We start from the raw sequence: 288,358 nt of genomic DNA on the forward strand, positions 1-288,358 counted from the left end.
CAAGAAACAAAAACAAAATGAAGGCCGGGCCCGTGCAAAGTTCTCCCAAAAATGAAGATGATGATATTATCATATTAACAGAAAACAGAGGTTGGGTTGATGCATGTATTATATGTGGGGGTGTAATGTGTTGCAATCCTGTTACTTGGACTTGCCCAAATAGTGGTTTGGGGAAAGGATGAGGATGTAAGCCAGGGAGGGAAGGTAGAGGGGAGGGGGTATAAAGAAAGACTGGTACCAGGTTTGCAGGCAGAGTGCTGAGTCAGAACGCAGAAGAGAGAGAAGAAGCTGTACTTGAACAGGCTGTCAGGATCTGTAAACACAGATTCAACCATGCTGTGGTTTCTGATGCTGAACTGTGTGCTCTGCATGGGAGGACACGCTGCAGCGGGACAGAGAGGTAAGATATTTGTTTTCTTTTTTTTTTTAATAAATGTTGTAGTTATTGGGCTATGCAGGTGGGAAACAATATGGTGGAACTTAATTGTTCTTTTTGGGAAATCAGAGGTTTGCCAGAAAACCACTGAAAAATTAAAGTTGCCACTGGCATTCTTCACTATCATTACTCACTCCAATATAGTATAGAATTTGTGGAAACTGAGAAATAGTAAAAGCAAAATGTCTAACATGGATGAGAAAATAAATGTTACTAAGGTTTGAAACTTGAATTAGAATGTATGTTGTTTTTATTTTCCTTTTTTATACCTCATAACGTAAATTTCTATTTGACTAGTGGAGGATTCAGAAAAGTTTGAGTTTCCATGCAAAGCCTTTATGAGTACACATCTGTACTTGCACACAATAAGGAAAAACAATCACTGAGAGCTTTCTGTTGTAGAAAAAAAAGAAAAGAAAAGTCTTATTTACCTCTCTATTAGAAGTGAGAGTGATTTATCTCCAGTATATTTTATTTCTGCTGTGGATCCCATTCAGTAAACAGAGTTGCTGCTAATGGGAATACCATATTTCCTGCGCTTGACGCTCAGGAGGTTTCTACCTTCGTACAGGGGGATGGGGTGGCGTGGGTAGGTGGTGAGGTCTTTGGGTCAATTAGTACAAGCAGCATGTTGCGTCAGGATCTGACCACACCGGGGCATCCCTTCCTGTTTTGAGATAAGCTTCATGAACCGGTCTTACACAGAATCTATGTTTTGTATTCCAAATAATGTGTAAGTTAAGTGCCCAATCAATGCTTTATTTTAACAATCTATTAAATGACAACGTGAAGGGGATCACTCATAGCAATGAACTTAACTTGAAAGAGAGTTATCATCTTAATCTGCAGCTCCCCCCGGATTTACAGAGCTTTATAACGAGTTTCAACTCATTGTTAACTGTCCGGCCCACAACTTTACTGTTTTGATTCACTCTTACGCGCGTAAGAGTGTTTGTTTTGAGCCCCCAACGTCTCATTCCAGGCAGCGCTGCGACCGTTGACTTCAAGGCACCTAACCTGAACCTTAACCCTAACCCTAACAATAACCCTAACCATAACCATAACCATAACCATTGCCTAATCCTAGGAGACGTTGAGGGCTTAAAACACAGATAAACTGCGACAAATGCTGGTGTTATTTGCAGTTTCTCCAAGTTTTTGTCTCCCAGCTAATCCCACTGCAGAACTCTAGTTAGAGGACAGAGATATTTTTGGTCTACCTACATAAACACCTTCCCATAATCAATGGCGTCAGCTTGCACTACACGTAGTCCTGGATTCGGTGCATCCCTAGTTGAAAGACATTTGAGAGAAGACAATCTGCATCGAAAATCCAGATCAATACTTTCAACTCTGTTACACTGTAGAAACAAAAAAGAAACCCGCCGAGTTTAGTTCCTGTTAGCAGACAAGCTTGAAAAATGTTTCTTCCAGTAAACCTTGTATCAGTTCGTATCTGGAAAATCAATTTAGCAGCTACAATCAAAGCATCTCTCACTCCAGTGAATGCGTGGGTGGTGGATACAAACGAGGCCTGCGGTGGCTGAGTAACGTCAGGTATTAGACTTTGGTATTCGACAGACAGTGGATCATGTTGTACAGGAGGACATGTATGTTGTTACCCCCCACATGTCGATATTTGCTCCTCAGTGAGCTTCTGGTGCCAGATGTTTAGCCAACAGAAAGACTAATGAGGTCACCAGCTAAAAATACAACCTTACATCAGTTTATTTTTCCTTCTTTTTCTTTTATTTGGAGCAGGTCAGGGCCTTGTCCAAGTTGTTGTTGTCCTTTATTTGTTATACAGACCATATTGGACAACATGGATGTATCTCTTGAAAGGGTTGTAATGATGTTTTTTCTTTTCAGATGGAGAAATTATCAGTCAGATTAAAATGACGAACCTTGCACTGGCTGAGATTAAAGAGCTTCTAAAACAACAGGTAAACCAGTTTTACAGCAAGTATGAAGTTAATGTGCATCTATTCATATTGCTGACATTTTGTGTAACTGAACACAACTCACAAATACAGGGCAGCTAATAGGATCATTTGTGTTGATAAAGATCATACTGAAAAAGATAAACGTAAAACCGACCATTTTTCGTTAGAATCAGAAGCCTTTGAAATGTGAAAAAATAAAACTGGACGGTTGATTAGATTCAGATTGACAGGGTCAGGGCATCGTACAAACGTTTGATTTATTGTATTTTCCAGATAAAAGAAATAGTCTTCCTGAAGAACACGGTGATGGAGTGCGAAGCCTGTGGTGAGTCGACCAACCAAACAGAAACTCCTATCAGTTTTACTTTCATGATTGTGTACGCAAAACATTTTTCAACTGAATTTGAAGCTTTGGTTGTTTTTCAGATGATTCTATGCTGATGATGACAGCTAATTTGTGTACCGTTTAACATGTACAATGTGCAATCGTAGCTGAACTTTTCAAGAACTCTTCTCCTCTAGTTTTTTTTTAGGACCATCAGGCCTGCACACGAACATAATTTATACTAGAATAATATTGAGAAACAATTAAATAATATTCATATATGTTGATGGGAGTTTCATATCATCGTATAAAGCTAATATAATAAAGTCCGTCAGAACAAATTGGTTGAGATGACTATATAAACCTTCTCTCTCCTCAGGGATGGGAGGAATGCAGCCTCGTCCCTCCTGCGTGCCCAACCCCTGCCACCCAGGGGTGAAGTGTAAGGAGACACCAGAGGGTACAAAGTGTGGACCCTGTCCTGACGGTATGGAGGGCAACGGTACCCACTGCACTGATGTGGACGAGGTACGCAGAGATATCATACGATAGATCAATACATCACTATGATGGTAAAATGATTAGTTTGGTTTAGGGGATTTAATTACCTTTAAGCCTAAGGGTCATTATTCAACGAAAAGAGTTTTCTCCACTCTCACTTCTGAGACCAACTCATATTACATACTTTCTCTTGAAAGCTGGCAACCGATCAAAAATGACAAATGTGACTGACAATATTTGATGAATGACATTCAAATCCTACACACAGGGTGTTTAAGGTATACAAATATACGATTGAGATATGATAAGATACAATACGTTACAATATGTTACATTATGATATGGTTCAATGCGTAAATATGATACATATATTATAGGCCTACATTATGAAACGATATGCCATGATATGAAAAAATATGAGTTGTGTTAGTTGTGTAACTATACATGTTATATAATATAGGTGAGATAAGAAAGGAGCCAGGGATTATACTTCTCTCTCTTGCTCTCTTTATTAATTATTTACAAAACTTTTTTTTTCACTTTTCATGCGAACAACCGAGAGAAACACGATGGATGTCTTCTGGAGACTTAACATTAGATTCTTTTGACGTAGTTTAGAACAAGCATGACCTGACCCCAAGACTGCAACAAGCTTCAGAGCTATATGTCGATTCCCAATGAGTACTTCCTTTGCTCCACCCACACAGGTGCATTGACTTCCTCATGTAATTTAGTGAACACACGTATTTATCCGCATAGCTTCGCCCAATATATTATATACAGTACAGGCCAAAAGTTTGGACACACTTTCTCATTCAATGCAGGTTTTTTTTTATTTTCATGACTATTTACATTGTAGATTCTCACTGAAGGCATCAAAACTATGAATGAACACATATGGAATTATGTACTTAACAAAAAAGTGTGAAATAACTGAAAACATGTCTTATATTTTAGATTCTTCAAAGTAGCCACCCTTTGCTTTTTTTATTAAGAAGGGGAAAAAATCCACTAATTAACCCTGACAAAGCACACCTGTGAAGGTAAAACCATTTCAGGTGACTACCTCATGAAGCTCATTGAGAGAACACCAAGGGTTTGCAGAGTTATCAAAAAAAGCAAAGGGTGGCTACTTTGAGGAATCTAAAATATAAGACATGTTTTCAGTTATTTCACACTTTTTTAGTACATAAGTACATAATTCCATATGTGTTCATTCATAGTTTTGATGCCTTCAGTGAGAATCTACAATGTAAATAGTCATGAAAATAAAGGAAATGCATTGAATGAGAAGGTGTGTCCAAACTTTTGGCCTGTACTTTATATTAGTTATATCTGCCTGAATAACTAAAAACATGTGTGGGTCTTTATTAATTAATAAACTTCCATATGTTGACCTTAAGATGAACGTCTTGATGTGTGTTTCTGTGCCTTTGTTGTCAACAGTGTACCGTGATGCCGTGTCACATGGGCGTGCGCTGCATAAACACGTCCCCGGGTTTCCGGTGCGGTACCTGTCCTGCTGGATACACCGGCCCCCAGGTCCAGGGCGTCGGCCTTGCCTACGCCACCGCCAACAAACAGGTCAGCATCGTCGGTGAACACACACACAGTTCAGCCCCTCTTAACTACTCTCACTGTTACTGCTTCTACTATCTACTAATACAGCAAAATAAAAAAGCAAAGGGTAATGCATTTATTACAAACACATATCTGTGATAAAATATTCTAAACTCAAGGTTCACTTACTAGTAAGTTTTTGACCATCTCCCACCACCTTCTTAAGCTAAAGCCAGTAAATAAACCATGCATTAGTATAGGCCTATGTTGTTATTTTAGTGGTAGTAGGTATAATGGCAATGGTAGTAGTACAGGTATTATATAACACATTTAAATAACAATAACATTAATAACAAGTCATTGATTGATTGAAGAATCGTCACCTACAGTAATTACTAAGCAACATATATGTAAAGGAAGTTTAAAAAAACTGTGAAAAGTATCAAGATGCTGAATTAGTAAAATATTATCATTACCGGTATATTATATATTGTTGATAGTTTTTAGAAACTTTCCCCTCTGCACCTCAACATGTTTGTCTCTGCTTCCCACCAGCTCCTTTCTAAATTTGTCACCAACACCTCCTTTCTCTCTTCTATACATACAATATGTCACACGGGGTGCACTGGTCTGTTTCAGCACCACCTCAATCCTCGATGCAGGACTGCCATCACTCTGCCGCACTATTTTCTGCCTCTTATTACAGTCTTGACATGAAAGTCCATTAAATTATCGGATGTTTCTTTCTGTCTGTTTTTGTCCTATCAAGGTGTGCAAAGATATCAATGAGTGTGAAGGCCTCAACAATGGAGGCTGTGTGGAGAACTCTGTTTGTATGAACACCCCTGTGAGTAGAAACACTCGGAATTTACAATAAATCACTGACTGTCACTTTTGTGGAAAATATGCTGGCCGCTGCTAATATAATACCCTGTAGCACATACAACCCATTAAAAGGTTTAGATTTTTGCAGGATCACATCACATACAGTATCATGTTCCTAAAGTGCTATATAAGGGGCCCCACCATTTCAGACATTCAGTGCTCGTTAAGTTTGTTAACGGAAGAATGTTGAAACTACAAACTCACCAAAGGGAAACGTAACTATCATTCTCTCAAAAAGGCATATGTAAAGTACCAATACCATGACTTAAAGCAAGAGTGTAACTTTTAAAACACAATACTCCTCTTTCAAAGGAAAAATGTGCCATTACTCAATTCAGGACACCCAATGTTTTGTTACCAGAGCCTTACTTCTTCCTTACGTCTGGTGTGACCAGTGGCTTATGGTAGCCAATGCTAGCAAACTTTAGATATATATTTCTGTATAACTGACCATACTGAGTCAGCTCATTAGAGCTTTTATTTTTATTACTTCTGACCACAGTGCCCTTTAAGTCCCCTTTATACTGTGCAAATCCCAGCGATCTTGCATGTTAATTGCATATCACACTGGGCGATGGGTAAAATAAAGTCTTAGTCAAAATCTGTGTCACACTGGTACACCCAGTAAGAGCGTTCGCCCCATGTAGGCTGAGTCCTGCAGCGGTGCAGGGTCCAAATCCGACCTGCTGCCTTTTGCTGCGTGTCATCCCCCATCTCTCTCCCCCTTTCATGTCTATCCACTTTCAAAAATAATGGAACATGTGTATGTTCAAAAGTTGTTTTAGTTGTGCAACAGAAAACTCTGATTGGACAGATAGTCTAGCTAGCTGTCTGGATTTACCCTGCAGAGATCTGAGGAGCAGTTAACCATAGTCCTCATAAATTGACTAGAGTTTAAAATTCCAACACAAAGAAAGCAGAAGGTAACGGACATCCGGGCGAAAAGAACGTGATCCGGCGGAATGTCCGGCAGCACTGGAGCAATCCAAGAAGTGAAACGTTGTGGATATAGACTAGTATAACTGTAAAATCTAATATGGTGCATTATAGTTTCTCCCTCCTTCTGCTCAGTGCAGTTTTTGGAGGTTCTGTCACAACAATAATAATGTAGGAATGTAGACTGATGTTCGCCCTTATCAGTGACATGATGGGTCTGTTCCCTCTGTGTGTCATCAGGGCTCGTTCAGGTGTGGTCCCTGTAAGACGGGCTACGTTGGGGACCAGCGGCGTGGATGTAAGCCGGAGAGAGCCTGTGGAAACGGCCAACCCAACCCCTGTCACGCCAGCGCTGAGTGCATTGTCCATCGAGAGGGTAAAATCGAGTGTCAGGTGAATAAATTAAAACGCTCTGCCCCATGTTCTGAGTTCATACTTCTCGGAGCAAAAGTGGGCTGTTTCACACTGTAGCAGCCCCAAATAAGAGTGAGGGATTTCATTTTTTTAATGCTTTTAAAGTGTGACAATCTTCATTATCCACTTATTTAAGTTTTGATTCATTAGTTTCACTGTGCGCAGTAAATCTCTCCTCCTTCATTATCCATTTCTTGTGTAAAAAACTAGCAAATGGTACTTAATTTATTGCCAAATATTAAAATAAATAAAAATATATATTATAAAATATTTTTAAGCTCCTCTAAATGAGACAGTCAGGTAGAGCTTTAAATATAGAAATTACAGTTTGTACAAAGCTGCTACACATATCATGAAGAGTACTTTGAATTATATAACTTTTGTGCCAGATATTGTAAAAATCCAAGGTCTTTTTGAGCACTTATAGTCATCTGGTACTGAATGCAGTACACAACACGGCCAATGAAAACAGTCTGTACAGTACATAAAACATTACCCATGCTCACAGTGCGGAGTGGGATGGGCTGGCAATGGCTACCTCTGCGGGGCCGACATTGACATTGATGGTTTCCCTGATGAGAAGCTGGCCTGTCCTGAGATGAACTGCAACAAGGTAAGTTTCCTGAGAGTCTTCATGAGAAATCTTTACTGTAAAAATGAATGACACAAAAACTGCATAAAATATTCACAGGTGTTATGCAGATGTGGTAATATACTGTATGTTGTTGTAAGTTAATTTTTGTTGCCAGATACTGACTGAATTCTTTTTTAAGGCTGGTAGTGGTTTGGGGTTTGAAATGCATCTGAAAAACAATTTGACCATCATGGTCAGTTCTTAAATTTAAGCATGCTCTCCATGATGGGAGAAACTGGTCCATAACACTGTATATCAGACACTGTTATCCATTTTGTTGGATTTAATATTAGTCTACTTTAACTTTTCTTTTTAGGATAATTGTGTCACTGTTCCCAACTCTGGTCAAGAAGATGCTGACCTTGATGGAATTGGAGACGCCTGTGATGAGGATGCAGATGGGGATGGGATCCTCAACATGCAGGTTTCATGCATAAAAGACCGCGATGGGATATAAAAATCATTTAAAAGACATACAAAAAATTGATGAAAAGCCTGAGTACATCTATGTTTTTGTACTTCTTTACAGGATAACTGTGTGTTGGTGCCTAACGTGGACCAAAGGAACGTTGATGAGGACGACTTTGGCGACGCCTGCGACAACTGTCACGCCGTCAAAAACAACGACCAAAAAGACACAGATGTGGACAAATTTGGTGATGAGTGTGATGAAGACATAGATGGGGATGGTTAGTGTTCTACATATCTTTTACACACTTTCCCTTCAATACGGATTTGTTCATACATTAGGTATAAATGTTTTGAGTTATAAACGGTAGGTTTAAAGCTGCAAAGTCACCGTAGGATACCAATATGTTGTAAAGAGGCCTGCAATGTGGGTACAGCCAAATTAAGGCTATATACCAAAAACCAGAAAAGACAAAGCTTTAACAGAGTTGGCAGGGGAGTATTATAAGTCACTTAATCACTCACTGGTTCCTACTTTAATTTCAGGAATCCTCAATCACCTGGATAACTGCAAAAGGGTTCCAAACGCTGACCAGAAAGATCGCGATGGAGACAAAGTGGGAGACGCCTGCGACAGCTGTCCTTATGTTCCAAACCCTGAGCAGGTCAGAAATCTTTTTCATGTTTTAAGCTGGCTCTGCAAGCAAAAAACTGTCTGGTAAGCCAAAGTACATACAGTTTTTAACCCTTCAGACAGAGTACAAAAAAAATGTATACAGCACATATAGAAATGCCAAGTAAGGTAAAGTGGAGATTGCAACTTGTAAACAACTAGTAAAAACTTAAAAGCCCCTAAAAAGTAAAAAAATAAAACATCAAAAAATCAAATAGTCATGACTTATACACAACAATCAATGTTAAAGTTGAAAAAAAAAAAAATCTATTTTAACTATATAGAGTCAAACGCTCAGCTAATCTGCTTCATCTGGAATGTGTGGGCGTGATTTCAGCTGATTTAAATGACAGATGCCTTGTAACAACTCCAGATTTTGATTCAAATTTAAAAAAAATAAAATGACCACCTTTTCCAACTGACCAACATTAAAACACACACTGAAATCTCTGTTGTAACTTTGAAAAATAGATTGTGTTCATGAAGTACCCTATCCCCCTTTTTATCACTAAGAACACTGACCAATTAGATCTGCACAAAAAGTAAAAAAAACAACAACAACTTAACAGCAGCAGAACACCTTGTTTTGACTTTGTTCACTTTCACCTGTTTCTCAGACGGATGTGGACAACGACTTGATTGGAGACCCCTGTGACACCAACAAGGACAGGTACTGTGTGACATCATCAGTCACATCACATATATTATATTGTATGTAATATTGTGAATTATCTGTGTAGCGAGTGTACTGGAGATCAAAATCTGCACATGCCAGTAAAAGTCTCTCTTGTACAGTGACGGAGACGGTCACCAAGACTCCCGGGACAACTGTCCAGCCGTCATCAACAGCTCCCAGCTGGACACCGACAAGGACGGCATGGGAGACGAGTGTGATGATGACGATGATAACGACGGCATCCCAGACCTGCTGCCACCTGGTCCGGATAACTGCCGTCTGATCCCCAACCCTCTGCAGGAGGACTCTAACGGTGGGTTATGGCCCTGTCTACATCTAGTAAATAACTAGTCTATATCCATGACGTTCCTGCCGGATCACGCTCTTTTCGCCCAGATGTCCGTTAACTTCTGCTTTCTTTGTGTTGGAATTCTAAACTCCGGTGGATTTATGAGGACTAGGGTTAACTGCTCCTCAGATCTCTGCAGGGTAAATCCAGACAGCTAGCTAGACTATCTGTCCAATCTGAGTTTTCTGTTGCACGACTAAAACAACCTTTGAACGTACACATGTTCCACCGAAACAAGTTCCTTCCCGAGGCTATTTTGCAGAGATGTTGGGCGTGTCTCTGTTGGGCGCTTAGTGCTGCCAATGACGATTGTGATTGGTTTAAAGAAATGCCAATAAACCAGAGCACGTTTTTCTCCCATACTGAAAGGCTGTGTGGACTAGCCAGACCCTCCTCCGCAGTGCTGCAGAGGAAGGTCTGGCAAAGCGAGACTAGTAGATAACAAATGAAGAAAAGCTTTTGTTCTTAAGACAGTCTTTATATTTATCTTCTCAGGTGATGGTGTGGGCAACATATGCGAGAAGGATTTTGACAACGACACGATCGTCGACACCATCGATGTTTGTCCAGAAAACGCTGAGGTCACCCTCACCGACTTCAGGGAGTACCAGACCGTCGTTTTAGACCCGGAGGGAGACGCACAGATTGACCCCAACTGGGTGGTGCTGAACCAGGTTAACCGACTTGTTTGTTTCTGTATTTTCTTGTGTCCCAAAACACTAAACATCTTCTTGATCCGATAAAATTTCTCTTAAATCCACTCTTTTGCCTGTGCAGGGAAGAGAGATCGTCCAGACTATGAACAGTGATCCTGGGTTGGCTGTTGGTAAGAGCATTATATCTGCTTTTTAAAGGAAAAGTGCAACATTTTGGGAAATTGGCATTACCTCTCAAAGTTGTGGATGGTACTAACAGAACCGCTTCATTCCATCCCGTTTTTTTGATATCCCTCTGTTGAGGTAGCTAGCACATTGATCTGATACTAAAAGGTGGAGCTAGAAACACTGCAGTCTGCGATTGGTGTAGACGTTCCTCTTCGTCATCAGGGAAGAGGAAATACAGTAAGAGCTGGATGGAGCAGTTAGGAATAAAAAGGGTTGTTCAGCTTGTTTCTTGGCTCATGGCTGTCCAAGGCTATTACTATCCAGTAACAACCCTGCCTACATTTAAGAGTACTGTCTGGGATGGAAACGCAGAACATATCTATCTCTTTTGGTACATGTCCATACGAGTTACATACGGTTCTAAAAGGTACTATACCGAACTTGTTTGATGGAAATGTGGCTTAAGTTTGAGCAGGAGTCATGTGCACATCAACAAAACCTCAGTGGGATGGGTGCTGGATGCAAACAAATCAATAAAATTGCAATCCAAAGACTACTTGGATCACAGCTCCCGTTAATTATATTAGTGATGTTTCAACCAACTGCAGGTGAAGAAGTGTATTCCTCAAAATGTCTGACTATTTAAATGTCTCCACCAGGTTACACGGCTTTCAGCGGTGTGGATTTTGAAGGGACGTTTCATGTTAATACAGTAACGGACGATGACTACGCAGGATTTATCTTCGGGTACCAGGACAGCTCCAGTTTCTACGTGGTGATGTGGAAGCAGGTGGAACAGATCTACTGGCAGGCAAACCCGTTCAGAGCCGTTGCAGAACCAGGCATCCAACTGAAGGTAGTCTACCGTTCTACCACAGGGAAATGTTGCAGGAATTTAACTTTTTTAGCAGTTTAGTCATAAGAAATACTGGTACTACTTTCTGATAAGGCTCCATTTATAAATGATATATAAGCTGTAATAAATGGCTTTAATGATGGCTAATAAATCATGTATTATTGATCTGATTATAGATCATTTGTAAGCCATTAATAAGAAAAACGTTTTGGTAATCAGGTTGTGAAAAATCCTCATTGGGGAGAACCTTCTAATGGACTGTTCAACTGCTTAACTTCTGGAAAAGTGACCTGCAATTAGAAATGTTAATAAACCATTAACAAAGGGTTCTTGAAATAACCCATCAAGTATGCAGCTGTAAATGTTAATACAATGTTTATAATAATGTAATTTTATAAGTTGATTTTGGTCGAGATTTCCTTTATCCAGAAGTCCAGAGTCGAATGTTTAAATAGTTTTTAGTTTTTAAGCCACACACAAGAGTTGCCAAGACATGCTTACTGAGGACATGAAAGATTAGTCCGGAGACTCAGACTTCTTGTCACTTGTGGTTTTTCAAAAAGGCCGTCAAGTCAAACACAGGTCCTGGTGAAAACCTGAGGAATGCCCTGTGGCACACCGGTGACACCAGTGACCAGGTCAAACTCCTGTGGAAAGATGCTCGCAATGTTGGCTGGAAGGACAAGACTTCTTACCGCTGGTTCCTCCAACACCGACCCGCAGACGGCTACATCAGGTACTGACTGAGTTCAAGAAAAACTCCATCACACCAATGTCTGTGCATTCAGTTTGGTCCTTCACGTTTAGCCTAGCTTAGCAAACTCCCAAGACTGTATGGTGGTAGAAACTGCTCGCCTCTACTGAAAGAGAAAAAATACATTTTCCGGCTGCTTCTAGGTGGTCTTGTTTATGAACAACCGTACAAACCATGAATCAGTTTGTTGCTGTGTGATGTTGTTACGTTGTCTCTCGGTTGGCGTGCAGAGTTCGTTTCTTTGAGGGTCCTCAGATGGTGGCGGACACAGGCGTCATCATAGACACCACAATGAGGGGAGGTCGACTGGGAGTCTTCTGCTTCTCCCAGGAGAACATCATCTGGGCCAACCTGCGTTATCGCTGCAACGGTATAAGAGAAGTTTCTGATTCTGAAATAAGGAGATTTTAAAACGCATGCCTGTACATTTCACAAAAATTGAAAGAGCAGTGGCCGGGTTAGCTCAGTTGGTAGAGCAGTCGCACATATATAGAGCCGCGGGTTCGACTCCGACCTGTGGCACTTTCCTGCATGTCATTCCCCCTCTCTCTCCCCTTTCATGTCTTCATCTGTCCTGTGAAAATAAAGACCTAAAAATGCCCAATATATATTGAAAGAGCATTCTGATAAATGTTTATAAAGCTGGAAGCTTGTTTAAGCTGGATAAAGGTAAATATGAATGCAAAATAGAGATATGAATGCAGCCACAAATGCCAAAAAGTAATTTTCGTGCTCCATCTTGAGTATTTGTCCTTCGGCTGCTCAAACTGTAGCTAAACCAAACAGTGATTTCCCCTCATGTTCCATGTTCTTTCTCTCTGCAGACACTCTTCCTGAGGACTTTGACACCTACAGAGCCCAGCAGGTCCGGCTGGTGGCCTGATGACAACAAACAAGCCCAGGGAACTCTGGGAACCACTTTCTAAGTACAACTGGGATCAGAAAGAACATCATAAATTTGCCAAAAGGTCCAGCACGCGTGCTTGAAAGTTCTAACTTAAGACTGTGTTTTAAACTCGTGACAGAAAAAGAAATTCAACAGCCTTAAAAACTCTTCAGAGGGGAGCAGTAATATAACATGACTTGTTCGAATTGTTTAGCTGTTACCAAACAGAACTTTGTCATAAATAATTTAGCTACAACATGTATATTATATTTCAATTTATACTTTTGAAAAAACTATTACAAAGATTTAACTGTCACTAATGAATAAATGTAGATTTTGGTAAATGATGTGCAGTATATGTTTAATCAATAATAATGGAACATTAGCTTGTCAGACATAATTAAATGTTTAATTTGAGAGGGAGTTTTCTTTTTAATTGCAAACATGTCAGATGGATCAAGTGCGGAGAAATAATCTTAAAAACTTGTCAATTGTTAGAGAAATGCAGACTATGTTGAAAATAATATATTTTCATCATGTAAAGCATCTTTAAATATCTAGAAAAGCACTCTTGAAATGAAACGTATTAATGTTAAAGCCCTGTCATATAATAGCTATACTGCCAAAGAACGTCAAACATTAGATTTTAAGTAACAGACGTGACTTTTTTTCAAACTCAACAGCTTTTAGTGGAAATCAACATTCTGAACATTTCTCAAGCATGCACATATCCAAAATAATCTTTAAAATTTTGCATTTGGAAATACAGATTACAAAATAGGAACGATAGCAAAGACAATATACAACAGGATCGAAACAGCATGCATGTCCACAGCAAACACGCTGCAATGTTGTAAAATGACATCGGACAGTTTCTTTTTTTAAATCAGCATATTCTGCAAATCAAGACTGTGCAGAGAAAAATCTGTCTTCCACATTCAATTTAATTGACATTTTTTTCTTTCATCTTATAAACAAATGGTCACATAAGAAGAATCACATGGCAACAAATAAATAACTACAGATCTTTTACTACGACTTACAGGACAACAGTGATATTATGCTATTCTCACTATAAGCTTCAAGTGGAAACTAAACTGCGTTTTTCCAGAGACAGTTGTAGAGTCGTTTAGAAAACCCCGTGTTATTAAAGGGACATTTTAATCAGACCTAAAACACTCTGGGAACAAGCATTAAAGACCGCCTTTAGACACAGGACTCCTGTTTGAGCTTCGCTCGTCTGCTTCTTCAGTTTGGGACACGACTTTAGCTTCACTGCTTTTTAACACAACACAAACAAAAGCTGTGCAAACGAGTAATGCAAGTCAGTGGTGTCTCAGACTAAAACCAGCAGATGAGTCAAAACTAAATACTTTACAAGACTATTAGAAAATATACATGAAGGTGATTTCTTCATCTCGTCGGTTTGGAAAATGGACTTTCGTTAGCCTGAAAAGTTTTGCTTTCCGTATTTCAGTGTTTAGCCTCAGACTCAGACAGAAGGAAATGTTTCCCATGAAAGTTACATAACTCAACAATAACTCTGCTGAGCAAAGTTGACCTTTTTTTCCCCAAATACATGCCTTTTTTATTTCCTTACATGAATCAAAGGTGTATTAGCTGCCTAACATGAACTCAAATCTTCACCAGTGATAGTGTTGCTGTTAGCTAACCTTGTTAGACAAGTGAAAAAGGTATCTAATACCTTTGTCACACTTTCTGTTAACTTTGAGTGCGCACACTAGATATCCAGAGGAGTGTAAGCTTCAATGCAAGTCCGTCAAAATCAGAACGTGTCTAACAACTCTTCTCCAGTACAACACGCTTCGTTTGCCAAATGTTTTGCATGTAGGTGTTTTCTGTAGCCGGAAATGTTTGTTAGATTAAGCATGCTGTACTGGAGAAGAGTTGTTTGACATATTTTCATTTTGATGGAGTCAAATTTCTCATGTCCAAATCATGTAATATACATTTAAGAGTTGCAGTTCATTTCACAAAGTGAGACTGTGTTGCAGCACAGAACGTGTGGTCACGATGCACACAGCTTCATTTGAGTATTTGTGACTAACTAGTATCTATTGTCTTTTTAAGAACCGTGACTCGCTCAAACTGCAATTTTTCACGTGGGGGGGAAAAAATGACCAACAAAGAAATACATTCGGAGTGCCGTTCCTTTCCAACACGAGAGCGCAAGCTGCACTGGAGTAAGCCCTTTCTAGTTTTGCATCCCCTAAAATCTTCACAGATAAAAAAAAAAACAAGACAAGCCAAAATATAGTTTACAAAGGAAAATAGAGAATTCATCTTTTCTTTGACATGGAAAATATCTCCGGAGTAAACATCTGGAGTGAAACGGTCAGCATTCACATCGGGCAGAACAGTCCCTGCTCAAAAGCCAGGAAGTCACAAATAAAGTGCAAAGCAACTAGTGGACTAAACATAGCACAAAGCAAACATAGCAAAGCACAAAAAAAACAGAAAAAACAAACAAATCAATAGAAAAAACAGAATTACACTTTACACAGTCCAAAACCTGACATGATAGGCAACAACATAAAAAAGTCATATCTTTAAACAAACTCAGCATCGCTAGATCAAACTCCTTTACATACCATGGGATATGAATCAGCTCAATGTGTCTATCATGTCATGCAGTTGACTGCGTAATGCAGAAGCTTCAGAAGATTCAAGTCCACATACGCAAACGATCAGTGCGCGTGCCAATCTACGAGACAGAACCTGCTTCCATTTTCTTAAGAAAGCCAAAAGGGTTGTGTTGACGGAGAGGAGGGGGCCGGATCGACTGCGGGTTATTTTTGTACGAGAATCGGCTGTTTACACTCGTACGTGGTGAGATGCTACAGTAGGAAGAGAAAGAGAGAGACTGATTCCTCAGAGGAGGAGAGGGGGGGGCGACTGAAGAGCAGAGAGAAGAAGAACAAGTCCGGTCCGACCGTGATGGGACCAATAAACTCCAACATTTGGCAAACAGGCTAGAACTAGGACACTGCCACAGAAAATACATTCTCTTATCATTCGTGAAGTAGCATTATACACAGATGGAGGTAAAAGAGTCACTTAACAGGAGTTAACTGTTGCACAGGAGAAACCCATACATGCATCCCTTTAGACTTTGTGATAGCGTTACGTTACACAAATCAAACCTGCAGAGCTATAGAAGGCCTTCATTTAGAGGTTTTGACTGTCAGTTTAGTCATGCATTTTGTTTCAGCTATAGCGTATGTACAAGGTCAGTGTGAATGACTAGTATTCAGCAGGATGACACGGAGTAAAGGGATGGGGAAAAGCTCAAATCACTGGCAATGCAACAGTGAAGTTTGTGCTCACACATTTTGTTTTAGGAAAACCACATTTGGAAACATGTAAATCTGTAGAGAATGAGTTCTATACATTTGTTTCAGGGACTTAAAGGAAAAATCCAACAAATAAAAACTGCTTCTGGGAAAGTGTTGTGCATTTCCGTGCAAACCATTTTTTTAGTGGTTTATTTTTCTTCCTCCTATGGGTTAACAGGTGTGTGGATATTTCCAGCAACTACAGTGAAATGGGTCATTGATCTAAAACATCAACAGAAAATCAGGTTTGGCGTCTGTTTCTGTGGGATTAAAGAGAAAGGGTTTCCTTATACAGCAGCTGTTTTGTTCAACAGTCCCACAGGAAGAGATGTGTTCAAGTGACGTCTGGAAAAATGTAGGAAATTACCAACTGAAGAAGTAGAGATTCACAAAAAAAAAAAAAAAAAAAAAAAAAGTTCAAAGTACAGCTGGATTTATGTTTCTTGTTACTCTGGTGTAAAAATAAATGTATAGTTCAGTTTACGATTTCACTCGTTGATTGTCATAGCAACACTTGAAATGCTCATACAGTTTAAATTTTTTCTTCCATTTTCTAACACAGAGCGCCGATGTTGAGCTTCATCTCAAATTACAAATGTGTCCACTGACTAAAAAGTAGAGAACTGAGATGGGCATTCCTTGTTTTGTTGAAGCAATAATAAGTAAAAGAGTAAGGAGCCTGCAAAGCCCTGACAGAAAGACCATAAATAAGTTAAAATAAAAAATGTGACAATAAAAAAAAATCCAACAATTTGGGACTTTAGCTGCTCTGTAACACAGAGCAATGATGACGGAGAGGACTGAGATGTGCACTGTGAAGGGCCTTGCTAGGTTATGCTACCAATGTGTCCGGTGTTACTGAAAAGGAGAATCACGAGCTTTTCTTCAAATTACTCAAAGCTGTCTTCACTATCAACGATCTCTAACAGTAACGTGTAGGAGAAAACAGCCGGCGCTGGAAATGAACAGTTCTTTCTTTATCTCAGTAGTTCCTCTCTGCCTCCATTACCGCAACATTTCAGAAGAATAAATCCAGCTCAACTTCTGGAACGTGTTGAAACAATAAAACATCAGAGGTGGATTTTTCCTTTAAGGGTTGTCTTTTTTTTTTGTGTGTTTCTCATTTGCATAGGAATCACAGATCTGTTGAAGGCAAACAAAACCTTTGATGGAGGATTACAGCAGACAAACATTTCAACTGAAACAAATTGTACAACTGTGTGCATTAAACCACACGTGATTCCTTATCGGGAGGGAGGAGGGGGACAGCGCTTTAGATGAGTAAATGATTAGTACGTCTGTACATCAACATTACAATATACCAAACGTGATCCCACAGACCTAAACACACCTCTCTCAGGGAAACTCTGACAAAAGGCCAAGGCAGACAGAACTTTGACACACTTTGTTTGACACATTTTGGCAAAGGAGATTGGATGCAGTCAGAGATGATATTAATATGTACAGTACATGTTCAGATGAAACTTGTGTAAACATTTTTCAGTTGTAAATGTGGCGTAAACAGTTGTAGACTCTACTACATCCTACAGTTTATGGGACAGTTTTGTTTTGGGTTTTAAACAAAATATGGAATTACGAGGTTTCTGCCCAACAGCGATGACCTATACACGCTTTTCTTAAACAGACCCCCTTATCTGTTTACTAAATGGAGTAAACAGACATTCTTCAATAAAAAACATCCTCATGTTCATAATAACTATATTTGCATCATATAACATAACCATTCGGCCATTAAAATTCATACACTTTGCATGATACTTTTGTTTTTGATGACCTCTGTGGCAAAGTAGCGTTTTTGTTAGAGTTTCCCTGTCAAAGAGCAAAAAGCCTCCCCATAATTGCACTCCTTCTCAAACACTTTAAACCCATCCTTTGATTTTTTTTTTGTTTGTTTTCGTTTTTAGCCCTACTTTAAAAAACATCAACAATTTGGCTATAAACTGTACTGATACAAAATACAGTACATTGATTTGTCAAACCTTACACAACATAACCACAAATATCACGGACCAAAAGTTAAGTTCCTCTCAAATACAAGAAAATGTTACAATAAGTTACGAAAATACGTTGTCACATTAGACACTTAAGTAGAACAGTAGAATACTCATGTAAGGCAAAATCAGGTGATTTCACAGTGACGACTTAAAAAGATTTAAGATTTTAGTGTTTAAAAACAGACAGCTTCCTTCACTGAAAAGAAGTTCAGTCCGGATATATATACTGGCAGAAAATTAATTTGGACGCGTTTTTCTTGCTTTCTAGTTAAATAGAAATACCTGAAGATTTCTCTCAGAAAAAGTTAGTTCAAGGGACGTAAAACCAACCCATTTCTGGAGCCCGCAGCATTTCCTGGAGCTGTGCTAAAAACTATGATATTTAGATTTGAGCGTTGGGCTGCAGCATGGCAACGTCTACCACATCCTTCATCAGAGAATGGCACATCCAACACCTAAGAGCAACTATGGGGAGGTTTTGCACTCCTTCATTAACCAAGTAGCTTAACAAACACATAAATATGTTAGTAATTAATAAATAGACACAAATTACATCAGTGCAATTTTACACTATGCCTACAGAGAGCATTTTGGCATCAAATTTAAATTATGAAATGGAATATAAAATCTGTAACTAAATAAATAAAACATGTAAATACATAAAGCATCAAAACATACAGTACATGATGAAAATAACATTTGGTTGTCAAAAATAAAGCTTTGAGTGTGAAATAGAAAGCCGTTACGGCATGATGGGAAAACCGATTCATTTGATTGCAGGGCTGTGCTATGTTTTTCTTTTTCTTTTTTTAAACACAGCCAATATAAACGGGTACGGTTTAGCCCAATGTCCTAGCAGCTTCCTGCTACAAGCAAATATCAACAAAACAAATATTAAAGTGGATATGAAAATAAAGAAAAGAATTGTCAAATGTGCGTTTTTGGAATATATGTGGCATGTAATGGTACACCGTAAACACAGCAGGCTAGCGAAAGCGCCGAGCGACGAATCTCATTCAAAACGACAGCGAGGCCATTCCCCTGGCAAGCCACTGGATGTCTTTTTCCCTGTTGTCTATTGGTGGCGCATCGTTTCAAAGGGCTTCACGGAGTCGAGGGCGAGGTCGGACAGCTGGACGGCCATGCAACGAGGGAGAGGGTTCATCAGGCCCTTTGCTTCTCTCCATTCACAAGTTAGTGTGGGTTTTTTCTTCTTCTTGTTCTCGGCCACAGTCAGCCTCTCGCGTTACAGCCTGTCCATCCTGAACGTGTCCTCGGTGGCGGAGTCGGCAAGCACCATGTCGGGGTCGTTGAGCATGTGCAGTCCGTCCAGGGTGAGCGGGTCGATCTTCAGCTCGTCCAGAGGGAACTGAGAGTCTGCGTCGAAGCTGACATCACCAACACCCGCCAGAGAGTTGGTCAGCTCTTTGGAGAGGCTCGGCGGAGACTCCCCTGTGACTGAGACACGGGACATCAGAGAAAGAAGTAGCTACTGACATCTGGGAAACAAAATGCACGTTTGGCAAAAAGCACGTGAGCATTTTTACACAGGTTTAAACTAAAGTTAAGGAGGTATTTTGCATTTTCAACAGTAAGTAGCACGGTGTACTAGTTACGTATCAAATATTTTCATTTTTTTAATCAAGCTGTTATTTTACACTTATTTAATTTGTGCCAAGAAAACAAAACTAAATACAAAGAATTAGTACACCATTCGATCTAAAAAAAATTTAAATAAAAGACTGATTAATTGCTCGCAGCCAATCACCACAAGCGTTCTTCGATTGAATGCGACGTGTGATAGGCTTAGCAGCAGCAGTAGCCCATACAGTCTGTGGTGTGGTGAAGTCGAGCCCAAATAATACTTAATTGTCCGGGTATTTCATAACTTTAAAAATGTCAAACACATATAATGAAGGTAAAAGTGAACCTGATAGACTTGTGTTGGCGCTACCTGTTAAGATGATGTTGGGGATGTTGCCATGGCTACTGTAGCCGAGTTGCTGCGAGTCCTGTAGGCTGCTCCCGGTGAGGCCCATCATGGCTGCTTGTGTGTAGTTAAGGGTGGAGCACTGGTTGAAAAGGCTGGTGGAGCTGATGGGGTTCTCGATCATGTTGAACTGCTCCAGCTAAACAAAGTACAGAATTGTAAAAGACAGGGACTATCTCAGGAAAACATCTGTGTCATGGCTTGTGTGTGTGTGTGTGTGTGTGTGTGTGTGTGTGTGTGTGTGTGTGTGTGTGTGTGTGTGTGTGTGTGTGTGTGTTCCGTTTCACCTGATGAGAAAGGGCATTGGTCTGCCTTAATGCCAACTGCTGATCATAGAAGGAGTCGCCAAATATACTGCCCACCAAGGGAATGTGCTGGAGGAAGAGAAGTAAGCCACAAAAATTCAGAACAAATGTCAAGAAAGCAGCTACAATTAATACACAAAAGCAGAATTAGCCAAAAGGCAAGTTAGGCGGGCCCACGAGCAGACATTTCAGCGATGGAATAACAGAAAAACACAAGCAAAACACACAACTGTCAGACTGAGCAGCGACCAAAGCAAATGGTTGTCATGATCAGGGCTGTCGCGGTTCAGAGACAAAAAGAGGAGGCTGGTGAAACACTAGAAAAAACATGAAAAAGTAATGCTCAGTAACACCTAATAATTCTTAAAATGACAAAAACAAACTCCAAAAATACTAAGACATGAAATGGAGTTATGAACGTGTGGCTGTTTTTCCCGTCCCTGTAGAGGACACCGCGACAGCCCTGTTCACTAGAACACAAACACAATTCAACTTGCTAAAAAAGGGAAATTCTGGTTTTGTGAGTGTTATTCTGATATTGCTGTCCTCCGCTGTGGCGAGTTGACAAATGTAGGAACAACTTCAACAGCTTTCCAAACAGCAACAGTTCAACAAAAATCATTTCAAGCACGCTTTTGAACTGTTATACTGAACGGCGTAACTGTGTAGCGTATCCACAGTAAGTAAACCACCTGCTGTATTGGATCCACTCTTCTCACAAAGTGTTTGAGATGATTTCTCTTAGGACGTTTTTTTTTTTGGAAAGTCGTAGGAGCTCAAGACTGAGTCAGCGTTTCCTAATTCTCAACAACAGGGCGGAGAGTAAAATGTCATTTTCCAGCTCGTCACAATTGACAAAAGTAGGAGAACCTTGCGCAGGTTGACGAATACTGGAATTTACCTTGAAAACACCAATATTGGCTTTTATTTTTTTTTTTTCTAAAGTGGTGTAGTCCTTGGCTTTTTTTTTATTTTTTTTAATTTTTTTTTTAAAATAGTGGTGGAGTCCCAGGACAATTTGTAACATCAGCCTTTTAGTCACTGATGAACCAGAGGTGACTTAATCAGTGCACAGAAGCCACAACTTTAGAATGGTTTATACTCTACCTTTCAAAATAAACTTTCTACCTTTTTTGCTTCACCTTTTTTACTTGAGTTAGCTGGTTCTGACTTTATAAGGTTCCCTGTGGAGGTTTTGACCTCTAGTAGAGCTATAGAGCCGTTTTCTATGAATTGGATTCCCGTTTTGTTTATCTTGTGTGAGAGGACGCACACCTGACGCAATGCACATTCCTGCCAATGGCTTCACACTATTTCACTGATGTGCAAGTGGCTGTAACAAGCCAAGATACGCAGTAAGGCACCGACAAAAGACAGTGAAGAAGACTGCTAGCTCCGAAACATGGAGAAAACAATGCTGGATTTAAAATACCTACAAAATCTGTGGAAATTAATTCAACACGTTTGTTAGACTGCAAGAAAATACACAATTTCAATGTTACGTCTTTTGAGTAACATTGAATGTAAACCTAACTTTTGTTTGTTTACAAGAAAACTCCACAGGGCCCCTTTAACTAAATTCTGTTTAAATATATTTAATAATTTTAAATATATTTTGTTTCAACGTTGCCATTGATAACTTTTTCATTTTTTCAGCTTTTGACAAAGTAATTGCTTTTCTCGATGTGGCCTTGCACCTTGAAAAACACTTAACACATAAAGTGTATTATTAAAACACATGCAAGCTGTCTTTGCCTTTCTGCCAAATGTTTGAGTGAAGTCAGGATGAAGCTCTGATGACTTTCCCCCAACGGAGAGAGCGTTGTTTGGTTTGTGTGTATGTGAATAGCAGATGTAAACTGAGTTTATGTCTGTGCTTCAATTAGCGAGTTTTTGACTCACAAAATACAAACGGCTAATGTCATCATTAAGTCTGAATGATGGCAATGAAGTCTCACAGTAACAATGTTTATGGGCAGGAGCCTTTATGTGTGAATGTGTTGCAGCTCATCCATGTGAGAAAGTTATTTCAGTCTTATGTGGTGCATACTAAAAAGACTTGGATTTTGCTCGCTGAAAGATTAACATTTTAAGTGTAAAAACAGGTCGGGGCCTCCATCAACATACTGTCGCCATGTTGTCATGCACACAGTGAACAGTGACAGTGGTGATGAAGAAATGAGTTATGCAGCGGTTGACACCATGAGTGGTTAACTGCTGATACAGAGGATGAAAAGCAGCCTAAACTCATCTACAATTAGCTTTCCCCCAGGCGCAAAGCTCTTCCCAAAACAGCAGCTAGCTCGGTGGTGGGGCCCTTACTTGAGGCGAGCCGCCGGGGGAGAAGCCTTGATTGGAGCCTGGGGAGGTTGGTGACTGAGTGGCTGGTGAGCCAGTCTGATTGCGGTACTGTTGGAGGGAAGAGGGTTAGCTAGCACTAAGCTTTATGGCTGTCACACACAAATCTAAAAAGGACGGGATGTGAGAGGGCATCAGCCTCGGACCAGATGAATTGTGGAACAATGCTGTTTTGTCTATACTTCTGGAAAATGTGATTGTGGAATAGTAACATTTGCTGGTCTACTCTAATTAAATGGTAAAGTTAATGTGGTTTAATTCTGTATCTTATAAGTTTATATCAGCCAATGTCATTCTTCAGTACACACACATTCAACCAACTACATCTGAAAATTAACCCACACATAAGCTGACAAAACGATAGCAAATGCTAAATAGTGAGTAGAATTAGTCAGCTTTAAAAGGAACACGCCGACTTATTGTGACTTTATCTTATTAACCGTAACCCCCAGAGTAAGACAAGTCGATACATACCCTTCTCATCTCCGTGCGTGCTGTAACGCTGTCTGACGGCTCCAGCATTAGCTTAGCACCAGCACAGATCCTGCGGGTAACTGGTTCCAACTAGCCTACTGCTCCGAATTGTGACACAAGTGACAAAATAACACCAACATGTTCCTGTTTACATGTTGTGATTTGTAGAGTCACAGCGTGTACAAAAAACAACGTAACATGAGACACAGCCATCTTCTATCCGTAAACAAACCGGGAACTATATTCTCAGACAGGCTTGCTGCGAGCATATCACTCCGCCCAAGTACTATATTCTTCCGCCTGAGAATATATTTCCCGGTTTGTTTACGGTTAGAAGATGGCTGTGTTTCATGTTACGTTGTTTTTTGTACACGCTGTGACTCTACAAATAACAACATGTTAATAGGAACATGTTGGCATTATTTTGTCACTCATTCGGAGCAGTAGGATTACAGGAACCATTCACCTGCATGTTCTGTTATAGGCTGATGCCGCTGGAGCCGTCGGACAGCTTTACAGCACGCACGTAGATGAGAAGGGTATGTATCGACTTGTCTAACTCTGGGGGTTACGGTGAATAAGCTAAATTCCCAATAAGTCGGCGTGTTCCTTTAAAGGATTCGCAGGAATCTTCCGTAACGTGAACATACAACAAGTAATAAAAAGCTCTGCTTTGAAGATAACTGAAGTAAAAAGTCATAATTATCTGGTAGTCAAGAGTAAAGACATACCGTTTCTCCTAACAAGGTGAGTAATTCTACAAAATGACAAAGCAGTGTCAAAGCCCAGTATCATAAAAAGGATGTGAAGATATTTACTGGGATATGTTCTGTGTAGCTGAAGAACTTTCGAAACAACAGGGAGGCAAAATGAATAGAAGCTTAGGAATAAGCAAAATGGTTCCAGTCATTTCATCAAATTAATAGATTTCTCTGCTTCCACCTCCTGGTTTCTTACCGAGCCGATACTGATGCTGGCGGTGGTCTGGCTCTGGCTGTCTGGGGAGGGGCTGCTTGTAGTGGTACCAGGGGAGGCCAGAGTTGGCAATGTGATGAGCTGGATGCCCTGCGGCAGGACCTGCTGCTGCTTCTGGAGCTCACTGAGCAGCTGAGCCTGGGCCTGGGCCGTCAGCTGGTTGAACAGCGGGAACTGAGAGAGCTGCTGCTCCAGGGTCAACGACTCTGTTGGCACGACCTGAGGAAAGACCCACATGGACTCTGTTTAGACTCGTCCTGTAAAAAGTAGGGCTGCACAATTAATCACAATTTTATCGAAATCACAATATGGACTAGTGCAATATTCAAATCGCAGCGCAATATTTGTTAAAGCCAAAATATGTGTTAAACTATTCTGAATTAACTGCCAATCACTGCTCATGCACACGCATTCATTCTCCCTTGTGGGGGAGGGGCTTAAGAGACCGTTTTGGGCTTTAGCAGAAAGGGGGGAGGGACTGAGAAGTTGTCGATGTTCAAAAGTTTTGGCTATGTCCTGGATCTTCGCAATCCTACCTACAGCACCTTTTAATTTCTTTAATTTTAATATTTTTCAATGAAAATAACGATACAAAAATGATCATTCCCTCCAATATTGTGAAACATATCGCAAACGCACTATCAGTCAAAAAAATCGCAATTAGATCTTTTTCCTCATATCGTGCAGCCCTAATAAAAAGTGATATGTTGAATTTACTCGAGGATTATTTGAATGTAATTTCAGCTCTTCTCCCTACCAGCGACAGGTTGCTTGAGCATGTAGTTTGACTGTTCCACCATTATAAAAAACACCAACCCAAAGCACATCTTATTCACCATAGCTAATAGTGTGGAGACATACTTGTGTAAAACTAGGCATTTGTTGACTACTCTCTTTAGCCAGCTGTATGGGGATAACAGCCAAACAAAAGAAATTGCACACCACAACTTTAATCCTTGTGTTGACGTCGGGTCACATTCACCCGTTTTAAATTTTTGTTTTATATAAGAAAATATGGGACGTAGAATGAAAGCGCTGAAAATGTGTAGAAGAAAAATTTTACAATTTAAAAATGTTAAAACGTTCAAAGTTGACGGGAAGACAACACAAGGGTTAAGTTAGCCGAGCAGAGCTTTACCTGCGAGATGTTAATGGGTGAGGAGAGGGTGGGGGAAAGCTGCTGTGGGGACTGTTGGAGATGGAGGTCAGAGGTGAGGCTGAGCGGCACCACGGGTGGTTGCCGGCGCTGTGCCGTCACAGTCATGGTGGGCTGAGAGGAGGTGGGGATCCCTGGTGAGGAAAAAACAAAAACAGAGTACACATGAAGGGTTTCCTTTTGTCCCACCTAAATCAAACCAAGTATGTACCAAAGACTGACAACTCTTCAAACAAAGAACTTCAACAAATCAAAATATTAATTAATTGTAATTTTGAACAAATATATACAAAATACAAAAACACAAAGTTAAAGATTTTCGGCCATGTCAACAAAGATGTTGAGCTAAGCTAAGAGCTGCTATATTATGGCCAAAATAAACACAAATTGGATGAATGGAAATTATTTTTCCATCAACTAACTGAACTTAATTAAAACAAATTCACAATTAAGTCTGCAGTTAACATGTATATTTTGTATGTAACTATGTGTGGGATGCATAATACATGTAAAATCACATTTGACTAAAGGCTCTGACACACCAACCCGACGGCTGACCTTTGGCAGAAAAGGCTGTCGGACTGCCTGCCTCTCCGAGTTAGTCAAAAAAGTGCCTTAGAACACACCGAAGCAACGCCGACTTGAGCGTACGTTCTGCGCGTGTGCGAGACGTAATACGTCTCCATAACAGTAGGTGGTGCTAATCTGTATTGTCGCCCAAAAAATGAAAACCGGCAGCTGATTGGACGAACGCGTCACGCGGGTCTGGCTGCTCCCGTATTTTACAACGGAGCATAATGGCGGCTTGTTCGGAATACAATTTCATATTTTACGAAGATAGTTCACCAAAACGTGTTTCTGAAAACATTTAAAGCGAGAAATAGGCTATGCAGATGCCGTCTTCATTTCAGATCGACAAAGGTCAGTTTAAAAGATTTTCGTCAGATTTTGAGAGGTGTTAGTCAGGCTCATCGCGCTCGTCATTTCCCGGGTTAGCGCTCCACCAATCAGATTGGCCATTGAGTCTGACTGCCCGCCTTCCAATTAAACATGTCAAATCAGCCTAAATGAAAGCCGACGGCTCCTCAGACTGACGATGGCACAGAACACACCGAACAGACTCGAGTCACTGACCTCGCCAGACTGTCCGACAGCCGATATTCGGGTTGGTGTGTCAGGGACTTAAGACAGCAACCTCCACACGTTTCACAACTCTTGTGATGGTGGTTTGGGTTTTTCCGCATCAAGTATTCAGTGACTAATTTATGCTGCTGAGCCAAATTGATTTTCGGATCAAAAAGGACACAAACCTTTATCGATCAATGGCCCCTCCAGCCCTTTTATCTCTCTTATATCTTTTTTATAAGGAACATGTATTCTGTTGATCAAAGTTAAGTGGACACTACACAAGAGTTTTCTGTTGACGTTTAAAGTCAGCAACGTCCTCACTTGATGTACATTTAGGTGTAGAAAGTTTTACGGTTTTCGGGAGGTCAAGTATTATTACCATGGCTGGCAGCACTGATGCCCAGGTGGGTGAGGTTGGTGGTCAGGCTGCCCGTGCTGTTGGACGAGCTGAGGGAGGGGAAGGCCACGGCGTCCTCGGGGTCCAGCGGGGTGGACAGCGGAGGAGGGAACTGGATGTTTGTCAGGTCAGGCAGCGAACCACCGGTGTTGTGTGCAGCTGGGAGCATGGACGGGTTTAACTCCTGGTCTGGTGATGGGAATATACTAAAAGACACAAGTTCTGTCAGACGGAGAAAAGCTACTCCATGTGACCATGTCACTACACTTCTGACTAATATGCCTGAATAACGGTCTTACCTGGATCAGCACCCTTTGGGTTTTTACTTGGATGTTTATCAATTATTATTATTATTATTATTTTCATTAATAAGTGTATTTGATATAGCACCTTTCACAGATAGTCACAAAGGGCTTCACATGATAAAATTGTTAAAAGAAGACCCAAACAGTAAAATCAGCAAGTAAAAAAGAGAAATAAAATACTGTTAAATAATGTTAAAGTGCTTTTCCAGCATGTTTGCGGTCTACCTAGACCAGCTGTCTTGTATCAGTGCACTTAACAGTATGACTTATTTATGGCTGTGTGACTGACATGCTCCTGTGCCCCAGGGGTGTTAATAATACTCACTTGATTCCCGGGACATCACATGTGTTGGGCTTTGATGAATCATCCTGAGTAGAAAACATAATATTGAGCTGTATATCTGACGTGGTTCACAAGTATCATAAAAAGTGCACAGCTTGTTAGCCCTTCCCTTTTCTGGTCAGTACCTTCTCGCCATCCCACAACTGTTCCTGCGCATCCTTGTCTGCATTTGACTCTGAATTCTCCATCCCAGGCACTGTTAGCAGCAGTACTAATTAGTGAAACAGCAAGACACAGTTGCTTTGCTATGACAAAATGCATAACAATCAGTGCAAGAAATGAGTCATCAATATCCCAGCCAGTCAAGCAGGATATAGTGCTGTGCACTAGATTCCTGAGTGTCTAAAAATAGCAAGGTGACCACCAGACAGACTAAGTGGATGCCAGCCAATCTTGGCTTCATTATATGAGAGCCTCACACATAAAAAGACATAATCCATGGATAATCAGTGAATTATTGATCGTCCTCTCTAGACCATCCTGGGTCAGCTCCATTCAGAGATGTTACTTCTCTACAGAGTACTGTAGCAGCATGCTGAAGAAGTTCTTTGCCTGAGATCAGTATCCATTTACTCCATAATTATTTCATTAAGAGTCTAGATCTACTTCTTTGTGACATCAACGCTTTGATGTCATTCAAGGTTTGCCGCCTGCATCAGTACATTGCACATTAATAAATAAAAGTGGCTCTGTGTCTTTGTAACTGGATCTTCCATTACCTCGTTTAGGCTGCAGCTCCTGTGATCCCCCTGCAAACACCTCCTGGGGCTTCGGATTCATGGCGCTCTGGTGTAAGGCAGAGTCCGAATTTGTCCTGTATGGGTTAGAAAGAGGAGATGTCTGCAAAATCACTGCCAAATCCCGAATACTGGCAGAGAGCCAATTCTACAGCATCACATTCACGAAGAGCCACATTGTGTTACACATTCTATACAGACCGTTATTTGACATCATACAGCTCAATACGTGGCCTTCTTTGTGTATCTTTGTAACAGCACGAATGCACAGTCATGTAATTACATTTTTGTAATTGAGCTCTATCCGGTTGTGTGTCCCAGTTATCACTTTAGCAAATGGACATGGGGAGGTGGCTTACCTTCTCCAGCTAGTGTCTGGCGGTGGTGAGAGGTAAACTGAGCTGTAAGGACAGCTGTCAATGTGAATTTAGTTAAGGCAAATAAAGTAGAGGAGATTAAAAATGCATCTCAGCTAATCCATACTTTCATGTCTGTCCGCTGATTCGACCTAATGCATAATAAATGACCACGCACACAAGTGTTATTGGGATCCGATTACTTGCCAAAAGGCATCAGTGTCTTGTCATCTAATGCTATGTTCACACGTGGCCGGCTATTTTCATAAACGGACATTTCAACCTCTCCTTTTCAAAAATAACATTGTTCACAGCTGTCAGTTTTCAGAAAAGTGTTAGTTTACACGTACCCGTGTATATATGCCGTCAATGCTGTCAAGAGCATGCCAAACCTGTAGGTGGCAGTGTAACGAGAAGCTCAAGCCCACGTTAGCCAATCAGAATTCTGAAAATAGCAAAAACAGCAACGAATCACTTCCTCTCTCTTCTCTTCCTCGGCTGCCTAAACCTCCGTTTGTCTCAGTTTACATGCAAACGCGTAAACAAAGTTTTCTAAAATCTCCACTCTGGCCAGAGTTTTTAGAAAGAATCGTTTTCAGAGGTGAATTCTCCGTTTGCGTGTAAACAAAGGGCACAAACGAAGGGAAATGTCTCAGTTTTTCAAAATAACCATGTACGTGTAAACAGGGTATAATTAGGGTTGCAAAGGGGCGGAAATTTTCCAGTAAATTTCTGGAAACTTTCCATGGAAAGTTTAGCTGGGGAATTTTGGAAACGTTCCAATTTGGAAACTTTCACGGGAATTAACGGGAATAAACGTGAATTAACTGGAAAAAAATCATTGTATGATTCAATATCAGGCTACATGTAGTGAAACAAACAATTCGCTTCACCCTTTGTTCAAAATCTGCTGAACAATGCAGAGCTATGGCTGATAATCTCTCTATCACCACATGTGGTGGTTTTTGTTATGCGTTAGCCCTACTGTACACATATAACTGCACTGCTACGCTCTGAGGTCTCAAATATATATATTGTTTTTAATTAATTCTTTAAAACCCATTTGGGACATGACGTGTTTCACTTTAAGGTTGCATTTAGTGTGATACATTTATACACATACAGACTTTAATTACAGATGTTTTGACAGGTAAAAGTGCATTGAAAGATTGTTATTGACTGTAAAGCACGGTCGTCATGTTAGTCCTGCCTGTATATCATTGCATGGCTAACGTAAATGAACAGCCAGAGCTGGAGGAGCCTCCCATATAATTTAGATCCCCAGTTAAGAATTCAAGTTTGTCATTCCAACTACAAAAATAACATGTATATTAGGGCTGGGACGATATGCTTTTGTCCCAATTCGATTCTTTCACAATACATGGGTGCCAATACAATTTATATTGTGATTTTCATTTATTGCAATTCCAGAAGTATTGCAATTTTCTTTTCATCTTTAACAAAAACTAAAAGTTGAATAATACACTTCTAGAGACAATATATCATGAGACATTTCTAAAAAAAACTAATTGTTTTCTAAAAAGAGTGCACATCACGTCAGTCAGTCAGTCTGACATTTATTTCATTTTTAAAGAAGTACGTAACATGCATTTTCTGCTTTCGTACAGTTTTGCTGGAAACTGATATGATGTAGTTGCTGTTGGCGTTTTTGACGCCTTTTGTTCAAAGTTTGCTTTTTCCAACGTTTTAAATTGTTAAATTTTTCTTCTACACATTTTCCATGCTTATTTCTACGTCCCATTTTTTTCTGATATAAAAACAGAAATTGAAAACGGGTCAATTTGACCCAAAGTCAACACAAGGGTTAAATAAATAAAAATATTGATTCTAGGGAAAAAAACTCATTTTAAAAATCGTCGTTAAAAATAAAAAATATCACGATACATTCCCAGCCCTAATATATAGAACATTGTATTTCTGGCTGTGAGCATTTGGAGTTCCAAGTAAACGCTAGAGAAGAAATATTAAATCATATGAAAACTGTGTTGACACGGTTCAAACCTACTCAAGATGTTATGTCCCTTAACATGCTAACTTCATTACAACGACAGACTGAAGGTGCACAGTTCAAGCACACTCTGAAGCCTCAAAGTAATGCAGTCAAAACATCCTCAACATCACGTTTCCACAAAAAAACAAAAAAAAACAAAGGATATCTGGCGTCCATGTTTGTCGACTGACAGCGGCCGGCGGTGAGGAGACGTGATGCGGTTCCGGTCACGGTAAACACGCTCCACCAACCCGTGGTGCCTAGTAGTCCGGCTGGTATCCAGTACCGAGTTCTAGGGTGAACACATCAGGTGAATGAGGCCAGCAAAACAGCTTACCACAAAACTACGTCTTAGTATAATGTTTTAGGATTAATGGTGCAAATGTGTTCATTTTAAAAATGAGTCAAGCCATGGGCCCCCCATACTGATGCTTGAGTTGGCAAATGTATTTAAAGATGGAAAGCCATGACAAGCAATGATATACTTTAAAATTTAGGAACCAAATTACACTGCAGGGTAGAACTGGTATACCTTGTATTACACACTTCTGGCTTCCTCTCGCTCCTGAACCGTGATAAAACCTGGTCGGACTATGCAGCTCTGACCAGCAGCTCATTTCTGAACACTTTACGGCAATCCTACACTAAGCTAAGCCTGCAGACTTCTCTGTTTTGAGCCAATCTTTCACGAATACTACAGATAACTGCAACCTTTGTATGTTCAATATTATCGCCAACAGCTAAGAAAGGTACACTGATCGAGAACAAACCATTGATTTACCAGCCGAGAAAGGCTAAGGGCTCACCTGAAAAGGCAGGTCAATGTTGCCATTTCCAATCTGATTGACATTGGGCAGTGAGCCTCCATAGTACTGTCCACGATTCTGCCCTAGTTGCAAATACTGGGTCTTCTGTAACTGCAACTGTGCAAAGTAAAATTGCATGAAAGCATGAGTGAATGACTGATCGGATTCACAAATAAAGTAATGCTAAAAATGAATGATGCCTGCCAGTCCAGAGTGGTGACGAAAGATGAGTGAGTCCATTCATTGACAGATGAAACAAGATGAGACAGATTGGCTGTTTCATGAACAATCAAGAGGCGGACAACATCGGCAAATCACATCAGCTGATGTGAAGGACACCTGACTGACAGCTGGTGTAATTACAGTCTTTCCATGTAACACACCCAGTGATGACATTAGCTACGTGTCTTAACACAAAACCAGTCACAAAAGTCATGTATGGTATTACAAAAATAGTGATGGAAGTCATCTTCAACAATAATGAAGTTGATGATGATCTGAACAAATGCAATGGTTTGATGTTGGGATGGCAACACAAATAAATCTGGCAGAGAACACAGAACTGACTAGTTAATTTAGTTTTTTCCCCTGCAGTAAATGACAGTACAACTCAGATTTACACTGATGCATCGTGTGGTAAGTGCATCATTTTCCAGCAATCGGGCCAACAATTAGACCAAACATTTCCTGGAAACAAGACCTTTCTCGTTCTGTGGTTAATAGAGCTAAACCATTTGGAGATTCATTTTTCAGTTTAGTAGATCACCAGAACATAAATTGGTAACACTTTTGATAATTAATCAATCCTTTCAGTTTTAGGGTAAAAAATATCAAAACATTTAGTTGTTCCAGCTTCTAAAATGTTTGCTCAGTTTTATGTGATTGTAAACTTATGTCTGTAAACCTATATCTCATGTACAGTACTACAACAGTATGTTTATTGTAAATTACATTTTCCACTATTTTCTGAAACAAGTGAAATATGGCTGTGATTATATTATTTTCATCTGCGATTCTCTTTTCGATTAACCGGTCAATTGTGTTAATTCATAAAATGTACCAACAGCGAGGTCTTAAAATAGCTTGTTTTGTCCAACCAACAATCACAAATGCAAAAAATAATATTTTTTTCCAGCAAATCCTCACATTTGAGAAGCAGGAGGAACCAAAACATTTGGCATTATTATATATGACTTACATTATTAATGTATGTAATAATTTTTTATATTAAGGTATCAAGCATTAAGTGCAACCTTAGTGGTTAAGGCAGAATTTTCTTTTGATGGGAGAAAGTTGCCAAAGTTGACTTAAGGTGAACGTACAGTGAATAACTACATTAAAAATTGTAGAGATGAAACCAGTGAAACAGATGCATGTGGGTTGTTTAAAGCTGTAGATAATTTTCCACAAGTCTGATATTTGCTCATTGTAAAATAAATAAATGAGCAAGATAATATGGTACAGATCTGACGTTAATGTAACGGGTAACGTTAAACGTTAAGAGTGAATGGTTAACAGGGAGAAAAATCACAGCTGGAAAGGCTGGTTAACATCTGATTGGCTAGCAAATGCTAACTTAAGCCCTCTCAGAGGTATTGCTCCAATTTAGTTTCTAGCAACTGACTTTCCGAACATGTTGTTAGTTATTTGCATGGCAGACGATTTGTTTGCTAACGAAATGACAGCAGTGACTGGTCAAACCAGCACAGGTGCACATTAACGTTATTCCCAGCTCCAGCATGCTAGCTAAGATAGTTAACGCTCAACACGAGTAGCTTATTATAGCTGAATAACGCTGGCATGATGTATACAGGCAAAGTAGACACATCATTTGGTGGTGTTGAACCGATGCAGCTGAGGACGTTAATATTAACTTTAGCCACTTAGCATCCCAACGTCAAGATTTATCTCCGCAGCGGTCGACAGCTGCCAAACAGCGATGCAACAAAACGTAAACAGCCGGGGTGTGCAGGGCTTACCCGCGCAGCTCTGGTGATGTTTAGGTCTTTCATCACTTCTTCAAACGCAGCAGTTTCCTCCGCCTGTTTCTGATTATGCAAAGCGATTTTCTCGCTAAATTTGCGGGGATTGTTAGAGGACGCCATCTTTCCCTCTTCTTCTCAATGGAATGTTACGTTACACACCACGCTAGGGCCTTTTGGTCTCGTCATCACGCACGGCCAGCGGCACGACAGTGGTGTGTTGATGTTCTATGCGTTTTGCATCAGCTGTCGACAGTAACCCCGGCTTTGATAATGATGACACATACTGTACATGTGTAAGTATATACTTTATACATTGTGCATATAGCAATTTAAATAAAGTATACGTACATGCATAACAAATAAAGTACTAAGTGCAACAGGATGCATTGAGTAATGCAAATTGAATGAAATTACAAACAATGTTTAAACACAACAAAGGTGTATTTGTGTTGCTATGTTTCAAATGTTACAAGATACAAGAAAACAATGTATAAACTGAATGAAATGGTGATCACTAAAGGAGAAGTAGGAGAAGAAACTGGATTGAATTTGTGGTAATTTGATAATAATCCTTGTCAGTGTCCAGCAGGGAGGAAGGAATTGTACCGACTGATGGGCACTGGGAGGAAGATTCTTCTGGCGCGTTCAGTGGTGCAACTTGGTGGTGGTCTGTTGCTGAAGGTGCTCCTGTATTCATCCAGGAAGGCATGAATAGGGTTAGAGAGGTATTGTCTATGATGCTCAGAAGTTTGAGCATCATCTTGACTGAGGGACGACTGAGGGTTATAGGCTCTCTCTTTCTCCCCTTGTTTCCTTACTCTTCACGAAAATCCTAACATCCATATCAATATAGCTGATGTTGTTTTGTTGTAAAAAGACGACATGTAAAATCCTTGAACATGTTTTGGTTTTGGTTATACTGTATATATAGCCACATCTAGGGCTGCAAGATATGTCGACTCAATATCGTTATCACAATATCACGTTGCGCAATATTATATCTAGGGGTGCAAGATATATTGACTCAATATCGTTATCGCAATATATCGAAAGTGTCGCAATAAGTATGCAATATTTTGTGGAGCGCAGCGTCCTGTCCGTTGGCTGTGTGGCTTAGTTGTGTTTGATTTAGAGCCCGCTTGAAACACAATAATGATCATGTTTCATTGGCTAGTTACCGTGACACTTGGACATGTTCACTACATGACAAACCCTATTGAGCGTACCACGTGTGTGCATATTTCGTCAGTGACAGTGTAAGTGAAAAAATACTGTAGCTAGAGACAACAAAACGGAACGAATCAGAGAAGAGAAAGAAAAGTTGTGTCCTGTTCTCTTTATTTATTTTATACTGTACAACCAGTAAAACATGTCCTGTTCTGTAGTCATGGTCCTTATTTATTCATGTTGTACCAGTCCAATATGACTGTCAGTTGAAATAAACATTGTGTTGTAAGAAAACTTGTTTAATTTGTTATGAATCTATTTTGATGTTTTCCCATAACTTTTGTAATTTTACACGTTTAAAAATATCAATATCGATATCGCAATATTCATAATTGATATCGCAATATATCGTGCAACCCTAACACCTACCTAAACAAATAGGAGAGGTGTGGATAATAAATGAGACAGTTAACATACAGTAGGCGTAACATAAATGCTGTTTGCCTGAACTGAGAAGTTAACTGAAAGCCAGATTTCCTCAGAACATGGCCCAAACTATATCATGTATGTCCAAATGTTCCCTTTTGACTGACAAGCAGAACAAAAATGACACAGGTTTGAATAATCTAGAGTATTTTAGATGTATGCTTTGGGCTTAATGCTTTTCTTGGTTTTATATCTGTAAATTGAATATCTTTTCGTTTTGGGCTGTTGGTCAAACAAAATAAGACATTTTAAGACGTTAACTTGGCTTCTGAGAATTGTAGCAGGTATGTTTTTTTTCTACTTTCAGGCATTCTATAGACCTAAAGAAATTGAGTAAAACTGCACAGTAAGTTTCCTTTGCGTGTCTGTTGGAGTCTGGATGCAACAGTTCAAACTTTCATAATCAAAAGGTATGCGTCAGTTCACTTGTTGAAAATACACCATCATATCAAAATAAGAACAGAAAAAGCACCTGAAGGGTATTTTTAAAACATGATACACCTTTAATAAAATGATGCACATAAAGCTTCACAACTGTCTACATTCCCCTTTGACAACAGGGGATTCCTTGTATTGCACTTCAATAATATCATGTGCTTTTACTGGTACAGGTAACAGAAGACATATACACACTAAGGCAACAGGAGAACATGTTTTGCAGTGGACACTCCTCACCATCATGTAAATGACCACATTGAAAAAGGAAAAGCAAGAACTCTAAGCTTGCTTCTTCCTTATGCACATATTAAGTACATCGATAACTTCAGCAGCAGAATTAAATACTGCTTTGAAAAGTGCAGCAATGCAGTCAAAATAAAAACACGAGCCGTATCAAACAAGGCAAATGGAACGTTTAAGTAGTTTTTCTGGGGAAATTTGATCTTTTGAGAATAGTTTACATATTACATCTGCCTTTATTAAATATCACCTGTGACCCCCTTATTGGGTTTGTCAGAGGACAAAGCATGTGTAATACACAAGATGTAGCACATAAAGAGCAGCACAAACTTACTGACATTACAACTGACCCACACGTGAAAGATTATGTAGCTGCCTTAGAAGGTCCATACTGGTTTGTTATGTTGAATGAGAGAACAATTAGTGTGTCAGGGTAGTAGCAATAAAAAAAACAATAACACCCACGTGGAATGTGATTCCACATTACTCATGCTCATTTCTGCAATCATTACTGTGCATTGTGGTTTGCTGATTAGTGAATTTCAGGAGACATACAACAGTGAGATTTTGAGTTATCTTGGTTGTTTGAATAATAAACAAACACAAAAGAACAAAAAGAAGCACACAGATAAAGCTTTTACAACTGTACAATCATAATGTCTAACATAATAAAAAGTTAAGTCTGTTGATACCTTTGCAAACCAAATTTAACTTTCATTCAAACATGAGACAATTTGTGCTGTCGGTAACTTCAGCCCTTCATTGGTAAAACTATAATACTTTCACAGACTGAATTATGATTATTTTTTGTTACGAAGTGTTATACATTTAGGTAATGCTATACCGGAAGAGAAATATATCTTTACAGTTCATTTGGAGATAATATTACCAATCAGTTAATCATAAAATTCAATCTGTAGGTTAAACACATATTGGCCAAAACAGGATATAAAATACACCAATCTGAGTAATGCTGCTTAGGTGTAGGCCATTCCCTCAAATGAGACACACACACACACACACACACACACACACACACACACACACACACACACACACACACACACACACACACACACACACACACACACACACACACACACACACACACACACACACACACACACACACACACACACGTTAGATGGTTCGCGTTGTGGTGTTTTGTGCAATAATTATCGGTGTACAAGCGATGCCAGCAAAGGATTCTGGGAAGTGCAAATCCCTCTCCCACTCGTCTGTCTCTGTGTTGTACACCTGCACAATGCTTGTGACATTGTTCAGGTGCCAGTTGTAGCCGCCGACGATGTAGATCTTGCTGTCCAGTAAACAGCAGCCCGCCTCAGACTGCCCTGCTCTCATGGGACTGACGGTGGTCCACTGGTCGTTCTCTGGAATGTAATACTCGACTGCAAGCACATCAAAACAACGGTCCACGTGGTCCATGCGACCGCCCAAAGCATAAACCCGATCCTTGGAGCTGATCATGGCATGCAACACTCTGGGTTCATTCATAGGAGCTCTGAAGTCCCACTGGTCTGATGCTGGGTCGTAGCAGTGAAGAGTTTTCTTGTCGTCCAACGAGACGCCATAACCCCCTGAGATATACAGCTTTTCTCCACAGGGAGTCCCTGCGTGTCCCCAAATCCTGCGTTTTAATGGTTCCACATTAGTCCACTCGTTCTTCTTTGGGCAGTAACACTCTACAGATGACAGACTGCCAGATCGATTGCGCCCTCCGGTGGCATACAGCTGTCCATTCACCACGTTGAGCTGAAACTGGATACGAGCCTCCTGCAAAGGTTGGATGCGCAGCCATTGGCTCAGATGTGGGTCGTAGCGGAAGCAGCTGTCTACCGCCCCCTCGCCGCTGCGGTACTGCAAGTGCTGTCCACCAACGATGTACACAAAGTTATCAAGTACGGCAACGCAAGCGTGGCTGCACCCCACCTCCATCTCTGTCAGCTCTTTGAACTGGCGGGAAGCAATGTCAGGGAGATGGTACACCTTGGTGCTCACTGTGCGGTCGTTGTCAGTGTAGGGTGTCCCGCCAAAAGTGATGACCGACAGGACGTCCGAACGTATGAGTGTCCGTGAAGACTGCATCTCATGTTGTCGGAAGGGAAGAATCTGGTAATTGAAGGCCTCGAGGAGATACTGGCGGCACAGCACATCCTCCACCATGATGTCCACCGTCTGAACGCTGTCCACCAGCTCAGAGGAACGCATGAGGGGGAAGCGCACATGGCAGAGGACACTGCTGGCTTGAGCCCGGCGAGACTCGTCATACTGGAGCCACCGGACGGCGGCATGGAAGAGGTCGATCTCGCTACAGTTCTTCAGTTTGTTGCTCTGCAGGAAGAAGACGAGGCGCTCCATGGGAATATGCAGAAAGTCCTCCTCCTCTGCAATTTGGAGGAAGTGGCGGAAGGTGAAGGCATCCACCGACTCTTTGAGGGAAGACAGGCTGAAGGTAGTGGCCATCTGGCCGATGTGCAGGCAGGTCTCCACGCTCATCGCTGACTTGAGGAACTCCTCGCAGAGCTCCATGACTGGGACCATCTGGAGAAACACTGCTGCCCCAAGGACATCCTGAATACAGTCCAGGTCTAAAGTGACTTCTGCACTGTAGGCAAAGTCAATGATATGTTTCAGCCCACGGGCGGACAGACCCTTCAGCTCAATGGTATCTTGATTCGACTCTCTCATGCCTCCAGTAAACATTGCTCTGTAACACAAGAACAGGTCAGTGAACTACATGATTTTTTTTTATAATTCCATCTCTTCTAAATGCAAGGCATTAGTTTTGTATGACTTTCCATAACTAAGTCAAATTATATTATTATTAGCAATTGTATGTATGCAGATTAATTGAAAACTACCATCTAATGAAAAAAGCGTGCAAAACAAAGTGAAAAGTATATTTGTCACCCGTTTGTAGATTTATCTGGTTTATGTTTAATAATTTATCATTTTAAAATTTCCTTGCTTTCAATTTCTGGAATACATATTTCTAAAACTTCTATAATAAGTAGAAAATCAGTGAAGTTTAATGGCTATGATTAAAGACAAAATGACAAAACAAGCGCAAGTGAGTGCATCATTTTGCATTTTGTTATGAGTTTCACTTTCCTCCCCCAACTGAATTGCTTATAATACAGTTGATCTGTGAACTGCAGCGTACTCCAACAGTGCACTTGGTGTAAATTGCTCTGGATAAGAGCATTGGCTAAGTGCTTCCAATTTAAAATGTAAATGGGAGGCAAAAGGTCTTGTGATTTTAGACTAACCTGAAGTAATCACTACAAGCGGCCAGCACAGCTCTGTGGACCTGGAAGCGCTCCTCATTGATGGCCAGCACAACGTCAAGTAGCTGGCCCTGAGCACGCAAGACCGACAAGCCCTGGAGGAGGGTGGTACTGTGGCTTGAGGCCGAGAATGTACAGCGCAGGGTGCTATTCTTGTTAGCCATACTGGAAAGAAAAAAGGGCCGTGTCACAATCAGTAAATCAAGGGATCCTACATGATAAAACTCACTTATACTTTCCAGGGCTTAAATCCTTAACTGAATTTGGAGACTGTGTCAATTCTTCAATCTAATGTTTACAGCTGAAAGCTGTAATATTCTGGCCAAGCAGGATGTTTATCTTAAGAATATTAAAATGTGATCTGTATGTAGATATCTAATGTTTGGTGTTAACTCAAGGCGTTGATGCACACAGCAATACTGTGATGTAAATGTAATCTAATCTGCCACAGTCGACCCAGAGGAAATGCAATCTTTAGTGTACAGTGTCTTTGCATTAGTGAGAGTGAGAGTGCTGCACACAGGAGAGAAACAACATTGCTATCAATAGAAATGGCATCCCTCTGCTTCGACTATTTGTTGCTACACACAGAAAACAGAAATGAATCTGCCAGTAAGAAGCATGATCACTACCACAGGTACGTATAAACAAAATCTCAGTGTGCAGAAACATCATTTTAGTGGCAGAAAACCACATTGCATTGTGACATCACCAGGGACAGAAATGTCAAAAAACATTAAAAGTTAAAAACGTAAGACTTTTCAGGAAGAAACTTAACCTGAGAGAGTATTGAACTTCCTGACATCACTTCAAGTAGAAATATTTCCACAAGTAAAAATTACATCAGACACTTGTACTGTAGTAGCTGCTATTTTAGTTTTTGTTGGCACTTCCTCTGCCAACCTGCTTTGTTAAAAGGAGACCCAAAAATGGCATCCAATCACATAGAATGCAGACTACAGATGACAAAAATGCATATACACTACATGCAAGTTTGAGTCCAACAATTTTATATTAAAAAAATCACAATTTAATACTGGTCAGAAATTAGGTCATAAAATATTACATTAAAATGGATTAAAAGCACTGAAGCATTTAGGCATGCGAGTACATCACAGTACCAACACACTTATCATTTTTCTATTCAACTTCTCTGTACTTTCCAGACCTACTGTATGTAATGATCTTGAGTATTAAGTCACTATGGCCATCTACACCATAGATGTATTTCTTTCTTCTCATCTTTAATTGTGTTGCAACTTGAATACAAAGGTTTAACTTGCTAAATCCAAAAAGGGATTTTTTTTTTAGCTCAAGTAAAGGATATTAACTTTCACAAAGAAAATGGTGTGTTTAAAGAAGCGGACAAAGGCTGGAATGAACTTCATTATAACACCCACACTATATTTTAACAACCAATATCAGCTAATCAGAGATTTGTCGGTATCCGCATATATGTCATCCGATAAGTGTCAAAAATGTTTGCAATGATTGTACGCTGTTGCATTAAAGGACGGTTCCATTTTGGGCTGTTTTTAGCCTTAATGTTGCTAAGCTAGTGAGTTTCTTATATCCTTTAATAATGTGTCTGTTTAAATGAAAATGGTTTAGGAAGGCAAGAAGAACCTGTACGTTTTCTGATGGCTCATGTAATGGGTTGTGCTGAAAAAAAAAATTCTCACTGCCAGAGAATATCATTTAGAAAACAGCTATCATCTTATCTTATGTTCATGCCAATACAATAGTTTTCCATCGGAAAGCCATACAAGTTTATTTTTCAACTGTAAAGTGACCCGCTCATTAAAGCTCTTGGTCACAGGAGTCACTTATTTAACAGCAGACATTTTGACTTGCCATAGTAGGAAGAGCACAGGTGTTAGCTTAAGCATCATTAATTTGATTATAGCCTATTGATTGATTATTATAGCCTATACCTGTGATTTTCCTACTGAGACGTGTACTGTTGAAAAGCAACTACATTTAAGTGATCCAAAATGTTGTGCACTTATGTAAAACTATATCGGCCGATAGGCCTGTATTGTAATTACATTTTAAACTCTAATATCGATATCAGTATCGGCCTGTCTCTAGACAGGACTGATCAGTCAAGGTGTTGTATGTGATTACATTCAAAATGTGATTTTAAAAAAATACAAGTGAACTTGTAAACTAAAGACTTTCACTTTACCATTTCTGTTCACAATTTGCAACTTTGTTTAGCAAAGTCTTTCCAGTTAATGTCACATTGTTGTCTGCACCTAACTTTAACGGTCTGCTGCAGTGAGTTAGGTGTGTTTACTGCTCTAAATGAACAATTGTTACACCATTAGTTAATTGTATCTCTGCTGTGCATGGATATTAAGAGCAGGCAGTGTGGATGCCTGGAGGCCCGGACAGCTCCTCGGTGTTTCCCGGAGTCAAGCCGCGACTCCGGGACGATCCAGCGGGGCTCGAACAGTGCTGCAGTCCCGGAGCCGTAGAGGCTTCGCTGAAGGTAATACCGAGGGAAGAGTCCAACACCGTGTGGACACACCACATCCTCACTCCGCTTCACTTACCTGCTCTGTGGATTTTTCGAAGCAAAATCCCCGCCATCCGACTCCGCCATCTTCTAGCACAGAGTAACACGCATGGAGCATTTTCAGTAATTTTACCAGAAGGTCAACGGCACTATTGGCATGTTCATGGTGTTTTGAAAAGTATGTTAAAGTGTGTTTGTCAGGCACGGAAGGAGAACCGCTGTCTGTCTCATGCCCTGTGGTGAACACGGTAATGACCTCCTCTCCTACCCAATAGTTTACTGCACGTCCTTCCTGTACTGACAGTTTCTGGCCACTGGGAGGAGCCACTGGTATGTCTCACGGAGCGCTGTATATTAGAGAGAGTTTGGCCAACTAGGGAATCAAATGTTCTGAGCTATCCCGTTATGCGATTGGTTCCGAGGTGGTCACGTGTTTCGTGGACTCCATGTTGGATACCAACATTCATCTGATTCCCATTGACATAGCAAAGAATTTCTAATATACCAAGAAGTTCCACTCCCTCGTTACTTCTGAACTGGTTGCAGTTCCACCAGAGTTCCATATAGGGGGCGCTCACAGACCAGGGCAGAATGAATGGGGCTCTATGGAGCTATACCCCTCAAAACCCACTTTTCTCAGGATATAATTTTTTGTCTAGTAATTTGAATGTTGCATTCGAAAGGGGAGGCTAAAAAAATACACACTGTTGTGTGATTTTTTTAAAGTCACTTTTTTTGTTCTAAAAAGCCTTTTAAAATGTCAATGACGTCATACACCTATACGGCCCAAGGAGGTAAGCTTCGCTTCAGAACTCGAGCCATCTATGGCGCCATTTTGTTGCTACCTGGCCATCACCTCCTGTTAGCATTCTGCTGACCGCCATTTTTTTTTTACGTCACTTGACTGCGAATAACTTTACATCTGAAGCGTTTAAAGACGATCTATTTGTCCGTTGTTTATTTCTAAAGAAACACAACAATGTATAAAAACTGCTTTACGGCAAGCTCTGAGTCGCTTCCTTTGTTCTCTCGAGGCATCGACAACACAGCTAACAGGTTTGGCTCTCCCTGTCAATACACATGCTAGAAAGAGGTTTGCTAATGTTTTAAAGACCACACCGAAATACTCACTCTGATATTCAGGCTCTGCTTCGGATGCCGTCAAGCGGGATCTCCGATCGTAATCACTCCTTCACTGACCAATCAGCATTCATTAGCAGAATGCTAGCGTGTTATGGGCTACAACGACTCACCCTGTAAGAAATCAAAAGTACTCGTTCATTCAACTTTCGACCTATAACCCATGTTGAACTTGCAAAAACTACAATCAAATCTGAGGTTTCTCAACGACAATCAGGCGAAAGAGACAAATTTAGCCATCTAGCTCCATAGAGTACCATTCATTTTGCACTGGACCGCGATCACCCCCAGTGGAACTCTGGTGGAACTGCAACCAAAATCCGGTACAATGGGGATGAATAGGGAGTGGAACGGCTTTCCGTAGACCAGCTTTGACATAGTGCAGGGAATAGTGGAAAAATGTAATACATTATTTTAAAAATGGCATAAATCACGGAAAAAATGCCCAATTGTTGCACGTTTGACTGCACTGAAAGACAGGGAAGCGGCAAAAGATTTCACAAGTTCCCCCGTGAACCAAAAAGGCAAAAAGTATGGGCACTGAAGGTGAAAAGAGCAAACTGGAGGCTAGCTAAGTGACTACTAGTTGTGTGAGGTAAATGTCAATTTCTCTCTTCAATATGATAACAAATTACATAGGACAAATATAATGATACCGTCGTTAATATGTACCATGCTGTCAAAAAAGTTCTAACACTGCTTTAGAAATGAATGACGTTTGAAGTTAGCCTTATGCTAGCGTTAGCTTTTTCGCTAGCACTCCATGTACCTAAATGCTTGTGATCTTGCCATAGTCATATGGCTTTTGGTCTCAACCGAGTCCAGGTGTCTTTATTATGTTCATAATAATATTGGAGGGAAAGTGAAACACAGCTTGGATGCATAGCGGGAAGTGAGACCAGGGCTCATTTCCCGCGAGTCATGTTTGCTTTCCCCGTTCTTCTTTTCCTAAACCCAACCCCGTTCTTTTTTCTTTTTTTACAATTCAAATATCATTATTTATTATAATCTATATATCTATATATAATATATATTATATTATAAAGGTGTTGCATTGACGTTTGAGAATGTGCTGCCTGATGTCCGCCACCAGATGGCGCACCCACGGAGTCAAACGTTTAGCTCTGCCCACAACATTTAACTCCGCCCGCATTTGTCCAAACCCCGATCTGCATACTGCAGTTAGGTGCAATTGGAGGTGCTGGGGGTGCTGCAGCACCCCCGATCAAGCCTGGATTACCCAATGGGCATTAATCATTATGGTGATAATTATCCAATCAGAATAAAATAAAAGTTGTTTACAAAAAAATGAAGTCTCGTGATTGTGTGTTTTATAAGTCAGTATGATGACTGGATAGGTAATGATTGGGAGAAGGCCGCATGCACTGTGTAGATTGGCTAATGGTAAAGGTGGGTGTGCATAGAGCAGGTTTGTTTACATCATACTGATTCAAGATCAGCTTTCTAAGAACGAGTTAAGATTAGTGGTGGGCAGATCGAGGCTTCGTGAAACAATGAAACAGTTGAAGCAAAAGTGCCATATTGTGTCGAGGCTTCGAAACAATCCGACACCCGTCTCAACGATGACACCTAGTGGTCACTTACAGGTGTTGATCTGAAACAACCTTGACAACGAGCCATAAATGTATTATTGTATTTTTCTAATATGTGAAATATGTCTCACTTTTTTATAGATTTTTATTCAAAAATATTAATTTCTCTGCTGTGGAAGGACTTAGCCTACTTCTTTTTTTACAGATAATTTCTCCTTTGAAAAAATCCTCTCACAAGGGACACTTGTTGCTGGCATGCAAAGATATTTTTTAGCAAGGACATACAAATGAGGAAAGATTACTGCTCTCTCTTTCCAGTAAGTTAGGAATCATGAGTTCTGGGCAAAAACGCATAGTTGAGGTATTTTTTCACTTCCACTGTGGCATCAGCTGTAGCATTGTGTATCATCTTGGTTTCACATACGATCATCAAAACGTTCCCATAAACTGTCCTGTGTTTCTACTGGTGTTGATGTTGATTATGATGGGCCTGATTTGGGGCTCTGAATGAAAATGAAAACGGAGCTTCCATTTGTATCTATCTATCTATCTATCTATCTATGTATATATGTATCTATCTATTAATGTGTCACTGTATGTATACTCTGTATGTCTCTAGCCTATCAGTCAATGTGTAAATTTAAATGTAAGCCTAAATATAACTAAACAAATCACAGTATAAATGTAACTATATCACCAAAAATCCGCTATCTCAAAATCAAACTCCTCTCACAAAAACCCAAGAGGTCAAGATGTATTGACTTCACTTTTATACAGATGTGCGATTGTGTGGTCTGTTCCAGACCCTGTCAATCAAACTCTGATTTGGCGGACCATGCCACCTGTCGAAACCACTGACATATATATAATGGACCAATAGACCCCGCTGCTCTGGACGGAGACCAGTGAAGGCTATTAGAAGCACTTTTCCGGTGATCTCTTGCTTTACTGCGCAGCCTCCAACTGACAGAGACAACGTAAATGTGACGTGAGCAACGTGTCTGAAAGTTATAAGTCTTCTAGTAGCTGTGCTAAGAGAAATCTCAATGTAAGGAGATAACATAAGGCAAGGCAAGGCAAGGCAAGGCAGCTTTATTTGTATAGCACCTTTCAGCAACAGGGCAATTCAAAGTGCTTTACATAAAACATTAAAGAGCAGTTAGAAAACAATTTTAAACAATTTTAAAACATTAATAAACAAATTAAAACAAGAATAAAATTGATAGTGCAGTATAAGAATAAAAGTTACAGTGCAGTATAAGAAATTAAAGTTAATAAAATAGATTATTTAAAGAAAAGCAACATCAAAAAGATAGGTCTTTAGCTTAGATTTAAAAGAACTGAGAGTTGCAGCGGACCTGCAGGTTTCTGGGAGTTTGTTCCAGATATGTGGAGCATAAAAACTGAACGCTGCTTCCCCCTGTTTAGTTCTGACTCTGGGGACAACAAGTAGACCTGTCCCAGACGACCTGAGAGGTCTGGGTGGGTCATAGTGTAGTAGCAGATCAGAAATGTATTTTGGCCCTAAACCGTTTAGTGAATTATTTTAAAAGTATTTTGAAATCAATTCTTTGAGGCACTGGAAGCCAGTGTAAAGACTTCAGTACTGGAGTGATGTGATCCACTTTCCTGGTTTTAGTGAGGACTCGAGCAGCAGCGTTCTGAATCAGCTGCAGCTGTCTGATTTTTTAGGGAGACCTGTAAAGACACCGTTACAGTAGTCAAGTCTACTGAAGATAAAAGCATGGACAAGTTTTTCCAGATCTTGCTGAGACATAAGTCCTCTAACCCTTGATATATTTTTAAGGTGATAATATGCTGATTTTTTAATTATGTTAATGTGGCTGTTAAAATTTAGGTCTGAGTCCATGACTACACCAAGATTTCTGGCTTTGTCTGTTGTTTTTAACATTGTCGTTTGAAGCTGAGCGCTGACTTTCAATCGTTCCTCTTTTGCTCCAAAAACAACCCCCTCCGTTTTTTCTTCATTTAATTTAAGAAAGTTCTGGCACATCCAATCATTAATTTGTTCAATGCACATATTTAATTGTTGTATTGGGCCATAGTTCCCTGGCGATAAGGTTATGTAAATTTGTGTGTCATCTGCATAACTATGGTAAGTTATTTTGTTGTTTTCCATAATCTGAGCCAGTGGAAGCATGTAGATGTTGAACAGAAGAGGCCCCAGAACTGAGCCGCGGGAACTCCGCACGTCATGTTTGTATGCTCAGATGTATAATTACCTATAGACACAAAGTAGTCCCTATTCTTTAAATAGGATTCAAACCACTTTAGTACTAAGCCAGAAAGACCAACCCAGTTTTCCAATCGGTCAAGCAATATGTCATGGTCTACTGTATCAAATGCAGCACTAAGATCAAGTAATACTAAGACTGAAATTTTGCCACTATCTGTGTTTAAGTGGATGTCATTAAAGACTTTAACAAGAGCCGTCTCAGTGCTGTGGTGTGGTCGAAAACCTGACTGGAAGGCATCAAAACTGTTGTTTAGCAATAAGAAAAGGTTGAGTTGTTGAAAAACCACTTTTTCTATGATTTTACATAAAAATGGAAGGTTTGATATTGGCCTATAGTTGCTCATTAGTGTCGTGTCTAGATTGTTCTTTTTTAGGAGTGGCTTGATGACTGCAGTTTTCAGGGCCTGTGGAAAGATACCTGAGAGCAGAGATGTGTTTACAATCTGTAGAAGATCAGAAGCCAAACACTTCGAAACATTTTTGAAAACACCCTTGGTAGAATATCAAGGCAACAGGAGGAGGTTTTCAGATGTTGTATAATGTCCTTCAGGTTTTTAAGGTTGATCGTATGAAATTGTGTCATGTTGGAATTTGTTTTGCGTGCATACTGTGACAACACATATCCTGTACTTGATATGGAGGCACTGACTGTTTGTCTAATTTTCTGAATTTTGTCTGTGAAGAAGGAGGCAAAGTCGTTGCAAGCCTTGGTAGACAACAGTTCAGATGCTACCGGTACTGGAGGGTTTGTTAATCTATCAACAGTAGCAAACAAAGCACGTGAATTATTATTGTTTCTGGCGATAATGTCAGAGAAAAAGGACCGTCTTGCATTTCTTAGTTCCAGACTATAAATGCGAAGTCTCTCTTTATAAGTGTTATAATGGACCTGGAGATTAGATTTTCGCCAACTGCGTTCAGCTTTTCGACACTCTCTTTTTTCTGTTCTCACACCTATAAAATTTCTCCATGGAGATCTTTTCTTACCAGAGACAGCTTTGACCTTAGTGGGAGCAATAGCATCAATAACATTCGTAATTTTACAGTTGAAATTATCTACCAGCTCAGTGACTGAGGCCCCAGTGAGGGTGGGTGTAGAGGAGAAAAGCTGAATGAATGATTCACTGGTGTTTTCAGTGATATACCGTTTTCTGATTAACTTTGTTTGAACACTTTTGGGCACAGAGATAGTGCCGTTAAAGAAAACACAGGAATGATCAGAGAGAGCAACATCAGTCACCACAACCTTGGGAATGTTCAGACCCTTGGAGATAATCAAGTCCAGAGTGTGCCCCTTATTGTGCGTGGGCTGTGTCACATGCTGAGTCAGTCCATAGCTCTCAAAAACACAACACAGTTCTTTGGTCCCTCGATCCTGGGGGTTGTCAACATGAATGTTAAAATCACCAGCAATAATTACACGGTCAAAGTTAATACAGATTATAGACAGCAGTTCATTAAAATCGTCAAAGAAGGATGCACAGTATTTAGGTGGCCTGTAGATATTTAGAAGTAGAGCTTGAGGGGAGGATCTTAGCTGAAGAGCCACATATTCAAAAGAAGCAAAATTTTCGTAAGATATTTGCGTACATTGGAATGAGTCATTAAACAAAATGGCGACTCCACCTCCTTTCTTATTCACTCTATTCTCACTCATAAAACTAAAGTTAGGGGGGGCTGACTCAATGAGAACAGCATCACTGTTATTATGGTCCAACCAGGTTTCAGTTAAAAACATAAAATCAAGATTGTTCTTGATAATAAAATCATTGATAAAAATGATTTTCCTGCCAAAGATCTAACGTTTAGTAGGGCTAGTGTTAGTGCGTTTTCATTTTTTGGGACAGACTGTGGCTGACGAGGAATGGATGCTAAATTTGCAAAGTTTGCAGTTACGTGCTTATTCGCCATTCTTTTTCTATTACCTATCACAACATAAATTGTGGAAGAACCCTAATACGCAGGGCCCAGGCTTGTCTTGGAAAGAGTCATGAGTGCTACTATGCATGCAGCCTGGACCCGGCCCATATCAGTTAATGCTTACTGCATTTTGCACACAAGCATCCTTATCAGTTTGGGGAGAAGGAGTTAGCTGCCGTCCTTGAGGGGGCAGAGGTGCCTGGCGTTTTATGATGGGAGAAGGAAGGGGGGCATACTTGGTTCCAGCATTTACCAGCTGCTTCATCTGGTCAGTGAACTCCAACATGGGGATGGGGGAAAGAGGGGAGAGCGACATATCCTTAAAGAGGTCCTTATAGCTGTCGTGGTTGTCACAGGGGCTTGAGGAGTGTTGCACGGGTGAGAAGGGGTGTTGAGATTTCTCATCTCCGGTCTTTGGTCTCCCATGGTCAAATCTTTGCTCAGGTGGGGGCTGTGGTGGCTCACTGCCGCACTTTGTTGTTGTGTCTTCCTCTTGTTTTGGTTCATCTTGTCTCGTGCCCTTGGCCAAGGGAGCAGATGTGTAAAGTATGCTAGAGGTGAACAGCTTTACTCCTGGCTTGTTAAGGAATAGTCCATCTGCTTTAAAAAGATGTCTGCAGCCCCAGAAAATGTTAAAATTGTCAATGAACTGCAGAGAATGGTTGGTACATGCATTTGAAAGCCATCTGTTCAGTGCCAACAGTCTGCCGAATCTCTCAGCTCCTCCTCTGACTGGCGGTATAGGGCCACTGATAAACACCTTTGCGTTTAGGGAGTTGACTGCGTTCAGCAGATTCATAAAGTCACGATTCAGCACTTCAGACTCTTGCTTTACAACATCATTTGACCCTATATGCAGTATAATGTTCTTCACAGTTGGGTGTGCTGCTATGATATCCTGGATTCTTTGGGCCCAAAATAACACCATGTCTTTGGGAAAACAGAGTATTTTGGTGGTTTTTTACTGCTTTTTATATCTTTCACAGCAGAGTCACCCACAATCAGAGTTTGGGGCCCAGTCGTTAGCTTCCCTGTAGCTTTTTTACTTTAGAATTGCTCTCAGTCCTTACCCTGCTGTGTGACGATGAGACGTAATCCAGGTTATGTCCAGTGTCCTGCAGCAGAGGAGCAAATCTGTTCTTCACCTGCACACTCAGTTGTTGGGGAGGCATTTTGTTGCTGATTTTTCCTTTTGCAGTTGTCCACGGCTGTGTCCTACTAAGTATAGGGGTTGAAGAGGCACTCTGCCTGGGTGGTAATGCAGGCCAGCCGGTCATATCACAAATCTCAGGGGCTGTGCTCTGCCCGGTTGTCGTCCTCCCTTTTCCCCAGGAAAATTATTTACTCTTAGGCTTTGCACCAAAAGAGTTCCAGGGAGGACTGCCACTTGTTGATTTATTATCCGTTCCACAGCCCTCTTGTTTCTTTGTGGGCTTGCTGGTGCTAGTTAGCCGTGTGTTAGCATGCTTTTGTCCATTGTTTTGGGTCACTGGTAAAGTGGTGTCATTTCCACATGATCCGTTCACTTCCAGGTTTACTTCTAACCGGTAAATTTTGGTTTCCAGAACTGCAATCTTCTGCAGGAGCTTGTAGTAGTCCTCTATGGAGAAGGGTGGCATCTTGCTGCTAATTAGCTTTAGCTACAGTCACTTTAGGACAGGCTTGAGCTATTGGTAGGCCTCGGTCACGCAGAAAAATGTTCAAATATGACAATAGCCTACTATGTCTACAAAAAATGTATAGTCCAGTGATTTATAAGTATCCAAGAGCCGCTGCTCATAGTTTCTCTCAGAGGAAAAGCAAGATTATCAGCAGAAATATGCAAGCAGATGCAGGAGCAAGCAGTAGAGCGTCTGCACTGTAAGAAGCAGGAAGCAGCAAGGTTAAGCACAGGCTAATTATTGCTAACTAACATGCTAGTTAACATTAGTAATTAAACCTAAACAGCTAACGTAAGTCGAAACTGCCTGCGAGCTTCTCCTGTACTATACGGTAATTCCTCTACTATGCGACAGTAAGTCACTTGGTTATGACACAATCGTTAGCCTATTTTTACAAAAACGTCTGCTACGGAGTCATAACGTGAGGTACAAGGTAATGGAGCCTTTTATACATTGTCGTGTTTCTTTAGAGATAAACAATGGACAAATAGAGTCTTTAAACATTTCTGATGTAAAGTTATTCGCTGTCAAAGTGGCGCCAAAATGTATGCTAGTCAGTGGAATGCTAACGGGAGGTGATCTCTTTGTAGCGTCAAAATGGCGCCAGGAGGTCCGAGTTCTGAAGCGAAGCTTACCCCCTTGGTCGAAACACTTGTGAAACACTCCGAAGTTTCATTTAGCCGTAGTCACGTGACATGGGTGTTTTGAATCACGCTTCGGATCAGTGTTTCGAAACATCTGCGCTTCGGGATCTCGACAAAGCTTCGGAACGTCAGTTTCGCATCAGCCATCCCTAGTTAAGATTGAAAGAGTGGAATTAATTTGTAACTGATTCCCGGTCAGATTGGGTTGTATCAGCAAGTGAAAGTGTGGAAAAGGGAGAGAAAGAAGCGGCTGCTATAAAAAAATGTCCCGCGAATAAATAGCTTTTTAAAAAGAGCTGGGAATGACGAAGAGGAGGATGTCCAGGAGCTAGCCAACGTTAGCTTTGAAGAATCGCTGCCTTCTACCAGCTACACTCAGCCACAGCTAACGGTGGCTAACGTTCACTTTAGCGAAGTTGTTGTGGAAAAAGACAGAGATGAGGCCGGTCATCAGCATTACAGAACAAGGTAATGGCACCTCAGGTACCATCATCTCTGAAGATCCTGCACTATGGGGACCGATTACAGAGACCGTACAGAGGAAATTATACCCAGAGGGATATTAGCCTTTCAGAATCGGGCGGCTAAACATCCAGCATCTCGGAGGGGGGGCGAGGCTGGCGGCAGAAAGCATAGACAGTATATATAATGGACCAACAGACCCCGTTGCTCTGGACGGAGACCAGTGAAGGCTATTAGAAGCACTTTTCCGGTGATGGCCAGCTTTACTGCGCAGCCTCCAACTGAGAGAATGTGACGTGAGCAACGTGTCTGAAAGTTGTAAGTCTTCTTACAAATTTCAGAGTTGGTATACTGACGTTGGTATCCAATATGGTGCCCATGATTTGAGTTGGCCACACTCTCTCTATAAAGGACGCTAGTCTTACACAGAGGGCGCTAGTCTTACAGGTGTAGGCCAGTGACTGTAAAACATAGGTGTAGGCCTACTCGTTCCTATGGACCTGGAGAGGTTGACCACTAGGTCCGCAAGTGGTGGAAGAGGTATTCAGATTATTTACTTATGTAAAAGTAGCAAAAGTAAATACTTGGGTATTCTATGGTATTGTTTACAAAGAAACGTTATGTAACGTTAACTTCTTGTAATATATTGCCCACATTTTCTCCTTGTGTGAGGGAGCTATAACATCTGGTTGGTAGCAGCAAAATAGTAGCAGAAGGGAAATTAAGGCATGGGCCGGTTACCGGTTTCAAGGTAGGCTATACCGCGGTGCCACTACATGGCCCCTGAAAGGACCGTCATCTGGCTGTGCCTGTAGCTGGCTCGCAGTCGCCTATTAGTTGTTAAACTGCTGCTGGTGGCCGGCGTCGCGGAGCTCCGTAGCGGCTAAATAAAATCAGCAACTCCCATTTTAGATTGTATCACCCCAGCTGCTGCACAGAGGCGCAACCAAAGCGGCATAGGTAGTCTTCAAGGAGGCTCGTGTTTGACGTCTTCTCCGCATGCAGGTTACCACATCTGACTCAGGCAGCCGGCGGCCTCACTCACTAACAGAGATTCCTAGATTTAGAAGCGAGCTGCATAACTGTCTAAGCAGTATTTTGCTGTTGTAGCTGCTTGAGGTGGAGCTAGGTACCAAAGGGTGAAGATGAAAGTGCAAGTGATTTGGTATGAAACTGTAACTTTGTATAGATGGGAAATGGGGAGAAGAATGAGGATGTAAGACGAGGAGGAGTTGCAGGAGAATGATCGTCTCCAAGACCACAACACAAACTGGAAGGATAGTTTTTAATAGTTGAACAAGTTTCACTTCCAGATTCGTTAAAAGAATAAAAAACATTCACAGAGTTACACAAAATTTGAGATGGAAAGATGGGAAGCTACCAATCATACAGTATGTCTAAAATCTATTTCAGCATGGAAACCTGAACTATATGTGCTGTCCTAATCATCTCCTCATTTATCCTGTCTGTGTATAGAGGTCACTGGTACAACACCATCAAGATATATTTTTGATATCAACATTGCATTAAATGACACCAGTTGTATTCATTAAAAACGTCACTGTCCTGCTAGTCTCACATTGCCAGACCTATCTCCACAGCGCTGTGGAGTAAGGTCTGGCTACACCACACATACAATCTGGGATAGGAGAAAAAAACACACTGGGATGTTTGCATTTCTTTAAACCAATCACAATCGTCTTGGGCAGTTCTAAGCTCCGGACACAGTGACTGTGGCTCCACAAAATAGTCTCGGGAAGGAACTTGTTTTGGTGGAACATTTGCACCCCGCAAAAGAAAGCGCCACATACAATATTAAATTATGTTAACTGTTTACACAATACAGTAACTAATTATATAAATTAGCTGGATACATGTTTAACATTTGCTCTTACCAGTGTATCGCTGTGTGTACTTCGTCCATAGCAATCCCCACCAATCGGTCCCAAAACATCCCAGTTAGTTAGTAAATGCCGTAAACATATTCTATGTAAATCTTTACAATCATTCACCTAAAGAACCAAGCAGGCCTGTCTTGTTGCGCGATCCAAAATGTCTTCAAAACTTGCCATTTTCAGCATGTGGCTTGCTAGCTCAAAGTTTGTTGTTGTTTCCCGAAGTGAAAGGATTTTGAGAACAGTAACACACACAGAGAGAGAGTGGAAGGTGAGGGACAAAGCCTGACATCCGGCGCGAGAGCCGCGCACTGGATGTCCAAGCTTTATCCTGCAAATGTATTTCTGTTGATCCAGACTACTGTCCTGAAAAATCCACCAAGAATCAACATTCAACTCTGCAGTTATTTACGGCTTTCAGACACTACTGAATATACTGAAATATAAGTACTTTGGGTCCGCTGTAAATTGTACTTATTCACGTGCTGCTCCAAACTTCTTGGACTCCTCTCTCCCATCATGATGGTTTGATGATTTGATGCAGCTCACTTAGTGGCGGACATAGAAACACCAGACAGATATAGGTGTCTGAACTCTGTTGCTGTAGTTTCCAGAGTCTCCTTCAATTTGACTTTGAACAAAAACGTTGAACTTGAACTTAAAAAGAAAAGAACAAAAAAAAATCAACAAAATGACTTCAAAGAGTCATCACTTTCGGAATCGCTGTTGTGTCTGTCTGCCAGTTTGTCGAACGCAAACCTCCCCCCGCCCCTGACACTTGTGGTTTTTGCTGCAGCTCATATAACCTGAGGGACGTGAAACTTGTCTGACATTTCTGAGAAAGACAACTGAGTTACATGAAGCCAGGTTGAATACATGGACTCACACACTGAAGAATGAGCCTTCGAGACTTTCCACAATACCTCATGGAAACACTGAAATGCTTGAGTTCACTACATAAATACGTTGTTGTGTTTATGTTCCTTACAGCAGTCAGCAAAGGTAAATAAATACCCTTTATCTTTTCTTTTCTTGCTTAACCTTGATCTGATCACATTAAAAACACAAAACAGAATAATAATCATGAATAAACAAACATATGAAAGGGACAATTGCTTAAAAAGTTAAACATCAGCCACAAAATGTTGGTTAGCTTATCAGCATCATGTGGTTTTCACTTACAGATTGCATCCGCATTGAGGTGCCAGCCTTGATACCTTTTGCTCAGACTGATAGTTCACATACTGTTGGGCTATTGTTTTATTTTTTTTTATAAATAGGATGCCTTTTTTTCAGTTTTGAGCTTGACTTTGCTCAGTACAATGGGACTGAGGGGCTCAGTGTTTGGACTGATTGACCAAACGCCAAACCTCTAACCTTGTCTGTGTAATGTATCATGTATGTAAGTGCTTCACAGTAAAGCTGAAATAAAATAAGAAAGTGAAAAGAATATCATCGAGAGGTGAAGTGGATTGACAGTATAAAAGGTTAAATAAATTAAGAAAACTGCAGCTGCAGCCTTTCACATTTCTGCTTTGGGTTTGTTGCTGAAGAAAATGTCTTTGTTCATTTCTAGACTCAGTAATATTAATATATGAGATCATTTTGAAATGTCTTACACCTAAGGGTCAGCATGTCAGGCTCCTTCCAGTCCTGAGTGCTTCAGAAGAAAGGCTGATGAGACTGTTTACTTGTGTGAATGGAGCATGAATACGACTGAGAGCGATGTGACATTTGTCCTTTACATTGAGTGAGTATTGTGTTTGAGCCAAAATATTTGAAAAGTGGTGACATCTACTCAATCAGTCACATGTCTATGATGACTTTCTTTCTTTCATATTTTGTGAATGTGTATTGCTAAACACCGTGAAAACAAATCAGTCCTCTCAGAATCAGAATTATCTTTATTGTCATGATATTCAGGTACAGGTATAGTCATGAAGTTTCAATGACCTCTCACAGTGTTGTTAAAAATATAACAAATAAATAAAAGCAGTACCAAGGAAAGAGTAGCAGCAGCAAAACAGCAGTACCAGCGTATTATTTAAAAAATGAGGCTTGTGCAGGTCCAAAATTACTTTAAAAAGAAATAGATAAAATGCACTACAAATTTTGATTACCAACTCTGACTTGCTGTGGTTAGTCTGTAAGGAACTTATCTTTGGACAGAGCCAGGCTAGCCAACAATTATAATTTATTGATTTATTGATTGACACATGCCTTTGGTGTGGGAGATCTGGGTTCCATTTCCATTGCAATACATCAACCATACACACATACCATACCTACATGTGTGCAAGACCCTTTTTTGGGGGCTTTTCTGCCTTTATTTGATAGGACAGCTAGGTGAGAAGGTGAGGGAGAGAGGGGGAAGACATGCGGTTCTTACCGTCTAATATGACCCACTGGATTGCTTCCTAAATAAGCACCCCAGTTGGTGGCAAGAGAGCAATATGGCCTCATACCTAAATGTAACAATCTCAGTTTTAAACACGTGGTTAAACTTGTGAAACAGTTTGTTTAGTTTTAGGCAACAAAACTACTTGGTTAGGTTTAGGTAAAGATCATGGTTTGGGTTAAAATAAGTACGTTTGTTACAAAACTTCAGTTACATACGAAGTATGTGACGTAATTACGTATGTAACTTATACACAGACTTTTACGCTCTTTATACCACATCACCTGACTTCCTCCTTTGCTCCCGTCATAATTACTATGCCCACTAAAGGTCGCTGCCACAATAAACGTAATAAGCTGCATGTACAAACGACCTATGGGGTTGTTTTTGGGGGCAGGACAGTCCCAGGCTGGCTGTTTGTAACAATCTTAACTACCTTAATGGAAAGAAATGGGGAAAACTGAAAGGGGTTCATATTATACACCTTCAGAATAATGCTGAGGACATGGGTTTACGTGTAAACATATGTGTTTCTGCTGTTTTCAATGTACTCAAAGCTCTACATATTCACCCGCAGTAAAGAAAAAATTAGGAACATTAAGCAGACCTGGTCTCAGGTCAACGAGGAGAAGCTTATCAAAAATCGATCAGTTGACATTTGGGTGGAAGCTCGCGCAGGAAACTCCAGCTGCACGTCGCCCAGGAGGTCTGTTGTACTTGGGGACACAGGTACTGGATGCTCCTCTCATTTCACCCAATTACATGGAAGTTTAAAACACACTGTTCTCCTTTTTTGAAGTGACAATTTCATTGAGAATTTTACTATAAATAGTCATCATTCACAAAATATTTTTGCATTTCCTACAACAGTTAAGTATGCAGCACCACGAAATATTTCCATGTCCTGGTTAAAAAACAACCTCAGCTTAAGATGGAGGGCTGAAGAGGCGCATCCAGCTTTAGCCGAGATCCAGTTCCGACGAAATGACGACCCCGCAGAATCATGGGAAAAAGTGAGGCAAATTATGTTACCAAATTGAATGTATCTAAAGCTGTTTTTCTACATGAAGTAAGATATTTAACCTTTTATCTGTATTGCTGTTACAGAGAACAACACATACCACCAGTTACACATGTGAGTAGTCACACATTCAAGTCTTTTGAATGAAAAGTTCTTTCAGCATTGTTTTTTATTTATTTTTATTTTTTTACTGAGATACACTAAAGGTCATACCAGTGATTTTGTATGTTTTGGATTTAGCCCACTAATTTAAATTCTCATATTTACATTACTGCGGACCAAGTTTTAAAACTTGCTTTCTGACTACCTAAGTTCTGCTAATGCTGAGATAGAAGTGGCTGTAAGGATAGGGCTGGTGTTATTCTATCCCATGAAAAGCCCCAAACCAATAGTGTGTTAGTCTATCCCTCAATACTTCTGACCCAGTCAGTGTCCTACTGAGTATAAGTAAGTCGATCACAAACACATGGTTTCATTTTTTTTTTCTTTTTTTAAATGCTCAGTAAAACCGCCGGGCACTGTAGTCTTTTACAAACGTTGCTCAAACTAAACAAAATAGTGCATTTTCTGGATTATTTTCATCCATGGCCTAAAATGCACAAGTGAATATTTACTGCAGCGGGACAGTGAATGTGGGATTGACTCAAAATAAACTGCAGCGCCTTGGTTGATTGTAAAGAACGAAAATGTCACACTGCATTGCATTAAGGTTCACTGATGTGTTTTTCATTTTTTAATAACTTTTGGACAACAGAGGAATAACATATATCAGATTTTGGAAATAGGTTTACTTCATTGTGGGCTTTGATATTTTCATGGGATTGGTTGTCAGTAGGAAAAACAACAATAATATTAAAAAAAGGAAGAATCACCAGATTTTTTAAATGTAACATTTATGAAATGCTTGTTTTTCTATTTATCTGAACAGACAATGCCACTGTTGAGAATCTGTTGAAGGATTCAGCTTACAAGGTTAAAATCAGACATCGGTCCACTCATGCCCGAAACCCACTGTGGAGCGGCTGGTCATTTGTGACTGTTCCTGCAGGTGATGTCATAGATATCATGATGTATTGGTTAGCACTTTAAACCTCAAATCCAGTGTTTTTATTGAAATAATTTGTTTTCACAAATCACCAAATGTCACTGCAACAGATAAGATAGATATCTGTAACTGATTTTTCTATGCTGAGGTGTCAAGTCTGATTACTGGCCTGAAATGGTTTGTGCACACTGGATATCATAAATCCAAACTCAAATATGCTATATTTAGCATACTTAGAAATATGAGTCCTCACCACTCCTACCCCAACGCCTTACATTATTTTACATTTCTCAAAATGCATGCAAGTGCCTCTTTCCTGCTTTTGGAGATGGTACAGTACACACGTTAACGGCTTTAAGATGTATTATACTCTAAACACATTTTGTTTTTGTTGGCTCAAACTAGGATTAAAATCACTCAATATACAGTAAATAGCCTGCTCAATTTTATATATATATATATATATATATATATATATATATATATATATATATATATATGCTGAAAAGACTCATTCACACCTTCATCTCCTCCCGACTGGACTACTGCAACTCACTTCTCCTCGGCATCAGCTCTACCAACATTAACCGACTCCAACTGGTCCAAAACGCAGCCACCCGACTCATCACCCGCTCCAAATCCTGGCACCACATCACTCCAGTCCTAAAACAACTCCACTGGCTTCCCATCTCCCACCGGATCCCCTACAAAAAATCCTGGTCCTCACCTACAAAGCCCTCCACCATCTGGCCCCCTCATACCTCACTGACCTCCTCTCCCCGTACCAAACCTCACGGTCCCTCAGATCCACCTCAGCTGGTCTCCTCTCCATCCAAAAATCCAACCTGCGCAGTTTTGGGGACAGAGCATTCTCCAGGGCAGCTCCCAGGCTCTGGAACTCCCTCCCCCAAGAGATCCGCAGCTCTGGGTCCCTCACCATCTTCCAGTCCCACCTCAAGACCCATCTCTTCACCTCTGCTTATCCATAGCCCCACGCCCCCCTCCCTTTCCATCTGTGTCTGAATCTTGTTTTGTTTTGTTTTGTTCTGTTTTTGTACTCTACCTCCCCTGTAAAGCGACTTTGAGTCTATGAAAAGCGATATATAAATTCAATTTATTATTATTATTATTATTATATATATTATTGAGCAGGCTATTTACTGTATATACTGTATATATTTTTTACTTTTTTGCAGAGCTTGAACAAAAACCTGAAGTTACCATGGCAATACAACTTTTAAATGGCACTCGAAAGGTGACGTTAACGTGGAAGGTAAGCGTAACAGGAAAACAACACCAACATGTTCACACTTGTGGGTCCAGATTAGATTAATGCACATTTTGTTTTACTTTTCACAAACACATACTTACTTTCTCACATATTGTGCAACCATGTGCTGCATACAAATGGTCCCAAATAGGACAATAGTAATGCATTCAATTTCAACTAGAAATCCTGGAGAGTATTTTTATTACAGTCTCTATGTACAACTGTAAATTCCTCATGTTCACAGTATACTTGGGTAAACTTTTTTATATACAGTATTAGAGAAAAAGATGCCATTAAGCAGTTCAAATTTGACCGCAACTGAATTGCTTTTGAGATTATTGAGCGACACTATTGAGTAATTATTACAATGAATTGGGTGGGTATGAAACTGGATCTTAACATTTTGATGTCCATTTTGTACTTATTACACAAAAACGTCAGCTTCAGGTTTCCTTGATATTTAATTTTTGTTTTGTTATTGTTGAGCAAGCATTTGGCCAAATAGAGTGGGGAAAAAATTGAATTTTGAAGTTTGAATAATATATAATCTTATCTAATCTTATATTATCTTCAAGTACGGCCAAATATGCACCATGACTATGTTGTACTTTAAAACCGACAATTTGATCAGAAATGTTTAATTGCACTGAAAGCAGCACGCACAACTTAGGAGACTAACAATTTGACAATGTTGCATCTCACCACTGACTTGCTGCTATGAAACCTTGTACATAAACCTTGCTTTTGGCAGATTTTTGGGGTTTCCCTGTGTTAACTTCTGCCTTGTTCAGTTTGCTGTCTTTGTCTCTTCTGTTGTCCAGCCGATGCCACATGCAGCTGCAGCCAGTGGAGTGAATTACAACCTGAACGACACACAGTCTTCTCATGGATGTCATTGTCAGGGAAACAGATATCCCCAAAACACATCTGAAAATAGACACACCACTCATGTCTCGTTCTCTGCCGTCAACATCTCTGTTATCGCCAAAAACGCAGCAGGGTATTCTCCAACAGCAATCGTACAAATTCCAGCCGAAGTTGCTACAGATTTAAAAAGTAGGCCGTGTGTGTGTGTGTGTGTGTGTGTGTGTGTATGTGTGTGTGTGTGTGTGTGTGTGTGTGTGTGTGTGTGTGTGTGTGTGTGTGTGTCACATCTCATGTTTATGTATCCTTCAGTCGACCTTAAAGGCTGGTATTTAATTTCTTTTCTTTTTTGCAGTTTGTGACAAAACATTACTGAATGAAACATTAAATAAGACAACTTGCCTTGAGTTGTACGAGCTTCAAGATGGGGATTCCATGCCAGAAAATGTGATCACATTAACAGGAAGGAAGAAGAATAAAAATAAAGCGAAGCAAATAAGAAAGAGTAAGTTGAAGTTAAAAAGCTTTTAACCACACAGCTTCAGCACATCAGCCACAGAGGGCTAAAGACAATGGAGAAGTTAAAAAACAAAAACAAGACATGGTAACTTACACATGGTGGATTCAACAAATCAGTACACCAAATTATTGTACTAATTTAGCACCAAATTTCATTGACATTTTAGGACATACAGATAAAAAAAACCTACATTTTACTATTTCCTTTTTTATACCTCCATGGTGACGATAATAAAATAAGTAACTGCTGTTTGTCCGCTAATGTTGTGACACACTTGTATTACAAATGTTTTCTGTGCAAGGAAAACTTAAAAATCTCTTTCTGTTACAGACATAAAGAACTACGTTCGCTACCTTTACTTTGAACACAGATGTAATGGTGGGAAACCGCAGACAGTTAAAATGTGCATCTTTTATAAAAAGGAGGGTGGTAAGTGTCTTTAAATGAGATTTGAATACATTGGAGTCTGCAGCCATGCTAGCAGCTCTGTGAAGCTGTGCTTGCACAGAGCCATTTGACTTAAATGCTAACATAATAAACAGGAAACAAAACCACAGTATTTGACAAATTTTAATTTGGATGTGATGGTAGATAGATGGAAAGTTAAGAGATCACCAAAGTTATTAGAATTCATCCCAAGGGCGACATGAATGTCTGATCCAAATGTCATGGCAAACCAACCAGTAGGCTAGTTGTCGAGACAATTCACAAAAAAAGTCAAAAAAGGAAGCAAAAGTCAGGCCTTCATCAATGTCATAAGGATTCATCCTCATTCCACATACGGAAGAAGAAGAAAATAAAATTGTTTTAAACCTATATTTTTCTTTTTCTCTTCAGTTCCGAGCAAAAAACCTCAGGACTTAATTTCTTTTAGTGAAACACACACTTCTGTTAACTTGTCTTGGAAAGCGATTCCCTTTGCAGACCAGAAAGGTTACCTCACGCACTACCGCCTCTGCAGCGTGACCATCAGCTCACAGGATGTGTCGAAAGGTGCAAGTCATTTTACTCATCTGTAGCTTTTTGCAAAGCTAAAAGTTTTGTAGAGCTGAACGAAAGAGAACAAATTTACTTTAATGTACTGTATGATAATATTTTTTATTGCAAATGTACAATATTTCACCAACATTTGATACTTTTGAACTAACTTTCACTTACAGCATGTGAGAAAATGAATCAACAATTACAAAGACACATATGTTTGACTGTGATGACAGCAGTGTGTGACTTTCTGAAAGTTTTTCCACATCTAATTTCATCAGCGTGCTTTAACATATCAGCCTCACTGATGAAATACCGTCTGGAAAACTTGGCACCGGGTGCTAAATACAACATCAGCCTGGCTGGAATGACACGAGTGGGGGAAGGACCTGAAGCTACAGTAATGATCAACACGCTGCCAGAGAAGCCTGTGAATGGTATCCTAAAACAGCTTTGTAGTTGTTGTTTTTAAAAGATGGAGACAAGTCAATGGCGCAGTTTTTCAAAAAAATGTTTTCCTTTTTTCCTGAAATTAGTGTGGTGGAGTCTTGGCTTGCTGTTTCTGTTCTTTTTCATGACCACAGTGTGCACCTGTATCTTTAAGAGGTAGGTGTGACCCCTTCTGTAAATATTCTACCGTTTGAGATAAAAAATAATAATAAACCTAACAATTAAATTTCAATTTTATTTGTAAGGGACAATGTGCAATTAAAACATAAATGTAACCATTTGATGCATTGTACTAGAGTTAGCCTTAGGCTAATTTACATCTGCAGTCCCACAGGAAGCACAAATACAACATTTTAAAAATCAAACATCGCTAAAAAGTAAAAAAACAAGTAACAAATAGCAGTATATTACATTTTGTATTAAAGGTACACACACACACATGCACCACATGATCAAGGCGTGCAGCGGTATGCACAGCACACAACACAACCCCCCCTTTCACACGCACATGCACACACACCCCATGAGCCCCACTGGAGAGAAGAGTGAGACTAAAAGTTGTGAGGAGTGATTAACTAACAGTGTGTGTGCATTGTTGGGAGATTTTTAAGTGATTTTTTAGATTAGCTTTAAAGCTACCAAACAAACCACAGCTTTTTACATTGTCCGGGATAGTATTCCATTGGGTAATGGCTTTAAAAGAGAAAGCTGCCTGCCCAAAGGCTGAAGAGCAAAAGGGTACAGTGCAGTTGTGTATGGAAGCTATTCTAGTGGACCTTACAGAGCCAGCGGCACGGTAAGAGACAAACTGGTAGGAGCCAAATCTTTTAAAATTTTGTAAACTGTACACAGATTTGAAAACACTCTAAAATGTTCAAAAGTGAGTAGATTGTGTTTGTGTAGTATCCCACAGTGGTGATACCTTAATGGCTTTTTGTCAAATACTTCCAGAGCCTGTTTGTACAAAGATTCTAAGGGCCTAATTGTTGTTGGACTGGCCTGCCCCCAACAGGTAATGCAGTATGAAATGTGCGAGAAAATGAGGGCATGGAGACATATCTATTTGCAGCCTCTGTGTAAAGAGAGGATCTAATCTGTCTAAAGTTTGCCATGTTGTATTTAATAGTTTTTGCCATTTTCTTAATGTGTTTTTTGAAATTGAGATTTGAGTCCAATACAACACCAAGATATTTAAATTAAGTGACAGTCTCAATTTGTTCACCCTTAATGCAGATGTTTACAAACATGCCATTTGTTTTGCTTACATTTAAAGTAAGGCAAGATTGGTCTAGCCACTCGACCACTCCATCCAGGGCACTGGCTAGTTTCTCAGCTGCTCGCTGAGCTGATGTAGCATGTGTGTATAGAACAGTGTCGTCGGCTTATAGTTGTACCTCTACTCCATGACAGTACTGTGGAAGGTCATTGATGTAGAGACTAAAGAGTAGTGGGCCTAACATAGATCCTTGAGGTACACCTATTGTGCACTTGAAATTGCTAGAGCACACATCTTTGATTTTCACACACTGTATTCTGTTGGATAGGTATGACGATATCCAAGCAGTGTTGGGAGTAACAGCGTTTAAGTATTACGGTGTTACTAACAGCGTTATTTTTTCAGTAACGGAGTAATCTAATTAATTACTTTTCCCATCGTTGCAACGCCGTTATCGTTACTGAGAATGTAAAGTGGCGTGTTACTTGGTTGAATGAAGCGCGAGGTGTCAGGCTTTGGCTACACATAAGCTGCCTGGAGAGAGCAGGGGTGGGGATGATGACACCGTTGCAAATGCGATGATGATTGGCTGGGTGGGTGGATGCCCTGCTCACCCTGTCTCACCGCACGCTCTGACTACCACTAAACACAAGACAGCGACAATAGCAACGAGCCAGGGAAATTCAAAGGTAGCGTTCTTGAACTGGAAGTACCGGCACTACTTCTCCCTCATTGAAATTAAAGGCAATAATGTTTATGTAACATGCACGCTATGCCCAGGAAAAAAGACTTTATCCACGTCTGCCTCAAGCAACTCAAATCTTATGAAGCACCTCACATCAACACATGCTAACACGACACTTGTTGCTGCTGCTAACCCAACCCCAAGCCCAAATGCAGCTAGCGTGAGCTCCAGCGAAGGAGACGGAGCCACTTTGTTTAAACAAGAAACGCTTGATTTTTCGGGTCAGCAACAGGTGATACTGTATATAGTGTTTTTATTCTTCAATCAGTTAATATAAACATCTTTGACGTTAAAGATGTTATAGAACGTAATAGCGTTATAGAACATAAAAAATAACGTCACAGTTACTTTGCTGAGTAACTAATTACTTTTACAATGTGGTAACTGAGTTATTAACTCAATTACTTTTTTGGAGAAGTAATTTGTAACTGTAACTAATTACTTTTTTAAAGTAAGATGACCAACACTGTATCCAAGCAAGTGTTTTAGACGAAAGGTTGAAGTTGGCGAGTTTAGATATAAGAACGTTGTGATTAACGGTGTCAAAGGCTTTACACAGGTCGAAGATTACAGCTCAAACAACTCCACCTTTGTCAAAATGTAATCTAATTTGCTCTGTTAGGTGTAAGATGTCTGTTTCTGTAGAGTAGTGTTTTCTAAAACCAAACCGGGCAGGGTTTAAGCCAGGGTGGTAGCTGTTAATGTGGTCAGTTAGCTGTTTTATGACCACTTTCTCTGCAACCTTAGAGACTACTGTCAGTATGCTTATGGGTCTATAGTTACTGACTACATGGCGGTCTCCAGATTTGAAGATGGTAGTCACAATTGCATGTTTCCAGTCATTGGGAAAAGAACTGTGTGCAATGGTGAGGTTTACTAAATGAGCAATAGGGGGAATTAGAGTAACTGAATTTTTTTTTAATGAACACTGTGTTCTGATGGAAAGCATCTATGCTTTTTGAGTTCCTTAAGGAGCAGATCACTTTTTTTACTTCTTCTTCATTGACTGTGTCTAGGTCGAAGCACTTCCGCACAACATTCAAATTGCTGTTCTGTTCCATAAATCTGAAATTGTTTCATAGCTCCTGAACAGATTCAGCAGAGTATGCATGAGGACTGAAAGCTGACTCATAAGACTAATGCTGTGGTGAATGTAACATGTTCTGACCTTCTTTAAAGTCACTATGTAGAAATGTTTTGCAATCATAGTACATTCATTACTCTTATGGTTTAAGCTTGTGAACATTAGTGCTGTCCATGTGCTGCTTTTATGCAGTTTAACTCTGTTCTAACACTTAGAATCAAAAGCAAGGTCCTCCCTCCTGTGCCGACACCTGTTATTCCAGATTTCATTCCTTATCAACCAGAGAGTCAGGTAAGACTGTGCTTTATCAGGGACTTGCAGCTGTTAAACATGGCTTTTTTTTTCTTTTTCTGAAACCCAGACAGCTGAACCTTTAGTCATATATATGCCGTAGAAGTTCACTGTAGAGTCACAAGTGCCTAGGGGGAAAGTTTGCGGTTTTTACCTTTTTGCTAATGACTTGCACTGATATACAGTACAACAGAGTACAACTTTATTGTCCACAGTCTGGTGGGAATTGTTTTTTTTACTTCAACCACAGTTTGTCAGTTAAGAAACGTTCAAGCATAAAACATCATACACAACATAAAACACTAAAAACATTAAGTTCAATCTCAGATTTTTTCTATTCTTCTAATAGAAATGAAGGACAGCTGTGACAATGAGGTAGCAAATTAGTTTATGTGCTAATGTGTGTGTGTTGGGTGTGTGGAGGCTTAATTAATTAGAAAGAGTAAAAGACAGACAAAAGGAAGGCAGCTGATGCGACTGGATGTGTTGTACATATTTAATTTTTTCCAGGGAAGTAGATAAAATGGAGGAAAGTCCCAAATGAATCTGTCGAAAAACGATGTGAGAGAACCACAAATTGTTAATTGACCGGAAAAGCAGAACTTTGATCATTTCCTCACTACAGTAAAGGGTTAGGGTTAGTGTACAGTAAGTCAGTGTGTCAACTGTTCTTTTGATGGTAATAACTCCACCCATTGTACTGCTAAAACCATGTCACTTTTGTAGTTATTGTCTGTTATTACTGTTTTTGTTTCATTTAGTTTGAGTACTTTTTACACAATATATGGCAATCAAAGAATAATGTAATAGTACAATGCTGTTCGTTCTCTGTGCATACGACAATAAAGGTATTACATCTTGAAGTGTCTTCTGCTAATGTGACCTACAACAGGAGTTACTGGAGAGAAAGGAGGAGGTGCATGAGCTGACGCTGCACCAGCTACTTCCAGAGGGCAAGTCTGTCCCTGAGGACGCAGAGGAGACCGATGTCCTCACAGGAGAGTGGGATAGTGGCACTGACGAGGACGTGGAGAACAAGAGGGGTGATTCACGGATGTCAGGAGGATCCAGTGATCAATCTTTGGATCCCAGCTCCACAGATGAGGCACTGAGGATCTCCAGAGAAGGAGAAATGGCGGATCTCGAACAAGTGGACAACGAGATCGCCATGCTGATATACAGGAATGGTTTGGTCTTCGATGTAAAGACGGACTCGCCTTAATCTCTATCTCTCTTGGCAACGGGACAAGATTTTGGTATCGGAAGCGTTTCTGTTTTCCGTTTGTAGTCCAAGTAGTATTGACCAATCATCTTTAGCGGGCTTTGGTTGCATGCAGGTAAACAGTGGAGAGCAAAAGAGGCAGAACGCATTGGCCGAAATGCAATCTTGGAACCCATCAGCTGTCGTCTGACCAAGATTTAGCAGATGTCTGTTTATAGAGACATCATCTCTGAACTCCAACTCCATTCTCATGTCTCAAGGTGCTAATCGGACCCAGCACACGGAAAAGGAAGTCTTGGCCTGGATATCTGTTATCCGGATATCCGCTGGCTACACCGGAACCCCAGAAAAATGGTCCGTTGCCCCCAGTGGCTAAATTAGATCAGACCGATGGGTTACGAGATTGGACTGGCCTCAAAATGGATTTAACTGGTTTTACTGCCTCATAGCACAAAATTGTAACTAACATATCAAGGGTCGACATATTTGTTGACTTACACTAAAGACTGGAAGCAGTGCTTAATTTGTAAAGTGGGAAGTCCCGGAGCGTAGAGGGGAGGGGGGGGATCCGGCGACTCCAAAACGGGGGAAAATTACACTGCCTACGTAGCTTCTCTGACTAAAAAAACCTAAACAACTGTACATCAGGGCAATGTTCATTTCTATTTCAGAACATGCACTGCATCGGTGCAAAATGTAAAAAAGTTTTCACAAGCAGCAATTATTAAATTAACCAAAAAACCCAGCGTGGTCTCCACATTCTTGATTGGCAGAAACGTTTTTTTTGCTTGTTTGGGATCCGAATGGCCAGCGTATTTGAACAAGTTAAGCAAACTTGGTTGTCTTTTTGACATTTTTCCCCTGAGTTAAATGAGGCTATAACAGCAATCTCAACCAGCACCAGCACTTGTGTCACTAGAAGTGCAGCGCCGCGCTGTTTTAGTGTCGTCCCTCCGTCCCTCTCCCCCATCCGTCTTACCCTGAAAATTCACCTCAAAACTCATCGAAAATGCAAACACAAGATTTTTGTGGAACTTCAATGGGGAATAAAGACTAACAAGACAGATAACAACATTGAACACTACACAAGCAGTAGTTTATTTTTTTCATTTAGGAGATACATTTTTCCTGGTGAGACAGGAGGTGCCGGATCCAATAAAAAAGGTTCCGGATCCAACGTCGGAGGTGCCGGAACATGTTCCGGTGTGTTCCGGCTCAAATTAAGCCCTGACTGGAAGATATCTTTTCTGGTCCTAACCTTTCCATCTTTTTGAACGTATATGTCTTTAATGTTAACTGAAAAAGGGTGCATATTTATCTACTTATGATGAAATGTATGGTGATTTTGGTCGGTGACATTTTTACGCCAGTATATGAAAGCAAGAGGGTTTATTACTCACATGCTTTGTCAAGGCACGTTATCAATAAACCTTGTTCTAACTGTGTATAGCAAATGCTGGTTCAGACTTTTACAGTTTTTACCATTTATTTGATGGATTGACATGAAATCAGACATTCATGATCCCTAAAGGATGAATCCTAATGACTTTAGTGATTCTCTGACTTTTCCTTTTGTGCCGCCAGCAGGTCAAGTTTTCACTTATCCTGTGAAATATTTTGATATCTACTAGATGAATTGGCATATTTTGTACAGACATTCATGGTCCCCAGAAGATAAATCTTAATGAATTTGGTGATCCCCTGGCATGTATTTGTATGTATGTGTGTATCTACACATCAAGCTCTTTGTAAATTATTATTAATAATATATTATTATTACAACATCGGGCTGGAATTGCCTCCACACGCCTCTCACAGACCGTTTCCCTATATGTGAAATACCTTTTCTCACACTTTTTTTCACAGCCACATGCACCAATATAGCCTAGAAATCTAGACGCAACCTAGCGGCAGCAAATTTTATTTGCAGCCAGGGGGGTCTAGGCACTCTCTGTTGGCCTGCGAGCTGGAAAAAACAAACTCTGGACAGGCCAATCTCATCATGCATAGAGTCGGGGGGCGGGTTTAGGCTTCTGCTTCTGGGAACAGCGGTCTTCTGGAAGACTTGGAGTTCAGCTTTTCTTCGAGAAAATTGAGCCCTGTCAATAGTGAGTTCCCAGACCCAACATCTTGATGTAGGTCTGGCTTGTCAGGCTAGCACCAATATGCACTCACGCAAATATTTGTTAACTGCTATAATAATGTTCTGAAGAGTACAGATTGTTTTACTTTTTTATTTTATTATAACACCAGTCTCTCCAGTCACCATGACTGCAAAGATCAAAAATTCATTTTGGACCTCAACTTTTAACAATTTACAATTTTACAACACGCATTACAGACTCAGAGAGCTGTAGACTCTTGGTCTTGTCAGCAGCTACATATAGATCAAACTTCATGAAACTCAATAAATTTGTATAGATTTCTTTTGTTTTTGTTTTACAACAGCAATGTGCAAATAAAATATCATCTTTTCTGTAAAGAGTCTGGCCCATTGTTGGTCAGTGTAAAATGAAACCTAAGACTGCAAAAAACAAAGCACCATTGTGTGTGATGGCTGAGCAGCACAACTGTGAGTTTGCCACATATGACAGGAAGTGGTCACAAAAAACCCAATGACCTTAAAAAAATGTAGCTCATGCAAGGTGAAGCGCTAGATTACTCATTACCACCTTCTGTGGTGTTTCGATCTACCTTGTTCAAAGTAGAACATGTCATGTTGATTTGTAAGTAGTGATGACAGACTTTAAGCATTTTCCACCACATTGCCCTTTAATTTCTCTGCAGAAAAAGGCATTGTACCTGGTACCTGTATTGTTTGGTTGTAGCCTGCCTGAGGAGAACATCACTATGTTGTTTTACATATGAAAGCCAGAGTTATCTCTCACCACATCAAGATTAAAATCATCGGTCCTGACCACAGACAGCTGGTAACATCTGATAAACGTGATGTGTGGTGAAGAAAATAGCCTACTATGACCAGATACAGCATTATGTACTGTAAGGACATGTATTTGCAGGATATGAACTTTGAGTTTCCAGAGTTTATTTTATCAACATTTATTGGTATACCTATACTTAACTGTTAAATCCTATATGGGAAATGTTATTATGCATTTGTTTTGTTTATAAGCAATTCCTTTATTGGCTAATAATACAATAACATCAAGAGAATCATGACAGAAAAAAGCAGCTTGTAAATGTGCAACAATTTAAAGGAATTGTATTGTAATGGTACTAGTTTGTTTAGCAGATTGTTACATCGTGGGTGTGTTAGAGTCTGGGGAGGAGTTCTAGGGAAGAGTATCAATACGTGAGTGGCGCACGGGTTGATTAGTGAAGCTCCCGTGTTCCTGATGTCTAACGCTACTGTTCTGCAATAAAGCCAAATACAGTGGATAACTCTGTGAATTATTCTTACAACATAATTCCACAGGAATAGTTTGACATTTGGGGAAATACACCTCTTCTCTTTCTCATTGAGACTTACTAAATAAGAAGATGTCACACAATAAGACTGTCAATGTTGCCTCTAGCGCACATTGTACAGGTTCATAAATAAAAATTGTCTTTTTATCTGGCTTCCTCCATGAATACACTATACTACTTCAATGGTTTACTCTGTTACATGCTGTAAAACAGGTTGTCCAACAGATGGCATGATAAATGCCTCTGCTGATTTGTTTAATTTGAGGGTATCTGAGTCAGAACTATTCTAGCATGGTTTTTGAGTCATAATCAGAGAGAGAACTATCATTTTGGATTGTTTTGGATCATAGGCTTTGAAAAACCAACTCTTACATCTATACATTTATATCTTAGATTACCATAAATAAGTTACACATTTGGAGGCAGAAGTTTGTCATGGTTTAAAGCAAATGTTGCACCTGATGATAATGCTGATATTGATTTGGATATTAACCTTTTTTCAGTTTTTAAGGTTGCATTTATTTTTCTAATCTCTGTATCATAAATGTACTGGTTTTCATACTGTCTTGGTATTTATGTCACATTTACTTTCCTTAGTTTAATTTTTTTTTTCTTGTTCTTATTTCTATGGTGGCCCTGAGAGGCCACAGCACGCAACAATAAGACAACACGTGCAAATAAGACAACACGTGAAAATAAGACAACACGTGCAAATAAGACAACACGCACTAATAAGACAACACGCACTAATAAGACAACACGTGCAAATAAGACAACACGCACTAATAAGACAACACATGCAAATAAGATAACACATGCAAATAAGACAACACGCACTAATAAGACAACACGCGGCAAATACACAACTAATAAGACAACACGTGCAAATAAGACAAACACGCGCAAATAAGACAACACGCGACAACAATACATACAAACACAAACGCGCACAATAAGACAACACACGCGAAAATAAGACAACACGCACTAATAAGACAACATCGCAAATAAGACAACACGGCAAATAATAAGACAACACGCACTATAAGACAACACGGCAAATAAGACAACACGCACAATAAGACAACACGGCAATAAGACAACCGCGCAAATAAGACAACACGCACTAATAAGACATGCCGTAAATACGCAAATAAGACAACACGCACTAATAAGACAAAGCGCGCAAATAAGACAACACGCACTAATAAGACAACACGTGCAAATAAGACAACACGTGCAAATAAGACAACACGCACTAATAAGACAACACGTGCAAATAAGACAACACGCACTAATAAGACAACACGCACAAATAAGACAACACGTGCAAATAAGACAACACGCACTAATAAGACAACACGCACAAATAAGACAACACGTGCAAATAAGACAACACGTACTAATAAGACAACACGTGCAAATAACACAACACGCACTAATAAGACAACACGCACTAATAAGACAACACGTGCAAATAAGACAACACGCACTAATAAGACAACACGTGCAAATAAGACAACACGCACTAATAAGACAACACGTGCAAATAAGACAACACGCACTAATAAGACAACACGCACAAATAAGACAACACGCGCAAATAAGACAACACGCACTAATAAGACAACACGCAGTACAAATACAACACGTGCAAATAAGACAACACGTACTAATAAGACAACACGCGTACACAACACGACTAACAAGACAACACGCACTAAATAAGCAAAATACGCGCAAATAAGACAACACACACTAATAAGACAACACGCGCTCAATAAGACAACAACACGTGCAAATAAGACAACACGGCAAATAAGACAACAGCGCAAATAAGACAACATGCGCAAATAAGACAACACGCACTAACAAGATAACACGGACTAAAAGACAACCGCGCAAATAAGACAACACGCACTAATAAGACAACACTCGCAAAAGACAACACGCTGCAAATAAGACAACACGCGACTAATAAGACAACACCGCGCAAATAAGACAACACGCACAATAAGACAACACCTGCAAATAAGACAACACCTGCAAATAAGACAACACCTGCAAATAAACCACACACGACTAATAAGACAACACATGCAAATAGCCCACACCACAACGGAAGTGTTTCCAGGGGACACTTTTAAGTGATGCACATGTGCCTCAACCATTGGCTTTGGCGGTACATAGACAGACCAACAACAGGACAATTTGCCATTTTATTCATCACTAAATTCACTTCTGAATACGTTTAGGCGGAAATGAACTCTTTAGATTTCGAATATAGGCAGTCTTGCGAAAATCGTTGCCGAATTGACAATTTGTTTCAAAGTTTTCGGAATTGAGTAGCTCCATAAAGTGACACGACAGCCAGCTAGCGCCTGCCGGGGCGCTAGCTCGTCGCTCAGAAAGTCCTGCTCAGAGTCCCCGCTCTAAGATGGAGGTCTCTCAGACCGCTCTCATAAATAAGAGGCTTTTATTTCGCCGTTGATGGATTATTTGTTTAAGTATCACAACACATGTCCATTTTAAGAGTAACCTGTGGTTAGCTGCATTTTCGGAGTTAAACTCCACAAGCGCTTGCAGGCTTAACAACCTCGCTGGCCGGCCGTCTCTCACACACACACACACACACAAACACCGATACATAGCCTAATAATAAAATACTGAGCACCCTACATGTGCCAGACTACCAGTAGGCTACATTCATTTAAAATTAAACATAGCAGTTGGTGCTGAGTGGAGTGTCTGTCATGGTGTGATTGGTTATGTTGGTGGAATTGATTCTTAATTTCCCACGAAGCTGATCGCGGTTACGTACAACTACTCATTACCCAATCCTATCTGTATTTGTGAGAAGTGGCGCTGTCCTGAGTTGAAAGCCTATTTTACGGCTTTATTATCGAGTTAATAGGTGTGTGTGTTCGCGCGTGGCCATCCTTCCTAACGTTCTGAAATGCAAACAATTTTTGACTCCTTTTTTTTTGTAGGTCTTGAGTGAACGCACCTTTGGAAAACATAAATCCGCGTCTATGCAGACACACAAAAAACACACACACACATGGCCGAAGCAGCGCAGATGCGGGAGACTTGTTTAAATTATGACATAGGCTATATACATTAGATTTGGTATTTAGCTCATACTTTTTGTTGGTGTATTTTGTTTTCTGATTTATTAGAAGTTGAGTTTCAGTCTGTATGATAAATGAACAGTTGTACATAAAGTGGTAACATGCTATGACATGTTATGTAGACTAAAGGGGAGACACCAACCTTTATAATTTGAATTGCTAATTTCCATCTGTTGTCCCTAGGCATTTACAGTGCACTACAATAATATATAAATGATAATTCCACATAACACTAATAGGGACACCTAGGACACGCCAGTGCATAGGCCTACTTCTTTTATAATTTAAACTGACTTAAACTAATACACTAGTCGGATCGTGTTCCACTCTTTTGAATAAGTTAGGGGGTGTAGTTACGGCTAAACCATAAACAATAAAATTAAAGCTAATAATATATTAATTAATAATAAATAATTTAAACAATTCCCCTGAAGAGAAACGGGTATCTCTCCGCGCGGCTGTGTGTGTGTGTGTGTGTGTGTGTGTGTGTGTGTGTGTGTGTGTGTGTGTGTGTGTGTGTGTGTGTGTGTAGGCGCCGATTTATGTTTTCCCCCGTGGGTGCTACGCGCACGCGCATCAAGCACAAAAAAAAAAAAAAAATTTGCATTTCAGAATTTAAATAGGCTTTCAACTCAGGACAACCGCCACTTCTCAAACACAGATAGGATTGAAGATGAGAAGTTTAACTGACAACCGATCAGCTTCGTGGGAAATTAAGAATCAATGCCACCAACGCTCCACTCAGCGCCAACTGCCATGTTTAACTTTAAATGAATGTAGCCTACTGGCAGTCTGGCACAAGTAGGGTGCTCAGTATTTTATTATTATGTATCTTTTGTGTGTGTGTGTGTGTGTGTGTGTGTGTGTGTGTGTGTGTGTGTGTGTGTGTGTGTGTGTGTGTGTGTGTGTGTGTGTGTGTGTGTGAGACGGCCGGCCAGCGAGGTTGTTAAGCCTGTAAGCTTGTGGAGTTTAACTCCGAAAATGCAGCTAACCACAGGTTACTCTTAAAATGGACATGTGTTGTGATACTTAAACAAATAATCCATCAACGGCGAAATAAAAGCCTCTTATTTACGAGAGCGGTCTGAGAGACCTCCATCTTAGAGCGGGACTCTGAGCAGGTCTGAGCGACGAGCTGGCTGTCGCGTCACTTTATGGAGCTTCTCAATTCCGAAAACTTTGAAACAAATTGTCAATTCGGCAACGATTTTTGCAAGACTGCCCATATTCGAAATCTAAAGAGTTCATTTCTCGCCTAAAACGTATTCAGAAGTGAATTTAGTGATGAATAAAATTGTAAATGAATGAATAAAAATTGTTAAAAGTGTCCTGTTTTTGGTCTGTCTATGTACCGCAAAGCCAATGGTTGAGGCACATGTGCATCACTTAAAAGTGTCCCCTGGAAACACTTCCGTTGTGGTGTGGGCTATTTGCATGTGTTGTCTTATTAGTGCGTGTTGTCTTATTTGCAGGTGTTGTCTTATTTGCAGGTGTTGTCTTATTTGCACGTGTTGTCTTATTAGTGCGTGTTGTCTTATTTGCACGTGTTGTCTTATTAGTGCGTGTTGTCTTATTTGCACGTGTTGTCTTATTAGTGCGTGTTGTCTTATTTGCACGTGTTGTCTTATTTGCACGTGTTGTCTTATTTGCACGTGTTGTCTTATTGTTGCGTGCTGTGGCCTCTCAGGGCCACCGTATATTTCTGTTCTTATGCAAAGTTACACACCTTGTGTCTGTCTTGTGGTTTCAAAATAAAAAACGTGGCCTTGCACTTTATAAGAGGCATGAGAGCTGGATGAAAAACTGCAGGGTGGATTAAATCTGTGGTTTCTGTACTGTGACTCGTTGCCACCAGAGGGCAGTGTCAGCTGCAGCTTTGACCATCAAGGATAAACTTCCCCTCTCCAGACACACATTACATATAAACTGCATATTCAGGAAGCAGTTTCAGTTTTTGAGTGTTTATCTGTGTTTTTTGCCCCCAACTGCCTTCCTTCCTACCTGGAAGGCGTCATTGGGAGTCACTAGTTATGGTTAGGGTTAGGGTTAAGGTTAAGGTTAAGGTTAGGGTTAGGTGCCTTGAAGGCAGCAGTCGCAGCGCTGCCTGGAAGGAGCAGTTTGGGGCAAAAAACACCATCAAGCTTTTTGAGTGCTTGCTTGAAACTGACATGACATGCATTAAATGTTGTGTTTGGGAAGCTTTTGCTGCCCATCAGAAAAGTTAAAGCAATGGCCAAGAGGTAGAGTGGGTACGATGGAGAGTAGAGTGGGTAGTTATATATGCAGTCTATGTTGGGTACTGCAGAAATATATATCACAAGAATAATGCTTAAATAATCCTGCCACAGTGAGGGTTTATAAGCACACTGGAAATTTCTGGGCAGTTCAAAGTGAAAGCTAATATTTGTGCTTGAGCCTCAGGTAGACTGGCCCTCAACACAACCAGTCAGAGAGGAAAGCATCTGGGAAGGGAATATACACTCACCTAAAGGATTATTAGGAACACCCTACTAATACCGTGTTTGACCCTCTTTTGCCTTCAGAACTGCCTTAATTCTTGTGGCATTGAATCAACAAGGTGCTGGAAGCATTCTTTAGAAATGTTGGCCCATATTGAGAGGATAGCATCTTGCAGTTGATGGTGATTTGTGGGATGCACATCCAGGACACAAAGCTCACGTTCCACCACATCCCAAAGATGTTCTATTGGGTTGAGATCTGGTGACTGCAGGGGGCATTTTAGTACAGTGAACTCATTGTCATGTTTTGACCACCAATTTGAAATGATTCAAGCTTTGTGACATTGGTGCATTATCCTGCTGGAAGTAGCCATCAGAGGATGGGTACATGGTGGTCATAAAGGGATGGACATGGTCAGAAACAATGCTCAGGTAGGCTGTGGCATTTAAACAATGCCCAATTGGTACTAAGGGGCCTAAAGTGTGCCAAGAAAACATCCCCCATACCATTACACCACCACCACCAGCCTGCACAGTGGTAACAAGGCATGACGGATTTATGTTCTCATTCTGTTGATGTCAAATTCTGACTCTACCATCTGAATGTCTCAACAAAAATTGAGACTCATCAGACCAGGCAACATGTTTCCAGTCTTCAACTGTCCAACTTTGGTGAGCTTGTGCAAATTGTAGCCTCATTTTCCTATTTTTAGTGTAGCTGCTGTCAGCTAATGTTAGTTAGCTTAGTTGGCTGTGCTGCCAGGACTGGGAGTCTAGAGCAGCGGGGGAGTGTTGATGTTTACACGGCTAGTGGCTCTGGTCCTGGAAAGACAATAAATATTCAGATATGTTTGTTTCCTGTGTAGTCTGGAACAACATTTCCAGGCTAATTGCCTGAAGGATGCACCTCACCTTCCGCTTTCTGTGTTGCCGTTCTCAAACCTGTTCGCATTGGGATAAAACAACGAACTTCGAGCTAGGAAGCTACACGCTGAAAATGGCAAGTTTTGGAGAAAATTTGGATTGTGCAATAAGGCAGGCCTGCATGGTTCTTTCAGGGAATGATTGTTAAGATTTACAAAAAATATATTACGGCATTTACTATCTAAATGGGACGTTTTGGGATCGATTGGTAGGGATTGCCATGGACGAAGTAGGCTACACACGACTATACACTGCTAAGAGCAAATTATGTTTAACCATGTATCCAGCTAATTTATATACCTCATGTTACTGTGAGCAGTTAACTTAATTAAATATTGTATGTGGCGTTTTCTTTTGCGGACTACAAATCTTCCACCAAAACAAGTTCCTTCCCGAGACTATTCTGCAGAGCCACCGTTGCTGCGTCCAGTGCTTAACGCCGCTCAAGATGATTGTGATTGGTTTAAAGAAATGCAAACAACCCAGATAGTTTTTTTCTCCTATCGCAGCATGCATCTGTGATGTCCCCAGACCTTACTCCACAGCGCTGTGGAGATAGGTCTGGCAATACAACTGGTGTCATTTAATGCAATGTTGATATCAAAAATATATCTTGATGGTGTTGCACCAGTGACCTCTATACACAGACAGGATAAAGAAGGAGAAGGTTAGGACAGCACATATAGTTCAGGTTTCCATACTGAAATTGATTTTAGACATACTGTATGATTGGTAGTTTCCCATCGTTCCTATAATCTCAAATTTTGTGTAACTCTGTGGATGTGAATGTTTTTTATTCTTTTAACAAATCCAGATGTGAGACTTGTGTCCTACCAACCACTGACACCACTAATAAATCACTCATACTTTCTCCCTCTGAAAGTAAAAAAAATATATTTAGGGACAATGAAGGGAAAATCGATTTTGAACAAATTACATGAATTTCCCTCACCGACTTCTGAACCCTTACCACATTTTTATATTCAGCTGCTCTTTCTGCTGATGTCAAGTGGAAAACAGGTTCAGTGTTAACCACACACCTACGGTATGGTCCGACACCACATGCGGTATGTGATTATTAAGGTAACACATAAACAGAAGTTCCAGAACACTCTTTTTTCAACCCAAAAGCTCTGAGGAAATGTTAATGTAATGATTTTCTATTAAATATCAGCAATTGGCAGCTAAAGCATGCATGGAAAAATCTGTTTTTCATTTTATTTGTAATGGACCAAGTATTTCTTTAAACAGATCTTAAAGGTCCAATATGTAATATTTGTACTGTAATAAATCCAAAAATGACACCAATGCCTCATCAGATATTAAGGAAACATGTTAAACTGAAATACTATCTTTTCTGACAACAATGCTAATTTCAGTATTTTTCTTTTTGAAATTTACATTCCGTGACGGAATTTATGTTTATGTTTTGATCTGTGTGTTGTTATCAACGGCCCAGTTTGACAGCCAGGCTGGGTTGCCAGATATACCTGTAAAAACGTAAACCCAGCACGCTACAGCTGTAACGGTAGTACAGCCATGAAAGCAGCAAACAAACGAACAGGATCAACAGAGATAGATTCTACCCGACCTAAAAAAAAGAAAACAGCATTTTTCTAACAGTTGCGTGACCAGAGACGTAACAACCCCCTGGTAAATATTGGAGATGTATTTGAAAGATGGAGACAGCTTAGAGCCCAAAAGGACGCAGAATTGGCTTATTTCCTCCTGAACCGGTAAGCATTAGCTAGCTTCAGGCTAATTTATCACAGCTACTAGGGGCATTTTTTGTCATTTCAACATTTGTGTACTCACATTGAATTATATAGCTAGAGTACCGGAGTTGGTTACTTGCAAAAACAATTGAGACAGTAAAGTGATCCCGACTGGTCCTGGCTAACGCTGCCTTGCTAACCCTGCTTACTGCTAACGTTACCGGGAGGACCAGGCAAGCAGCCCATGGCTGTTTACAGCATGTAGCCTCTTCAGCGGCTGGAGCCGACAACGGTGAGTTATTTTAAGCCACGAGAGGGGGGCTGTAAATCGGAGAGGACTGTGAGTTTGCAGTGTGTTTAGCGATTGTTGCCGTAATTCTAAGCCAATGAAGTGTGTTCCGTCGGCAAGGTAGTGGTATTTTTAGCGTTTCGTATTGTAATTCTAAGCCGAGGAAGTGTGCCTGACTGGCGTGTGGAGAGGACGGTGAGGTTGTTGTGTTTTTAGCGGTTCATACTGTAATTTTAAACCGAAAAAGTGTGTCTGTCAGTTGGTTACAGAGCTCCGCGTGAGCACGGGCTTTTATGACTGTCAATATAGCCAGCATATAACGTTAGCTACTCCGCTGTGCTGTGGAGTAATGTCTGGCTATGTGAGACTAGCATCTAACGTTAGCTACTCTGCTGTGCTGTGAAGTAATGTCTGGCTATGTGAGAAAAGCATCTAGCAACATTGTTGTGAATGCTGCGGTCTCAGCCTGGCAACCTCCGTGAACTTCAAGTCTGGGCAGGAGGGGGCGGGGGAAACGACTCTCCAGTATTTTGAATTTGTACTGCAGTAACTATTTTAACCGCTAGCTGCCAGTATTACACACAATATTACATATTGCACCTTTAACATTTCATGTATTGCACCTTAATGCTTTTTACATGATACAAACTGGACAAACAGGATAGGAAACATAATACATAATTAGACACTGCATTACACTGCACTACATGTCAGCAACAAGTGTATGTTAGACAAATTACAGTAAAAGCTAGGATATTAGCATACAGAGCAAAACTAATAAAATGCAGAGTCAGTAGTTACTAAGTAGCTTTACGTGGCTGATAGAGCTAGATTTAGATCTAGAGCTAGATGATACACTGATAGAGCTGCAACTCTTTGTCTCTTTATGTTGGTAAAATTAGTTAATAATAATTATACTAATAATTGAGGTGAAATATTAAGAAATTAGACTCTTTATGTAATAATAAACAACAAATCTGTGCAAAACCACCAGCCTTACATACATTTGGTTATTAGTTATTGAGTAAAAAAGATGGATGTGTGTAACAAGTTGTGTTGTATATCAAAGCAGTGGTTTCCAACCTGAGGGGTCACAAGATGATCAAAGGGATAAAATGATTATTAAATGTATAAAAGTATGTATTATTTTATATAGTTGCCAAATATCACTTGCTTTCACCACAAAAATAACTTTAGTTGAACTGTTTGTTATTCATCATTTAAATGTTGCATTAGAAGCATTAGATGCATTAGAAGATGCAACAGCTTACAGCAGTGGAAAAGCAAGGTTGGGTTTGTTTATGAGAAACCTCGGTGCTGTAGAGGTGGGTGTCATGTCGTGCAAAGTGCAACAGGTAGAGCACAGCAGCAAACATGCACACAAACAGAAGACAGTAAAGTCCAGCTTCACTTTAAAGAAGTGAGACAGCAACAGTTCACTTAAGTGATTATCTTCAGGGTTAACATCACTTAGTTGTGGCCTTCGCTTAGATACTACGTTAGATATTTCTGTTTTATTCTGCAAAAAAGGATGGTGTCACAGAAATTATATTTCCCCCTCTACTAAAAATGAGTTTTGCTTATTGTTACTCCACTTGGATGTTTGACTGTCACTGTGCAGAATGATGTATGTATGTAAGCTTGACACCAGAAGGCTGTTTTTCAAGACAATCATGGTCCAGTGCCACCTGGTTTGAATGATCTGCCTTTGGGGCTTGTGAATCTGTCACATCACGTTTCTTTTGGGTATTTCAGGAGCTAAACTAGTTGCAGGTAAGGCGTATGTTTGTTCGCATGGAGGACAAAAGATTAAAATAGGAGGTCAAAAACTCTGAGTCATGTTTAAAAGTTTGATGTTTCAACTAAGGTATTACTTAGATGTCAAATTCACGAACTATAATGTAATATTTTCATATATTGTTTTGGCACAGCAAGGCAATATTAAAATACCAGATCTGTTAAGGGGACTTGTTACTTTCTCCTTCTAAAAGAAAGGGGAATATATATTGTCGATAAATTCTCTCTGTAATCAGAGAGCAAAAGTCCTCCAAACCATACGACGATAAAGGTTGTTTTTTCCTACTCTCTAATACGACTCATAGGAACGTTTCATAAATTAGCGCCCCTGGCAGTGGCAGGAAATACGACCCACAGGAGCGTTTTCCGTCCTCATATCTTAACCAGAGAATGTAATGGTCCCGGGTTTAACAATGTTGTTATTGATGTGAAACGGTTGCATTTTGGTTAGGTTTAGGCACAAACACCACTAAGTTAAGTTTAGAAAAAGATCATGGTTTTGGTTAATTAGTACATCAGTTACACTACTTCATTTCCGGTTATGCATGTGACGCAGAATGTGATGTAAAGTTCAGTTTAAGTTACAAAACAACAACTCACTGCTTACTTTTATTTTTGAACGGGACACGAATCCCGGTCTCCTGGGTGAAAATCCTATGCTTGTTTGTTCTTAAGGCTGTTTTATGCTTCTGCGTCAACTCCACGCCGTAGCTACGCCATAGTTACGCCATGACCCTATCGGAGTTCTGTGTTGGGGTTAGACGTGTTTCTTTGCATCGCGGTGCATTTCCCCACCAGAACGCTAGGGGGTGTGTGGTTTCCTCAGGGTCAATCGCGAAACTCTGCCATTTCCGCAAGCGAAAGAGAGAGAGAGACAGTTTATGTTATGTTAGCAAGCAAACTTTAGCACTACTGCCCACAAAGTACTGCTTGCTGGCGAAGTGCTAATTTCAAAACGTTACTGACATATAGACACTTTACAAACGGATAACCCCATCAATGTAACCAAAATATGTCTGAGTTTATTTGTAAAGCTTATGTCCGTGAACTAGCATGCTGCTATTCCCCACAGTAGGCTGCTTGAAACATCAACTATCAACACACAGGACGAGTTGACCAATCACAGTCCTTGTGGTCTGCGTCACCTCGACGCAAAGTTACACATTTTTGGAGTTGCACTCCGAGTTACGGCGGAGGGCTTGGAGGCGGAGGGCTTGGAGGTGTTTCGCGGCGACGCAGAGGGGTCTGCGGGGGTACGCCGTCGATTCGACGCAGAAGATAAAAAAGCCTTTATATTTCGTCACCTTACTATGCCCCCGTCATTATTACTACAGCCACTAGAGGGCGCCGTCACTATAAACGTAAATATGGATTGTAATTGCTGTGGTAACAAACAACTTTTTTGGAGGGAGGACAGGGTCCAAAAATGAGATGTCGTCTCATACTGACCATTACTCCCCTGCGCATTGTGTATGTACCGTTTTGCTTTTAAGGAACCTTTGAGTACAGAGCACCCAGCAGACCATACAGCAAATTTTGTTATATGTTATATATGTATATATAATGTTAAAAAAAGCACCATCTTGGATGCCCCTATGGTAGATAAAACATGATAAAGTTCCCTTTAGGGTGCCCTTCGAGTGGAGAAGACACAATATATAATATAGGCTGCCCTCCATACTGGAAAACATTCTGTGCGCTAGTGGCCCATCACATTTACAGCGGAGCAATAGAAAGCATCCTGACTGGAAACATTACAAACTGGCATGAGATGAGCACAGCTCAGGACAGAAGGGCTCTGCAACGCGTGATTAAAATCATCTAGAACATCACTGGTATGCAAATCTACCGAGCATCAGTGATATTGGTGAGCTGAGATTATTAAAAGAATATTAAGAGACAATACCCACCACAGCCACAGCCTGTTTTCAGTTGTTAAATGACTGTAGAAAATACCAAATTGTAGGAAATGTTCTGGGGTTTACCCTCATCCCCCTGAGTTGTGAGAGAAAATGACTGGCCACTCATTTAGTTAGCGCTCTTTCTCTTTTTTCTTTACGTGAGCTGTTCATCCAGTTTTACCATGAAATGAAACTGTCATGTTTTGCTGTATTGTCTGAAATCTTAACTAAAAAAGTTAGAGAAGCTACCACGAGCCACACTGCAACCGGGCTGACTTTAGCCTTTTGTGGGGCTTTGTGTGAAATTGAAAGTACTAATACAGACTTTGCGGTGTCCAAATCTAGGTTTCATTGTATTTAATGCTGAACGAGCATCTGCACCATGGGACCCTGTATGCAGCATCAGAGAGACAACACCACATCTAGGCGTCTCGGAAAAACAAATGGTGGAGTTGATTTACTTGGGCCCGCCCCACTGACACACAAAAAAAAGTTCCTGCGTGAGAACAGCCCTGTTAGTATGGCGGATCAGTACTGCATGACTTTATATACCGAAGGCTTGGGAAGACCAGGCCAGTTTGTACTTGTGCGATAAGGTCTGTGAGGTCTGCTTGAAGTTAAACTCAACCAGTGTGATTATGTCAGCCAGCAATTTCAACTCCGACATAGAAATGCAGACAAAGGAACGGGAGGAAATTATTATTGAGACATTTTATTCAGAACACCAACAATTTAACAAGCTGAGCAAGCAGCTAAACATTGTTTTATTTTTTTATTTTATTTTTTACAACTAAACACATTGTGAAGCATACACAATATGTTTTATTTCTCATTTTAAACACTTCAGTGAACATACCACCAAAACAAAATGTATTTTCTGTTTACTTACACAAGACTTACATAGATCCAACATTGATAAAGGACATTATTTGCACAAAAATAAATTATTACTGTATTTTGACAATCACTCATACATTTCAAGAAAAAAACTGTTCAGTAGTATGTGTAATAAACACTTGACAGGACAAGAAACATGGTACATTCAAAATGCACTTTTGCTATTTCATTCATTCATTTTTGGTTTTAGAGCAGAGAGGAAACTTCAGTCTGTGTTTGGTTGCGAGCCATTGTGGTCACCAATTTAAAAAACACACACCATCATTTACCAGGTTGGCAGTTTTTTTTCTCCATCCTGAGTAACAATCAACATCCGGGATGAATATTCAACCTGCTTATCTGCCACTGGTGAACAGATATGTTGGGTAAGTTTTTTTTTAGAATACATGGGTATCATCACATTGATGACATCAATATGTGGCATTGAGAACATAAATGAAAACTTTATCTGACAAATCTATCAAAACATCAGTAGGCACCTGCCAAAAGAGAACTTCAGAGAACATGCAGTGGAAAATGGCAGTCAGATAGTGTCAGATAGTTGTTGTATGTGTAAAATTGGTGCGAGAGTGTCAAACTGTCACACTATACAGTAAATGGAAAGTCACTCCTGTGACCTGTGAACATACAGTACTGTTAGGCTGAGCTCTCTAAACTATAAATACACAGTTTCCTGAGAACGTTTCATTTTACTAATAGTTCTTAGTTTTGTTTATTTTAACAGTGGAAACGTGTCGAAACTGTGACGAAAACAATGATGAAAAACAAAGTCATTGACAGAAAAGATAAAAAATGACTCAACCTGAAACCCAAAGGGAGCTTTTAAAGATTTCACACATCCATGTTGAAAATAAGAATATTAATAAACATGTCATGGGTGTCACTACAGCCACGTTCAGCACTGCAATCCAAATGTAATCTGGACAGGAAAGGTTTATCTGTTCATCTGTCATCCCTCCACACCCTCAGAAATGTTTATTTTATTTTTTAATTTGGAGACAATGTTACCTACAGGTACTTTAGCTTTTATTGTGGCTTAAAGGATAAGCCTTGCCTTATTCTATATGTTGTTATTATCAACAAATCCTATGAAAACACCAAAATCATTCGCCTGTTAGTCCATCTCTCAATACTTTCTGACTTTCCCACCCTGTCAGCCTGTTCTCATGAACCATACATTCAGAAAGCTAGGAAAAGATAAGAGCTGTAATTCGTATGATTTAAAAGTTGTTGTTTTTTTTTTTGCTGTGTGCATCACATTGACTGCTCTATACAAGGTAGTCGGGGTGATGGGTGGACACACAGGACTTTCAAGCCAGGGAGTGGAGTTTGCTTCCCGGGGGGAAAAAAGTATTTCACCCAGGAACTGTGTGGTCCTTAGGGGGTGTTTTAATACAAACTACAACCTTTTTCCTAAACTTAACTAGTCGTTTCTGTGCCTAAACTTAACTTTCATTGCCGCATAACGCTCACTTTTTCTTGCCTAAACTTAACCGTAGTCTCCGCTGAAATACCGGCAGCTCGCGGTGCTCTGTACCCAGCGCACAGTCACCTACTCTCAGTTAACTGAACCACCAACTATTGCTGACCTGATGGAGCACCATGCGGAGCAACGTAGCCGGTGTTGCCGCTCTGTAGCACGGAGCTCTGTAGCCGATGTTGCGTGACCAGTCAGCGGTCTCCTAGTTTTCGTATAATATCATACGTTTTAGTGTGCATAACCTTTCGTACGATATCATATGAACCCGTTCATGAGAATGCATTGACCCTGTTTGTGGCACTCATCCACAAGCCCATTTGATCCTACTGAAGACAAATATATGTATTGTATGTACAAAACTGTGATATTTAATGTTTAGTTCTTTTTAAATGTATAATCAAAAGGATAAATAATTTACCAAAACAGCTGGGCACTGTAGTTTTAAGAAAATGTTACTCAAACAGAAGTAAATAGTGCATTTTTGTGGGACTATTTTTAGTGCCGCATTAATACACATTTGGTGATCCACTGAGTACTTAGAAGAAGAAAGAAAATGTTTGTGGGACTCAAAATGAACTACAGTATATGTTCATCATAATGAAGGTACCTGATGTGTTTAGTTAGTTTAGTTTTTCTTTTACAACAATGGAGGTCTAAGGAACAGAGGCATAAGATGTATATTAGACTTTGACTATACAGAAAACACGTGTTAGTAGGATCAACTCATTGTTTCGGTCTTTTTATGGACTTTGCTAACAATAACAAAAAATATCTCCAGACTTTGCCTTTAAGGGTTTAGTGGACAGATGAGCCAAATAAAGAGCAAACAAAAAACAACAAAAATCAAAAAAGTTGGTTTGTTACTGTAAAACTACGTGAGCTGACTTGTGGTTTTCCGCAGCAACTGTCAACATTTCAATCTCACGACCACCAAAAATAAAGTGACACCGACATACATACAACCCAAGCAACAACTCTTCAACCTCCAAACTCTATTGCTTCTAAATTATTGCAAGAAGCCTAAAGTACATGCTCTGGGGGTTCATTATTGAGATATGAAAAGCATTTAGCATACTTACAAGTCATCTTGGATATCTTTACCCAAACCAAGAGAGAGCATCTGGTTTACATTCAGCTGCATATCACACTTGTCTCTTTTCTGGGAGATAGTTGACTGCAGCGTACTCTGTATCACTTGGATTAATCTCCAAAACTGCAGAAGGTCTTTTGGGAAAGTCCAGGACACTGTAGACCAGTGGGGGTGCAGGCACATTGTAGGACACGTCAACTGTTTCCTGCAAAGACGGTCAGAGTCAACTGAAAAATATCTGCATATGTTTTAAATATTTACTTTGGCGTATACATATGGCGGGAAAAGATAAGTGTGTTCTTACTTGTACTGTGGGATTGGAGCTTTGTTGTGACGGTGGTTGTTGTGTGTCTGTAAAAGACGCAAAACAGGTGAAATATTGAGCCAGTCAGGCTAATCGTCAACTTAATCAGTGCAAGACGTGGATTTGAATATACCATTAATCAACAGCTTTGCTTTGTTATAAGGTATGAAAGAGTTAAGTTAGTTAAAGGGTAGGAAATCTGAAAAGAGCTAAGGTGGAACGAGCAGGTGGCACCAAAACATATGAAGGCCTACAGTAGATAATAAAAATATAGTTTGTCACGAATAGTTCAACAGATTAACTGTGCAGTAGTTTTTTTTCAGCCCGTAAATATTCCAGCATGTAACTTCCCATAAAACCACACATTGTTTCTATATTTCTGAAAAAATAAAATAAACAAGATACAAAGTATTAATTAGTAAGGCCGATTTGTTTAAAGGTCCCATGGCATGAAAATTTCACTTTATGAGTTTTTTTTTAACATTAATATGCGTTCCCCCAGCATGCCTATGGTCCCCCAGTGGCTAGAAATGGTGATAGGTGTAAACCTATCAACCTCCTTATGAGGTCATAAGGAGCAAGGTTACCTCCCCTTTCTCTGCTTTGCCCGCCCAGAGAATTTGGCCCAACAATAGGAGTGAGACATCATGGCTTTCAAACGAGCAAAGTGGCATTTGGTCAAGGCCACGCACCCACGCCCCCACTTTGCCCCCCCCCTCTCTCCTCCTCAATAGCTACAGACACAGAAATAGCAAGGAAAGCTCATTGTGGGACTGGCTCTAGTGGCTGTAATTGTGCACCAAGGCTGAATTTCGGGAAAGAGACTTCAGATACAGTATTAGGGGAACCACTAAAATATATATACATAAAAGCATCCAAAAACCACCATGTCATGGGACCTTTAACTTTGGACGGATCCAGGTTAGCTGTTTCCCAATGCTTCCAGCCTCTATGCTAAGCTAACTGTCTCCTGACTCTGGCCAAGACACAAGAGTAGATCTTCTTATCAAAATATCTGCAAAATGCTAATACCAGTAACCAGTCAGTTTAAAGGATGAGACAAAATAGTGGTCATATTGAAGTAAAACCTATTCATTCTGTAATCATTTGATTAAGTCTGACTGTATCATTGATCCTTCACATCTAACTCCGCACCGCAAGCATCATTTGGCAGTGCAAAACAGCCAGCAAGGTGCAGAAGAGTACTGTTTATCTCCATCAACTCGTTTGCTGAGTTGTGTGGTTGAAGACTTGCAGCCCTATCTGTGGACAAAGTTTGGACTAGCATGACTTAATACAGGAGCGCACCGTCAGCGAAACCTTGCATTTGTATACATGTTCGGGAAATCATCAAGTGTGGTTTCTGAGGTCGCAAAGCGTGTCAAAATATTTCAAAGAGGCGGTGTTCCTACTCAAAGTAGGCCAGAGGGGTTTGTCTCTGAAGTGAAAGCGCTGGTAATAGTGAACAAATAATGCAAGTGATTTATTTTCCACCTATCCCTTTGTGATAGTAGATGCATTCACATTTGCATGCACTGAGGGAGGATGTCTTTTCAGAAGCTGTGAATCATCATGTATCAAAAGGATGTGAAACTGCAATCTTGTTTGCATTTTTGAGCATCTCACCACACAATTGCAATTTTTTTTCCACAGAATAACAATTATTTTTCTCACCTTGCTTGAAAAATACTGTTTATGTGTTTAAATTAATCCCAGTCATAATGTACAGTACATGCAATTTTGGATTAAAGTTTCCAGCTGTATCAGGTCAAACATTAACATTATATCTTAGATTTTATTAATTCAGCTGACACTTCTGTGCATACTGAGTATAGCTTAAATTCCTATTTTAGCAACATTACAAGTAATCAAGGGCCACTGTAAGTCAAACCTGAAAACAAACACAACATAATATCACAGAAAAACCTGAATCAGATATCAGATATGGCAGATAAGTATAACAAATACAGAAAAGAAAGGAATTTTTGGACTGTCACTTTCCTACCGTTGGTTTTCACGAGACACCAGATCAACAAGGGAAGTGCTGCTGCCAAGAGCACGACAGGTGAAACCACAAGGACAGTGATGACGATTTGACTGGGACTTCCACTGTCTTTTTTTGTTGTGGTGTCATTCAGCTTTGGAGGAACTGTAGGAGTTAAAAAGAAATTATGAAAATACACACTTAGAAATTATTTCTTCTCACCAACATATCTTTAACCAATGGTTAGGTTATTTATTAATATAATTGTTCAAAAGACTCTAACTTACTGTATATCCAAATTAAATGTATTGTTTGACTGCATTTTTCCTGTACAATTAGACTAATACAGTATAATATTTTTAATTATTATAAGAAGATGAGCATTTTCCCAACACAGACACTAATATACTTTGAGGTGTCAAATAGCATATCTGATGTGAGCTTAAGTAAAGGTGTAGCAGCTCTAAGTAACTGTTATTCTATATACTTATTGTCAACAATTTCCATGATAAGACAAAAACTAGCAATGTGTTAGTCCGTCTCACTACTTTCTGACTTCCCTTTGGAAGCCCATTCCTTCCTACTAAAAATACAAATCTTTAAAATTGTCACATTTATATTAAAAAAGCTCAGTAATTTCATAAATCACATGGGTACTGTAATTTTTCACCATGCTACATAGCATCGTGGCATTGGAATGTTGATTGGTCACTCCGCCACTATTGGATATATTGCCATTAAATTTGGGTTAGACATTTATGTCCCCCTGAGGATGAATTGTATGATTTTTTTCATCTACAGCCATTGTCAAGCCAAAATTCAAAATTGACCTTTGGTTTATGACTAAATACCTGCAAACGTAAAGATGACATTCCCATCAGCCTCAGCTGTACTTTGCGTTTAGTGCTAAGAAGCAAATGTTAGCATGCTAGCAATTAACAGAAATTCTATTTAGAAAATAGGGTTAGTGGTTCGATCTCCAGCTCTTCCATATCTTAATGTTGAATGTCCTTGCAAGGCAGCTTCGTCCCCATCAGTGTGTGAGTGTGTATGAGTGAATGGGAGGCAATGTAAACCACTTTGTCCTGCTAAGGTAGAAAAGAACTTTAAGTGCAGTCCATCCACAATATCACAATATATATCAAAATGGCAATTTTGTATATGTATTGAGGATTATATCCATAGTACACACATTTGCAGCCTCATGAATGGTCACCCAGTGCAAAATGGTTGCTCATTGATGTGTTTTTAATAGCTCTTTGATAACAGTGGAGCTCTTTGGAACATAGGCACAAACCAGCTCTTGTTACACAGGAAATACTTGTTAGCAGAATCAATTCATTGATGGTTTTGGTCTTTTTGTTGGATTTGTTGACAACAAGAAAATATAGATTACTACCAGCCTTATATTTTTAAAAGATATTGACAATGATTTGGTAATTTACTGTAGGACTAGTAAATATTTGTTTTATAATATTGTAATATGTATAAATCTACCGGCTATCATAAAAAACTAGATGTCTTTATGGTCTTCTTACAGTATGCTGCACACTCCACAGACTGACAAAGTGCCCCCCTTTAATATTGATTTATATCGGTGTCACTTTCTGGATTCTAATCATAATATAGTTTGAATAATAATAGAGTCTGATCTTACCTGTGCTGCATCTGTTCTCCTCTCTGACAATCAGCTGCTCCTGATTATTACTTTCTATTACGGGTCCTGAGTCCACGAACATACTGGCCCAGTAAATTCCACTGTGATTTAGTTTGAGATTTGTAATGTTGAAAAACACAGACGTATTTTTAGGGTAGATGTTAAAATCGCCTTCGCTTGAGGTAATTTTGCCCTGTAAATACTCAGCAATCTTGCCCGTGTGGTTTGTATAAAATGCTAAATGTTCTGTGACCTTGATGTTAAATTTGAATTCAAGGCTGATGTTGTTGCCAAGGATCCCTGTGACCTCCGCTCGGCTGGTACCTGTATGGAGACAAGACAAGGGATGTGTACGAGTAAGTGATTGCAACTACTCTGCCCTATAAAAGCAAAACGGAGTAACTACAAACAAGGCTAAAAACCAAACTAAACTGAAGTAGCTGCTCTCAGGCTGTGTATTTCTGCCCAGGTTGCCGTAACTACACTCTGATTTGTTAATCTACAACCCCTTACTGCACTACCTGCCACTGAGAAACGTTATTTTGAGTAGAAACTAGCTTTAGCTAAAGCTGGTTTCGGTAGTTGAAAAATATCCACTTTCATGAACAACATATTGGTTATTCAGTTTGTCATCCCACATATCTAAATGAGAAATTATCTAAATGCTAATTTCGATCATAATGGAGATTAAAAGCCGAGCTAAACACATGCTAAAGCATGATAAAGTTTTTTGTGGGGCAAAGTAAACAGGCCTCTAAACCTTTCACTGTGTGTTTGTGTGTGTGCATGCGGGTGTGTGAGGACATATGTCATAGATGTCAGTTTGTGGTTTAATGTCTACAAAACCTCTGACTCAGGTTAAAACATTTAGAATATTTCCAGTATATTAAAGTATCACCCACACACACTAACCATGTATCATGTCGTTATATATAGGTTACACATTATGAGCCACAATTACTTAAAAAGGAAGGATTCAAGGACATAATTTAAACTCTTGTGGGCTTATTTTTAATTGTATTACCTGATTTCACATACAATGTCTCAGTGAGCTTTAATAGGAATGTTTTATAAAATGTCACAACAATACAAAGTTGCCTCAAGGCCTTGCTTTTCTTTATCTCATACACAAGCCTTCAGTATTTTATGAGAGCGATGTCATTCTACAAATGCGTGTAACATTTAACAAGCATGTTGTGCCCATTTTAATGTGCTCAATGTGCAGTGGCAAAACAACAACAGACAAACTGAGAACACATCACCACAGAAACACAACTATAATATAATACAATTAATAAAAAAAATAATAATAATGTGATTATTACAGAACAAAGAAGAAATACAAAAAATAAGTTACAGAAAGCAGTAAAAATTACATTTAAAAGTTACATAAAAGCGTGAAACATCAACCACTTAATGAAGACAACTAAGAAGACAGCTTACCGTTGAATACCATGTGAGCTGTGACAATCAAAACTAACCCGAGAGACTTTGAGACGTTGTTATCAACCATGATAGAAGATTTGTGTTGCCTGCAGGCCCGGCGAAGTGGCCTTTGAGAATTTGATATCACTGATTTATTTGAGCTACCTTGGTGTGTTGAGTTCTTTGGTTTGATATTTCTACTAAAGTAGCAGTTTGTGTGCCTGAGAGGAGGAAACTGTAGACAGGAACTTGCTTGAACACTATTTATCTACCTACAGCATAACAAGCACCTCCTGTAGCGGAAGTCTTCAAAGAGGTTCATGGACATGTGGTGCAGACTGTGAGGAACTCAGCTGAGGAGGCTGTCACTCACGTAATGTGTGGAAATTCAGGAAGAGCACATACTGTAGTTTCCTTCACGTTTTAAGAAAAATGTTACACACAAAAAAAGTTACTTTCGAGAGAATCAACAGCAACTTGTCCTCCAAGAAACAATGTCCCCTTTTCTTTAGAAAATCCAAATACATCAGATTTTGCCATGTTAGTGGCTATATCAGTAAAAATCAGCAAGACACGCACGCACACACGCATGCACAGACACGCATGCATGCATGCACGCACGCACGCACACACACACACACACAAACACACAAAGGCAACACTTTAACCACAGCAGAGGAAGTTGGGGGCTTTGAAGTCACAATTTGATGACTTTAGGACAAAACAGCAGGCATCACGGGGGGTTTTGTTGGTTGGATGTTTGGTTTCAGTGGTTGATGGAGTTGGTCATTTTCATTGCAGCTCCTGTTCTCACTCTTCTCGCAAGTACCACCACTGCAAACCACTGCAGAGGAAGACCCTGTGGCCTAAACCACTAATGCTGGTGTCTCAGCTGAAAGGGGCGCAAACTTTTAAGCGATGGAGTGCACCTTCTGTCAATCACAGCCGTGTTGGAGGGCTTCAGCTTTTGGGCAAAATCTGTAAACAGCTAATTGTATTTTCAAATGCAGCCCACATCTTCCCTATCTAAAACGTGACAAATAGATTGATTTGATTCATTTTTGTAAAACAGGACCCTCCTAGCATATGTGACAATTTGAGATTAATTTGGCAGAGAGACCTTGATTGTGCAATTGACACGGATACATGGAAACAGATTATGGCTAATAATGGTAAATATATCAAGGAAGCTAGGGGCAAATTTATTCAGTATAAAATATTGCACCGGTACTACTGGATGCAAAATAGGCTTTTCAAAATAGGAATAATAAGTACCAACACTGGTTGGAATGTAAAACAGAGATGGGCACCTTTTTGCATCTCATTTGGGAATGCTCTATGTTCAAACCATTTTGGCATAACATATTGGAATTTTTAGGGACATGGGCAGGAGTAACCATGACAATATCCCCAAGACTATGCCTTTTGGGAGATAAAACAGAAACGCCAACCCTGACAAAAAGCACATATTCAGTTCTGATGGTTGGGATAGCATCTGCTGCCAGCATTATATTGAGACACTGGAAATCACCCATAAACCCAACAATGCAGGGGTGGAAACTCCTCATGAGTGAGACAGCATCATATGAGTTTATGCTGGCTAGGATAAGGGGCCAAGAGCCTGAGACTCTAGGGATTTGGCATTACTTTATGGTCCACCTGACCTCTAACTAGTAGCCTGATTATTGGACTTTAACCGGATTTTTATGCCATCTCTATTTAATTTACTGATTTTTTGTTTGATTGTTTTATCTTGTTTCAGGGGCACTAATACTACTGTACTTTCTGTCTGCTCAGCTTGTACATTTTTCATTTTTGTACACTCCTTGTGACCAGGATATCTTATGCTTTGGCTGAAATGTTATTTCACTATCTTTGTCTTATTTGTCTTCTGTAAACTGTACCATATGAGCTGTTGTTTGTCATATTTGCAAATAAAAAATTAAATTACAAAAAAAAAAAACAGGACCCTCCTGATTGAGGAAAAGGAAATATTCTTCTTTACACTCTTATTTTCTTTTAGAAATAAAGACATTTTGAACTAATGACTGTTATGTGCAAGTAAAGAGTGATGAGTGAGTGATGAACGAGTTTTCTTTCTGCATTATAGTTAATTTGTAATGTACATTTCTGACAAGATAAACCAAATACTGGAGCTTTAGATACTGTGACTATTCTGCTCTCGTTGTATTCCAGGGCCACCTTGTGGACTGAATAGTACGATGCAAATCACTTGCAAAGCCCCAGACACGTGATCTCACACACACACACACACACACACACACACACACACACACACACACACACACACACACACACACACACACACACACACACACACACACACAGGTTTGTGGCACTATCTTTGTGGGGACCCATCATTGACATAATGCATTCCCTAGCCCCTTACCCTAACCTTAACCATCACAACTAAATGTCTAACCTTAACCCTTACCCTCACCCTAACCATAACCTAATTATATCCCTAATCCTACAACCAAGTCTTAACCCTCAAACAGCCCTTTAAACTTGTGGGGTCCAGCATTTTGGCCCCACAAAGCTGTCGAGACCCCACAAGTGTACTGGACTCCCGGTTTTTGGACCTCACGAATATAGTTAAACAAGCACACACACACAGACACACACACACAAATACACAACAGAGGTTTTAGTGGTTTTGTAATAGAGTCAATGAAGACATAACTGGGGCTTCTGGGGCTCCATCCCCAAATGTTTTCTCAAAAGCTCTGAATCTTCTAGGCTGACTGTACTATCTTTCAGAGCCTGTAGTAAGCTCCATTTTAAAGCCAATTATGTCATGCTAGCTTGTTGGGAAGGGTGCTAAATAACACTCCAATGTTAGACTTTATTGTGGCAAGGAAAAACAAAGAAGTCCCTTGACCTCTTACCTCCAGATATCTGAATGAAAATGGGGTTCTATGGTACCCACGAGTCTCCCCTTTACAAACATGCCAAATGTATGCTAATCCCATGCATTTTGAGGCAAAAACCATGCAGTTTTTCTCATGCAGTACAAATGTGTTATGTTCGCCTATTCTAAAATGCCGTATTTGAATTTTTTGCATACCAGGGTCACTAAACAGTCTTGGAGTTGCATAAATTGGATATAACTAGAAAGGTGAGACTCTTGTGGATTCAATAAACCCAAATTATGCCCCTGGACCCCTCTAGGTTTGGGCTGAGCCCAGAATGTTTACAACATCTGGCTCTGCTCTTGTTTCAGGGGCAGGTGAGATGTTCAACGATGGAGAAAAAGACATTGGATTGGATTTTGGGATGGCAAGCTTTGCATGTTTTATATGTGGTGTACACTTTGGCTGTTATTATCCTTTGTTTAGCATAAACTAGTTGCATACTGTTAATCTACTCTTGTTATCATTAACCATCTCATGTGTTCATGAGTTGTTAGTCAGGTCCATGGCGTCAATCTCTACACGGTCTCCTCTTTTCCTCTCCTCCCATGATGCAGAAACACTGCTTCCCCTCACGTTGCTCAGGTTTTGGTGCGTAGTGATTTCAGCCTGAGTCCTCTCTCTCTTGTTATTAAAGCCTTCAATATCTGTGGGTGAGATTTTGGATGTGTGTGAGCCTCACAGTTACCCACAAAGCATTACTCTGAGTTTCTGTGGAAACACATTTTTTTTTTTAGCTGTATGATGTTTATACGGGCAATTTTTCCAGCAATATTGTGTGTAAAAATGGCTTTTTTCTGTTCATGTTAAAACATATTTAATATGATGTAGTATATACATCAGCTCATACAAGAGCTCCATAGCTTTTGTATTAGAGAGACGCAAGCTATAGTACTAACTCATTTACTGTGTTCTCTACCGTTTCTAGTGTAAGACAATTTACTCTTAATTTTTATGGTTGATTCAAAACAAAACATGATGTCATGTTAAAAACAGTCCAGTATAGCATATTCAACCCACAATCTGACTTGCCATTTACTCAGGGACAATTGTTGAAAACAGCGTTTAGCTAAGCTTCATCTCACACAGCAGAGATGGGAGGAAGCACACACAGACTGATAGGAAGGGAAGAGAAGAGTAGGAAAGCCCTTATCGCCATGGTAACTGAGAAAACGACTCTCCTATTAAATGATGCTCTAAAAAAACAATTACTGAGACACCCCCCACCTTCCACCACACACACACACATTAGGTTCAACAGGTGGTTTCAGACACACAGGCAAAGCCAATTTTTTCATTGTGATCTCGCAAACCAGTGCTTAGGACAGATGCCACTTAATTTTAGTTGTACATGATTTACCATTCTCTCAAGTCATCAACTGAAGTCTTCCAACATGTGACTGGACTGGATAATTGGATTTTTCTTTTCATTGTCAAGGTGGAAATACCAGTCATACACTTACAGTAAACTCCCCAATTAAACCAAACTGCTACTACCAACAATATTAAGAGTAAGAAAATCATGGCATATAATTTAAAACTTACAATATTGCATTATAGGCTGTTAAGGACTGAACGATTCCTAAAGTCAACAAGCAACATACTGGTGAATCCAACAAGTAAATATGCTGCAGCATGTCAATCATGCTGGAGGAAGACTGACTCTGTTTATGTGTGTGTGTGTGTGTGTGTGTGTGTGTGTGTGTGTGTGTGTGTGTGTGTGTGTGTGTGTGTGTGTGTGTGTGTGTGTGTGTGTGTGTTGCTATACTAGGCCTACTCAAGTCCTAGCAACCAGGCAAACCATCACCAGCTCCTATAGCAACCAGGAAGACACTGTTGTCATCGCGTTGGAGATACAGGCCATAGAGACAAAGCTGAGGTGAAAATAGTGACAACCACCCCACCTTACACACACACACACACACACACACACACACACACACACACACACACACACACACACACACACACACACACACACACACACAGGAGCCGGGAAATAAAGCAGATGCACAAAAATGTGATTTGGCTACACACGGTCGCGGCATGCGCACGCACATTGCGCAGCACGCACAAACACACTCACACACACGCACACACACTCACACACACACGCACACACACACACACACACACACACACACACACACACACACACACACACACACACACACACACACACACACACAGCAGAGAGAGTGAGAAACGCATCACGTGTAGCAGCTGTCACGGTTTCTAGCGGAGGTATTCCCCAGCCTCATCACGACCAGCAGCCTGCCAGTGTTAACGGCTCTGCTTCATTTTGTTTCAGCAGCGAAAGAAATAATGGATTTATAGAAGATCTCATCAAACAATAGGCTACAGAGTGAACACTTTTATTTTGGCGTCGCGTCATTGTGGTAGCCTATTACACGGATAAGCAGCTGGAAAAAGAGGCAGCAGGACAGAAACACGTTACATTATATGATGAGACGTTATGTTTTATGACACTATAGTGTTCCCCTCTTTTTTTATTACAGTAAAACCGGAATAACCAGGTTTATGAACGTACATTTCAGCCCCAACGCCAACTTTCCCCCTCGTCCTCACCCAACCTGGCCTGTGTTGACCGTCACCCACCGCCCAAATTGATTTAGCCACCCCTTCCAATAGACTCCCCCTTTTCTCCCTCCCTTCCTCTCTACCTTCCCACTAGTCACATGGAGTTTAGCGATGACCCGTCGCTCCCTCGGTTTTGTGCCACTCGTACTCTAGTGCGCCTTGGAGACAGTCGAGAGGCAAAACGCGCAAAACTGCCTATAGGCGCGTCATTTGTTTTTAAATGCAGCTGCGTTTTACTGTATATCCACGGGGGGAAAAGCTCTCTGGAATCCGCTAAAGTCGCTGGTAAACGATACTCTGTTTAACAGGTTATTTTTAGTCACCCACCGCAGCGATGAGTGGCTGGAAGCCGGCCGTGAGACCGTAGGTGAAGCCCCCGCTTGGTGATCAGCAAGAATGAAGTCGAGGCGAGATAAACTGAAGATCCCCTCTCTGACACTGGAGTAAGTTCTGCTTTTTATTTTTATCCTCTGGTGCTGGTGTCAAACCGCAAGCTTCCATGTGAAACTTGTTTAAAAAAAAAGTTGTAATAAGATTGAAATAATAGTGTAGCCTACGTATGTAGTTTAATGGTACCCCAGTGCACTCCAGTTTCAACAAGCATACTTTTAAAGTGGCTGCAGTTAAACCAACTCAAAAACAACCACCACTAAAGCTGTGAGATCAAAACAGTATTTGAATCTGATGGAAATGCAAATAATTCCTCAAGCTTTGTCCCAGTGTGATGACATTTGCCAGGACGCTAGTTAACAGCTTTTAGTTTACTCTTGTATTTTGTATTTTTGAAAGCAGGACTGCATTTGAGAAGTGCTTTGCACGTTGCTTATGAAATATCAGCATTATTAGTAAAACTCATTGGCTCATTTTCCTAACTGTGTGTTAATCTTTAAACTAATTTATTTACCCCACTGGATGTAGCCTATAGAGAAATCCAGCTTTGTGTCTGTATGGCTAAACTTGTAAAACCAAACCACTGAAACAACAGCCAACTTGTGAAGATGAGGAGTTCTTTTGTCTAAAGTTTCAGGCAGTTCAAATATCAGTGGGATTATGTCTTTCAGTTTCTCCACACTGTTCAGTTTTACAGATCTTTTACTTTAATCAGACCGTTTAACTTGTTTTCCAGAGATAGTACAATGCATGCCTCATGTGGAATTCTGTCCTCATGATGTTTTGTTTTCCCAGCTCTATTGTCTCCTTTTTAACCTCACATAAAGTCCATGATTCCTGCATGAATCATATGCTCGCCCTCACAGCACCAAGACAGACAAATGGCTCTCAGTCTTTAGCACAACAGATATTTGTTATCCATATAATTGTCAACCTGTGAATCCTATCTCCATCAAAGGACATGGCTGCAGTCTTATGTCTACCCACTCTTCCTCCAGAGGGAATGTAGCCTCTTTTTCTTTGCGGGGAAAGAGGCGGGGTACCTGCTGCCCACTAGATGCTGATCCATAAGGCGTAGGAGCTCCCTGCTCACATCCCCATTCTCTGATCCATCAATCTGCCTCCTCCGTGGATCATCTCAGCAGAGCATGCGTTGTTTTTGTTTCATTTTAATTTTTAGGCTCTTCGCTGCTCCCGCGCAGATACAGAGGAGGTTTCACGCTTGGCAAGCAGGGAGGGTTTCAGGGTTTTACTTGTGGCTGTTGATGGACGCATCAGACACACATCTGCTTGAAACAGATCTGTGACATATAGGTTTCAGGATGGGCTCTTTCACCTCCAGCAGTGCAAAAATGACAAGCATGGCATAACATTGGCGTATGTATTCAGAAAATTGTGCTTTGCAAGTATTTAGGTACACACTAAACTTTTTGAAAGATGCACATGCTTAGAAAAGATGTCTTTAAGCAGCATCCTTGTTTTATGATTTTTATTGATAATTTCAATATTTTACTGTGGAAGTGATGTGCAACAATATGACTAGAATATCTTGAAATATGCTGATACGTCTGAATACAATTCAATGATTGTTACGTTGGCAGTGAAGGCAATCCTGCTGCTATCTTGCCACCGTTGTAGCTGCCACTGCACTTAATTTCAGAGTGTGTCAACCTGAACATCTGCACAAATCAGAAATTCAGTGTGAATGTCACCAATGAGTCAGTCTGAGATTTTCTACTCAGTTTACACACTTGACGGGAGTGTCCATGAAGTGGCTACAAAATGGAAATGCAAAATGAAAATGATGGGCGATTACTCATTTAAGCACCGTGGAGGGCTTTGATTTAGGGGTCTGAAAGAGAAAACGTGTTAAGATAAAATACAACGTAATGAGTTGCATGCGTTGTGTAATTATGAGCTGACACAACAGAATGAGGTGTCTTTGTGCAAGGAGTTGTTTTTTCAACCTTCCTCCCTGCATTACTATGACAACACGTTCATTAGTGCTTTGGTAGCCGGTGCTGTGTTTAGCACTGAGAAGCCTCTGCAGCACTGAGACAATAGCAGCACTGTGGAGCCCACAAGGGAGAGCTTACATCTGAGCAGGAAAATCAATAGAAAACAGCTTCTGCGCTGGGTCAGCATCAGGTAGACATAGACCTTAGGATGGCTGAGCATGCATATTTTGATGCAAAGCTATAGTGCATTAAGATTTGAAATGCTAGACAATAGTTTATTTTAAAATGTACAGTCTGAGGATTTTCTTTTGTGCAGGGCACACAGGAACCCAACATTTATTGTTTTTGGGGATCTGAAGGCAAGCCTCAACATCATAACATACAGTGTGTTCCCAGATGTCACACACTCTCTTACACTTATTGTTGCATTAGAAGTTTAGTAAACAGGTGTTGGACGATGCAACTTCCTTTCTGGTGTGTTGACACGCAGCTGCCAACTTCCGGTGGTGTACAGTAAGAGCTCACGAGAGGGTAGAAGCCGACTAATCAGATGCACTCAGTGTTGCATCCAACCACCCTCTAACAAACAATGCTAACAGAGAGGCAGCAACATCACCCTGCACACAGTTGGCGAGTGTCTGTCTGTCACAATCGCCTGTTGATGTCTGCCAACGAGAAGCAGTCATCAACTTCTAACCCTCGATGCCGGTGTGCTGAGTTGCTGAGTCAGCGCACTAATCCATGCGAACATGTCTTGCCTTACAGTTTGTCGCCCACATGCCAGAGCCCCACCCTCCTGAGCCCATGCAGCCCCTGCAGTCCCTGCAGCCCCTTGCAAACCCTTCATCCCTGGAGGTAAGACAGCCAGGTCGCACACAGACTGTTTTTATGGACTGAACATGTTCAGTGCACAAAAAAGGCTCTCATCAGTGAGTCGGTTCACCACAAAAACCAACAATTAACTGAGCCAGATAAAAAGTAGCTAAAGCCTGATGAAGCTATTTGGTCTAAAAACTATTAAAAAAACAGAAATGAGCCCCCTTTTTGTACTGGTTGACAAGTCATGTCATTACCACAAATTCAATCCCACATACACCATCCTGTTGACACAAATACTGTATGTGTATTAATCCACTGTTAAAAATAGTCTCTTAACAAAAAAAATATTTTCTCCTGTTTGAGTCATGTTTGCTAAAAACTACATTGGCCAGCAATTTTACATCCACTAGTTCCTACTAGGAAAACGCCACATTATTTTCAATGTCACAAAAAATGTATATTGACTATATAATAAGACTTTGGTAACATAAATCATAGATGCTGCTTCAAAATAATATTTTTTTTAATCTTGATATTTGATTTAAAAAAAATAGAAAGTTAATTCTTGACCTTTAAAACAGCAGTTGGCAAACAATCTCACCACAATGTCCATTTAGCACTTTCTTGTCATTTGAACATCTGTAATTATAGGACAACTGGGGCAAAGTCCATCTGCTGACGAATATCGTAACTACATTTTTAAACCCTGACTGAACAACAACAGTCAAATTAGCAGCTGACCTCAGTGTTTGATGTGTGGTTTTCTAATTACAGATCACACAGTATAACTTCATAGACAGTTTGAAATGTAAATGGAATAAAAATGGAAAGAAAGGAAATATGCAATAAGTCTGAGTTGTTTTTTGTATATTAAGGTGCTTCTGTTTCACCATTGAAGATCCATCGTTTATTAGTTGTCTCTAAGTCTATGTGGGTTGCTTGGCAACGGTGCTGGGTGCTGTGGAGGAAGGCAACACTGCAAACAGAGGCGGCTGCATCCAGCATGTTTCTGGATGTGTGAGCAGTGCTATGCTGTCACACCACACACTGTACAGTGGATCCCATTTTCTCTGTTGAAAAACGAGCAAATGTTTAGTGGGAATGCAAAAATGAAATGCCATAAACTTGAATTCCTTAACACAACACAGTTTTCACACAGTCTTAAGTAATCTGATGCGACAGGCAGAATGCACATTTGTTGGCATCATTCTTCACAACATTTTGCATTGGATACTGCCTCTGTGTTGTTCACCATCCAGAAACATGTTCATTCTCTTGCATCAGATTCTATATTTGTATGCAAGTAAATTGCTCCCTGGCATCCCCCTTTGATTCTGATACACTGAATATGTTGAGGATTGACTTGATGGCATGGATGCAGAGATGACACAAGGACTGCCTGGTACCTGGTGCAGGATTCATATTAGCATATTGGGAGAGTGCAGCATTTAATAAACTTTTGTCATTTTATTATTATGGCACCTTAATGAAGCAGAGTTCTGAAATAAGAAAAAGGGATGAAATGCATTAAAGCAACATGAACGTACTGTAAAAACAAATACAGACAAATAACCTAAACAATAATATGCCATATGCCATGATCTGATGACCTCAGTGGCCTACTGCTGATACAGCTGTAGTAGATTACCATGGCGTTACCTGACAATGCAGATGTGAATGCAAATGTGAGGAGAAGTTTGAACTGAAATTCTAAATTTGATAGGGAACAAGTGTAAAGTGCCACACTATACAAGAGGGACTGACAATAATCAAAGCGACATCAAATTAACACGAGTAATCATTTCCATCTGGGTTTCACATGTAATGAGCAGTATGTTAAATAGGAGTGAATCAAACACTTAAAATGCTACTAAAAAGTCAAGGCCTGGTAAAAAGAAATGTCTATATTTAGAAGTGACCGAGGGTGTGGAGAGACAACATATATTTGTTCACCTTTGTGACCAGGCTGTCTGAGGCACAAACAAGTCTTACTAGGGCTATGAAGAGTAAATATTTGTTTGAAGGACTATTCGTCCGTTACAACAAGATATCAGGAAACAGTTGATGGCAGAGACCACACAAGGGCGAACATTTTTAAACTGTTAATTTCTGTTTCTGTTAATTTCTGTTAAATAAAAATGAAATTAACAGTTTAAAAACAGATTCATACTGCTCGAGAAATCTGTGGTCTTGGAGAGACACTGCAGAATGGAGGAGCGAGGGGATCGTTTGACAAAATGGACACTCGTGAGAGTAATGCTGATAGCATCAAATAATAATGTTAATGTTATGATGTTTATAAAAAGGAAAGCTAGTGAAATCCACAAATGTGCAGCGTACTAATTATAATCATCATACCAAGCACACAGTTCTCCTCACTTTGTAAATACATCAGCTATACTGCATATATGTAGTACTACTTTTGTGTAAGGCAGGTGTCTTCAGTGTTTTTTAGGCCAAGTACCCCTTAGCTGAAAAGCTGAAGAGAGAGAGACAGAGCTGGGACCCTACAACTACATATATTGTTTAAAACTGAGCTGCATATTAAACTGGGTGGATATTCATTTCATACATCATGTTTTAATGTTAAACATGCATGTCGAAGGCACAGTGTTTCATATTCATGTATATTTTCAGACATTTTAATTTTTAAAGAAAAAAAAACTTAGGGCCTAAGGGTCGCAGACCCCATGTTAAAGATCTCTGGTTTAAGGTATTCCTGGATGTATCTATATAAAATGAAATTAAATCAATACATACTGGTATAGACCACATATGAACGCTAGAGGTACTCTATGCAGTGGAATGTACCACTGTTTAAAAGTTTGGCTAGAATCCTCCCTCTAACAGACTCCTCATGGTATAACCCAACAACATCTTACGGTGCTTTCAAGTTCTGTAGGAAATTGGCAGTAGGATATGAATGCACATGAGTGAACAAAGAGGTAAATGTGAAGAGAACTCTTAAAACATTCTCCAGGGTCCCTTTAGCTAAACATTTTAATATAATAAAAAATCCTTTGGCAATGTCTCAAAAACAGGCAACATCCCATGTATTTGAATTAGACTGATATAGTGCGTTGTCTGTAACTTTTGCAACCAGTTCACTTGAAAAAGTGAAAAGTAGCTCAAAATATCAACAAGTTCAGACAGTGAAATTCACATAACCTGTTACTTATTATTGTAGGATTACATCACAGTTTTTAGTTATTGACTTTCAAAAAAAAGTACTCTAACAATTGTATAAATGTTTATTTCCTCTGTACGCTCATAAAAGTGGATAACCGTATGTAGCAATAACGGCGTGACCCTGCAGAAGAACAGAGCAGTACTATGACCATATCCACCACTCAGCTGTGTTATATTGTTAAACTATTGCAGCCTAACAATAGTCAAGGTGTTAACTAAAAAAAAGGTTTATTTAAAGGCAGGCTATGTTCAGCTTTTAATAGTTTTGTAGCACTTGAGCAACAATACTCTCGATAGTGCACCTGTAGAAGTTGCAGAGTATCCTTGAGTAAATGTTGAACCTCCTCAGCCTGCAGAGGAAAAAGAGTTGCTGTCTTTCATCACATTTTTCTAAATATTGTTATCTAAGTATAATTTGGGCTAGGCTAATTTTAGTCAAAACTTAAAATCAAATAAAAAATTTGCTTTGTGGGCATGGCGGCACTCTAATTTTTTTTTGATAATCGATCAAAAGAACAAGTCACTTATCAAGCAGAAATGCCAAAAAAATCACTGGTTTCAGGTTTTCAAATTTCATAGAAATTGGAAATAGAATATCATTGGGCTTTCGACTGTTGGACAAGCAAAACAAGCGATATGAAGTTGTCACCTTGGGCTCTGATAAATTGTGATATTGTGATGTTTGATAAATAAGCGTTAGTTGCAGCCTTAAAGCTTAGCAGATTTTTGCAGCAGTAAGAAGCCGGAGGTAACGAGCAGCACTTGAACGCAGCATCAGGCTCCAGCTTGCTCACACACGGACACACAAGCAGCCAGCAGCGTGTGTTTGGCCAAACTAAAGTGTGCTGCGGCTGTGTGAACGGTATTACACACGCGCCAAACAAACTGACATGGAGGTGATGTTTCTGGGACCGGACCGCGGTGAGAGAGCCGACCGGAGGATGTAACGGCAGCTCCAGGGCCGTTGGGACCGCACGAGGAAGACAGAATACAAAAGGAACCGCCGAGAAGAGGAGGCGATGGTGGGAAGAGCAGCAGCAGCAGCAGCAGCAGCAGCAGCAGCAGCGGGAGCGGGCTTCACATAGACCCGAGCTTCAGTTTTCTGAAATCATCATTAACTTTGAAACTGGGCTGTAAATGCAAGAAAGTCCTCCAGCATGTCGGATCCAAGTCACTGGTCTGCGGTGCCAAACCAGAACAAGTCCCAATTTGTTCCGGGAGCTTTGCTGAAGCGCTCTAAAAGGTAACGTCAACGTTACTAATCCGGAGTTTACCGGTTTATATAGACTTTTTTTTTTATGTTAAAATGCTGGTCTTCACACGTCTAATTTATTAATGGTAATACTTTTACAGTGACGTTGTGTTAAAACATTACCAACATAAGTAGCTCCTCTCTAGAGTTAACTAATCCTGTGTTTGCTCAGCATGAGTTTGTGATACACAGCATTTGTCCAGAAAATAACTTAACTGAAAGTAGCTAATACAGTTGGTTAATATTTGCTCTAAAATAATTATTCCCAGTGGTAATGCCTCCAAGTACCAGACACAACATGCAGTCTTCCTTGTCAGACATTGGATGTGTAACGTTAGTTAACATTAGAGCAGGTCTATAATTTCCTCATGAATAAAGACAACAACTGGCTAGCTAGCTATGTGCATGGACTAACAGTACCACATACACTAATCTAAATAAAGACCCCAAAAGGTATTTTATATGAAGGAAAAAACTCTATTTGCAAACTCTGTTTATATTGGTGTGATGAAATTTGCTGACTGAAAGTGACAGTTAATTGTTTGCCATGGTTACTGTTATGACTGGAGATAAAACCTGCAGCTGTTCACTGTCTGATAGGGGCCACCGGATGACTTACTGGAACTGATGTTCGGCCTGTTTGATATAATGATCATCTTTTATTGTTTTATCTGTCAATTATCTTTTTGGTTAATTAAAGATTCAGAGAATCAGAGATGAGTGAAAATGCCCGTTACAATCACCCAGAGCCCAAGGGAATGTGTTCAGGTTGCTTGTTTGGTCAGATCAACAGTCTAAGATATTCAATTTGCTAAAAAAAAAATATATATATATATATATATATATATATATATATATATATATATATATATATATATATATATATATAAACAGAGAAAAGCAGCAAATCCTCATTTGAGAAGTTGGAAACTGCAAATACTTATAGGGCTGCAAACAATTATTTTCAAGATTCCTTTTAGGGTCTATAAAATGTCAGAGCCTGAGGTTGTCAAATTGCATGTTTTGTCCAACAGACAGTCTAAAACTTAAACATATTGAATTTATGGGCTATAAAACCAAGAAAAACTCCCAATATTTGAGAAGCTGCAACCAGACAATACTAAGCATTTTTCTTAAATGACAAATGATTCATCAATTGTCAAAGTAGGTGGTTCATTTTCTGTCAGTCTAATAATTGATTAATTGAATAATTATGTCAGCGCTATTGTGGACTGTTCACCCTGGTGTCAAAATGTGCTCAGTTGATTGTTATTGGTCAGTTTGCCTCTTCTTTTCAGGACCAGAGGATTATTTAACACTCCCTCCTGCCCCTTTACACACACACACACACACACACACACACACACACACACACACACACACACACACACACACACACACACAGAGTCTTGGACATCTGTAGCTCAAGCTGGGCATGCTGTTGCTGCCGGTGCACACAGTCCCTTCAGCCTTGAGTCTGTTGACAGAAGTTTTTCTCTTTGTATTTTGGCTGTCATCAGTTTTCCGTGCTCAACTGACATGGCCATGCTGCAGATTAGAGTTGTAGTTACATAAACCTCTCTCAAGGCAGAGCTGCTCTGAAGGCAGAAATAATCTCATTGGTGGAGTTAAATCTCAGTGGGAAGAGACAAAGAAATCTCAGTTCTACTTGCTAAGTATCATAATGCCCATCTGTCCTAGACCATGAAGTGTGTATTTTTGGTAGGAAAAAAAACCAAGGAGAAGAGCTAGCTGATATTATAAAGCCTAGCACTTAGCTACTGACTGAAAAACACTTAATATCATTCAATGAGTAGAGCAGAAAAATAATCTGCAACTATTTTGATAATCGATTAACAGTTTCAGTCATTTTTCATCGGGCAGGATTTTCTGCTTCTCTTTTTCACATATAAAAGTAAACTGAACATCTTTAGGGTTGTTGGTCAGACACAATGAGACATTTGAAGATGTCACCTTGGGCTTCTGCGATGTTGGATCTGCATTATTTTTTTAGAATTTTATAGAATAAACGATCAATTTCAGTTTCCTCTATGTTGATTTGACCGTGGCGGCCCCCCACGGCAACATTTCTTGGACCTTCCCCCACTGCTAAAAAAAAATCCTAAAGGAAACACTGCAATCAATTATCAAAAAAAAATATTTTTTTATGAAAATAATCATTATTTGCAGCCCTAGTAGAAACTAATTGAGTAGAACAAAGACAGTTTTGATATTTGTAAATCTTACCAAAAGACAACATGGGCCACTGTGCTTCACTGGCATTGCCAGCACTGTGTAGTTAAGGATCACCATGCACGCCCTTGTTTACCTGGTGCTATCTGAATGTAAACTGGTTTGCATTCTTCTGAAGACCTGTCTCCACACTACATTTGTGCTGTTGAACACTCCCCCCAATAATCCTGTTTCTTAATTGAAATAACAAGTGCAGTGCTCGTTTTGAGCGTGCCTGTTCAGAAAGGGCCGATTGCTTGTTTCCCAGTATTTTCCCCCCACAACTTTATCTGACTATAAGCACGGTTCAGTCAGTCGAGATTCGGCGTGTCCCCCTTTTTCCTTTTAAGCCGCCACACATCCAGGTGGCGATGTGGCCCGGCCAGGGGAAGGAGGCCTGGCTGGCTCAGCCATAGAGTTATGGGCTCAGCCTGCTGGAGAAGCCGCTACAGCGCATAGCGATGTGGCCCGGGCGAGTAGGGTTGGGTACCGTTAACATTTTTACTGGTACCTGAAATTCAGTTCCGGTACCTCTTTTCGGTACTTTCCCTCTGTAATAACAACAAATAAACGTCAATTTTAAAAATAATTCCAAACCTATTCATCCTATTTACATAGAACATTTTGTTATTTATTTAGAACATTTTACACTCCACACAAAATATATAATTATTATATTATTATTATAATTAAGTTATAATTCTTGATTTCAAACATTGGAACTTTTATTCTTGTATTTGTATCTTATTCTATTCTCTAGCCTGTTTTGTTTTTCTATCTCTTTTTAACTGCTCTTTAATGATTTATGTAAACTACTTTGAATTGCGTGTTGCTTAAGTGTGCTGTAGAAATAAAGTTGCCATACAACCTCCAACCTGTCAGTCAGTCACCAGGGCATAGAGGAAGCTTTTGTGCCAGCTGTCTGTAACCGCACCACGGCCGCTTTTGGCTCAACATTATATTATATTGCAACAGATGCTGTCCGCGTGCAGTTTAAAAAAATTTACATGCTGCGCATGTTTGGGGACACACGCACAGAGGTTTCCTGATATATAGATTATTTAAAAATCAAAACAAATCTTCCTTTCTTAGGCTTCATGTCTCCTTTTGTTTAATCAGGGAGGTCTATCATGCTATGTGAAGTATCTTTCTTCAAACAAGTAGTGCTAAACAATTATAGGCTTCTTAGAAACAATTTTAATAAGTCAGGAAACTAAAATAAACTGCACAAAATAAACTAAATAATAACTAAATTAAAATACAATGACATTCTCAAATTAAATAAACTTATCTGCCCAGTGTTACAATGTCATAACATGTCTTTTGTGGCCTAAAGCTGCTGCTCAATACACTCAAACACACACTTATAACATAGAACACATGCTGATTAAAGCACTGCATGAGTCAAACATGTAATCATAGGTGGATAAACTAAAATGATTTCACTCAGTTTAAAGGAACACACCAGGTCTTATCATTCATCTTAACCGTTGGTAATAAATTCCTCTGTTGTGTTAAAACAGATTTAATCGGCCCATGAAAACCACCACAGAAACGTTTTCATACAAATAGTGATACGAGATGCAGATGAGGGATGAGGTTGGCAGTCTGTTGACTTCTCTCTTTTTTTTCCTGTTTGTGCTCCAGCTGTCGCAGCAGCAACAGGAAGAGCCTCGGTGTCGGGACGCCGTCACCCACACTGTCCCGGCCGCTCTCCCCGCTCTCACTCCACACTGGTAAGATCTACTGCAGCTTTTAAGTATCCTTTTAAATCCCAACATGTCCCAACAGGTGCGCTGCTGCAAAAAACCATGCTAGTATTGACGTTGGCTCTACTTCAGTGGCAGTCTCATCTAGCAAACTCTTGTTATTTAATCTCAGCAGAATGGACTCATCTGTGCTCTCCTGCATGTCCATACTGTTTCAAAACAGATTGAGATATTGCTACAGTAAATATGATTATCGGTCCAGATCAATATCAGTATTTGATACGGACATAATTGGGATCAGAATATTAAATTGTGTATTCTACCATTATCACTCAGCCCTGGTTCAGCCTCTGCAGAACACACAGACCAGCCATCTGCACTGCTTGATGTTGCTAAAGGACACTGTTTAAAAACTTGAATGTGTACAGCACCTTAATGCTATGAAGCAGCTGCACTCCATGGAAAGAGTTTGGCTCAAGAGGTCCTCATACCAACACTATGTGGATGTGCTCTGTTTTAAACTTAATCATGCTGAGGATGATCTAATTGCAGAGTGCAGTCAGACTCTAATTAGGTCTCTCTTTTGTCCAAATTGGTACTCCACCACCACCTAGGCTTCTAGACTCTGGTGAGACCAAACTGGATGAGGCTTCCCTCTGAATCGAGACTATTTGTAGCTCGGCGCTGTAATGTTTGGAAAAGTAATACCAAGATAACGTCTGAGGTTTTGCAGTGATTGAGGGTTCCTGCATAGACATGATGTCATCATTTCTAGAACATCTCCACTTGTAATAGCAATCATGGTCTTCTCGGTTCTATTTTCCTGAGTTTATTGTTACAGATGTGACTCGTACCGGTATTAACTTTGTCTTTCCTCTTTCAGCTGCGAGCAGCCCTCTGGACAGCCCTCGAAATGTGTCAACCAGTACCTGCCTCAACTTTCCATTTGCCCGAAGGTATGTCCGCACTGCTCGCTTGAATCTTTCCCCCCATGGAGCGATATATTTGTTTTGTTACCTCTAAGGAATCTCAAGGGTGGGGGGAATTTGATCAAAATAATTTAATGACCGTTTGTCATTCAAATAGTTAATAAAAAGTAAAATAAAAACACTTTGATTTACAGGTCTGTAATTTTTCTAATGATTTTTTTAGAAAATTTCTTGGAGATATTTGGTACTAACTGTAGGGTGAATATGAATCTCCTTTGAGGAAAAGCTCTGTTTAAAAGCAAGTTTTCATATATATATTCATAATACTTTATCTTTCCTAGATGGTGAACTATAAGCTTGCCTGTGCTGTGGTCTAGGTTACACTGCAGTAGCAATTGTATGGAATGAATTATTTGGAAATGTATCAACTAAACAGTATCTCTAGTTTCCCTGTAATTAATTTCTATTTCCCATATAAATATGAATAAATAAGCTTCTTGGAAATGATTTTTTAAATATTTTGAAAAAAAAAGTATTACCTTACAAAGAGTTTCATAAAAGTATTTTAATTGAAGACTTTTTTTTTTTTTTGTTATTTTTGCAAACTTCTGGAGTTCAAATGCAATTTTCAACCAACAGCAGCACTCGGTATGTTTTTTATTTTTTTTTACCCCAAAGTGCTTTTGAGTGAGAGAATGAGTATAAAGAGAGTGAGGATATCATAAACTGGAAGTACTGGCTGCCATTTATTAGCCTGGCTTCCCTTCCAAAATACAGTAACTAGTTAATAAAAGTATAGGATCTACAGTCAGTTTTGATTCCCAAGTTTTAAAAAACAATTGTTATAATATGACACCGTGAACCCAAAAATTAAATAAATCTAATGTGTAATCACACTCTAAAGGTCACACTCTAACTCCCCCTCAGCAGGATGTGCAGTTAGATAGAGGGTACCCCTGAAGCCCACCCACACATCATTCAACCTGGTTCCCATGGCAACATGCTTGTCTCACTCCAGGCATGTGTAAGCTACAAGTGCACCTTGAAGACACCCAAGAACAGTCGTTAAAAACTCATGAGCAGTTCAGGTGCTTCCTCCCTGAATACGATGGGAACAAGAAAGAAAAACGACACCTCTGAGAAAATGAGTGTAAAGCAGATAACGCGGTAGCTTACAATCAAGATCAAAGGCAATCTATGGATGAACCTTTTAATCTTTTAAATCTTTTAAATTTTTACCAAAAACATTCACAGTCCTATCTTTGGACATACTAATGTATTCACATCTAATTCTACAAGCAAACGTATTACCGTATGATAATCTATTGTGCTGAGCAAAATAAGCACTAAGTTAACAGACAATGCAACGTTTTGGTCACAAACTTCCTCAGGCATCTGTAGTGCTTCAGTAATGACGACTGAAAGCCTTGTAGAACCATCAACAACCCTGGTCATTGCTGCTTGAAATCTGGTTCTCTTGATTCATTTTATATGTCAGTGTTTAATGAGGCTCTTCAGTTGAAATTCATAACCAAACTGAACTCGTAGAGATAATCGGAGTAGATCATTGTGGATAAACAGTTGTTAAGATGGATTTATTATATATTTTTTATTGAGGCTTTAATTAATTGATTTGGTCTTTAAAACAACATGGTGACGTTGTCTGGGTCTATTTAACAACACTCTTTTAAGGGATTGCTCTTTCAGTCTTTTACAGCAAATCGATTTAATTCTAAATGTTATGGCGCTGTTTGAGCTTTCGTTCAGCCTTATGATTTTCCTTGTGTAATAACTTCATTGTTTCCTCTGCTTGCAAACAGCTTGCCAGATGTTATAAAACATAACCTTTAGTTGTTGTTTTTCACTTCAGTTATGGTGTTGCTCCAAACTGGAGAGAAGATCCTTTCCCTGGTCATGCTTCGAAGTGGAGATTTGTTTCTGTTATGTAAACTACAGTATATCCTCAAATTAATTTACTTTGCTTGCTACTCCTTGTATCTGGGCAAATGAAAACTGGCAAGGAAGGCAACGATGTCAGTACTAATCCCTCAGCTGAATGCCAGGGGTCACAGGATCACTTGCGCAAGATTCCCAAAACCCACTGAAACTCTTTCTTTTTGCTTTTCTCTTTCTCTCTATTGCTGTCGTGATCTCAGTCACTTGGCTCGTGCCGACAGGTAGCTTCTTTTAATATTCCTGCACCATGTCTGTTGGCTTTTTAAAGCTTGTGTTTTATATATATATATATATAATATATATATTTTCACACAAATAGAAAAGGTCTCTTTTATGTTAAGGTGTAGCTTGCTTAGGGAACTGCTTTGAATCAAGTGAGGACACAGAACCCTGTTTTATATGATTTGGATAAAAGGACATTAATTTCATGCTCTCGTAGTCACAGGACTCCTCCGCCGCCTGTTATGTAAGGAGTTTTACATATGAAATGCTAACTAAGCCAAAGCTACTGAGGCTTATGTAACATGCATGTCCGTTTCTGTCAGAGCTGAGGGCCGGAGATGGTCCCTGGCATCCCTCCCCTCGTCTGGCTATGGAACCAACCCGCCGAGCTCCACCGTCTCGGTAAGTCATCCCAAAACATGTCACCCTCCTCCCCGGTCGAGAGATGCCGGCCAGGCAATTCCAACACCTCACTCAGCCCAAATAGCACATTCGTTTATGCAATAAGGGATGGTGAATGCCAAGCCCGAAATGACAAACTGCTAATTGTTTTCCTCCATCATCTGCTAGTTAGTCATTCTCTCAGTCTGTGGAACTCGGTGTTAGAAGTATTGCACATAGTCTGTGTATGCATGTTATTGAGGAGATGAAGTAAAGTGTGTGTGTGTGTGTGTGTGTGTGTGTGTGTGTGTGTGTGTGTGTGTGTGTGTGTGTGTGTGTGTGTGTGTGTGTGTAAACCCCTTCTTGCGCTGTTTTAGTTATTGGATCAAATACTTAAAATTACATTATTTTATGACAAGCTTTTCATCAAAACCTCACAACATCACATATTTGTCACATTAACAATTTACAGAGTAAGTAGTTAGTTTTTTTAATTTCTTTATTAACATCAGCTGTGGTAATGGCCTTAAATCTGATGTTTTTGTTCAGTATTTGAAAAGCTGATTTCCTAGCTTACTTGAAGCTTTTTGGGGAGAATAAATGTCAAGTGTTTTTCAGACCAGAAATGTACTGATGGTTAGTCACTCAAAATCCTTTCAAAAAGAAGAATACATATTTCAAATATTTTACTGTAATTGTATTTATTTACAGAATAATGTAATGAAACCGCAATTAAATGACTTAACAGTTTGCAGTTGGGGGGGGGATGGGGGGGGGTTGAGTCTGAGTCTGTTTGAAAGTCTGCCATGTGCAGCTATTATAAGAACGTTTCTGGGGGAGACCCGGCGCAGGCCCAGAGGTCAGTGGGGACAATAGGGCTCTTCAGTGGCCCTCAGTGCCCTCTTTATACTAAGGCATTAGAAAGAGACTTCACAGATGCCGTCCCTCTGGCCCCCTTCTGTTCAGGACTCGTGGGCCGCAAAATTGAACAGATTGCAGGCAACGTACACCATGTCCTGTTCAGTTTGAAAAGAGTTTACTCAGCGCCTCAGTAGACATTGAAAATAACTTGTTTCTACAAATAGCGATGCCTCTGTAGGCCTCATTATTGTTTACACCATTACTGGAAGAAATGCTTTAATTATTGGCTGGAGAGGTATTAAGTTCATCTTTCCTCTTTGACTGCTATTCTAAATTCATACACCAGCTAAGTTTGTGTGTCTCATTTAAATCCTCCACAGGTGTATTAGCAGTTGGTTGGTGGGGCTTACAGTATGTTGGCTTCTTGCTGGCGCAGAGTGCACTATGCTGCTGTTGTCATAAACTAGAAAGTAAATATGAATATGTAAGTGAACTATTCGAATCTGCCAAATGCTCGTTTAAAAATGTTATATGGAGTAATTTAACATAAATCAATTAAAACCTCATTCATTTTATGTTGTAAATGCAGGAGCCAAAAAGAGTGATGCCAATGAAAAGGCATCCCTGTGACATCAGTTAGGTACTAGCAGCCGAACCATATTAAAGTGAATACACACGATATAAAGGCCCAGTACAAACATTGCAGTGTGGTGTCCCTCAGAATTTCCATGAGCAACTGTCATTATCACTCGTGCAATTATCAAAAGAATTATCTCAGGTTGGCTGAAGAGTTAATAAATGTGGCTTGTGTTTTGGCGAAAAGTACCAGCTGATGAATGTGAGGATTTTAACGGGTTGAATCTAGAAATGAAATAATTTACTTGACTGTTGGATCCCTCTTTGTGGCTGCAGTCCTCCTCATCCTCCCAGGAGCGTCTTCACCAGCTTCCCTACCAGCCGACTCAAGATGAGCTGCACTTCCTCTTCAAACACTTCCGCAGCACAGACAGCATGACCGACGAGGATGGGCGGCCTTCAACGGTCATACGACCACGTTCTCGGAGCCTCAGGTAGCTAAACCTGATTTCATCTGGCATTGCAATGAGTCTTGTTGTTGCCTTCTATAATGCTACATATTATTTATATATTTGTTTTAGGAAAAAGCTTACAAGACAATTATTGCTCAATATATCAATATAATATATATCTTTTTAATATGTCTATTCTTACGCCATAGATCCACTCTGAGATGGGGGAAGTGTTAGTGGGTTAAACTTGTGTTCACCACATATATATATTATATCTTTTCCCATGAAATCCACTTGTTGTACCACCCAGTCTGAAGCAAGTCCAAACATTTATTTTTTATTGTTTCTTGTCATTAAACAAATTAAATTCATATTTTATACAGATTAAATGCTGTAATTATTCCTCAGGGATTAACATTGGACAGTGATTGCATGTTTTGCGCTGTTCATAAGGTCCTTGGTGTCATTTTGTACTGGTAGACTGTCATATGTCAACATGTCTGTGTATTTGTATGACCAAGACAAATTCACAAGCAAACACAGCATTTGGCGTCTAAAGGGCCTCCGATAGATTACACATGCCTGTTGGCTCTGCTCTGCGCTGTTTGTGCGATGCCGGAGTGCTCTGTGTTCTGGCACCATGGTGTGCCGTGCGTGGGCATGCTAGGTAACAGAGCGCCTCAGGGATCTAACTGCTGAACTGTAGTCGAAGGGTGGGGGTGGGGTGCGCTGATGCAGACAGCCTCTGTGAGCTGTGAGATGTGTGTTGGGCAGCAGCTATCCAGTCTAACAGAGGCGTCTTTCATGACAAAAAAATGGCTTAGGGAGCCTGTTTGCATGTGATGTTCCCTCCATCTGTTCTGTTTGAAGCTTCATCAAGCAAGATGTTTTTGTAAAAATACACCGTCTCATTGGCCTAAATACTGAGGTGGTGTTGCAGTAAATGACTAATAGAGTGATGTTGATGATTCACACTGTTTGGCCAGAAGAAACCTCTTTCAGTGTAGAAACATCAAAACCATTAGTAGACAGTGAAATCACTCCAATTGTAGCTTTACCACCTTAAAAGACCTGTTTGTAGGATTTAGTGGCATCTAGCAGTGAGGTTGCAGATTGCAACCAACTGAATACCCCTTCTCTCATCCCTCCCTTTCCAAGTGTGTAGTAGAACCTAAGGTGGCCTTCAGGTAACATCAAAACGTGAACGGCCCTCTCTAGAGGTTTTGGCTTGTTCGTTCTGGGCTACTGTAGAAACATGGCGATGCAACATGGCAGGCCCTGTGGAAGAGGACCCGCTTCCTATGTTGATATAAAGGGTCCATTTAAGCTAACGAAAACACAATTCTTAGTTTCAGGTGATTTATAAATGAATGAAAATAATAATAATAATAATAATAATAACAATAAATATTCCATTTCTGCCAATAGATCCCCCCCCCCCTAAATCCCACACACTGGTCCTTCTACTGAAATAGAATGTTGGCTCACAATATTGCTTTTGGCAGGTTGAGATCAAGAATACAAGTGTAGATGTTTACCTCATTCCGTCAAACCCAAACTATGATGGTAAAGTGTTTGTGCGTATGTTTGGGTGGGCTGAACTGAATCGACTTTTGGTCCTCTCTAAATAACCTCGATGACATAACCACTTTCACACCCCACCTCCAGCTTAGTGGAGAATTGTATTCAACCATGTATTGGTAAAAATCTAAATGCATTTGATCAATTAAAATATACAGTACTAATGTGTTGATGTTTGTCTTTTGCAGCCCCGGGCGATCCAGCGTCTCCTTTGATAATGAGATTGTCATGATGAACCATGTTTACAGAGAACGTTTTCCAAAGGTACACACCAGACGACTGTAGATCATTCATGTAGCAAAGAAACTGTACATTGCTCTTTTTTCACTTTGTAGCACACGTGTTGTCTTACCTTAAGAAAATAAAGTGTGATTGTTACTCCTCCTGAAAGTAGTGAAATCTTAAATGGCTTGAAACTTAAACTATAAACAGAGTATAGAATGGAAACTGAGGCTGAGTTTTGAAAGCCACAAATCTCAGCAGGTGTCTTGACTGTTGAATCACTGGTAATGGTCAACAACCATATGACTCCACCCACAGAAGTATTGTGGACATTTGGTGCTGCAGAGAGTAAAAATCATAATGACTGGCCTTTTTAAATGCCTTAACTGTGTGCTTGTGTTCTTGTCCTCCCTGCAGGCCACAGCCCAGATGGAGGAGCGCTTGTTTGAGATTATCACCCACTGCTCTCCAGACAGCTCCCTCCCGTTGGCTGACGGGGTGCTGGGCTTCATCCAGCACCAGTTGGTCGAGCTGGTTAGAGACTGTCTGGACAAGTCCCAGACAGGCCTGGTTACCTCCCGCTACTTTGCTGAGCTGCAGGAGAAGCTAGAGAAGCTGCTTCACGAGGTGGGGAAACAGCCATCTGATTTGGGTCCAGCAGGACCAAAGTAGAAATGACATGGGTCCAAATGGCTTCGATTAGTTGCAAGAAAATATCATTTAAATGTATACTGCCGCTTTAAGCATCAGCTGATGAGCTACTACATGCAAATTCGATCCTCTGATGTGATGAAGTTATGAAGGGGGATTGATCGAGCTGGGGTAATGTGCAAAACGGGCACGTCACTCAATAACCGTCTGATAGCTACAGTAAAAGCACACACAATATATCTGGTTGTGGAAATTGTCAGCGATGGTGAGAGGTGCTGTTGTCACAGATCTTATCTGTTGTGATAAAATGTTAGTTTCTATAGCAACCTCTTTTCCTGTTCCTGCTGTCAGACAGAAGGCATGGCCAACTTGCTGAACTGATAATTCTGTTCCCATACAGTGGAACAAATGCTGTCACACACACACGCAAACCTTGTTAAAAAGTGTAACAGTTTCAAGGATGAAATTACATTTTCAGTCATCTGAATTCTCTGACTCTTAATTTATGGTTTAATGTATGTAGTGATACTTCAGTTTGTAAAAGCTGCTACATTTTTGTTTTAAACACTGGTAGCTCTTGTCTGGAAAATGTCCTCTGGTGTACAGAAAGTTACCCATTTTGTGCGTTTGGCAGCAAAGATTGAACAAAAAGACCCTCTTGCACTGTCTCCTGATCTCTGCAACAAAAGTAGCTTTATGAAAAACATTTGCACAGCGTACAGGAGATTTTAATTTATTTGTCAACCTCCAGTCATAGCCTGTTACCTCAGGTGATTTTCTTCAAGTGTGCAGCAGCTTTACTGTTTGACCTTTACATCAGACAGTTAGTAATAAGCAGAATAACTTTTACCTTGTAACCATGAACAGTGAAGAGCACCACCTACAGGAACTTCATCAAGAGAAAATCGCAAAAAAGAAGATTGATCTCTGGGAATTATAGCACAGAAACACAGTGACAGTGGACAGACAGGAAAGGGGGAGAGTGATGGGGGATGACATGCAGCAAAGGGCCGCAGGTCGGATTCGAACCCGGGGCCGCTGCATGATTCAGCCAACATGGGGCACACACTCTTACTGGGTGAGCTAGAGGCGCCCCAGGAGGAGCCCACTGTATTTTCAGTAGTAGGACACACGGCTGTATTGGCCTTGTGACTTTCTAGTAACAAGACTGTTATTCTCACACTTCCACATTGTGACATTCACATTGGATTGTGGGTCTGGCATGACCAGAGGATGAGAGGATAACACACATAAACTTACATGTAAGTAACAGACCATGGTTCTCTCAACCATTGGGAACTTTGGAGAAAGTTAAAGGAATAGTCTGGCCTTTTGGAGATGCGTGTAGGCAGATTTTGTTTCCTGGACAGAGCCAAGATAGCGGTTTCCCCATTTCCAGCTTTTTTCCTAAGCTAAGCGCTGTACAGGCATATAACTTGGACACAAATGCATAGTATACCATGCAACCAGTGTTTCACTAGTGCTAACTGTCACGCCAGTCTACAAGTAAGGCAGGGGATGATTCATTGAGACCCACCCACCCAGTGATTATTCTAATAATTCCTCTTGGTTTAAAGTGATGTCTTCTCTGACGCATTTCTGTCAGGCAGTGTCTGTTTTCATATTGTACATATTTCCATACCCATCTGCTTTGAACACACTGTGTTTTTGATATATTTCCTGTTTCAGTACGAAGCCATGCTTCTGCTACAATCTGTTTTTCAGGGGTGGAGGAAGTGGCACTAGGGGTGAAAATGTGTGCCGTCCTTTTGATCAGTTATTTTCCACTAAACCAACTAAGCCCTGATGACAAAGGAGATTTACATCATTTTTGCACACCAAGTTTTTAACATTTCATTAGCTTCATAGAAATACACAGTCATGTCTTATTGATGAAGTATATTTGATTTTTTTAAATAGAAGTTATAGATTATCCATGATGCATACATGCCATCTTTTATCCAACAACTCAATGTGGCAACATCAAAATTGCCATTTTCCCCTTTTCCCACTTTTATTTGCCTTTTATATTAAAGCAATTATATATATTATATAATAATATATTATTAGCAATTTCATTTTTAGGAATTGTATTTTAATAGTATATTTCCACAGTGCAATATATAACAGGAAGTTTTACATAACATATTTGATTAGACATTTCATGATGATCTTTTTCAAAATTTTTTTGTTGTTGTTGTGATGAGCCAGTTGGTTGCATAAATAAACTTGAAAAATGTTTTCGCCCCTGCTCTCATGCTGTTTTGCAGGCATACGAGCGTTCTGAAAGCGAGGAGGTATCCGTCATCATCCAGCTGGTGAGGAAGATCCTCATCATAATCTCTCGGCCTGCTCGCCTCCTAGAGTGTCTGGTAAGTTAAGGAGGGTAAAATCTCTTTTTAATTGAAAATAAGATTACTTTGATTAAAACGAGTGGAAATCAGTCCATGTTTAAGTAGGACAAAAACGAGATTCTGACCTTAATTCTTTCTCAGAAAGTGGATGTGTATTGCCAGCAACATGAAGCTGATGATCTTTAATGGAAGACAATAACACTAAACTTTCACTGTTTCCCTGTCAGTAGATAAACATACCCAGTTGTCAGTAAGCTCTATGGTAAATGGGACATTGTCTGTGCAAAAACATATTGTTGAGTTTTTTTATGTATTTTTATGCTTTGAGCATCACAAATTAATTTCCACTTCTGTTGTATTGGTGTGGTGTAAGAAAGCTTAGTAGCAGAAATCTTAAACCTCAACAGATAAAACTCAAAATATCTGCATGTTTAAATACCACTAGAGTCAATTTTTTCTTTGTGGTGTGGGTGAATTGACCATGTAAATCCCTCAAAGACTAGTCTAAATCGACGATGTTTCATTTCCGGGATTGTTCAGGTGCCGCCGGAAAGTCCGCCGAATGTCTTTCATTTTCGCCGGATGTCCAACACCTTCCGCTTTCTTTGTGTTGCCATTTTCAACTCGGGTTGATTTGTGAGGACTATGGTTAACTGCTCCTCAGATCTCTGCAGGGTAAATCCAGACAGCTACACTATCTGTCCAGTCAAATTTTTTTTTTTGTTGCACGACTAAAACAACCTTTGAACGTAAACAAGTTCCTTCCCGAGGCTATTTTGCAGAGATTCCGTTGCTTCCTCCTCCGCAGCGCTGTGGAGGAAGGTCTGGCAATGCGAGACTACTCAAAGACTAACCCAGTATAACACTTGTACTTATGCTTTTTCGTTTTCTTTTTTTTTCTTCTGTACTGATAGTTGAATAACCCAAGTGAAATTGGTGTAAGATTTTAACTGTGAGGCCTGACATAACCCTCCAAAAAGCCGGTAGTATTAACATTTCCAATTTAAAATACCACTAACCCTCTTGATGTTTTAAATTAAACTTCAGTAATCTTAAATCATCAACTCTGGATTCAGGTCTTATTATTATTATTATTATTATTATTATTATTATTATTATTATTGGTCATTCATATATACAGGATGACTAGTAGTAGTATGTATTTATGTATATCAAAAGCGGCTGAACTTGAAGCCTCTTGGATGAGAAGCTGAACATCTTTGAGACTATATAGTTGCCTTTGACTTGTACTGCTGATGCAGATTAAACACTTGCTTTGAGTTCAGTCTGGCAGGATATTGGCTTCAGCCAGTCCATATTAATGAGACTTGGATGCTGTTGACAGGAGTTTGACCCGGAAGAGTTTTATCACCTACTTGAGGCAGCAGAGGGTCACGCCAAAGTCGGGCAAGGAATCAAGACGGACATCCCGCGCTACATCATCAGCCAGCTGGGTCTGACACGGAACCCATTAGAAGGTAAAGGACTTCTCTGCCATGAAGTGAGAAGCCTTACACTCTGTTTACACTTCTGTAGCATGAAATTCAGGTTCAGTTGGTTCAAGAACTTTAATTAAACTGTAGGAACCAGTTTCTGTGCAGCTAGATAACATTTACAACACATAACAACCCTCAGATGGTCTAACAGAATATCAAGTTCACCAAAAAGTTCCTAACTGTGTGTGAAATAAGAGTAAGCGAGACGGAGGAGGAAGAGGTAATGGTGGGAGTTGAAGATTCTTTGTAGTAATATTAAACACTGTCTTTCTCTATCTGTTGTTTCTAGACATGGTACAGCTTGAACAGTATGAGGCCAATGCTTCAGTGTCAGTGGAACCAGATGGTAATGTGGAGGTAAACTTTCGCTTTTATTATTACTGACTACCTGTGAAAATTTGATTGATTGGAAGAGGATATGGTTTAAGATAAAAACATTTTTTTAAATAAAATAGATGCACTCTAAACACATATTTTCCCTTGTTTTAATTGTTTTTAGCTACCTTGGGACATTTGATTTGTTGTGCTTTTCCAGTGATCCATTTTAGTGTGAAAGGATAACTTATTTACTGCTTTAAATCAGTGTTTTTTTTTCGTTTGATGGGCTACAGGAAGCCAAGACATGTTTATGGTGAAAGTAAATCTCAAAATTGCTGTGAAATCTGTCACTGCAAAATTAAGCAGTGTTAGTTATATTGCCCCAAATCCCTAATTCATATATATGGACCAAATGGAAAAGCTATGTTTTCAGTATTTGGACTAGATGTTGGATCACAGGACACTTCATGTAGCAGAGTGCAGAACAAGCCCTGGAACATGAATTATACTGTAACAATCCTAATCATTATAATAACAGTATTGCTTCTACTGTGTTGCATTTTGCCCATAAACAGCCAACAGCAGCTTGTTTCTGCTTCCTCTTTATAGAGTAAAGCCCCACAGATGCTGACACCGACTCGAAGGAAACCTTTTGAGAGTGATTTTGATACTATCAAACTCATCAGTAATGGAGCTTATGGGTAAGAAGAAAGGGCCTTTATTTCAGCTGTCTTTGCTTTTTCTTGGTGTTTATTCATTTTGCGAAACATTAGTTGCACATTTTTTTTATTCTTTTCAACCAAGAGCTACAAAAACCTCCCAAGAGTAATAACAAGTCAAAAGGCACCTTTGGGTTCCTCGCTACATCACTAAAGGATTCCTTAAAGGGTAACTACTGTTTTTTTCAACCTATTTTCATATGTTTTTGTGTCTAAGTGACTGATGGGAACAACAGATTTTGAAATGGTCCAGTATTAAGCAAGATCGCTTCAGTCAGCAGCAGCGAAACAAGCTACAATGTAAGTTAATAGGGCAATTGTCCAGCTTGTATTTAACTTCACAAAAGTGCTCGTTTTGCCACCGACGGGCTCCGATTAGTATTCAAAATGTCTGACATTTTGGAAAGAATTTCTAAGGAGGTCGACCTTTCTGTTGAAGAGTAAGATCCTTTTTTTGAACATAAAAACATCCACGAAATTGCGTTCGCTAAACCCACCAAACTCCATGTAAATAAACCGTAATCTTAGCATCATAAAATTCACTTCATTCAAAGTCGACAGAAAACAAAATAAAACTATGAAAAGCTGTTTTGGGTCGTCTTTCAACTTTTCCAACCATCTAGTTTTGTGAAAATATGTTGTCCCTATACATGCTAAAAGTATTGATTTTTTTTAAATGGAGTCTGGTGGGTTTAGCGCTAGCGATTTCAGAGCTGTTTCTGGTAAAACAGAAAAGGTCTCAGAGAGGTTTTAAAGGTCTATCTCTGAAGGGATCCTTTCCATAATGTTGTCAGAGACTTAGAATATTAATCTGAGCCTGTCAGTGGCAAAGCAAGCACTTTTGTGGAGGTAAATACAAACTGGACAATTGCCCTATTAACTTACATTGGAGCTTGTTTTGCTGCTGCCGACTGCAGTGATCTTGCTTAATACTGGGCCAATTTCAAAGATTGTTGTTCCCATCATTCACTTAGACACAAAAACATAGGAAAATAGGGTCCAGGTTGAAAAAAACGGTAGTTACCCTTAAAAAATCTACAGCATGCTAGAAGTTCCATGAAACCTTTTCAGCAAACCATAGCAGCTTCATTGCATTCTGCTTTATATATAAATATCTTGTCAGAACTAATTTCCTCCTTATGCTCAAACCCAAATATCGACAAGGGGGTTTCCAAAGGCAACTTCATGCAGAGATGTTCAATCTATGCAATTGTGGGTTGAATTACAATAAGGTGAAGGGAATCCTGAATCTCAGAAGTAAAAATGAGACCTCTAGAAGCTGCTAGTAGCCAGTGAAAAATAGGCCCTAACTTCAACTTTTCTGTTTGCGCATGTTTTCAATGAGAATATCCCTTAAGGTTTTCTTGAAACCTTGTTACTGTTGAGTGTGACGATAAAAGGTCTAATGTGGCTCACATGGTTTTTTGACAGGGCCGTGTATCTGGTCCGTCACAAGGAGACCCGCCAACGGTTTGCCATGAAAAAGATAAATCGTCAGAACCTGGTCCTGAGGAACCAGATCCAGCAGGCTTTTGTGGAGCGAGACATCCTGACTTTTGCCGAGAACCCCTTTGTTGTCTCCATGTTCTGCTCTTTTGAGACACGACGTCACCTCTGCATGGTCATGGAGTACGTGGAAGGTAAAGCAGAGAAAGACTGCTGTGAACAATCTAGGTTTAGAAATTTGGCTCTGTCTAATCTGTGGCTTACACTAAGTGGTAATGTAGAACTAGAAATAAGGAATAATTAGTACAGGCAACAGAAATCAAAATGAACACAAGGCCCATGGTTTTCTGGTTTTCTGTCCCATTAAGGTGGAGATTGTGCGAACTTGCTCAAGAACATGGGCCCACTGCCTGTAGAAATGACAAGGTTGTACTTTGCTGAAACAGTCCTGGCCCTGGAGTACCTTCACAACTATGGTATTGTGCATCGGGATCTGAAACCTGACAAGTGAGAGCACAGACAACTCGTTTTTGCATGGACAAGCACTTTCTGTACTAATACTGGCTTCTCTTTTGGAATTGTACTGAAATGTACTGTATGTACTCTACACTTAGGGGCGTGGGGGAACTGCTCATGTTGATTGTGGATTGTTTTGTTTTTCCCCCACCCAACAGTTTGTTGATAACATCCATGGGCCACATCAAGCTGACAGACTTCGGCCTGTCTAAAATTGGCCTGATGAACATGACCACCAACCTGTACGAGGGTCACATGGAGAAAGACACAAGAGAGTTTATAGACAAACAGGTGAGACTGGTTTGAATGTAAGCGACAAAATTTTTTTTTTTTCACTGATTATGGAAGCAGCGGTTTCTGTTCCCCACAACTCCGATGTGCTGGTTTGCTTGTGTAGGTGTGTGGCACTCCAGAGTACATTGCCCCGGAGGTGATCCTCAGGCAGGGCTATGGGAAGCCAGTGGACTGGTGGGCGATGGGGGTCATCCTATATGAATTCCTGGTCGGCTGTGTTCCGTTCTTTGGTGACACACCCGAAGAGCTTTTTGGACAAGTTGTCAGTGGTGAGCGCCTAAATAAGACATCAATCTCTTATTTTCTAATATTGTCAGAAAATCTTTGCAAGCATAAATTCACAACTTGGATTTTTTTGTTGCATGATTTCTTTCATTGCACATAAACAATGACATGTTGTTTGCCAAATGCCAAGATATGGAAATAATTTAATGCCAGCAGGGATTGTCTTTGAAGTACAAACATTGCTGTCTTCACACTGAATTTCAAGCACAGCAACACCTTCAGAAGCTATGTTATCATTAGTTTGTTCTTTTGCTTGTGATTATCTATCTTGTTTTTTTTTCTCTCTTGTTTTTCTGGGGTTTTTTTGCAGATGAAATCATTTGGCCAGAAGGAGACGATGCCTTACCTGTTGATGCCCAGGATCTGATCACCCGCTTGCTCAGACAGAGTCCTTTAGACCGACTAGGAACTGGTACTGCTCATTTTATTGCTGATTAAAAATGAAGGTGTTTTCTCTTTTTTAAAATGGTGAATTTCTCCTAAACATAATTGAATACGTAATACATTTTTTTCAAACTTAATCCCGTATTTAATTGTCTGTGTGGTTGTAGGCGGAGCCCCCGAGGTCAAACACCACCCCTTCTTCCTGGGTTTGGACTGGAATGGACTCCTGAGACAGAAAGCTGAATTCATCCCTCAGCTGGAGGCGGAGGACGACACCAGCTACTTTGACAGTAGGTTACATCCTGACGTCAGGCTTAAAGAATGAGTTTTCTTCCACATTTTAAACACCAGAACCAAAATACTGTATTTGTGGTGGCTGTTTAAGACCTCTATTGTTGATGTACAAACGTAAAAAACAATGGAAACTCTACAGACTGGGTTCTCTATGTTTCCTCTGAAAATTTGAGTTTCTTCTCCTCCTCCTGTTTTCAGCTCGTTCAGAACGTTACCATCATTTGGCATCTGACGAGGATGAGGAAACTAATGATGAAGAGTCTTCCTTGGAAATCAGACAGTTTTCTTCCTGGTCGCATCGCTTTAGCAAGGTAAGGGCTGCATGTGTTGGAAGACAAGAGCTTTGGAAGTTCAAACAATTGGTACAGAAGAAACTTCAGCATTATTTCTATGGCCATTTATAATAGGTGTGGGAATCACAGGGTACCTCACGATACGGTACATGGCTCACGACACTGATAATATCACGATACAGCAATTCTGTGATAATCTATTCACTAGACAATCCTAAAATGATACATCACAATATCGGTCTAACTATGAAGTGCAGGTTTTCTCTCTTTATTTACTGCATGTCCAAACTGTTAGAAAACGGCACAATTCTGCAGCACAAGTTTTTCAGTCTGTAAATTAAAATTACAGAACTATAGAGCATCTATGGGCCCAGACTTTGGACTTAAACATGTCTGGGGCATCTATTATTTTCCTCAAACTGCTGTTCACCATCCTGTAGAAAACCTCTTCCTCTTCGGCTAGTTAACTTATGTTCAAGTTTCCCTCATTCATGTGTTGAGCGTCACCTCGAGGAGCCTTGAAGTAGCGACACTGGGAGCAGGGAAATCTATTTAGAGTGCCATATTTTATCTATCTTGTGTGTGTGTGTGTGTGTGTGTGTGTGTGTGTGTGTGTGTGTGTGTGTGTGTGTGTGTGTGTGTGTGTGTGTGTGTGTGTGTGTGTGTGTGTGTGTGTGTGTGTTGCACATATCTCTCGAACAGTTAGTCCGATGGATTTCAAACAAAACTTGTTTTGCTACAGGCACGAGTAAATTATGTTGTTTGGATTAGAAATGCAAAATATATCGTTAAATATATATAGGTAAAAGAAGCACACATTGGCTTTTGTCGCTCTAGCTGCTGGCCACTCCCCCTCTCACACTACACACTGAGTGAGCACAGCGCAGGACCACACACAGAGAGGGTCGAAGACCACACCGGAGCTTTGGCAGCTAAAATGTGAAATACACTGCAGACCCACAAAAATGTGCAAAGTAGCACTACTTTGTGTGTTCCTTACTTACTTTCGTTGGGTGTTACAACCTTTTGACTCTTTTCCTGTATTAAGTTGCTGTGAGCTGGCAGAAAATAACGTAATCTCTGAGATTATTCCTTCACAGCGCTGTGCAATGCGAGAAAATCTCAGAGTTGAACCGGGCAGACATAGCAGTTTTCATCAGACTCACCCTGGGTCGGGTTAATTATGTCTACTGCTAACTTACAACACTAATTACATTACCATTAAAATAATATAAAATACCCCCGCGAATCAAATCCATACTTCACCGTTAACCATCAAGCCACTAAACCTGTATGGAAATGAACCTCTCTCACTCTCACTCTCACTCTCACTCTCTGCGCACACACACATGCACACAAACGGTCCGGTTCTGGTGGTTGATGAATGCAGATGTGCTGATTAGCTCTCATAACAGGCCAGGTGGGTAGCGCACTGCCACAAGTCCATGACACTAATGTCTGATTATGCCACATTTTCATTGTGATATTTTGTGATTACATTCTGAATCTGCCCCGTTCTCTGTCAGGTAAATATAGAAGTACAATGTATTCCTCTGATGTAGACCTGTAGCCTACACTGTAAGTCAGTAGTAGGTAGGGATGGGCATCGTTTGGATTTTAACGATTCTGATTCCAATTCCGATTCTTCCTTTCGATTCCGGTTCTTATCGATTCTCGATTCCAATTCTTTGAGTGGTGGAGTTGAAACGGGTTAGATGCTTATTTCACAAATAAGAGGAAAGTTTTATTTTGATTCATAGGTGGGTTGCAGTTTTACAGCTTTTACAATGCAAACAAAGCCACACTAGAGCTCCGCTTACTGTGCTGCACGGCTGCAACACAACAAGCGCCTGGCTGCTACGGAAACCAAAACTTGCGCATATTAAATTTGGAACCTATGATCAGATTTGAAACCAAATCCTCCAAACGATTCCAAACGATTCCAATAAAGAAACGATTCCGATGGAATCGTAATTTTTGAAACGATTCCGATTAGGAATCGGTTCTCGATGCCCAACCCTAGTAGTAGGTTATACAGTGGAGTCGCATATTAAGGGGTTTGGGGTCCTTCTGTAAGTAATTTTGGGGTACAATTTGGTTTTGGAGAATTCTACAAGCCGTCGCCCGTTCCAAACAGGCACATTTTCAACGGGCACTGTACTAGTTAATTAAAAAATCGATATTTGGCCCCAGCGTATTGATTATGGTGTCACACAAAGGAAGATATTTTGCCGTATCAATATTTTGTCCCTTTCCTAATTTGCAATGTTCACTTATTTATGTCAATAATCATATTTTAAAATAAACATGTTCTCATAATTGAAGACCTCATGCTGTTAAAGAATTTAGTAAAAGGTAATTATTGCCAGGTCCCACTCTGTTATGCTTTTGAGATAAAGTATTATGTTTATCAAAGAGTGAAGGGTCTCTAATGCTGCTAGATGGTGCAACACATCATCTGAAAGCTCTTCAATACTCGGCTCTCTGTTTCACACCCTCTCTCCTGTTCAACCTTTCAGGTGTACAGCAGCACAGAACATCTGGCAACGCCGTCCAACCTCAGCTTCTCCTCCGACCGCAGCCACAGCGAGGACAAGGAGGACCGCGGGGACATGGGAGGACTCAGCTCCTCCCCGAGCCCAGCAGAGGGCAGACATGCCAGACGCATGGCCAGGTAGGCACAGGTGTCAGAGAGGGCTTTGGACTGCTTTGAGGTCATCTTAAGGCTTTTTGTTGATTTGTTTTTTTGTGTTAACACCTTGTTGCTAGGCTACATGTAAAATTGCATTCTCATGTGTCTGTGTGAAAGCAGCCAGCAGTCAGAACACAGTGCGGTGTTTTGTGATCACCAGTTGATTTACCCGTTGAACTGGTCTTTGACTGTTAACAGCCTTCGCCCTCGGGCCTCCTCCAGCTCCTCCCAGTCCGAGAGGAGCACCAGTCCTCTGGTGATGAGCAGCACCCACAGCCTGGAGACGATGCCCCGCTTTGCCCTCTCCACTGATGATGAAGGTAAATCCAGACCGACGGAATGTTTTTTTTTTTTTACATTTATGTTTGCATGTATCAGTGCTTCTGTTAGAGGCATGAACATTGAGCACATCCACATGCCGTTTACTATTTTGACCTATGTTACCTGCAGCTGAGGTGGTTGTGTCAAACCTTCAGAGGATCAGGATTCGCAGCAACAGCACCGGGGCCAAACACTCGTCCCCCAACGATCTGGTCGGCCCTCGGCGCTTTGGTAACCAGCTGGAGACGCCGGACAGACAGAGGCTTCCCTGTGGAGGAAAGGTTCCCAAGTCGGCCTCTGTCTCAGCCCTGTCTCTCATCATCACTACAGGTACAGAAGGTTATCATCAACACCCAAATGTCCAACAGAAGACAAAGTCTTCAAATTTGCAATGAGCCATCAATTTTCGTAATGGGACTTTGTGGTTCTATGTATGCCTATCTTATCGTAATTCAACTATGACAAGGTAAACTATTGCATATTTCCATTCTATCACCCCTTTAAGTCTCTAGTGCTACATCTACTCACACATACTAATGAACAATAATAATAAAAGTCACTGGACTGTAACTGAAACTCTTTAGCTATGTATGTGAATAGACCTCAAATGTATATGGTCAGGAAAATCTACCAAAAAACATTTTATTCACAGGACCACAACTTTTCATAAAAATAGCCCTTTCTGAGGCAGAAAGCTGTGAATTGTTCTGTCGACATATTCAAAAAGGAAACTGTCCCGTATTTGTTTCAGACGACTCGCCCGGCGGCCTCCAGCCCAGTCCCATCTCCCCACGCTCTTTGTCCTCCAACCCTTCGTCCCGTGACTCCTCCCCCAACCGGGACCTTTCGCTCAGCCCCGGCAGCCTGAAGCCTCCCATTGTCATCCACACCTCGGGGAAGAAGTTTGGCTTCACCCTGCAGGCCATCCGGGTCTACATGGGCGACAGCGATGTCTACACGGTGCATCACATGGTGTCGGTGGGTGTCCCCTCAAGACTTTAAACTGCCTAAAAAAGACACACCGCCTTAACCTAGTCCTCCTTTAAATGTCATGTGTCCACATCATGTAATGTCTTCTACTGGATGACAGAGGAGAGAGGCATAAAAAGAGGGTTATGTAACGCTCAAATTAAACTCCTCTCCTCACACTCACTGTGTTGCTGCTTTAACAGAGTGTGGAGGAGGGTAGCCCGGCTCACCAGGCAGGTCTCTGCACTGGAGACCTCATCACCCACGTGAACGGAGAGTCTGTCCAAGGCCTGGTCCACCCTGAGATGATAGAACTGCTACTGAAGGTAAAGCAACTCACTCAGACCGCTGTGGCAGGTTATCACTATTCACTTTAAGTTGCATTTTTTATTTTAATTTTTTGTCCTTAACACAAATCAATCATTCTTTGCTCCCTATGAAATGTGCAGAGTGGCAGCAAGGTGACGCTTCAGACCATAGCGCTTGAGAACACGTCAATCAAAGTGGGTCCAGCTCGTAAGATCAAACACAAAGGCAAGATGGCTCGTCGCAGCAAGAAGAGCAAGAGGAGAGATAATTACGACAGGTGAAAATCAGAGTTATTTTTTTTTTTTCTGTCGGCCCCTGCAGCTCTGCAGTGTTACTCATCATTTGTTTACTTTGTGAGGTTGGCAACTGGTGGATGTCCTCAGACAAACTATCCTGCAAATGTCAGTGCTCTGTCCCCCCCTAGTGTTAGACACTATTAAGTGAAGTTTAGTAGCAACTTAGTATTATTTTAATAATATCTACTGCATGGTGTGTTTTATTGTGGTGGTGAATATTTCCCTTAACATTTATGCCAGTGCTTTTTATGGACTTTTTTGTTTTAAAGAAGTTTGTGTTTTCAAAATGCCCAGATTTTGGCACAAATTATATATTTGGCACATACACTTTAGAAATATATATATATATATATATTTTTTTTTTTTTTAAATACAGAACAAATTAAACTTTGAAATAATAAAAAGAAATCAATCTATGTAAACATTCAAGATGCATGTTGATGTTGTTATTGTTAACAGAGATTCCCTGCATACTCTGCAGGGCCATCAGAACACAGAATACCCCAGAGCTGTGTGTCAGTGCCACTGCTCACCTCACTGAACTACACAATATCACATATCTGACTCTTGTTCCTCTCCCTCCAGGCGACGAAGCATCTTGAAGAAGCTGTCCAAGCAGACCACAGTGATGCACAGCAGTCGCAGCTTCAACTCAGGTCTCCACCACTCAGTTTCCTCCAGCGAGAGTCTCCCAGGCTCCCCGACCCACAGCCTCTCCCCCGGCCCCTCTACACCCTGCCGGAGCCCCGCACCCGACCATCAGGCCTTTGGTGAGCTCAGTGTGGCTTCAGGATTAATCCCGATCAAATTAAATGGTTCTTGTTGTTCTTGACTTTAACATCTGAAAACCAGGGTGCGGAAGAGACTTTACAGTTGCATCCACAGATGGTGCCATTGTGAGCATATTTTAGAGAACTGGCTGTGTGTAAATATGGTAAAATATTGAGGTTTCTGCAACTTGTCATGTGCAATATTTGAAACCGTTGTCCTCTGCTTCTCAGACAATAACTCTCCTCAGAGCACATCTCCTTGCTCCAGCTCTCCCAGTTCCCCCGCTGCACACATTCGGCCCAGCTCTCTCCACGGCCTGGGCTCCAAACTCAGCACACAGCGCTACACCAAGGTGGGCCGCCGGAAGTCAACCAGCAACATCCCCCCCTCGCCCCTGGCCTGCAACTCCTCCTCATCCTCCACCCAACCTCTTTCTCCACAGCGCTCTCCCTCTCCAATGTCAGGCTTCGCCAAAACCCTTCACGCCTACCACGGCAAAGCCCTGTCCCCGCCCACCATCGTTAGACACATTGTCCGGCCCCGCAGCGCCGAGCCACCTCGATCTCCTCTCCTGAAGAGGGTACAGTCAGCTGAGAAGCTGTCTGGTGTGTATCATGCTGATAAGAAGTCGTACACCCCCCGCAGGCACACGCTGGAAGTACCGTTTTACTGTGAAGGGGACCTGCTGGGTGACTCGGAGGCAGAGGGTGCCTCTGGAGGCTCCCACTTTGGGGCCGATCTCAGCAGGCTAGGGGGATACATCGGCAGCCAGAGGCTGAGGGATTCTGGGATTGAACGCTCGGAGCAGCTGGTCGTGATGCGAAAGCTCAACCTATCCGAGCGGCGAGACTCCTTTAAGAAACAGGAGGCGGTGCAGGAGGTGAGCTTTGACGAGCCGGAGGAGAAAACCAGCACCCCAGTTACAGAGACCCCCACAGCTCCAGCAGCCCAAACACATCAGCAGCATCACAGGACGGCCTGGATGCTCACTCGACCCCAAACCAGCGTGGAGGTGGAGCCGGAAGTGCCGGTGGTGAGGAGGTTCACACTGGTGCCCCAGATCGCCGTACAGGGCTCAACGGAGAGCGAGCAGGATGAGTGGGAGCCGTGTTCAGATGGAGAGGAAACCAACGAGACACCCGAGCTGGAGGTGGGCATCACTTCATCTCAGCCACAACAGGCAGGACGTCCTCTTGGTGACACCAGCTGCAGCCAGGCAGCAGAAACCACCTCCACTGGTCCTCAGGTTGGACCATCTACAGAGAAGTCTGAGTGCAGAGAGGGATCTCCACAAAAAGGGCATCTGAGAAAGTGACAACTCACCACTGCACTCATTTCAACTGCTCATGTCTTTTTTTCTTTTAAGTCTTTGAAAGTTGCAAACGCATTTAAGAAACTTGTCTGGCTGAGAGAGAGTAGGAGAAGATTTTACTTGAATTTTCTAGACGTAAATATTTGCCTCAAGGCATTTCAGACATTGTGGTCTTATTTATTACATTTGTAAACTATGATGAGTTAGTAACGGGGGAAAGGGGGAAGTTTGAACAGCCAGGGCTCAACAGTTTTGTATCCATGAAATGTGTATTTTTTTTTTTTTGTCTTTTGACTGGATTGTTTTTTGTATAAATGTCTATTTTTTAAATAAATTGTCGTAGTACAGAATAGTTTGACAATGCTGGGCATACTTGTTGTAGGACCAAAAGGTACGAGAAGTTATTTTAGAAGCTGCAGTTGTGGTTCATTTTTTTTCTCCTTGTCAGCGTCAGTTTAGGTCCGAACATTGCAGCTACCAATAGTGAAATACTGATATTATATTAATCTCCATAAACCTAAGAATGACCTTTGGTTCACACTGTGAACAACATGGTTGATGTGTCATTTTCTGATCAATTGTCTCAGTTGTATCTACAAGTTACAACTACAACATACTACTACAATACTTATATATAAATATATGTGTGTGTGTATACATGCATACATTATATATATATATATATATATATATAATATATATATATTTTGTGTGTGTATGTTGAATCAAAGATGCAAGAATATATATATATATATTCTTGCATCTTTGATTCAACATACACACACAAATATATATATATATGCGTCTTTGATTCGACACTACATTTAAGGAGAAAACATCAAAGCCTCCAAGCACTAATTAGTATGCAGGAAAAAAAGTTTCTGAAGTTTGATAGTTGCTCAAAACTGGGAAGCTTTGCACAGCTGAAGTTCTTCCACTTTGCACTCGTCAGACACCTATTGTTCATTATACAATCACATTGGTGGGGAAAGAAGCAGTGCTGAATTATGGTTGTCTGACAGAAGACAACCGGTCAGTGCAGGGTAATATTGCACACTAAAAGTGCAATCTGTTGCGACTCAAAAGGGGTGTTATGTGCCATGATATCAGTGCAGCATCCCCTAAGCCATACCAGTGAAGACTGTGAAGTTGTCAGTTGAAATCATTTGTTGTCATCTCAACTCAACATGAAGAGGTTTTTTTTTTTTCTCCCACCGGTATCGCAATCTTAAAGGTGCAATATGTAATATTGTGTGTAATACTGGCAGCTAGCGGTTAAAATAGTTACTGCAGTACAAATTCAAAATACTGGAGAGTCGTTTCCCCCGCCCCCTCCTGCCCAGACTCGAAGTTCACAGGGGTTGCCAGGCTGAGACCGCAGCATTCAACAATGTTGCTAGATGCTTTTCTCACATAGCCAGACATTACTCCACAGCACAGCGTAGCTAACGGTAGATGCTGGCTATATTGACAGTCATAAAAGCCCGTGCTCACGTGGAGCTCTGTAACCAACTGACAGACACACTTTTTCGCCTTAAAATTACAGTATGAACCGCTAAAAACACCACTAGCTACCTTGCCGACGGAACACACTTCATTGGCTTAGAATTACGGCAACAATCGCTAAACACACTGCAAACTCACAGTCCTCTCTTTCCGATTTACAGCCACCCTCTCGTGGCTTAAAATAACTCACCGTTGTCGGCTCCAGCCGCTGACGAGGCTATACGCTGTAAACAGCCGTGGGCTGCTTGCCTGGTTCTCCGGTAACGTTAGCTAGCAGTTAGCAGGGTTAGCAAGGCGGCGTTAGCCAGGACCAGTCGGGATCACGTTACTGGCTATGTCTCAATTGTTTTTGCGAGTAACCACCTCGGGTACTCTAGCAATATAATTCAATGCGAGTACACAAATGTTGAAATGACATAAAATGCCCGTCCCTAGTAGCTGTGATAAATTAGCCTGAAGCTATGCTTACCTGTTCAGGAGAAAATAAGCCAACTCTGCGTCCTTTTGGGATCTAAGTTCCGTCTCTGGTCACGCAACTGTTAGAAACATGCTGTTTTCTTTTTTTTTTACGTCCGGTAAAATCTATCTCCGTTGATCCTGTTTGTTTGTTTGCTGCTTTCATGGCTGTACTACCGTTACAGCTGTAGCGCGCTGGGTTTACGTTTTTACAGGTATATCTGGCAACCCGGCCTGGCTGTCAAACTGGGCCGTTGATAACAACATACAGATCAAAACATAAACACAAATTCCGTCACGGAATGTAAATTTCAAAAAGAAAAAATACTGACATTAGCATTGTTGTCAGAAAAGATAGATAGATAGAGGCATTGGTGTCATTTTTGGATTTATTACAGTACAAATATTACATATTGGACCTTTAACATCTCATTAAAAATGTTGAGTTTTGAAGTCCTGGATGTTAGAGTATAAGACCCACTCAGCTTTGTTGCTTCTCGATATAAACTTAGTGTGATGCCATATCGAAGAGGTATCTCAAATTTGTAAACACAGATTCAGCATGGCTCTACGTCTCACTGGAATGACTTGTTCTACTCAAAGCATGCGATTTGCAGGAAAAACATTGAGCACCCAAATCAAAGTCTATGTCTTCAGAGCCTAGAGGGAAATATCTTTTTAAACATTTTGGTATTTATTTTTTGGTCTTTCCTTACTTATAATAACAATACATTTTGTACTTCGAAACGTGTTGGATCCTCGTGTATTTGTTTTGGAGTATCTTCCTGAAAAAGTAGCTTTTCTTTGTTTGTTTTTTACGTGAGCATGTAAGAGACCCCATGCCTACAAGACCTGTTCCTACTTAATTAACTGTGTAGTGATGTTTACATTGAGAGGAAAAGTGCACTAATGTCTTTTACATGAATTGTGAATGGTGAAGGTGAATTGAAAATGGCAGAGGGAATACCTTACATTGAATCCAAACCCAGGGCTTCTTTAAACAAACGTTTTATGTCTTTGTATTGTACAAATATTGATGTGTATTTTGATAACAAGGATGTTTATAATTCTAAACTTGTTGAAGGACATAATATGCACAGTGACAATTTGAGGCACCAGGATTTTGGGAAGTCTGACTTGAGGGAATATTTCGGATGTACTTCTCGAGGTTTATTGTCTTATTTGTCAGTGGCTTTTGTACCAACTTTCTCCTGAGTCTTCTGTTTCTAAAGCATCAGAATTGTTGATGTGTAAGCTAAGTCCCTCTTCCTCCTTAAATCTCATGATGATGATGATGACCTTTTTACAAGATGCTGCTGTTGTGTGGGTAAACAGCATGGAGAGATTGTCCCTGAATGGATCTGTTATTTTTTTGCAGTCTTGACAGAATTGTTTACAATGAACAAACATGCTATGTACTGTACAAACATTTTATATCCTGTGGCTGTTTATGAAGAAACTAAACTCTTTGATACCATGAAAGAAAACAAGTAACATATCTGTTTGTGTTCTTTTAAAAATGTTCATAAAGAGTAATTTAGCACCAAGCTGAGAAGCATTTAGCGATTTTACATGCCCTTAAGTAACTGGTTTATCATCAGCTTTTTGAAAATGCCTGTTTTTGTAGATGTTATGTAAAGGAGAAACACAGTTTTATTAATAACTGGGCTAAGTAAGGGCTGAGAGGAAACCTGGTTACACAACTAGATTCCTGCTGGGGGGAAAACCGATTTCTTGGTCATAGAAACACTTGTAATGTTTTTTTTTTTTAAATATATATGCACATTTGCATAAAAAAAAGATATACAGGGAAAGTAATGCTGCAGAGGGATGAATAAAAAAATTGTATATGCGTCAGACAAACTGAAACGGCTGATTTACCACTATTTGTACTACTGGCACTGTAAGAGACAACCTGTACTCTAAACTGTACTGTAAAAGAGCTTGATAGTTAAATAACACATTACACATAAAATGTGCCAGTCTTCCTTCCAAAATGATTAGAGAGAACCCTTTTTGCAGTGCATGTATACCTAATTTCTCAGGATAACCTGGTTTCTTATGTGAATGTAAACGTAGACAATGCTTGATTGATCGCTACTGTTTGGAAGCTTCAAGCCTGTTTAGCATCTGTAACCACACAGTGATGTGACGGTGGTAAGATAAAAAAATCTAAATCAACACTTAAGCTACTGGAGGTCAGCAATGACTAGATTCTCAGCTGGTGTTAAACTTGCTCTTAAAGAACAAACTGGCAGGTCAAACTGTACATGTGCATGTGTTCCCCTGTGAACTCTTCTGTTCAGTGCATGCTGCATGAGACAAGCACACATCTGTAATACTTGATTGCATGGTATACCGGCGCTGTCGCCCTGTACTGTGTTGTCTTGTGCAACAAATAAAATTTGTATTTCCCTTAGTTGGCCTCCACTGGTGTTTTATGTACATTATCTTTGTTTAAACCGAGTTTGTTGTTGGGTCGCATGCAGAGCTCTGACACAGCTCTGGTGTGGGAAAGAATCAGGTAATATGCAGGCTGTAACAAGTTTGAGGAAGTTTCTGAGAATCTGGTGATACACAGCCACGCACTGTTAAGAGAGAATTATTTTGTATTCAATCATCTGACAAGATATATAAAGGTTGCTAATGCATAATGCATTTTACATATTTATTACAAATTTCAGTAATAAATGCTTGCATTTTGTCACCAGCAATTTGCTTTTGACATTTTGCTAACCCGCACTAATAATAGATAATACAATTGAATTGTAAATATTCAATTTACAAAACTGTGATCTGTGTTTTGAGGGTTTTATTTCTGAAATACTATAGTATAACAGTACCTGTTTTCTGGGGCCATTGAGCTATTGTCAGCAAATTTGCCTTGAAAATAAATAAATAATTTGATCTAGAATCAATCGTGTAAAATTCCTCGATTCAGTTGCTGTTCACCATTAAGATGCTATGCTGTATGTAAATCCCTCTGTGTACTGTGTACACCACGTTTGTGTTGCGCGGCAGTTTCTCCTTTCAAACCGCCAGGTGTCACTAACGTGCTGAGAGACGTTATTTCACACCACCGAAGAAGTCCCGTGTGTGTCCTTCATAACAGCAAACATGGCGACTGCTACCAAAATTGTCCAGAGGCTCCGAAATCTTTTATCGGGGGTAAGAAACAAAGCTACTGACAAACTTTATATCCGAGCCAGGACGTGTTGTAAAAGAAATATTAGTCTATCACCGGGTTATGTCTCATAATAAACTATTGAACAGGACTAATTTAATAGGCTAACGTTGGTTTTTTGGTTACGTTAGAAAACGCTAACGTTACATGTAAATAAAGATTATTAGCTAGTTAGTACGTTTTTGATGTGTGTTTTTCTGCAACTTTTAGTAATGCTGTTTCTTTTTCAGCACGACCTGCAAGCCAAACTGCAGCTGAGATATCAGGAGGTTTCAAAGAGGTAAGACTTCGTGCACTAACGTTAGCTTCACCCTGTGAAACAGATTAACTTAGCTAGCTTCCCCACAGTGCTGTCAGACGGAACTAAACACTGAAGTTGTATTGTCTCTGGAAATATATAACACAGTTAATAGTGATATTTAAGCGAGGTGTTGATATAGACTGTCAGAGCAGGGACTGGCACACCTGCCTAGACATCCTAGTTCGGATCTGCATCACTTTAAAGGTCCCATGACATGGTGCTCTTTGGATGCTTTTATATAGACCTTAGTGGTCCTCTAATACTGTATCTGAAGTCTCTTTCCCAAAATTCAGCCTTTGTGCAGAATTACAGCCACTAGAGCCAGTCCTACAATGAGCTTTATTATGTGCCATTTCTGTGTCTGTAGCTTTAAATGCTATTGAGGATGACAGAGTGGGGGCAAGGTGGAGGTTGGGGGTGTGGCCTTGACCAACTGCCACTTTGCTAGATTCCAGATCAGCCCATCTGAGCTTTCATTTTCTCAAAGGCAGAGCAGGATACCCAGGGCTCGGTTTACACCTATCGCCATTTTTAGCCACTGGGGGACCATAGGCAGGCTGGGGGAACTCATATTAATGTTAAAAAACCTCATAAAGTGAAATTTTCATGCCATGGGACCTTTAAGATTTAATATAGTTTAAGTTTGGACACAGGTGAACTAACTGATGGCAGCTAATCAGGGGTTGTATTTGAAACACTAGGATGCAGTGCCCATTGTCAGGCTCTCGGAAAAAAAAAAGTACTGAACTGTGTTGTCAGCAGATGGTTTGACACCTGACTTTTGTACAACTGATGTAAGGCCATCCAAAGAGTTTTGAGGTCTGAAACTGAATTGAATGTAATTTTTGCTGCCGAAAAGTAATGGCATGTACTGTATTTGCCTTGGCATTTGGCTCTCAGGCAGCACTTGCTACCAGACCATGTACTGTGTTCCATTCAATCTAATTTCATGCTTCTGACTATGTTGTAATGCTTTAACCACCGTGTGTTTTGGCATCCAATAAGCCCTTGTAGGCCTTTATTGACAGGACAGCTGAAGACATGAAAGGGGAGAGAGAGGGGGATTGACATGCAGCAAAGGGCCGCAGGTCGGAGTCGAACCCGGGGCCGCTGCGGCGAGGAGTAACCTCTATATATGGGCGCCCGCTCTACCAACTGAGCTATCCGGGTGCCCCAATAAGCCCTTCTAATCATGGATCTATTATTCAAACTGACCATCCTGCATCTGCTTTTTCACTAGGACACAGCCACCACCCAAACTGCCAGTAGGCCCGAGCCACAAGGATGCCAGCAACTACTACTACACCAGAGATGGACGCAGAGAGTCAGTACCCGCCACAGTCATCATGTCTTCTCAGAAGGCTCTCACCGCTGGCAGGTAAATTACTCAGTCAGTGCATTTACATGTATTATTTGATTATAACCAGATAAGGACATGACTGTGATTATTACAACTGTCATACTGAACATCTTACCTTAGCTGGATTAAGGTAAAAGGCCGAGCAAGCAAACCTGATGAACAGGGCTGGATTACACACCTATTTTTTTTTAAACAATTGTGACCAGATGTCTCTTTATGACCAGAAATGTTATATGGTCACAGAGTGAAGTAAATACTAATAGATGAATTTTGTCTATGCTGTGATATCTTTTAGCCAATTTTTTTTAAGGACAGGTAAACACTTAAATCCAACTATGGATATATATCAGAAATGTCTGCACATTTTTGCAACACCTGCCACATGTGCTCCAATGCTTAGATGTATGGATCTCACATCTTCTGATGTGAGCAGTAACCTCTTGCTGCTGAAGTATGAAATTAAAGGTCCCATGACATGGTGCTCTTTGGATGCTTTTATATAGACCTTAGTGGTGCCCTAATACTGTATCTGAAGTCTCTTTCCCGAAATTCAGCCTTGGTGCAGAATTCCAGCCACTAGAGCCAGGCCCACAATGAGCTTTCCTTAGTATGTGCCATTTCTGTGCCTGTAGCTATTGAGGAGGAGAGGGGGGGCAAGGTGGAAGGTGTGGGGGGGGGGGGGCAAGGTGGAAGGTGGGGGTGTGGCCTTGACCAACTGCCACTTTGCTCATTTGAAAGCCATGATGTCTCTCTCTCATGGGTTGGCCAAATTCTCTGGGTGGGCAAAGCAGAGAAAGGGGAGGTAACCTTGCTTGTTATGACCTCATAAGGAGCAGATTCCAGATCGGCCCATCTGAGCTTTCATTTTCTCAAAGGCAGAGCAGGATACCCAGGGCTCGGCTTACACCTATCACCATATCAAGCCAATTGGGGACCATAGGCAGGCTGGGGGAACGCATATTAATGTTAAAAAACCTCATAAAGTGAAATTTTTATGCCATGGGACCTTTAATAAAACAACTAGATTACATCTATCTGGATGTTTAAGTACCTGTGATATTTTCTTGATTCTTCTAGTCAAGTTGCTGAAGTCCCAAAGCTTTCAGTGACCCCGGGTGCTGTATATAAGGAGCCACCACTGTCCACGGACCAGCCGTACCTCTGAGCAACTGGATTTACCCCTTCAGTATCATCAACCTAATTTCTCCATCCAAACCTGCTGTAGAGGCCTGACCACTGCAGGTGTTGGTTGTATCCTGTACAATTGATAAATGTGAATAAAATGTGCTATATTTAAGATATTTGTGGTTATTGGGGTCATATTATGAACTGAACAAATGTGAAATAGATTTTGAATGAAGTGTCAACTGTGTGAATATATTTGCCACAATGCAAGATAGTTTGGAAATACTGGGTGCGAGGTGAGCTGAATAGCAGGGTGAGGGACTAAGATGACTAGATGTGTGCCAACAATGCAGCAGCTGGACCATTTCAAGAAGCGGAGGTCCAAAGAGCCGACTTAGACAGAGTGTAGATACTAGTGGTAAACTCCCATTCCATGAAATGAAAATTCCAGATGTCTCATGCATAATTTCATCTCCTTGTATTTAGCATATTAGGGCATCATTTAAAACTAGCATCAGTTTGAGAAATGAACGCCCACAACAATCCGAAGCATCCATTAAGGGAATGTATGCTTATCATTTTCAAGTGTTATGGTTGTTGCAGCTCTGCTTCTGTCAGGTTAAGCCTGGATTATGTCCCATGTAACTGAAAAGAGAAATACTTAAAATAACAATTTTGAAAATGAAATAAGAAGTATTTATGAATGAGGTTAGAGTAATACAACTTGCGTTTACAATCGCACCCCACTAACATCCAATGGGACTTTTTTGTACCTGAATTTTTTTGCTTGTCCTAAATGCCACTAGTAAAAGTTAATTTTGGGCACAATTATCTTCAAACTACAGACATTGTTACAGCTTCAAGGTGAGGTACACCCTGTGGGTACACGGCCCCTGCACAGATAATTTAAGCATGGTGTGAGCATGGTTTGAGCATGTTGTATACAGACTGCAGTCATGCTCGTTCATTGTGCTGTAGCTGTTTAAAGTGGAAAGTCTTGAGCATATATAGTTGTGACGTTAACAAACTGCAGCACCTCATCCTGAGAGGTCTAATCAGCAAACGTGATAGGAAACACTTATATAGGCGTGCAGACATTTAAATACACTGATGTTTAATGATAGAAATTACTTATCACTCTAAAAAGGTGAGCAGTTTTAGAACGTAGGTGTTTTAGAAATCATGTGTAGGCTGTTTGGTATACCAGATTACTAGAAAATATTTTAAACTCAAGCTGACATATTGAGCAGCATTTTTGTGTTTATCTGCGCAATAAAAACAGAACAAGACGTTTAGGAAATGACTTAAATACCAAACATAATTATTATCACGTATTTAAAATACTAGATATAGTATCATCATTCAAAAAGGTGAATTATATTAAATAATGACGCAATAAAACAAATGAAAAAGGAACAGCAGAGGCCATATTAATTTCATTTTAAAACTATAGCATTGTTAAATAAATTGGTATCGACCAAAGTAACAACTTTGCATTTACCAGACGGAATCGACTCTTGCGTCATCATTCCGCGCCACGTGCAATGCAAATGCCAAATGTGGAGGACATCAATGAAGCATGGGAAACCTTGGAGCTTTATTTCTTTTTCTCGCGCTTCTAACCTTGGGTCATATTTGGGGTAAGGTGCTGATATTACTTGTGCATGTGTGTGACATTAAAGAGGTGTTTGTATTAAGCGTTATTTTCTAAATGTAGGGACGTACTGAGAGTTTACAGTCGAGCAGACCTCCTGTCAGTTTGAATGAAATCTGTTTATGCACAAACAAACTACAGTCAAAATTGCTCTTTGACTGGTAATGTTGTCCTAGTTTTAGTGTTGTTGCTAAAAATATATAATACGTTACAGGATGCCAGTCTAAACTTTTGTTCCAGATCATTTCATATTTGGACTAAAATACATATTTATTTGTCAATACAGCTAGAAAGATTAAAAAAACAAGGTGGCCTTCCGGAGGTTATCTGACCCGTTCTTTGCGTTGCATCGTTACATATTTTCACATGTATTGTATATTATAAAGGTATATAATATAAACTCAATACTTGCTTATCTAAATTAGATATGGAATAAAATTGGAAAAAATAGCCATTTGTTATTGAAACTGTGCAACTGTCAGTGTAACTCAGCTCTGTCAGCCCAATGAGTCCAAATTTGAGCTCATTGGCTCAGAGAGAAATTATTACAATCACAATTAGGTTATTTATCAAATTATTCTGTACAGTATACCTGCAGACAGAAACACTTTGATTTCATAAGAAAGAGATTAATTTGTATGCAGTTTTGGTGGTTTTATGATAGAAAATGTGATGGAATTCTAGTACAGAGCTTAAAACTGCAGAGAAAAGGGTTATTTTATTTATTAATAACTTCAGTTTTACCTCATAGGCTTTATGTCATCACATGACATATAATCATGTAAAAATATAAAAGCTCTGCCGTAAATACCAATTGTTTATTATTTATTTTTGTTTGGCGTATACTATTTTTTTGTTTGTGTATTGACAACATGATATATTTATAAAATACAACATATAAGATGTAAAGTATAAATTGTCATGCTTTTCCGACTTTCCCTTCTGTTCATTACAGAATTATTATATTGTCTTTTGTGATGCCTTTGACTGGCTATTTTATCCACTGACAGTCTGAACAGTACCAGTAAACTGTAAGTCTGTTTGCTCGTGTTTCAGGGGTTGCAGGTCACTCTCTGCCCGCCTGCCACGAGCTGCTGCAGTTCAGGTGCAGCGATGGCTTGTGCATCCCGAGACCGAGCGTGTGTGACGGACACACAGACTGTGAAGACGGATCAGATGAACACCACTGTGGTGAGTACAATGTTGACAACATGATCCCAAACCACACATGCCCACTGGTTTTCTTTTTACCAAGCTCTTTTTCTGGCAGCATAAACCATTGACAAAGCAATTCAAAGTGCTTTATGTAAGACAGGAAAAGGCATTCGACAAGAGATAAAAAAAAAAAAGGCAGTATAAAAAGATGTGTGTTAAATAGGAGAATGAAAACAAGAAGGGATTTGTCCCAGATTTAATTTAATAAAGGGTAGTGGCAACAAAAAGGTTTTAAGCATCAATTGAAAAGACTTGAGTCGGAGCAAACCTCACGTTTTCTGGGAGTTTGTTAGAGATAGATATGTGTTGCATAAAAACTGAATGCTGCTTCTCCATGCAAACATCTAAACGTCTAACTACCGATGAACAAAAGGGATTTTTTAAGTAGCTCTGCCGCACTTCCCTTTTTAGTTGAGAGAGAGAGAGAGAGAGAGAGAGAGAGAGATAGGCGGAAAAAGATAGATGGATGATTGTTTTGACAATGATGAAGGTAAATGCAAGACTGACATCATCCAGTTCTGGCCGATGCCGCGTGGAGCCAAAAAATGACACTAAGAAGTCTGACAGTGTGACTTTGAAGTCCAGAAATATGGTGCTCTGCATGAAGACTGCATCATCATGAGGGTTGCACTTTACCACACACACAATGCCGAGTCCACACTGGCTGGGGACTGTACAACAGAGGTGATTATCTGGGATTTTTCCAGTTTCTGCTCTCAGAGGCATCACCAACACAAAGTGTCAAAGTCTAACAGGTTCAGTCACCATGTCTAATTATCGTGTTGCGCAGCGTGTGCACTTTTACCTACACCTGTTGTCTTATTCAACAGTATTGTGTAATGCCGTTTTAGCTGATTATAACCGACTATCGTCTCATTTTCCTGTACTGTGTGGGGAAAATACCATTGCAGGTTTTTATCTTATAATCCTGTTGAAGTAATTAGAGACTTTGATATTGAATTCCAGAGGGATTTTGTGTTCAGTGTGAACCAGAAGCTGCATAACGTTTGCAGAGAAAAACTCTGCAGGAGAAAGTGTTCTAAAAGGATTTAATGTGATTGCAGCAGGCATGAAACATAAATACTGCTGATGTGAGGAATGCCAGCAGGTATGAATATTGGCAGTGTTGTTTAGAGGTTAAAGACGTTAGACTTGGAGCTGAAAGTTGCAGGATTGAATGCCGGCCAGGAAAATGTAGGTAGTGAACAATATTTACTTTCTCTCACTCATAGGTGCATCAGACTGGGGTTTTACTGGGAGACATTGCAAAAAGAGCAAATGGATAAATGCAAGAGGAAATTATCTGTCAGTCACAGAGCAACCCAATGCAATTTCAGTCAGGTTAGAATAAAGAGTCATTAGTAATTAGCAAGTTCAGTAATTCTGGGTAGATTTATGGAGGAAATATTTATTCATAATTCAAATTGAAAGTCCAAAGAGAAATTGAAAGTCCAAAGAGAAAACAAAGCGAGATGAAATTAAAAATATTATTATTTTTTTCATTTGAATTTCAATTTATCATTGGCTTTTAATTTTCATTTAATATTTGGCTTTTGAATTTCAATTTAACATTGGCTTTTAATTTTCATTTAATATTTGGCTTTTGAATTTCAATTTAACATTGGCTTTTAATTTTCATTTAATATTTGGCTTTTGAATTTCAATTTAACATTGGCTTTTAATTTTCATTTAATATTTGGCTTTTGAATTTCCTTTTGACATTGCCTTTTCATTTGGACTTGACACATGTCAATGTAAATGAGGAGGCGTGGCCCAAAGGCTGGTGGGAGGGTCTGAAACGAAAGGGGTGCAGAGGCACCTTATGAACAGCAGGGGGAGCTGACTGTTGGGGAGCATCTGTCTGCAGCTTCACAACCAGGCTGGTTTGGCCTCTTATTTCACATGATAATTTTCTATCATGATGATGTAGGCTAAACACAAACGACATTTCATGCAACAACCATGAAGTTTTCATGTAGTTACTATGGGCCCGTGTTAGTGGGGACTAGATTAGGACTGTATTTAAAGCTGATTCTGGTTTCCAACTTCGCCCCAGGTGTGTCTGTTTAAAACACGGACTCAGACAACTTCTCTCTTTTGATGTTTTAAATATTTAATTAAGCAACAGTAGAAACATGGGTGTGGGTAGCTCTGCTACGTGTGTTTGTGTGTCGTCAGATCTCGAGGACGCACACACACACACACACACACACACACACACACACACACACACACACACACACAATCTCAACCGGATCGTCATCGTCCGAACTGCGACCTCTCCTTTTTCTTTCTCTCACTTTTTTCTCCGGGTGGTGCGCACGCTGTGAGGTGCGTGTCCGCGCTATTCTCCAACATGTAGCTACTCACAACAATCACTCCTGATTGACGGCCTTTTGTACAGCCCGTGTAGACTACTTTTTCAGACTTCCAGCTAACAGCGGTGTCTGTAAGCATCACTGGCCGGCCAGCAGTGAGGCGATCCCGGCCGCCACCAGCTGGCTGTCCCGTCAGACTGAAGCTTCTGACGACATCGGAGAAAATGTGTAGTTGGCCATCAACGTTTGTAAAACTGCCCATATTCAAACTCTACACAGTTAATTTATCGCATAAAAAAGTCTCAGAAGTGAATTTAGTGGTGAATGGAAATTGTAAAAAGTTTCCAGTTGTTTGCTGCTGCTAATACGGCAAACCTTCTTTTTTTTTTTTATAATTTCTTACAGACAATGCTTACAGACACCGCTGTTAGCTGGAAGTCTGAAAAAGTACACGGGCTGTACAAAAGGCCGTCAATCAGGAGTGATTGTTGTGAGTACATGTTGGAGAATAGCGCGGACACGCACCTCACACCGCGCGCACAACCCGGAGAAAAAGTGAGAGAAAGTGAGAGAAAGAAAAAGGAGAGTTCGCAGTTCGGACGATGACGATCCGGTTGAGATTGTGTGCGTCCTCGAGATCTGACCACACACAAACACAAGTAGCAGAGCTACCCACACCCATGTTTCTACTGTTGCTAAATTAAATAAAAAATAAAAAGAGAGAAGTTGTCTGAGTCCGTGTTTTAAACAGACACACCTAGGGCGAAGTTGGAAACCAGAATCAGCTTTAAATACAGTCCTAATCTAGTCCTCACTAACACAGGCCCAATTATAGTAACTACATGAAAACTTCACTGTTGTTGCATGAAATGTCGTTTGTGTTTAGCCTACATGATCATTTTCTATCATGTGAAATAAGAGGCCAAACCAGCCTGGTTGTGAAGCTGCAGACAGATGCTCCCCAACAGTCAGCTCCCCCTGCTGTTCATAAGGTGCCTCTACACCCCTTTCGTTGCAGACCCTCCCACGAGCCTTTGGGCCACGCCTCCTCATTTACATTGACATGTGTAAAGTCCAAATTAAAAGCCAATGTTAAATTGAAATTGAAAAGCCAAATATTAAATGAAAATTAAAAGCCAATGTTAAATTGAAATTGAAAAGCCAAATATTAAATGAAAATTAAAAGCCAATGTTAAATTGAAATTCAAAAGCCAAATATTAAATGAAAATTAAAAGCCAATGATAAATTGAAATTCAAAGCCAAAGCCAAATGAAAAAAAATAATATTTTTAATTTCATCTCGCTTTGTTTTCTCTTCGGACTTTCAATTTGAATTATGAATAAATATTTCCTCCATATAGATTAGGCAATTGTGGCAATGTTGCAAAACATTCAGCAGAATTTCTTCATCATTGGAGTTTTATATAATTTTTGTTTCAATGTGATGATTTGATTGATCAGGTATTGATTTGCTGGACATTCCTGGACATTTTATCTGTTTTTTTTTAGTTTTTTGTTTTTAAATGTTCTATATCACAATATATATCAGTATGTTGAAGGATTTTATTGATATTGCTCACTTTTACATTACACCTCACTCAAGATCTGGGTGGATGTGATCTAGAAAGGCTTTCCATATGAACTAATATGATCAACTCATTACACAGCTGGTTCTGACGAAAACGTATATATAACATGTATATTGTGTTTAAAAAATGTATAATGTATTAGTCTGCCTTAATATATTCTCCCCCATCAAACAGGGTTTTTAAAAAATATATATTTTTTCATTTGAGTTCACACTGATGTTACATAATATTGGATTTTTGTTGCTCTCTTGAGTTTCTCTGAAACTGCCTTTAGAGATTTATTACAAACTGAAACACTCAACAGAAATCAGATACCAATATGTGGAAACCCCTAATGTTTCTGGTAATGTTAGTGATCTGAAATTTATATGTCACTAATTCTATAACTGTAAAAAAAAAACACACACTTTTCTTTTGTTGAAGCCATTAGTGATGGTCAAATGAAGCTTCGCAAACCAGTGTCTTTATTTTCTGAGCTCACTAGATGGCGCTCTCTGTTCAACAAAGGGTTGCCATTCTTTTAACCTTTTTCTTTGAACAGAGAGCGCCATCTAGTGAGCTCAGAAAAATAAAGGCAGTGGTTCGCGAAGCTTCATTTGACCATCACTAAAAGCCTTTCAGATTCTATTTGTAGTAACAGAGACTCTGTACAGACTTAATTAGTGACTCTCACTCTTCACAGGTCACCTGTGGTGTAAAAAAGATGAATTTGCCTGCCGCAGCAGACGGTGCATATCTCCACGTTTCCTTTGCAATGGCGTGGACGACTGTGGGGACGGGAGTGACGAGGCCTTCTGCCAGAATTGCACCACCCCTGGCTTCTTCTCCTGCGAGCCGTCTGACACCTGTCTGCACAGAGACAAGCTGTGTGATGGGCGAACTGACTGCAAAAACCGGCGGGACGAGTCTTGGGAGTTGTGTGGTTCGTCTCGGCTAAGCCCGCAGACGTCTCCCAAGTGTACGGCGTCTGAGTTTCAGTGTGGAGACGGGCATTGCATCCGCCAGACATGGAGGTGTGACAACTCTCCAGACTGCTCTGATGGCAGCGACGAGGACAACTGTGGTGAGTGATACGGGCAAAACTAAAGAAAATCAGTATCAAGTACACTATATAAAAGTATGTAGACAACCCTGTCCACATACCTGGTTTGGGCTATTAGTCCCAATAAGGGAAATATGTATGCTACTGCATACAAAGACATTTTTACTAGTTTACAGTTTGGGGGAATGCCCTTTCTTTTTCCAATGTGACAATGCTGCTGTGCACCATGCCATTAATACATGGTTTTCACAGTTTGGTGTGGAGGAACTTTACTGCCTGCACAGAGTCCCGATCTCAACCCCATCCAACACCTTTGGAGTGAACTGGAACACCGACCACGAGTCAGGTCTTCATCCCCCAACATCAGCGTCAGTGCCAACTAAAGGCAGGGGTGTGCTCTAAACAAACTAGTGTGTACAACACGTTCATAATCGTTCAAATGAGGATAAGGTAGCACATTTTTGGACAGTCTCTTCTCAAAGTAATTTTATGCTGTTCACTAGGTTGTACACATGAAAGCGACAGAAATAGAATGTTGTGGAGAGGTAGGGCGTTTCAGTTTCTGTTCAACCATCCGACAAGTCATTCTGTTGAAGCATAATAACACCTTCAATGCTGTTGGGGCTAAATGAGAACAAATCTTGGAAAGGTCTTTCCATGGTGGTTTTGGAATGAGGTGTTAAACAACCACAGCGCCTGCATGTAATACTTGATGTTGTACTAACCAGCCAGCAGAGGGCTGTATAGTTCTGCTCCATGCTGTACAGTGGCTTTCAGCATCTTGGGACACAGATTGTCATTATTCTCTATCTGTTTAGGCATGTAACAGTGTCATATAGTAATTTGTGTCCTCAATTGCCACAATAAACGGGATGCGTACATTTTCATGAACTTTTCTGGGTGGAAAAAGGTTGTTCATAAATGCAGTTTAAGCTTGAACTTGAAGTAAACAGATTAGCCATATATGATTGTGAGACTAGTATGTTTGAACTTCATAGGATGGTCAGGAGATGGGAAGCTGGCCTGGGAAGACATGGATATCATCAAAGAACAAAATGTTTTTGCTGCATTATCAACATGTAGCTATGACAGTTGCTTTCTTTTTCTGATATTATGGTTCATGTCACCATTAAATACTTTTTTAACCCATCTGGACTAGGGGTGCAAGATATATCGACTCAATATCGCAATATATCGAAAGTGTCATAAGTATGCAATATTTTGTTTATTTTGTGGAGCGCTGTGTCCCGTCTGTTGGCTGTGTGGCTTGGTTATGTTTGATTTAGAGCCCGCTTGAAACGCTATAAATATCATCATTTCATTGGCCAGTTACCGTGCCACTTGCACATGTTAGTGCATGTCATTGCACAAGGGTTCACTACATGACAAACCCTATGGAGTGTACCACGTGTGTGCATATTTCGACAGAGTGACAGTTAGGGCTGGGCGATACAGAGAAAATGAAATATCACGATATTTTTGACCAAATGCCTCGATATCGATACCGCAACGATATTGTAGTGTTGACTATTGGTGCTGTCACAAAATATTTACACAATGAGATTTTTGATAAATAATCATCAGTAATGTGGATATAATGACTAAGTGGGTAAGGGCAAATAATAGAACAGTTACAACAGTCTGGTAAGTTCAGAAAATGACATCACTTTACTGTAATGTAGTCTTTAAAACCAGAAAAGACTAAATTGATGCCATATTACAATATCCAAAATCTAAGACGATATCTAGTCTCACATCACGATATTGATATAATATCGATATATTGCCCAGCTCTATTGACAGTGTAAGTGAAGAAATACTGTAGATAGACAACAAAACGAATCAGAGAAGAGAAAGAAAAGTTGTCCTTTTCTATTTATTTATTTTATACTGTACAACCAGTAAAACATGTCCTTATTTATGTTTATTTTATGTATGTTTTACCAGTCCAATATGTCAGTTGAAATAAACCTTAAACTTGTTTAATTTGTTATGAATCTATTTTGATGCGTTTTCCCATAATTTTGTAATTTTACATATGTTTAAAAATATCTATCGCAATATCACATTTTGTTAATATCGTGCAACCCTAATCTGGACACCATTTTTCATTTGGGACATCATGTTTGTAACTCAAACAATGTTCTGTATGTGAGCATGAACAAAAAAAGCTTCATATTAATCATGCTTTCAAATAACAGCATTCTTTGAATGAAACCACTGATGTTAGGTTTGTTTTTGCAGATCAGAACGAGTGTGAGGTCAATAATGGAGGCTGCTCTCATCTGTGTGTGGACCAGAAGATGGGATTCCACTGCGACTGCCCCGGCAACATGAGGCTGGTCCGGGACAGCCACTGTGAGGGTGAGTGGCAGTGATAGAGCAGCTTGATACCTGTTTTACATTACCAGTTATGAACATTTGTCCTAGGGCTTTGACTTTTGCCCAAAAATCATATTCGAAGTTCGTTTGTATATTAATATTAATATTCGAATATATTCGAATATTTATTAATACTATTTTTGCCTTCAGTTTAAAAAAAAATTAAAAGTCAGACCCTGGATTAAACACAAACAGTGTGCTTTTGACAGGAAGTTCGGAGCTTTCACCGTAGCCTACGTAAGTGGTCTGATGTTTATACTCGTGTGCTGGTGTATACGTCGAGCCAGTGTGTGTGTGTGTGTGTGTGTGTGTGTGTGTGTGTGTGTGTGTGGGCGGTGTTGCCAACTTAGCGACTTTTTTTTCACAAAAGCGACTAGCGACAAATCTGGCGACTTTCTGTAGAAAAGACAGCGACTTTCTGTAAAATAAGAGTCGCCAGTATTGTCCAGCGAGCATGCAATGTATTTCTCTCCTGTGGCCGCCGAAACAGTCACCTTTCTCTTCTGTTGTGTGACTGAGGAGCAGCCCGCCCTCCCTATGGCGAGTGGATTGTGTCATTCAAAGGATAACCAGGAGAAGGAGAAGGAGCAGGCTACCCTCCCCGTCGTCGCCAAACCGTGTGGAATTTTGAATTGATTTAATAGGGATTGCAGACGAGAGACCAGCGGCGACTAGGCGGCGAGTGCATGTACAAACATTTTCCGGCGGCGATGTGGCGACGGCGTATGTTTAGAATTCCCATCAAATTTACACCTACTAAAGACGTCTAAACTAAGTACGTCGCCTTACAAACATGTGAAACACACGCCTTCACTATGTACATCGTCAGGGTGACTTGTCCCCTAATATTGATAACTAGAGTACAGTATATTGTCATTGTTTAGATTCACATTTTGTTAGTGTTCTTTTGCTTACTTTCTGGTTCTTATGTGTTACTCATAATGTGTGGCTAATAATATCATCATGCTTCTAAAAAAAGTATTAAACTGCTGAATGAACACTCAAAATCTCTCCATGGCAACAAGAGACAGATGCCGTTTGAACAACAATCATAAATAAAATAGCAATTTGGCATATTTAACAAAAATCAACAACAATCATCAACTGTCTTACACCTTAGGACCGTAACGAAGGTATAGTCACAAGATATATGATCAAAATCATAAAAATAACAGCTTATATAGCAGGGGAGCTTGCAGCCTTAGTGATAGTTGCGTCCACTTGTTACCCAAAATGAACGTCAATTCACTCAAAAAATACAAACAAATGAACTATTAAGAGTATTCAACGTTAAAACAAATATGAAGGTTCTTGATTGACATTTACCCATTACATAATAAATAAGTCAGTGATTTGGCTGGTCTTAGCTAGGCCAAATGGCTAGATAAAGAACATAAAGAAGAGAGCCAGCCCACACAGCGAGACCGTGGTGCCTTTGACTCAAATCGATTTTTTTTTTAATTGGGGGTCTCTGCAAAGATACTAAATAAAGAACTTACAGTATATTTCGGATTTTATCAGAAACTGCTTTATTGGCCAAGTAAGTGTAAACACAAGGGAATTTGAGTCTGGCTAGGTGTTGCTTTCAACACAGAAACAGACATAACGTTATGGCTAAAAACAAAGAAACAAGGTAACGTTAAACATGAACGTTTCACTACTGTGCAGGCTACAGATATAAGTTGTATATAATAAAGTGTATACATGCATACATATACACATACGTACATAAAGTTACATGTAAATAGATCTATGAAGCTTATAAACAGTAAGGCAATTAGTGCCAATGATCCAGTAGATGGCGCCGATGTTCAATCAATGTTAGAGTTACGCATTCTTCCAACAGTGCGCAGGTCACATAAGCTGATGAGATACTACAATTTAATTCATCGTATTATTTTTATAGTGTCAGTAGGCTACTTTTAGAGCAACTTGTATAATGGCTAAAGGGCCTGGAACATGTATTGAATGAATTGAAATACATTTAAACCTATAGGCTATATAGTCTTACTGTATATTGAACTTGAATTCACTCAATACATTTTTGTGGGGGGGGACACGTCTGGCGACGACGCTAGGTGTGGCGGCGTACTTATCAACTACGATGTACACTGGCGACGGTGTAGTCAATCCACACGTTAGAGTCACACGACAGTCTCCTTTGGTAGGTTATCCGTGGCACTATCCACTCGCCATACCCTCCCCTCTGTGCTCTCTCCTCATGTGCAGCAGCACAGAGCAGGCAGGTAGGAAGGGGAGAAGGGACAGGGTGCGGTGCCGGTGTAGGTAGGAGAGACAGCGGAACGCGACGGGAGAAAGACGCCGCTGAGTTGGGGAATGCAACGCTACCGAGCCACGGCCGAGAGATGTGCGTCGCCGCGACGTATAGTTCGGAATCTGAACTGAAAACAACGTTTACAAGCAAACGCATAAAAAGAATGCCCATAACAGGTTCTAATATTAAGGGCTGGCTAATATTCGTTCGAATATCATTATTTTTTTTAATATTCGAATGATATTCAAATAACGAAGTTCGGAGTCAAAGCCCTAATTTGTCCTGACCTAGTCTATATCGATGACCTTCCACTTCTGGGATTGTTCGGGTCCCTCACCTGCTTTCTTTAGCCCTATTCGCACGGGATAAGTATTATCTAGGGACCTCGTGTGAATTATAAATTACCCACCCACGTCTGAGTTTCATCTGGCGCATTCGAACAGCTAAGCGAAGCCTGTGATTTTACTCGAATTTACTGACATTAAGCAACAGTAGAAACATGGGTGTGGGTAGCTCTGCTACGTGTGTTTGTGTGGTAAGATCTCGAGGACACACACGCGCACACACACACACACACAATCTCAACCGGGTAGTCAGTCATCGTCCGAACTGCGACCTCTCCTTTTTCTTTCTCTCACTTTTTTCTCCGGGTGGTGTCAAGCAGGGTCCGGTTAGATGGATAAAACTAAACATTTCACCAGGTTAAAATCTATTAGCTCAAGCTTTACGCTTGATTTATTTGTAACATTAACCTCTAATTATGAAGTGAGCCCCCTCGCTTGATTGTGCATTATTTTTGATAAGCTATTGCTTGGAGATGTCTTGTTGTTATCTCTAGATGTATGATACAAACATAAAAAATATATTTACCTCATGCTGCTATACATGTCATCCATCGCCATCTAATCATTCTTTTTGTCTTCGCACTTGTGGTGGTTTTCATCTTTCTCTTTCTGCAAATTGTATATGATATATAGCGACATGACCCAGCACCCAAAACACTGTCAAAACACTCCAACGCACCCTCCATTCTTCGCCAAAGATAGATAAAAAGGCGCAAAAGAAGGAAATAGGTACCTTGAAAAAACAAAAAAGCCCCGCCAAATCCTGGACAAAGCAGAGATGCCGATTCGCACGGGACTAATATTATCACAGGACCTCCGTTTTCAGCGAAATATGGTAGGTCATTTGCGGGGGAATTATTACTTTACAAATTACAGACATGACCGATTCGCACGGGATTAAGATCACAGACAACTTCCGCAATTATTACAAATGACCGGAGGTCACCAGGTAATACTTATCCCGTGCGAATAGGGCTTTTGTGTTGCAATTCAAAATTCCGGTCGATTTATGAGGACTATGGTTAACTGCTCCTCAGATCTCTGCAGGGTAAATCCAGACAGCTAGCTAGACTATCTGTCCAATCTGAGTTTTCTGTACGTCAAAAGCCCTATTCGCACGGGATAAGTATTACCTGGTGACCTCCAGTCATTTGTAATAATCGCGGAGGTTGTCTGTGATCTTAATCCCGTGCGAATCGGTCATGTCTGTAATTTGTAAAGTAATAATTCCCCTGCAAATGACCTACCATATTTCGCCGAAAACGGAGGTCCTGTGATAATATTAGTCCCGTGCGAATCGGCATCTCTGTGATTTGGGGTCTAACTGGCTGCGTTGTCAATTATAAATGAAAAGTTTTGACATCATATCCGGGGGATAATGTCTGTAAATTTGAGTAAAATACAGACTTCAGTTATCCCGTGTGAATGCGCCAGACGAAATACAGACGTGTGGGGGTAATTTATAAACTACAAGAGGTCCCCAGGTAATACTTATCCCGTGCGAATAGGGCTTAAAACAACTTTTGAACGTACACATGTTCCACCAAAACAAGTTCCTTCCCGATGCTATTTTGCAGAGGCATCGTCATTGTGTCCGGGGAATTAGCGCTGCCAAAGGCGATTGTGATTGGTTTAAAGAAATGCCAATAAACCAGAGCACGTTTTTCTCCGATCCCGGAATATGGAGGAAATATTTATTCATAATTCAAATTGAAAGTCAAATATTAAATGAAAATTAAAAGCCAATGAGAAATTGAAATTCAAATGAAAAAAATAATAATATTTTTAATTTCATCTCGCTTTGTTTTCTCTTTGGACTTTCAATTTCACTTTGGACTTTCAATTTGAATTATGAATAAATATTTCCTCCATACCGGAATGCTGTGTGGACTAGCCAGACCCTCTTCCGCAGCGCTGTAGAGGAAGGTCTACCAATGCGAGACTAGTCCATCGCACAAAATGACCTTAATATGTCTGACCACTTTTGCTACAAAGTAATTTTTAACAATATATATGCTCTGTCCTTAAAATGCCTTTTCAAGTGTCCCTTCTTACATCTAGAGGTCAACACGTGCCTGGAGAGCGATGTGTGCGATCAGCTGTGTGTTCACATGAACGACAGCCTCGCCTGCGACTGCTACGAGGACTACCAGATGAATCCAACAACCAGAGAGTGCAAGGCCACAGGTGAAACACAAGTTTGTTTATCTTACCACAGAAATCCAAAACACACCCGTATAAATTAACGAAAAAACTACAACACAAAAACAGAAAGTACAAAAATGTTTCCTGTACATACAATATACAGAAGACAGTCATACCCAATACTACATCAGCAATCTGTAATAACTCGCAATTTCTAGTGGAAAATGGATACTACAGTTGCGCTCTTCAGTTAAAGCATACAACCGTTAGTTTGTTAGGTAGTACCATAGTAGGCTACCTCTTTTTTGTATACAGTATGGTTACCTAGCAACCGAGGCTTGAAGACACCAAGTGGTCAACAGTGGTGTAACATTCTGTAAGAACTGCTAGGTGAGTGGTTAGAACACTGAGCTTTGGTCTGGGAGTCTGGAGTTTGATTCCCTGCTGAGGTCATCTTGTTTTTTTTTCATTTTGGTTTAGATAATTTGCATGCTATTGCGCAATTCAGGGCCCGCGAATGCGAAATAGCATACACTGCTAATTGTACCAGGGATGCAAATAGCCTCACCCTTATGTTATTGTTCAATTTAGCAGCAAAAGCAGTAGCCTATGTAAGTCAATCCTACATTTTTCAACTTGGGAGCAAAACATACTCCTTGGGGGGGGGGGAGTTACCATGAGGCCCTGTTCACGCTAATTAAACAACTGGACTTTGGGGTCAAGTCTTGTCGTATCCGGCCCATGTCCCAGATGTGAAAGCCCCCTTACTGGGCTACTGAATATAATAATATTCCATTATATTTTGTATTTTGAATTGTTCCCTGCCACCAGAATTTTGTGAAGTATTTTACCCTCAAAATTTAGAAGATTTGAGAAACAGAGTGTCAACAGAGAGAAACACGGACAATCGAACAGACAGACAGTGACAACAAAGATCAAAATACTGTAGAGAATGACAGTAACAGCATACAAACAGCATAAATAGGCGGTATGTGTAAATTTGTTATAAACGTGTGCTCTTTAAAAAGTATTAAGTATTGTTTGCCAGTTACTTACATTCAATGTTTAAAAATCTGTTACATAAGGTACTGCTTATATTATTTCGCTATCCGTAGCCTAAAGAAATGTAAATGTAATTAGTGAATGCACGTGTCCGTGGGTGAGGCTGCATGGGCGGGCGTGGTAAACTGGCTGTCATGGTGTGATCACGAAATATGCTTCCCATTTAAATACATGACATTAAAATTCGTGCTCACCACACGAAAAAAACGACATAATCGTGTCCTGTTCACGAATCAATATATTCAATAACGTAACCATTTCACGAGCTGCCATGAGACTGGGCTGTAATGTGGGCTGGTGTGGCTACAGTGCCAGGGCTGAGTTTTTGTCCCAGTCTATGTTATCCCTCCAGGGTCTTCTGGGGTCTCCCTGTCAGCAGTAAAGGGGGATCTCTCAAACTGGAATAGTGCACCTTGTCTGAGATCACTTATGTCATCTTATCTGCACCACAACATTAGACAAAAAATGTCTTGTAGTTTGATCATCACAGCTGTTTTGAGATTTTGAATAGACTTGCAGTCTGCACTGGCTTTAAACTGACATCTACATAAGTTTTCACACCAACATGATATTTCCAGTCTCCAATTTCTTCCAAGCTACACTAATCATAATTTTTATATCCTCAACCAATCAAATGACTACATATAATGTACACCCTATCACCTGACTCTGCACTTCCACAGCACCTAATTCACTTATACTACTCTGCGCAGAATGTTCATCTTGTTTAATAACAATATAGTTTTTACATTATTGAAACCTTCATTCAATTAATTTCATTACACGTGTCACTAATTTCCCTCATAACAAGATGAATAGAGCACATGGTGTGAAGGGTTGGTTTCCCACTGCTGCGAGCCCGACTAAAAAATGCATGCAGTCATGATTTTTGCGTAAGAACTCACTAGAATACATAGTTTTATATTTTTATTTTATCAGTGGCATGTCTGTTCAAGTTTGAAACCTAATGTTTGCTAAGTACACTCATTCAGGACATGTTCCACCTGAATAAACGTTGACTGGTGTACTGTGTAAGTGAATGTGACCGTACAAACACATTAGCGGATGTAAATCCGTCCACTGGAGACGTATTTATTGAACATGACTCTATAGTCCACAGGAGTGGACGATTTCTATTGTGATCTGCTATTGAGTGACGCCCTTTCCATTGTAATAGAGAAATTACAGTCATGTTGGTATTGGGTAATATTTCCTTTCCTTTAATATTTACAAAAGGATGTTAGGTCTTATGAAATGTATTGTCTTATGCCTAAGGTTGCAAAGTGTCTGCTCGGAGGCGTGCTGACCGCCATCTACAATAGGTACATTGACTATGAACTAAACTAAACTATAAATATTAAACTGGGGAATTTTGGAGAAAAAACACATTTAAATAATTTTTTTTTTGGAGGGTTGGTGGTGGGTCATAGGGAATGTTTTTTTTTTGTTGTTCAATGAAAGTTCAATACAATGTTCTCATTTAATTAAAGTTCAACTCAGCTGAAATTTTTTTTTTTTCATTTCTATGACAAGGGTTTAAATTAGGTCTGCTTATGATATGTATGTTTAAGTTATTATAAATTTGTTTCTATTGGCATATGACATGGTAAATACAGCCTGAGCAAATATTTTCATTTTATTCCTGTTAATTCCTATGGAACCCTAAGTTTGATACACGTGAGAACTAGCATTCAAAAAATGTCACAAACAAGACCATGAATTTCAGAAGAGCTCACAACATCTTTAGTTATGATTAAAATGCACAAGAACAACCATTTTTTTATGTGTCCTTTCAGGGAATGAGGCTCAGCTGGTTTTCACCTCTTCTAAAGGAATGTGTTGGAGAAGCATCACTGGCACCGAGTACAGGGAACCGGCTGCACATTTACCAGGACCAGGACCAGTGGCGGCCTTGGCCTCTAACCGAACACTGTACTGGGCCCAGCAAGGAAAAGGCTCCGTATACAGGTAACAGAGTAGAGCTGTGTAACTCCTGTTAAAGGCACAATCTGTGATCTGAATGGAAAACCCCATCCATCCCTTTTCCACCACTTATTTGTGCCGCTGTGGCAGCAGGATAAGCAAGATAATCCAGACATCCTTTTCTCCCTATCTTTGTCCAGCTCCTCCTGGGGCACCCACAAACTTTCCCCAGGCAGATGGCTTCTGGGGTCTTTTCATAGCTGGACATGACTAGAATACCACAGAGGACATTTATTTACTTTTATTTTCATTTTCCTCATTTTTATTAATTTTATTAGTTAATTTAACAGGGACAGTGCTCATTGATCAACAGGAAAAAAATATGAAGAAGCCAGAGTCTGTTGTTCCTGGCCATATGTTAAAAAGGCACTATAAAAAGAGAATAAGACAGAATAACTTGTAAAATTCATATACTTAACATAATAAATATACAAATAAAAATACAGTACACAAATGAAATAAGAATTGAAAGAATACTTTCTGACTGATCAAGACAGACAAGATGGCAACCACCTCAGCTGCCTCGTAAATTTAAATTTAATTTGATAACCGACCAAAGAATAGGGTCAATAGGTAGATTTAAATTGATTGTTAATCAATCATTTTCCTCCCTCTATTATTCCTATTATTCTCTCCTTTTCTATGCTAGTGAGATATACTGTAAAAGCCTTCACATACGCTTTTACAGACAAAGAAACAGAAACTTCTTGACAAAGAAACAGAAACTCCTGGTGGTTTGTGCTTTATTGTTCTCTTTATGTGTGGCTGCTAATTGTTCAGTGATAAGAATTTAAACGTACAATATGTAACTTTCTGCCACTAGGGGTCTCTCAACCAAAACAATGGACGGTAAAACTGGACTTTTGATGACGTTGGGAAGTTGCGTGGAATTATGGGAGTTTTAAGTGTTAAACACCTTCGCTGACAGTTAGAATGCATCAGTTCACGGACGAGTTTACCCGTTCAAGTTTATTCACGTTACGTTTATTCATTCTAATAAAATAGCTGCAGTTTCCCCAACATAATTACGTTTTTCTTGATTAGATTTTTATTTGTAGCTGACCAGTTAGCTCGTGAGCCAGCAAGCTAACAGTAGCCAGCAGCTAAAACACAAAATATTTCACATTTCAGTGTCACCTTTTGGATCGTTTCAACACCGGGGCGGACGGGGTTTGTTGTAACGCTAGCTAGCTACTAAACGAGGCTGAGAGACAGGTGTGGGTGGGGTTTGTCGGGGGAATCTCCGCGACAGCGAGCCAGGACGTTCGATGCCGGTTGTGCAGCAGCAGAACATCTCCCAGATGCCCGGAATTAGCTATCTCTCCTTCACTTTTCAGTAATCTTAACTTTTCGTTTTGGTGCTTAACTCACCTTTTGTCAGGTTAATTTAGCTAACCGTAAAGACAGCTTAACGCGAAGAGGGGAGAAATTTGGCAGGGAGGAGATTTTCAGCACATACACCGGTAGCGCTGCGGAGATGTAGCTAACTCTATGGATGGCCGCTGTTGTGACTCAGTGCTGGGTCTGATACGGTCTGTTTCCCGACGTTTAATTAAACTGCCGTTAGCGTCGTAAGCACCAGGCACTGGAGATAAGTTCTGGCCGGGGGGTTGCTGTAATAAAAGTAGCTGGCTGATAGCTGACTGGGGGCTAACGATAGCTAGCTAGCTATATGTCCCGGGGCTGTTGTCAGCTGTCATCCCCGACTGAGTCTCTGCGCCGGGGGAGTGAGGCAGACAGACCGGGGTGTTCTAGCTGGCTAAATTAGCATTAGATTAATCATCTATCTATACAGTTAACGTTAGCAGTGAAGTTATTTGTGGGTTAGCCCAGTCCTGTTAACTGTGGTCGAAACAGTCATACTAAAGCGTGTTGAATGATGTTGTAACCTCATAATGTTACCCACAAAGCATTAGCATCAATGTTAGCTACTTGTCGATATTGAACTTTCAAAATAAATAAGGTATCTGTTGTATTACTGTGATTAAAAAGTGGGATGTAATTAATCACAAAATGATGCTTTATGGCCAAAAAAAAAGCAGTATTACGGTTACAAGTATTTTTTTTCTGTGACATTGCATGATTTACAATTACTCCTGAACGTATCATCTTGGTGCCAGTGTTCTGACGGAAGTTAGAGTAACTGGAGGGTGAAAGGTTATAGTGACGCACCGCGACGGGCCTAAAAGGAAACGCGGCGCGGTCTGAAAATAAAATAACAGATTTCTCTGGGTTTGACATTTGGTGGAAACATTTGGGATAGTGTAAGAACACAACTCATAAAAATATATAACATAGGTATGGTCATTTTTAGACATTTTAAAGCAGAAATGTTACATATTGTACCTTTAAACGTACAATATGTAACTTTCTGCCACTAGGGGTCTCTCAACCAAAACAATGGACGGTAAAACTGGACTTTTGATGACGTTGGGAAGTTGCGTGGAATTATGGGAGTTTTAAGTGTTAAACACCTTCGCTGACAGTTAGAATGCATCAGTTCACGGACGAGTTTACCCATTCAAGTTTATTCACGTTACGTTTATTCATTCTAATAAAATAGCTGCAGTTTCCCCAACATAATTACGTTTTTCTTGATTAGATTTTTATTTGTAGCTGACCAGTTAGCTCGTGAGCCAGCAAGCTAACAGTAGCCAGCAGCTAAAACACAAAATATTTCACATATCAGTGTCACCTTTTGGATCGTTTCAACACCGGGGCGGACGGGGTTTGTTGTAACGCTAGCTAGCTACTAAACGAGGCTGAGAGACAGGTGTGGGTGGGGATTGTCGGGGGAATCTCCGCGACAGCGAGCCAGGACGTTCGATGCCGGTTGTGCAGCAGCAGAACATCTCCCAGATGCCCGGAATTAGCTATCTCTCCTTCACTTTTCAGTAATCTTAACTTTTCGTTTTGGTGCTTAACTCACCTTTTGTCAGGTTAATTTAGCTAACCGTAAAGACAGCTTAACGAGAAGAGGGGAGAAATTTGGCAGGGAGGAGATTTTCAGCACATACACCGGTAGCGCTGCGGAGATGTAGCTAACTCTATGGATGGCCGCTGTTGTGACTCGGTGCCTGGTCTGATATGGTCCGTTTCCCGACGTTTAATTAAACTGCCGTTAGCGTCGTAAGCACCAGGCACTGGAGATAAGTTCTGGGCCGGGGGTTGCTGTAATAAAAGTAGCTGGCTGATAGCTGACTGGGGGCTAACGATAGCTAGCTAGCTATATGTCCGGGCAGTTGTCAGCTGTCATCCTCGACTGAGTCTCTGGGCCGGGGAGTGAGGCAGACAGACCGGGGTGTTCTAGCTGGCTAAATTAGCATTAGATTAATCGTCTATCTATACAGTTAACGTTGCTAGTGAAGTTATTCGTGGGTTAGCCCAGTCCTGTTAACTGTGGTCGAAACAGTCATACTAAAGCGTGTTGAATGATGTTGTAACCTCATAATGTTACCCACAAAGCATTAGCATCAATGTTAGCTACTTGTCGATATTGAACTTTCAAAATAAATAAGGTATCTGTTGTATTACTGTGATAAAAAGTGGGATGTAATTAATCACAAAATGATGCTTTATGGCCAAAAAAAAAGCAGTATTACGGTTACAAGTATTTTTTTTCTGTGACATTGCATGATTTACAATTACTCCTGAACGTATCATCTTGGTGCCAGTGTTCTGACGGAAGTTAGAGTAACTGGAGGGTGAAAGGTTATATGACGCCACTGACCGGCTTAAGAGGAAACGCGTGCGTGTCTGAAAATAAAATAACAGATTTCTCTGGGTTTGACATTTGGTGGAAACATTTGGGATAGTGTAAGAACACAACTCATAAAAATATATAACATAGGTATGGTCATTTTTAGACATTTTAAAGCAGAAATGTTACATATTGTACCTTTAAAGGGTGGTTGGTAATCCTACTAACAGTTTCTCTGCTTGGTGTTACACATGTGAAACATAATTTTTACCATGTGAATCTGCAGACTTGGATTGCAGAATGGAAGTTTAACTTGAAGTCTTTTAACATTTTAACCAACAGAGTCCTCTAGTAAAAGAACAAGCTCTGTCATTGTATGTTACAGATACAGATAATGATTATAATGATTGTCTTTTAGATAATAAAAAAAGGTTGATCCTTGCTTGCCAATGATTTATCTACCCCCTAACTAGAGATGGTAAACACTTGAGCCATGCTAGAGCCTCTATGAGTCTATACTTGGGCACAGTTGTGCTTTGAGCATCTGTTCACAATGACTGTGCTAACATCCTGGTGTTAAGCAGGTATAATGCTCACCATGTTCAGTCTAGCATGTTTTTTTTAACCTGATGATGGGGATAGATTAAAAGTCAGGAGATCGGGTGCCTGGATAGCTCAGTTGGTAGAGTGGTTGCCCATATACAGAGGTTTACTCCTCGACGCAGCGGGCCCGGGTTCGACTCTGACCTGCGGCCCTTTGCTGCATGTCATTCCCCCTCTCTCTCCCCTTTCATGTCGTCTCCTGTCCTATACATAAATAAATAAAGGCCAACAAATATTATTTAAAATTCAGGAGATCAATAGTTATTGAGGCATTTCACTCCATAGTGGAAAGGAAAAGTCATCCCTTGAGCCACTAGCAAGGCTAGAAAAATAATAGTTTTTCAGTCATAATAGGAAGAGATTAATGAGCCCATTGAAAGATGCAGCCATGCATTGTCATAGTCAGAGTTTGTATGGATTGGGTAGAACAGAGCTTTGAATAAACACTGTCGTATTGTTTAGATGTGTTTCTTTTACCCCTGGATGTTTGTCAGGATCTCCATGGATGGAAAGCTGCATGATTCAGTGTTGGTGCTGAAAGTTCAAGGTTCAGTGTCAGGCCTGGCTGTGGACTGGGTCCACCATCTCCTCTACTGGACCAGTATGGAGAGCGGTTCTGTTAACGTCGGCCTGCTAGACGGTTCGGCTCAGCGTCGGCTTATCACCGGACTGGATAAACCTTCTGCAGTGGCTCTGGATCCTCTACGAGGGTAGGATAAGATTAATTCACAGTTAACAGCATCATAAAGGAGGTCCAGTGTACTCGCGTCAGCAGGACTATTCAAAGCTTTAGCTAAGATTACTTTTTGTTGCATCATAATCATCAAATAGCTTGTGTATATATTATATATATATATATATATATATATATATATATATATATATATATATATATAAATTGTTTAAAAGATTTTCCTCAGGTTCTTATTATTTAACACACCACTTACAGTAAGAGGTGGTAAGACTCTTTCAAGCACGTATTTACCCAGGGAGGGACATTATGGTACATTGTGAAACATAACACAGATGCACAGTATAAAAGGCGCAACAGTAGCTCTACTTTTTACAAAGCCAGGTTGCAGAACCGTTTTATCCCCAAGGCCATCACAGAACTGAACAATCATGCCCCCACCCTCCCAGCCAGCACAGTTGCACTTTCTAGATAGGGATTGTATGCAATGGGCAATATTGGATGCCTTGATAATGTTTTTTATATTTTTCTTATTTTATTTATTGTGTGAGTGTGTATATGAAAGTGAGTATTGTTTTAGAGGCTGCACAAGTAAATTTTGTCTAGCCTATTCTATTCTAAAGATAGTTGCAGTTTTTGTTCTCAACTCAAATACATTTAGGTCCAGCCACATGGGTTTAGGTTAGTTTGGGGTTTGGCTTATTCATTTTATTTGTCTGTTTGTGTTAAAGCACAATGTGTCTGGTAATTTGGAGAAAAACCTATCCTTTAATAATGATAATAGTAATACAACTTTTATATCACATTTCATAGAAAAAGTTGCAATACAATGTGTTTCATATAAAAAAGTCAGATGCAAGAAATAACTTACAGAAGAACATGATGTATTGTTGTTTTAGCTGTCTGTATTTGTCTCGTCTATGGAGATGTCCTGTACAAATGTTTATGCCCTTATGTACTGTACTGTAATGTTATATGTTTCTGCAAAACAGGAACCTGCTGGAAACCAGTTTTTAAACTGAGTTAGGCCCGTTTATACTGTAACTTAATGTTACTTTTAACTTTCCTGTAAAATAAATGAAAGAAAGAAAGCATCTTATCCCAAAAGCTCTGATGCTTCTGTTTTCTCAGGCTGCTCTTCTGGGCTCAGTCTGGCCGCCCCTCAAAGATTGAGAGAGCTAGCTTGGACGGTCGGGACAGGACGGCTCTGGTCACTTCCTTAATACTCTACCCTGTTGCGCTCTCTCTGGGTATGTTGTGATATTTCATAGAGATAATGGTAGAGTGAGTTTTGGATTTCTGTTGAACTTGCAGAAGATGTTAAAATATTGTATTCATTGTTTAGAGAAGTTAAATGAAAACCCCTCAGCTTCCCCTTTTTAAAAACAGGAACTGTGTGTGTGTGTGTGTGTGTGTGTGTGTGTGTGTGTGTGTGTGTGTGTGTGTGTGTGTGTGTGTGTGTGTGTATGCACTTTGAGCAAAAGTCAGAGGCCATCACAGCTCAGTGTTGCTCAATGTTGCAGCTTATGGTGCAAGTCACATTTCATGTAATTTATTTTGTTCTCCCTAGATATGCCTCGTCAGCTGCTGTACTGGGTTGACCAGGGAATGAGAAGCATCTCCAGAGTAAATCTAGACGGCCGTGACCGTAAGACGGTGGTAGAGTCGAACGGATATTTGGATCGGCCTTTTGGACTGGCTGTGTTTGAGGTAAAAAAAATGAAAATACTTCACAGCCCTATGATGGACTGGTGTGTTCATGTCACCTAATGCTTTCTGGGACAGGCTTTAAAAAAAAATATATATATATATATATATATATATATATATATATATATATATTACATATATACATATACATACAGACAAAAAATTTACATAGGCAAACGCATAACATAAAATAGACTTCATCAAACCATTAAACCCCACCCAGGAAAAGGTAAATAAAACTTGGTTTCCTGTCTAACTGATATTTCAGGATTAGATGTTGTGCAATGATTGACAGCACAAGTTCCCTGTTAATTTCTTGCTGAGTCTGACTGCTGCTAAGTGTCTAAAAGTTACTACTTTTCTGTTGCTATTGGCCTGTTAAATCGGGAATACCACCTGTGCACATCTCTACCCAAAAGATATAAAAGATGTTTTCAACTTGTTATTGTTCTCTGTGTAGAGGGAGAGAGAGGTGTTAATTTTTTTTACTAACTTAACAGTGGATTTCTTGAGCACCTGTGGCACGTATGGAGCAATGATTTTAATGGTCCGTGTTTTGTTTCTATCTTGTGTTCTACGTTCCTGCAAACACGTGTATTGCAAGAGGCCTGTGCGTATAATCGACCAGTTGTGATGGTAAATTAAACTTGCATTTACCTCAAAGATTGGCCGTGTCTATCAAATAAAATGGGTTTCACACTATTCCACTGATTGAGTTTTTAATGGTAAAACTAGAATAAAATCACAATAATCAAAGAAATGGGCTTTCAAGGAAGGACAGATTCAACGTGTTTTTTTGGCCTCAAGGAAAGACACTGCATTTAGTTGAGAATAGAATAGAATAGAATACACTTTATTGTCCCTGGGTCAAAATTTGTCTTGGACATAGTGCCACATCCGTTGCTTCACAACACAAACAATATGTAACATAAAAACATTCTCAAATTAAAAAAATAAAATACAATACAGTAGGATAAAATCAACATAAAGTGAGATCAGCAGAGCGTCCTAAGACACAAGGACACAAAAGGAGGACACACATGACAGCACAACATCCTGAGAATTAACGGTAGGCTAATAATTAAAGTGCAAAAAGGGCTGGTGTATTTACTGCACCCTACTCTGCTGGGCTAAGATTTACTACTGGAGTTCAGCAGCTTGACGGAATTTGGAGTAAACGATAACTTTAGTCTGTTTGTTTTACCTCTTGGCACACGGAATCTTCTTCCTGATGGCAGAAGTTCATATTCAGGGAAGAGAGGGTGTAGTGAGTCTGCAGTGATTCTTTCGGCTTGTTTTCTGATTGCTTGATCATACAGGCTCTGTATGGGCTTGTATTCTTTCCTCCCTATTATCCTCACCTTATGGGTGCTAGCCAGCCTGCTTTTTAGCTGCACTGTTAAGTTGCCAAACCATGCTATGATTCCATATCTAATAATGCTAAGTTATCGCCCGGTAGAACATGAGCATGATCTGGCTACTTACTCCATACAGTCTCAGTCGCCTTAAAAAGTATAATTTCTGCTGCAGTCTATTACACAGATGGTCAATGTGTGTTTTCCAGCAGAGAAGACACCTAAGTATTTGTAAGACACGACTACTTAGGTGTCCACATAGACAATCTTCTCTGAGAAACACTAAATATATATACAACTGTTTACCACAGGGCACCTTTAACTCAACCTTAACCTCAACTGATCATGAATAAGTAATTGCTCTGATTTTTGCCGTGAAATAACAGTTCTGCTAATTCTGTCCATTCTGCTTCAGGGTTTTGTATATTGGAGTGAAGAAGTGACACGCTCCATCTGCAGAGCCAACAAACACAACGGTGGTGACCACCAAGTGCTGCTGTCAAACGTCATCTCACCGGGTGGTGTGGTCATCCTCCAACCTGCTCTCCAACCAAACGGTATGAGCAGTCAAAAAAATTAAACGCATACTGTACGTCTCAGACGTTATGGTCAGGGGTTCATTCAAGTATAGATTGAGAAAGATGGACACTCCGTTGTGCTGCTGGCCTTTGAGCCGCGGTAAAGTCACCTTGCAGTCATTGGTTTCTCTCAGCTGAATGTACCTTCACCTCGTTCTTAGGTCCATCTGTATGTGGACATACTGGGACACTGTGCCATCACGAGTGTACTGTCGACCTGCTGTCTGAGAGTCCAGAGTTCAGCTGCACTCCTCCAGAAAAAGGACAAAACACATCTGAAGAAATTCCTGCCATTTCTCGCACCGTTCCTGCATCAACTTTATCTGACCCGACGTCTGCTGGAATCCTCTCTGTTATCAGTAAGAAACCTTTTGTTAACGGAACACCCTATTGCTAAATATAATAAATACTACTAAATAATACTTGTCAAACAGTGAGAGTCAACACAAATATAATAAAACAAATGTAGGGTCACGGTAGAGTTTGTAATGGGATTATCTTTGTGACTTTAATTCCATAGTTTGTTACTGGCACAGATTTCCTGTAACAATAATGACTCCTAATCAAATATTGATTGTAAAAGATAAACATTGATTTCATTTTGTCCCTCGGATTCTCTTTGTTACAGTGTCCCAGCTGCATGAGTTTGATGTAACTTAAATGTTTCATCCGTGAGATAGAGAAAATAAATGTGACGTCACCGTACATCATCAACATGGTCACTCCCGCTGAGTCATAAACACAACGGTCATGTTATTGCTGTTCAGCAATTGATTCCACATGCAGATTTATTAAGAATTCAGGCATATGTTTATACAGACTACTAAAGGCTGTAAGAAACAAAAGCAGTGTTTGTGTTGCAATGGCTGTGAAAGTTGCCACATTTGCTTATTTACATTACAAGCATGACCACAGACAAACCGAAAGATCTTGTGATTTTGAACTTTTGGGACCAATGGGACCAATCTGTTTCTTAAGGCTTTTTTTGTGTATCATTACCTCCTTGGTTTCAAGCTACATGTATATTTACTTACCTAGTTTATCACTCTACAAATATTGGCAAGGCAGCTTTATTTGTAAAGCACATTTCAGAAACAAAGCATGTCAAAGTGCTTTACATAAAACATTAAAGAGCAGTTAAACAGTTAAGAATATAAAAACAGCTGTTTGTCCAATCAGAGGAGGTGAGGGGGTTGCTGTGCAGAAAGTTGACTTCTGAAGATACCCTCATGTCTGCAGAGGCTCCAGAGAGTGATTCGATTCTTGCATGTTTCTCCCAGTGTTTCTTAGTGTGCTGCTGGTGGGAATGGCTCTGTGGTGGTGGCGAGAGGAGTTCAGACCATCCAGGTCTCTCACTGAGCAGAGCATCTCCCTTAAAGAGTCCCAGGACCCGCTCATCATCCAGGGGCCGCACATGGCTCCAAACACATGCCTTGTGAAGGCAAGAGAAGTTTGTGCACACACACAAAAAAAGCAGATACCAGGCGCCTTCATTCACCTTCAGAGAGGAGATGCCATTCATTCAGCTGCACATGTGTATACTTGAGATATATATATATATATATATATATATATATATATACACATACATACATACATACATACATACATACATACATACATACATACATACATACATGGGCCAGGGGAGTAACGTGGAGGGGGGCCCCCTTCCCTACATCCTATCCTTTCCTACTTCCCTTGCTCGGATCAACCCAACTCGGCCTTCATTTTGATCTCAACTACACACCTGTAAAGTTTGGTGACTGCATTATGCACAATGGCGACGCTATTGCAGTGACAAAATCTGTGTGCAGACAGACAGACATAAATATGAACACATGACAAAGTACTCCAAACCACTTCTTTGGTAACTCCTGCTACAGTAGGTGTCTCCAGGACCACATTTTGTCATAATGACACACTCCTAAGGTGAAAACAATACCAGCATCGCCGTCCTGTCTGGTATAATATTACATTTTTTTTAGGGGCCATAAAACGAAAAAAAAAGAATCATTCTGAGGGAAACGCTTAAAATTATGGTCATGAAAGTCAGAGAATTTATAGCTTTTGAACATTGACACAAATTATGTTCATTATAACAAATTATGATTGTCTTAAGGAACTTTTTAAACAATATCATTGAAAGAACAGTCTGTCCCATCTTTGTAAAAAACAGTGCCATCTCAATCTGGAGGCAGAAAGTTTGTTGTTTTTATCCTTCTGTGATATAAGAACTGATGTTATGGCCATTTTTTCTGCCCCAGTGTTGAAGAAAAGCTACTGCTCCTGAAGTCCCAGGATCCACAGGTTTTTCCTTCTCAGGAAGTCATGCTCGTCCAGACATGTTTCCGGTCGGGCTACTTCATTGTGCTAAGAATAATTCTTAAAATTTTTAAACATGACGTGGATTACACAAAACGGTTGCAACTGTTTGCAGTCGGTGGTGTTTTTTATTTCTCGCTAATTAAAATAGCCTGTTTGTGAAGAATTTTGTTATGATAAACATTTCTCAGAATCTTTGTCACTTCGCCAGAAAACCCAAAGTTCAGCAGTGGTGTGAAGCCGAGGAGGAGCTGTAGTATTGCAGGTTCTGCAAACGGTAACTAATCAGTCAGGCAAAGATAACTCTAGACATACTTCTCCAAATCACCACCAAACATACCAGAAATTAAATGAAATTAGTTTTTCAAACCCAAACTTGTAGAAAGCAAGACGCAAGAGTCTGCAGCCACGCTATCAGCACTGTGAAGCTGTACAAAATTGTGTGCCAATCCATCTAATAGATGTTGAAGTATTTAACAGAGTGGCACTAGAGGTAATGATAACAAATCATACATTGCAGTCCATCCAAAAGTTGTCAAGATATTTCAGTAAAAAATTCACCTCTCAGTGGGATTCGTCCTCTGTGGACCATGAATGTCTTAAAAACTTCATGGCGATGCAGCAAATAATTGCCCAAAGGCTCTTGATATTATGGCTAAAAATGGCTGTGTTTCTGGCGTGAAGTCACTTCAGTAGAGCCAGTTAGAATACATTACTGCAGCCAGTGACCCCTACTGTTCCTCTCTTCCTCTCACCACATTTCCTGCCTTTTTCTAGTGTTGGAAGCTTTTGACAGGAGAGGAGGAAGGGGGAAAACATTAGGAGATGCACTAACTGTGTTCCACCTTTTAAAAATAAACACAACTTGACCGGCTCCCATCAGGTTAAAGGCTTATTGTGGTGCAGTGTGTCAACTCTTGACGCATGTTCTCTCTGCCGCCAGGAAACTCTGCTTAAGCTGGACTTGGACGGTGAATGACGACGGTGCAACACAGATGGCCAGCTGCCTGGTGCTGTCTCAACCCCCGCAGTGACCTCAGGGCTGACAGACAACAACAAACCTGTCGTCTTGTCCCAACTCCGTGTGCAGTTTAAGAGAAATGACCCGGTGGTAAATATCAGAGTTTAGATGAGGAACAGACTTTGGAACAGTAACTTCTGTTTTGAAGAATTGTTACTTTCAGCTCTTGTGGTTTCAGAATTCATCTTTGTTAACGATGATGATGTTTGCTTATATTCTATTGAACAAACCTACATCAAATTTTTTGTGCTTTGAATATCAGCAAGGATGAACTTGTATATTTTGCCTTATTTTTCAAACCCTTTATGTGAAGCATTTTCCTCTGCGATTTACCAGTTATGTTACAACTGTAGATCAGTGGAAATGTGATCTGTTTAGATTATATCTGAAACAATTAGTTCATTAATCGCTTAGTCGTTCGAAAGAAAATGAATGAGTGACTATTTTGATAATTGATTATAGATTATTTAAGTCAAAGCATTGAACATTTGCTGGTTCCATCTTCGGCATTTGTTTTCTCTTTGTGACAGTAAACTAAATATATATTTGGGGTTCAGACTGTTGATCAGACAACATCAATCAATTGGGAGACATTTTTCACTATTTTTGGAGATTTTACAGATCAATTGTTTAATAGCAAATAATTGTTAGTTGCCGTTCTACTGTAGATTTTTATTTTATTGTTGCACTTTCTCACTCAACGTTTATTTCATCTTATGCAATCAAAACTATACTTTTGCAATATTATGGAGGGTTTTTACTTTACAACATCCAACAGAAATATTATGAATAATGTGACAAAAAAAACTGACACAAATCAACGGGGCGACCTCTAGCTCACCCAGAAAAGAAGAAAAAAAATCAAGTCAACTATAAGGTACAGATGTCCTTCCTGTTAACACGCACACTTTTTACTGAATACTAAACTACTGTTTTTTGGCTTCTTCAGTAAGAGGAAATGCTGCAAAAATCTTTGAATGTTGGAAAAAATGATCTGGTGCTGCAATGGGGAGGAGTGTGTTTTGTTTTGTGAAATGTCTCCTGGAGGTTTGGTTTTGTGCACAGGGCCTGGTTAGTGTTGTATGGAGTGTTTGGTTAATTGACCTGCTTTGTTCTTTTGTGTTATTTGAGTCTCAAAGAAAATATAAGTCTGTTGGACTGATTATAAATCCATCGGCAGCAATTGAGCGATCATTCTGTAAGTGTGCCCCATCTGCGGAGTTGTGTGTGTTGGTATTTATTTTTAAGGATGTGTTTTATTTATTTTTGGGCAGCATTACAGCCATTTGCACCATGGATAAAAACTGTAAAATGCTGTATATGAATCAAATAAAGTAATTTTAGTTTTCCTACATATATTATGGTCCTTGGTATATGTTAAGTCCTCTCTGTCCTGCCCGTGAATAATCTCAGTGCGTCACATTGACAGAAACAGAAATCAGTAGTTGATTAAACACTGTGAACGTAAGGAGTATCTGAATGCTAAAGGTGGTGCATAATGAGTACACAAACAAACCAAAAACAATCTGGATCTTTATCAGTTTTTACTGCAGAGACTTGTCTTTGATTAATCACAGTTAACCCTTAAAAGAAATCAGGAAAGATTGCAATAAAAAGAATGAATCCTACTCAGTTTTCTGTTCTTTTATGATGTCAAAGAGACAATAGGAACAAATGGTAAGTATAAGATACAAATAAAATTTAAACTGTAGCAACCCTTTACTTCAAGTCAGTGCAGTGGTGGCCTAGGAAGCTAGCTTGCGACCAGGAGGTCGCCGGTTCAATCCCCAGACCAACAGGATAAAATCTGGGTGGGGAAAGTGAAAGAACAGCGCTTGTCCCTCCCTCATTACCACCACTGAGGTGCCCTTGAGGAAGGCCCTTAACCCCAACCACTCCATTGGAGCTGCTCAGTGGCCAGCAGATCAGACTGTGGTTGTACTGGGCAGCTTCCAGGTATGAATGTTTAACTGTGTGAATGTGACAAGTCGTTGCAAATGAGAAATTGTTCTCAATCAACTTATCTGGATAAATAAAGATTTTAAAAAAGAAAAGTGCCCCTATATAGTAAAACGGTTATAATATTAAAGGTGCCCTGCCATACAAAACCGTTTTTACTTGCATTTTTTGAAATATGTTAGCTCCATATGTGTTTGTGTTATGTTGTGAATGTGAAAATGAACTGCTACCTCCTCTGGCAGCTCTAGCCACTGAAAAGAAATAAGCGGAGAAATCAGGCCAATTACAAAAACTGGTCAGTCTGACGTCATATTGCCTGAGCTCATTACTATTCATTAGCCTTCCCAGTTGGACTGGGTAAAGGATTCTGACAGTCAGGCTCTCATTGGCTAGCTGTTAGCCAATCAGATTCAAACAACTTAGCTTGTTGAATATTAATGAGAACTGGCAGAAATCGAGCTGAGTCTTCCTGGAGGCTTTCTATACCACGCTAGAATGGCTTGAAACAAGGTAACCAAGGCATTTTTTTCCACAAAAAATGTTACAGAGTCCATGGTAGAACTTCAGACATTACCACAAAGTAATGAAATACGTGTGGCAGGGCACCTTTAAATATGTCTTCATAGAGAAGTTATAATTGCTGATAAATGAATGACATTAATTAACACTTAAAAGTGTCCTTATATCTGCGTACAACTACATTATAGTGCAATATAAACCATTTATCAAATGTTTGTATACAGTTTTTTTTAAATACAAAATACTGGGACTCTATAATATGAAATAATTGAGACATTTAAAACCCATTAGAAACAGAAGAAAAACAAACAAACAAATTACATTTAATGAGTATAGAGTATAGTCGTTAAATGAGTATAGTCATGTTGTAACTGTTAATTGTATTGTGGATGTACAAGAATTTACCAAAATACGTTTTTAATGAAATAGAAAACCTAAAATCAGACTGCTGTCACTTCATCATGCTCAAAAACTAAACAAAAATAAAACATTCTCCATTTGGTGGTCTGAAAAGAGGAATGAAGAAGTGTAGATGTTAGGGAAATTATAATACATACTTTCCCTTTTGTTATTATTAAACTGTTTGCATAGAATAATATTAATGATTGCACGTTCACAAGACACCATGGAGCCATGGAACTGTCCTTCTCTACAGAGCACGATGTGCTGCTGAGGAAAGAACAGGCACCTGACTGAGATAAGGAAGACGATATCGACTATTTGTTATGACTATAGACTTTGTATTGCATTCCACCTTGTGTTACAAAGCTGTTGAAAGAGGGATTCGTTGGTCACTTTTCTGTACTCATAAAATTAGTGCTGTAAACTGCCTCCTTGTTGGGTTCTCAAGTAAAATGATATCTATTCAGTGGTCTCTGTCTATTCTTGATAATGTAATTATCCCAACAGTAGAGCAGAAGATGAGCACATATAAAGCCATCATCATAACATGGAATTCAATTAGTTGTCATGTTGACAACAAATTGAATTTTCTGGTATGGAATATCTTATCTTGACATTTTCAGTCTGCAGATAGAAGAGTTTGCATTCATCTTCTGTTTCCTGGAGCCAAGCTATCACCCCTTTAGACTGAAGGCACTGTGCATCACTGTTACTCTGCACAATAAAAATGCAGTCAGGAAATGCAGCATGTAGTTTAACAGCATCCTTTTACCATTTTCAAGTTTCAGGTGAAATTTGTAGATCGTAAAAAGTGTTGAAAAGTGATGCTACCTATCCCCATTATCTGTTGTGGTACATTGTTCCTTTGTTTGTACATTAACAGCTGTCCAAACAGGTCAGAGGCATCCTCTTTATCACTCCTTTACATTTTGGTGGTTAATGTGTTGTGGGACATGCTGGGATATGAAATTATACTTTCCCATGAACTCGATCCTGCCCCTTTGTCCCTGGCAGGTATAATCTGATAATCAGTCGTCAGGTTGGTTAAGTAGTTTAGCAGGAGAGGATCACACTCAGTCGATTAAGCTGAGAACTATCACCTTCAAATGATCAAATGATTTGTCAGTTAGAGTCCGAGTACTTTCTTTCACAGTCTGAAGGACATCTAATGTTGTCCAGGTATAACAAAACTCTCAGTTGCTTTATATATGAGCAGCGATAAAGTATAATTTGAATGGGAATTAAAGTCAGAAAGGAATTAATTGCCACGGTACTTACCCTACCTGGAATTTGCCTTGGTGATTGGTGCATACATATTTAAACGTGCATATTAAACATTACTAAGAATAAACAATAAATAAAGAAACAGAAACAAATATACACAAAATAGCTGTTTAATAGCATCATGAGCTATTTACCTTTGGTTGGTTCATTTAAAAGGTAGGTGCTCTGTCTATGTCTCTCTCTCTGTCTCTCTGTTTCCATGACTGTTTTACTGTGAAACCATTTGTGTATGCTAAGACAGAGGGAGCGTCAAAACTGTGAATTTTAATCATTGCTGTTTAAACTGGGTACTCTCCTATCTAGCTACTGATGTCTTAACGTATTTTAAAATCGTTATGTGTTACTATTGTTTGACTGCTCTTTGGTTGTTTTAAGGTGCTGTTCACATTGTTTTTAGAATGAAATCTTTTACATGATTGTATTAGAAATGTTAGTCATGATTTTACAGTTCCATTTCTGTTTTTTTCTGTTTTGCTACCTATTTTAGCCAGAATTGTAATCTCAATGAGTCAACAAACTCATAAAAAATAGTCTCCACTGGATTTTGTGTTTATCGGTGTTTTAAGCCCCCAACGTCTCCTTCCAGGCAGCCTGGAAGGCACTAGGATTAGGCAATGGTTATGGTTAGGTTTGGGTTAAAACGCAGCGCCAAGGATGGGTGCTGCGAGGGGCACAGGCACAAGGGGACCACTTGTGTGAATAAAACACTTAAACACCTCCTTAAAAAGCCGGGTTCGGTTATATAAAAGCTGTTTAAAAGAAGACCAGATATTAAAAGTAGGTTAAAAGAACCACTGAACAGGAAGGACAGCGGAAGATTAAACCTTTAAATAAAAGGTCATTCATCTAAAAACATATCGAATGTCAGTAGGCAAATAGTAGCTTGTGGGTGAAATCTGGCCCTGCTCCAACAAACACATTTGGCCATATGAGGGAAAGAATGTTTTCACTTTTGTAGTCCACATCAAAATTACATATTTGATAAATCCACTGTAGATAACAATATAAATAGAAAGCTCATGTTCACGACCCTGAATAATCTAATAATAATCAAATGCCCAATGTGAGGAGAGGCTGTGCCTGGTGCTAGAACAAGTCCTCCAATAATCTAGTCTAATGAACCTTGTTATATAACACAGATAAATAATATAATCCACTTGATTTAAATGTGCTGATAACAATTGATTGGAAATGTCGGTCGGTCGGTCGGTCGGTCGGTCTAGGTTGAAATATCTCAAGAACTATTGGATAGATTTTCATGAAATTTGGTACGGACATTGAGGATGAATCCTAACAACGTTGGTGATCCCCTGACTTTTCATGTAAAACTACACTGGCCATAAATTAAACAATACTAGAAGAAGAATGGCCCATGGTTGATCCTAATTGCCAATAGCTGCTGTGTGTTAATATACATATATATATATATATATATATATATATATATATATATATATATATATATATATATATATATATATATATATATATCAAAATAAATTCCACTTTATGGATTAAAAACCAAATTACCACAGGCACTGAATAATTTTTTGAGAGTAGTATGAGGAAAGGAAAGTAGACAGGAATTCAAAGGTAATATAAAAAAAGGAATAAGAAAAAATCCCCCAAACCAACCATGTTGAATTTCCCAACAGTGATGAATAAAGTATCTTCTATTCTATGATCATCATGATGACGCTGTCACTGCTGTGTATACTTCAAAATCCTTAAATCAACTTTGTTTCCTAATCCCGCCTTCTACCTATATTAACTACTTCTTAAGGAAACTTGGAAAGGCACCAACGAGATTAAATGGATGGAAATCCTTTGCTGCCCGCCCTTGGATCTCCTAGTCTAGTTGATCAAATGCTAATGTGTTGTCTGTACAGTAACAGTTGCAGAGGGGAATCTCATCATGTCTCCCTGACTCTCTGGACTACAATCTCAGCCACAACTGAGCCAGAAACAAACAGGAAGAGCTGGTATTCACTGGGATATCAGTTCCTGCAGGACCTTTTCTTGGATTTTCTTGGAGTGTTTCCTGTTACGCTTTTTTCTCTTTTTCCTGTTTCATTGGCTTCCTGCCTTAAACGACAGTCGCAATGACTCCAGAGAATCCTAAACTGCAGAGATGTTTGCAAAACCGTCGCTCGACTATCAACTGTCTGTCAAAGGGTGTAGAGGACAACAAAACATTCCCATTTTCTCAGGAGAAAACAGTGAAAGCATGGACATCTCTGGAGTATCTGGAAAGTCCTGACATCAAAGCAGAGGAAAGATCCAAAGAGCCACAGAGAATCAGTGTTAATATTGGTGGGAAAGTGTTTCATATCCCCAATCAGTGTGCCATTAAATATCCTCACACCCGGATAGGTTCATTGGCCCTCTGCAGGGACCGAGCAAAACTCCTCACGCTGTGCGACGATTACTCTGTACGCAAGAAAGAGTTCTTCTTTGACCGTGACCCTGCCTTCTTCCACCACATCTGCCATTTCTACACAAGCGGAGTGCTGTGGGTCACACTGGAAATGTGCCCCATCAACTTCGAGGAGGAGATCAAATACTGGGGCCTGAGCCTGAAGGACACCCAGCGCTGCTGCTGCATAATGTTCGAGGAGAAGGTGGACGAGGTCAAGGACTACCTGAAGGTGGAGAGGGAGCTGTTGGCTGAGATAGAGGTGGAGTATGACGACGAGTTTTTCAAGGACATGGTTTTTGGGAATATGCGTAAGACTCTGTGGGACATTGTGGAAAATCCGTACTCTTCAACTCTAGCGAAGGCTTTCACTGTGCTCTCCAACCTTTTTCTGTTCTTCTCCATCGTCGCAATGAGTCTCAACACTGTTGAGGAACTTGAAGATTATAAAATCAACGGAAAGACATACATGGAATGGGTGGAGATCATCACCATTGTGTTCTTTACCTTTGAATATTTCATTCGCCTTGTAACCACTCCTAACATCACAATGTTTTTGAAGAGTGGACTCAACTTTGTGGACATGGTGGCGGTCATGCCTTATTTCGTCCAGATTATCTTTGAAACCTTTACTGACACTGAGAACTTAAATGCACAGGAAGATCTCAGGACCATGGCGCGGGTCAGCAAGCTCAGCCACGTACTTAAAGTCATCAAACTGCTGCGAATCTTTCGGATTTTGAAGCTGGCTCGACAGTCCACCGGCATGAGAGCGTTTGGGTTTACGCTGCGGCAGTGTTACCAGCAGGCCTCTTGCATTTTACTCTTCATTGTCATGGGAATCTTTACTTTCTCTGCCCTCCTTCATTCGGCCGAGAGGGAAACTGAAGGATCTCCTATCAGCAGTATCCCAGATGCCTGGTGGTGGGCTGCAGTGAGTATCAGTAGCTGAATGACTTTATTCTATACTTATCCTAGTCCACAAGCATACACCTGCTTTAGAAGACAAACGTGATAGAGTCGACACTAGTAACACTAATAGGGAAGTAAACATTTCTATTTCAACCTGACACCACAGTACTTTTTTTTACACCGTGTTCCTGAGTGGGAAGCCAGTAAGGGACAAAATTAGTACTATACTAGGAGCATGGGAATGCAATTACTGGTGTAAACTTAGATGACTCTATCCTGCCCCAACTCTCTTGCTCTCAAGTGGAGAAGGAAGCGCGATGATTTGCAATACCACAAACCAGTTTGCATGTTTGTTACTGTATAGACCTTACTAATCCCACACTGGGGAAAGTCCTGTGCTACAGCAGCTCAAAAGAAAAAAAATACACACATCAGAATAACACAAATACACATTAAATAGACAAAGAAGAAAAAATATACAGAAAGCATTATAAGTACATAAATAGAATTAGTTATAATAATAATAATAGTAATAATACAAACATATTTACATAGTAAACACCCTTATATAAACAGACAGTATATATACACAGATATACAGATGAGTAAGGTGCGGATGAATAGAAATGACACAGTTGAAGATGACACAGAGTAATAAATTAATAAATATGCATAGTACACAAAGTAATACATAAATAAATATGCATAGTAATAAATAAATATGCATAGTAATGAAAAAATATGCATAGTTCTGAATAGTTCTTCATAGTTCTTGCAATAGCTCTGTATTGGGACACAGCAACAACAAACATGCCTATGCTTCGCCAATTTGAAACTTCAGATGTGAGTGGCAGGCCTGGTTGTACAGAATACAGTACAGTCCTCTTTGAATGTTTCACCCAAACGGCTGTTGTGCGTTGTTAACATCGCCTTTCTTTGCAAACGTGATCAAAGACCTTTGTTCAGAACAGGTGGTTACCCCCACTAAACAATTGATGCAATCTTAGTTACGCCAGTTTGGCAGCATATCTACTGGTAAATAGTCATAGTGAAGCAAAATGCTATTGAAAACATGGAACGAAATAACACGGAACTCTTCCCCTTTCTCTCTTAGGTCAGCATCTCCACTGTGGGCTACGGGGATGTGGTTCCTGTAACTGTTGTGGGCCGCATTGTGGCCTTTGGCTGCATCTCATTTGGCATCATCCTCAACGGCATGCCAATCTCTTTCCTCTTTAACAAGTTCTCTGATTACTATGCCAAGCTAAAAGCAGGGGAGTACAACATTAACTCAGTGCAGCGGCGCTTTCAGCTCAAGAAGCGCCTCCGACACAGAATAAGCATGTGTTTACATCACTCAGAGGAAGACAATAGTACAGACAGCCGCTTCGAGTGCCCACACTGAGTAAAACTTAAAAACAAAAAAAAAGATGGGAGTGGTGGTGTTGCTTAGTAAACATAAAAGTTCTCAAGTTTAACACGCGTGACATGTGTTAGATACAGATAAAAAATAATCTGACAGCAAGTGCAAAGAATGTGGGTGAGAAAGAGAAGAGGAAGTCAAAGTCATGTTTGGTTGTTTTTTTTTGCACAGATGCAGTTTTACTTTCATTTATGACCACCACACTGGTAACGACCCACTCCATCAAACAGATAGTTGAGAACCACAGAAGAAAGATTTGGAGGAACTGATGTTGACTTTAAGCCATTTTATTTGCATGTCAAAAAGTTTCTATTCAAATAACTTATGGTTTTTAAAAAAGAAAAAAGAAAAAAGGATGAGTGTGAGGAATAGGGCCCCAAATTTGTAATACACACTGACTCTTAACTCAACTTGGCCCTAAAACTTGCAAATTGTAAACGTTGAGTGCCTGTAAATGATAGAAACACTTCACCGAAGTTAATGTTTCAAGTGTTCAGGTGTTAAAACTGTAAACATCTGTATGGTGTACACTCATGTTTCCTATCAATGTCATATATGTTAAGTGATCACTCTTTGTCATATGAATAATTAAAGCATGTCACAAGTTGCAGGGAATGGAGGACCCAAATGCAGAGAGAAGGAGGAAGTTTGTTGCTTGAGGATTTATTTCACCAAAAAAAATGAAGTGCATACCAAAAGAGTCGAGAAAGTAATAGGCAAAAACTAAGTCCAGAACAACAGAACAGGATCTCAAAACTGGAACTCAGAGACAAAAGGTAGACTCCATGCAAAAACACAGCAACAGAATACACAGCAACAGAATACAAAGAACCAACAAGAGACAAAGACAGAACAGAGACTAAATAGACCAGGTAACAAGGACTAACAAGGGACAGGTGACACTAGGCTTGACAACAGGTGAAACACATAAGACAATCACAAGGGTGGGAAACTAAAGACAGGAAGTAAAACTAGACAAGACAAGGGAGAAAACAGATTTCCAAATAAAACAGGAAACAGAACATAACAGAAACTCACAATCATGACAAAGCAGACTGATGAATTGCAATAAATCACTGGTGGGTATGTAACTGTAAACAACTGTCAGTGTGTAAAGACTCTTCATTATTACAGTTCAATACAGATACCAACAGACAAATGTGGAGATGAAACATGACATTTTATGTCAATTTAATATGTATTCCTAATTGTACTACTACAGTAAATAAATACTGTGAAAGTGGCTATATGTAACTTTCAGTTTGTGTTGATTCTAGCGGCCGCTTTGGTCAAAAGCGGTAGTGTTTTTATCACATCTACTGTCGTAAAAGGTCTTTTCTTTACGTTGCTATATTACTTATTAACCTTTATTTGTTATGTATAAGATTCACTGATAGGAAGCCTCTCTTTTGCAGGAACTCCCTGATCACATTCACACAGTTACACAATCATTCGCCCAGAACAATTACAAGGGCACCTTAGTGGTGGTAATGAGGGAGGGGCAAGCGTTGCGCACACTTTCCCCCCCCAGATAACTGGAGGTCATATAGCCTAGTTGCAATGAATGTTTTGCCCGGACAGAAAATAATTTATTTACAATAAGATAATATGTCACAGATGCATTTTTGCATTTCAGGTGTTGCTTATGGTAACTACTTTGGATAGATCTAAACCGGGTATAACTGTCACAAGTGTTTGTTGTATCAACTGACATAAAAATAACTTAGATTTATACAGCGCATTTCATGAAACCCAAGGACGCTTTACACAAGTACAGCGGGACAAGGGAAAAGACAATAGGCTAGTAGGCCAACACAAACACGGACTGAAAATAAATAAAAACCAGGCGCTAAATGAAATGTAGGCTACTGAAGTACAACCACATTGCACACTGTAAAGTTCTTTCATGAATGAAATAGACATATTGCATACCTGAGGGCCATTTCGGGGTCGGGTTTTGAATCATTTACAATCCCGTAATTGTAAAATAGTTTCTCTTCTAATATCCTTTTTTTCTGTGATGGCCCTGCCACAGTATTAGCCATAACTATAACAGATAACTTCCAAAATGTACTTATTTTGATTAGGACAATGCACATTAATCAACATTTCTGTAAATGAACCAGTCAGCTCATTTTCAACTGTAGTCCTAGTTGCATGCATGTCTTTATGGTGGAAAGAAACCAGAATACCTGGAGGAAATCCACACAAGTACAGGGAGAACATGCAAACTCCACACAGAAAGGCCTGGGACAAGCTGGGTTCAAACCCAGAACCTTCTTGCTGTGAGGCAGAAGTGCTAACCACTGAGCCACCATGCTGCTAATAAAGTTAAAATATAATTAGGCCTACATAAAGAAACTCCTGTTTAACTGGCTGGATACTCAAACACAGGCTTTTCCAGTGTTACGCCGAAATCTGTGACCCATCGGAATTCGTGTGTCTGTAGAGACCGCTGTAAATCAACCCACAATATAATGTATGTTTAGGCCACTTGGACGCAGCTCAACAAGCTGTAAACACAAAACAATTCGTATTTCAACATCCAACAGACACAGAGCAACATTAGCATTCTTTAGGAGTTTTGAAGTAGTGGGTATTAAAACCAAAACAATGAGCTGAAAGACATTATGAAGCTCTATATAGCTGAGTGGACCTGCAGCACAATGACTGACCTGTTACTGACAGCAGACAACCTACTTTGTTTATTACTGATTAGAGTTTGCCAGTGAAATATTGTCTGACATACAGTATAATGAAATGTGGATCTCTCCATGTTGCATGTGATCAGATATTTGATCCATTGAAAATAATAATATAGGCCTATTGGTTATGGCAGCTGTAAGGAACCTATGAACTTTATTACAATAAATAAAAAATGTAAAAGAGATGACACAAAGGCCCCATGCTAGAGTCAAATATGTGACCTTATGCAGAGTGATGCAGCATGGACCGGGATCCACCTCCATTTGTTTTTTTCAGTACCGTGGAACTTCTGTATATTCTTGAAGCAAAGCCATGACATTTTAGTTGACTTCAGTATCTTTTTTGCTCAGAGTATTCCTTTATGATTGTAATGTTATGCTGGTCATACTTTATGTTGATCTCTGATTGTGTTGTTGACGCTGGCTGATTCTGTTTGATGTATTTGATCTTGATTAACCCTTGTGTCGACTTGCTATGTCCGGTCAACGTCCTGCTGTGCTCTACGACACCATGAACTATTACAACTACTAATTCTAGTCATTATCTTTATTTTGACTATTATTGCCATTGTTCATGACACCCCCAACTGACACTGTCAGACACCGCCTACCAAGAGCCTGGGTCTGTCCAAGGTTTCTTCCTACAAGGGAGTTTTTCCTCGCCACTGTCGCACTTACGCATTCATGCATGCTCTTGGGGGAATCACTGGAATTGTTGGGTCCTTGTAAATTATAGAGTGTGGTCTAGAACGACTCTATCTGTAAAGTGTCCTGAGATAATTCCTGTTATGTTTTGACACTATAAATAAAATTGAATTGAATTGAGTTGTCTTCCCGTCGACCACACAACTTTTTATTTTTCCGGGTCCAAACTTTTTTTTTCAACTTTTTGTTGTTCTTTTTTGACACGTTTTCCCGACACTTTTGAAACTTTTCACGTTTTTGAAGCTTTTCACAACGCTTTTGAAGATTTTCACAACGTTTTTGTCGATTCTTTTCCAAGTTTTTTGTCGATTCTTTTCCAAGTTTTTTGTCACTTTTTCCGAGGTGTTTGTTTGTTTGTTTTCGTGTTTTTGAAGCTTTTTCTGACATTTTTGTCACTTTTTTTAAGTTCTTTTGTCATATTTTTCTCCAAATGGTATAAAATTAAATAAAACACCCACATTAAGTGAAAGTAGTGAACTGATAATTTATTTAACTTGTGAAGAGTAATGGTTGTATGGAACCATCCACGTTATTTTCTTTGACAATTTGGTTGAAAGAACCCCAAATTTCTGATATGGAAACTTTTTGAAAATGGTCATACTGTTATGTAGCAGGATGACAGGATAGTTATCATGTTCATCCCAGATACCAAACAGTCATTGAAACTATGTTAAATCAACATTCCGTTGTCAACATTAAGTCATTGAATCAACATCAAACTCTGATGTTGATTTAACATAGTTTCAATGACTATGACTATGACTTGCTATCTGGGGCCCATGCCATTCCAATGATTTAGCTTCTCATTGATGCCGTGCTTCAGACTGTGTTGCCCTATGGGGAACAAATAAAGGAGATGAGTTGACTCTATTGCGCTGTTTAAAGGAGCTTTTATAAAGGTAGGTCCTATAGCCTGCAGTGAATCAATCTGTTGACATAATGAAAATGATGTCCAAGAAAAGTACAAGGCCTGAGATTGTTTCATAGCTCACCTATGTAAACAACGGTGCTGTTGTTATAGATCCATGTCAGGACAGAAACATTGGGGAGAAAACACACATTCTCATTTCGCTAATCAACTAAAGTCTTCAATGAAAGCACGTTATCTTGGTCTACCAAATGGTTTAGTGTTTCTGGCATCAAATGAGTCTCACATAGGTGTTCAGTTGGGTCTTGATCAGCACAGAGAGAAAGCAGGTTGAAAACATGTCTTGTTCTATATCTGTATATCTGTATATCTGTAGCACAATGTCTGTGTCACCGGCAGTGACAGATGCCGCCCACAAAGAGCCTGCACTGTCTGAGTTTCTGCCTATAAGGAAGTTTTCCCCCGCCACTGTACCAAATGCTTGCTTGTGGGAAATTGTTGGGTCTTTGTACATTATAGTGTGTTCTAGACCTAGCTACTCAATCTGTAAAGTGTCTACAGTTAATTATTGTTATGATTTGATACTATAAATAAAATTGAATCGAAAAATTTAATTTAATATAATTTCATTTTTCGTTGTTCCTTGTCATGGTGATATTTATGTTATCGGCATCAGTCACACAACAAGTAGTGAAACAGGAACCGCCCAACATGCGGTCGGCAGACCGGAGCACGCGAGCCATGCTGATGCACACTGGACTTATCTTTGGAGCTGCAAAGACACACGAGAGAAACTATCTCCTTTTAACGGTACGTAAACTTTGACGAACCTTCATATAATACGTACAGGAGCTTTATGAACGGAAAAAAGAATTTCCGATAACAATAATCGATAGTCGCTGCATTAGACCTATTGCATCTAATTCGGATACTTGATTGATTAACACTTGACAGATTGACGATCAGGTTGGAAAAATCGCCTCACATAGAAAGAAAAGTAGCCTATAGGCAGCTGTCTTAAATTTGTCTTGTTTTTATGAAAGCGTTTAATTATTTTACGGTTATTAAGAGTCTAGGGCCTAATATATCGTTATGCATAATCTTTATGTAAGTAATATACTGTAAATGTCACCTGTCTCACACTTTTTGCATTTCCTTCAGTTTCTCAGCACCGTTTGTATTAGAAAGACAAAAAAATATATATTTTAAACCCATAGCTATATGTCACCTATCTGCCCATACTGCTGCAACATGTGTACATATGACAATATAGAAGTAATTTGTACTTAAATGGACCCTGAAAAATGTTGCAACTGTCCCCATATATGTGGACAATTGCAACAGTACCGAGGGGCAGTTGCAACAGTCATTTAGATGTAATAAAACTCATACTTCTGCATAATTATTCAAATATATTTTTAGTTTATTTGAGACCAGAGTTATTAAACCACTGAATTGCCTTTTATGTCAATTTTATCAAATTATCATTATTGTTGTCATGAGGGACAGTTGCAACACCATGTGTGAACAGTAGCCACCCAAAAGCCATCTTAAAACTAGTGATGCTAGCCTAACATTAGCTTTAACACATGGTACTTAAGTCTGTTAAGAGATAAGAAACTGAACATTCAAACTATATAATGATAAAGATCAATACTTGAACAGTTTAGACAGTATGACAAAAAATCTGGTCGTAAAAAAAGTTACTTTTTTACCTTGAATTTAAGTTCTCCCATAAGGAACGATGACATGTGGCTGTTAACTTCCAGACAGATGGAGGGGCCTACTGAGCATGTGAATTAGGAGTTTCATGACTCTAGCTCATTCCTGATTGGAGAAATCAGCAATGTTGCAACTGCCACACGTTGCAACTGTCCCCACTCTCCCCTATATTTTATTCCATATGGTTCAAAGCAGTTGGTGATATTGGTGATTGGTGATATTCAGTAGACTACTTAGAATATTTAGGTTATGCAGAAGTAGGCCAACCAATACAACGATGTAAAAAATACGAACAGAAGTATTATCAACTAAATATCTAGGCTGTAGCCAGGGCCAGCTCTAACTGTTTGGTTGCCCTAGGCGAGATTGAGTTTTGCACCCCCTAGTCTCGCATTGCCAGTGCACATCTCCACAGTGCTGTGTCAGCGATAGAGTAGCAATGTATGTTCATTTTAGTTTCTAGCTTGCATGTAAGTTAGATGGTACCAACATTTGGTCTAATCATAACGGGTCTGGCAACCCAAAGGCCAGTGTTTTGTTTCCAGATTTGTGTGCATGGTGATTTATGATATGGGGAGGGTCTGGGGGTTCTCCCCCTGAACATTTTGAGCATTAAACACTTCATTTCCTGCATTCAGGTAAATGTTTATGCAACTATTTCTACCTTTTTCTGAATCAATTTATGCTGGAAATATATTTATGTAAAGGGAAACAGATTACAATCCAAATATAAAAACATAATGGAATATTTAGCAGTAAGGCTGTCAGGCATTCTGCTTTCATCTATTTATTCTCCTGTAGATCAACTTTTCTAATCTGAGTCACCACACATAGCCTAGACATCATTTACTCCTCCCTCTTTTGCGTCTTTTGTTGGGGAATTAACCTCCTTTAATGTGCATATGACAATTATTCACCTCAATGATACATTATTTATTTTAATGAATTAATAAACCCCTGGACTGTAATATTTCGTGTTTGAGCAAGATTTCTGCTCATGTTCAAAACTTTGTGCACATTCAAAATATAACTCATCTGTGCTCTCTGAGATTTGGAGGAGTCGTGATATTTTGAGAAAAATAAAGTGATAATAGGCTATTACAAGAATAAAGTCACAATATTTCAGAAAATAATCCACCTGCACCATAGTCTGCTGTGCATTACGTGATTGCTCTGCTGATAGGATACGGTAGGTCTCAGACCTTCTGACAGACTCAGAGCCCTGTTTGAGACTCTGGTCTCTGAATGACACAAAGTTTAGCTAGGGAAGTGGCTGTACGCTGCTCTACATCGGAGGTGTAAAAACTGAAAAGAGCTAAAAGCTGCACAGACCACGGAAGGCGCGCTGCAGCAGCTATGTGGTCTGTGCCGCTTCTCGTCTCTATTTTTACAGCGAGAGTGGACACTAAGCGACGCACACGTCTGCTTCAGAGCTCCGTGTGGCTGAGGGGGCGTCCTAGGATAATCATGTTTAATAAACATGTTTTATTTCGCTTGTCATTCTAATTATATTATTAATGAGAAGTAGACCTAAGGGCGACACGGCGCCCCCCAACACATTTTGACTCCTTAGGCAATCCATGCCTACTTAAATAATCAAAAGTCATAGAAACTAAAAATGAAGCCTTTACATGTTATTGCAGGTAATCTAGAAATCTGGGAACAACAATAAGTAAACACATGTTGTTATGTTTTACTTTACAATATATTTTAACTATCTGAAGAATGTATTGTTAACTAAGAGCCAATTAGAAATAAAAGACAGATCTTCTTCTTAGTCAGCCTCATTTCCATTTAAGTGACAGTTCTGCAGTTTACCATCCCATTCTCACAAGAATTCACACTTGAGGTGATACAGTTTGGGGAGTTGTGCGCTTTTCTTCACCAAAACAACAACTGTAGTTCATAAATAAAGTTCATATTTGTTGTATGAACATTTTGAATATATAAAGTGTTCAGGCTCTGTGGCTACTTATGCTTACATTATACACTCCAAACAATAGATTTGATAACAATAATATAAAATACTTGGATTTTTTTATTCAATAATACTTTAATTCAGGACAAAAAAATGACTTTAAGGACATTTTTCTAAAATAAATATTGGAATGTATCAATTATGCAACTGAATTGCCCCTGTCAGTGTTGGCTGTATTCTTTTTTGTTATATAACTGGAATGTTATCACTGCTTACATTAACATTTAGGCAGCATTTTAATTGTGTAGCTGCATGTCAAGAGAGAGGTCATTTTAATGGGTTTTATATGCTGTTTGTTAGTTGAACCTATAGCAATGCATAATTTTTTTTATGTAAAATTCTACTAAAACAAGTAACTAAATCTGTCAGATTAATACATAAATAAAGTACTTATACATTATTTCTTTGTAAAATGTAGTGGAATAAAAGGATCTAGTAGTTAAGTACTTGAGTACATGTAGGTCTACTTATTGACTTTCCACCACTGGCTAATGTTATGGGAAATTGCTGTGAAACAAAAAACAGAAACTCTTTAAGCACTATTTTTGTCCTTCGGGGTGCTGATTCTGAAAATATTTAACTTTTGTCGTGACTGTCAGAGGTAATGATTGAACTCGGTAAGCATTGCCTGAATTGCTCATGCGTCATTTAGAAACACTGCAGAGTTATATGAGTAAAAAAAAAGAAAAAAAAATTAAAACCTCTGACAGTCTTAATAAAAAACAAACCATATAGTCTTGTATTCTATGACAGTAGAACCATAATATATCCTATGCATAATATATGATTTGCTATTGATTTGATGAAGAAAATACTCCACTAAAGAAACATAATAAACACACTTAAGGCACTTCCAGCTCTGTAGTCTGTTAACCTGGGTGTGGTAGATTTGTCATGGGAACGCTTCTCTGAATGAGTATTTAGTTTGTTCTGATGCTTTAATGTCTGACATCATCCATGTGTAACATGTTCCACCCATTTTGAGGAGACATGACAGCATGTGAAGCATGCAGATGCCAAGCCACCTCATGTCCGCTCTGAAGCTCAGTCTGCTTGCTCCGGTTGGCCTCTGCTTGTTATTCAGAGCAGTCAGATGAAATGTGCGAAAGCTTTAATTTATAGACATTCATCCTATGTGTCCCTCATATTTGGAGACTAAACCCACAAGGTCAAAATGTCTCATTAGTCCAGAAGATCTTTTTCTTTCACTTCTCAAACATCCAGCTCTAATGTTTATGGCACAGTGATCTCTCTTCCTTTTTTGTTTTCTACAGATGGCAGCTCAATACAACCACCTCTCAACAGTTGATGCTAAAAGTCTGTGCTTCTAAAATGAAGTATAACTCCACGGTAAATTTAAAACCACCTCCAGACTATCTGTAGCATCTCCAGTAATGTTTAATGCTCTGCATGAGCATGTATATTGCTCAATCTAGAGCAGAGTTGCACAATTCTGACTTCAGGATGACCAACAGACAACCAAAGTACTCTGGTGTGTGCTAACTTCAATGCCAGTGTTTGAACTGGGGCTTTCTAAAGTTAACTGTGGAGTTGGATGTTTGAGTTGGAGTGGATCAGGCACAGCAACTGCAACTACAAGGTAGTTGTTTAACACCTACTACGGACACATGATCATTAGAAGACAAAGGAAATTACAGGGGAAATGATTAAAGCAGAGATATTCAAAAGGGGGTCCGTGACCCCTAGGGGGTCCTCAGAGTAAGTGCAGGGGGGCCACCATATTATATCTAAAACGTTTTTGAAATTTTCTTTTTTCAAAATTCAATGTCTGAAAATATACAATAATATGAATCCAACCTATTATTAGAAAGATAATTTGGCCTATTTGTGAAAAGAAAACCATTTCATTTACACATTTTTAGATAAGCTTAATATAGGTAGCCATACAGTTAGGCTTAATAATTCACTGTGCCTTCCACATATATGTTTAACATTAAAACATGATGTATAAATAATATATATCTATTCATTTTCATCCATCCGGCCCAGTTTAACATGCAACTCAATTTTATACAATATATGTACAGTAGAAGGGGGTCCCTACTCCATCTCTCTTTCAGCTAAGGGTTCCTTGGCCTAAAAAACGTTGAAGACCCCTGGATTAAAGGACTAAATACTCACACTGAAACAGTCCAGGAGCTTAACGGTATTTTAATTCTGATGATTCAGAAAGTGAAACCTTTAACTTTCATAATATTCATTATGTTTTCCCCACACCACTCATAGATATGAGAACATGATTCATTTGTGGACAGGGCAGCATCTGAATTGATTGAACAAAACGTACCTCCATTGAAGAATAAGGCAAAAACAAGACGTTAACTCAATTAACAGACCCACCATATTGAAACATGAGGGAAACGTATGCTGCCTGATCAAACCAATAAATACACACAGGAGGACAACATGGAGAATTACCATTTCATGTTTCTCTTCCCTGACTTGTCCCCGTTAACCCCAGCACACAATTTATTTTTCACTTCACAATTACCCCCCAAGGCCAATCTTTTGTTTAACCAGGAAGAGAATTCAGCAGCCAGTTAAAGACAAATTAATAAATATAAAACTAAACCAACTAGTAGCATGACAAACAATGCAAACTAAATATGTGCTTCATATAGAAACAGCACATTGTCTAGGTGCTAATAAAAAAAAAATCTAGACCAAACAAACTATTGTGTTTTATCTACTTTTAATGTGACTGCAAATACAAGTAACAGAACATGGTAATGATGTGAGTGTGTGAAACTTTAAACCTTCAATATGTTCCTGCAACATCAAGCAGGAACAGAGCAACATGCGTCTCTTAGTGTAGTCAAGCCGTCTGACTAGCATATTATGTTTCTTCAGCAGCTGCTGGTTTACTTTGCACTGAGCAGGTAGTGTACACATCTATGAGACTGCAGCTCTTCACATTTGTTGTTAAATTGATGTAATGTGACAGTGGCTATAATGCCTGCAGGTGTGATATCCTTAACCTTAATTTACCTAACAAATTGTTTTATGTCATACTGAGATGTTTTGTTTGGTCACTGCAGATTTTCGAGGATGAGAAAGCTCAGAGCGAAAATCTTCTTGCTGGCGGGAGCTCTTGGTCTGTTGGCCCTCCATCTTTTTAAAGATTTTTTTGACTACAAAACCGTCCGACTCCACGTAGATGTGATAGAGAATGACATTCAAGTAAGGCGACCCACCACAAAAAAGTCATATGTATACTCCTGGTCAAAATGTCAACAAAATGTGAGTGCTGCCAACATCACAGGCTTCAGCTCTCTTCCTGGTGACATAAAAGACTTTCTCTATTATCGACACTGTCGCCATTTCCCCATGCTGCTGGACCTTCCTGACAAATGTGGAGGAGCTGATAAATCTGCAGAAGTCTTTCTTTTCCTGGTCATTAAAAGTTCCCCTGTGAACTACGACCGCCGAGAGGTGCTGCGTAAAACCTGGGCTAAAGAGAGGTTACACAATGGTGTGTGGATCCGAAGGATCTTCATCTCAGGAACAATTGATACTGGTTTTGAGAAGGAGAGACTGAACAAACTACTCGAGCTGGAGAAACGTGAGTACAATGACATTCTCCAGTGGGACTTTAATGAAGGATTCTACAACCTCACCTTAAAGCAGATACTTTTCCTGGAATGGATGGAAAGGAGCTGTCCGAACGCTCGCTTCCTGCTAAATGGTGATGATGATGTCTTTGCCAACACAAACAACATGGTTGAGTATCTTCAGAGCCTCAAGGAAAATGATGGAAGCAAGCACCTCTTTACTGGACATCTGATCCAGAATGTAGGACCCATTAGAATATCACAGAGCAAATATTTTATCCCAGTTCAGGTGCAGGAGTCAGACTCATATCCTCCCTACTGTGGTGGTGGAGGCTTCCTACTGTCTGGCTATACAGCTTTGGTCATATACAATATGTCCCAGTCCATTCCCATTCTTCCCATTGATGATGTATACATGGGGATGTGTCTGGCCAAAGCAGGACTTGTTCCTGATTCTCATATGGGTGTGAAGACGGCAGGACTGCAGATTCCCTCCAGCACACTAGATGGATACGATCCTTGCTATTATAAAGAAGTTCTACTGGTACACAGATTCCTTCCAGCTCACATGTATCTCATGTGGCAGAGAATACATGATTCTAATCTGAAATGTGGGCCCTCCAAGTCAAGGCTTTAGCATCACAAAACTGTAACTTACATGTAGTGAGAGAGTTTGTTGGCAATTTGTTTCCTGCACCTGCTCTTAGGTTGTGAGTGCAGGTTTGACTCGCTTCATTTCATCATGAGAAAATCTTTGGACTGTTTTTCTACCACTGTTCGGCTGCAGGCTTCAGCACAGTTCAATGGAACTTATTATTTTATTCTTTGTCATCAATGTGGGCGAGCAGCAGTCAGCCTGACTCAAAGGGGCACAGCAGTAGTTAGTGTAGGTGTATTGCCCACATACTGTGTGGGTGAGCAACTTTTACTGGAATTAAAAATAGGGTTGCTTGGTATCAGGCTTCAATGTTGTGGGTTTTGTTTTTCTTTTCTTTGTTGGTACCAAATACTTCTACCTTCTTATTGTTTGATCAGATACTTACTGTTTAAATTATACTTTTATAAAGTAGCTATACTGTATTTATGTAAACTTCTTGTACATCATTATCGAACCAATACCCAGCTGGTGTAAGTGATGCAGGGGGATAAGGTATGCTGTGGTGTCCACAGTCTTACACAAATATAATAAAACTCAGGTTTTCTTAAGACTAGTATGCAGTTTTCTGTAATGAAATAAAAAAATATTAAGTATGCACCTGTATATTTGTGCTCAGAAAGATACTAATGTAGCCTATGTTTTTGTGCCTTAAATCAGTGCTTCTCTAACATATATCACTGGAATTTTGGATGTACTGTCAAATCCCCTTTATATTTATAAGTCAGTAAGAACCATTACAAGGGGTCTCAAATTTTCATGTAAGATTACTGTGTGCTTTCAGGACTTTGTATATTGAAATAAATTGATTACCATGTATTTTACCATTAGTTAATTGAATGTACTGAAATTCATTTTCCTGCTGCTAAGAAGAGGTAATATATTGTGTGATTTTAAAATGAATGGCTTTGAGGTTACTGTATATTGTGTACTGCATATAACAAATATGTATTTAATAATAAATAAATTTGTATATATTGTTGTCTATATCATGTTTTAGACCTTTTTCAGGGCACAGCTGATGTATTTACACATACAGGCGATAGCCCTGTGCACAGCTGTATACATACCGCCACCAATAGGTCAGTTTTTGCAAGTGACCTCAAATTAAAGAAAATGAATGGGCAGCACAGATCAGGCACACAAGACCTCTTTGCCATAATACTGCTAGCCTGTATTGAATTTGTGTTTGACAGCAACAGGTTATAATTATTAGCCAGAGAACATGAAAAGAGACTCCCAGAAAATTGAGCCATAAACTCACAGTAACCAAAGGAACGGAGTGTTTCTTCTTCCCAGTTACTGTGCAAAAGCATCCACTGTGACATGTAGTTCAATAAAAGAAAGCATCAACTATGCTGTTGGTAGCTCCAAGACTTATGGCAGATTTATGTTCCTGCGGGGGCTCTTCGACGTAGCCTACGTAAGTGGCCTGAGGTTTAAGTCCAATTTATGGTCATTGATGCCGTGGGTACGTAGTAGGTACGTAGTAGGTACGTGTAGATACAGACCCTAAGCCTAGCCCAACGCTGTAGCCTGACGTGCACCTCTCAAAATATTTAACTACACGTTGCAGCGACGCAGACCGCAACAACTGATTGGTCCGTTTGGCCGTGGCTTTGTAGCATCGCGTTTCCCCCTACGCATTTCCAGGGTCTCCTTCTCCTTAAACAACAGGAAATCAAGTAGAGGGTTAACTTTTCCTGCTACAGCTTTCTGGCCGTGGTTAGAAAGCACAGGGGAGACACTTTGTTTCTCCCACTATGCCTCTAGAGTTGGTACTTGCTCTGCTTCCCTTCTGGATTTCAGGACTTTTGGACTGCTCTTCCCCTCAAAGAAAGTAGATTTATATCACCCTTGTTGTCATAGAGACACACATTCCTACCAGCTAGAATGTATTTTATGTGGCATAAAATACACGATCCTAATCTGAAATCAGACAGAGAAAAAATAAAGTGTTTATTGTATTTAAAAATACAATATGAACCTAAAAAATTGCACAGGTCACCTTTAACTTAAGCTGTGTAACTGGGTCGGTTGTTTTGACTGTCTGCTAGCCAGTGTTTGATTTATTAAATTGTGATTTACAGCCTGCGTATATTTAGTAGCCTACTCTTGCTTTATTTTAGAAAGTAGTTTTCATTTAGCGTTTTTGTTGGTACTTTTATTTAATTGTTAAAAAAGTCCTATTGTTTGTACATAAATATAGTTTTCCTTAATTTGTTTCCCCCTAGTTTAATTATGTTGTTACTTCCCTCATCCCCTAGGCTACTCTGGGAATGTAACATTGTCAATAACCACTTACAGTACAAAAGCTGCTGCCACAATATTGCTTTATTTTAAACGCAGACTACAAAGTGCAACAAATGATTCACTGCAACAGTACAGTACCACAATATAAATGCAAAAAGGGAAATATTAGATGCACAAAAAAAAAATCATTTTTTAAAATGCATTTCATCAAATAAATTAAAAAAGGCTAGTAAAGCTTTAAACCTATTTTCAGTTTATATGATACCTTGAACTTTGACCCCTTTAGACCATGAAAGTCATACATGTCGTCTAAAAGGATGGTCAGTAAGAAGTCAGTATGTGAATGCTTAAGTTGATGTTGTGTGTGATACCTGTGTGAATTGAATTTCAATTGGTACTGTAAATTACATTTCATTATTTCATACTGCAATGTGCCACAATTTCTTGTCAGCCCTTAGGGCTCTCTCTCTCATCCTGCATGATGGTTTCAATTTGGTTTCCCAGGTCTGAGAAACACGGCCGCTCCTCAAAGTTGTACACCCAGCACTGCATCATCAAATTGTACACCTGGTGTTACAATGACAAAGATATATTAGTTGACAGAGAAAAGAACTGTTGCTTGCGTTGTAGTATGACTTGTTCGGTGAGTCAAAATAAGATGTTTAAAATATTTATCATGGCCACAGCTGTGAAGATTGTCAGCCTCTCCCAGAAATGAATGGATGAATGAATAAAAGCTTTATTTTGAACATGTAAAAATAATACAATAAAAGCTAAAAGAACAAAAATAAAAACAAACAATAATAATTTAACATGCCTGAAAAAGAATAGGAAGAAGCATACATTTATTTAATGCCCTTCTCCACTACTCATTATTAATCTTCACATAGCTTCATATTTATATCATATTCTATCTTAACACATTCTTTACAATTTGCTACATATATTTATATTTTCATTATACCCACACACCAAAAGAAAAAGAAAAACGTACATATTTACATATGTGCATATCCACCATAGAAAATAAATATTGTAAATAAATAATCTGTGAGAAGGTCTTTTTCCTCACTTTAACTTGTGAAACCATATTTTTGCACTGCTCTTTGAACTGGGTTATGCTTGGGCATTGCTTTAGCACTGCACTCAATCCGTTCCACAGCTTCACTCTACAGAAATACAAAAACCTTTTAATGTTGTACAGATACAAAGATGTTTTAAATTTACTTCCTTAAATTATATCCCCCATCTCTATTAAATACAAATTTAGAAATTGCCAGGGAGTAAGTTGTTTATTGATTTACACATTATTTGTGCTGTTTGAAAATGAAGCAGATCCATGTTTTTTTTTTTATTTTAAGAATAGTACATTTGTGTGATCTCTATAATCGCTATTTTGAATTAGCCCAATGACTTTTTTTTGCAATATAGATGGTGATGATAGTGTACATTTACTTTGACAAGTATTGCCCCTAACATCTGCACAGTAATTTAAATATGGCAATACCAGTGAACAGTAAAGAATGTGGAGTGATTTGTGGTCCAGAATGTGCTTCGCCTTCCTAAGTACTGAACTGCTTAATGAAAGTTTATTGTGTACATGTTTTATGTGAGATTTCCAGCTTTTTCTGTCATCTATTATCACACCAAGAAACTTATTTTCTCAACTCTTCCAATGTTCACACCATCTACCTGTATCTGTACTTGATTACTCTTTTTACAATTACCAAATAACATGATTTTAGTTTTACTTGAGTTTAATGATAATTTGTTTGTCAAACCAATCTAAATAAAAGTCTCCAGTGCAAAACTGTCCCCCTGATCCCATACATTCCACTTTATTGACTAATATGTTATGATTGATTGTGTCTAAGGCTTTTTTAAGATCTATAAAGACTAACTGCATACTGTTTCTGATCTATGGCATTTCAATTTCCTCAATTGAATGCCAGTGATGTTGAACTGCTTGATATGAATCTGTATTGACTGTCAAAAAGATATTTTTATCTAAAAATGTGTATAATCTGTTATTGAAACATTGTTACTAGTATTTTGGAGAATTGTGCAAATAGTGAAACAGGCCTGTAATTTGTGAAGTGGTGTCTACCCCCTGGTTTTGAAGTATCATTCCAATCCAATAGCAGATGGTGAAATAAGTGTCTTAATTTTGAGGAGCACTATGTCACTAATTAGGCCACAATCATCTTGCCAATGGTGATTTACAGTGGAATTAGAACATCACAGCACATTTTTGGGTATGTGAATGTGGAAAAGTGGCAAATTATTTATTTTATTATCAAGATGAGTCTTCCAAAAAGGCTACTGCTTTTTAACTATTGAATCATATAGAGTGAACATACCTTGGTCGGGGCGTTTGGAGGAGCCGGTAACCTCCAGTTATTCTTTAGAATATTTGCCAGCTGCATTGAAATGGATGGACTCTGCACATTGTGTCCAATCTCCTGCATACATAGCTAAAAGTGACCGTGACATTAAGAAAACATAAAAGGGGGAAATCAAAGTAATGTTGCTGTCTGATGAAAACATATTGTCCATGCATGAATTTATCAACAGTAAACCTTCTTACTCTTTTGGGTTGGAGTTGGTGTCGCAGTAGCAGAAGAGCTCGTGAAGAACGACTCCAAAACTCCAGACATCTGACTTGTGGGAGAATCTGGACTCATTGATGGACTCTGGGGCATACCTGTTATTAGATGAGCAGTGGTCAACCTCCAGGAACTAAACTTAAATATAAGGTTACAGTGAGCGGTCGGTTAGCTTAGCTTAGTGCAAAGACTGGAAACAGGGAAATGCTAGCCAAATTTTGCGATGTCTAAATCAAACAAAGTTTTCACACAGTCCTCTACAACAATCTTTCTCTCATTGCAGAGGATATTATTTAGCGCAGGGGTCGACAAACTGCAGAAAGTTGCACATTTTAGCTTTAACACTTTGGATTAAAGAGTAAATTTGAGTTTTCAAACATAAGGAAAGCTACCAGAAAATGGGGCTTTCTCCAGGCTGGGTGACTTCGGTAGTATTCCTTGTCACAAGGAATAACCTTGGTCAGCCCAAAATCAGCGATTTTCACCAGCGACTCACTGGCCACAAGGATATTTCTGGCTGCGAGGTCTCTGTGCACATACGCACGGCTCTGCAGGTACTCCATCCCCTGGGAAAATTATAAACAACAAAAGAAGAGGAAATAAATCTTGTCCCTGTCACTTTTGTTTTATGGGCGCGTAATCAATCTTTGGTACTGTCTAACAGATAGTGAAAATGATTCATGGAGCCACAAGATAAGAAATAGGCTCATGGCTTTGAACCTTGAACACTTTACACCGGGATTCTACCAGGCGCAGATACGCCATGTTTCGGCTGTGCCGTGGTTATGTTCTGACCTCCACCATACCACACCAGGAGCGTTTTGCCTGCCTGATGCAGATTGCAGATTTGGTTGATTTGGTCTTTTTTTTTGGGATACTTGTAGCATAAAATAAGTAGTCTACAGCGGTTTCTTCCATTTAGTCCAGGGATTACTGACCTGTTTTTCCAGGAGGAATGATCTTCAAATGTTTCTTAAGGATTTCTTCAAGACTTTTTTTTGTTAGGGACTCATTTCAAAACAACACTTCTTTTTGATGATTGAGACATTTTTTGGCAATAGGAACAGAGTTTGTGTTTAGGAAAATTACTTAAAGGCACACTACTTGAATGATCATTGTAAAAGCTGCAAGATTTTGTCAAATCACAATCCATTTAAACATATTTTCCTTTTACATTTTGTGATGACCACTTGCAGGAGTAGAACTCATGTATCTGACTCTTACCTTACAGATCTGAGAAGCAAAAAGCAGCATCCGCCTGGGGGTGACGTTATGTTGGTTACTCTCCATGTAGCCAATAAGGCTGCCGTTGGGCAGGTACTCCATCACCAAACTCATACTGAGGCGACCTGTGAACAGGCAAACATTAAACATTAAAGTCATTCAGCAGAGAAAAAAAACCTTCCAAACCCAGAAGACAGGCACTGCCAATCATGTCTCATTCCTTGAATCGGCCGTAAATCGCTCTAGACGACGGTGTCATCTTAAGACTGATTTAAAATGTAACCCAGGATCATGCAGAGGATGCATATACTCCAAAGGTATAAAGGAAGAAGAAAATAAGTTGGACCGACAACTGTTACAAGATTGAACTCAAGTTCTGAGATAGTTCTATGTATGTAATAACGCCAAAATTCCCCTTACATAAAACTGACCAACCGAGTTCATTATACAACTAGTTTTATTTATTAGTTATTTGTTTATTATTAGATAGGAGAGATGAAATTAAAAATAGGTATTTTTGAAACTAAGCATTCTAACAACTTTGATCTTTTACTGAAGTTGATTATTTAAGTACATCGTGTGCTATGGTTGCAGTGAGTCTTTTTATTACCCGTGCTGTAGCAGACTCCTCTGTATTTGACGATGTAGTCGCAGTGTAAAACGCTGAGGGTTTTGACCTCCTTCTTGAAGTCCTCCAGGGTCGACTGCTTGTTGGGCTGCAGCTTTTTCACAGCGACCAGTTCACCGGTGTTATCGCCTAGCGGGTCATAACGGCAAAGTTCGACGCTGCCAAAGTTTCCCTGGAAAAGTTTTAAGTCATTCAGTTGTCACTCACGTCCAAAAAAATTATAATAAACCTCACCACACATGTGCCACTGCAAGACATGATATATGAGATTATGTGAGGCATTTTGAAGATAAAAAGGAGGCTTGTGCAAAGAGACAGCTTATCATAAAATACTTTTTTCATATTATATGAACAGATAGTGGCTTTGGTTAATATGCTGTGTGCTCTGTCCTGTATATTCATCTGTTAGTCCATCAAACAATGTTTTGTGCACCGTTAATGACCTCTTAATGAAAGGTCAGTGGTTAATGTGAGTCATTTACATTTTTGAAATACAAAATTGGCCATGTAATTTAAAGTTCCCATATTATGAAAAAAACACTTTTTCTGGTATTTGGGGTGTTCTTTTGTGTCTCTGGTGCTTCCACACACATACAAACTTTGAAATAAATCCATCCATGTTGTTTTGAGTGAGATATGGTTTCTGAATGTGTCCTGCCTTCAGTCTCCTGGTGAGCTGTTCAAAATCGGCTCGGACTGTGACGTCACAATCCGAAACGAGCTGGCTAACCGCAACCGTTAGCTCGTGCATAGCATGCTAACGTTAATGCCTAACCTCGTTCTCAATAGCAAAGCACTGCTACAACACACACAAGTTCACCATAATCTACAAAAGAACTACTTACATGTGCTCCCTCATTTAGAAGTTTCCCAGCTAATCCTGCCTTGTAAGTGACTGAAGTTGGAGAAACAGCCTGTCTTTTACTTCTATGGAGCTAGCTAGCTGACATGATCTACATCTGAGCTACTGAGCATGTGCGAGTGCAATCAAAGATAGTACAGAAGAAATAGAAGAAAAGAGGTCTCACTCTGTAGCTAAAACAGAAACCAGGTGAAAAGAGGATCTACAGCAGTGAGAGAGAGCTGTGCAGTACAACACAAATATGGTGTTTTTTGAAAATTAAACCATGTAAACCTATTCTGGTACAACCTTAAAATACAATTATGAACCTGAAAATTAGTATAATATGGGCACTTTAAATTGTCTATCCATCATGATACAATGACCGATCACAATAAGATCATGATCGTTGCACTGATTGGCCCAAAGGGATCTGCATTATAAATATTGTGGTCCTCTAGTTGTTCTGGCTGCAGACTTACTTTCCCCAGAGGATGGATGTAGCGTAGGTGTCTCTCCTCAAACAATGTCTGGTTGTGTTGAGCAGGGCTGATGGCTCTCCACACAGGGCTCTGTGTGACGGGCTCAGCAGCATGTAGTATCTCATAGTCTGCCATGAAACACAAAAGCATATTGGTAATGGCTTTTTGGTTTTCTGATGTAATAGAAAAACCTTATTAAAAAAAGCACTACCCATTTTGAGAGAGATGTTCAGGACCAAATAGAAGGACAATAGAAGCATTTCAGATTATAATTTGTGAAAATGATGGGCTGGGATCAGATTTTTTCAACACTGGATCAACACTGATCAGAAAAGTTTAAAATGGGTCAATTTATAAATGCTCTTGTTTATTGAATTGAAATAAAGAAAAGTGAACTTGACATTTGATAAGATATGTGGTTTATAATGGTCGTATGCATTATCAGCTGACTAGTGTAATGATTACCCGAAGTGATCAGACTGTTGAGTTGACGAATGATACTGCGACAGGAAGGTCTAAAGGCTGCCTCGTAGTCCATACACTGACTGATCAGCTCAGCTAGCTCTGTCCACTGGGAGGGAGGCAGCTGCAGGAAACTCTCATAAAGCTGCCGCTTCTACAGAAAACACATCAATAGCTCACAACATTCACTGTATGTTTGCCCAAAAGCCTAGATAGTAAACTGTATGTTTGTAAATGTGATATTTCCATCAGGTTTGATCCCATAGGCACTTAACACCTTCAATACATGTTTCTTTTTCTAAACTAGTACTTAAAGTCACTTGCCGCTTGTTTAATGGACAGTACGTTGACAACCTGTTACCCTGTCAGTTTGTTTGACTTATCAGGAAAGAAGTAGAAGTACCTGGTCCAAGTCCCAGCCTCGCAGCGGAGGTTCTCCACTGTTGAAGATTTCCCACAGGGTGGCACCAAAGCTCCACTTATCACACTCCAGAGTCAGGTTGTCTGGGTACTCCAGCACCTCAGGGGCCACCCAGGGGATCCTGTCAAGGATTACTAAACAACCAAATGCAGAGCAACATGCGTCTCTTAGTGTAGTCAAGCCGTCTGACTAGCATATTATGTTTCTTCAGCAGCTGCTGGTTTACTTTGCACTGAGCAGGTAGTGTACACATCTATGAGACTGCAGCTCTTCACATTTGTTGTTAAATTGATGTAGTGTGACAGTGGCTATAATGCCTGCAGGTGTGATATCCTTAACCTTAATTTACCTAACAAATTGTTTTATGTCATACTGAGATGTTTTGTTTGGTCACTGCAGATTTTCGAGGATGAGAAAGCTCAGAGCGAAAATCTTCTTGCTGGCGGGAGCTCTTGGTCTGTTGGCCCTCCATCTTTTTAAAGATTTTTTTGACTACAAAACCGTCCGACTCCACGTAGATGTGATAGAGAATGACATTCAAGTAAGGCGACCCACCACAAAAAAGTCATATGTATACTCCTGGTCAAAATGTCAACAAAATGTGAGTGCTGCCAACATCACAGGCTTCAGCTCTCTTCCTGGTGACATAAAAGACTTTCTCTATTATCGACACTGTCGCCATTTCCCCATGCTGCTGGACCTTCCTGACAAATGTGGAGGAGCTGATAAATCTGCAGAAGTCTTTCTTTTCCTGGTCATTAAAAGTTCCCCTGTGAACTACGACCACGAGAGGTGCTGCGTAAAACCTGGGCTAAAGAGAGGTTACAAAATCGGTGTGTGGATCCGAAGGATCTTCATCTCAGGAACAATTGATACTGGTTTTGAGAAGGAGAGACTGAACAAACTACTCGAGCTGGAGAAACGTGAGTACAATGACATTCTCCAGTGGGACTTTAATGAAGGATTCTACAACCTCACCTTAAAGCAGATACTTTTCCTGGAATGGATGGAAAGGAGCTGTCCGAACGCTCGCTTCCTGCTAAATGGTGATGATGATGTCTTTGCCAACACAAACAACATGGTTGAGTATCTTCAGAGCCTCAAGGAAAATGATGGAAGCAAGCACCTCTTTACTGGACATCTGATCCAGAATGTAGGACCCATTAGAATATCACAGAGCAAATATTTTATCCCAGTTCAGGTGCAGGAGTCAGACTCATATCCTCCCTACTGTGGTGGTGGAGGCTTCCTACTGTCTGGCTATACAGCTTTGGTCATATACAATATGTCCCAGTCCATTCCCATTCTTCCCATTGATGATGTATACATGGGGATGTGTCTGGCCAAAGCAGGACTTGTTCCTGATTCTCATATGGGTGTGAAGACGGCAGGACTGCAGATTCCCTCCAGCACACTAGATGGATACGATCCTTGCTATTATAAAGAAGTTCTACTGGTACACAGATTCCTTCCAGCTCACATGTATCTCATGTGGCAGAGAATACATGATTCTAATCTGAAATGTGGGCCCTCCAAGTCAAGGCTTTAGCATCACAAAACTGTAACTTACATGTAGTGAGAGAGTTTGTTGGCAATTTGTTTCCTGCACCTGCTCTTAGGTTGTGAGTGCAGGTTTGACTCGCTTCATTTCATCATGAGAAAATCTTTGGACTGTTTTTCTACCACTGTTCGGCTGCAGGCTTCAGCACAGTTCAATGGAACTTATTATTTTATTCTTTGTCATCAATGTGGGCGAGCAGCAGTCAGCCTGACTCAAAGGGGCACAGCAGTAGTTAGTGTAGGTGTATTGCCCACATACTGTGTGGGTGAGCAACTTTTACTGGAATTAAAAATAGGGTTGCTTGGTATCAGGCTTCAATGTTGTGGTGGTTTTGTTTTTTTTCTTTGTTGGTACCAAATACTTCTACCTTCTTATTGTTTGATCAGATACTTACTGTTTAAATTATACTTTTATAAAGTAGCTATACTGTATTTATGTAAACTTCTTGTACATCATTATCGAACCAATACCCAGCTGGTGTAAGTGATGCAGGGGGATAAGGTATGCTGTGGTGTCCACAGTCTTACACAAATATAATAAAACTCAGGTTTTCTTAAGACTAGTATGCAGTTTTCTGTAATGAAATAAAAAAATATTAAGTATGCACCTGTATATTTGTGCTCAGAAAGATACTAATGTAGCCTATGTTTTTGTGCCTTAAATCAGTGCTTCTCTAACATATATCACTGGAATTTTGGATGTACTGTCAAATCCCCTTTATATTTATAAGTCAGTAAGAACCATTACAAGGGGTCTCAAATTTTCATGTAAGATTACTGTGTGCTTTCAGGACTTTGTATATTGAAATAAATTGATTACCATGTATTTTACCATTAGTTAATTGAATGTACTGAAATTCATTTTCCTGCTGCTAAGAAGAGGTAATATATTGTGTGATTTTAAAATGAATGGCTTTGAGGTTACTGTATATTGTGTACTGCATATAACAAATATGTATTTAATAATAAATAAATTTGTATATATTGTTGTCTATATCATGTTTTAGACCTTTTTCAGGGCACAGCTGATGTATTTACACATACAGGCGATAGCCCTGTGCACAGCTGTATACATACCGCCACCAATAGGTCAGTTTTTGCAAGTGACCTCAAATTAAAGAAAATGAATGGGCAGCACAGATCAGGCACACAAGACCTCTTTGCCATAATACTGCTAGCCTGTATTGAATTTGTGTTTGACAGCAACAGGTTATAATTATTAGCCAGAGAACATGAAAAGAGACTCCCAGAAAATTGAGCCATAAACTCACAGTAACCAAAGGAACGGAGTGTTTCTTCTTCCCAGTTACTGTGCAAAAGCATCCACTGTGACATGTAGTTCAATAAAAGAAAGCATCAACTATGCTGTTGGTAGCTCCAAGACTTATGGCAGATTTATGTTCCTGCGGGGGCTCTTCGACGTAGCTTACGTAAGTGGCCTGAGGTTTAAGTCCAATTTATGGTCATTGATGCCGTGGTACGTAGGTAATGCAGTAGGTAATGCGGTAGATACAGACCCTAAGCCTAGCCCAACGCTGTAGCCTGACGTGCACCTCTCAAAATATTTAACTACACGTTGCAGCGACGCAGACCGCAACAACTGATTGGTCCGTTTGGCCGTGGCTTTGTAGCATCGCGTTTCCCCCTACGCATTTCCAGGGTCTCCTTCTCCTTAAACAACAGGAAATCAAGTAGAGGGTTAACTTTTCCTGCTACAGCTTTCTGGCCGTGGTTAGAAAGCACAGGGGAGACACTTTGTTTCTCCCACTATGCCTCTAGAGTTGGTACTTGCTCTGCTTCCCTTCTGGATTTCAGGACTTTTGGACTGCTCTTCCCCTCAAAGAAAGTAGATTTATATCACCCTTGTTGTCATAGAGACACACATTCCTACCAGCTAGAATGTATTTTATGTGGCATAAAATACACGATCCTAATCTGAAATCAGACAGAGAAAAAATAAAGTGTTTATTGTATTTAAAAATACAATATGAACCTAAAAAATTGCACAGGTCACCTTTAACTTAAGCTGTGTAACTGGGTCGGTTGTTTTGACTGTCTGCTAGCCAGTGTTTGATTTATTAAATTGTGATTTACAGCCTGCGTATATTTAGTAGCCTACTCTTGCTTTATTTTAGAAAGTAGTTTTCATTTAGCGTTTTTGTTGGTACTTTTATTTAATTGTTAAAAAAGTCCTATTGTTTGTACATAAATATAGTTTTCCTTAATTTGTTTCCCCCTAGTTTAATTATGTTGTTACTTCCCTCATCCCCTAGGCTACTCTGGGAATGTAACATTGTCAATAACCACTTACAGTACAAAAGCTGCTGCCACAATATTGCTTTATTTTAAACGCAGACTACAAAGTGCAACAAATGATTCACTGCAACAGTACAGTACCACAATATAAATGCAAAAGGGAAATATTAGGTGCACAAAAAAATCATTTTTAAAATGCATTTCATCAAATAAATTAAAAAGGCTAGTAAAGCTTTAAACCTATTTTCAGTTTATATGATACCTTGAACTTTGACCCCTTTAGACCATGAAAGTCATACATGTCGTCTAAAAGGATGGTCAGTAAGAAGTCAGTATGTGAATGCTTAAGTTGATGTTGTGTGTGATACCTGTGTGAATTGAATTTCAATTGGTACTGTAAATTACATTTCATTATTTCATACTGCAATGTGCCACAATTTCTTGTCAGCCCTTAGGGTCTCTCTCTCATCCTGCATGATGGTTTCAATTTGGTTTCCCAGGTCTGAGAAACACGCGGCGCCCTCAAAGTTGTACACCCAGCACTGCATCATCAAATTGTACACCTGGTGTTACAATGACAAAGATATATTAGTTGACAGAGAAAAGAACTGTTGCTTGCGTTGTAGTATGACTTGTTCGGTGAGTCAAAATAAGATGTTTAAAATATTTATCATGGCCACAGCTGTGAAGATTGTCAGCCTCTCCCAGAAATGAATGGATGAATGAATAAAAGCTTTATTTTGAACATGTAAAAATAATACAATAAAAGCTAAAAGAACAAAAATAAAAACAAACAATAATAATTTAACATGCCTGAAAAAGAATAGGAAGAAGCATACATTTATTTAATGCCCTTCTCCACTACTCATTATTAATCTTCACATAGCTTCATATTTATATCATATTCTATCTTAACACATTCTTTACAATTTGCTACATATATTTATATTTTCATTATACCCACACACCAAAAAGAAAAAAAAAACGTACATATTTACATATGTGCATATCCACCATAGAAAATAAATATTGTAAATAAATAATCTGTGAGAAGGTCTTTTCCTCACTTTAACTTGTGAAACCATATTTTTGCACTGCTCTTTGAACTGGGTTATGCTTGGGCATTGCTTTAGCACTGCACTCAATCCGTTCCACAGCTTCACTCTACAGAAATACAAAAACCTTTTAATGTTGTACAGATACAAAGATGTTTTAAATTTACTTCCTTAAATTATATCCCCCATCTCTATTAAATACAAATTTAGAAATTGCCAGGGAGTAAGTTGTTTATTGATTTACACATTATTTGTGCTGTTTGAAAATGAAGCAGATCCATGTTTTTTTTTTTATTTTAAGAATAGTACATTTGTGTGATCTCTATAATCGCTATTTTGAATTAGCCCAATGACTTTTTGCGAATATAGATGGTGATGATAGTGTACATTTACTTTGACAAGTATTGCCCCTAACATCTGCACAGTAATTTAAATATGGCAATACCAGTGAACAGTAAAGAATGTGGAGTGATTTGTGGTTCAGAATGTCGCGCAGCCTTCCTAAGTACTGAACTGCTTAATGAAAGTTTATTGTGTACATGTTTTATGTGAGATTTCCAGCTTTTTCTGTCATCTATTATCACACCAAGAAACTTATTTTCTCAACTCTTCCAATGTTCACACCATCTACCTGTATCTGTACTTGATTACTCTTTTTACAATTACCAAATAACATGATTTTAGTTTTACTTGAGTTTAATGATAATTTGTTTGTCAAACCAATCTAAATAAAAGTCTCCAGTGCAAAACTGTCCCCCTGATCCCATACATTCCACTTTATTGACTAATATGTTATGATTGATTGTGTCTAAGGCTTTTTTAAGATCTATAAAGACTAACTGCATACTGTTTCTGATCTATGGCATTTCAATTTCCTCAATTGAATGCCAGTGATGTTGAACTGCTTGATATGAATCTGTATTGACTGTCAAAAAGATATTTTTATCTAAAAATGTGTATAATCTGTTATTGAAACATTGTTACTAGTATTTTGGAGAATTGTGCAAATAGTGAAACAGGCCTGTAATTTGTGAAGTGGTGTCTACCCCCTGGTTTTGAAGTATCATTCCAATCCAATAGCAGATGGTGAAATAAGTGTCTTAATTTTGAGGAGCACTATGTCACTAATTAGGCCACAATCATCTTGCCAATGGTGATTTACAGTGGAATTAGAACATCACAGCACATTTTTGGGTATGTGAATGTAGAAAAGTGGCAAATTATTTATTTTATTATCAAGATGAGTCTTCCAAAAAGGCTACTGCTTTTTAACTATTGAATCATATAGAGTGAACATACCTTGGGCGGGCAGTTTGGAGGAGCCGGTAACCTCCAGTTATTCTTTAGAATATTTGCCAGCTGCATTGAAATGGATGGACTCTGCACATTGTGTCCAATCTCCTGCATACATAGCTAAAAGTGACCGTGACATTAAGAAAACATAAAAAAGGGGGAAATCAAAGTAATGTTGCTGTCTGATGAAAACATATTGTCCATGCATGAATTTATCAACAGTAAACCTTCTTACTCTTTTTGGGTTGGAGTTGGTGTCGCAGTAGCAGAAGAGCTCGTGAAGAACGACTCCAAAACTCCAGACATCTGACTTGTGGGAGAATCTGGACTCATTGATGGACTCTGGGGCATACCTGTTATTAGATGAGCAGTGGTCAACCTCCAGGAACTAAACTTAAATATAAGGTTACAGTGAGCGGTCGGTTAGCTTAGCTTAGTGCAAAGACTGGAAACAGGGAAATGCTAGCCAAATTTTGCGATGTCTAAATCAAACAAAGTTTTCACACAGTCCTCTACAACAATCTTTCTCTCATTGCAGAGGATATTATTTAGCAGCAGGGGTCGACAAACTGCAGAAAGTTGCACATTTTAGCTTTAACACTTTGGATTAAAGAGTAAATTTGAGTTTTCAAACATAAGGAAAGCTACCAGAAAATGGGGCTTTCTCCAGGCTGGGTGACTCGGTAGTATTCCTTGTCACAAGGAATAACCTTGGTCAGCCCAAAATCAGCGATTTTCACCAGCGACTCACTGGCCACAAGGATATTTCTGGCTGCGAGGTCTCTGTGCACATAACGCAGGCTCTGCAGGTACTCCATCCCCTGGGAAAATTATAAACAACAAAAGAAGAGGAAATAAATCTTGTCCCTGTCACTTTTGTTTTATGCGGCGTAATCAATCTTTGGTACTGTCTAACAGATAGTGAAAATGATTCATGGAGCCACAAGATAAGAAATAGGCTCATGGCTTTGAACCTTGAACACTTTACACCGGGATTCTACCAGGCCAGATACGCCATGTTTCGGCTGTGCCGTGGTTATGTTCTGACCTCCACCATACCACACCAGGAGCGTTTTGCCTGCCTGATGCAGATTGCAGATTTGGTTGATTTGGTCTTTTTTTTTGGGGATACTTGTAGCATAAAATAAGTAGTCTACAGCGGTTTCTTCCATTTAGTCCAGGGATTACTGACCTGTTTTTCCAGGAGGAATGATCTTCAAATGTTTCTTAAGGATTTCTTCAAGACTTTTTTTGTTAGGGACTCATTTCAAAACAACACTTCTTTTGATGATTGAGACATTTTTTGGCAATAGGAACAGAGTTTGTGTTTAGGAAAATTACTTAAAGGCACACTACTTGAATGATCATTGTAAAAGCTGCAAGATTTTGTCAAATCACAATCCATTTAAACATATTTTCCTTTTACATTTTGTGATGACCACTTGCAGGAGTAGAACTCATGTATCTGACTCTTACCTTACAGATCTGAGAAGCAAAAGCAGCATCCGCCTGGGGGTGACGTGTTGGTTACTCTCCATGTAGCCAATAAGGCTGCCGTTGGGCAGGTACTCCATCACCAAACTCATACTGAGGCGACCTGTGAACAGGCAAACATTAAACATTAAAGTCATTCAGCAGAGAAAAAAACCTTCCAAACCCAGAAGACAGGCACTGCCAATCATGTCTCATTCCTTGAATCGGCCGTAAATCGCTCTAGACGACGGTGTCATCTTAAGACTGATTTAAAATGTAACCCAGGATCATGCAGAGGATGCATATACTCCAAAGGTATAAAGGAAGAAGAAAATAAGTTGGACCGACAACTGTTACAAGATTGAACTCAAGTTCTGAGATAGTTCTATGTATGTAATAACGCCAAAATTCCCCTTACATAAAACTGACCAACCGAGTTCATTATACAACTAGTTTTATTTATTAGTTATTTGTTTATTATTAGATAGGAGAGATGAAATTAAAAATAGGTATTTTTGAAACTAAGCATTCTAACAACTTTGATCTTTTACTGAAGTTGATTATTTAAGTACATCGTGTGCTATGGTTGCAGTGAGTCTTTTTATTACCCGTGCTGTAGCAGACTCCTCTGTATTTGACGATGTAGTCGCAGTGTAAAACGCTGAGGGTTTTGACCTCCTTCTTGAAGTCCTCCAGGGTCGACTGCTTGTTGGGCTGCAGCTTTTTCACAGCGACCAGTTCACCGGTGTTATCGCTGTAGCGGGTCATAACGGCAAAGTTCGACGCTGCCAAAGTTTCCCTGGAAAAGTTTTAAGTCATTCAGTTGTCACTCACGTCCAAAAATTATAATAAACCTCACCACACATGTGCCACTGCAAGACATGATATATGAGATTATGTGAGGCATTTTGAAGATAAAAAGGAGGCTTGTGCAAAGAGACAGCTTATCATAAAATAACTTTTTCATATTATATGAACAGATAGTGGCTTTGGTTAATATGCTGTGTGCTCTGTCCTGTATATTCATCTGTTAGTCCATCAAACAATGTTTTGTGCACCATCATGACCTCTTAATGAAAGGTCAGTGGTTAATGTGAGTCATTTACATTTTTGAAATACAAAATTGGCCATGTAATTTAAAGTTCCCATATTATGAAAAAAACACTTTTCTGGTATTTGGGGTGTTCTTTTGTGTCTCTGGTGCTTCCACACACATACAAACTTTGAAATAAATCCATCCATGTTGTTTTGGTGAGATATGGTTTCTGAATGTGTCCTGCCTTCAGTCTCCTGGTGAGCTGTTCAAAATCGGCTCGGACTGTGACGTCACAATCCGAAACGAGCTGGCTAACCGCAACGTTAGCTCGTGCATAGCATGCTAACGTTAATGCCTAACCTCGTTCTCAATAGCAAAGCACTGCTACAACACACACAAGTTCACCATAATCTACAAAAGAACTACTTACATGTGCTCCCTCATTTAGAAGTTTCCCAGCTAATCCTGCCTTGTAAGTGACTGAAGTTGGAGAAACAGCCTGTCTTTTACTTCTATGGAGCTAGCTAGCTGACATGATCTACATCTGAGCTACTGAGCATGTGCGAGTGCAATCAAAGATAGTACAGAAGAAATAGAAGAAAAGAGGTCTCACTCTGTAGCTAAAACAGAAACCAGGTGAAAAGAGGATCTACAGCAGTGAGAGAGCTGTGCAGTACAACACAAATATGGTGTTTTTTGAAAATTAAACCATGTAAACCTATTCTGGTACAACCTTAAAATACAATTATGAACCTGAAAATTAGTATAATATGGGCACTTTAAATTGTCTATCCATCATGATACAATGACCGATCACAATAAGATCATGATCGTTGCACTGATTGGCCCAAAGGGATCTGCATTATAAATATTGTGGTCCTCTAGTTGTTCTGGCGCTGCAGACTTACTTTCCCCAGAGGATGGATGTAGCGTAGGTGTCTCTCCTCAAACAATGTCTGGTTGTGTTGAGCAGGGCTGATGGCTCTCCACACAGGGCTCTGTGTGACGGGCTCAGCAGCATGTAGTATCTCATAGTCTGCCATGAAACACAAAAGCATATTGGTAATGGCTTTTTGGTTTTCTGATGTAATAGAAAAACCTTATTAAAAAAAGCACTACCCATTTTGAGAGAGATGTTCAGGACCAAATAGAAGGACAATAGAAGCATTTCAGATTATAATTTGTGAAAATGATGGGCTGGGATCAGATTTTTTCAACACTGGATCAACACTGATCAGAAAAGTTTAAAATGGGTCAATTTATAAATGCTCTTGTTTATTGAATTGAAATAAAGAAAAGTGAACTTGACATTTGATAAGATATGTGGTTTATAATGGTCGTATGCATTATCAGCTGACTAGTGTAATGATTACCCGAAGTGATCAGACTGTTGAGTTGACGAATGATACTGCGACAGGAAGGTCTAAAGGCTGCCTCGTAGTCCATACACTGACTGATCAGCTCAGCTAGCTCTGTCCACTGGGAGGGAGGCAGCTGCAGGAAACTCTCATAAAGCTGCCGCTTCTACAGAAAACACATCAATAGCTCACAACATTCACTGTATGTTTGCCCAAAAGCCTAGATAGTAAACTGTATGTTTGTAAATGTGATATTTCCATCAGGTTTGATCCCATAGGCACTTAACACCTTCAATACATGTTTCTTTTTCTAAACTAGTACTTAAAGTCACTTGCCGCTTGTTTAATGGACAGTACGTTGACAACCTGTTACCCTGTCAGTTTGTTTGACTTATCAGGAAAGAAGTAGAAGTACCTGGTCCAAGTCCCAGCCTCGCAGCGGAGGTTCTCCACTGTTGAAGATTTCCCACAGGGTGGCACCAAAGCTCCACTTATCACACTCCAGAGTCAGGTTGTCTGGGTACTCCAGCACCTCAGGGGCCACCCAGGGGATCCTGTCAAGGATCACTAAACAACCAAATGCAGAAATGCATATTCACAAATGCATGAATGATGCACATTTTAAATGTGTCACACTTACTTGGGTGTTACACATTTATTTTGTTTATGTTGTAAAGTATTATTTAACATTAACATACTGTATGTATATGTGGTTACAGGAAATGGTAAGCAACTTAATTTACTACACTTTCAGTCCATTCACTTTTATTTGAGGGTTACTGAATGAATCTATAAATACAAAATCATTCATCAGGTATAACTCATTTTCTCTCCTGACTGTTACACACAGTATATTGATTTACCATCCTTGGCCAGCATGGCCACACTGATGCCCGGGTCGCTGAGCTTGATAAAAGGAGAGCTGCCCTGCGACAGGTCACCCTCTCTGGCCAGCAGCAGATTTTTGGCGCAGATATTTCCATGGACAATGTTCTTTTCTTCCTGCATTACAGTTACATGTTAATGGTGACTCGTTATAGTGTGTAGCATTGGTCAACTTTGAGTTTAAATGGCCTCTCCTGCTGTAGATTGGGGTTTTTGTCATTGCTTTTGTAAGATCTAGTAGTAAATGCTCTAAGTTAATCTTACCAGAAAGTTGAGGGCAGATGCGAGTTGTTTGGCTACGTCAAGTTTCCAGCTCACTGACACAGATCTCCCTCTCTGTAAGTAAAGGTCGAGGGCCCCGTACTCGACAAACTCCTGCACCATGATGTCTGTAAGGCACAGCGAGGTTTGTTTCAACAGCTGTACTTCAAACAAACACATGGTCAGAAACGCTCACCCGCAGACAAGGGACTGAGTCGGGTTCATAAGAGGATTTCATGTGAAGATAGTTATTTTGCTCAATATGAAGAGAATGATTTAGGGTTTCTACTGATTCACTGTTTATGGTTGTTTGCAAATGTGCAGAATTTTAGAGGAACAGAGCCTGCAAATACAGTTGTAACATATTGGAACAGCCTCCCCCCACATTGAATCCTAATGGGAAATATTTAAAGTTTCTTAAAGAAACTCATTCTTCATTCTGCAATTCAGACTGCAGGCAAAAGTGGCCCACATCAGATTTTTTTTTGGGGGTCAAGTGACCAGGTCAGACTTCAGAAGTAGTGTGAACACTCAAATCTTGCCCAGATCAGATATTTTTCAAATCAGATTTAGACCACTTCCATATGTGGTCCTGAATCAGACCCAGGTCTTTTTTATCAATGCGGCCGCAGTGTGAACAACCAAGGCGGATTTGATGCGACTTTTACGTCAATCTGACCGAGATAATCAAAGGTTTCCCTCGAGATCTGAAAGTTTTTAATAAACTGCGTCTCTGTGAAGCTTTGTCTCTGCATCCACACAGACAGAATTCTGTAGTGGATTAAAGGTGCCCTTTCACACAAAACCGTTTTTACTTGCATTTTTTTTAAATATGTTAGGTCCATATGTGTTTGTGTTATGTCGTGAATGTGAAAATGAACCGCTACCTCCTCTGTCAGCTCTAGCCACTGAAAAGAAATAAGTGGAGAAATCAGGCCAATTACAACGTGGTGTTGCTTGAGCTCATTACTATTCATGAGCTTGCCCAGTTGTGCTGGGTAAAGGATGCTGATAGCCAGGCTCTTATTGGCTCGCTGTTAGCCAATCAGAGTCAAGCAGCTTAGCTTAGAGTCTTTCTGCAGGCTTTCTATACTACTCTAGAATGTTTTGAAACAAGGTAACCAAGGCATTTTTTCCACAAAAATTTTTACAGAGTCCATGGTAGAACTTCAGACATTACCACAAAGTAATGAAATACGTGTGGCAGGGCACCTTAAGACTTGCAGTGTGAACGTAGCCTTAGAGACGCTGTTATCAGTAAAGAGATTAGGTTAAAACCTATTTGATTCTGTTATTCCTTTTTGTTGTTAACCCTGTACTGCTTCTCACCTTGTACCTATTGAACATTACCACATCTAGAAAACATAAACCACATTTATGCTGATAGGAAAACAATCATCAAACTGTAGCAAACCAAGAAATAGTCTGGAAGAACCTGCAGTTGGTTTGAACTTACTTTTAACTCCATGAACACTAACACCGTATACAAGGAGGAGGTGTTTGTGTGAAATCTGGCTCATCAAGCTGGCAGCTTCAAAGAATGACTGAGAGAAGAAAAGAAACGGCGTGTGTATGATGTCAAAATAATGTTTTATATACTGTATCTATATGAGTAATCCACAAAATACTTAACATTACAATGTATTCTAACATGAAAAAACCCACCTCCCAGTACTTTTTATGAACAACATCGAGCTCTTTCAGGAAAACGTCTGTCACATGTTTCTCCCCATCGCGAATGTTTGTTTTGTAGCCTTTGAAAATTCGAGTGAAGGATCCCTGGCCGAGGCTTGCATCCTAACAGAAAAATCACATAAAAAAACTATATCCAGGTTGCCTCCATCATTAATAAGATAAAGTACCTTTCATATAGGTTTGACTACAGAATCATAGTACTGTAGAATTTGTCGCACAATAGTAGTTGTTATAGTGGTAGGAGTTTAGTTGGAGCAACAGTGGTAAAAGTGTAGTAGTGGAACTGGAAAAGAGAATGGTAAAAATAATATTGATTGCAAAACAGTGGAAGAAGACTAATATCGATTGGTTCTATCGTAACGGGCCTGTTTCAGGGGCCGTAATGTGTACACACTCACCCATTTCAGGTCTTCATATTTGATCATGTGGAACTGGATATGATTGAATTTCTTCCGTTCAGGTGTCGGAGAGCCCTGAGCTTCTACAGAGCTGTTGTTGCGTATGATGATTAGATTTGTGAGCTCTGTAGGAGCAGCAGAAAACATGTTCGTCGTTAAAGAGTATACTGTATGAAAAGATACAAATATGAAGGCACATATCTCACTTCAAGCAGGAAATTGAGATGTTGAGTTGATACAGGCTAATGGCGAGAGATATGAGTTCATTTACATGTATCCTATTGTGACACAGTATACTAGTGTCTTCCGATATAGCTAGCATATATATTGGGTTTCTCAAAACATGGATACAGCATGTGGCTATAACCAGGATATGATGTCTACATGAAAAAAACTATAAATGGAAATATTTTATCTGGGACAATAGGGTGAATGTAAACATACTTAAAGTTCTCTTAATATGGTTAGATTTTGATTTCTTTTAGTTTGGGAAATAAAACTTTGACCCCTGAAAATAAACAGTGTGTGCTGTATTGTGACAGTGGGTATGAATGGGATGCAGTACATACAAATATGTTTTACCACAGTTTGGAATATCATCAATTTTGAAGACAATATTAACTATGTGATGCATGTGAGCGGAGTTTTGTACATAGATGAGAATAAAAAAAGAAAACTAAAGGTTAATATAATTAATATATCGAAACAAATACAAATACAAAACAGTATGTATAGTAGTGTATATTTGGCATGGCTTGTGAAACACACCTTTGGGTCGGGGTGGACAGCAGCGGGCTAACTTCACAGGTACTTCAGCCAGTAGCAGCTTGTTGTGCTGGTAATGGGTGGTGAGCTCTTTCAAGCTGGAAAATGATTTATTGACACCAGGAAGACTGTAGTGCTCATTCTTAATAATGAGACAGTCTTTATAGTCAAGTCCAAGTGGAGTCTGCAGAAATATAAATGTTAAACAAAACACGTCTGAAGAGGTTCTTGTAACGAGGTATCAACTTTTCCACACATTGGCAGAAACCTTTCACCTTTCAAACTTTCAACAACTGTTATGCAATGGCCTAAGACCTGTGGTTTCCAAAAACGGTGCTTGCAATTACAAGCTTTTAAGTTAATGTTATTGTGCTAAGCTTGTCACATACTTAATAATTAAAGAGCATAAGAACATCTCTTTTGGTCATCAGGGCTATGCTGAATTAAAACGTGTACAGACATACTAATAAATAATAACTAGTAAATTACTCTTCAGAGTAAATTCTAAATCAGTCTTTTTCTGTGTCTATTAGTGTGCTTCAATAGGAACCTTTACCTGAACACAAACAGTGAGGAAGAATTTGTCATAGTTCTTGGGACTCTGCCGGAGAAGGAACGTTCCGCCTTTAAATCTTGACTTTTTCAACTTGTTGACTGCAAACTCTGATCTGATAATACAAGATAGGAAATACATATCTGACCCAGGTGCGTGTGAATGGTGGCATTTAATTCAGTTTTCATAAATGACTCACGTGATTGGGCCGTGACAATGGTTTTTGATCCCCTCCAGAATACTTGGAGGAGCAGTGTCTTGACAGAAGTAGTGGCTTGAGTCTGTGGTCAGTCTGAAGTAGCCATCAACAAGAGACACAAATGAAAGTGCTTCCTTGAGACTGTGGAAGTTGGCTTCCTGTTTTGCAAAGAATAAATATACTTCATCTTTTGCATCAAATCAAAACAGAGAATAATGATTGGGGAAGTGTTGAATGTTAAATATGCCCCTTACCAAGCATCTGTCATCTTTAAGGGTTATTGTCACCACCCTGCTGTCTTGGGGGACCTGCTCATGGCATACCCTCTTTATACTGATGTCAATGATTTCTTTGAAATCACAGAAGGTTAGCCACTCCTAAAAAAAAATATATATAGAGGCTGATTATTCAACATCTCTTAACTCGGGATGGGCACTAAATCATACAACAGTGCAATGCAGATTGCAAGTAAAACACAAACAGGCAAAACCTTGGGTTTGCCAGCTTTCCCCTGGATTGCTAACATTGCAATAGGTGCCAGGAGAAAACAATACAATAGAAAGAACTGTTTCACAAAATGAGATAACAAAGCAAAGAATAAAGCAAGGCCAGGCAGATTCAAGTTAAAGTGATGGTTCGGAGTAATTCACCCTAGGGTCCTTTGCACCATGACCTCGAGCCAAACACCCCCCCAGAAGCTTTTTTCACCTGGGTTTAACACTGGGCGAGTTAGCGTTGAGTAGCGTTAGCCACTGAATAGCTTAGCGCAGGGGCTAATGGACCCACGTTTGTATCTCTTAAATGACCCCACTAATAATGCCTGAAATGATACCAAAGGTCTACACTAGTATATATAGGTTATGCTCTCATAAAACGATGGATTGGAAAGTTTGTAAGTACACCAGAAGTTTATGTAAATAACACTTGCCTGCTGGCTTCTGCTCTCTGCTGTTGTTGTTGCTGCTGTGAGACAAGTGCTTAGGGACATCTACAAATTACAATACCGAAAAGAGATGCAACAAAAATATTTTTTTTATTTAACTTATTTTTTAAAGTAAGTGCTGTAATATAACTAGCAGGAGACAAGTAATAATTGAGGTAAGTTTGGAGACATTACCTTATTTAATCATTAAATTAATACATATTTTGTTGTATCTCTTTTCGGTGTAGTAATTTATAGACGGCCCTAAGCACTCTTCTAACTGCAGGTAGCAGCAGCAGCAGCAGCAGCAACAGCAACAGAGAGCAGAAGAGAGCAGGCAAGTGTTCATAAACTTCTGGTGTACTTAAAAACTTTCCAATCCATCGTTTTATGAGAGCATAACCTATTTGTACTAGTGTAGACCTTTGGTATCATTTCGGGCATTATTAGTGGGGTCATTTAAGAGATACAAATGTGGGTCCATTAGCCTCGCTACTCCGAACCATCACTTTAAAACGGGGTATCACGCAGGTCATCTGGTAGAATAAAAGACTAACTAACCGCTATGCCTCAGTCCCACCCGATCTTAAGTTGAACTTGTTCTTACCATGGAACCATCAGGAAGCCAACTTCCACTGGTTTCAATTCCAGTTTCCCCAGTGACCCGCACAAGAGAGAAAGTTGACTTGGAGTGGGATGAGGAAGGATTCACTTGGAAGGTTTCGCTTCCCAGAGAGGGCTCGATGGCAGCCAGTTCAATCAGGTACTTCATCTTCAGGCTGTACTCATCTACGGAGCAGTTGCCAAGCTTCTTTAAGAAACGCTTGAGGGTATTTCGGATTCGATAACGATCCAGGCGGTTTCGTTTCTGAATGTCATGGCGATGTGATTTAGGAAGGCATGATTTGTAGCTGAAAGAGGAAGAGTATAATGATGTTGTAATGACTGCAAACTACAACAACAAAGTAATATTTCTGAAAGAGAAAACGGTAATTCTACAAAGTTCTTGGTTGTTTGAATTTTAACTGGTGAAGCATGGTTTGGGCAAAAAACAAAACATTATCCAAATGTAAATACCTGACAGTCTTGCAGAGTTCTCTTACACTCTGATGGCGCTCTTTAGCCATTCTCCACAAGTCCAGCACTGCAAGGCCGAGGCATTCTTCTTGGGCACTCAGAGGTGGACACACTCCTGCCTCACTAGCAATAAAGTCACTACGCAACTATGTGTCAAAAGAAATCAGTGATGGACGTAGTCTTTAATATATAGTCAATGTTTGCAACAATTTTCCAATGTGACACGCATTTTGAAGCAGCATATACATTTTGAGATATTAAGAATGTTTTCTTTACTTTCTCCCTTAACCTGATCATTCTTTGTTTTGAATAGCAGGTCAGGATGTCTTGCACATTACGCCAGTCTAATGTTATAGATTTATAAAACCACCTTATAGATAAATGTCAATTAAATTAAGAATACTATAAGAATATTAGTGCTATATATCCACAAATGTCATTAATATAAATATAAATTGTAATAAACTATAAAAATGTTTTAAACTTTACCTGAGTGAAGAGATAATCAATGACATTGCAGTCAAGCACTGGACTGATTCTATCTCTGGTCAGACTGTAGCGGTACGATGTTCTTGGTCCTTGTCCAAACCAGTTTCCAAAGAAAAATCTGCACACCACAAGTCCATTATTCAGCTTAGCATTATGACATTATAACAAACCAATAAGTTAACTTCTTAAGATATGCATATACACTTTTTTACATACATTATGCAGGTTTGAATGTGATAGGTTGGTGACAAAATTCTTTATTAATGGTTGTCCAAAAAAGAAAATTACATCTCATTTCATAAAATATCTTAACATAGCGTAATGTACACTAATGTTTTAAGTAAATGCATGAATGTATGATTCTTCAGTCATTTTTCACCTACCTGACTCTAAAGTGGACTTGTGAGTTTTCATCTGTGTTGAACATGTGCGATGGAGGATACCAAAATGACAGATCGGCAGATGCCAAACCAAAAAGACTTTGGTACACGGGTAAGATTCCTAGTGAAAGAGATCACATATATCATATCATTGTATAGACCAGGCAATGCTATAATGACTTTCCCAGCAGTTAGTCTTTTGCACACTTGTAAGAATAAATATAGGAGAAAAACTAAATATTTTAGCTTAAAATGAGGCGAGAAGCCTTCAGGCAGACCCATGATTTGTCAGTGAAATCTTACCACATGTTTTGCCTGCTTGGATGCAGACATTTTCAGCAGAGATTTGACCAGATGAAATGTGTATTGTTGTTGCTTCATTTGTGGCTGGAAAGAAGTAGAGGTGTACTTGTAAAGTGGGACCAGTGCTAGAACTGGACCTCTGGCTGCCTCCCCGGTCTCTGATCACCAGAGGGGCCGACTCCTCACTGAGATCCATGGATACTTCTGAGGACCAAATCAACAGACTTTTAATTAGACTAGTACAGTGCCCGTTCAAAAGATACCTGTTTGGAACACACTGTATAGCCCACTACTGACTTACTGTGTACTTCTACTTCAGAGAAAAAACATTGTACCACCACATTTACCTGACAGACATGGCATATTCCAAATTTACTAAAAAAATATTGCAATTAAAATGTGGAGTAATCACAGACATTTGCCTTATGAAATGATGATGGTGCATGCACAACCCAATTCGTCCCCTAATGAGAGAGATCATCAAATATCTTCGTTAATCAACCAACCGGAACTAGTGAGTGTGTGTGTGCGCAGAGAGAGAGAGAGAGAGAGACACAGGGGGCGGAGAGAAAGGTGGAAGGCAATGCAAATAAAGAGTTTATCTTTAACTACATTTTAGTGTTGTCTTTTTCGTCAACCTTTTTTCAGCGGTCTTTTAATTTTATTCAGTTTAATATCCAACATTGTCCAAACTGCTCCAAATTCCAAACCCCAAGTTCATTGGGTACCAACGAAACCAAGTTTGAAGTAGATTGGATGAACGGCTCATGAGATATTTCAAAGACAGATCACACACACACACACACACACACACACACACACACACACACACACACACACACACACACACACACACACACACACACACACACACACACACACAGAGGCTTCCCGATTTATTAGATAGATCCATATTATTTTGAAACAGCTAAAACAGGAAACTAATACCTTGATTGGTGCAACATCATTTTAGTTTTGAAAGTAAGTTAAGATTTTGGATAATCTTGCAAAATTTGTGTAACCCACATTTTTTGAGTAATGTCACTTGATACATTGTTTAATAGTCATAGAATAATAATTGAATATAATAATCTAATAAACAAACATTACAGTTGCAAACATTGCACCATCTCTGCCCACAGGAAGTGAAATCTAAACAAGAAGAAAATGCAGATGAAACAGCAAGTGCTCTGTGTGGACTCATTCATATTTTCCTCATCTGCACTCTCATTTCTTGGACATTTCTTCTAAATGAGGGCGCACTTCCAACTTTGCGTGGAATACCTGCAGAACAGGGACATGTAAGTAGTTCTATACAATTTATTTTGTAGATTAGGGTGAACTTGTGTGTGTTATAGCAGTGTTTTGCCATTGAGAACGAGGTGGCTAACTGCTAGCAGTGCGGCGCTAGCTTCTAGCTAGTAGTCCTTACCTAGCTACTGCACATGTGCGACTCCCAACAAAGATGGGATAGAAGTGAGATGTCTCACTCTGTAGCTAAAACAGAGAGCTCAACACACAGGGTGAAAAGAGGAGCTGCAGCAATGTGAAGTACAACAAAAATATGGTGTTTTTTGAAAAATAAACAATGTGAACCTATGCTACTACAACCTCAAAATACAATTATGAACCTGAAAATAAGCATAATATGAGCACTTTAATAAACATGCTGTGTGAGGTTTGCAGCTCTTCACTATTTTACAGAGTTAAGGTGTTTTATCTGCCGGCTCCTAATGTAACCACAGTGGTCATAGTACAACCACAAAATCTGTTTGTTAACAATGTCATTTATTTATTTTGGAAAAGCAAATATATACGATGGAAAAACTGAATGCAAAATCAAATGTCTCATTTTATTGTTGTGTTTTCAAATGTCAGTGATGGGAAAAGTATTGTGATATTTTAAATAAAAGTACCGATAAAAAGTAACAATGCATATTTTTTAATCTGATGAATTTACAAAATATTACAAAATAAACTACACCTGCAGTGGAACTAGCGCAATAAAAAAAATACAGAACATATTTTCCTTCTGAATTGTAGTGGACTATAAGTATAAAGTAGCATAAAATGGAAGTACAAGCCCCTAAAAATTGTACTTACAGTACATGTGAGTAAATGTACTTGGTTATATTCCACCCCTGCCAAATATACACATTCATTTGGAATTCTTATAATATGAAAAAAAAGGTTTAGAGCGATATTACAGTAGCATTCTGTAAAACTCATTGATCATCATTAATTTATTCATCTTTCAGCCACAACAGGTTTGTTGAACTGATACAACTTCATAAAGTTTTAGTTGTATGTATAATCACAGGCATACAGGCATGTTGGCAGTTATTGAGGTAAGGAAAAATGATTCAGTCATGTTCCTTTACAAGCCTGAAAAAAAACACAAACCTCCCATTCACACAGCTAAGACTCAACCTCAGACAGTTTCTGTTGTGGAATGTATCATAATGGTAACAGTATATAAATGTCATTTTGTTAAGTATAGAACTTTGTATATACTAAAGTTTGTGTGTTATCACATGTGTGGAGGATTCCCACCATGACTCTGAATTATGTTTTGAAATGTTAAATGTAGATTTGTGCGGATTCCTGTTACATCAGACCTCACTGCTCACCATGTTTTGTTGTAGCGGAATCAGGAACACAGTATGTAAAACGTGTAAAGTTTGTAATAATAACATAATAGCAATAATAATATAGTGTTTCACATTTCCATAATTAGTTTTCAAATACTTTGTTTACTTTGATAACAATACTGATCTGATTACTTTCTCTTGGCAAATCATCCACATGAACAAAATGTAAGTATGAATTATCTCAGCGAACCCTTCTTGAAATAAAGAACAACTAAAAGTGGGTAGCTTCTGAATAAGAGCTTTACATTTACAGAATTTAGATCTAAAGATCAACATTATGTGTCATTGAAGGTATTTGTTACTGTTACCTTTTACATATGTACGTCAGAAGTCCTCATCTCGATCATTTGTTCCTGTAACTGAGGCCTTTCTTTTTTGACTTCTGCTTTTATGCTGTATGTGTATGTGTGTGTGTTGACAGGAAGTTAAATAGGATTTCCTGATATAGACAAGCAGATGCGACACTATTGACAGTTTCTTGTCAGCTCTGCCAAACTGTTTTCATCCCACTGACTAAATTGACACAGTTACAAATACATAAAAAAAACTTCACTTTTCAGAATAATTGGATTAAACGTCAGGTTTATACTGTGTTGTACCACTGCCCTTACGTGCTCCCAGGGGGATAAACCTATTTTATTTGATCCCATTACACAATAGAATAAACAACATTCTTTTCATCAATTACATCAATTACTTTTATATTGTGGCGTGTATTGAACCTCACAGCCTCCATGTGCTACAAGCTTTAGACTTGATTGGTTGATTAATAAAATCTTTATTGGCTTCTTGATGGAAAATTTGGATGGAAATTACGCATTACACGCATCGGCGTCGCCAGGTCATTTTCCCGGGGCTTCAGTAATTTTAAATGTAGGCCTGGGCAACACAAAGTTTAGGTGCGCAATAATATTGCTACATTTTGTTTGAAATTCCTGTGACGTTTAGAGTCTATGGTTCAGGCTCAAACACACAGACCTCTGAAGCAGATCCGTCCGTCGCTTTGTGTCCACTCTCTGTAAAAATAGAGATGAGCAGCGCGGCTTCTGTGGTCTGTGCAGCTTCGGGTCATCATAATGGACATGCTCTGCTGTGGGCATGCTGCTTGTTTCCTTTTAAGTGGAGCTAGTAGCCAGCTTGTGGTAGAGGCTAGGCACGCTAGTGTGGGTCCCTGCACCGTTTGTAGTGATAATAGCACTGGGACACGATTTGCGGTGAACTGGTTTGCACTGTTGATTGCAGTGAGCACATGGGGCATAAATGGATGCAGAAAAAGGTAGAAATAGGTGCAGAAAAATTCACCAGAATGCACAAAATTATGTGTTTAATGCTCAAAAAGATTTTTGCCAAATGTTTGTGCCATCTAACTAACATCTACAAACTGGGCAGCTGAAATGAACATACACTGGCTATCAACAAGCTGGGCAAGCCAAACGCCGTTTTGTGATCTGCTCTGCGTGCATTAGATTCAGTTTGTTTAAATAGGTCTGGGCCAAGTCCCGAATGTCCTCAATTCCTAGAAACGCCCCTGCGCACACATACACGTCTTTCACATCCAGGTGCTGAGTCCAAATAAATTTGTAGACACGATTTGGGGGGAATGAAAACAACAAATAGAAGTAAAGTAAGAGAGGTATCTGCTATATTAAAACACATAAGGCAGCAAGCAGAGTCACAATTAGCACATTTTTCTATGAAGCCACAAATCCAATTAGACCAACATCTATCAAAAAGGTCTTAAAATCCTAAAAATGCAATCTCCCACAGTTAAAGACTCCTGCATTGAATCAATAGCCTTCAGTAAAACTGTCACCTGTGCTGATATGCAAGCCCAAATGGAATCTGCAGATTTGTATAATAATTTTTCAGCGGTGATCCAGAATAAAATTGTGCGGAATTTAAAACATTTAGCAGATTTCAGTTTTCTGCTTGTTGTGGAGATGTGTTAACATGAGTTTAATTTAATTAATTAAAAAAAAAAAAATCTGCATCCCCATATTCTGTGTGGCCCTGCTATTATGGTACATTCAATGACTGCTTTCATAAGGGAAGACATTCATTTAATGCAAATCTAGTGAAAGCAAATGCAGTTCAGTGCAGAAATGTACTCATCTGACATGACACGGAAAAGAGAACCAGCTGACAACTGCGGTTTCCCTGTTCAGCACTGAGGGTTTTAGCAGTTTCCTGTTGTAGCTGTTAGTAGTAACCTGATCTAAACTGCAAACATTTTAATGTTCCATTAATTACAGATTTTTTTTCTTCAGTTTTTAAATATTTGTAAATTTCAAGGTACACTAAATTAAATTATATGAAAATTACATTAAATGATAGTTTTGGTAAACCTTTACTGACACACCATCCACAGTCTTAATCAGACATTAAAACCAATGTCTATAGGCTATACAATTTTCAAACTTCTTCTGCAGCTCAATCAACTTCTCCTTTGTCTATCTTTCAGTGTGATTCAATGCTAAAATTTGACTAATTACTCAGCTTCCGGCACAGATTTACATTTTGGAAGAGAGTGACGCAACATGAAAGCAGGGATGTCGGACTTGGGGGGTGGAAAGGAGACTGAGTACCTCATGTGAGGGCCCAAAAAGATGCTAGAATGGTAAGAGGACAACACTGCCATATTTTAACACAAGGTATCAGACAGAATGAATACCAATCACTCCCTTATTTCAATCTTACTCTTGCCTCCATTTTCTATCGTTCTCTCGCACACACACACACACACACACACACACACACACACACACACACACACACACACACACACACACACACACACACACACACACTGGGGTCATGTGCTGCAGAAAGGAGGCTCCAGCAGGACCCTGCGCTCCTCAACATGAGACACTTGAACATCATTTTCCTTTTAGTCACACACTGTAAACACCTAACTGTGCAAACTCCCTGACAAACTCCCAAGGGAACTTTCACGGTGTGCGCACGCCTTACGCACGTAGTAAAGAAGGTGTTTGGAGGCGAAGCAGCTGCTGAGGAGTGAAGAAGACTGTCAGCACATTCCAGTGGAAGCAACGGGACTGAAGTGGTGAGTCTTATGAAATTTTAATTCAACTTTCTGATTAGAAAGTTTTTTGCAGATTTATCTTCAGTAGCAGGTAACTTTGAACTTGTCTTTCTTACTTACTGCAACTCTAAAAACTGTAAGAATGTGATATGTGACATTTTAGCTGCAGTACTCTTAATCCAATCAACTCTGAATATGACACATTTATAGAGGTTATAACCTTTATAAATGTGTCAAATTCAGAGTACATAGGCTACATATTATAGAGTATTCACAATAATACCACCTAAACTTACTTTACTTGCTAATTGAAAGGATATTGCAGTAGGAGCATATTTACATAGTATAGCATTCCCCCCCTATTAAATGCAAAACACACAACCTTTGGTTACTCTTAAAAAATATATTGAGAATTAAGATCCCACTTTTTCAAATGTCCACTTTTACAACAAAAATAAAATCATTATAAATCTTTTTTTTTCAGGATAAATTTAAATTACAATGTCTACATGGTAAATGGACTACATCTATAGCGATTAACCTCTCATTCACACACCGATGCATGGAGGTTCCGGCCTGAACATCAGGAGCACTTTGGGGTTCAGTGTCTTGCACTTTGACATGTGGAGAGGAGGACGGGGAATCAAACAGCCAACCTTGTTGAATTAGTGGACAAACCCCTTTTCCTTCTGAGCCACAGGAACATACACTAAATTACATTAAGTAACAATTATTTAATGTTATTATTTTACACTACTACTCAAAGTAGTAAAATCCCCAGTAATAATATTAAAAATTGTTACATGCAGTGAAGTCTATATCCTTGACGTTCCACTCCCGGGATTGCTCCGTTGCCGACGAAAAATCTGCCGGATTTCACTTGCCTTAGGCTTTCTTTGTGTTGGCATTTTAAACTCCAGTCGATTTATGAGGACTATGGTTAACCTTTTCTCAGATCTATGCAAGGTAAATCCAGACAGCTAGCTAAACTATCTGTACAATCTGAGTTTTATGTTGCACGACTAAAACAACTTTTAAACGTACACGTTCCACCAAAACAACTTCCTTCCGAGGCTATTTTGCAGCGGCATTGCGGCTTTTCTCTGGTGCTTAGCGCTGCCCAAGACGATTGGGATTGGTTTAAAGAAATGCCAATAAACCAGAGCATGTTTTCCTCCCATCCCCGAATGCTATGTGAAGTAGCCCGACCCTTCCCCAGCGCGCTTTGGAGGAGGGTCTGGCAAAGCGAGACTACATGCAGTGATACCCCTCTTTTGCTTTTTACCACTAACTGTCAATTCTACGGTTATCACTAAGAATATATTCAATATTATTTAATGTTTGTTTGTATAGGGACATGAATGTAAACCAATGCTACACACCATTTATAGCCTAATCCAATTTGCAATGGCTGTCCCTAGATGGGCCTTTAAAAACACAAAACTAATACAATAAAGGACCATAGAACAAAACACACCAAATCATTCATGACTGATCCCTCTTCAAAAACATATATGCCTTGTGTCTCCATCAGTCATTATATGGTCACTAATTGACTCTAATTCACACTGACAGATCAACCAAACTACAAGGCAGAGGGCATCAAATAAAGATAATGGAAGAGCAGTTTGCAGGCTTCGTTCTAGCCGACTACGCAGTCTTTGCTGCCATGTTGTCCGTTTCTATGGCCATCGGACTCTTCCATGCCCTGAAGAAGAGGCCAGGGGGAGCCACTGCTGATGACTTCTTCACCGGGGGTCGGAGCATGTCGGCAGTTCCTGTTGGGCTGTCGCTCTGTGCCAGTTTTATGTCAGCAGTCCAAGTTATAGGTGTTCCTGCTGAGGCTTCTCGCTATGGCTTTAAATTCCTCTACATGTGCCTCGGACAAAGCATCAACTCCCTGCTGACAGCTTACCTCTTCCTGCCAGTTTTCTTTCGACTGGGCATCACCAGCACCAATCAGGTCACAATGACTTTCCAGTTATTGTTGTGAATTGAACAGGAGCATCATGTAAACAATGTGTAGCCTACTGGTGAAAAATATGTATTTCAGTTTCATGTGACCTATTTACAAAGATCTAAAGATTTAGACATACAATGTTAGAATTGATGGTAGTGGTTAAAGGTTATTGGACCAAACTATGTAAAAAGCAGACTCCTCAGGAGAATTATAAGAGACATTGATTTGAGGGTTTAAATTTACTGAACACAAAATAATTAAGCATTAAAATACCCAAGGTATTTCTAGCCAATCATAGTGTAGAAAGAGGGTCAGGATTTCTCTGTCACAATGTTGAAATGCACCTGTGGGTCTGATGTGTGGGATGAATATAAGAGGTGAGGAAGGATGAGGGATGGGTGCAGAGAAACTCTGCTGTATTGAAACTCTAGCCATCTGCTTGTCACAGTATCTGAAGATGAGATTTGGCAGAGGGATGCAGCTCTTGGGGAGTGTCCAGTTTCTGGTGGCAACGGTAAAACACAATGTTCTCTGATCCAAGTCAATGTTTTATTCTGTGTTTTTCAAGAGGGTGTCACATTGAGAGAACAATTATTGTGCTAATATTTGCTTTGGCTCAGATTCACAAACCAAGCATCACCTGTAAAACTTTATTTCACTGTGTTTGCTAAATTCCTTGTTTTATTTTCCCCAGCTGCTTTACACAGGGATTGTCATCTATGCACCTGCCTTGATCCTCAACCAAGGTAGGCGAGACGACCGAATATTGAAAAATTCCTTGTCATTCAATACCAAATTTCAATACCTAAGGAGTAAATTACCTCAGCTTCAGTGAGCCAATAAGCATGCAGAATGCTTCTACCAAGATCTAATAATGCTGGTGATTGATTCGCTGTCTACAAGTCGTAAAAGCATGCAGAAAAAACTCTTATGCACAGAGACGGGGGCTCACGAGTGTGTGTTGGTGTATTTTGAGAGGCTTAACTACAGTGTGAAAGTGCAAAAGAGCTGAAAAAAAAGATTTGCACCTTTTGGTAAAATGGATTTTATAAAATTTGCATTAAAAAAAGAGTTCCAAGTCACAGTGGTATCGACAATTTTTTAACAATACCCAGCCCTATAGTCTGTATGCATTAATTGGATGTTTTCATTAATTTGGCATTTCGGTTATAATTGCCACAATTCTGATGTTTGGTCCATCATTCACAAATACAAAGTAATACATGATTTTCTCCCTAAATTCACAACTTCATCACACGTATGAGAATAACATCTAAGACCTGGCAAGGTAAACCTGTGGGAACAGATCCACCGCATTCTTTATGCAAATATTGTGCTTTTCACTCCACCACATACATGTTTAAAGCTTTAGTTACACTTTGCAGAGTCAGATTATTAATACAAAATATAATCAACTAATAAATTGTGATGTAATTTAATGGATTAAGCTACCCGGCAGTATTTAAAGTAATTGAAATTAGCTCCATCTTTACCAGTTGTAACAATGCATCTAATTATTATCATCTTAAAAGGGACATTCTGCTTGGTACCTACAGTATATTAAGTAAACATCCCACTCTTCTTTGTGACTATATAATTAGCTTGCTGGCAGTAATGTACTTTCACATTGTGATGTCAATTGAAATATGTGATCAAAACAATTCAGAATCATCAGAGTGTACTGAATGCTGTTAAAACACTGTTAATGACTAGTCATGTTCTATAGTTTAAGAATAAAGTGATAAATTAGGCAATATTCCATGTTAACACATTAATACTGTGGGTTGTTTTTTAGCTACTGGACTCAATATGTGGGTGTCTCTGTTTTCTACTGGGACCATTTGCACCCTGTACACCACACTGGTAAGGAAATATTTCTTTCCATCTCATCAAAGCTGCATGGCACTTAGGGGAGACACTATTAAACAGACTGGACTGATTTCTGTCAAGATTTAAATGTGCATCCAGAAATGCATAATGGCAGGAGTCCCAATGCTTTCAAAATAAGCTTCACGTTTGCAGTGATTTTGTCACTCTACCCATTGAAGATTTAGCAGTGCATGCCAGCACTATGGTCAATGCTACCGTGACTTCTAAAGCTGCTGACACACCAGGGAGATCGTCGTCAGTCGGTTATAGTTGGGCCGTCAGCCGCCCTAGTATTTTTGGTGAGTCCTGCACCGTTGCCACTAGTCAACAAGTCCTCCTAATCATACAACAATATCGGATGTTTATTCCTACCCTCTAATACAACCCACAGGAGCGTTTCAAATTAGCGCCTCTAGTGCTGGGAGGAAATACGACCTTATCAGACCTTTTCAGAGAATGTAACAGTTGCAGTTTTAAACACGTCATTAACTTTGTGAAATGGTCACAGTGTGGTTAGGTTTAGGCATAAAATCTTGGTTATGTTAAGGCACCAACACTAATTAGTTAGGTTTAGAACAAACAACTTATGTGAGCGTTTTTCCGGGGGGAGGACAGTCTACACTAGTCGACCCTCGCTGGCCTTTTATTGGCCAATTGAACTCTTCTGATTGTTCATCTTCATCTCATCTGATCAATCCAATACCCGATATAAAGCTGTCAAAACTTGCCAAAAATGGGGTAACCTCTTGCTCACCCAATAGAGTGTGCGGGCTGCCCTCGTTGCCCTTTGCTGCATGTCATCCCCTCTCTCCCCCCTTTCCTATCTTTCTATACTATCTAATAAAAAAGAGAAAGCCCCCAGGACTGAACTATTGGAATATCTACTGTATGTTTGGCCAAGACACTTACAATGTAACAGTCGGCCTTCGGTGCCACTAGTTTTTTGACGTCTGCCTAGTGTATCAGTCATAACCAATGCCACAGTTAGACGAGGCAGGACTACCCAGGCTTCTTCTCCTGTTTTAAATCCAGTGTGTGGTTATGGGGTGATGTTTCTTAGAGTTGGTTGTGAGTAAGACGTCAGTATGTTTCATCCAAAGTGCATGTTGGATGGTTGTGTGGTGTTTGAAACCCCCATCTAACACGTCTGACAATTTTTTTAACTTTACAAAAACAATACGACAAGCATGCCTGTCACACCACCACCACCTCATGCAAAGGCCGATGAAGTGGTGGGGGGCCCAAAAAGGGATTTTTTAGAAGCCGACAAGACGCTGGATATGTGCAAAACTGTGGTGTTTGAAACTCAGACAAAGGGCACACAATGAAACCATGGAAATACACACAAAACTATATTAAACTGAGGCAAAATTACAAACAGATAAAACAGCAATCTCACAGCAAGCTGCCAAGTCTTTTCTATCTTGCCCTTCTTCTGAAGGCACTTTCTTCTAAATCTTCTTCTTCTTCTTCTTCTTCTCTTCTTCTTCTTCTTCTTCTTCTTCTTCTTCTTCTTCTTCTTCGTTTCCGGCAGACTAGGCACTGATTACTAGGCATTGCTGCCTCCCACTGGTGATGAGGACAATCTAGCTTACATTAAAGATCCTCTTGGAACTATATTTTCCAATAGGTCTGTGGTTTTCAGGAAATTAATTAGTTCCAGTGCTCTTTCTTTTTGATTAGGACCATCACACATAAAAGTTTTTAAGTAAAATATTTTTAATTCCCAACTCACTTAGAGCTATATTTTAATGCCAATTTTGTACGTCGCAGCCTCAATGGAACCTCCCCTGACTCCACTAAAAGTGCCGGGATCGGTATTATCCGGAATGCCCTATACCTCAAAGCCCTAGACTGAACCACATCTAACTTACCTAGCTGCTGATCCGTATGCAAGACATCCATAATCAAAAACTTATCTTATCATAGCTTTATAAATCATCATCATAAGATGACTGTCGGCACCCCAAGAACAACCAGCCAAGCACCTTGAAGCACCCTGCACTTTTAACCTCTCAGCCTCACTTAATGGGAACCTACCACCTACACAGGTGATTGTAGGGTGAGCTTAAATGAAAGAGCAACATTAACACTCTGGATCCTGAAAAATACCATTACATTTACATAGATCAGTTACTGCTGACATTACTATTTATACATATATGTGCACCCACAACACTAGGCACCCCAGATATTATAAAAATGTCATTCACTGCAGAACTATCTTACCTACACCTTAGGAGTGCCCAGCCTCTCCCTGCTGAGAGGACCTATTCAGGCAAACCCACATCACAGAACCATAGCAAAAACAGTGTGAACCCATAAACCAATTTACCAGGCCTATGTCATTTTATATGCATCAAATACTTTATCAAATAAACTAAACATTATACTGAAATTAAGGATTAAGCAGGCAAACAAAAAAAACATTGTTAATTTTGGGAACAGGGCCTATTGAAAAAGGGATAGAGGCAGCGTTTTCAAAAAGCCAACTTCGATTTAGTGAAGGTGAAAACATAAGCGGTGTTCAAACATCTCTTTCAAGTTCTTAACACCCAGACTTCTATGTAGTCAGTGAAACAAGTGGTACAGCGTAAGTAAAGAATACATCTTGCCCTTAATTAATTAATTGAATTTATTCTTTGTAAAAGTCTACGATGTTGTGGTGTGTTTTCCTGTCTGTCTCTACAATCATCTGTCTGTAACAGGGTGGCATCAAAGCTGTGATCTGGACTGATGTGTTCCAGATTGTTGTCATGTTGTCCGGCTTTGTGGCCATTTTCATCCGCGGCACAGTTCTGGTTGGTGGTCCTGCAGTTGTGCTGGAGATTGCCAAAAATGGATCACGCATTAATTTTAATGAGTAAAAACACTGTTTTTTCCCCCCTTCCATTTTAACACTTACATATCTGGATAACCACACATTACTGTGCACAATAAGATTCTCACACAATAGAATGTTATCAGAGTCTGCTACAGTTTCTCTGCAATAGTATCAAGTATATTTTTAATGATGATGCATCAATTTAAAATTATATCAGGCTGATATGTAAAAATGAAAAATTAAAATACTACTCGTTACGACTGGCTCTCAAGTTTTTCTATCCCGGAACAACTGAAAAAGTTTATTCTTGAATTGGGAAACAAACTAACTCAAGGTCCACTTACCAGCTTTTTTCTTGAGTTTTTGGATATTATTTTTTAGGCCTTTATTTGATCAGACAGCTGAAGACATGAAAGGGAAGAGAGAGGGGGAATGACATGCAGAAAAGTACTGCAGGTTAGAATCGAACCCGCAGGCGCTGCGGAATGGCTGAGCCTCTGTACATAGGGCGCACGCTCAACCAGATGAACTACCAAGGTGCACCTTTTCTTGAGTTTTTAACCATATCTCGCAGTCTTCCTTGGTGGATGGAGTTTGCTGATTTGTCACCAAGAAGGCCCATGATTAATTCCTAAGATGAAAAGATTTCAGGTGGTTGTATATGGGGGGGAAATTGTAACCTCCATCTCTGCTCAAAAAGTATTTGCATCCAAGAGATGCTGTCAAAAGCTAGTAAGTGGACCCCGAGTTAAGATGTTTTTTGTCACACTATACTTGAACTTAAACTCTAGGTGTTGTAATGGAAAGAGGCTGTGAAGAGTGGAGTGTCACTGATTTGTTCGTAATATTTTCCACCAGTTTTGGTATTGACCCGCGGCAGCGCTATACCTTCTGGAGCCTTTCTGTCGGAGGTGCATTGGTTTGGCTGTCCATGTACGGGGTAAACCAATCTCAAGTCCAGCGCTACATCTCCTGCAGAACAGAAAGAGACGCCAAGTGGTAAGTGGAGCACTGTTTGTCATTCAAACAAAGATCTACTGTATCAGGTGTTTTGGACAGCAATTTAAAAGGTTTTGTGAATTGAATTTGAATTTATTGAATTTAGTTTATAAATTGTAGAAAAACAACAATGTAGCATCTATGACATACAGGTTTCTAAAGAGACATGCATAGGTGTCATGACAAGTGAAATAACCACGGCACAACAGGGCAAGACACTAATCAATCAAGCATGCACAGCCCTAGTCTCGCATTGCCAGACCTATCTCCACAGCGCTGTGTCAGCACCAGAGTATGGTCTGGCTACACTGCCTATCTATTCTGGGATAGGGGGAAAATGCTCTGGTTTGTTTGTATTTCTTTTACCCAATCCTGGGTCACTATAATGATGTTTTCTTTTGATTGCAGGGCTCTGTTTGTGAACCAAGTGGGTCTGTGTGTCATTGTGAGCAGTGCAGCAACCTGCGGCATCGTCATGTTTGCTTATTACATCAACTGTGATCCACTGAAGTCTGGGAGGATTTCTGCCCCCGATCTGGTACCCAAGACACTCATAGTGATCCATGACCAGAGCATGATGCTGTGTCGTCGGGTTCAAATGATACTTGGTTTTTAAAGCTGTTAAAAGAGAAACATCTGTACTTTTAGGGGTTTCTTAGCCAAATTTTATTTTTAACCTTTATTTATCCAGGTAAGTAGATTGAGAACAAATTCTCATTTCACACAGTTACACATTCATACCTGGAAGCTGCCCAGTACAACCACAGTCTGGTCTGCTGGCCACTGAGCAGCTCCACTGGAGCCGTTGGGGTTAAGGACCTTACTCAAGGGCACCTCAGCGGTGGTAGAAAATGTAACGAGGGAGGGACAAGCGCTGTTCTTTCACTTTCCCCATCCAGATTTTATCCTGCCGGTCTGGGTCTGATTGAACCGACAACCTCCCGGGCCCAAGCTCACTTCTTTAACCTTTGGCCACCACTGCCCAGTTATGAAGTCTGACTGGGCTGAAGTGTATTTTATAGATTGTAAACAGTATAAAAAAAGTTACTTTTATTGGTTGGTGACTCAATTAATTTACAGAATGAATCAGATTCTATTCAATAAAAAACAAGTGGAAATAATTTATTTTTCCAACACAGATATTTATTTCTTCATTGTTTCCCTTCCTCTCTCTCTCTCTCTCTCTCTCTCTCTCTCTCTCTCTCTCTCTCTCTCTCTCTCTCTCGTCTGATGAAGTATATGCCGTACTTTGTGTTGGAAATATTCCGAGATCACCCTGGATTTTCAGGTCTTTTCCTTGCCTGTGCATACAGCGGGACTCTGAGGTATTTCAATATTGCTTTTGCTAAACTAAACTCATGGCAAGTCTCCTCCTTAAATGGGAACCAGATGTGGAACTAAGTACATTTACTTAATTAATAGACTTATGTATAATTTTGAGGTACTTAGACTTGAGGATTTTATGCAACTTCCTACTTCTACTCAGAGGGAAATATTTTACTTTGTACTCCATTACTTGTTGAACAAGTACTTTTACTTTTTATACTTTCAGTAAATTGTTTGGATTTTGAATGAAGGACTGTGACTTGTAATAGAGTATATTTTTATACTTTTGAGTTGGTACTTTTACTTAAACAAACAATATGAGTAAGTATTCTACCACTGCAGGGAATGAATTCCAGCCCATTAAAGCCACAACATGTAGAGTTTGGATTGTTCTTGAATTTAGCAGCCTCTTTTGGTACAGGATCATGCTTTAATACCAGTATTTAGTATTTACCAAGATAAATGTATTTTTCTTTAGAACTTTTAAAGCAATACTTTGTGTAGTTTAAAAAGTTTTAACCTTAAAGACAACTATTTGAGCATTATGTTGTCCTCAGTGGCTCTGGTAGTCACAAGAAAGAGCATTAATAGCATGTAAACATAACCAGTGAGATGCGGATGTGGAATAACTGTTCACGTCTTTTTCACAGCACAGCCTCCACAAGTATCAATGCAATGGCTGCAGTAACAATGGAGGATCTGCTGCAACCTTATCTGCTCCACATGACCCAGAAGAAATTGATACTTGTTTCCAAAGGACTGTGTAGGTCAATTCTCAACAAAAACATCCACTTAATTAAGTTGTTTTACTCTTGAATTCTTATAACCACTTTTCTTTTAAAACAAACCGACAATCATGGTATAAGGCAGAAAACTCACTTGATTTACACTAGCACCAATTATTACTTATTTGGAGTACAAATCATATTATGTCATCATTTCGACCCAGCAGATGGATGGATACCACTTCCTGTTGTTATATTTTAGAACTTTTGGGACTTTAAATCTCTTTTCTCTTTTAGCGTTCCTGTACGGTGTTGGTTGTATCACCATGGCTGCTCTCTCCTCCTTCCTGGACTGGGGAGTTCTTCAGGTATAATACCTAAATCTTATTTAATCCATTTTATGACTATAATAGTAAATGAGAAATGTTTCTGAACTGAACTAGTTCAAGTACAAAATTTACTTTGTATTCTGTAATAAAGTCTCAGTGATGTGTTTGATTGCTTTTCAAAGCTGCCTTTGTCTTCTCTATTCAGGGGTCGTTCACTGTCATGGGTGTGGTCAGCGGTCCATTACTTGGCGTATTCATTTTGGGGATGTTTGTTCCAGCAACAAACAGGCTGGTGAGTGATTTGTGTTTTTTTCTGTGTTGTGCACCATAGTTCATTTGTTGACTAACTTGTTCTGGAAAACCTATAAGAAATATGGACATTCCTAAAATCCTTAAAGGTACTCTAAGCGATGTCACGCGTTTTTTAGGCCACAACATTTTTTGTCACATACAGCAAACATCTCCTTATGGTGCGTTCTTTTTGTCCACCAAAGTCGATCTACGAGTCGTTTTCCGAAGTTACGAACCGGAAGTTGCAAAAAGAACGCCACTGAGGTCGTATATACAACTCATCAAGTCGTCCTCTGAACTCAGAGGACCCCAAGTTCAATTTCAAAGATGGCTACGTCGTGCATCACACGTATTAAACATTGTGGTTTTCTACAATTTTAAGCACTTTTGTCGTTGTTGTAACCAAACGAAGAAGTCGTACACATAGCACTGTATACTGCTACCTATAGGCATGTCGCTACAGTCTTATTATGAGTTAAATACCACCTAATTAGTTATTTTGTAGCTTGTGCATCTGAAATTGGCTAGAGACGCTCCGTTGCTATATGACAACAATGGCTTTAAGCCGAGTCTTGAGCAGAAAACAGAGCAGTAGCCTAACGTTAACGTTAATCAAAACGTAATTTTCATGTATCAAACTGTGAGATATATTTGTGTAATATGTCAATAACTGGGTGAATAGAATCCTAAATGTTACAAAAATCCATCTTTTCTCCGACTCGTAGTATTGTGTGACAAAAAGAATGCAACAACCCGCGGTTATTCATTTTTCGACACGGATGTGACGTCACGCTCAAGCTACTAGTCGTGATTACAAGACAAAAAGAACGCACCATTACTATCCAAGAGCTGCCGGTCCCCTGAACACACTGTAAAAAAAACGCGGTCTCTGTAGACAGCCCAGGGTCCACACACGCCAACAAAAACAGAATGGTCCAACCTGAGGCCTGTACTACGAAGCAAGATCAACATGGCTTTCAGTAATCCGGCTTCACTAACCCTAACAACTGCGGTCCCGGATAACCGGTGTCATGAAGGTGGTTATCAACTAGTTCAATCAACCCAGGTTTGTCCAATCTAGAGACGCACACGTTCACATAAAAGAGGCGGTGTTTGCGCACCACGATCGATCGCAAACATCTACCAGAGCCGCATGTTATATATAAGAAGAGCAAATTATAATTCTACATAAATATGAAGGACACAGACTCGGTTTTCCAGGGAAAACGCAATACAGTCGCTGCTTCCTAAAACAGGAAGGAAAGCTGAACATAAAAAAAAATTGCCGACGCTGTAGATGTCTAAATCACAACTCCAATATCACTTCCCCATCAGTCAGGACCAAGATCTGACCATAATTACACTTGGGCTTTCCATAAACTGTCATTGCTTTAGCCTATTATTTCAGTTGCAACCTTGGCAGTGGGAAGCGATCGTGAGAGCAAATAAAAAATATAAAAACATAATTCAAACCGATGTGCGCATTGGCGACACACGGCTCAAGAAGCCGATATGTAATTCCCTCCCATTAAAATATATAGGCTATATTTCATAAAAATACCCATGTTAACGGGGTTGTTGGTCTCTAAATGTTTTAACTTTTATGAGCGCACCCCTCTCTCCCCCTCTCTCCCTCTCTCTCTCTCTGCACCGAGCTCCGCCTGATCTTTAAGAACGGTGACGCCGTTCTCAATCAACCTATTGATTGGTCAGTAGGCGGTGCTTTTACACCGGTTGATCTCTGATCTCCAACTTAACCTGCTCCCGACCAGGTTAGGTGTTCAGCATGAGTTACCATGGCGATTGAACCCAATAACAACTGATCCACCTTCGTAGTACAGAAAATCCTGGGTTGAGCCTTAAGTTAGCTTGTTAACGCCAAATCCTGCTTCGTAGTACAGGCCTCAGGACCATGCAAACATACACAAACCGTGTTCCAGTGTTCAGCCAATAACCGACAAGAAGGATTGGGGGGGGGGGGGTTAGTGTGCTGAAGCACAGAAGGGAGGGAACGAGATGAGGAGGAGGGAGGAGCGAGCTAGTCTTTGTTTTGTTTGAAAATACTTTGAACGTCAACAAGAAGTAACGTCACCCAACATCGCTTAGAGCACCTTTAAGTGTGATAAAAGCCAGTAGCTTTGGATTGAACTTTAGAAGAACGTCTCAAAAGTTTCCTTTTTTTTCAGACACAAAGCTTCTCGCATGATATATCACATAAATTATAGAGTCAGAGCTTCAGCTTTAAATCAAACTTAACAATTGATGTTAACAGCCCCCTCTCCCTTCATAAATGATCTCCCATCATGTGGACATTGAATAAGAAGGCCAAAACTATGAAGGTAAATATGGTGCAAAACGTGAGAGCTTGTAGAATACAATGTGAGAACTTGCAGAACAAAAAATTTAACTTGTATGTTAAAATTTGCACTTGTAAAATAAAAATTTGCACTTGTTAGAAAAAATTTGCACTTGTAAAATAAAAATTTGCACTTGTAAAATTATTCACATTTGAAGTCAACAAAAGAAAAAAACATGAGAGCTTGTAAAAAATCTGAACTTGTAAATTGAAATTTGCACTTGTAGAAAAATATTCACAAATGTGTAGATTGATATTTGCATGAACACAATGACAGCTGCAAACTTGTAATGCAACATTTACTCATGTACTTTTTTTTACTCAGGTTGATTTTCCATCACAACCACAACTCAGTGATTACAACCTCGAATCCGTCACTGTATGCGCCTCTCGCATCACCAAGAGGCGAATCTGCGCCTCGACTTTTGCAAAACTTGTTGCGATACATTTGCGTGCAAAACTAATTTGTACCTGTGGACTTAGGCTGTGGAGCTCTGATCCAACAGAACGGGGAAAGCAGGGTTTCTATCGCCAGATGAGGGACAACTCTGTCCGGCTTATTTAGCTATGTCGCATGGAAGCCTGGTTGAATAGCAAGCTAGCGTTAGCTAACTAACCAACCAGCCTGATTCTAAATAAATACCTTTTAATTATCTTAACACTTTTTAACAGTCAAACTGAAACACTGGCGGTGAGCTCCAGGTCCTGCAGCCGCAGACGGACCGTCACCAGCGGGTATCGGCCAGCGGAGCAACATCGCTATTATTGCCAGAAAGCTTCGCTGCCGACCTCGACCTGCAGTCGGAGCTCCAGCGGGACACGGAGAGCCCCGCACCCGGTAGCAGCTCACCGCTAGTGTTGGTGGAATAGCAAGCTAGCGTTAGCTAACTAACCAGCTTCTAAATAAATACCTTTTAGTTATCTAAACACTTTAACAGTCAAACTGAAACACTGGCGGTGAGCTCCAGGTCCTGCAGCCGCAGACGGACCGTCATCAGCGGGTAACACGTGCCAAGTTCTGCATCCCTGCCAAGACTTCCATCCATAAGGGGAAATAATGATTTTATAAGGCAAAGTAGCTACTGTTTAATTAAAATGTAGGCTATATACATTCCTTTGTCATGTTCATCAATGATGATTATAATTTTACAACGTTTAGAGACATCAATGTTTTATCAGACTATCATTTCCTTGCTACCTGGGTGCAAATCTCGGCAGCAACGAGGGTTAAGAGATGACGCATTATTCGGCAAAAATAATTGCTGCTGCCCGCGAGGTGGATGTAATTCTGCAGAAGCTATTGTTGCTGCCCAAGCGGGTGCAATGATTGGCAGTGAGGCACAACATCAGCAAAGCAAGCTGTGGTCATGGCCGGGGATGTGCCGATGCTACCGGGTGCGGGGGCTCTCTGTGTCTCCGCGGAGCTCCGACTGCAGGTCGAGGTCGGCAGCGAAGCTTTCTGGCAATAATAGCGATGTTGCTCCGCTGGCCGATACCCGCTGGTGACGGTCCGTCTGCGGCTGCAGGACCTGGAGCTCACCGCCAGTGTTTCAGTTTGACTGTTAAAAAGTGTTAAGATAATTAAAAGGTATTTATTTAGAATCAGGCTGGTTGGTTAGTTAGCTAACGCTAGCTTGCTATTCAACCAGGCTTCCATGCGACATAGCTAAATAAGCCGGACAGAGTTGTCCCTCATCTGGCGATAGAAACCCTGCTTTCCCGTTCTGTTGGATCAGAGCTCCACAGCCTAAGTCCACAGGTACAAATTAGTTTTGCACCAAATGTATCGCAACAAGTGTTGCAAAAGTCGAGGCGCAGATTCGCCTCTTGGCGATGCGAGAGCGCATACAGTGACAGATTCGAGAGGTTGTAATCACTGAGTTGTGGTTGTGATGGAAAATCAACCTGAGTAAAAAAAAAGTACATGAGTAAATGTTGCATTACAAGTTTGCAGCTGTCATTGTGTTCATGCAAATATCAATCTACACATTTGTGAATATTTTTTCTACAAGTGCAAATTTCAATTTACAAGTTCAGATTTTTTTACAAGCTCTCATGTTTTTTTCTTTTGTGACTTCAAATGTGAATAATTTTTACAAGTGCAAATTTTTATTTTACAAGTGCAAATTTTTATTTTACAAGTGCACATTTTATTTTACAAGTGCACATTTTTATTTTACAAGTGCAAATTTTTATTTTACAAGTGCACATTTTTATTTTACAAGTGCAAATTTTAACATACAAGTTAAATTTTTTGTTCTGCAAGTTCTCACATTGTATTCTACAAGCTCTCACGTTTTGCACCATATTTACCTTCATACAAAACAGTGCTTCTATCTATCTTGAAAGCTTTGCACTTTCCACGTCCTTCTTGTGAGAAAACTTTTAGAGCTGTTTCTGCATATTCTCCTGTTATCAAGACAGTTTTTAGTCTTTTGGTCTTTCCTCAGCAGACTGTTATCAAAATGAAGAAGTAATTTCATGACTGCTTTCACTGATTTTAGGTTAATACTGATTTATATAATTTTATGTTAGGTGTGTTGTGAGATTATCAAGGTTTTTTTTTTATAGAAAGTTTAGCATTATATAAGGACAGGTCTTACCTTTCCATGTGACATGTTTCATTTTGCAACAAAACTCTTCCAAAGTACGTTATGTTAACATTTGCTTATAGACCCAACCTCAAAGAATTAGCACCGACAAAGACCAACTGATGTGTTGCATCCAGTTTGCCTCAAATTATACCATGTCTTCTGTTTAAAGTCGTACTTGGTCTTTCAGGGGGTGTTCTCAGGAATCTTAGTGGGCTGCTGTGTCTCTCTATGGCTGGCTGTTGGTTCAACTCTTTACCCACCCAGTGAGGATACCATGGGTGTCCTGCCCAGCTACGCAGGCGAGTGTGGACCCAGAAACGTCACCCTGAACAGCAGCCCCCACCAGGACCAACCCTCCATCTCACCCCCGCTTCATCCCAATGACCCAGGGTCAGTGAGTTCAAGAATGCCTGCATTGATGGCTTTCTCCCGCGTTATTATGGATCCCACGTAATTTCTAGGCAAGTCCCGCCCTACAAAGCAGCTCGATTGGTTGGGGTTAGGCATTGACCTCGAGTGGTTAAGGTTAGGATAGCCGATCGGTCAGGGAATAGGACCTGAACAAATCGGGTTACGTGACCTTGCATTAGCATGGATGCATGGCTAATAGTAGTGTGTGAATGCTATGGGCAGGCCTTGCCTCGAAGTTGCGTGGGTTCCATAATAACGCCTTTCTTCCCCATGTGGTTTACATCGGTTAAAGATGGTGATCAGCATCTATAATCACAATTTATTTGTACTAAAAGGAATACAAATATAAATGATAAATTAATTCCTTAATGAATGTGGTGTTTAATAGTGTAGAGTAGTAAAACAACAGACTAAGTCCTGTCAAAGATTAGATACATGTTACAGCAATACAACTATTGTTATGAACCCTTTCTTTTCTAAAACTAGGGGCCTGCTTCACTTGTACTCCATATCCTACCTCTACTTTGGTGCCATGGCGACGAGTTCAGTCGTGCTAGTTGGGTTGATAGTGAGCTATGCGACAGGTAAGAAGATAAACAAGAAAAAACTCCTGACACACAATGACAAATTATTCAGAACTGCTGTTTTAATAAACTACACTGAGTTGCCAGTAATTTAGATTTACCAACCTACATCCAACACAAGCTTCTTATGTTCCTCAATTTTGTATGATTCAACTCTGTTGTCATTTGCATCTGTTATTTGTTTTGATGAATTGCATTACATTACATTGTTGTTTCTCTCTACATGCAGGACCAACAAAGAGGCATCATATTAAAGAGGGTTTGTTATGGTGGGATCTAAACAAAAAGCAAGTAGAAGTCCCATCAGAGTGCAGAGTAAGTACAGTCCTATATCACAAGCTTATGCCTTTGGCGCCTGTTGTTTTATGAGTGTAGATACACCTACAGAATGTAGAAACATTTATAGTAGAACAGGATGAACCAGACATATTAATGAATACGGGAGATTGTCTATGTATTATCTTGGGCTACTTAACAAACTGGAATGTGACCTTATGGGTTTTGTTCTGAAAACGTTATGTATCAATTTTGTAAATTGCACAACAAAATGAATCCCTGCTAAAAGTGTTAAACTTTATTATTGTTAATATCTTATTCTGGACTGACACTGCATTTATAGATGTGGATGTGTTGACTTACTGTGTTTGTTTTAAAGGGGACCTATTATATAGCATTTTCAGATTCATACTTGAATTTTGAGTTTCTACTAAAACATGTTTACATGCTTTAATTTTTCTCATACTGCCCATGGCTGCTGCACCTGCGGAGTTTTTTTTCTTGATTATGTGGCACGTTTTCTTAAAAAATGCAATGGAATATATGATATTTATGCAATTTTATGCAATGAAATTGTGGGAACTTGCAAAAACTGCAGTTTGATGAAAAAGAGAAAAAAGTGATTTCTCCAACACCCTGCTTTTCGATGATGTTCACGTCGCGTAATTATGTCACTTCATAAAGTCACTTCATAACGTTCCCATGGCAACAGGGGAAAATGGCTGCTCTTGTGTGAACTAAACACAACATTTTTCAACTTTCTGCTAAGATATATGTGACTTTTTTGCAACGAAAATGCGGGGATTATGAAATCATGCAAGCCCCGCATATTTTGCGCGGAAATCGGCAATTTATGCGGCGAAAGTGCGGTGTATTTGAAAAAATGCAGTACCCGCATAAATATGCGGACTTTGGCTGATTATGCATTGAATTATGCGATCGCATAATCACGTTTTTCTGGAGGGACTGCTCTGTATAAGACTGTCTGTTGGAGAGCGTGTCTCTCCCGAAAAAAGCCCAGTCGGCTCTGATTGGTCAACTTTCCATATCAATGTTCCTGTTGTTGTTGTCTCCGGACAGTTGGTGGCTTCTAGTGCGTTCCATTTGTACTCGGAGGTCGGAATTTCCAAAGTCAAAGTTGGAAACACGCCTCCTGATGTTCCAGCAGTAATGTGACATGAAATTAGGGAGAAATAAACAACATTGGTAGCCAAGATTAAAGCTTCTATGGCGGTAGCAAGTAGCTACAGTACTTGAGGCAGTAAACACTGCGCGCTAGCCAAAAAAAAAAAAAAAACGCTTCAGTAGCTTGCCTGGAGCAGATGACCAATCACAGCAACCCAGCTCAGAGTTACATCACACAGAGCCGAGAGTAGAAATAAACGTTGAAAGTGTAGCGTCCAGAACATTGGGAAATCTATGGTTTTTGCTCACAGGGATTTCTCTGAAATACGTTTACCTCATTATTTGAAGCTTTGGCCACGTTTAACATGAAAATCTGACATTGTAACATTACAGATATGAAAATACTGAAAAGCATAATAGGTTCCCTTTAAGACTGGAACAATGTCCAGAAAGTTTCCCGGTCTTATGCACAATACATGCTGGGATGCGCCACCTGTGAGTCAGAATAGCAATAACCAGGTAAAGAAATTTATGAATTAATTATTACTTTACCCTACAACTACTACAGTCGCAATCAATATAATGTTTAGGGAGTGTGCACCTGGGAATTATTGTTTAATATAGGCTATGTGTGTCAGAGTAACCTGGTGTCCATCAGTTTTTATTTCTTACTGTTTTAAAGCCAGAATCTTGGTCTTTTTTGCAGGTACTCAAGGCGACAGATAAACCACAGCTTGTGCCTTTGAGAGACCTGCATAAAGAAGACACAAATTAAGTAGAAGAACCAACAGATGTTGGCAATAATTAATCACCACTAAGAGTTAAGGTGTTGGACAACTGAAAGCAATGACAGTGGCTTTTCCTCTCCACTGGCAGTAAGCATTTTTGTCACTAGTCCATCTCTGCACAACTTTTATGAAAACAATAAATAAAATATATTCCACATTACATGTCTGTGACTACATTCATGCATGAAGTCCCCAGTGTGCTGGGAATTTGCTGTCAATTGTATGAATGCACTGGGTCATAAACCATTTCCTGTGAGTGTGACTAGTAAGAAAGTGGTGACTACTGAGATAATGATAGCCTGTCAAAACTTCACTCTTTGGCTCTTCAAAGGCCTGTGGAGGCTTCAGGGACACCTCCACAGGTAGAGACAGATCACCAAGATAACTGGTTCAGGTTTGTTATCATAAAAAGTAGGTTCTATAGACAAAATCTTATTTTTTAAATATACATTTCAGTCAAGAGGGGAACATGTCTATGTACAAGATGATTTAAGTCTAAATTAATACCATATTTGACAGTTACCTAATGGTTGCTTCTGCGTCCTTCACATTCCAGTGTTATATAATGAAACTTTGTTTTTTAAGTTTATAATTTACAGATTTTAACTATTGAATTTTTAGCATATAAGACCAAAACTACCATATGGTACATCAAATCAGGAATAGTGTTCTAAACATCGAAGAAGAGTAACACGTCATATTACTGTTAATATGTAGCATTTTCATGTGCTTGTACTTTTGAGTATGTTTTCAAAAGTGTATAATTTCAGCTTCAAGTGTATTTTTAAATGTAAATACTTGTCCATGTAAGCTTTCTAAAGGTGAAAAGATGGTTACCTATTTGGAAGGGTATAGTTTTTTTTATTTTATTATTTGTTTAAAATGGTTTTGACCATTTATTTTCAAACTATCTTGATTATATCCAGGCATTAAGGGTATTATGCTGTATTAAAGTGGATTTTGGTGTAGCTATAGTGACACCTGCTGACGATTACATGTCACTTAGAAATTCAGATGCATGCACATACATGGCGGCCACACATCCATTATGGCTGCCAGATCCACGTAACCAATAAGTACAAAAGCACTTCATATCGCATGACGAATATTTATTTCATTTCCTTAAATTTTTTACCCATTCTCACTATACAAAAGTAAGCATAACATTTCCAGACACTCTATCTTCCAGAATAAATTGGTAGGCCTAACTGAAAGTCTTTCTTTAATGCACATTGGTCCTGCATCCCTCAACGACATCTATGTTGCGGCTGCTGCTTTTCTTCAGCCCCGTGCTTCACCACTCATCTGCGGCCCTGTTAGAGTCCTCGTCCGCTACAGCACAATCCAGGCGCTGAACACCGGGAAGCGCCAGGTCCCTTTCATTAAGCTTCTCCAGAAACGAGGAGAGCAGCCGTTTGTTTAAATGGTCCGTCAGGGTCCTTTCCTCTTCGACCCGCTCTTTGGCGACATTTCCACCCGAGTCCACTTCCTCCGCCTCGGTGTCCGCGCAGAGCTGCGGAGGGGCCGACCGGTGGTTCAAGGACAAGCCGTCCGGGGAGGACTGCTCGTCGGACTGCTGCTCCGTCCAGCTCCCGGCGTCCGCCCCAGTTTCCGCCTCCATTCGTGATATTAAAGTGGTTTGCAGGGCGGCATTCTCCAGCTCTTTGAGGCGCTTACTGTGGAGGCCGCAAGTAGGGGGTTCATTTCCAGTCGCGTTGTTGTTGTTATGAGGAGGCTCACCAGTTTGCTCCATCATGCTCTGCGTCAGGAGTGCAACCCATAGATATGAAAGGCTTCTGTGGCGCAGACTGAGAGCGGTGTCACCTCCCTGTGGCCACCGATATTACTGCACCACTGCAGCAATTTGCCAGTGGAAGAAAGTAGTAGAAAGGTATTCAGTATCACTTTTGTATCACAAAAGCCTTATTTACACGGCCCCGGACTCCACTGACATTGACTCTTAACCCCCCTAGACATACACTTTGCATTAACCTGCATCCTGGACTACCTGCCCATTGCACACACTATAAATCCTAAAACTTTTGCACATCCCTAAACATTTTTGCACATGCTGCACTAAACCATTCAGCCTCTTTTGTTCTTACTTTTAAAAATGTATTTTGTAGCCTATATTTGTTACTGTATTTATTGTTTATTTCATATTAATGACATCTTTTGTTACACTTTGCATAGACAGATTACATACAAATAGTTAACTAATGAATTGTGATGTATTTTTATGGATTAAGCAAGAATACAGGACTTTAACTTGTAACAGAGTATATTTGCACTTGGTATTTTAAATAAAAGGAGTAGCCTACTTCTTCCATCAATGCTTATTTATTTTCACCTATATACAATACTTTCACCTAAAACCACAAATATTAATCTTTAGGTCATGCTGTCCAAATTCTATAATTAATTACTGTATGTTTGGCTACTTTGGGAAGTGGCTTTACAACAACTAGACACATATTTTAAGGCGGCGTTAACCTTTTTAACCACGTTGAGCTTCCGTAGGACAAGTATCAGTTTCCATAGAGACCATCTAATACATCCATGGAATGAACGCCTAGCTCAGATAGCTAACTACAACAACGAAAGGTAACAAAACCACTATCAGCCGGGTAAACACGATATGCTGCATTTGCTCACCCTTAATTAGGTAGTTCGGAAAAATCAGCTCTTGTTACAGGCTGAGCTGCCGCTAACCACCGGCGACACCAAGCGTTAGCTTTTTGCGAACTAGTTAGCTTTCGCATAACCACAAGCTAGCTAGCTAGGCTGTTTATTGACAACTCTTCTAGCTACAGTAGTTAACGTTAACGTCACATGACTGGTCAGCATAACTACGACGATCCTTATCTTCGACCGAGACAAATCGATGTGCATTAGCTTGGTTGTCTGTAACTACATCTTCTCTCCTTTGCTGCCAGAAGAGGAAGCAGTGCATCTTCTGCTGTATAGCGCTGGCAGGTCAAAATGTCCTTCAGAGACTTAAGAAGTAAGTGATTGTATGTCATTAACATTAGCTATATCACTTTCTATCTTTGTGTCTATGTACATGGTAATTGGAGTTGCATTTCATTTGGCAGATTTCACAGAAATGATGAGGGCCCTGGGCTATCCTCGGTTGATATCTATGGAGAACTTCAGAACACCAAATTTCACTTTAGTTGCAGAAATCCTAATATGGCTCGTAAAGAGGTATGCTTGAGCTTCAAAAATTCCACATTCTTCAAGTTTAAAAAAGTCCAATCCATAAATCTGTGATGTTTTTTTAACACCACCTACTGATCAATCAATAAATAGGCCTAACCACTTAATATTCTTTGTTTTCCATACATTTTTTGCACACTATAAAGTTGTACTTTGAGATATGTGGAACTTGCTAGGAAGGGGAAATGGTCACTTTTCAGTTCAGTGTAGAGAATACGTTTACTAACTGGAAGCATTAACTAACTTCTGCCTGCTGCCTGGTTTGGAGCAGATGTCTTTTTTTTTTTTTTACTTAAATCAGCCCAAACTATGTATTGACATCATGTATGTAATGGAGGATACTGTGATATATTTAGCTCTTTGTCTTTTGTTCCCTATTCATCTCTTTCTCCTTTTACATGTAGATATGAGCCTCAGATGGACATTCCAACTGATGTAGATACAGAGTCAGACAGAATATTCTTCATCAAGGCCGTGGCCCAGTTTATGGTGACGTCTTTTTATTTTTTTTTATTTATAAAGAATGTATAGATTACTCTTCGCTATTGAATGCCTGTTCATTCTGTCTTAACCAGTGTCTCACATGGTTGCAGGCAACTAAGGCTCACATCAAGGTGAACACCAAGCGTCTCTACCAGGCCGATGGCTACGCAGTAAAAGAGATGCTGAAGATTACTTCAGTGCTGTACAGTGCTATGAAGACCAAGCAGATGGCCCTGGGAGAACTAATCGAGGAGGACAACAGCAAGTTCAAGTTCGACCTCAGCTCAAGGGTGAGATGCAATTTAAACACTGTGTTATGTTATTGACACACATGCATGTCGACTCTCAGATTAAAACAGTGTATCTGTAGACAATAGCATATGTTTGACTTAACACCCTATCATGACCTGAAATTAACACCCGACCACGACAAATGCGGGTGAATTTTGCCATTGGCTGGTAAAACTGACAATCTACCTGCCACCTTGGCAGCCAATGAGAATTGAGTGATTCAGAGTTCTTTTTTTTGCCATTGTTGTTCTTTCACATTTCAACCAAGTCCGCCATTTGCTTGGATTTGAGCTAAAAAGGACTGTCTCTGACAGGGGAAATCATTAAATAAAAAGATTTAAAAAATATTTTTGATAAGAGTCATTAACTATATTGATTTCATTAATAACTTGACATCACTTAAATGTGTATTCTTAACAAATTCAAGAACGATGCTTGTGGATTTCCTGTGTTTCACCTTTTATGAGGCAAACAAATTGGCTGGTAAAAAGCCTGTGTGGCCCTGCACCCCATACTATTTAATATCTCTGGGTTTTTCCTTTGTATAAAACTTTGATGTAATTAGTATTTTTTCTCCTTTCTATTTTATTTTCTGTTTGCTCTCTCCCTTCTTTATTGATCTATTTTTTTTATCACATCCTACATGGAAGAGAAAATGGTGTTGCTGATTAGGTCTCACTCGGTCTTCACTTTAGGTTTCAGATCTTAAAGCAGCTCGGCAGCTGGCATCCGAGGTCACATCTAAAGGAGCATCTCTCTATGATTTACTGGGAAAAGAAGTGGACTTAAGGGTGAGGGAAAACAGACACACATACTGGTTTCCATTTACCTTGATCTTGAGTCCTCACAATCCTGGTCTCTTCATAGACTAGACCCAGACTGGATAGAATGTTTAGCAGTTTGAAGGCCAATTGTATACACTGATATCAGTGCATTTTAGGAAACATGGTAATATCTTAGTCTGAAAAGACATTTACTAATACTGTATGTACTGTAAATAGAATCCTTATTGGTATTTTCTTAAAGGAACTTCTGTTTTTAACACCAATTTGACCTAAAATTACCATTTGCCATCAAGTTACTTTTTTAACCTGAGCTATTCCACTGTGAGTGCTGATGGGGCGGATAGCAAGATGGAGCTTTGTGTTTGTGCAGTAAACCAAAATGGCTGCTCTCATATGATAACAGCTCTACAGTTTTAATGCAGTCTATTTAAAAAGACATTAGTGGCATTGATTCAGGTGATGCAGGAAGTTATTCTGCTGTCTTTGTTTTCCAACAGGAAATGAGAACTGCGGCCATTGCTAGACCTCTGGAGATCAATGAGACTGAAAAGGCCCTGAGAGCTGCCATCAAGGAGGTTTTGGTGTGTATTCATCCTGACAGTCAATCTCACATAGGACCTGTTTTTATCTATGAAATGACACTGAATCTGCCACCATGCCTTATGTGTTGATGTCAAGCAAAGTGTGGAGGAGACGAAAGACATGCTGAGCAACGTTGTTTCTGATGAAACCAGTCTGGACGCTAAGATAGAAAAGAAGAAGCAGGAGCTGGAGAGGAATCGGAAAAGGCTCCAGACACTGCAGAGTGTCAGGTCAGTTCACAACCTGACACTAAAGGCAAAATGACAAAGGAAATTAAAACAATGCTCAGAGTAAATGTGAGTCACCTTGATTTTTGAGTCAAATTTTTTGGAGTCTTTCTTGAAATAGTTGTGCTATGTCTAAGCTTCGAGCCACCTTAAGGTTTTCTTAACACCAAGTCTTTAAACAAAACCTTGACTGACAAGTTGGAATGTCTGTCCTCACCTCTTCGGTAAGTGCTTGTTTGTCTCCTATTTTTTTAGGCCGGCTTTCATGGATGAATATGAGAAGATTGAGGAAGATCTGCAAAAGCAATATGAAACCTTTGTGGAGAAGTTCAGGAACCTCTGCTTCCTGGAGTCTCAGCTGGATGAATACCATAGGCTGGAGCAGGAGAGGTTTGAGGTGTGTGTTTGTGTGTGTGTGTATGATACATAGAAAAGTGATCCTTAAATGTTTTATAAAAGGTTTTCCTATGGAACTGCTTGTATATAACTAACACTTACATACTTTTGCTTAGAGCATATTGCAACTTCGTCTCGGTAATGCTCAGCATAACCCAGAGACCTGCATTGGTTTGCAAACATTGGTTTAAAAAAATACACAAAAATGTAAAAAATATGGAAACAAGTCAGTTTTCCTGTGAATGGAAGAACTTTACTTACCAACACCTTAGTCTTTTCCCATTTTTTTCCATCAGGAGGGACTAATTTATTCTTCTCTCATGTTTTTATAAATATAATTTACTGAGCTGTGATGATGAGAAGTAAGACAATACTGTTCACAAACATAAATGGGGCTTGGATATTGGATTTTACAGATGTATGAAGGTTTGTGCAAATGTACACTCCTCCTCTGTCATCTCTCTCACCCTCTTTATGCTGGCTCTATATGTGTGTCCATTTCTTTCCACTGCAGGAGGCTGAGAACATGATGAGGATGATGCAGCATGTATTGAGGGAGGAGGAGGAGGAGAGGGATCTGACGAGGAGTTCCTGTGAGACAACCAATCACACACTGAAAGCAAAGCAACAGTCACATAATCTCGACCCCCTTTTATGATCTCACACACCTGTTTCATGAAGTATGTTTTCTGCAGTGAAAGATGAGGATTCTGACATGGACGTTCCAGAGGACGAAGGTTCAGACAGCGACATGGACGAGAGTCGACCTTCTAAGCCGCGGCCCACACAAAACGGCATCATGGCAGGTACACAGACTTAGCCATGTGCTTGTTATGGTGTTTTTTATTTTAGGATCCCCATTAGTTGTTACCTTAATAACAACAATTTTTCCTGGGGTCCACACAAAAGATAAAACATGACATTTAACGTTCCATTAATACTTCCACATTGTCGAAACAATACATAAATACTATATAATTAATAATTCCACATTATCAATAAAGTATAGTTCTACTGATACATTCACATTTCGCTACACAAGTAACCAGAGGACACGTACCAGTGTCCGCCGTACTTAGGTACAATCAAGTCTTTCATTAGACAAAAAATTATCTCCATTATGTTCTGCTTTGTATGATTCTGATTGGTTTAATATCTGCAGTTCCCAAAAATAAATTGTTACAACCAGCTAAGCTAAGCAGTGCTCGTTGAATAACTAAACACAACTACTAAAGGTCAACTTAGCCGTAACATTAATCCCCTTGTCTCACTATCCCTACGTGTCGCATGCAACGTAAGAATGAGACTAAACCTGTCTGGATGAATGTTGATCTTTCCTACTTCTAGAGGGGTCTGTGCTGTGGTACTGTACTGACTCACCTCAGACTCCACACGGTCCGCGGTCGGAAGGTAGCCGCTGCCTCAGGGACCGCTCCGTTACTTCGGCTATGCTCCGTCAGGGTCCTCGCCGGGCCAGCCCCGCTCCTCCTTTATTGTAGTAGTTCAGTCTTAAAAGGTGTATTTACGAAAGTTTGTGTTGTGGGGAAACAAGAAAGTATTTCAGTTCTTTGTCATCAGTAGTGTTCTTCGTGTAGAGACTTCTGTTCCGTTTGCTTAAGGCCTTTTTTTCGCGACTGCCTCCAGCTGGACGCAACCTCCAAATGGCATCTGAAATACCTGTCACTTGTTGGGCTAACCCTAACCCCATTTGACATGTCAGTCTATCCCTATACACTCACTACTACTCCAAAAGACATTAAATGGACATCCTAGCATCAACAAACTGCTGCTCAAGACGCTGTCGTAACAAAATGCTAATGCATTAAAACTCATCATCAAACCTAACATAACCTGTGTTGCCCCTGTTTGCACCATAGGAAGACGAGCTCGATTCATCGGGAACATGCAGGGTGGTGATAGTGATGAGGTTGGTACTGTCATAGCAACATCAATACAAGATGCCTTCTTTTTTCTTCTTAAATTAAGCCTGAAGTAGCAAGCATCATGTCATTTTGTGTGTTACAATTTTTGAATTTTGTTGCTGATTTCACTGCCAGTAGCCCTAGGTGGCGCTCTCTGTGCTGTCTATCTTTCTACAGAATGACATGCTGTTTACTTGTTTGTCATTTTTAAGTATCCTGCGAACCACCTTTTGATCAGGTTCACATCCCTTTTAGGTTTCCATTTTGTACTCTGTTCTGTATCTTATTTTTCTCATTCATTTTTCTCCTTCACATTTCTCATTCTCATACACGTTTTTAAAAGCCCTCTTTAGCTGTTTCCAGAAGGTCAATCCCTCGTGCCAAAAAACAACAGGAAGGAAAGGTTTGTGCAGGACCAGGATCCAGTTCGCTCCTTATTCCTCTGTGTATTTAAAGGAAAAATCCATTCTCAAATTCTCTGACGCAGTAGGGACTCTTCCTCGTCAGTTTCCTGGCATAGCCCGTGACAGAGGTGTTCATACAGGTAACAAGGTGGAGGAGAAGGACGCCCAGAGCTTGCAAACCTGCTGCAATGGTTTTTAGCCAGTGTCTATCTCTCACAGAGAACACATTGACCATTATTTGCATCGTACCACTACTGAAGCATACATACAGTATAAACATCACCACCTGTCTTAGTGTTGTTGAGAGATATCAAAAGAGGAAGAAAGAGTAACTGGAGAGAGAGAAATGATTGCTCCGCTGATGCATCGATATAGAAATTTCTATTTCTGTCTCTTCCGTAATGCATGTTGGTCTGTATAGTTTTTGAATGTTGGTGCAGATGTTTGTAACAGTGTTATAGTGTTTGAAATGGATTTTTCCTTTTTAATTAGGTAAATGGTTTAACTGGTCCCTGTAGTAAAATCAGTTCTGGGCTGGACATGTTTTCATTACAGCCAAAGAGGTGAATCAGAGATTAGATCTGTCTGATTCAAGTTTTTGTGAGACATTATATGGTTCAGTGTTTAGTTAGAATGAAAATATGTCCATCCCTGTTGTAGTTCCACACTGTGTGTTGAAGAACTTTCCAGGAATCATTTGAATAGACTCTGAAAACTCTGATCTTTTTGTAATTGTTGAAATGATTATTTGTCCCTGCTTGCTTGCCGTTTCAGACTGAAGACAGCGAGATTGATGTGGACGAGGATGATGAGGATGATGATGAAGGCGAGGAGGAGGAGGGCAAGGATTTGGAGGACAACAGTCTGGAGGGCCCAGGGTCTAGGGGTGCTCGCCCCTCCAAGGGGGGCATGAGACCACCTCTGCTGGAGGAGAGCGACAATGACTTCTAAATGAATACAGATGAGCTCCAGCTGTTTTCTGTATTCCAGCTCCGATTAAACCATCTAATTACTTCTGAAACATATGCATTTATTATGTTCCATCATGTTGGTATTGCAACATAGACAATCAATATAGTTCATATTTTTTTTGTGTTTGTGTAAACTGTTTACCTTAATAAAATATTAACGATTTAATATCTATCTGTGTCCCTTGACTCAAGTATGACAGCAGCATAAAATGGTGTTGTCCTAAGAGTCAATCAGTCATATATATATATATATATATATATATATATATATATATATATATATATATATATATATATATATATATATATATAGAGGCTGAGTATTTCAATTTGTTTTCCACTTCATTTTACTTTAACTCTGCTGTAGCATTTAGATTAATGCTACATTGTCAGCTATTATAGATACAGTAGATACATTTGTATCTACATGAGGTATATTTTTTATTTATTTTTACACTAAATCAACTTGTAGTTTTATATTGTTTTACATATGGTCGAATGACAACCACAAACAGATACTTTTCAGTTGCAATGTGGAAGATTTGATCTTCATAGTAGAACATAAGGTTCATAAAACAAATTCTCTGGAATAATTGACTTGCTAATTAAGGAAAATGAAGCAAAATGTGTTCACCAATAGAGGGATGATTTTCAAATACACGTTGAGCTGTCTAGGACATTATGTTTGATCTTTGGCAATGATGACTTGTTAAATTTCCCGTAAGAATAATAATAATTAAATATTCCTAAATGACATTTAGATACAAATGTAACACTTGGCAACCAAGTAGTATTTGTCCAACAAGTTAAAAGGATTGTTTTTTACGAGTATAAAGTGTAATAGTGGACAGCCCATTGACATATATAACAGCCCTGTAACCATAGAAATAAAATGTCAAAGGACACGCTACGTCATTAGAGTGCGCGCTGGTTTCAGAGAGGAGGTAGGCAGATGCCTCTTCGAAACAATAGTCAACTGTCGTCTGCTTACGACCCGTTTTTCCTCTCATTCTGGTATGAAACCATGTTTACACTTTGTGTATAATTGTGATCATTATCCTCTTAGCTAAATGTCGGCAAAAAATGAAACATGGAATGGCCGGCTCGTTGACAAGTAAACCAGTGTTGTTTATCCGGCTAACATCAGCTAGCAATAGCTAACTCACTGACGAGCAACATTGCAATCATTTGTATACTTTTAGATAATTCATTTATGGCGTAACATAGTTAACCTACTCTTTACCAACTCGTCTGTTTTGTGTTTGAAAATCCACATTTTCTAAACGATGCTTAGTTATGGTGGCCATCTAACAAGAATAATTATATTTAATTATGTAATAATTAACTAATAATTGGCTTCCTTGAACGTATTCACACGTTATACGACAATTATTTAGGAAACGTTAGACTACTACCATAGAAATAAAATGATATTTACTATCTAGATCTATATATAAAAAAAAGAGCTGCGGCACATTACCCATATATTATATACTGCATGTTGAACAATCTTTACAATCTACCAAAAAGAAAAATATTTACCCATTTGACAAAAATATTTTTTATGTAGGGTTTCGAATCATTGTAGGAAATAGGTTATATATGTCAGTATTGAGCATCAGCCTTGAAAACTCTCTTGTCAGTCAAACTCTTCTGATTGGTCCTTTGTCTTTCCTGGTCTCTCAGCTGAAGAGCAGCTGCTGGGATGCCAAAGAAGTTCCAGGGCGAGAACTCCAAGGCGGCCACAGCCAAAGCCCGCAAGGCCGAGGCCAAGGCAGTGGCAGACGCCCGCAAGAAGCAGCAGGAAGAGGATGCTCTATGGCAGGAAACCGACAAACATGTTCTCAAAAAAGGACAGAGAAAGGTGAGCTGTCTCTTTAGTGTGATGTTCAAATTTGGGAAATTTCATTTTAATCGTGCTGCTCACTTTGTCTTCAAGAATTTGCTGTTTGGTTTTTCGGCACCGTTTTGTCACTGTGATACTTCTTTTGCTACTTCTTAGATGATGTGTGTACAGTCAGTTTAACTTTTAGCTGAAATAATTAAACCATAAATAAGCAAGGAACAATAAATACATGTAATCAAAAGACAAAGATGCTGGCAGAACTCTCACATTTGTTTCTGCAGTTTTTGATCTGGACAGGAACCCTGCTTGTGGCATCTTATTTTGCACATACACTCGCACATTTCCACAGGTCTAAAGTCTAGATGGGACTAAATGTTAATTATCCCCAGTGGGGCATTGGGGTGCTGTATTAATAAGCAGTTACAGAACAAACCACAGCAAGAATGGAACAAATGAGGTATACCCTAATAAGCATATAAGCAATCACAAGATCAGCATGTTTTAAGTAAACTTCAGTAAAGCCATGCATATTTTATGCAATGAAACCACTATAGAGCAACTTAAAGCATATTAATGCTTTCTTCAGAGAGATGGGGACTATACTTATTTAGCTATACTTAATGTACTGGACTTATTGTTGCTATCGCAGCCTTATTAGACACTCCTCAGTTTGAGCTCGACATAACTCCACATCTGATCAATACATAAGCAATGTGTACATAGTTGCAGAGTAAAGGTGATATATAGATAGATAGATAGATAGATAGATAGTAGATATATATATAACGTTAGTTCGTTAAGCATAGCGCATATATAAGAAGCTGTTGCCGCAATCGTCACGCAACACGCGCTAAAACAAAGCGCTAAAAAAACATAGATACATCAATAAAACATAGATACTTAATTAATATGGGGGGGGGGGCTGCCCCTGCAAGAGGGTCATAAATAACCATACATATATAGACAAAGGTAAAAATAGATAATAAAAAATTAGTGCATGTAGTGGCCAAACTACTTTAAAACAACACGTTTTCTTAAGCACAAAAGTCTGATGTGGCAGCTTTCTGCCTTTGCAGGATGAAAAGGAAAAGAAGAGGCTCGAGCTTCTGGAGAGGAAAAAGGAAAACCAACGACTTCTGGATGAGGAGAGCTCTAGCATAAAAGGCAGAGCCCAGAGGGAGGCTGGACCTGGAGGAAAAGTGACTCGTGCCCAGATCGACGAGGTGCTTCAGAACGAGCTCAAGCAACAGCAGGAGCTAGAGCTCAAACCGAAAGGTACATTTTCAGCTTTAAGAGGATAACAGAAGTGTGCTGGTTTGAATAAAGATGAAACATGAGTGGAGATAAAAAATCGAGCAGAATTGGGTGTTATGTGGATCAAGCCAGTACATTTTCTTTACTATCCAAATTAAATTTCGTCCCACAGAAAAGAGCCATCTGGAGATTCCACTGGAGGAGAACGTGAACAGAATTATCCTTGATGAAGGAACCGTGGAAGCCAGAACAATAGAAGATGCCATCGCTGTGCTCAGGTACTATTTGTACTGTGTGTGATATACTATTGTGCCTGTGATTACTCTGGTGTTGATTTGAATTAAGTTTCTTAGGCTTAATAAACAATGACGAGTTGTGTATGTAAACAAGCCATCATTGCATCCTCTCTTCCTGTCTCCAGCACTGGGCCTGAGGACTTGGATCACCACCCGGAGCGGAGGATGAAAGCAGCGTTTGCCGCCTACGAGGAGGCCAACATGCCTCGCTTAAAACAGGAGAACCCCAACATGAGGCTGTCGCAGCTGAAGCAAATGTTGAAGAAGGAGTGGATGAAGTCGCCAGAGAACCCCCTGAACCAATGCTTTGCCACCTACAACTCGAAGTGAATGCACTCTTTCCCCTCATAACCCCATTTGAGAACTGTCTGCCTATGCACATAGGAGGCTACCAATGAAAATTTGAAAAGAAGAATTGAAAAACGAGTGTTGCTAATAAGAGTTTCACCACTTCCCGCCCAGAAACAATCTCTCCAATGCCAGATGAGCTTGGTTGTTCCATTGACTAGCAAGGAGAAGCTCATTTTCCCTTATCGAGGTCACACATGATGCCTCTGCACGTGGCCTTGAATGTGGCACTTCAGCATCCAATACATTTAATTATATATATTTTTTCCTAGCACCTTGTGGGGAGGTGGGAAGCCAGATGTTTTGAGAGCAACTTATTAAAGTTCACCACTCGATCATCAACATCTCTTGTTGCTTTTAAATGCAAGACTTCTTCTTTGTTGGTAGGAGGCACATAAATCATGTCACACACTGAAGTCAAACATTTTGGCCAACTGCTGCTGTTCCGAAAAGAAGATGAAGTTACAGAGTGTAAACTTTACTTTTCATTCAAGGAGAAAATTTACTATAATTTTGTTTCTAGGGTAAACAATGTTCACCAGCAACAATCGTGGTAACTTTAAAATAGCTATGGCTGCAAATTACTTTTTTTCTGTCTTTTTAGTTACTTTGGCCTAAGTGACTAACCAGTTTTCTACAAAAGAGTCTTGTTTGCTTAAATACCAAAACATTAGGTATTAAACATTGAAGCCTCCGTCGCCAGTGGACTAAAAGTATTTCCCTGAATATACACTCATACAGTGCAAAGTACGTTTTCTTCCAAGATATCTTTTTTTTAGGCATACAACAGCAATGCCTGTTGCTTTCACATTTGATCTAAGATATGGCTGGATGACCAAGTGGCTACAGAGATAACTGTAACTGTGCAGGTTTACTCCCCATAACAACTGCTCTGTTCGATGCAGCAAATGTGACTTGATTGAATCGTTACTCCCGTCTTTTGAGTAAGTGCCATTGTCTCGTTACCTGCAGCGCAAATGCTAAAGCTCAGGTATTCCCACAAGAAGGCGTTTGTAATGCCAGATGCATTAGTTAGCTGATGCCTCTCCTCCAGTATCTTAAAGAAGTCGTCCTCTGAAGGGTTTGCTGAGAGCAGGATTGGTCGCGTAGTTTCTAGTAAAAGCCAAATGTGACAGCCCATTTAATGCAAGAGTGAGAAATTAACATAATAATAATGAATAATAATTTATACTTTATTAATCCCTCAAAGGAAATTACAATGTTTTCACTTTGTTATTATTATACACATTACAAACAGGCCTGAATTACACACACATGCTCAGTACCTCTATATGCACTAATGGAGAGATGTCAGAGTGAGGGGGCTGCCCATGGAAAGGCGCCCGAGCAGTTGGGGGTTTGGTGCCTTGCGCAAGAGCACCTTGGCAGTGCCCAGGAGGTGAACTGGCACCTCATCCGACATGACACCTTGTCAGAAGCCTGGTTTGTCTACTTCTACCGATTAAAGAACCTGTCGCTGTATAATGTCATTGCAGAGGGAGAGAACTAATTCAGCCACATGTGCAGGCCTACAGATGCTCTTTTTATTTTATTAGTACAGAGAAAACTTCAGCATACAGCCTTCATCATGTTTACACAACAAATATGCTTCTGTAGAGTCAACAAAATAACCAAAAAAAGGTCCTTGTCTTAACCATCTCAAGGCCCCAAACTGTGGCTGAATTTGGCCACCCTTCTCTATAACAGACCCTTTAGCCAACAGTGACTTTAAGGTCCTATTGTCCTATTATTGTAAGGTGATGGTGACCTCTGAAAACAGAGGACCCGAGTTATGATCCAAACACTCACAGCTGTGTTGGTGTTTAAGTGTTGGCTCATGCTGCAGTGTGCATAAATACAACAAACCTGTTTTTTGTTTTTTTAAATAAGTCACATAAATGCAGAATGGGGTCATATTTGGAGAAATGTCTCTGGTTGTCTTAACAACAAAACAAACTACATGAATCCAGTTCATTGCAACGGCAAAATTAAAATATAGGAAATGTAGGATTTTGATTAGACACAGCCATGATAGTAGTTATTGCTTTTGAATTGGTTTTGCAGTCAGTTAGATGGCCGGCAATGGTGTCGCGTGCTGCCGTTGGTCACAAAGGTTTTCTCCAGCACAGCAACATTCACACTGAGCTGCTGAGGCAGCAAGCTGGAGGCTTTGTAGGTTTGTCTGATGCCAGGTGGAGAGACCGAAAGCAGGAATGAAAACTTGAGCTTTAGCAGTCTTAAATGTAAGTAGCATAAAGGTAAAACAATATAAACAATTTGGGAAATGGAGTTTAACCACCCAAGGCTCTTCCCAGTCCTGCAAATTAAAGGGAAATAGTGTAGCTATTTACAGATTTGAAATCCTTTGGAAATAAAATTGTTATTGGCAACGGAAGAAAATCAATTACATTTCTGTAAATAGTTTGTATTTTTTTAATTGCAAGTACTTCATTTTGAATATGCATCAGACCTGTTTCATGTTTTATGTCTAAATATAGCAATGACAAAAAAGCAATACGTACTTGGTTGAGAAAACAGCCCCACTCCTGCTGACTGAATCAAGATTTAAACTGGTATTTCTTTTACATATTTTTTTATCGAATTATTACATAGTTCATGTTGTTACATTTTTGGGACACATCTGAGGATACTTTGCACTCATTGGCTTGATTCATTCAGAACCATAAAAAAAGGTCCCACTTTTGTCCTGCCAGGCTGTTGTGGCGGAGGAGATAAGAGCCTGTGCGAAGGCCTTTGAACAACAGCGCTTCAATGACAAGTTCAACTGACCTTTTATTTTCCTTTTCGCATTGAAAGCGGCCAGTTTCTTTTCTTTCCCATTGTAACCAATCAGTCCACTCCCAATTTATAGGGATTTCTTTGAGCTTGTACGTGTGATGTTCCGCCTTAACACTCAGGTCTGATCTTACAGGTTTTTGTTTTTCTGCATCCTAACCTGTTGCCGCCCCCTCCTACTCCCTGTCCATTTGCATGGCAACCCTTTACCAGGCCAGCTGCTGCTGCCGCCTTTCTTCGTGTTGAATTCTAATCATTACTTTCAAAGGAAAGCGTCTCCAAAGCTCCTTTATCAAGTGTCCGTACTGGGAGGAGGCAAGCCGCTGTCCAGCAGCCACTCAGGCAGCACTTCTTCTCAGCTCTTCTGTTCTACAGTCCGGGAGCATTTCCTATTGGTAACCCACTTTTTCAAGTTAGGAGAAAAACAACACATGGAAGAATACGGTAAGGATCACTAGTAGTAGTAGGGATGTTTTCATATATTGTTTTTTTTTAATAAAGGAGAAAATTGAGATGATAAATTGCAGTTCACACAATGATTGGCACACATGGAAAATGATCCATACTGTAAGCTGTAAAACATGTTCCGATAAACTATTACTCGTGCTGTTATTTTTCAGTATATTTATTCAGGTTTATGTATGTGTCTAATTAACATTGGCTTGCGGGATGAAAATATACCAGTCTTTTTGGGCTGAGCTTTAGGAGTTAAACATAACATATATCATGTATCAGTTCTCATGTACGTACATCCTAGAGGTCTTAGTTTCTGATCCTTTTTCTCTGATATGTCCATGTCCACTAGACTAACATAAGAGGGGGTCACATCTGCTTTTGACAGAATGTTTCACATTCATAACCAGCTGAATACACAATTTGAGATTAAAGAAATTGTTGCTTTAACAGTGATGATTTTGCCTTGAATTAGTACTCAACGAGTAAACACCGGACTGTGTGTTATTAGTGAAATGACAGACTGTTATATTTACTTTTAAATTAAATTTTAAGAATGAAGTGCTTTTGATGCCACTCAAGATAATTAGAATACTTTATTTTTAAAGCATAATAGCACTTGTTTTTATGTTTCTTCTGTTGCCTGTGAAGACAACATCCTCAGAGTTAATAAATTGTGTGCACACATTTAGATGTTTCTATACTGCTCGGGTCCTTCGGGGATCCTTCTGCAGCCCATGCTTCATACTTTATTCTCATTTATGGGCTGTTTGTGGCCAGAAAGGAGGAGAGAAAAAAACAATAATTGATGGACATAATTCAACACATCATTCAACCATAACCGTGCTTTCAAATATATTTCAGGACCTTTGTTGCATGTTACCCTCCTCTTTCTCATCTTACATGTGAAACATGATCTGCGTGTGATCTCATTTCAGTTCTGCAGTGATGCCATGAGGTTGATTCTGGTTAAACCCACCAACGCAACGCGGCGTCTTGACTCAACGGGTGAAGTCTTCCGGGATGGGGACCACGAGCATTGTACCTCAGGAGGTCCATCACCTCCGAGAAAAACTCCTGAGGCGACGCGCGATCGATACTCAGGTGCCCCCATGGATACATCTTCTTCCCCACAGGAGACGAGTCTGTGCTGCGTTTCATCCTCACCCCACGAAAGGTCTAATGGAATCAGTCTACCAAGAGATTCGGGCCAGATGTCGCCAATGAAAACCCGAAACCTAACCTTATCACAGCTGAGTGATCAGGACTGGCTGCTGCTTTGTGGCCAGGTTAGCAGTGCAGGAGATGATTCACTGTCAGCGGAGAGAGCAGGGACCAGTGTGGGACTTCCAAACCATAATGACAGATGTGGTTGTTCCTGTCTGGACGCACACCAACATCCAGAGGCTTCTAGTTTTCATCCGCATTCAAAACAGGGCACTGTCCAGCAAGACTGCCTCTCCAGAGTTTCAAACAAGAGACGCCTTTCATCTTCACCTGTTTTACCACAGGAAATAAACCAAGGGGATCTTTTGAAACCTGCAATGACCCACCCACAGGATCATTTCACGCTCCAGTGCGGTGACCAAGAACGTCGAAAGGAGCTATTGCAGCAACAACCTTGCAATCATTTTAAACTTAAAGACAGCAGCCAAGCAACTTTATTCAACATTCCTCTGAACTCCATCGAGTGTGCTGAGACAAATCAGAAGCTCCACCAACACCCTCAGCCTGCAGACCTCAACTGGAGAGAGCTTTTTGGCAAAGAACCACTGTTAGTTCAGCAACGTCAAAAGCACGATTCCCACTGCTCGATGAGCGGTGATCAGACCTGCAAGTCATCTGGAGATCCCTCCATCATCCTCAAGTGCCGTCATCTCGCTTACGACCCTTTAACCAGCACTCCGCGGGTGCAGAGGTCATCAACTCCAGCCAGTAACAAAAGTGTCCAGTCCTCCACCAGCCAGTATAGCTCACAGCGACAAAGTCAGGTACATGAATTGTCTCTAAATGCTGTAGCTTCCTGACCTAGTGTGGGAGGTAATTTCCTCCAACAAAATCTTATGGAAGTGTTTAGCATCTATGTCAAATGGCAGCCTTATAACTAAACTTCATTACCTGTACATCTTTAAAAAATAAAATAATAAATAATAATAAAAAAATACCAGCCTATAGTCTAATTAAAAGGTAGTGAAGGAACAAGAAAGCAAAAAGTCAAAGTGCTTTTAAGGAGAGACTTATTGCATTGTTTTAACTTTCTGACCAAAATCTAAAATCTCTTTAAAAGAATTTATTTGTGCAACTTTGATGGTCCCATAGAGGTTTCGTTTGCATGCAAATTTTGAAGCAAGCATAACACATAGTTTTATAATGCTGTACATCCCACTTTAAAAGATTTAAGTCCAGTTCTTGAATGTAAAGGCAAAAGATATTTTCTTATTTTCACAGTCCTCTGTCTCTCAGCATACAGTGTGTTGTGTGATTAAATGACATGCCCTTTGCTGACTCTTATTTCCTTTTGAAGACAAACTATCAACACCTTAGTGGATCAAGACCCTCGCTCCCTAAACACACTCCTCCAACTTCCTCCACCTTACAAACTGATGATTTAGTCAGCAGAGATGCGGTGCGACCGCTGAGCAGCCACGGTACTTTAAGATCCAGTCTTGCAGATCTCCACTCAGGCCAACAGCCTCTTCAGCTTCTCCACAGTGCCATCCTGGATGACGCCTTCTCCAAAGTCATCAGAGAAGATTCCAGTAAGGCTAACAGTGAGAACCTGAGCAGGGAGGAAGGCAGCGTACCACAGAAGTCCAAGTCCAAGGACATTAGCTACCGGCTGGGTCAGAGAAAAGCGCTCTTTGGGAAGCGCAAACAGTTGAGCGACTACGCGTTGGTCTGTGGGATGTTTGGCATTATCGTCATGGTGATCGAGACAGAGATGTCTGGGGGATTTTACAGCAAGGTACTCTGGTCCTTCACAGACTTACTGTATTCATGAAGTATAACAGATGCACAAAAAATGTTTTGTAGAGCAAAAAAAAAAAGAGTCTCATAGACTGTTCAAAAAAGAGCCCTATAGTGACAACTTCCTTGGTTTTGAGGGCAGACATCACCCACTGTATCTGTTTTGGTCCGTCAGTGTGTCTCACAACGGGCTGCACTCACCATGTTCATGTTTTTGTCTCCATTATTTACAGGAATCCATATATTCATACATACTGAAAGGCCTGATCAGCCTCTCCACTGCTATTCTTCTTGGACTCATTGTGATGTACCATGCAAGGGAAATCCAGGTATGTGGATGAGAACTGCATGCATAACGATGGTCCTCCTTAGTTCACCTTATTTGTATCCAGGAGAACCTAACACTAGGGCATTTTTAGTACTCTGACTGGGAATACTTGCCAAGTCAACCATGGGGTTCATCTGATTTGTGGTACATCTTGTGGCACAAAAGTACTTACGTACTAAAGTCACCAGAAAATTGTTTTTACAAAATATTGTTTAACAGTATGCAGTGGATTATCTATTCGCTCAGTTGGTTAAAATGCCAAAAAGAATTCTAATAAAACAAAGAGCAAAAAACGCTTAACTAACCACTTCACCACTTCATTCAGAGTTAAAGAAAGATTTTACTGTTACATGCCTTAATGAAACATTACAATCAAAATCTACATTCCAAAGAAATATATTAATCATTAATATTCTTCTGCTGTTGAGGTCACTTGGGTTATTTAATATTCAAAATGTATCACCCTAAAATCTTCTCTCTACAGCTCTTCATGGTGGACAACGGAGCAGACGACTGGAGGATAGCGATGACCTTTGAGCGAATTATCTTTGTTGCGTTTGAGCTCCTTATCTGTGCCATCCATCCAATCCCGGGCCAGTATGTGTTCACCTGGACTGCTCGACTGGCCTTCAGCTACACAGCATCGGTGGCAGACGCTGACATTGACATCATCCTCTCTGTGCCCATGTTCCTGCGCCTCTACCTGATTGGCCGGGTCATGCTGCTCCACAGCAAGCTGTTCACGGACGCTTCCTCCCGCAGCATCGGGGCGCTCAACAAGATCAGCTTTGACACTCGTTTTGTCATGAAAACTCTGATGACCATCTGCCCCGGCACAGTTCTTCTGGTTTTCAGTGTGTCTTGTTGGATCATAGCAGCGTGGACCGTGCGCGTATGTGAGAGGTATCAGCTTAAACCGTCTGAACTTCTCACGCTTCCTTTTCTTCCTTTAGCAACCAACAGTGGTGGAAAGTAACTAAGTACATTTACTCAAGTATTGTACTTTACTTGAGTACTTTGCTTTTCTGCTACTTTATACTCCACTACATTTCAGAGGCATATATTATACTGTTTACTCCACTACATTTATTTGATAACTTTAGTCACTAGTTATTTGCAGAGTCAGATTAATAATACAAAATATAATCAATCAATCAATCAATCAACCAATAAATAGTTGTGTATTATTATGTCAATAACACTTTATTGATCCCCAGAATGAAATTGACAAGCTACCCAGCGGTATATAAATGACTATACAGTATCTTAATAAATTAAATTAAAATAGCTTTACCAGCTGAAATAGTAAAGTAATTAAAACACTGATTCGGGCTACTTTTCCATTTGGTACTTTATGTATATTTTGATGCTAATACATTTGTACTTTTACTTCATTAGAAATTTAAATGACTTTTACTGTACTTCTTTTTACAAAGTATTTCTGCACTGTGGTGTTGCTACTTTTACTTACTGAGTACTTTTCCCACCACTGGTGATCAATTGCATTACTTCAATATCATAGGTTTGTGTATTTTCTATGTTATTCAAATGGTGGATATTATTTTGAGAAACCAAAACCAGTACTATATGTAAAACATCTTACTTGGTACTGAGCAAAGAAAGTGTCTCTCAGCCTTTAGGACTTACGTCCTAAAGGCTGAGAGCGGCTGGGGCGGCTGTGGCTAAGTGGTAGAGAGGTCGCCTGCCAATCGGAAGGTTGGTAGTTTGATCCCTGGCCCTGCAGTTCCATGCCGAAGTGTCCTTGGGCAAGACACTGAACCCCGAGTTGCCCCCGATGCTGCGCCATCGGAGTGTAAATGTGTGTGAATGTTTATCTGATGAGCAGGTTGCACCTTGTACGGCAGCCTCGGCCACAGTGTATGAATGTGTGTGAATGTGAATGGTTCCTGTACTATGTTAAAGCGCTTTGAGTAGTCGTTAAGACTAGAAAAGCTATATAAAAACAGTCCATTTACATTTACGTCCGGGTGTCATGTCTCTACAGGTATCACGATGCACAGGCGGTGACCAGTACCTTCCTTGGAGCAATGTGGCTGATCTCCATCACCTTTCTGTCCATCGGCTACGGGGACATGGTCCCTCACACCTACTGCGGCAAGGGGGTTTGCCTGCTGACAGGAATCATGGTGAGATTTGCACAGACACAGTACAACTAGGCATGAAGTGGAGTGTAATCCCTAACATATTTTGGCCCTATATTTTATTGTAAAGCTCATTATTTGTAAATATATTTGTATAACTAAGAAATATGGCTAGTGCAAATTAAATGAAGCAAGAAAAATAATATAGACATAACAGTAGTTTTCTTAAAATGTAATATGTTTTCATGACCAGAGGCTGCAAATAGTTTTGCTGTATTTTTATCAGCTTAGTAAACACTTGTCTATTATACATGATTATTGTTGTTGCAAAGTTATGACTTTCATTACTATTATTTCATCCTTTATCATTTCTGCTAACTGCAGCTTGAATTTACTTTCATAACAATGTCCCTTAAATACCAGTATAAAGACGGCTGTAAAATTGGTGGAGATATAGATGGTAGTATTACTTCTTTACCACAGTATGCCACAGTGTCACAGAGCACTGCTATTCTCCTCAGGGAGCGGGCTGCACAGCATTAGTGGTCGCCGTTGTTGCAAGGAAGTCAGAACTCACCAGAGCCGAGAAGCACGTCCATAACTTCATGATGGATACTCAGCTCTACAAAAAGGTCCGTTTCTTTTGTCAATTATTTTTAACTATTATTATTCAAACATTTTTTGACAGTAAAAGTTCAGTCTGAACAGTAGATAACATTTGTGCCTTTTCTTGACCATACTGGGTCAGTTTGTGTTTTTTTCTGTGATAGAATAGACCAGCAAAAAGGAAATAAGGAAACAAAACAAAGCACATGATAACATTACTAACTGTAAATGCTATTAGAAACAATTCATTACATCCCTATCCTGCTGTTTCATCTACATGATATTCCATCCTCCTCAGGTAAAAAACACAGCAGCCAATGTGTTGAGGGAGACATGGCTCATCTACAAAAACACCAAGCTGGTCAAGAAGGTTGACCATGCCAGAGTACGCCACCATCAGCGTAAATTCCTTCAAGCCATCCACCAGTAGGTATAATTATGTCATCACCAGGGATTGCAGGGTTAGGAAAACAGAAGGTTAACAGAAACGTTTTGTAGATAGATAGTTACAGTTTACTGGCATGTTTATTCTTATACTTGTATATACAGTATATGTAGGTTATGACTTCAATTGCTGTCAAGACAAACTGTACTCTGCATTTATTTTACTTATTACAAAAGTGACTTTGGTACTGATTTTTAATTTCAGGCTGCGTAGAGTCAAAATGGAGCAAAGGAAGCTAACTGATCAGGCCAATACAGTTGCTGACCTCGCCAAGGTTTGTATGTGCCGTATCTTTTTAAGTATGTGCAGTTTGACACTAGAGGGCTGCTTTGACATGAAAATTATCGCCAACTATTTTGATAAATAATTAATCGTTAAAGTAATTTTTCATGCAAAAATGGCAGAAAATGCTGTTTTCAGCCTCTAAAATATGGAGATTTCCTGCTTTTCTCTGTTTAATATCGTATTCAACTGAATATCTTTGTGTTTTGGACTGACAAAACAAGACATCACCTTGACATCTGAGAAACTGGGATGGGCATTTTTCACTATTTTCTGACATTCCATCGTCCAAATGATTAATTGAGTAATCTTGAAAATAATCTGAAGATTAATCGATAATGAAAATAATCGTTAGTTGCAGCCCTAGTTTGTATATTCAACTGCTGAAGGGAGAAAGTGTCTCTGTGCTCCCCCTAAATCTGAGTTGTACACGTACGAGCAGGATTCGATTACATCACAACTAGTTTGGAAGTCAGTCGTCAATTTGCAACTTGCACAAGTGTGATGTGAAAATGTGAAACCTCCAGTACACATACACTGAGAATGGGATTTTCAGTGAAGAAGGAAACAAAACATATTTGCATATAAATAGATTCTGGATGTTGCAATGAGAGTTTGTAAATTGTGTAAATTTTATTCAGTCTGTTTATTCAAAACATGTCTGTAGGGGACAGGGGCGTCGGACTGGGGGGAAAAAGGGGAATGAGTACCCAGGGCCCTCATGTGAGGAAGGCCCCAAAAGATGCTAGAATGAATAGCTGTGGATGCAGAAGCAGAAATGTAGAAAATGCCTTTCTACAGGGCCCAGAATGTTGTGCTGCGCCCCTGGTAGGGGATCTTTACGTATCATGAAAAATTAAAAAAGGAACTAATTATCTCTAATTACCTTTTAACCTCTATTATCATAAAACACATAACCACACAATATTGATTTGGGTATATTTTTAGATCATATTACCATTACTTTTATGTCCAGGAAAACAACATTTCTTTATTCATTACTTCAGACACTGAAGTAGGCTCTATATGAGGACACTGTGGGCCTTTAATGTTTCATTTACTGTAAGTACACCATATTAAGAAGAACTCCATCATGCCTTTTTTGGTGAAAAGTTTAATGTTGTATTTTTTTTTTTTAAATGACAACTTTTCTGTATTTAGAATCTGTTTGTAAAAAATATGGACAGAAAGTAAAGAGCTGTAAAGATGTATGAACTGTCCTCCTTGTTGCCTTCCAGACTCAGAACATGATGTATGATCTGGTGTTGGAGCTTCAGCATCGGAGCGAGGAGCTGGACAGGCGTATTGTAGCTCTGGAAGAGAAACTAAACTCCATCCTTCTCAGCGTGCAGTCGCTGCCCGTTGTGCTTTCTCAAGCAATAACAAAGCTACAAAAGGATTTCCTGGACGACTTGGCCTGTCGTGTCCACTTTCTGTCATCCTCCCTGAGCTCTGAGTGCTGTTCAGTCCCTGCCAGGCAGCTCTGTCAAGGTCCCACCACACCAGAGACACCGTACAGCTCATAAGCCTCAGGGGTTTTCCTCTCTTTGAGTGTCCCCTGTGGCAACCCCCGCCGCAGCCTAAACGCACTACCCTCATTCAAAATGAATGGAAAGTCCTGCGTTTTTGCCGGACTGTCAGACGGCCGACGCAGGCCGTCTGAACGCGGCCTTAGTCTGCAACCTTTTTTCATGCTGGGAAGGATTTTCCTAACATGCACACTCTTTTTTTTAAGTAGCGCTCTGCTTCTCATACAGTTACAAGCTACCATCTCATACTGAGCAGCTCGAGTGAGAAGGGAAGTTCCTCTATCAGGGGATTCTAGAGGAAGGGAAGAGCATTATTCCTTCATTTCCTCTGCTCAAAGTTAGTTAGTCCAAGGACTGGGTTATAGACAAACATCAGTCCATAGAGCCTCCTTTTGTCTCACACCAGATATCCATATAGGAAGATGATTTGTAAGATGTGGCTTCATGGAGAATGAATGGCTTATCTTGTCTAATTGAGTTAATTCCTAAGCAAAAAAATAAATGAGGAAATATCCCCCCCTAATTTTTAGAGTACACCTATGAGGTCACAGACCTCCACTGGATAAGCCTTTCTTGTTTTTGCTCACCAACCAACTATCTTGCAATATTTATTTCTGAAAAACGTAATATTTTAGAACTGAAAAAGGTTCTAGAAATATTAAGGATAGCAGCTTTGACTACCAATTATCAAGGGTTGTCTCAGAAGTGGGCTTGTTACTGTCTGGTTCCTTTGCTGAACTGGTTATGAAAATGATAAGAAAGGCTTCCCATACACCAGGAGTTGTTGTTTTATCCTGTTCCATTAGAACACGTTTTCTGCAGTTTACAGTAAACGAGTTTCAAGGGCCACCTGAATACTATTATTTATCTTCTTTACTCACACCTTTGTTTGTTTTGGTTGTTTTGTGCTCATTTGAGACCTAATTTCTGTATGGTGACTTGCTGCTTCTTATTACATTTTCTTTTGTAAAAGTATATTTTTAGTTGTAAACATAAAAATCTTAAGAAATGTGCAATAGAAATAAAGTTAGTTTAGATTTTTCAAATTTTGTTTTTGAAATCTTTTTGTGTTTCACAACATTGATATGGCGTGTACTTACATTATTGCAATATTTAGTAACTTTTAATGTTGTAGCAGCCACACAGTATTTTATTTTAGACTTATTTTAATACAAAAGTAATAAAGACTTTTTCCAGAACTCTGTCATAGACTTGTAGGTTTATCTATGTTTGCCTTGGCAGGACTCATGAGTAAAGTGATACTTCTCTTGGGAAATTGTTTTACAGAGGCTTTAGGAAATTAATTTGTGTGCACACCAAGTGGAGGATAGCCTTTGAAATCAGCATGACATGCACCAACAGAGCAATTGTGATTTTTTTGTATGTGTCCCTCCTATGTACCCAAATACAGATCCTCCTCTCACTCAGACTCTAATTCGAACTGAGTTGTCTTAAAAATACTTTCAGCTCCCGCCAAACTGAAGGGGAGGCAATTGCACATCATTAATTAAACAGAATTATTAAGTTATCATTTTTAATAACTTAATTATTTTGAAGAAGGAAACTCATTGTGTAACCAAATTAAGAAGCAGTCATCCTTCAGACACAGCCTCACCAGTGAGGTTGTTTACCAGAACCACCATCTGTCTCTCCGGTTACCGGTGGCGCTCCATAATCTCGCGATAAATATCCGGAGGCGAGCTGCACCCACGAGAATGTCGTTTCGCGCGCTGAGGCTAAGCTCCAGTCACATTCCAGATCGACAGCTGTTCTACCCAATGAGCTCCATTTGCTTAGAGGCCATCAGCCAATAGCGAGGCTGTATTTTTAGAGCAGGCGGGATATCAAAGTCTTGAAGAATAACTCATTGATCAGTCTCCAACAAGCCATAACGTTAGAGAGTTGGTCTTGTAAATCTCACACAGAAGTTATTTGGAGAAAACGTGCGCGTTACTCCGTAAACGTAAATTTCTTGTTTTTTCACTTCACACGAACAAACAGGTAAAGAAGTTTTTTTCTTCATGTTCTCATAACTTTTAAAATTGTCCTCATTGATATCTTCACTCAGTAGCTAGCTCACCATGGTTAGCTAACTTGACAAAGTCCTACCTCGTTTCTGTTTGGGCTAACGTTACTACACCAAGTTCTCTAGCCAGCTGAATGTGCAATTTAAAATGAATCAAAATAATTAGTCACCGGGACAGTTTTCGTGCTGTTGAATGTACTCTGATTTCTTTTTGATAACAAAACGTTACCGTTACTAGTTGAAAGCTCTCTTAACAATAAGTTGTAACGTGGTTTGCTGTTAACGTTACGTTAAGCATTGATGGGTGGGTGATGCACTTATCTTGTATTGTTTATCTGTAGCTTGTACAGCCACATCATGTGTAACTCGTGGTGAAATTACAACTAGCTTTGCCACTTCCTACGAAGCAAAACAAATAACGCTAACCTCAAACGGAGCGGTTATTTTCCTGTTTTTCCGTGTTGGCTGGTGATGAATTGGCCCACGTTTTCCGTATGTATTTAGAAAAAAAGTGAATGGTGTCTGTGAAATAACGCGTCTTATGTGTGAGGAAGTAGTTTGTTTTCGACTCGTGTTTTGTTCACTGGTCTTGGTTTATTTCGAGCCAGCCGAGCGAACAACACCTCAGCTGAGAGCGCAAAAGTGAACGCCGAGCAGTTAGTATGAACGAAGCGCGGTTTATGGGGGCAAATTAGCGATTCAATATTACAATAATAGATTCCAAACTGCATATTAGGTAGTATTTCGGTGTGTTTTATTGTCAGAGAGCGAAGGCACATTGTTTGCCACTAGCGCTCCCTCCCGTCCGGATGTGCGCTTGCTTTTAAAAGAACTGGGAGTGGCCTGCACCACAGTTTCCCGCACTGTATTTAAATCAGCTTGTTCCCTCCCTTTCTCATACTCTGTTGAAGTGACAGCCCAGTGCTGACAGCAGCACAATACACGGACGAAAGACTGGCATAATCATATTGATTAATATATATCCGTTGCTGAGAAACATTTATTTCATTATTTGATTTAGTCCTTAAACAAAACTGCATAACATTTTTTATGTCGGGATTGGCAGGAACGATATGCTTTGACAATGTCCACGCAGAGCTTTCGAAAAGCAAGAATCAATGGAGTAACAAATGCTGGCCTTGTGTTGATTGAAGGCTAAAACGAGGAGGGAAAGATTAATTTTACATTTGGCCAACTCGGTGGGAACAAGGGCTTGGTAGTTACGTTGGAGGCTCACAGTCAGTTAACCTTAATGGTCCATTAACAGTTAGTAAAACTCTATTTATAGGCCTAGCAGTCTTTAAAACAGATGCAAAGTTTTTTTTACACACAAATATAAAACAAATGAATAAAGTAGAACAAAATTACAATATGAAATGCAGAAATATGATACCAAACAAAAAACGATAACATAAGAGACAGACAGATAAGACAGAAATAGAGATCTATGAAAAGGGTTCCCTATGTCAAAAACGATGACAAAGACACACAAGGTGTCTTTGACATGGGTAGGAATACAAAAACCAACACACAGTAATGTAAAAATGAACGCTGCCGCGCATAAGGAGTAAAAGCCAACAGAATGAAAGGTTATCCCAAAATTGATCATTTTAAAACTTTGAAATGATCAGATGAAATCTGCATGCATATATTGCATGCTAATACATACAGTGTTTTGGTTAAAATCTTAGTCAAGCCCATCAGTAATTGCGGGTATTATTAATGTTTTGTTAATACATACTAATAGACAAAACAAAAGCTTGTTTTGCTTTGCAAAACTAATTGACCTTTTAAAACGTTGTGCACCACTGTGTTGCTTCTAGCAGAAAATGCCGAAACCAACATTTAAGGTTAATGCACCGACCAAACAGTCAAGTCTGATTTAGACAAGGCCATAGCCGTGTGCCATACAATGTTATTTATACAAAGAAATAGCAAATGGTGCTCAGATGGTTTGGTATGGAAGTTTAACAAAACTGGTTTGCTTTTGATCACTGATGTCAGCTGAAGTCTATCAACTGATCCATTAAACAAGACTAGTTAAAGTACAAGATTACTTACCCAGCATCTAGTAAAAATAATTGCAGTAATTATTGTGGCTATAATGGGTCATGGTGTGGCTGTTGACACAGGGCAGCTGCAATGTGGATTCAAGTGCGCACGATGGATGGGAAGGAAACCCACCGGGTGGATTCCCTGTCCAAACTCACCAAGGTGGATGAGCTGCGTCTCAAAATCACGGAGCTCTTCAAGGTGGAGCCAGAGAAGCAGAGGCTTTTCTACCGTGGCAAGCAGGTGAGGCAGCATGGTTAAAATTTAGTTCAGAGGTGTGTCTTGATGCTTTTAGGTGGTAATTGTGTCCCAGTAAGTAAAGTCTCTAAAAGCTTCTCTCTAGCATTTAAAAACTAGCTGCCTCTTTAACATAGTTGTTACAAGTAATTATTTTTTTTTTATTCTTGTTGTTTATTCAATCTCAGGTAACATTTTCAGCATGAGGGATATAGGCGATGGTTCTGTATTTCTGCTTTAAAGTTCCTAATGAAAAAAAAAACTGCATAAAACATGACATTAAAAGCGTGATGAATACTAATTTAAAATTCCTATTATGAAAACCTATCTCATGAGTGTGCAGACATCAGCAGGAAAAATGAGGAACCACTGAAACAAACAATAGAAAGTGCTGCTTTTCTCCTTTTTAATTTAGTTGTATATTTGTTTTACATCAGATGGAGGACGGTCATACCATATTTGACTACAACGTGGGTCTAAATGACATAGTGCAGCTGCTTGTTAGACAGATTCCAACTGTTGAAGTCGCCAAAAGCAAGGACAAAGAAGCCGAGCTCTCCGACTCTGATTCTGGCTGTGGCTCAACCCAGAGTGAGTCTGACAAGAGCTCAACTCACGGTGAGGTAGAGGTTCAGACCGCCAGCACCTCTGCCCAGACAAACACCACAGAGCTCATCGACCCGGGCTTCGGATTTTACAAGGTGTGTTTTTAAAGTTTGTTGTTGGGAATAAATTAAGTGTTTAGTGTTTACAGGTTGCTTTTGTGGTGAAGAGGAAAATCGATTATTTCTGTTTGGGATAGGTGGTTAACAGCTGTAAAATCAACAGTAAAATCAACAGTAAAAAAAAATCATAACTGAAATTTGCCTTAATATTTTTCCTATTGAAACTATTTTTTTCATTCAGAACACAAGAAAAAATAAGTTTACTTGCAAAACGTAATGAGCTAAACAATTGTTTTTCTCGATTATTCTGTTTTTGTGATCATTTAGGAGCCGAAATCATAATCACGATTACATTTCGATTAATTGCACGGCCCTAGTGTAGCACCTGCGTTCAGCTCAGTTGGGGAAGAGGTCATCCAGCATGGTCAAATTACACATGTGGACCAAATGGAGCCGGACTGCATCTAAGACATTTCTCATGCTTTTGGACAGGTTTCATTTTGGGTTGATTATAAGAAGTGGTTTGCCTTGCTGCCTCTAAAACCTGTAGTTGTCCTGTGAAACCTCCAGATAATTGTTTATCTCACAATGAACATCATGCATTGACATTTTGTGTATGTAAGGATATTTTTTTGGTGGCCCATTTACAGTACGTGTTTGGTGTTAATAAATGCACTGAAAACAATCACTACAGCTTTTAAAATGTCTCGGAAGATCTTGCTAACCTTTTTCTTTTCTGTGTGTTTGAAGACCAATGAGTTGGTGGATGCAAGGGACTTGAACATGGGTGCCTGGTTTGAGGCCCAGATCGTGAATGTTACTAAGACAACAAAGACGCCTAAAGAAGAGGCTGCTGAGGCACAGCCAGCAGAGGACGAGATACTGTACCATGTTAAATACGAAGAGTAAGAGTCCATGATCATGAACATTCAAAGCTAAAGCACACAACTGAACATTATAACTGATACAAGCAATAAATAACCAGACTAACCTGCTCTGGAGGTTATTCAGAAGTTCCAAATCCCAAGTTTTATCACAATACGATATTATTATATCGCTGTCCAAAGAATCAATATCACAATGTCGGCCCCGATACGATTCTGATGTAATTCAGGGACCTGCGATTGATATGAGACGATATATGCCTAGTTAACACAATCAGTTAAATGTATAACTAACAAAAAGCAACTAAAATATCTGATTTTGACCATTTTTATTACTGATCTCTTCCAGACGTTCAAATGAGAAAAATGTATAAAAGTGTGAATTTCCAAAAAAGGTGCTTCATAAAGATGTATATAGACATTTTTACATTGAATCGATGATATTGGATTGCTGATCATTGAATCGATGTACAGTACAGGCCAAAAGTTTGGACACACCTTCTCATTCAATGTGTTTCTTTTATTTTCATGACTATTTACATTGTAGATTCTCACTGAAGGCATCAAAACTATGAATGAACACATATGGAATTATGTACTTAACAAAAAAGTGTGAAATAACTGAAACGTCTTATATTTTAGATTCCTCAAAGTAGTCACCCTTTGCTTTTTTGGTAACTCTGCAAACCCTTGGTGTTCTCTCAATGAGCTTCATGAGGTAGTCACCTGAAATGGTTTTCACTTCACAGGTGTGCTTTGTCAGGGTTAATTAGTGGAATTTTTCCCTTAATAACAAAGCAAAGGGTGGCTACTTTGAAGAATCTAAAATATAAGACATGTTCAGTTATTTCACACTTTTTTTTTTAAGTACATAATTCCATATGTGTTCATTCATAGTTTTGATGCCTTCAGTGAGAATCTACAATGTAAATGGTCATGAAAATAAAAAGGAAACGCATTGAATGAGAAGGTGTGTCCAAACTTTTGGCCTGTACTGTACATCCTTCCAGATTGATGTATCGTTTAGTGATAGACAATATTTGCTTTTTTACGTGGCTGCTGCGTTTGCCGATTAGTTATTTTTTCTTTTTTTCTTTTCTCGGCATTATTTACAGACATGCGTCCACAGGCAGCTCTGTGTTGCTGGAGACGCTGCAGTTCATGTGCAGACCATGAACTGCCCCTCCCCCACTAGCAGAGTGCTGGAAGCCTGGCAGGCTTAATCTTAAATTCTTAAGTCTTAAATTACAAATCAAGCACTTTATTTCAATGGCTACTTTTCAGGTTTGTTTTCTTAAATTATTTAAATGTGTTGACAAAGGACATTTTGTGATGATCTGATTATCTGTCTAATATGTCAGCAAGCAATGCATCATCAAGGCTGTGTTGTACAGTTAACCATATGCAGTGCACCCATCCATATGATGCACATTGCACACATAATTTGGGTGATATGAATGTAAGATGATTGCAGAAGTGACACTGATCTGTGTTTTTGTTTATTATTTCTAAAGAAATGGCAGAGCAGATTCTGAAAACAAATCCAGTGTGGCAGGGTTTACGTTTTTATGATGTAAATTGAGGGAGCAAAAGCAGTATCTGCTCCAAATATCTGCTCAAGAAAGTCATTCAAATCGGTCGATCCCTATTATCGTTGCACCCCCTCGCTATAATACTAATCTTGTTCAGGAAGACGGGCCACAATTTTCTCTCCTGTCATATACTGTGTACATATGTAAATAAAGATATTGCTGGATAGAAGCATAGTCAATTTAAAAGGCACAGCAACAATTTGAACCACCAAACCCGTTTAACCAGTTAAGCAAAGCAACATAACTTCTGCACTTTATTGGCTGAATTGAAACAAGATGCTGTTAATCTACTACTAATGTTAAATGGTTCCTGCTGCTGCTGCTTCACATAAAAGGATTATGATGACGGATCCTCATGGAATGGCACAATATCTGATTCAGAGAGTTGAATGCTTACTAGACAAGGCAATTTGTGGGACTTAAATTGACACTAAAATATAACTTTAGTGTAAAGTGTATAGACATAACAGTAGCATTCATTTGTGTGGTGTAGTTGTTCAAGCCTGCTGCACTAGCAGTTGATCCACACCATTCAAACATACTTTTATACATTTAGCTACACTCCCATGCAGCACTGTGTAGGAAGCACCTGTTGTGGTGTGTGGCTTGCTTTCAAACGGAAAACTGATCTGGTATCACATTTACTATCGCAGCTACCCAGAGAACGGGGTGATTCAGTTGCTGGCTAAGGATGTTCGCCCGCGGGCCCGTACGGTGTACCAGTGGCACCAACTGGAGGCAGGTATGGTTGTTATGGTCAACTACAACCCAGACGACCCCAAGGAGCGTGGCTACTGGTACGACGCCGAGATCCAGAGGAAGAGGGAGACGCGCACCGTGCGAGAGATCTACGCCAAGATTATCCTTGGGTAAGGTCTTCGTTGCATGCAAAGTTGTACTTAGTGCATTTTGTATTAGCACATAAAGTAAGGGGAATTTTTTAATTAAAGATTCTGATACCTTAACTTGTGTATCGGCCAATACAGAGTACCGATCCGATACCAGTGTGTCATATATTTTATGTTTTAACAACTGTATACTACTATCCCTGTATGGATGTGATATGATTTATATTTTTGTTGTCTGTCTGGCTCAGGTTAAACTCTTTGTGAAACATGAAGAACTACAAACAATGAATGCCACAGAACTCTTTTATTATCCAGTTTGACAGTCAGTTATAACGGAAAAAGAACAAATAAACTACTTTTAACGTAGATTTTCTTTAGGGCTTTATTACGTGGTATCGATCGGTGCATAACCTCAGTACATACCGATACCAGCGTTTTAGGCAGTATCGGAGGCGATACTGGTATCGGAAAACCTCTAATACAAATATTCGTTCGATAGGTATTCAATCTTCAGTTTTGGGATTTGAATAATTTATTTATTTATTTATTTTTTTTAAACGTGCATGCATGCTGAAATTTACTGTGGTGTTTTGTTGGGATTAAGCTGCTTGCTAAATCTCCACTAGCCGCTGGCTAATTAATGCAACGCTTTGTTGTCCTTCTCGGCCAAGAATGGAGAAATGTGTAGTTACAAGCGAGCATTCTGATGTGTGTAGAGGTCTGTGTGGTTGTACTGTAGCAGGCTGGTGTCGTTTTCAGGCGATTTGATGAAGGTAAACGTAGAAACACGTTGGTTACGGCCGTGCATGATGCCAATCGATGAGGCGCTGGCCGAGCATTCATTCAAAGTCTGAATCAGCTTTAGGAGAAAAACAACCCGACGTCAACCTGCTGTGGACAATTTTGTGACGTTAAGCGATCAGACTGTTGCGTCGGGGCCTGCGAATCTCGTAACGTTAACTGTAAAAAAGTTTAACCCCACAAATGTAAAAAAAATAAATAAAACCTGTCCTGCAACAACGAAACAGTCGCTTCATCTCTTGCCTTGTCACATTTTATATTCTCTATTTTTCCAAAAGCTGCCTTCAAGTGCAATTAAAAGTGTTGGTTTTCTATGCCACTGCCACTGAAGCTTCGAATATTCTCTGTTAAAGCACCGAAGCTTTGAAGCTCAAACTGCATTTCTGTCTGTAGTTATCTATTATCACTGCTAAAAAAATTTTTGCTGCTGTTCTAAACTTTTCAAGTGCTTCATATATAATATTGTAAGCAGTAGAATGTAATACTATATTGCTACCATGCAGGGCACTTTGACAGTTAGTTTCTTTGTTTGCAGTGATGCTGGTGACTCTCTTAATGATTGCCGGATCATGTTCCTGACTGAAATCTACAAAATCGAAGAGCCTGGTTCTCTGGGTGACACCCCAGCTGGATCTGAGAGTCCATTGAAAAGTAGGTTAAAAGATGGAAATGTTTAAATTTTGAAGGTGTGTGTTTGCTATTGACATTGTGAGGACTGACTTGTGAATCATCAGGATTTAGATTCGTGTCTGTGTAAACATTTGATGTCAATTGGCGCATGTGAAACTTGCCCCACCTGATTGAAAATGCTGTATAATGAAATGGAATGTACAACATGGTGAAATGTCTGTATTCTCCAGGATCAAATGGGCCTGAGTGCAAGCACTGTAAGGATGATCCCAAGAAAAAATGTCAGTGGTGCAACTGCCATATCTGTGGCATCAAGCAGGACCCTGACAAACAGTTGCTGTGTGACGAATGTGACATGGCCTATCACATTTACTGCCTGAACCCTCCGCTCACTTCCATCCCGGACGACGAGGACTGGTCAGTAGGATCATATGCAGAACTCCACACTTGACATTCATACATTTAGATATCCTGACATTTAAAGTTAGGTCATGTTGATGATTAAAGAGCAATCTTGTGGCAATTCTCACCTGTATTTGTAAAGGGATTTTTCAAATGCAATCAATATTGGCCTAAATGATAATGCTGTTGCTTCCAAGTGGACCTCTGGTCCTGAAAGTGAAGCCAGTGCAAGTGCATGAAACCTGTATTTTGTCTTTTGGCCAGGATGGCTAAAGAAGTCTTGTATAGAAGTCTGAGAAAATGACAAGATTTTCCTAACGAGTTTATGCTCTTCAATCGCTAGTTTAAAGTCTTCAAAACAGCAGGGTGTTTATTTTGTATATGGCTTCGTCCACTTCTTTTATACAGTCTAGTTGGTTCTATTACGTCAAAAACTGAATGTTCTCAAATGTTTATATAAACCCAGTAGTTATTGCAGATACTGCATTCTAAGATCTTCAAGTGCTTCAGAGCTTTGGTCGTAGTTGTTTTGTGCCGCTGTAGTTGTAATTGGTTAAGTGTCAGCTGTTTGCTGAGTCTAAACACTGTTACTCAGAAATCAACCGTCGCTCAGCCTTTTGGTCATCACTTGTCATTGTTAGATTGTGCTGGAGTTGACCTTTTACTCCCCATATCTCAGGTATTGCCCAGGTTGCCGTACTGACGCCAGTGAAGTTGTGTTGGCCGGAGAGAAGCTGAAGGAGAGCAAGAAGAAAGCCAAGATGGCTTCTGCTAGCTCCTCCAGCCAGAGGGACTGGGGCAAGGTGAGTGCTGACAGCGAATCTTATTCAGATGTGCAAAAAATAGTTTTTATTTTTTTAGATACTTAAAATAATAATTTTGGATAAGTCACTTCTAGGCGTGGGGCACCAGTAACTATATCACAGTTTTAAAAGGATGAAAAACATAGTTTAGGTTATCATTGTTGAAATGATGCACAATGAATATTTTATACCACCATGATTTTGTCAAAATTATTTTGTTTTGGCACTGGTTACAGTACATGCAGTATGTTGTGAGAAATGAGCTTACGGCTTACATGCTCAGTAGCTGTGTAACTGTGTTGCTATACTTGATGCTAAACAAACCATTTACTCCCCCCCTCCCCTCCCAGGGAATGGCCTGTGTTGGTCGAACCAAGCAGTGCACCATCGTCCCGTCCAACCACTACGGCCCAATCCCCAGCATTCCCGTCGGGTCCCTGTGGAAGTTTAGAGTGCAGGTCAGTCCGCACAACTGAAGAGTTGAATTAATACTGTTAAAAGAAACTGTTGTAACATACGTGGAGTATAAACAATTCCAAGGTTTTGTGGTCATTTGTTCCAGTGGCCACCAATAATGTTTGGATTCTTTTTTACTTTTCTAGGTCAGTGAATCTGGTGTCCACAGGCCTCATGTAGCTGGGATTCACGGCAGGAGTAATGATGGTGCCTACTCTCTGGTCCTGGCAGGAGGATATGAGGATGACGTGGTATGCGTTTTTCCTTTTTTTTTATGTTGGTCAAATAAAGGGGCTTAAGTTGTTATGATATGAAACCCATATGTTTCTGTTGTCTAAAATCTGCTGCCAAACCTTTTTGTAGTCTTAATGTGTGTAATATTTGTGATGGGTCTTGCATTGTAGGATGATGGTAATGAGTTCACTTACACTGGCTCTGGAGGGCGAGATCTTTCTGGAAACAAGAGGACTGCTGAGCAGTCGTGTGATCAGACACTTACCCACATGAACCGGTACGATGCTAAAGGACATAACATTATTATAACTTCCTTTTTTAATAAACAGGATTTCTGAATTGTCGTTTTTTTGCTTCATATTATTATTATTATTAAATAGTTTACTCTGGTTCTCACTAGGGCGGTGGCTCTCAACTGCAACATCCCCGTCAACGACAAAAACGGAGCGGAGGCCAAGAACTGGAAGGAAGGCAAACCAGTTAGAGTTGTGCGCAGCTGCAAGGGTCGCAAGCACAGTAAATACTCCCCCGAGGAAGGAAACCGATATGATGGCATATATAAGGTGAGGGGGGAACTCCAGACATTTTTCTGTCTCCTTTTTGGAGTTGTCAAACTGGCTGATACGCACAACAGCATTACGGACTATTAATCTTGGGCTGTGACAATTAACTACTTTCGTTGATTAATTAAATAATTCAGCTGCAAAGATCTGTTGAAACCAATGAATAGAATGGATTGGACTCATGTTTGATAAATAATCTTGTGACTTTGAGCATCTATTTGTTTAACGTTGTTACACTGACTTCCTTCAGGTGGTGAAGTACTGGCCAGCCAAGGGCAAGTCTGGTTTCTTGGTTTGGCGGTATCTGCTGAGGCGTGATGATGATGAGCCGGCACCATGGACCAGAGAGGGCAAGGAACGCATCAAGAAGCTCGGTCTCACCATGCAGGTAGAGATGGTCGTTCAGACTACATTATACCAAGAAGGCTTCTGTATACAAACGGTCGCCGTTCTTTGTTCGCAAAGGTGTTAGCATATGATCAGCTCCCAGTTAATTGGTTGGATTCTAGGGCTGCAACTAACGATTGTCATAGTTGATTAATCAGTCCTATTTTCTCGATTAGTTGTTTGATCTATAAAAATGAAAACTCAATACTTTTAATATGATTTTCACTGACTATAAACTGACAGTACTATGGTTAGCATATGATAAGGGTATTATATACTTAAATGTGAAATGTGCATTTTTCTTGAGAATTAGGAAGGAAAAAATAAATTGAAATAAATAAAACGATTGCCTTGTTTTTACAACCAGATCCTGAACTCAGTGTAATTAGATTGAAGTATAAAAATACCTAGATAAAAATGTCCCAATGAAGATGTACAACAAATGTTTAAACTTGGGCTAGCATGCTAATGTTAGCATGGTTTGTCAACATTGCACCAAACATTATATACACTCATATTTAGCATGTTCATGTTGTTGTTGTTGTTACATGGTAAATTTTAATAAGCATGCAAACATGAGCTGATTACTAGCAGTAGCATAACTTCAATTAAATGGACTAAATCTTGTTCCAGTATCCTGCTGGCTATCAGAAGGAGAAAGAGAACAAAAATGAAGTGGAGGAGGAGGAGGCGACACCGAGCAAGGCAAAGAGGAAGAGAAAATCTCAGGGCAGCGGTAAGTTCTGTGGGTGTTGGTGTTTTTACCAGGGACGCTAATTAAATAATTTTTTCAGACTGATAGCTGACCATTGTTAACCGATCAATAACCATCCACCAACAATGTTGTGTGTATTGTTGTGGACACACAAAGCCACTTGCCTGGGACACACGCTAGTCTGTAGCTGTCCGGAGTAAATGCTCGAGCCCGTCTCCACCGCATCTACCTGCGAGTTTGTCAGCGGTGTGTCTGCCTGCTGTTCTCTGTGTGCAGGATGGCCGGTTTAATCTGCCAGTCCTAGTCGATATAGGGCACATGCGTCAAACTCAAGGCCCGCGGGCCAAATCCGGCCCCTTGCAGATTTTGTTTCGGCCTGCATATCAATTTAGGTTCACAATAAATTTTGGCCAGTCTAGTTTTTGACTTTTTCAATTAAATTAAAGCATGTGGATAAACTAAACATGTCTGGCACTTGATGTGATTCTTATTTTCACGTGCGGCCCTTAGTGAATTTGAGTTTGACACCCCTGATATAGGGGCATGTGTCACGTAGCTCTCTGTGAGCACAGTCCGGCAACATGCCACTTGCTAGTGCAGTTAAGAAATAGATTGTATAGCTTTTTTGTTTCTTTTATAATGCATACAAAGTTTTTAATCACTTTTAATTTATTTGTGTATTGTTTTTATGGATAGTATTAATTAGGGATGGGCGATATGGCCTAAAATCCATATTGCGATATACATTGCAGCCTCTTGCGATAACGATATATATTGCGATATATAAATTATAATGGAACCATTTCAGACCAGGTTACATAGACCCTAAGGAAAACCAAACTGCTAAATGTATTTTATTTATTTTTTTTAAAGAGAAAGAAACGTATGTAGTTTTGAGAACATTTATTGTTCAAAACTGTAATTATACAACATAATGTTGCAGATGAATAAAATTCAAGTACACTAGTTGCAGAGACTTTGACAAAGAAAAAGCTTAAAGTATTGGGTGTCTTCTCTTTAGTGCAAACCATTCTAAAAGGCACTACACTTAGTAAGTTTAAGTCCTTGGTTCTTAAATGCCACCCAAGATGCAGAGAACAGGAAAAACTGGTGTCTGTTTAGTTAAGGAACAGACACTGTACTGAAAATACTTTCAGTATTAGGCAAAGATGCACAGATACTTTAAATAAAAACATATTTCAAACAAAGTTTCTTACCTGCAGCCTTATATGTAACTAATTTTAACAGACAGACGGACAGACTTTTTCCGGTGGGCCGGTCTGATAATAGTTATACATTGCAAGTTGTTTGCAACACCATCCGGCGGCCTGGCGCCGCTGCCTGCTGGTCAAACGGTGCAGCCTCTGCTCAACCTGTACGGCAGGGGCTGTAAACGTCCCGGTAACGTTTTTTGGTCCCACTCCGCCGCTGCACACACGGCTGTATGTTCAGCAGGGAAGTACAACGTCTGCAAACACCGGCTGCAAAGATTCCAATCGTCCGTTATAGAGTGAATGGTCAGGCTGGTGAAAGGCTCCGTGGTACGGCTCGACCACAGCTCCGTTGTAGCGGCTTAAATCCAAACAAAGTCCAAATAATGGATGTTGTCCAAATAATGGATGTTGCACCGGTCTTTTTCACCAGCTCCTTGTTTCGCTTTTAGTCATTATTACTCAAGATGACGATGGCGCGTTGCAGCTCGTGGCTCTAAACTTCAACATGAATTATCGCGAATATAATTAAAATCTCTATCGTAGGCCAATTTTGTATCATTTCTATTGCATATCGTCTAGATTGCCCATCCCTAGTATTAATCAGTCAGAATTCTTATTGTCAGTTAAACAGTTAAATCACATCCCTAGTTTTTACTTTTACCTAGTATTCAACAGCAGTTCATACAAGACTGCTGCAAATTAGAGCCTGCATTGGTGGGCAGTATCATGGTGGCATACAGAAAGTAGGAGTGATCATGATTTCCGGATGCAGGTGGCAAATTACTGCATGTTGTGGTTTTCTTTTTTCCTGTGTAGAAACTAGAGGTGGGCGATATGGAAAGAATCAAATATCACAATATTTTTTACCAAATACCTCCATATTGATATTGCGGTGATATTGTAGGTTTGCCAATTGGTGCTTTCACAAAATATATACACAATGAGGTTTTTTAATAAATCTGTAATGTGGATATAAGAACTAAGTGGGTAAAGGCAAATAATTGAACAGCTAGAACAGTCTGGTCAGTTCAGAAAATGACATCACTTTACTGTAATGCAGCCTTTAAAATCAACACTTATGTCAAATCTTAAAAAATATCAAGTCTCATATCACGATATCGACTAATATTAATATTGGTACAACGGCCACCTTTTATACTCCGTAGTGAATTTAAAATGTGTTTCTTTCTGTCAGATTCCTCCAAGACCTCACCAGCCAAGACTCCTAAGAAAATAAAGGTAGAAGTGTACAAGCTTACCCAGGGGCAGAAAGCCCTCATCAAGAATGACAAGCCAAACAAGAAGCTGTGGGATGAAGCCATGGAGTCGCTCTCACTTGGACCGGTGAGCATTGCTGTGCATTTGGTTAAGTCACCAGTAGGGTTTCTGAAAGCGAAAGCTGTATTTGGGGAGAAACTGTCATGCATATGGGTGGGAAGAACGAAGACATTGAGACATTCTGTGACAGTGAGGCAATAATGATTTGTGGTGATGAGTTAATGTGTGATAAGTTAAATAGAAGCCCCAGCATAACTTATTTAATACAAGCAACACTTAATGCATTATATTGAATTGATAGAGATTGGTGTGAATTTAATTGGAAAAAAAGAAACATATTTACCTTGGAAATAAATATGTTGCCAGCATCGCATGGTTCTGGTAATGATAAGAAATCTCAAAAGTTCTATTGACAACAAATCTGTGCTTACAGTGGATGCATTGTTGAACTAAAATAGCTTTTGTGACGTTTGGTTCGTGACTGTTAGGTGGAGCTTTGTCAGTGCTGATGTTTGCTGCTTCTTGAAACCACAGTCTAGTTTTCTCTAGATGGGTGTTTAATTTACAAGCAACTGTTTACGGAGGAGCTTGTTGGTGTCAGTTCTGCAAATGATGATAGTCTCACACTTGAGGAAATGGCAAAAGGTTGGGTCTGTCGGTACAAAAAAACAGCTGAGAACTGCTTTAAACCTCCTGCTAGTGATGGGGCAGTTTTGTAACGTATTAACGCACGTTTTTGTTTCTGCAGAAATTCTTAAACAAAGTTGAAGAAGTTTTCCTCTGCATTTGCTGCCAAGAAGTGGTCTATCAGCCCATCACCACAGAGTGCCAACACAATGTCTGCAGGGTAAGAAACTATCATTGTCCCACATTTTGGGATCCCAAATGACAACTTAATATCAGGTGTAAAAAGATGTAAACAAGACTCCATGGATACACTACCTTGGCAATACATCACACTTGGATGCATTTACATCTTTAAAATACAGGGAGCAGGGAAAACATTGGAACATCTTGCTTTTTGAATGACATTTTGATATGCAGTTACTCAACCATACCTCTTCTGAAGCGTTGAAGGATGTTGTTGATGTTTGATGTATGACCTAAAAGATGCCATTATCTTATGTTGCAGTAGTGGTGGTGTTGAAATGAAATCTTAAATGTCATGGTAGCTTTAGATCTATAGACACCCCCTCTACCTTTCACCCACCAAATGTTTCTGAAACAAATGGTGTTCTGGGAAATGCAGGAAACCACTACCTAAAGGTTACGACAAAGTGAGTCTTAAGTTTACCAATTGATATTTAACAATACAACCTGTTAAACTGTGACACTTTATTGAAAAAAAAAAAAAAAAAAGAGTGCCAGAAAGTGAAAGCTGTTGTTTCTTTCTACCTCAGGAATGCCTTCAGCGGTCCTTCCGGGCAGATGTGTACACCTGCCCGGCCTGCAGGCACGACCTGGGCAAAAACTACTCCATGACCGTCAACCAATCCCTGCAGGATATTCTAAATCAGTTTTTCCCAGGGTACAGCAGTGGGCGATGATCATTGGTTCTGCCTACTCAGCCCTGAAGGAAACGCAATGTAAACTGTAAGGGGAATTTTCAGTAGAGGCAATAAAGAATCAATTTCTCTTAATATATTTTTTATGATTATAAAACTACAATTTTTTTGTGGACTTCAATGCCCAATTCTTAATCTTGGATCTGCCATGATGTGTAGTTAACGATGCATTTTAATTTGTAACTTACCCATTACTCCGTTAATACCTTACACCGTGATTTTACTTCCCTGGGTTTCATTTTTGTTCCATTAACTAATGCTAATGTTATCCATATTGTGAAATGTTTGTTACCTTCAACTAAATCCCTCCATGTTTAGCACTCCTTAGGAGAAGGTTAAGTCCAAATTGGTTTAGCCGTTTAACTTGTTTGGAGATTCTTTTGTACAAGGCTAATATTTGAAACTGGTCTTATATAGTCTGCCGTTCGTTTGGCTGTGGTTCGTCGTCATTTTTGGTGCAATTTTAAAAGAAATCTGAGAACGTAGCCAGGGGTATTAATTGGTTTACATTCACATAAGTCTGGACAGACTTCCAAATGTGACCCTTTTGTTTGTCCTGACATGATCAGATAATTGAAATTGCTCTAACATGAAAAGTGAACACAGCTGCTTCATAAAATGTGGATAAGGCCTGAACTACAAGCACAAACTGAACCAGTTAAAGTTTTTGTATTTTCTGCTTTTCAGCAGTCTGAAAGGAAGTGTCTTGTTTGGGAACGCTGTCATCAAATGTGGTTGGATTTTCTAACTTGTGTATTGGTTCCTTGAAGGTGCACTATGAGTTGCTGCATGGTTTCAGCGGGATTTCGTTTTTGTCTAACCTGACTCCACCAGATGGATTGCTTCGCATTTGCTCTGCATATCCATCTGGGAACTTTACGTTGGAGAACTTTTGGGAAGAGGCGAAAATACTGTCTAATTTTTGTCTGAAATCGTAGGCATCTCCCCTTGATCCGCTAGCTGCCTGGCCCCTGCATACACTGTGAAAAAGCCCGGTCTCGGGAGACAACACAGGGGTCGTAAATGTCAAACACTAGGGGCACAAGCCGTGCACCAAAATACAACAAACAGCTCCAGCCAATCACCGACAAGATGGTTATGGGAGGGGGTGGGGGTTAGTGACAGTCAGTTAGTCATGACCGTTACGGCAACATGTGGGGAGGGGTGAGCTTGCTCTGTTTTGTTTGGTATTTACTTGGAACGTCAACAGAAGTGACAATGCAGGAACTCATTTGCACCTTTTTAAATATTTTCGTTCCGTAATTTTATATTTGTATATGAAGTTTTTTGTTTTAAAAGTTATGAATTTGATACAACCTTGGAAGCTAAACATGATGGATTCTTGAGGCCATTATATACTGTGGTGAAGATTTGGATTCTCCTCTGTTGAAAAAGGTTTACTTTGATAAAGTCCAAAGAAACAAAGTGCTTAACCAAGAGGGTAATGTAGAACTCCCATCTATCTAGATCATTAGCCATTGCCCCTGACACTTAACCTAATTGAGTCTAGAAACTTGTATTTTTTTGCTAAAATTTGACTTTGTTTTCATCTTTTATAATCTTACTGCCATCTGTGGGGTGGGGGAGGGGTGTTCCATCAGATTTTGTCTCCTGTGGTAACTTGTAATACCTGACCTAAAAACTAGGGATGTGATTTAACCTCCAAAACCTAGAAATGCTTGCATTGAGATGGGACATAAAAAAAAAAAAAAAAATAGCCACACACTGCTCCTGAAATTTGATATTGTATCAGCTAAATTATCTGAATTTATTGACTACTTTTTGCCGTTGCCTTTTGTCATATGTGAATATTTGATGTTGAATTTCAGCAGCAGTGGACAATGTCCATCCACATGCTAGCACTTTGGGTTTTAATGGAGACAAAGATTTTCATAGGCTGGGAAATGTATATTTCTTCTGAAATTGTATAATTTTTTTTTAGTCAATTTGTACGTTTTGATATGTAGTTTTAGAATTGCTTGCACAAGTTTGGTGCAAAAAACTGTCAATACATTTTCATTGTTATTAAAAAAAGTTTTAAAAATTAGGTATTGTGTTGGGGGTTTTTTTTTTTGGGGACTTTCTATTGACTGAAGTTCTACATCATCTATAGGCTTACATTGTTATGTTATCATTTAGTCTGGTCACCTCAGTGAGCAAGATTGCTAGCTAAAATGACAGGAGACTAGCTTGTCATGCTACAGAAGTGGAAGTCTGAAATTGAGGAGGGAGGAGTGAAAGAGGAAAAATAATGAAGGCGATAACAAGAAATTGGATGTGAAAACTTGTGGATAAAGCAGGTCAAACAGGAGGAACAAGAGAAAAATGAGTTGAGAAAAAAAGGAATGGTCCCTGGGGGGGGGGAGAGAGAGAAGCATGCCCCTGGACTAGCGCAAGGTATTATTAAGAAAAACTTACCTTAACGTGATACGGATTTTCACATTAAATCAAAGATGGCTTGTGGTGATTGGCAAGATCTGGGTAAAAAAAAAAGGGATTGCAATGCAAGTACCGTTTGACTGGAGAAGTTTCGATACTACGCAGTACTGGACTATTTCGGTCGATACTTAATTTAAAAGCTAGGCATCTGGCTCCAGCCCTTGTTTGAACCATGGTGTAGTCTAATGCCTTTTTTTTGTTCTGACAAGGATACAAATACGAGTTTTTCAATGATTATATTTTAAGTACAGAACTAATTTTAATCTTGAATTCTTATTTTAAAATTAGAATGTCACCCAAACACCAATTCAGAGAAACTGGATTAGGAATTTTGAGAAACAGAGCATGGTGATCAGGGTTGTAGACAAACTTTTGAACTCTTATGAGAATACTGGTAAAATTGTGTTTCATTTACACTGAAAGTAGTTTATTTATCTCATGGTCAACAAAGCGTAAACGCCTTTAGCGGACCTAGTAGTGTCGACGTGCACGTACGAGTGTACGAGCACCGAGGACGAGTAGTAGTGGGCGTCTCTTTTCATTGGTTGATTTGTGTGTCAATCAAATAAACAACCCTTATCGTCGGGTTTGTGACTAAGAAATCTATCTTCCGGGTGATTAAACCAATCGCAAAGCGTAGTTTCTGAGGTGGGCGTGACTCCGAATAGCCTCAGCTAGCTAATGTTAGAGGAAAATCCAACCAGGGAATATTTACAAAACGAAACCAAATAGATTGAACAAAACAGGGAGACGACAATACTTTGCTGCAGGAGGTAATATTCCCCAAACTGGATTAATTTGGTTCAATCGCGAAGACCGTATTCTTGTTTGGTGTTGTGTGATGGCTGTCGTCGCGGTGTTTTGTTTTTTCTAAATGCAGATATGGAAGTAGCTAGCTAATGTTACCTAGCTAGAAGCTAACCAGTGTTAGCTAAGAATACATACACGTTAAGACACGGTGAAGTGTGGTTAAATATAACTGTTGGTTTTGCGTAATGTTGTATGTACCACTTAAGTAGATTGCATTGAAGGTTAATTTGAGTTCCACATTTGACCCATTTTGAAGCGCTTCAGCTCCGGTTTTTTGGTAAAAGGCTAACAGGTAACGTTAATGTTAGTTGTGCAGAGCAATCGTCGCCCGTAGCAGCAGCAGCCTGTAATAACTGCTCATTTTAAATCTAGCAGCGTCGCTTTACTGTCACGTCACAAATACGAATCATCTATCAGGAGAATAAATACTGTTTATGAGTATTACCGTCTTTGTACTTAGTAAGGAGGATAGTGTGCTGCAATATTGAATCAAGTTACGGGCCCAGATAGATTTAAAGGGGCTGTTTAGGCCTATTTTGTTGTGGTTAGACAGCTGGGGGTCATGTGGCCTGCCATGATCCACATTGTCTCGGCTAGACAACGTTACACATTTTTGGACTATTTTGAAAATAAAACTTGTAGTATCGTCCAATTGTCGGTTTATGACATCCCTTTATTTTGGAAGACATGCATTTCTCAGTCACTAAAAAGAAAATACTATTGTGTTCAAGTGGGATTTATTTACAAATGTATTATATTAAATTCAGCAAAGTATACCTAACTCTTGCTTGAAACCTGACTATATTGTTTGAAGCCCACAACATGTTTACTGCTCTACAGTGGTGTTTGTGCTTGATGCAAATTAATTCCCTGCATTTGCCTTGCCTTGTAGTAGGAACCCAAAGATGTGCATGAAGTTTTAAGTTGTGCATGAGAAGCTGCAAGCAGTGCATATTTAGGGATGCAGTGATGTGTTTGTGTGTGTGTGTGTGTGTGTGTGTGTGTGTGTTATTTTGTTTACACCAGAAACAGTATTTGGCACTATCCAAACTAGGGCTGCTCCAATACAGATATCGGATAGCAGGACGATATTGATTCAATTAGCTGGATTTGGTATTGGTGACATTGGGGTGATCTGTTCAATAAAATTCTGTGTTTAAATACCAGATACATTATATACTGGAATTCCATTCCTGCTTAAAGTGGCTATATGTAACTTTCAGTTTGTGTTGATTCTAGTGGGCACTTTGTACAAAAGTGGAAGTATTTTTACCACACCTGCTGGCTTAAAAGTAAAGGTTCTTTCTTTACGTTCACTGTATAGTACTGAGTTAGCATTACCGGGAGGTAGGGCTGGGCGATATGGAGAAAATCAAATATCACGATATTTTTGACCAAATACCTCAATATCGATACCTCAACGATATTGTAGTATTGACTATCGGTGCTTTCACAAAATATTTACACAATTACATTTTTGATAAATAATCCTCAGTAATGTGGATATAATGACTAAGTGGGTAAAGGCAAACAATAGAACAATTACAACAGTGTGGTAAGTTCAGAAAATGACATAACTTTACTGTAATGCAGCCTTTAAAACCAGGAAAACACAACACTTATGTCATATTACGATATCAAAAATCTAAGATGATATCTATTCTCATATCCCAATATTGATATAATATCGATATATTTCCCAGCTCTACCCGGGAGGTCATATAGTCACGATGAATGTTTTGCTCAACCAGAAAATCATTCATTTACGATAAGAGAATAAGTTACAGATTCATTTTTGCATTTCAAGTGTTGCCTTTGGAGTTCTTGTGAGGGTTGCTAGAATTTCCATTAATTCCCATGAAAGTTTCCAAATTGGAATGTTTCCAAAATTCCACAGCTAAACTTTCCATGGAAAGTTTCTGGAAATTTACCAGAAAATTTCCATCCCTTTGCAACCCTAAAAATGACAGAGCTTCAGAAACATTAAAAAGTTACATATAGTCACTTTAAGTTTGGACCAATTTGTTGCTGCATTTCACAGATTTTTTACCAAGTTGCTGGTGCACGTTTTTTATTTTTTTATTTTATAAAAGTGTTTAATTTGTCCATAGAAATCCCCATCAATCGGTCCAAA

General features: G+C 39.7%; 17 protein-coding genes and 1 pseudogene across 33 annotated transcripts in view; 14 read left to right on the forward strand and 4 right to left on the reverse strand.

The window, feature by feature from the left end:
* The first annotated feature begins 267 nt into the window (after positions 1-267).
* On the forward strand, positions 268-13,477 carry LOC120565290 (cartilage oligomeric matrix protein). Its single transcript, XM_039810948.1, has 19 exons — positions 268-400; positions 2,306-2,379; positions 2,653-2,704; positions 3,084-3,232; positions 4,652-4,789; positions 5,535-5,612; positions 6,827-6,979; positions 7,509-7,613; positions 7,951-8,058; positions 8,164-8,323; positions 8,589-8,707; positions 9,333-9,385; positions 9,511-9,704; positions 10,236-10,414; positions 10,518-10,566; positions 11,224-11,420; positions 11,984-12,156; positions 12,405-12,544; positions 12,999-13,477. The coding sequence occupies exons 1-19, from the start codon at positions 334-336 to the stop codon at positions 13,055-13,057; spliced, it is 2,247 nt and encodes a 748-aa protein (XP_039666882.1). The 5' UTR covers positions 268-333; the 3' UTR covers positions 13,058-13,477.
* A 509-nt stretch (positions 13,478-13,986) lies between these two features.
* crtc1b (CREB regulated transcription coactivator 1b) lies at positions 13,987-33,932 on the reverse strand. 4 transcript variants are annotated; one of them, XM_039810951.1, is made up of 14 exons: positions 33,752-33,930; positions 31,773-31,889; positions 31,133-31,258; positions 28,959-29,020; positions 28,582-28,676; positions 27,988-28,058; positions 27,845-27,888; positions 27,197-27,420; positions 25,672-25,823; positions 24,516-24,752; positions 23,049-23,135; positions 20,709-20,795; positions 20,386-20,560; positions 13,987-19,889 (listed from the first exon to the last, which is right to left on the reverse strand). In XM_039810951.1, the coding sequence occupies exons 1-14, from the start codon at positions 33,875-33,877 to the stop codon at positions 19,678-19,680; spliced, it is 1,815 nt and encodes a 604-aa protein (XP_039666885.1). In that variant the 5' UTR covers positions 33,878-33,930; the 3' UTR covers positions 13,987-19,677. The 4 variants fall into 4 exon arrangements, with proteins under 4 accessions (XP_039666885.1, XP_039666884.1, XP_039666886.1 ...); XM_039810950.1 differs by having other exon boundaries at positions 27,988-28,073; XM_039810953.1 differs by having other exon boundaries at positions 19,817-19,930; positions 27,988-28,073; positions 33,752-33,932.
* Positions 33,933-35,890: 1,958 nt separating this feature from the next.
* On the reverse strand, positions 35,891-42,240 carry klhl26 (kelch-like family member 26). 2 transcript variants are annotated; one of them, XM_039812124.1, is made up of 3 exons: positions 41,955-42,240; positions 39,379-39,561; positions 35,891-38,816 (listed from the first exon to the last, which is right to left on the reverse strand). In XM_039812124.1, the coding sequence occupies exons 1-3, from the start codon at positions 42,002-42,004 to the stop codon at positions 37,229-37,231; spliced, it is 1,821 nt and encodes a 606-aa protein (XP_039668058.1). In that variant the 5' UTR covers positions 42,005-42,240; the 3' UTR covers positions 35,891-37,228. The 2 variants fall into 2 exon arrangements, with proteins under 2 accessions (XP_039668058.1, XP_039668059.1); XM_039812125.1 differs by lacking the exon at positions 39,379-39,561.
* A 12,061-nt stretch (positions 42,241-54,301) lies between these two features.
* On the forward strand, positions 54,302-67,107 carry il12rb1 (interleukin 12 receptor subunit beta 1). The gene is made up of 15 exons (XM_039812264.1): positions 54,302-54,451; positions 55,076-55,199; positions 56,425-56,576; positions 56,718-56,860; positions 56,955-56,982; positions 57,797-57,916; positions 59,110-59,186; positions 60,005-60,239; positions 60,403-60,552; positions 60,898-60,996; positions 61,405-61,560; positions 61,830-61,985; positions 62,085-62,154; positions 65,259-65,334; positions 66,227-67,107. Exons 1-15 carry the CDS (start codon positions 54,346-54,348, stop codon positions 66,554-66,556), a joined length of 2,022 nt encoding a protein of 673 aa, XP_039668198.1. The 5' UTR covers positions 54,302-54,345; the 3' UTR covers positions 66,557-67,107.
* Positions 67,108-82,927: 15,820 nt separating this feature from the next.
* On the reverse strand, positions 82,928-91,275 carry LOC120565011. Its single transcript, XM_039810299.1, has 5 exons — positions 91,057-91,275; positions 89,614-89,937; positions 87,978-88,121; positions 85,973-86,019; positions 82,928-85,873 (listed from the first exon to the last, which is right to left on the reverse strand). Exons 1-5 carry the CDS (start codon positions 91,124-91,126, stop codon positions 85,721-85,723), a joined length of 738 nt encoding a protein of 245 aa, XP_039666233.1. The 5' UTR covers positions 91,127-91,275; the 3' UTR covers positions 82,928-85,720.
* A 5,426-nt stretch (positions 91,276-96,701) lies between these two features.
* On the forward strand, positions 96,702-131,373 carry mast3b (microtubule associated serine/threonine kinase 3b). 5 transcript variants are annotated; one of them, XM_039810527.1, is made up of 28 exons: positions 96,969-97,015; positions 99,686-99,775; positions 108,060-108,148; positions 109,005-109,077; positions 111,207-111,227; positions 111,552-111,630; positions 113,383-113,540; positions 115,268-115,343; positions 115,719-115,928; positions 118,223-118,324; positions 119,652-119,784; positions 120,092-120,159; positions 120,730-120,821; positions 122,271-122,479; positions 122,654-122,792; positions 122,960-123,092; positions 123,199-123,364; positions 123,691-123,792; positions 123,932-124,054; positions 124,257-124,369; positions 126,871-127,025; positions 127,242-127,363; positions 127,494-127,694; positions 128,116-128,342; positions 128,537-128,659; positions 128,783-128,919; positions 129,524-129,708; positions 129,940-131,373. In XM_039810527.1, the coding sequence occupies exons 1-28, from the start codon at positions 96,969-96,971 to the stop codon at positions 131,022-131,024; spliced, it is 4,458 nt and encodes a 1,485-aa protein (XP_039666461.1). In that variant the 3' UTR covers positions 131,025-131,373. The 5 variants fall into 5 exon arrangements, with proteins under 5 accessions (XP_039666462.1, XP_039666461.1, XP_039666463.1 ...); XM_039810528.1 differs by lacking the exon at positions 111,207-111,227 and having other exon boundaries at positions 96,702-97,015; XM_039810529.1 differs by lacking the exons at positions 96,969-97,015; positions 99,686-99,775 and adding an exon at positions 103,669-104,171.
* Positions 131,374-136,018: 4,645 nt separating this feature from the next.
* Positions 136,019-139,125, forward strand: ndufa7 (NADH:ubiquinone oxidoreductase subunit A7). Its single transcript, XM_039810532.1, has 4 exons — positions 136,019-136,151; positions 136,398-136,447; positions 137,709-137,846; positions 138,906-139,125. The coding sequence occupies exons 1-4, from the start codon at positions 136,101-136,103 to the stop codon at positions 138,991-138,993; spliced, it is 327 nt and encodes a 108-aa protein (XP_039666466.1). The 5' UTR covers positions 136,019-136,100; the 3' UTR covers positions 138,994-139,125.
* Positions 139,126-140,463: 1,338 nt separating this feature from the next.
* On the forward strand, positions 140,464-170,301 carry LOC120565120 (very low-density lipoprotein receptor-like). Of its 2 annotated transcripts, none has more exons than XM_039810533.1 (13): positions 140,464-140,593; positions 141,664-141,798; positions 146,412-146,792; positions 149,016-149,135; positions 153,834-153,959; positions 156,776-156,947; positions 161,760-161,975; positions 163,088-163,206; positions 163,527-163,666; positions 165,437-165,578; positions 165,761-165,958; positions 166,880-167,131; positions 168,868-170,301. In XM_039810533.1, exons 1-13 carry the CDS (start codon positions 140,533-140,535, stop codon positions 168,879-168,881), a joined length of 2,076 nt encoding a protein of 691 aa, XP_039666467.1. In that variant the 5' UTR covers positions 140,464-140,532; the 3' UTR covers positions 168,882-170,301. The 2 variants fall into 2 exon arrangements, with proteins under 2 accessions (XP_039666467.1, XP_039666468.1); XM_039810534.1 differs by having other exon boundaries at positions 140,465-140,593; positions 166,880-167,040.
* A 4,628-nt stretch (positions 170,302-174,929) lies between these two features.
* On the forward strand, positions 174,930-179,109 carry LOC120566178 (potassium voltage-gated channel subfamily V member 2-like). The gene is made up of 2 exons (XM_039812467.1): positions 174,930-176,459; positions 177,552-179,109. Exons 1-2 carry the CDS (start codon positions 175,212-175,214, stop codon positions 177,840-177,842), a joined length of 1,539 nt encoding a protein of 512 aa, XP_039668401.1. The 5' UTR covers positions 174,930-175,211; the 3' UTR covers positions 177,843-179,109.
* Positions 179,110-181,851: 2,742 nt separating this feature from the next.
* LOC120565304 (N-acetyllactosaminide beta-1,3-N-acetylglucosaminyltransferase 3-like) lies at positions 181,852-191,018 on the forward strand. Of its 3 annotated transcripts, XM_039810981.1 has the most exons (3): positions 181,852-182,948; positions 187,113-187,188; positions 188,898-191,017. In XM_039810981.1, exon 3 carries the CDS (start codon positions 188,908-188,910, stop codon positions 190,045-190,047), a length of 1,140 nt encoding a protein of 379 aa, XP_039666915.1. In that variant the 5' UTR covers positions 181,852-182,948; positions 187,113-187,188; positions 188,898-188,907; the 3' UTR covers positions 190,048-191,017. The 3 variants fall into 3 exon arrangements, with proteins under 3 accessions (XP_039666915.1, XP_039666914.1, XP_039666913.1); XM_039810980.1 differs by lacking the exon at positions 187,113-187,188; XM_039810979.1 differs by lacking the exons at positions 181,852-182,948; positions 187,113-187,188 and adding an exon at positions 187,195-187,438 and having other exon boundaries at positions 188,898-191,018.
* A 1,363-nt stretch (positions 191,019-192,381) lies between these two features.
* jak3 (Janus kinase 3 (a protein tyrosine kinase, leukocyte)) lies at positions 192,382-219,993 on the reverse strand. Its single transcript, XM_039810976.1, is given in 26 exon segments — positions 192,382-192,885; positions 205,153-205,266; positions 205,382-205,499; positions 205,795-205,967; positions 206,623-206,645; positions 206,648-206,743; positions 207,228-207,375; positions 207,377-207,418; positions 208,564-208,691; positions 209,029-209,179; positions 209,429-209,580; positions 209,877-210,015; positions 210,163-210,287; positions 211,616-211,703; positions 211,825-211,956; positions 212,253-212,377; positions 213,021-213,201; positions 213,574-213,685; positions 213,770-213,927; positions 214,024-214,146; positions 215,299-215,602; positions 215,769-215,914; positions 216,258-216,375; positions 216,641-216,758; positions 216,941-217,144; positions 219,900-219,993. Coding segments are annotated over 25 exon segments (3,330 nt in total). The 5' UTR covers positions 217,137-217,144; positions 219,900-219,993; the 3' UTR covers positions 192,382-192,765.
* LOC120565305 lies at positions 199,159-200,863 on the forward strand (annotated as a pseudogene).
* A 2,420-nt stretch (positions 219,994-222,413) lies between the features above and the next one.
* Positions 222,414-241,251, forward strand: slc5a5 (solute carrier family 5 member 5). Of its 2 annotated transcripts, none has more exons than XM_039810977.1 (16): positions 222,414-222,655; positions 224,210-224,597; positions 225,043-225,108; positions 225,289-225,340; positions 226,390-226,457; positions 229,172-229,326; positions 230,146-230,286; positions 230,695-230,824; positions 231,523-231,611; positions 232,263-232,375; positions 232,635-232,705; positions 232,872-232,958; positions 238,095-238,297; positions 238,805-238,902; positions 239,132-239,217; positions 241,010-241,251. In XM_039810977.1, the coding sequence occupies exons 2-16, from the start codon at positions 224,250-224,252 to the stop codon at positions 241,076-241,078; spliced, it is 1,776 nt and encodes a 591-aa protein (XP_039666911.1). In that variant the 5' UTR covers positions 222,414-222,655; positions 224,210-224,249; the 3' UTR covers positions 241,079-241,251. The 2 variants fall into 2 exon arrangements, with proteins under 2 accessions (XP_039666911.1, XP_039666912.1); XM_039810978.1 differs by having other exon boundaries at positions 229,211-229,326.
* A 2,349-nt stretch (positions 241,252-243,600) lies between these two features.
* Positions 243,601-250,541, forward strand: cluap1 (clusterin associated protein 1). Of its 3 annotated transcripts, none has more exons than XM_039811576.1 (14): positions 243,601-243,695; positions 244,028-244,095; positions 244,187-244,298; positions 244,715-244,799; positions 244,904-245,083; positions 245,780-245,875; positions 246,367-246,450; positions 246,548-246,681; positions 246,934-247,075; positions 247,589-247,667; positions 247,770-247,880; positions 248,952-249,001; positions 249,340-249,399; positions 250,175-250,541. In XM_039811576.1, exons 2-14 carry the CDS (start codon positions 244,074-244,076, stop codon positions 250,349-250,351), a joined length of 1,332 nt encoding a protein of 443 aa, XP_039667510.1. In that variant the 5' UTR covers positions 243,601-243,695; positions 244,028-244,073; the 3' UTR covers positions 250,352-250,541. The 3 variants fall into 3 exon arrangements, with proteins under 3 accessions (XP_039667510.1, XP_039667512.1, XP_039667511.1); XM_039811577.1 differs by having other exon boundaries at positions 243,608-243,695; positions 244,031-244,095; XM_039811578.1 differs by lacking the exon at positions 249,340-249,399.
* Positions 250,542-251,253: 712 nt separating this feature from the next.
* On the forward strand, positions 251,254-254,457 carry ccdc124 (coiled-coil domain containing 124). Its single transcript, XM_039811581.1, has 5 exons — positions 251,254-251,385; positions 252,058-252,235; positions 253,294-253,492; positions 253,644-253,749; positions 253,893-254,457. The coding sequence occupies exons 2-5, from the start codon at positions 252,077-252,079 to the stop codon at positions 254,095-254,097; spliced, it is 669 nt and encodes a 222-aa protein (XP_039667515.1). The 5' UTR covers positions 251,254-251,385; positions 252,058-252,076; the 3' UTR covers positions 254,098-254,457.
* A 982-nt stretch (positions 254,458-255,439) lies between these two features.
* On the forward strand, positions 255,440-266,556 carry kcnn1b (potassium intermediate/small conductance calcium-activated channel, subfamily N, member 1b). Its single transcript, XM_039811580.1, has 10 exons — positions 255,440-257,355; positions 258,303-259,355; positions 259,889-260,329; positions 260,565-260,660; positions 261,144-261,562; positions 262,665-262,806; positions 263,283-263,393; positions 263,666-263,793; positions 264,017-264,086; positions 265,333-266,556. The coding sequence occupies exons 2-10, from the start codon at positions 258,318-258,320 to the stop codon at positions 265,618-265,620; spliced, it is 2,733 nt and encodes a 910-aa protein (XP_039667514.1). The 5' UTR covers positions 255,440-257,355; positions 258,303-258,317; the 3' UTR covers positions 265,621-266,556.
* Positions 266,557-267,478: 922 nt separating this feature from the next.
* uhrf1 (ubiquitin-like with PHD and ring finger domains 1) lies at positions 267,479-283,054 on the forward strand. Its single transcript, XM_039812009.1, has 17 exons — positions 267,479-267,624; positions 269,782-269,944; positions 270,376-270,639; positions 271,354-271,508; positions 273,733-273,948; positions 275,264-275,379; positions 275,589-275,775; positions 276,440-276,563; positions 276,914-277,021; positions 277,166-277,270; positions 277,424-277,530; positions 277,654-277,816; positions 278,067-278,204; positions 278,837-278,939; positions 281,328-281,476; positions 282,159-282,257; positions 282,811-283,054. Exons 2-17 carry the CDS (start codon positions 269,792-269,794, stop codon positions 282,955-282,957), a joined length of 2,334 nt encoding a protein of 777 aa, XP_039667943.1. The 5' UTR covers positions 267,479-267,624; positions 269,782-269,791; the 3' UTR covers positions 282,958-283,054.
* A 2,995-nt stretch (positions 283,055-286,049) lies between these two features.
* Positions 286,050-288,358, forward strand: part of kdm4b (lysine (K)-specific demethylase 4B) — a 55,956-nt gene continuing 53,647 nt past the window's right edge. For all 3 annotated transcript variants that reach the window (XR_005640269.1, XM_039811382.1, XM_039811383.1), the window contains exon 1: positions 286,050-286,187. The gene's annotated coding sequence lies outside the window, so the exon portion shown is untranslated. The remainder of the gene's footprint in view (positions 286,188-288,358) is intronic.

The sequence above is a fragment of the Perca fluviatilis genome, chromosome 9 (genome assembly GCF_010015445.1).
Source record: "Perca fluviatilis chromosome 9, GENO_Pfluv_1.0, whole genome shotgun sequence".
In the NCBI taxonomy this organism is placed as follows: Eukaryota; Metazoa; Chordata; class Actinopteri; order Perciformes; family Percidae; genus Perca; species Perca fluviatilis.

Excerpts from the sequence above, each read along its gene's own strand:
- LOC120565290 (XM_039810948.1), top strand. The coding sequence starts at position 334 with ATGCTGTGGTTTCTGATGCTGAACTGTGTGCTCTGCATGGGAGGACAC. Across the intron at positions 3,233-4,651 it reads ACTGCACTGATGTGGACGAG|TGTACCGTGATGCCGTGTCA; the intron begins GTACGCAGAGAT and ends TGTTGTCAACAG. Across the intron at positions 7,614-7,950 it reads CTGAGATGAACTGCAACAAG|GATAATTGTGTCACTGTTCC; the intron begins GTAAGTTTCCTG and ends TTTTCTTTTTAG.
- crtc1b (XM_039810950.1), bottom strand. The coding sequence starts at position 33,877 with ATGGCGTCCTCTAACAATCCCCGCAAATTTAGCGAGAAAATCGCTTTG. Across the intron at positions 27,421-27,844 it reads TGTGATGTCCCGGGAATCAA|TATATTCCCATCACCAGACC; the intron begins GTGAGTATTATT and ends TGTGTCTTTTAG. Across the intron at positions 19,890-20,385 it reads CCCCAACATCATCTTAACAG|TCACAGGGGAGTCTCCGCCG; the intron begins GTAGCGCCAACA and ends CCCGTGTCTCAG.
- klhl26 (XM_039812124.1), bottom strand. The coding sequence starts at position 42,004 with ATGGCGGAGTCGGATGGCGGGGATTTTGCTTCGAAAAATCCACAGAGC. Across the intron at positions 39,562-41,954 it reads TCGAAAAATCCACAGAGCAG|TATGGCTAACAAGAATAGCA; the intron begins GTAAGTGAAGCG and ends TTTTCTTTCCAG. Across the intron at positions 38,817-39,378 it reads GCTTGTAGTGATTACTTCAG|AGCAATGTTTACTGGAGGCA; the intron begins GTTAGTCTAAAA and ends CTTGTGTTACAG.
- il12rb1 (XM_039812264.1), top strand. The coding sequence starts at position 54,346 with ATGAGCCTTCGAGACTTTCCACAATACCTCATGGAAACACTGAAATGC. Across the intron at positions 56,577-56,717 it reads TGTTGTACTTGGGGACACAG|TTAAGTATGCAGCACCACGA; the intron begins GTACTGGATGCT and ends TTCCTACAACAG. Across the intron at positions 65,335-66,226 it reads CTTATCAACCAGAGAGTCAG|GAGTTACTGGAGAGAAAGGA; the intron begins GTAAGACTGTGC and ends GACCTACAACAG.
- LOC120565011 (XM_039810299.1), bottom strand. The coding sequence starts at position 91,126 with ATGGTTGATAACAACGTCTCAAAGTCTCTCGGGTTAGTTTTGATTGTC. Across the intron at positions 88,122-89,613 it reads GGAGAACAGATGCAGCACAG|TTCCTCCAAAGCTGAATGAC; the intron begins GTAAGATCAGAC and ends TAACTCCTACAG. Across the intron at positions 86,020-87,977 it reads GTGTCTCGTGAAAACCAACG|ACACACAACAACCACCGTCA; the intron begins GTAGGAAAGTGA and ends CGTCTTTTACAG.
- mast3b (XM_039810527.1), top strand. The coding sequence starts at position 96,969 with ATGAAGTCGAGGCGAGATAAACTGAAGATCCCCTCTCTGACACTGGA. Across the intron at positions 123,093-123,198 it reads GAGAGTTTATAGACAAACAG|GTGTGTGGCACTCCAGAGTA; the intron begins GTGAGACTGGTT and ends TTGCTTGTGTAG. Across the intron at positions 128,920-129,523 it reads AGGAGAGATAATTACGACAG|GCGACGAAGCATCTTGAAGA; the intron begins GTGAAAATCAGA and ends CTCTCCCTCCAG.
- ndufa7 (XM_039810532.1), top strand. The coding sequence starts at position 136,101 with ATGGCGACTGCTACCAAAATTGTCCAGAGGCTCCGAAATCTTTTATCG. Across the intron at positions 136,152-136,397 it reads TCCGAAATCTTTTATCGGGG|CACGACCTGCAAGCCAAACT; the intron begins GTAAGAAACAAA and ends TTTCTTTTTCAG. Across the intron at positions 137,847-138,905 it reads AAGGCTCTCACCGCTGGCAG|TCAAGTTGCTGAAGTCCCAA; the intron begins GTAAATTACTCA and ends TGATTCTTCTAG.
- LOC120565120 (XM_039810533.1), top strand. The coding sequence starts at position 140,533 with ATGGGAAACCTTGGAGCTTTATTTCTTTTTCTCGCGCTTCTAACCTTG. Across the intron at positions 153,960-156,775 it reads CAGAGAGTGCAAGGCCACAG|GGAATGAGGCTCAGCTGGTT; the intron begins GTGAAACACAAG and ends GTGTCCTTTCAG. Across the intron at positions 156,948-161,759 it reads GGAAAAGGCTCCGTATACAG|GATCTCCATGGATGGAAAGC; the intron begins GTAACAGAGTAG and ends GATGTTTGTCAG.
- LOC120566178 (XM_039812467.1), top strand. The coding sequence starts at position 175,212 with ATGACTCCAGAGAATCCTAAACTGCAGAGATGTTTGCAAAACCGTCGC. Across the intron at positions 176,460-177,551 it reads ATGCCTGGTGGTGGGCTGCA|GTCAGCATCTCCACTGTGGG; the intron begins GTGAGTATCAGT and ends TTTCTCTCTTAG.
- LOC120565304 (XM_039810979.1), top strand. The coding sequence starts at position 187,347 with ATGCCAGTGTTTGAACTGGGGCTTTCTAAAGTTAACTGTGGAGTTGGA. Across the intron at positions 187,439-188,897 it reads ACAGCAACTGCAACTACAAG|ATTTTCGAGGATGAGAAAGC; the intron begins GTAGTTGTTTAA and ends TGGTCACTGCAG.
- slc5a5 (XM_039810977.1), top strand. The coding sequence starts at position 224,250 with ATGGAAGAGCAGTTTGCAGGCTTCGTTCTAGCCGACTACGCAGTCTTT. Across the intron at positions 224,598-225,042 it reads GCATCACCAGCACCAATCAG|TATCTGAAGATGAGATTTGG; the intron begins GTCACAATGACT and ends TGCTTGTCACAG. Across the intron at positions 226,458-229,171 it reads GCACCCTGTACACCACACTG|GGTGGCATCAAAGCTGTGAT; the intron begins GTAAGGAAATAT and ends TGTCTGTAACAG.
- cluap1 (XM_039811576.1), top strand. The coding sequence starts at position 244,074 with ATGTCCTTCAGAGACTTAAGAA. Across the intron at positions 247,076-247,588 it reads TGGAGCAGGAGAGGTTTGAG|GAGGCTGAGAACATGATGAG; the intron begins GTGTGTGTTTGT and ends TTTCCACTGCAG. Across the intron at positions 247,881-248,951 it reads ACAAAACGGCATCATGGCAG|GAAGACGAGCTCGATTCATC; the intron begins GTACACAGACTT and ends TTTGCACCATAG.
- ccdc124 (XM_039811581.1), top strand. The coding sequence starts at position 252,077 with ATGCCAAAGAAGTTCCAGGGCGAGAACTCCAAGGCGGCCACAGCCAAA. Across the intron at positions 253,493-253,643 it reads GCTAGAGCTCAAACCGAAAG|AAAAGAGCCATCTGGAGATT; the intron begins GTACATTTTCAG and ends TTCGTCCCACAG. Across the intron at positions 253,750-253,892 it reads GATGCCATCGCTGTGCTCAG|CACTGGGCCTGAGGACTTGG; the intron begins GTACTATTTGTA and ends TCCTGTCTCCAG.
- kcnn1b (XM_039811580.1), top strand. The coding sequence starts at position 258,318 with ATGAGGTTGATTCTGGTTAAACCCACCAACGCAACGCGGCGTCTTGAC. Across the intron at positions 262,807-263,282 it reads GCCTGCTGACAGGAATCATG|GGAGCGGGCTGCACAGCATT; the intron begins GTGAGATTTGCA and ends TATTCTCCTCAG. Across the intron at positions 264,087-265,332 it reads CAGTTGCTGACCTCGCCAAG|ACTCAGAACATGATGTATGA; the intron begins GTTTGTATGTGC and ends GTTGCCTTCCAG.
- uhrf1 (XM_039812009.1), top strand. The coding sequence starts at position 269,792 with ATGTGGATTCAAGTGCGCACGATGGATGGGAAGGAAACCCACCGGGTG. Across the intron at positions 281,477-282,158 it reads AGTCGCTCTCACTTGGACCG|AAATTCTTAAACAAAGTTGA; the intron begins GTGAGCATTGCT and ends TTGTTTCTGCAG. Across the intron at positions 282,258-282,810 it reads GCCAACACAATGTCTGCAGG|GAATGCCTTCAGCGGTCCTT; the intron begins GTAAGAAACTAT and ends TTTCTACCTCAG.